Source organism: Mya arenaria, chromosome 1 (assembly GCF_026914265.1).
Source record: "Mya arenaria isolate MELC-2E11 chromosome 1, ASM2691426v1".
NCBI lineage: Eukaryota > Metazoa > Mollusca > Bivalvia > Myida > Myidae > Mya > Mya arenaria.
In genome coordinates this window covers 62,443,227-62,731,584 of record NC_069122.1, presented here as the reverse complement: position 1 = coordinate 62,731,584, position 288,358 = coordinate 62,443,227, and the positions used below count along the sequence as shown (strand labels likewise).

At 37.3% G+C, this 288,358-nt stretch overlaps 14 protein-coding genes and 1 non-coding gene across 41 annotated transcripts in view; 9 read left to right on the top strand and 6 right to left on the bottom strand.

The window, feature by feature from the left end:
• The window catches only part of LOC128238326 (histone deacetylase 4-like), a 77,820-nt gene extending 27,055 nt beyond the window's left edge, over window positions 1–50,765 (top strand). For 7 of the 9 annotated variants that reach the window (XM_052954151.1, XM_052954160.1, XM_052954144.1 and 4 more), the window contains 23 exons: window positions 178–398; window positions 2,925–2,981; window positions 6,904–7,039; window positions 10,990–11,095; window positions 12,835–12,932; window positions 21,280–21,411; window positions 26,864–26,955; window positions 32,024–32,131; window positions 32,394–32,526; window positions 32,816–32,996; window positions 34,122–34,233; window positions 35,535–35,651; window positions 36,153–36,402; window positions 37,091–37,224; window positions 38,166–38,283; window positions 39,783–39,883; window positions 40,447–40,556; window positions 41,152–41,239; window positions 42,298–42,515; window positions 42,884–43,002; window positions 43,350–43,568; window positions 43,877–44,012; window positions 44,496–50,765. In XM_052954151.1, the coding sequence (XP_052810111.1) occupies window positions 178–398; window positions 2,925–2,981; window positions 6,904–7,039; window positions 10,990–11,095; window positions 12,835–12,932; window positions 21,280–21,411; window positions 26,864–26,955; window positions 32,024–32,131; window positions 32,394–32,526; window positions 32,816–32,996; window positions 34,122–34,233; window positions 35,535–35,651; window positions 36,153–36,402; window positions 37,091–37,224; window positions 38,166–38,283; window positions 39,783–39,883; window positions 40,447–40,556; window positions 41,152–41,239; window positions 42,298–42,515; window positions 42,884–43,002; window positions 43,350–43,568; window positions 43,877–44,012; window positions 44,496–44,541 (3,032 nt within the window). In that variant the 3' untranslated portion in view covers window positions 44,542–50,765. The remainder of the gene's footprint in view (window positions 1–177; window positions 399–2,924; window positions 2,982–6,903; window positions 7,040–10,989; window positions 11,096–12,834; window positions 12,933–21,279; window positions 21,412–26,863; window positions 26,956–32,023; window positions 32,132–32,393; window positions 32,527–32,815; window positions 32,997–34,121; window positions 34,234–35,534; window positions 35,652–36,152; window positions 36,403–37,090; window positions 37,225–38,165; window positions 38,284–39,782; window positions 39,884–40,446; window positions 40,557–41,151; window positions 41,240–42,297; window positions 42,516–42,883; window positions 43,003–43,349; window positions 43,569–43,876; window positions 44,013–44,495) is intronic. The other 2 variants (XM_052954170.1, XM_052954206.1) reach the window with 2 other exon arrangements.
• A 230-nt stretch (window positions 50,766–50,995) lies between these two features.
• On the bottom strand, window positions 50,996–80,315 carry LOC128238364 (solute carrier family 28 member 3-like). Of its 2 annotated transcripts, XM_052954218.1 has the most exons (13): window positions 80,191–80,315; window positions 74,806–75,006; window positions 74,347–74,474; window positions 70,937–71,166; window positions 70,550–70,691; window positions 69,910–70,101; window positions 68,373–68,534; window positions 59,464–59,589; window positions 59,218–59,348; window positions 55,025–55,193; window positions 54,640–54,816; window positions 54,289–54,469; window positions 50,998–52,982 (listed from the first exon to the last, which is right to left on the bottom strand). In XM_052954218.1, the coding sequence occupies exons 2-13, from the start codon at window positions 75,002–75,004 to the stop codon at window positions 52,825–52,827; spliced, it is 1,995 nt and encodes a 664-aa protein (XP_052810178.1). In that variant the 5' UTR covers window positions 75,005–75,006; window positions 80,191–80,315; the 3' UTR covers window positions 50,998–52,824. The 2 variants fall into 2 exon arrangements, with proteins under 2 accessions (XP_052810188.1, XP_052810178.1); XM_052954228.1 differs by lacking the exons at window positions 74,347–74,474; window positions 74,806–75,006; window positions 80,191–80,315 and adding an exon at window positions 71,456–72,730 and having other exon boundaries at window positions 50,996–52,982.
• LOC128238375 (uncharacterized) lies at window positions 60,529–64,698 on the top strand. 2 transcript variants are annotated; one of them, XM_052954238.1, is made up of 4 exons: window positions 60,529–60,616; window positions 61,420–61,842; window positions 63,000–63,164; window positions 64,154–64,698. In XM_052954238.1, exons 1-4 carry the CDS (start codon window positions 60,607–60,609, stop codon window positions 64,405–64,407), a joined length of 852 nt encoding a protein of 283 aa, XP_052810198.1. In that variant the 5' UTR covers window positions 60,529–60,606; the 3' UTR covers window positions 64,408–64,698. The 2 variants fall into 2 exon arrangements, with proteins under 2 accessions (XP_052810198.1, XP_052810207.1); XM_052954247.1 differs by lacking the exon at window positions 60,529–60,616 and adding an exon at window positions 60,645–60,887.
• A 1,800-nt stretch (window positions 80,316–82,115) lies between the features above and the next one.
• Window positions 82,116–83,676, top strand: LOC128228442 (uncharacterized). The gene is made up of 2 exons (XM_052939759.1): window positions 82,116–82,141; window positions 82,434–83,676. The coding sequence occupies exons 1-2, from the start codon at window positions 82,116–82,118 to the stop codon at window positions 83,674–83,676; spliced, it is 1,269 nt and encodes a 422-aa protein (XP_052795719.1).
• Window positions 83,677–84,220: 544 nt separating this feature from the next.
• Window positions 84,221–92,091, bottom strand: LOC128217655 (serine/threonine-protein kinase PRP4 homolog). The gene is made up of 5 exons (XM_052924980.1): window positions 92,074–92,091; window positions 90,309–91,806; window positions 87,137–87,406; window positions 84,753–84,893; window positions 84,221–84,465 (listed from the first exon to the last, which is right to left on the bottom strand). The coding sequence occupies exons 1-5, from the start codon at window positions 92,074–92,076 to the stop codon at window positions 84,287–84,289; spliced, it is 2,091 nt and encodes a 696-aa protein (XP_052780940.1). The 5' UTR covers window positions 92,077–92,091; the 3' UTR covers window positions 84,221–84,286.
• Window positions 92,092–96,370: 4,279 nt separating this feature from the next.
• Window positions 96,371–104,053, bottom strand: LOC128228433 (uncharacterized). The gene is made up of 6 exons (XM_052939748.1): window positions 103,979–104,053; window positions 103,590–103,712; window positions 100,799–101,960; window positions 98,488–98,757; window positions 96,822–96,962; window positions 96,371–96,549 (listed from the first exon to the last, which is right to left on the bottom strand). The coding sequence occupies exons 1-6, from the start codon at window positions 104,051–104,053 to the stop codon at window positions 96,371–96,373; spliced, it is 1,950 nt and encodes a 649-aa protein (XP_052795708.1).
• Window positions 103,953–109,023, top strand: LOC128233871 (uncharacterized). The gene is made up of 4 exons (XM_052947740.1): window positions 103,953–104,095; window positions 104,303–106,036; window positions 107,157–107,339; window positions 107,975–109,023. Exons 2-4 carry the CDS (start codon window positions 104,318–104,320, stop codon window positions 108,227–108,229), a joined length of 2,157 nt encoding a protein of 718 aa, XP_052803700.1. The 5' UTR covers window positions 103,953–104,095; window positions 104,303–104,317; the 3' UTR covers window positions 108,230–109,023.
• A 4,204-nt stretch (window positions 109,024–113,227) lies between these two features.
• LOC128229206 (uncharacterized) lies at window positions 113,228–120,842 on the top strand. Its single transcript, XM_052940996.1, has 4 exons — window positions 113,228–113,369; window positions 114,237–114,407; window positions 119,149–119,268; window positions 120,265–120,842. Exons 1-4 carry the CDS (start codon window positions 113,299–113,301, stop codon window positions 120,404–120,406), a joined length of 504 nt encoding a protein of 167 aa, XP_052796956.1. The 5' UTR covers window positions 113,228–113,298; the 3' UTR covers window positions 120,407–120,842.
• Window positions 120,843–125,063: 4,221 nt separating this feature from the next.
• LOC128237607 (tyrosine-protein phosphatase non-receptor type 4-like) lies at window positions 125,064–208,923 on the top strand. Of its 15 annotated transcripts, XM_052953274.1 has the most exons (29): window positions 130,611–130,719; window positions 131,014–131,695; window positions 141,919–142,073; window positions 142,968–143,093; window positions 145,512–145,553; window positions 147,314–147,356; window positions 148,355–148,430; window positions 148,776–148,873; window positions 149,303–149,423; window positions 151,272–151,359; window positions 153,059–153,106; window positions 154,389–154,477; window positions 156,415–156,508; window positions 157,107–157,267; window positions 158,840–158,908; window positions 159,551–159,613; window positions 161,664–161,921; window positions 183,103–183,262; window positions 199,702–199,791; window positions 200,019–200,162; window positions 200,699–200,768; window positions 202,543–202,703; window positions 203,376–203,466; window positions 203,780–203,847; window positions 204,279–204,554; window positions 205,258–205,406; window positions 206,258–206,393; window positions 206,667–206,712; window positions 206,920–208,923. In XM_052953274.1, the coding sequence occupies exons 2-29, from the start codon at window positions 131,578–131,580 to the stop codon at window positions 206,958–206,960; spliced, it is 3,081 nt and encodes a 1,026-aa protein (XP_052809234.1). In that variant the 5' UTR covers window positions 130,611–130,719; window positions 131,014–131,577; the 3' UTR covers window positions 206,961–208,923. The 15 variants fall into 15 exon arrangements, with proteins under 15 accessions (XP_052809241.1, XP_052809234.1, XP_052809228.1 ...); XM_052953281.1 differs by lacking the exons at window positions 130,611–130,719; window positions 131,014–131,695 and adding an exon at window positions 125,064–125,208; XM_052953268.1 differs by having other exon boundaries at window positions 130,714–131,695.
• A 942-nt stretch (window positions 208,924–209,865) lies between these two features.
• Window positions 209,866–241,569, bottom strand: LOC128240553 (bifunctional 3'-5' exonuclease/ATP-dependent helicase WRN-like). Of its 2 annotated transcripts, none has more exons than XM_052957228.1 (25): window positions 241,228–241,569; window positions 236,937–237,485; window positions 236,450–236,555; window positions 236,053–236,128; window positions 233,528–233,595; window positions 232,597–232,705; window positions 232,188–232,262; window positions 231,724–231,913; window positions 223,652–223,758; window positions 222,205–222,365; window positions 221,731–221,895; window positions 220,238–220,346; window positions 219,562–219,663; window positions 217,022–217,102; window positions 216,725–216,854; window positions 216,423–216,529; window positions 216,026–216,092; window positions 215,542–215,702; window positions 215,227–215,392; window positions 214,160–214,272; window positions 213,440–213,590; window positions 213,041–213,130; window positions 212,443–212,605; window positions 212,129–212,325; window positions 209,866–210,576 (listed from the first exon to the last, which is right to left on the bottom strand). In XM_052957228.1, exons 1-25 carry the CDS (start codon window positions 241,426–241,428, stop codon window positions 210,394–210,396), a joined length of 3,627 nt encoding a protein of 1,208 aa, XP_052813188.1. In that variant the 5' UTR covers window positions 241,429–241,569; the 3' UTR covers window positions 209,866–210,393. The 2 variants fall into 2 exon arrangements, with proteins under 2 accessions (XP_052813188.1, XP_052813197.1); XM_052957237.1 differs by having other exon boundaries at window positions 209,871–210,576; window positions 212,138–212,325.
• Window positions 211,799–229,733, top strand: LOC128240563 (uncharacterized). The gene is made up of 3 exons (XM_052957249.1): window positions 211,799–211,975; window positions 228,184–228,259; window positions 229,498–229,733. Exons 1-3 carry the CDS (start codon window positions 211,911–211,913, stop codon window positions 229,681–229,683), a joined length of 327 nt encoding a protein of 108 aa, XP_052813209.1. The 5' UTR covers window positions 211,799–211,910; the 3' UTR covers window positions 229,684–229,733.
• Window positions 241,570–245,331: 3,762 nt separating the features above from the next.
• Trnal-uag (transfer RNA leucine (anticodon UAG)) lies at window positions 245,332–245,413 on the bottom strand. Its single transcript has one exon. It is a non-coding gene; the product is annotated as a tRNA-Leu (tRNA).
• A 539-nt stretch (window positions 245,414–245,952) lies between these two features.
• On the top strand, window positions 245,953–261,399 carry LOC128239336 (rac GTPase-activating protein 1-like). Its single transcript, XM_052955954.1, is given in 20 exon segments — window positions 245,953–246,029; window positions 248,198–248,279; window positions 248,472–248,613; window positions 250,013–250,073; window positions 250,342–250,484; window positions 250,708–250,906; window positions 251,321–251,483; window positions 251,954–252,044; window positions 252,260–252,359; window positions 253,001–253,141; window positions 253,351–253,404; window positions 253,691–253,755; window positions 253,930–253,993; window positions 254,331–254,442; window positions 255,437–255,542; window positions 255,919–256,051; window positions 256,506–256,635; window positions 257,054–257,141; window positions 257,462–257,470; window positions 259,461–261,399. Coding segments are annotated over 19 exon segments (1,953 nt in total). The 5' UTR covers window positions 245,953–246,029; the 3' UTR covers window positions 259,531–261,399.
• Window positions 261,400–262,467: 1,068 nt separating this feature from the next.
• On the bottom strand, window positions 262,468–272,215 carry LOC128234175 (2-amino-3-carboxymuconate-6-semialdehyde decarboxylase-like). Of its 2 annotated transcripts, XM_052948231.1 has the most exons (10): window positions 272,090–272,215; window positions 270,911–271,105; window positions 267,969–268,128; window positions 267,715–267,791; window positions 266,109–266,202; window positions 265,552–265,647; window positions 264,304–264,476; window positions 264,005–264,100; window positions 262,792–262,856; window positions 262,468–262,756 (listed from the first exon to the last, which is right to left on the bottom strand). In XM_052948231.1, the coding sequence occupies exons 1-10, from the start codon at window positions 272,144–272,146 to the stop codon at window positions 262,750–262,752; spliced, it is 1,020 nt and encodes a 339-aa protein (XP_052804191.1). In that variant the 5' UTR covers window positions 272,147–272,215; the 3' UTR covers window positions 262,468–262,749. The 2 variants fall into 2 exon arrangements, with proteins under 2 accessions (XP_052804191.1, XP_052804180.1); XM_052948220.1 differs by having other exon boundaries at window positions 262,468–262,856.
• Window positions 272,216–285,944: 13,729 nt separating this feature from the next.
• Window positions 285,945–288,358, top strand: part of LOC128240897 (beta-hexosaminidase-like) — a 4,458-nt gene continuing 2,044 nt past the window's right edge. Inside the window, exon 1 of the mRNA XM_052957886.1 lies at window positions 285,945–288,358. This exon is cut by the window's right edge and continues 2,044 nt beyond it. Coding sequence (XP_052813846.1) covers window positions 286,024–288,358 — 2,335 coding nt within the window. The 5' untranslated portion in view covers window positions 285,945–286,023.

Genomic DNA, 288,358 nt, shown 5'->3' with positions numbered 1-288,358 from the left:
AAAAAAAAAAAATTTTTTTTAAATCCGGGGAATTTTTATCTCCCGCCGGGGAGACCGGGGGATGGATCGAAATTTCGGGGGATTTTCCCCCTCCCCCCGCAGGGGGATATGGCATGTATGCAATGATCCATGTCACTCCAGCAGGCGATGACACGAGATGTTCATTGTGTGTTTCAGATCTAGTTTCTTCTCCATTGACGTCCCCTGTGCTGGAACGGCGCGGGAAGATGGGGGATGCTATGTACGGGGAGGCAAACCTGCAGCCTGGCTTCCAGCAGCAGATCATGTCCCTTAAACAGCAACAGCAGCTACAGCAGCAGATGCTGGTACAGCAGTTCCAGGAACGACAGCAGCAGATGATGCAGAATCATGAACGTGAGCTGCACGAGTACCAGCAGGTAATCACCCGAGCTCATGCCTCAACTACCCAGAGGCACATATAAGGCATAAAAAAGAACATCCTTTGATTCCTTCCACTTCCCATATTTTTACTGTCTATCCTTCAATCACCTCATCGTATTTTTTTCCAAGAAAACTAGTTTGGTATTAGTGATAGCCTTGGTGTAGTCATCGTAATCATTATGAAACACTTTAACATGGCCATTTCTCAAAAACCAACATAAAGATATTCAAATGAAACTTGGTACATATGTACACAATACACATTCTCAAAGCAAGTAAAGAAACTCTGCCTTTAATAAATGTTATGTCCCTTTTTCAACTGAAAAAAACCCACAAGAACAGACGAGTGTTGGCATTAGCTCCATGCTTTTTCCCTTGTCAAGTTCTTATGTACTGTGTTTGCTCAAATACACATAAAACACCTAATAGAACACAATAATTATAGCATCAGCGACAATGCTTTAGGCCATAGGTGTTAAGAAATGAGAAACTAACATGTTTGGAGATGTTTTAGTGGGAAAAAGCGCATCTATTATGCCAAATTTAGAACTAATTATGATGCAGCTGTAACAAAATGGTAATTCAATTGAAGTTGTTCTTGCATCAGTAAAACTACTTACTGGTGCCTAGATCGCTTCACCTGACCTTCATAACCTTGAATGACCCGTACTTTCCCTAGTAGTCATCTACTTGTCAAACATTTCATACAGCATAAGCATACAATTGAAACTTATGTGAAAGTTACAAGGGATGAAATGATAACTTAAAAGAATTGTCAAAAATCGATCGATTAGGACTGAGGTCGCCGATAATCTATTACAAAAATCATGAAATCGGTTACGGCTATGTGATGGTATTCTATAAAAATTGAAAAATAGTTTTGAAGAACAGTATCATTGAAAAATTACTTTTTGAACAAAACACTGCATAAGACTTTGCATTCATTTGTTGAGTTCACTAATGTTGTTAACTACATTTTTAATGACCAAAATGGCCAGTAAGTAATTTAACTTGTGCTTTCAGAAAAAGCTGTTCTTTTATAATCAGGATTATCTTTTTAAACTTTTGAACCTGTCAAAACAGGTACTGTAATATTATTTATCAATTCAACAAAATTTGTGCAAAACCGAGACTAAAAGTTTTGTATTAACTATGTGTTTACGCTACCCAAGTTTATTCATAAGCACTTTGACAATATGTTGATTTATTGGCAGTATTGTTAATACCATTTGTGGATACACTCGGAGAACAGACTATCTGAATATTTAATAATTGACTGAGCATAACTAGCTAGGCTTAAAAGTGATTTATAATACAGTATGACGTAGGAATGAATCGCTGGTTATTGTACAAGCTTCATTAAATTCAACACTGACGTCAGACTGATACATACCTCTACTTGATTACACTAACCACTGCATTGGACCAAATTAATGACCGATAAGTATTATTCAGTTTGTATAAGTAGCAGGTTACACCAATGTATATTTGGCCCACTAACCTTGACTCTGTGTCCTCAATAAATCTCTCACAAACATGTCTTAAAGCAAATTTGTGCACTCCATATTAGATATTATTTTTAATCATATTTTTCTTAAGACTTTAATAAGTTAAGATATTAGGTTTCTTTGCGTTAAGTCTGTCTGAGTGCTATGTTCTGCTGATAGGAATAGGCACAACCACCAATGCATCGTGCCAATCAAATTATTCACTGTTCACGATTGAGAATCAAGTCGTTGTATTCACAAATATATTGGAGCAGGTGTGCTCAATTTCTAGGAAAAAATAAGTGCATTTAAAGTGCATTTCAAGAAATATCCTCTCTATTTTCTAAAAATCATAATGTGCCCAGAATGTGCTTGAAACTAAACCTCTCAATCAGATTACCATTCTTGCAGCTCTGTGAAGGCCGTGCATCTGAAAGTCAACAAACATCTTTCATCTTACCTTCAGACACAATTCACAGCCACAAAAAAGATACCAATTCAAATGTTTTTGATAATGTGCATGTTGTGTACAGTATATTTGTTATGATAATATAAGAATATCATTTAAAGTACACATTTTTAATCTCAGATTTGAAGGCACATGCTCCATTACATTTGTAAGTTGGGGTGGTCATGATTTTGCAGTAATGTTAAAATGCAGTCTTGACTGTGATTAAAGACCATGATTTTATGTCACAGAAATAGTGTTATATTAATATAGTGACAGCTTATGACGGGCATAGTTTTATTGATACAGTCTATTTTAACTGCGCAAAGTAACAGTTTGTAATAAAATGTGCACATAGATATATTACTTATTGACCAGTGGAATGCTTCAAAATTTAGTTAGCCTTAGATGCAATATGCTTGACTTTGCTTTGACAGAGGGAGACCTATGAATATGCTGTTATTCACATGTTGCTATGCATAGTAATTGTCCATAAATTGAACCAAAGTAGTGATATTAAATGCTTCTTTGTACTGCAAGTGACCATTGAGCTATGTTAAAGAATAGCATGTGTTTATATGTTTTAGTTTCAACAAGATCAGCTAGCGAAAGAGCATGAGAGGCAGATGCAAGAACACTTTAAGGTCAGTCTTGTACATTGTTCCCCACCCTGTTTGCCTTGTGTAGGTCACCCACTAAAACTGCACACAGGATGGAGGGAGTCTTGTACATTGTTCCCCATCATGTTTGGCTTGTTTAGGTCACCCAATAAAACTGCACACAGGATGGAGGGAGTCTTGTACATTGTCCCCCATCATGTTTGGCTTGTTTAGGTCACCCACTAAAACTGCACACAGGATGGAGGGAGTCTTGTACATTGTTCCCCATCATGTTTGGCTTGTTTAGGTCACCCACTAAAACTGCACACAGGATGGAGGGAGTCTTGTACATTGTTCCCCATCATGTTTGGCTTGTTTAGGTCACCCACTAAAACTGCACACAGGATGGAGGGAGTCTTGTACATTGTTCCCCATCATGTTTGGCTTGTTTAGGTCACCCACTAAAACTGCACACAGGATGGAGGGAGTCTTGTACATTGTTCCCCATCATGTTTGGCTTGTGTAGGTCACCCACTAAAACTGCACACAGGATGGAGGGAGTCTTGTACATTGTTCCCCACCCTGTTTGCCTTGTGTAGGTCACCCACTAAAACTGCACACAGGATGGAGGGAGTCTTGTACATTGTTCCCCATCATGTTTGGCTTGTTTAGGTCACCCACTAAAACTGCACACAGGATGGAGGGAGTCTTGTACATTGTTCCCCATCATGTTTGGCTTGTTTAGGTCACCCACTAAAACTGCACACAGGATGGAGGGAGTCTTGTACATTGTTCCCCATCATGTTTGGCTTGTTTACGTCACCCACTAAAACTGCACACAGGATGGAGGGAGTCTTGTACATTGTTCCCCATCATGTTTGGCTTGTTTAGGTCACCCACTAAAACTGCACACAGGATGGAGGGAGTCTTGTACATTGTTCCCCACCCTGTTTGGCTTGTGTAGGTCACCCACTAAAACTGCACACAGGATGGAGGGAGTCTTGTACATTGTTCCCCATCATGTTTGCCTTGTGTAGGTCACCCACTAAAACTGCACACAAGATGGAGGGAGTCTTGTACATTGTTCCCAATCATGTTTGGCTTGTTTAGGTCACCCACTAAAACTGCACACAAGATGGAGGGAGTCTTGTACATTGTTCCCCATCATGTTTGGCTTGTTTAGGTCACCCACTAAAACTGCACACAGGATGGAGTTAGTCTTGTACATTGTTCCCCACCCTGTTTGCCTTGTGTAGGTCACCCACTAAAACTGCACACAGGATGGAGGCAGGGAAGGGTGTAGGGGGCTACATATCATCATTGATTGGCTTGTTCACCTCAGCCCCTAAAACTGCACTCAGGATGGGGGGAGGGAGGGATGTGGGGAGAGGGGCTACATATCATCACAGATGATGGAATCAAGGTTTGTTTGGCATTGTGTTTGGAATAAAGGCCACATTGAGGGGATCATGGGTTTGTGGGGCTATGTCTCGGGAATAAAGGCCACATTGAGGGGATCATGGGTTTGTTGGGCTTTGGGGGGGATAATACCCACCTTGTGGTGAAAATAAAGGTCACATTGAGGGGATCATGGGTTTGTTGGGCTTTAGGGGGATAATAACCACCTTGTGGTGAAAATAAAGGTCACATTGAGGGGATCATGGATTTGTTGGGCTTTGGGGGGGGGGGATAATACCCACCTTGTGGTGAAAATAAAGGTCACATTGAGGGGATCATGGGTTTGTTGGGCTTTGGGGGGGATAATACCCACCTTGTGGTGAAAATAAAGGCCACATTGAGGGGATCATGGGTTTGTTGGGCTTTGGGGGGATAATACCCACCTTGTGGTGAAAATAAAGGTCACATTGAGGGGATCATGGGTTTGTTGGGCTTTGGGGGGATAATACCCACCTTGTGGTGAAAATAAAGGCCACATTGAGGGGATCATGGGTTTGTTGGGCTTTGGGGGGGATAATACCCACCTTGTGGTGAAAATAAAGGTCACATTGAGGGGATCATGGGTTTGTTGGGCTTTGGGGGGTTAATACCCACCTTGTGGTGAAAATAAAGGCCACATTGAGGAGATCATGGGTTTGTTGGGCTTTGGGAGGGGGGATAATACCCACCTTGTGGTGAAAATAATGGCCACATTGATGTAAGCAGGAGTTTGGGAAATCCCATGGCAACCTTCAGGCAGTCAGGGGTGTGTGGGGTGCTGTACCACTTTGAGGGGATCAGGGATTGTTGGGCTCTAGGGAATCACATGGCAACCTACAGGCAGTCAGGTGTTTGTGTGGGTTCTGGGCCACCTTGATGGGATCAGCTTTTCATGGGGGCTTTTGGTGAGCAGAATGGCTACCTAAAAGGTATCAGGGGCTAGGGGGCTCTCCTGGGAATCACACAGTGCAATGATAGCATCATGTTGTGTTGTGCATGTATGCATGGCAAACCCACTTAAGCTTATTATTAAAATGTTGATAAGAATGTTTGGTATGTTGTGCATGACGTAAGTGTTGTTTGTTGTAGCGCTTTACCAGTAGTGGAAATTGGATTAATTGTGACATGAACAAGAAGAATAGTTCACAAAAGTAGGGCTGCTTATTGTAAATACCTTTGCATGTCACACAAAAAATGCATATTTTGGGGAAATATGCTTGATTACAGGTGCTTAACATATAGACTGATATTCCTACAGCAGCTTGACTGACATTCCATTGTACTATGATGTGCCTATATATTAACATTGGATTTCAATAATTATTTTAAGATTGATTCATAGTTTTTTTGTATTCATGCCAGACTGCTCAGGCGCACTCTTGCCAATCCATATAGCATGCTCTGTTTGTTTAAAAATGAATATGTTCAGATATAGTATTATTAAAATTAAGGAAACAATATCAGTTTTATGTGTGTGAAAAATAACGGCCGATATTTGTAACAGACCATTGTTTACCACTGGATGCACTTGTCCGATCAGAGTGTAGCAATGAAATAAACAATGACGTGATAAGAGTATGCACTTCATGCATTATGAACGCCAGTATGTCTCTATAATAGGACTGAAACAATGCAGATATTGCGCGTTAACAACATATGAATAATGGAAACACATTATCAAACTGTCCTTGCTATTATTTTGCCTCATTTTTTTTTTATATTATTTTATTCTTATTAAGTGACCTTGAACATATTGATTTCGTATTTAAGAAATTTTTCTTTCAAACCTGAATTATAAGCACATGGTTAATTGAAATCTTCACTTGAAAGGCTCACATGACAGTTTTTTCATTTGTATTACTGAGAGAAACTGAGATAGTCAATACATCAACCAAATTCCTGTTAGTTTTACTTATATATGTAATTCCATGTGTTGAACCTATTTTATGATATTAAAGGCAACTGTCCCTGTTGTTACACAGAATGAAGACAGTCTCAATGATAATCAAGCTGTGTTTCACTGTTACTGTCGAAGTTGATTTATCCAGATATCTGTTAATTAATCAAAACGTCCCACACAGCTTATTGCCAATGACTTAAAAATGGTTTTATCTAAATATAGATTTTATCAGAGCCTCACCAAGTCTGCCACAATAGTTTTCATGGAACTTGTGCATCTAACAGTGCAAAACTATATGTAAACGGCTGCTTTTGTTAGATATGGAAGAAAAATCTTCACATGCAAAGGATTATAAATGCTTTTGAATAATTTTCTCCAGTGGTTTTATATATACAAAAATCAACAAAACTCACTTAATATTGTAAAAGTAGAATCTATCTAAAATAAATCTAATATATCATATTATTTAAGCAGTGAAGACTAATTAAAAGGCTTTCTTAGTGGGAGACAGTTGTTACTCAGTATGGAAGTAGTTTGCACTAAGCTCTCATAACAAGTTCCTAAAAAAGCATCTGGTATTCCCAGTTTATAGCAATGAGTTGTAACCAGTATATGTTTGTGTTTCCATAGCAACTGGTGATGCTGCAGAAACAGCAGGAGTACCTAGCAGAGCAGCAGAAGTTGGAAGAGAGACAGCGGATGGAGAAGGAGCTGCAGGAGAAGACCCGCCTCTCACAGATCAAGAACAAGGGCAAGGATGAGGAAAGTATGTACACTCCGAAAACATTTGGGGTCAAAACTCTTGGGGTCAAAACACTTGGAGTTCACCCTTGGAAGCCACAATGTTCTCTTTGGGTTTACTCATGGAAGTCATAGTTCACTCTTTTGATCCACTCATCAAAGTCATAATGTTCTCTTTTGATTCACTGTTGATAGTCTCAAATGTACTCTTTGGGTTCACCCTGCATTGTCTTGGGTTTCTCTGTAGGTAGTGTCAATGTATTCTTTGGTTTCTCTGTAGGTAGTGTCAATGTATTCTTTGGTTTCTCTGTAGGTAGTCTCAATGTACTCTTGGGGTTTTCTGTAGGTAGTGTCAATGTACTCTTGGGTTTCTCTGTAGGTAGTGTCAATGTACTCTTGGGTTTCTCTGTAGGTAGTCTCAATGTACTCTTGGGTTTTTCTGTAAGTAGTGTCAATGTACTCTTGGGTTTCTCTGTAGGTAGTCTCAATGTACTCTTGGGTTTCTCTGTAGCTAGTCTCAATGTACTCTTGGGTTTCTCTGTAGGTAGTCTCAATGTACTCTTGGGTTTCTTTGTAGGTAGTCGCAATGTACTTTTGGGGTTTTCTGTAGGTAGTCTCCTTGTACTCATGGGTTTCTCTGTAGGTAGTCGCAATGTACTTTTGGGTTTTTCTGTAGGTAGTCTCATTGTACTCGTGAGTTTCTCTGTAGGTAGTCTCAATGTATACTTTGGTTTCACTGTAGGTAGTCTCAATGTACTCTTGGGTTTCTCTGTAGGTAGTCTCAATGTACTCTTGGGTTTCTCTGTAGGTAGTCTCAATGTATACTTTGGTTTCACTGTAGGTAGTCTCAATGTACTCTTGGGTTTCTCTGTAGGTAGTCTCAATGTACTCTTTGGGTTCTCTGTAGGTAGTCTCAATGTATACTTTGGTTTCTCTGTAGGTAGTCTCAATGTATACTTGGGGTTCTCTGTAGGTAGTCTCAATATACTCTTGGGGTTCTCTGTATGTAGTCTCAATGTACTCTTGGTATTCTCTGTAGGTAGTCTCCATGTACTCTTGGGGTTCTCTGTAGGTAGTCTCAATGTACTCTTGGGGTTCTCTGTATGTAGTCTCAATGTACTCTTGGGTTTTTCTGTAGGTAGTCTCAATGTACTCTTGGGGTTTTCTCTAGGTAGGCTCAATGTACTCTTGGGTTTCTCTGTAGGTAGTCTCAATGTACTCTAGGGTTTCTCTGTAGGTAGTCTCAATGTACTCTTGGGGTTCTCTGTAGGTAGTCTCAATGTACTCTTGGGGTTCTCTGTAGGTAGTCTCAATGTATACTTTGGTTTCTCTGTAGGTAGTCTCAATGTATACTTGGGGTTCTCTGTAGGTAGTCTCAATATACTCTTGGGGTTCTCTGTATGTAGTCTCAATGTACTCTTGGAGTTCTCTGTAGGTAGTCTCAATGTACTCTTGGGGTTCTCTGTAGGTAGTCTCCATGTACTCTTGGGGTTCTCTGTAGGTAGTCTCAATGTACTCTTGGGTTTCTCTGTAGGTAGTGTCAATGTACGCTTGGGTTTCTCTGTAGGTAGTGTCAATGTACTCTTGGGTTTCTCTGTAGGTAGTCTCAATGTACTCTTGGGTTTCTCTGTAGATAGTCTCAATGTACTCTTGGGTTTCTCTGTAGGTAGTCTCAATGTACTCTTGGGTTTCTCTGTAGGTAGTCTCAATGTACTCTTTGGTTTCTCTGTAGGTAGTGTCAATGTACTCTTGGGTTTCTCTGTAGGTAGTCTCAATGTACTCTTGGGTTTCTCTGTAGGTAGTCTCAATGTACTCTTGGGTTTCTCTGTAGGTAGTCTCAATGTATTCTTGGGTTTCTCTGTAGGTAGTCTCAATGTACTCTAGGGTTTCTCTGTTGGTAGTGTCAATGTACTCCTGGGTTTCTCTGTAGGTAGTGTCAATGTACTTTTGGGTTTTTCTGTAGGTAGTCTCAATGTACTCTTGGGTTTCTCTGTAGGTAGTCTCATTGTACTCGTGGGTTTCTCTGTAGGTAGTCTCAATGTACTCGTGGGTTTCTCTGTAGGTAGTGTCAATGTACTCTTGGGGTTTTCTCTAGGTAGGCTCAATGTACTCTTGGGTTTCTCTGTAGGTAGTCTCAATGTACTCTTGGGTTTCTCTGTAGGTAGTCTCAATGTACTCTTGGGTTTCTCTGTAGGTAGTCTCAATGTACTCTTGGGGTTCTCTGTAGGTAGTCTCAATGTATACTTTGGTTTCTCTGTAGGTAGTCTCAATGTATACTTGGGGTTCTCTGTAGGTAGTCTCAATATACTCTTGGGGTTCTCTGTATGTAGTCTCAATGTACTCTTGGTATTCTCTGTAGGTAGTCTCCATGTACTCTTGGGGTTCTCTGTAGGTAGTCTCAATGTACTCTTGGGGTTCTCTGTATGTAGTCTCAATGTACTCTTGGGTTTTTCTGTAGGTAGTCTCAATGTACTCTTGGGTTTTTCTGTAGGTAGTCTCAATGTACTCTTGGGTTTCTCTGTAGGTAGTCTCAATGTACTCTTGGGTTTCTCTGTAGGTAGTCTCAATGTACTCTTGGGGTTCTCTTTAGGTAGTCTCAATGTACTCTTGGGTTTCTCTGTAGGTAGTCTCAATGTACTCTAGGGTTTCTCTGTTGGTAGTGTCAATGTATTCTAGGGTTTCTCTGTAGGTAGTGTCAATGTACTCTTGGGTTTCTCTGTAGGTAGTATCCAATGTACTCTTGGGTTTCTCTGTAGGTAGTCTCCATGTACTCTTGGGTTTCTCTGTAGGTAGTCTCAATGTACTCTTGGGTTTCTATGTAGGTAGTCTCAATGTACTCTTGGGTTTTTCTGTAGGTAGTCTCCATGTACTCTTAAGTTTCTCTGTAGCTAGTTTAAATGACTTTTTTTTGTATTCTTTGCATTCACCACTTGTTGTCTTAAAGTACTCTTGGGTTTTCTCAGTGTACTCTTTGGGTTCTTAACATATTTTGGGGTTCACTCCTGGTTGTCACAATGTTGATAAAGGGAGTGGATGGTGTAATACAAATCATGTGATGAAAGACTTCACTCAGTTTGTGAAACCAGTCTGACCCACCTTTCGAGACCGGTAAAACTGGATCGGGACTTGTCATTAGTTTGCCAAAAATGAGAAAAAAAACCTGGAATATTTTAGGGTGGTAAAAGCTGGCATTTTTCGATCTCTGTTAAATGCTCTTTAAGAGCAGAAAGTTCAGATTCACCTTAACCATTTGAAATAAACAAAATTGTATGAATTTTTTAACAGTAATCCATTCATTGTTGTGTTGATGAATGCAAACCGCGCCCCAGTTCTGTTTGTATATGGATATTGTTCAATAGAACATACAATATCCAATGTCTCGACTCACTGACTTTGCTGCATTGAAAAGTGAAAATTTGAATATAATTGCAGTTTGCTTACGTCAGTGTGAGGTGTACTTATAGATAAACATTGAAGTAAGATGTAATTTAGAACCCTTAGCAAGGTATGACGAGTTGCTTCGATCTGCTGATTGTAATATTGATATGATTAGATTTAAAAAATAGTGATCCTCATCTGAATGTAAAAAAAATCATTTGAAGAGCTACACCTGAGAATGCAATACTATTACAAGTCAAAGTTCAATCTTTCATGTCACTTAGGTAAGTCCATTGAAAACACACAATTAGTTGTCACTTTAAGGAACCATTTTGTTCTGGTTGTCTCCTGTGTGCAGCATTAACTTAATTAAGGTAAAATAGCTTTTAAACACTTGGTGAAACTACCATTAACAATGAATGAATACTTTCTCACCAAATTTAAAAGCATACAAGCATTTAACTTACAGATCAAAGATCAAGTTAATGATGATAAAAGCTGTTAGCTATCATCTTGATCCTTACACCTCTCACTATGGTATTTGTGATGTACAATGTATTGTCATGTCAAACTAAACGTCTGCCGTTGTTGCTGCAGGTGCTGTTGCATCTACGGAGGTGAAACTTCGGCTACAGGAGTTTGTTCTGACAAAGAAACAGCGCGAGGCCGTGACCCACAACAGCCCCCCACAGTTTCGACACTGGTAAGAATCACAAGCCACGATAATTATGCTGTAGGGATACACTAAAGTCTCACACTGCCATAGAAGTCACTTTCCAATAGGGTTCATTCACAAACTGATTATTACAGGTGGTTGTAGACAAAAAAGCAAAACACAGAAATGTGTTCTAAAAGTCTTGTGAGTGTTTAATTAAATGTATGTTATTGGGCACTATAACATATGTTAATTGTTAAGAACAAGTGCTATTTGTCATTATGTTCAATTGTTATATCTGTGTCACACACCTTTGCTCGTGTCACGCACATTGGCTCTTGTCACAGAGATCTATGTAGCAGGTGTTTGAAAACGCTTACACATTTACACTGACTCTGGTACTCTTCACTTATCAATTAACATACCTGTTATTCTTATATCACGGAGTCCTTTGTGTTGGTACCAAGTGAGCATTATTGTCACTGGTGGGTGAGATAGAGAGATGGTTCCCTTTCTTAGGCTGAAAGGTGGATACACGATCATCACAAGTTTTACCATGTGAGGACAAAGCCTTGTTTATAACATACCCTGTGTTCCCACCTTGTTCTGATTAACACATTGGCTTTCAAACATGCTGGGTATTGGAGAATACTGAGTATCTAATTTAAAAAAAAGACAATTTACAACAGATAGAAACAGACTGCTCCCAAAACGTTAGGTTAATAAAAGAGTCAAAAATTCCTTTCTGTTGTTGTGTTAACTACTTTTATAACAACTTCCAACATTTTTAAGTTGTCACATGTCAGTGTCCTTTCGGAGTTAATACTTATTTTATGATAATTAATAAGTAGCCATTTGAAAACTTATACTTAATAGCCATGAAAATCTGTACACATGTTCACATTGACATTAAAGCAAGTTCCATAACTCTAGCTAAAATAGTTCTGTGGTTAGGCTCCACCATTATAAAATAGTTTGTTGGACATTTTGAGGGTGGTTGAGTACCTATGTTCTTGTGTGTGTTTTTCTACTTTCATACCCCTTTATTCTGTAATGAATATTTTATATAAATAGGAAAAGCTAAAAACATATTTCAGGCTGGTGGAGTTAGGCTTTATCAACCATTAATATTGGTCGGCTGCCTCTGGTGTATCAGTGGTGCTCTACCAACCATTAATATTGGTCTGCTGCCTCTGGTGTATCAGTGGTGCTCTACCAACCATTAATATTGGTCTGCTGCCTCTGGTGTATCAGTGGTGCTCTACCAACCATTAATATTGGTCTGCTGCCTCTGGTGTATCAGTGGTGCTCTACCAACCATTAATATTGGCCTGCTGCCTCTGGTGTATCAGTGGTGCTCTTATTTAAAGAAGCAGTGTGTTTAAAAGCTTAGAAAAGTATTCATGAATATTTCTGGGGAATATTTTATACTTGTTCTTGTTTCTGCTCCGGTCCCAAGGGAGATTAACATTTAAAAAAGCAAAGTCTGTTTGGTTGTTATTGTTTTTGTTATGCTTTTTTTCTCATGAATAATTCATACATGGGAACACAATTAATAGTTTGTTGAACCCTTTCTGAAACCTGAGTCTCCTGTGGATTTTTGTCTGTCTGAATTTGTTTTCATATGGTTATACAGAAAAAAAGAAAACAAAACAACACCTTACTTCCTACTCACCCCTCAAAATGTTGAATGAGAACAAGGTCAAACAAATGACTCATTAAGTGTGGCTTGGTTTACAGAAGGATATGTTTCAGATCATAAACGTATGTAACTTTGTGTGTTTCAGGCCTCTGGAGCAGGGTTCCCCTCCCACTGGATTGTCCCCCCCTTATAGCCGCACCCTCCTTGGCAAATATGATGACGACTTTCCGCTCAGGAAGACAGGTATGTGTATGGCATTAGTCATGAATGACCCAACCGCTGTTTGACATAAGACATGAATGATTTCCTACACTCTGTATTAGATTAGGTATGACCCACTCCCTGTATGGAATTAGATAGGTATGACCGACTCTCTGTATGGGATAAGATCGGTATGTCCCACTCTCTGTATGGCATTAGACAGGCATGACCCACTCTCTGTATGACATTAGACAGGCATGTCCAATTCTCTGTATGACATTAGACAGGTATGTCCCACTCTCTGTATGACATGAGACAGGTATGACCCACTCTCTGTATGACATGAGACAGGCATGTCCCACTCTCTGTATGCCCTTAGACAGGTATGACCCACTCTCTGTATGACATGAGACAGGCAAGTCACACTCTCTGTAGGACAAAAAACTGGTATAACACTCACATTTTGCTGTATGACATTATACTGGTATAACACACTCTCTGTAATGCTGTATGACATTAGACTAGTATGACACACTCTCTCTGTAATGCTGTATGACATAAGACTGGTATGACACACTATGTAATGCTGTATGACATAAGACTGGTATGACCGACTCTGTGATGCTGTATGACATTAGACTGGTTTGACACACTATGTAATGCTGTATGACATTAGATTGGTATGACAGACGCTGTGAAGCTGTATGACAGTAGACTGGTATGACACACTCTCTGTAATGCTGTATGACATTAGACTGGTTTGACACACTCTCTGTAATGCTGTATGACATTAGACAGGTATGACACACTCAGTATGGGATTGGTCTTGGAATGGATAGTTTGTGTGCCTAATATTAGCTTGGAGTGTTTATAAGGTGTTAGTTTGAAAAAAAGTATTTTTGTATTTTATAGTAGGTGAATTTTGTGTGTTCATAATTACTTTGATTGCTCTGCCCTTCTTAATCAATTAGCGTTTAAACAATAATGTTCTGACTTATGCTGAGAATGACTTAAGCTAAGGACTTTAATTACTACATTCAATATGAACGTAAACCAAAATTATCAAGTAGTTTCATATCTGAAATATCATATCAGAAAGACTAACGTCATCGTCTTCAGTAAGAAAGATGTCTTTTTATAGCCTTGTAGTATGTAACACTGGCCTCAATACTCTTTTGATAGCATGATTTAAGAATGTTGATGGGCTACATTTACACTGTCAACATGTAGATCATTATGATAAAACTTTCATTCAAAATCACAATTACGTGTCTTTATATGAACAGATAAATATTGTACAACATTATTCCCAGTGCATAATGTAACTGCCAGTTGAATATGTTATTATCAGTACATGATGTTATTGCCTGTTCAAGATGTTAATATCAGAACATGGTGTTATTGTCTGTATATAATGTTATTGTCAGTTAAACATGTAATTGCAAATACAAGATTTTATGGTCAGAACCATGTTATTGTCAGTACCATGTTATTGTCAGTACCATGTTATTGTCAGTAGCATGTTATTGGCAGTACCGTGTTATTGTCAGTAGCATGTTATTGGCAGTACCATGTTATTGTCAGTAGCATGTTATTGGCAGTACCATGTTATTGTCAGTAGCATGTTATTGGCAGTACCATGTTATTGTCAGTACCATGTTATTGTCAGTTTAATATTCTTGTCAGTTTAATATTATTGTCAGTTTAATATTATTGTCAGTACCATGTTATTGTCAGTTTAATATTATTGTCAGTTTAATATTATTGTCAGTACCATGTTATTGTCAGTTTAATATTATTGTCAGTACCATGTTATTGTCTGTAGCATGTTATTGGCAGTTTAATATTATTGTCAGTACCATGTTATTGTCAGTTTAATATTATTGTCAGTACCATGTTATTGTCAGTTTAATATTATTGTCAGTTTAATATTATTGTCAGTACCATGTTATTGTCATTTTAATATTATTGTCAGTTTAATATTATTGTCAGTTTAATATTATTGTCAGTTTAATATTATTGTCAGTACCATGTTATTGTCAGTTTAATATTATTGTCAGTACCATGTTATTGTCAGTTTAATATTATTGTCAATACCATGTTATTGTCTGTTTTATGTTATTGCCAGTACCATGTTATTGTCAGTTTAATATTATTGTCAGTTTAATATTATTGTCAGTTTAATAGTATTGTCAATACCATGTTATTGTCTGTTTTATGTTATTGTCTGTACCATGTTATTGTCAGTACCATGTAATTGTCAGTTTAATATTATTGTCAGTTTTATGTTATTGTCAGTACCATGTTATTGTCAGTACCATGTTATTTACATTACCATGTTATTGTCAGTACCATATTATTGTCAGTACCATGTAATTGTCATTACCATGTTATTGTCAGTATCATGTTATTGTCATTACCATATTATTGTCAATACCATGTTATTGTCTGTACCATGTTATTGTCAGTACCATGTTATTGTCAGTACCATGTTATTGTCAATACCATGTTATTGTCTGTACCATATTATTGTCAATACCATGTTATTGTCTGTACCATGTTATTGTCAGTACCATGTTATTGTCAGTACCATGTTATTGTCAGTACCATGTTATTGTCTGTACCATATTATTGTCAATACCATGTTATTGTCTGTACCATGTTATTGTCAGTACCATGTTATTGTCAGTTTAATATTCTTGTCAGTTTAATATTATTGTCTGTTTTATGTTATTGCCAGTACCATGTTATTGTCAGTTTAATATTATTGTCAGTTTAATATTATTGTCAGTTTAATAGTATTGTCAATACCATGTTATTGTCTGTTTTATGTTATTGTCTGTACCATGTTATTGTCAGTACCATGTAATTGTCAGTTTAATATTATTGTCTGTTTTATGTTATTGTCAGTACCATGTTATTTACATTACCATGTTATTGCCATTACCATATTATTGTCAGTACCATGTAATTGCCATTACCATATTATTGTCATTACCATGTTATTGTCAGTATCATGTTATTGTCATTACCATATTATTGTCAGTACCATGTTATTGTCAGTACCATGTTATTGTCAGAACCATGTTATTGCCAGTATCATGTTATTGTCAGTACCATGTTATTGTCAGAACCATGTTATTGTCAGTACCATGTTATTGTCAGAACCATGTTATTGTCAGTACCATGTTATTGTCAGTACCATGTAATTGTCATTATCATGTAATTGTCAGAACCATGTAATTGTCATTATCATGTAATTGTCAGTACCATGTAATTGTCAGTACCATGTAATTGTCATTATCATGTTATTGTCAGAACCATGTAATTGTCAGTACCATGTTATTGTCAGTACCATGTTATTGTCAGAACCATGTTATTGGCAGAACCATGTTATTGTCAGTACCATGTTATTGTCAGTACCATGTTATTGTCAGTATCATGTTAATGTCAGTTATATGTTATTGTCAGTTCCATGTTATTGGTAGTATCAGGTTATTGGCAGTACCATGTTATTGTTAGTACCATGTTATTGTCAGTATCATGTTATTGGCAGTACCATGTTATTGTCATTATCAGGTTATTGTCAGTACCATGTTATTGTCAGAACCATGTTATTGTCAGTACCATGTTATTGTCAGTATCATGTTATTGGCAGTACCATGTTATTGTCATTATCAGGTTATTGTCAGTAACATGTTATTGTCAGTACCATGTTATTGTCAGTACCATGTTATTGTCATTATAGAACCATGTTATTGGCAGGTCCATGTTATGGTCAGGTCCATGTTATGGTCAGGTCCATGTTATGGTCAGGTCCATGTTATGGTCAGGTCCATGTTATGGTCAGGTCCATGTTATGGTCAGTTCCATGTTATGGTCAGGTCCATGTTATGATCAGGTCCATGTTATGGTCAGGTCCATGTTATGGTCAGGTCCATGTTATGGTCAGTTCCATGTTATGGTCAGTTCCATGTTATGGTCAGGTCCATGTTTTTGCCAGTACATGGTACTTCTTATCTTACTACTTAGAGTACTTGTAATGTTACTATGGTATCCTGGTGCTGATGGCAAGGTGACCTTCTCCAGTTGTGTACATGTATGACGGTATCAACTAACTAGGCCATTCTTGCTATCCAGGGGGTCTCCCTCCCCCCACACATACACTTTAATTGGTTTTCTGATAGGTTAATCATCATTGATTGCCTGGAATTGTTCTTTCACTCAGATGCTGATCAATGTTAAATACAGGCCGCCCAATATGAAATTGGCCAATTGGTCATGAAAGGCCCTATAATATTGCTTCGGTTGCACTGCTGGGCTAATTACTTACCTTTCCAATTACCATTAAATCTGTCTGCTAGCAGGTCACCCACTATTATTGATTTGTAAATATACTTCTAAAGGAATAATTGAGATTTTAACATCATTGTATTTTTTATCTTTGCACTTTAGGGGTGGATTTTTTTTCAAATGAAATAATTTTATTTACACATTCATAGTTGAATATTTACACCCAAACTTCCATCCTTGTATAAACGACCTTCCAGTAATTGTGATATATTTATGCCCCCTTTTGAAAAAAGTGGGGTATATTGTTTTGCACATGTCGGTCGGTCGGTCGGTCGGTCGGTCGGTCTGTCGGTCGGTCGGTCGGAATACCAAATGGTTTCCGATCAATAACTTGAGAACGCTTTGACCGAGGGACCTCATACTTGGTATGTGTATTGGTCATCACCAGCAGATGAACCCTATTGATTTTGAGGTCAGTGGGTCAAAGGTCAAGGTCAGTGTGACCTTTACATGAAAAACGGTTTCCGATCAATAACTTGAGAACGCTTTGACCCAGGAACCTCATACTTGGTAGGTGTATTGGTCATGACCAGCAGATGAACCCTATTGATTTTGAGGTCAGTGGGTCAAAGGTCAAGGTCAGTGTGACCTTAACATGAAAAACGGTTTCCGATCAATAACTTGAGAACGCTTTGACCCAGGGACCTCATACTAGGTAGGCTTATTGGTCATGACCAGCAGATGAACCCTATTGATTTTGAGGTCAGTGGGTCAAAGGTCAAGGTCAGTGTGACCTTTACATGAAAAACGGTTTCCGATCAATAACTTGAGAACGCTTTGACCCAGGAACCTCATACCTGGTACGTGTATTGGTCATGACCAGCAGATGAACCCTATTGATTTTGAGGTCAAAGGTCAAGGTCAGTGTGACCTTAACATGAAAAACGGTTTCCGATCAATAACTTGAGAACGCTTTGACCCAGGGACCTCATACTAGGTAGGCTTATTGGTCATGACCAGCAGATGAACCCTATTGATTTTGAGGTCAGTGGGTCAAAGGTCAAGGTCAGTGTGACCTTTACATGAAAAACGGTTTCCGATCAATAACTTGAGAACGCTTTGACCCAGGGACCTCATACTTGGTAGGTGTATTGGTCATGACCAGCAGATGAACCCTATTGATTTTGAGGTCAGTGGGTCAAAGGTCAAGGTCAGTGTGACCTTAACATGAAAAACGGTTTCCGATCAATAACTTGAGAACGCTTTGACCCAGGGACCTCATACTAGGTAGGCTTATTGGTCATGACCAGCAGATGAACCCTATTGATTTTGAGGTCAGTGGGTCAAAGGTCAAGGTCAGTGTGACTGTAAGCTGAAAAAAGGTTTTCTGATTGTCCATATTTTTTTAATGCATGCACAGATGATTGGGATTGATGTATAAATGTTTGTATAGAAATGATTTTCTTTTATGTTACTATTTTAGTTGGGCATTTATTTGCCTTCTTAAGTTATCATAAGTAGATGACCTGCCTCATATGCATCCAATGACAAATCAGCTGTCATTTCAGTCCATGCATATTTCATTCAATTGTCCAAATATTTCTGGCAACTTGGCGCTCAGGGGGCATAATGTTTGACAAACATCTCTTGTTTTTTTTGCTATGCCCCATTGTGTACCGTGGGCAATTTGGCTTGGAAAATCTGGTATTCATGAATAATTAATAAGGCAGTATCATTGGTTCCACAGGGTACCAGATCCTTACCAGTTGAAAAGTATTCTGGCAAAAGCTGGAATTGAACCAGGTCCGCCCTTTCAGTACATTAATATTTGGCAGTAGTCAAGACTACACAGTCGCCGAGGCTACTGATTCTATACTGTTAGTTAAACAATATTTAATTGTATTGTAACATGCAAATTCATTGGAAGAAGAGTTGTCTCCCCTGCCTCATGCATATTCATTAAAACACGATATCGTCAGTCAATTGTCCACAGTATGTATGAAGTGTAACTATGTATGAAGTGTAACTATGTATGAAGTGTAACTAAGTATGAAGGGTAACGGACGAACTTACCATGGTTGCCTATGATGAAGGATGAGCTTGGTAACACAAATACAGAAAACTTTTTGCCATGCTTTTTTTCATTATCTGATATGATGGTTTCCCTGGAAACTATTCTTAAATCTTCTGTTTTTAGCAAAACCTTCTTCAGCTTGTTCATATTAAGTATTACAATATTAAGTAAAATATTGATTTCTCTTTTGGTCAGGGCAGTAAAGATTGGATCTACTTAAACTTTTATAAACCATTCTTCATTTATTTGAATGTCATTGTGCTGCTCTATAATTAGATGTAATAATATTGTTATTGTTTTCTTTGCTAATATCTTCAAAGTAGTTGTTGGCAAGCCTGTTGTTATTAAGTACAGTGCTAAGTTAGAGTTTATCATGAGATTGCATGATGTAGTGTGAGTTGTGTATGTTGTTGCAAGATCACACTATCTAACGTGAAGTTGTGTGTGCTGTTGCAGCATCACACGATGTAGCGTGAAGTTGTGTGTGCTGTTGCAAGATCACACGATGTAGTGTGAAGTTGTGTGTGCTGTTGCATGATCACACGATGTAGCGTGAAGTTGTGTGTGCTGTTGCAAGATCACACGATGTAGCGTGAAGTTGTGTGTGCTGTTGCAAGATCACACGATGTAGCTTAAAGTTGTGTGTGCTGATGCAAGATCACACATTGCAGCGTGAAGTTGTGTGTGTTGTTGCAAGATCACACAATGTAGCGTGAAGTTGTGTGTGCTGTTGCAAGATCACACGATGTAGCGTGAAGTTGTGTGTACGGTTGCAAGATCACACAATGTAGCGTGAAGTTGTGTGTGTTGTTGCAAGATCACACATTGTAACGTGAAGTTGTGTGTGTTGTTGCAAGATCTAACGATGTAGCGTGAGAGTGTGTGCTGTTGCAAGATCACACGATGTAGCGTGAAGTTGTGTGTGCTGTTGCAAGATCACACGATGTAGCATGAAGTTGTGTGTGTTGTTGTAAGATCACACATTGTAGCGTGAAGCTGTGTGTTCGTGCAAGATCACACAATGTAGCGTGAAAGTGTGTGTTGTTGCAAGATCACACAATTAGCATGAAGTTGTGTGTGTTGTTGCATCATCAAACATTGTAGCGTGAAGTTGTGTTGTTGCAAGATCACAGGATGTAGCATCAAGTTGTGTGTGTTGTTGCAAGATCACACAATGTACCGTGAAGTTGTGTGTGTAGTTGCAAGATCACACGATGTAGCGTGAGAGTGTGTGTGTTGTTGCAAGATCACACGATGTAGCGTCAAGTTGTGTGTGTTGTTGCAAGATCACACGATGTAGCGTGAAGTTGTGTGTGTTGTTGCAAGATCACACGATGCAGCGTGAAGTTGTGTATGTTATTGCAAGATCACACGATGTAGCGTGAAGTTGTGTATGTTGTTGCAAGATCACACGATGTAGCCTGAAGTTGTGTATGTTGTTGCAAGATCACACGATGTAGCGTGAAGTTGTGTGTGTTGTTGCAAGATCACACGATGTAGCGTGAAGTTGTGTGTGTTGTTGCAAGATCACACGATGCAGCTTGAAGTTGTGTATGTTGTTGCAAGATCACACGATGTAGCGTGAAGTTGTGTATGTTGTTGCAAGATCACAGGATGTAGCGTGTTGTGTGTGTTGTGACTAGATGAACCATGTAGGACGTTACATGCAGTACCAATTCTATTTATAACTTATTGTTCTGATGAAAACCCAGGGCAAATCGATGGCAGAAACCTTATTATTATAAATTCTGATGATGTGAAATCCAGATGTATGATTGGACGTCAGGGACAGTCACATTAGGAAATATGGATATACCCAGTACTAGGGCTGAATATGAATCGCACGTTACTTATTTAGTTTCGCTAGCCTATTTTCCTGTGGTATTTTTTGTCGAGTAATCTAAATACCATAGTGATGATCAGGTTCCGATGATGCATGCAGCCTGAAGTTGTGTATGATGCATGTGACTATGTTTGTGTATGCCCGCTGTTGATGATATTAACCCTGTGTTTTATTTTCAGCGTCTGAACCAAACTTAAAGGTTCGCTCTGCTTTGAAACAGAAGATAACGGAGCGTTCCCGCATCACACAAAGTCCCATTCTTCCAAGGAGATTTGAAAAGGGATATTTTAAGCGAAAAGGCCCCCTCTCAAGTATGTATTCTAAGCCAGAAATGTGGTACTACTTCTTTACATCCAGTCTGCTGGAATTTTGGCAGAAATCTCACATGTGTACTGAAAATGCTCCAATACATTGACACACTCATTAATGTTATTGTAATCAAAATAATACATAAAACAATGTGATTTTAAACAAATTAATTACCAAGGACAAAACCAAGCATTTTCTTTTTTCGCTAAGCAATCGTCAGACACCACTAGTAAGCACAATTATATATTTAACCTTAAAGAGTTTTAATTTTGAGGGGGAAACAAACTTGTGTCTCTCCAATAGGGACAATTAACTGAAGAAATAAAAACACACATGATTGCACTAGTCATGAGAAGTTGCCATAGTACAAACCTTGACTCACATCTGCATTCAGCCTGCACTCTACGAAAAGTCGAAAAGAGAGACATTGTTTTCTCACTTGAAGCAATATAAATTCCAAACCTATTGCATAAAAAGAGAGGAAACAATTACTGACTATGTCTGTATTTAACTTTCTCCTTTCTGATCATACCGAGTTACTAAACATAAAAATGTTATGCATAAATATCGTATAATTAATGCACTAGTGCGAATTTGATTGGTTAACATAGAGGTTTACAAATACCGCAGACTATTTTCAACAGTGCAATAAATCTATTATTAAGTATATTTTCACATTACTTTAACATTAAATGAATAGTTTGGGTGTAACCCTCAATCAGTTCTTAACTTAACAACATTTGTTTCCTGAATGGTACTTGACGGACAAATAAACTGATGGCTTAATGACGTTGTTTTCTTGCAGAGCATCAAAGCTCGTTGTTTTATAAAGTTGTATCTTTTTACCATAATTTTTGTGTGAATTTCACTTGCATTCAAGTATACAACCTAGTTATTATAGCATGGTGTCAAGGTATATAGTTTTGTTCACCTCTGAAAGTCCACACAGCTCAACCCTAGTAGGAGTTTAAGATTCTTTGGTATTGCAGCAAAACTTCAAAATTGGAAACAATTCAGGAAAAAATATTTTGATAAAAAACAAGAATTGTAAACTGTTTCTAAATGCTTGCTTGGAAATTAAACCAGCAGTAGTCATACATAAATCAGTACTTTTGCAGATTTCTCCACAAAATTCAAACAGGCTGAAATTTGATTACCATAGTTGCTCATATAATACCATCTAAATAAAACAATGATTTTCATTCACCTTTAAAAAGCAACAGATAGTTGTTACTCTTGGTGTTGTGGTAGAACCTTGTGCAAATCGTAATTAAACAGTGTAACAGTGTTTACATTTTCCAGGTGTAGTTCCATTATGAAATTAATTGCCCCAGTAACATCAGAGTTAGGATGCTTATATATAGACATATGGTTGGCTTATTTCTTGTTTGGGTATAACAATCAGACAAGACAAATTTCTAAATTCAAACCAGTAATATAAATTTTAAAATAAGAAATATTCTTGGTTTGACAAACGATGGGAGCTTTTTTTGAATGGTGCCACAATCATCCAATTTCTTGGAAATTCTAGTTCTTGCATGTGTCAAATCGGATAAAAAGTTCTTGTTGGTATTTGTGTATTTTCATTAGTGTATATTCTATTAAAGTTAAGTATGTAAGAAATTAATGCTTTTTGTTGATAAAGAAAAAAGTTTCACACATACAATGATGATTATTTGAGGAGCTATGGTATTTATTATATAGTTTTACCTGGGTATAGTATCACACATGTTTTCTCTACAATACTTCCTGCCATTCATGATATTATAAAACGTGTGGTTTAATGACCGAAGTCTGTTTCCCCTGTAGCTGTTGGCCCTCCACAATCTGAACAATGTCAAGAATTCAAATCATTTTCACTGTTTACCCCCCAACAACTTGCTCATTGCTGATATAAACACCACAGGCAAATATTTGTACAATTTTAAGGTGTTTTCAATGAAAATTGTTTCCAACTTTTAAACATAATTATTGGTTTCATTTCCTTTTATATTTAAGTTTGTAAGACATTACATGATAATTATTTTTTGTTTAGGAAGGTTAGAATTAAGACGAAAAGGTGAACATTAGCGCTACATGTAGGGTTTGCATATTTTTTTATTTTATTTTTCTCTCTAGGCGTGTCTGTGTCCAACTGTACACTATGTTATATACCATGTTCTGTCAGTAGAAGCAGATTTATTTTAGATTCATGTAGTCATGGCTTCCATGACACAATTATTGCCCTAAATAGCTCACATAGGCATGTAGTGCTCAGGGTGAGCTTTTCCCATCGCACACAGTCCGGCATCCGTCCGTCGGTCGTCCGTCAACAATTGCTTCAAACAACATCTTTTCCTAAACTGCCTGGCCAGTTTGGATGAAACTTCACTGGGATGTTCCTTTGATAGTGCCCTTTCGAAATTGTTCCAATAAATGATTTTCATGTTGAACTCTTGTTGTCATGGCAACTAAAAGAAGAAAAAAACTTAGATAGGTCTTCTACCAAGTTTGTTCAAATTATGCTCCTGGGGTCAAAACTGGCATGGCCCAGACCTTTGATATTTGTCATTGAGTTTCATATAATGGCCCAACCCCTTTTGACCTACTTTCTTATTTTTGAAGCTACAGCAATGTAATTAGGAACAATTGTCAGTTTTAAAAACAAACATCAATTTTGTGCTTTGATGACCTTAACTACTGCAGCATTACATTTGACAATACTCAATCATAGTTTAATCCCTAGTTGCATTGCAATAAACCAAAAAACTCATTCATTCTGATGGAAACAAGGGTTCAAAACTTTTATTCAAGTGAGCGATTTAAGGCCATCATGGCCATCTTGTATGTTATCATTTCTTGACCATACAGTCATGGGTTAATGCCCTTTGAAATCACACAGCCATTACAGTAGGAAACCAAATGGATGATTTTGGTATAAAGTTTTGAAAACTATTAGTTGAAGATTGCTTTTAACAATGTATTTAAACATAATATTTTAGAAAATAATGTATTGATCTAACACAAAAAAGTTTTAAATAAGTGATTCTCTCCAATATTTTCAATTCCGACTGGAGGCTGTTGAGTTTCACTACATTGATTTGTCTTAGACTCTCTGGAAGCATTAGAAGCAACAGGGAGTCTAAGAGGCTTGGATCAATGTAATCTTGGGACTGAACAGTCAATAGGATCAGTATCAGAAACATTTTTAGATTTCAAGTAAAACTAACATGTAAAAGTCATGAACTTGAAGCATGCGTTAAGAGTGAGTTTGTCCGTACCTAATGTAGCTGGTACTTAATGCTTACAAACTAAATTTGATTGTACACCTTACGGTAAAACACACATGTTCATGAATACTGGTTACTAAGGTGTCTGAAGATCAAGGCTAACTTAAAGTTAACGGAAATACAGATTCCAAATATTTAAGGGAAAAAGCAAGATAATGTGTTGATGTAGGAGGAGTTTATGGAGGACTTCCATGGGATTGTGTTTGGCCCCCAATGGTCAATGTCACTGTTAACTAAAAATAGAACAAAGCAGCAGCAGTAGAGCGTGCTGCCCTATGACAGCTCTTGTTTATTCAAATTGATCAACAGAAGATTGCACCTTTTGGTACTGAGTTTGCTTGTTTGGTTGTACAGGAGCATACTTCAGGAAGACACATAAATGAGATTTGTATTAAAAATTGCCACATAAATATTTAAATTGTGCACTGAAAAGTTATCAATACGATTTGATACACATCTATTTCAAAATTGAATTCATAATGTAAGCTTCGAATGCCTCCAGACAATGACCCTAAACCGACAAACGTAGTCGCATGCGAAGAGGGCAGAGCAATCTATGAAAAATAGAGGACTGTACCAAATCACAGCAAAATAATCTCTACGAAAATAAATGTTTGTACTCACCCTCAAATCTACTCTATGTGATATGGAACTACAGTAAATGGGGTAAATCCTCGATTGTCATTGGTCCTCAAATATGTGCCAACAACAATGTACTGTAAATTACATCAATAATGAAGATGAAGGTATACATGTTCTGTACACAAACCTTGACACGGTGCGGCTTCTTCATGAAGCACTTTGTGAAGCAAGAACTCTGATATGGAACTCTTGCAACTGACTGTCTAGCTACTAGAACTACCAAATTTTACTGTAGATAACTTGCTATGATAGATGATACACAAGAGAACAATACTGATAATAATTGGGTATAAAACTAATACTAAGTGTAGAACACAGAGCACAAACGAAACTTGAAAAATTTACTCCGAGTCCATCAGAATGATCTCTAGAACGCAGAGCAAAAAGGAACCTGGAACAATTTACCCCGAGTCCATTAAAATTATCTCTAGAACACAGAGCAAAAACGAAACTGGAACAATTTTCTCCAAGTCCCTTGAAATTATCTGTAAAATGCAGAGCAATAAAAACTGGAACTTAACTCCTAGTCCATTAACATGATCTCTAGAACGCAGAGTAAAAACGAAACTGGGACAATTTGCGCTGAGTCCATTGACAATGATCTTTAGATCACAGAGCACAAACGCAATTGGAACAATTTAGGCCATGTCTTTTAAAAATGATCTCTAGATTGCAGAGCAAAAATGAAACTATGACAATTTATTCCAAGCTCATTAAAAGGATCTCTAGAACGCAGAGCAAAAATGAAACTGGAACAATTTATTCATTGTCCAATAGACAATACAGTGTAAAAACAAACTGAAACAATTTATTCCAAGTCCATTAAAATAATTTCTAGACAGCAGCCAATAATTTAATCATAATCTGGAGAGAATAAATGCTATCCATTGTGAAATTTGGTAGTAGTCTGTTTTCATTATGCATTTTATTGTCATTAAATGCATTGTAAACAGTAATAGCGTTTTGTTCATTCTGTTACTAATAATAGTTACTGTACATGTACTTTGAGTTGTGTGTTGTAGAAATAACAGCATTGATGTTATGTAACTACAAAAACTGAGCATGATTTGATATAGATTAGTTGTCATGGAATCTATACCAAAAACAATAATTTTATCAGATTAAAATTAGCATTTCTGTGGCCCAAAATATATTTCTGTCTATTCTCAAAATAAGTATACAATTTATTGTCTGTACCTGAAATACCTGTTGAAGTGGTTCTTTTTGCAACTGATCCAATTTAAGCCTCATTTATGTCTTCATGGCTCGGGACTGTGAATAGGGTTTTAGAAAGACTATGATAAAGCATAACAGTTTTTACGCTTTGTACTCAACATTGCACACAGGATTTTGGTGAATGTTAAATAACAGAAAACAACCTGATCTGGTAAAGTCTGCTGTACTACTTGTGTCTGTGGGGGAATGTCTCTACAGTTACTAGATATTATTATAAACCTCGTCCACAATACAGCTTGTGTGTGCTGGGAACACCGCTCCCTTTTCTAGTGTGTGTACACTAGCATTCTCTGTGTTTATATTACAGTTGACTGTGGCAGCAACTCAGACTCTGGGCCCAATTCCCCACCCAGTGGTGTCCACCCTGCCCTCTCTAATGGAACCAGTCTCAAAGAACAGGTAAACCAGTCTAAACACTATTGACATTAGTTGTACTCCCCACCCAGCAGTGTCCACTCTGCCCTCTCTAACAGAACCAGTCTCAAAGAACAGGTAAACCAGTCTAAACACTATTGACATTAGTTGTACTCCCCACCCAGCGGTGTCCACCCTGCCCTCTCTAACAGAACCAGTCTCAAAGAACAGGTAAACCAGTCTAAACACTATTGACATTAGTTGTACTCCCCACCCAGCAGTGTCCACCCTGCCCTCTCTAATGGAACAAGTCTCAAAGAACAGGTAAACCAGTCTAAACACTATTGACATTAGTTGTACTCCCCACCCAGCGGTGTCCACCCTGCCCTCTCTAACAGAACCAGTCTCAAAGAACAGGTAAACCAGTCTAAACACTATTGACATTAGTTGTACTCCCCACCCAGCGGTGTCCACCCTGCCCTCTCTAACAGAACCAGTCTCAAAGAACAGGTAAACCAGTCTAAACACTATTGACATTAGTTGTACTCCCCACCCAGCAGTGTCCACCCTGCCCTCTCTAATGGAACAAGTCTCAAAGAACAGGTAAACCAGTCTAAACACTATTGACATTAGTTGTACTGCCCACCCAGCAGTGTCCACTCTGCCCTCTCTAATGGAACCAGTCTCAAAGAACAGGTAAACCAGTCTAAACACTATTGACATTAGTTGTACTGCCCACCCAGCAGTGTCCACTCTGCCCTCTCTAATGGAACCAGTCTCAAAGAACAGGTAAACCAGTCTAAACACTATTGACATTAGTTGTACTCCCCACCCAGCAGTGTCCACCCTGCCCTCTCTAACAGAACCAGTCTCAAAGAACAGGTAAACCAGTCTAAACACTATTGACATTAGTTGTACTCCCCACCCAGCAGTGTCCACCCTGCCCTCTCTAATGGAACCAGTCTCAAAGAACAGGTAAACCAGTCTAAACACTATTGACATTAGTTGTACTCCCCACCCAGCGGTGTCCACCCTGCCCTCTCTAATGGAACCAGTCTCAAAGAACAGGTAAACCAGTCTAAACAGTATTGACATTAGTTGTACTCCCCACCCAGCAGTGTCCACCCTGCCCTCTCTAATGGAACCAGTCTCAAAGAACAGGTAAACCAGTCTAAACAGTATTGACATTAGTTGTACTCCCCACCCAGCAGTGTCCACCCTGCCCTCTCTAATGGAACCAGTCTCAAAGAACAGGTAAACCAGTCTAAACACTATTGACATTAGTTGTACTCCCCACCCAGCAGTGTCCACCCTGCCCTCTCTAATGGAACCAGTCTCAAAGAACAGGTAAACCAGTCTAAACACTATTGACATTAGTTGTACTCCCCACCCAGCAGTGTCCACCCTGCCCTCTCTAATGGAACCAGTCTCAAAGAACAGGTAAACCAGTCTAAACACTATTGACATTAGTTGTACTCCCCACCCAGCGGTGTCCACCCTGCCCTCTCTAATGGAACCAGTCTCAAAGAACAGGTAAACCAGTCTAAACACTATTGACATTAGTTGTACTCCCCACCCAGCGGTGTCCACCCTGCCCTCTCTAATGGAACCAGTCTCAAAGAACAGGTAAACCAGTCTAAACACTATTGACATTAGTTGTACTCCCCACCCAGCGGTGTCCACCCTGCCCTCTCTAATGGAACCAGTCTCAAAGAACAGGTAAACCAGTCTAAACACTATTGACATTAGTTGTACTCCCCACCCAGCGGTGTCCACCCTGCCCTCTCTAATGGAACAAGTCTCAAAGAACAGGTAAACCAGTCTAAACACTATTGACATTAGTTGTACTCCCCACCCAGCGGTGTCCACCCTGCCCTCTCTAATGGAACCAGTCTCAAAGAACAGGTAAACCAGTCTAAACACTATTGACATTAGTTGTACTCCCCACCCAGCGGTGTCCACCCTGCCCTCTCTAATGGAACAAGTCTCAAAGAACAGGTAAACCAGTCTAAACACTATTGACATTAGTTGTACTCCCCACCCAGCGGTGTCCACCCTGCCCTCTCTAATGGAACCAGTCTCAAAGAACAGGTAAACCAGTCTAAACACTATTGACATTAGTTGTACTCCCCACCCAGCAGTGTCCACCCTGCCCTCTCTAATGGAACCAGTCTCAAAGAACAGGTAAACCAGTCTAAACACTATTGACATTAGTTGTACTCCCCACCCAGCAGTGTCCACCCTGCCCTCTCTAATGGAACAAGTCTCAAAGAACAGGTAAACCAGTCTAAACACTATTGACATTAGTTGTACTCCCCACCCAGCAGTGTCCACCCTGCCCTCTCTAACAGAACCAGTCTCAAAGAACAGGTAAGCCAGTTAAATTACCATAGAGTAAAGTTGTACTCTCCGCCCAGCGCCATTCACCATGCCCTCTCCAATGGAACCAGTCTGAAGGAAAATTCTGTACCCCAACCATACTTTCTTTTAGAAATATTTCATTATAGCAAAATAGTTATTACCTATTTTGGTCTTAAATGGATATTCTAAACTGAATCATCTTTATGACAATACAACTCAGTGTCTAATTGGAAGAAGAGGTGTTGAAATAACTATGGCAAATATCAGATGTTGTGTGGAAGCACTAAATCTTCCTAATTATGAACCATTCAGAATTGGATACCTCTCTGACATTCAAACCTCATTTCTCAGAGTTTTATGTGTTTCCCCAAGTGTCTGACAATTTACTTCTGTCTTCCTTGTATTAGATCCTTCCAATTATAGAAAGAGATTGAAGTAAACAAGTGCACACCATCCTGGAGTGCCAGTTTCTAAATATAGCGCTGTTTATCACATATGTTCAAGAACTGTTAATGGACAAAGTAGCGCTCACATGAGGAAACACCCATGCATGCTATTTTCCCTTGTTGTATTGCGCTTGTAAAGAGGCTTGATTGTAATGGATTCCTCATTACTGTAGATGTTATTCTGTCTAATCAGGCAGTGTGTGGGGGTGGTTGGGGGAGATTGATGAGCCTTAGGACTTCTTTGAGTAATTAAATACCTGCCTTTTCCTACCAACAATAGACAATGCCATAGACCACTTTGATTACTTACAGTGCAAAAATGTATCTTACTTCGTGGAACCTGGCATTTCACTTGACGCCTGACATTTTCTCTAAGTTTCTTTAATGACAAAACAAAATATATCAGAACTAATACCATACAAGAACTGTCACGCCATGTGAGACTGGCTATTATAGCACCATGGCATTTGTAGATGGCATTTCAAAACCTTACAATGTTGAGATATTATTTGTTATTACTTAAGATGAGTGATGGTAGTTATGATATATTGGAAAAATTGTGATCATTTTCCCCTAAGAAAAACGTTGCTTTATAAGGTTACCTACCTTCTGATACCCACAAATCCTAGCTCCTCGTAAAGTAGTCCCTAATTTGTTTATTTAGTCTTAAATAGTAGTTTATATTTCTTCATGAAAGTGTATTGGGTGTTGGCCTTCAGTCTGGATATCCAGATAGCTGAGGTTTGTTGTAGTCTTGTTTTGACCACCAGGGATTTTTGTAATATAGACCTTTTAATTGTACAATAGGATTCAATTAGTTGAGAGTAGGATTGATATATCACTTCTGCTAATCCACTCTGATTTATTCCATAAATAGAAACAAGTTTCTAAATGCGTCCTCTGTTAAAGAAGGTAAACAAGCAGCAGATGAGAGAAAAATGTTCTCTCCAAGTGATAAAGAAAGATTCCAGTACAGATATTTATAGAAACACTACTATAGAGTGGAATTTTCTCTGACTTGATTTCGCACAAATTGATTGTTAGGGCCAATTTAATCAAGCTGTTAAAAGTGTAATCTCTTTATGTTATTATTGCAATAGTTCTATCATCATACTGAGCAGGTGAAATCCATGGTTTTCTGTGGGGGCTAATCTTGGGTTATTTTAGGACTGATTTGGCCTTTCACAAATCTATTTAACATTTGGAAAATGAATAATTGATATATGATGTGAAAATTATTTTGTTCCATGTAAAAGTTCCAGAGGAGATGGAGAATAGTATATTTCATTTGAGGAATTATAGATGTTATCTTATTTATGAGATAGTCTGGTATATGAGATAGTGACTGCTGGTATATGAGATAGTGACTGCTGGTATATGAGATAGTGACTGCTGGTATATGAGATAGTGACTGCTGGTATATGGGATAGTGCTTGCTGGTATATGAGATAGTTATTGCTGGTATATGAGATAGTGACTGCTGGTATATGAGATAATGGCTAAGGGTATATGAGATAGTGACTGCTGGTATATGAGATAGTGACTGCTGGTATATTAGATAGTGATTGCTAGCATATGAGATAGTGACTGCTGGTATATGAGATAATGGCTGAGAGTATATGAGATTGTGTCTGCTAGTATATGAGATAGTGACTGCTGGTATATGAGATAATGGCTGAGGGAATATGAGATAGTGACTGCTGCTATATGAGATAAAGGCTGAGGATATATGAGATAGTGACTGCTGGTATATGGGAAAGTGACTGCTGGTATATGAGATAGTGACTGCTGGTATATGAGATAGTGACTGCTGGTATATGAGATAATGGCTTAGGGTATATGAGATAGTGACTGCTGGTATATGAGATAGTGACTGCTGGTATATGGGATAGTGACTGCTGGTATATGAGATAGTGACTGCTGGCATATGAGATAGTGACTGCTGGAATATGAGATAGTGACTGCTGGTATATGAGATAGTGACTGCTGGTATATGGGATAGTGACTGCTGGTATATGAGATAGTGACTGCTGGTATATGAGATAGTGACTGCTGGTATATGAGATAGTGACTGCTGGTATATGGGATAGTGACTACTGGTATATGAGATAGTGACTGCTGGTATATGAGATAGTGAATGCTGGTATATGAGATAGCGACTACTGGTAAATGAGATAGTGACTGCTGGTATATGGGATAGTGACTGCTGGTATATGAGATAGTGACTGCTGGTATATGAGATAATGGCTAAGGGTATATGAGATAGTGACTGCTGTTATATGAGATGTGCAACTTGGGAATTCCAGGAGACCCACATTCACCCGTTGTTACTGTACAACATGGGCTACTCGAATCCTGACCTGTACACCTCACCATCCATGCCCAACATCTCTATGGGACGCCCACCCAGCGCCGTAAGTTATCCTTACCAACACTCTATGTATACATGATATATATGTTTATAGTCTCTCTTGCTATCCTCCCCACACTCTAAATACTCTAAGCCTATTCTAAGCCCTATGTGTAAATACATTGTATACAGTCAATTTCAACAACTGAATGAATCTTTAAATAATATGATTTTGAAACAAATTGTAGCACTAAAACCTTTGTATTCTTTAAACTCAGATTCTATTTTTTTATGCTTATATGTCTATGTTGTATTGTATACCCCAGGGAGGGACAAGTAACCACCCTAACTACACAGAGGCAGATCTGCGGGCAATGTCTGCCGCCAGACTCGGGCTCCCTCTCACCCATGGGCTCCCAGCAGCTGGCCCTGGGATACCTGGATACCCACACCCATATGGTATGACACAGAAGTAGGCTTTGTTGCTCTATATTTTACTCTTAAAAGATAGTACATGGAAACAATTTGTATGAATAGTCCCCTATTTCAGGTAGAATGTATTGAATGTGGGTTTGATTTTAACATTACAACTGTCTTGTAAGAAAGCTTGGAAAAGACCAAGTTTGCTTAACATTAGAATATCTGGAATCCGTGGACATATGCATTGCTTTTTAATATTGTTCACTTGTTTAGTAATTGTCTAAAAGAACAAAAAACATTAATTGGGCATGTTAAAATGATTTTCCAGTGATGGACGGAGAGTACCCTTCACCATCAGAGTCAACAGGGCGGTCGAGCAACTACATGTTGAAGGCGATCGAGGAGACCGGGCGGGCGACTGGGACCAAACCCTCCCCCCTGGCCGGACCCTACCCAACCCCCACCAACCCCCACTCATCTTCTGACACTCACCAAGCCAGAATACACAAGTAAGTACCTAAGCGTATACATATTCCTTACCTTTTTTAGTAGGAAAAGAAGTGGAGGTATTGTTATAGCCTTTATGTGGAGGTATTGTTATAGCCTTTATGTAGAGGTATTGTTATAGCCTTTATGTAGAGGTATTGTTATAGCCTTGGTGTGGAGGTATTGTTATAGCCTTTATGTAGAGGTATTGTTATAGCCTTGGTGTGGAGGTATTGTTATAGCCTTGGTGTAGAGGTATTGTTATAGCCTTGGTGTAGAGGTATTGTTATAGCTTTGGTGTGGAGGTATTGTTATAGCCTTGGTGTGGAGGAATTGTTATAGCCTTGGTGTAGAGGTATTGTTATAGCCTTGGTGTAGAGGTATTGTTATAGCTTTGGTGTGGAGGTATTGTTATAGCCTTGGTGTGGAGGTATTGTTATAGCCTTGGTGTGGAGGTATTTTTATAGCCTTGGTGTGGAGGTATTATTATAGCCTTGGTGTGGAGGTATTGTTATAGCCTTGGTGTGGAGGTATTATTATAGCCTTGGTGTGGAGGTATTGTTATAGCCTTGGTGTGGAGGTATTATTATAGCCTTGGTGTAGAGGTATTGTTATAGCTTTGGTGTGGAGGTATTGTTATAGCCTTGGTGTGGAGGTATTGTTATAGCCTTGGTGTGGAGGTATTTTTATAGCCTTGGTGTGGAGGTATTATTATAGCCTTGGTGTGGAGGTATTGTTATAGCCTTGGTGTGGAGGTATTGTTATAGCCTTGGTGTGGAGGTATTGTTATAGCCTTGGTGTGGAGGTATTGTTATAGCCTTGGTGTGGAGGTATTGTTATAGCCTTGGTGTGGAGGTATTGTTATAGCCTTGGTGTGGAGGTATTGTTATAGCCTTGGTGTGGAGGTATTATTATAGCCTTGGTGTAGAGGTATTTTTATAGCATTGGTGTGGAGGTATTATTATAGCCTTGGTGTAAAGGTATTTTTATAGCCATGAAGTTGAGGTATTGTTAAAGCCTTGGTGTGGAGGTATTGTTAAAGCCTCGAAGTTATTGTTATAGCCATGAAGTGGAGGTTTTTGAGTTTGCGCCACAATACTCTAGTTGTTATGATAGAACAGCATCACCCATGACCATGTGTTTTGCAGGCACCGGCCGTTACGGCACACCCAGTCAGCACCCCTTCCTTTCATCCCCCAGACCCTGCTGATGCAGAGGGGTGCTGTTACTGGGCCCGGGCTTGAACATGACCCAGAGCAGGTAACCTCTACATTTCTCACATCAAGTGTTCTGTATGAGCCAGACATATATGCAGAGTGGTGCATGAGTCAGTCAAATTTGCAGTGTGGTGTAAGAGCCAGTCTCACATGCAATATGATGTATGAACCAGTCTTACATGATATAATGTTTGAACCAGTCTCACATGCACAATTATGTATGAACCAGACTCACATGCACTATAATGAATGAACCAGTCTTAATTGCACTATAATGTATGAACCAGTCTTACATGCACTATAATGTATGAACCAGTCTTACATGCACTATAATGTATGAACCAGTCTTACATGCACTATAATGTATGAACCAGTCTTACATGCACTATAATGTATGAACCAGTCTTACATGCACTATAATGTATGAACCAGTCTTACATGCACTATAATGTATGAACCAGTCTTACATGCACTATAATGTATGAACCGGTCTCGCAAGCAATATGATGTATGAACCAGTCTCGCAAGCAATATGATGTATGAACAAGTCTTACATGCACTATAATGTATGAACCAGTCTTACATGCACTAAAATGTATGAACCAGTCTCGCAAGCAATATGATGTATGAACCAGTCTTACATGCACTAAAATGTATGAACCAGTCTTACATGCACTAAAATGTATGAACCAGTCTCGCAAGCAATATGATGTATGAACCAGTCTTACATGCACTATAATGTATGAACCAGTCTTACATGCACTAAAATGTATGAACCAGTCTCGCAAGCAGTATAATGTATGAACCAGTCTTACATGCAATATGAAGTATGAACCAGTCTTACATGCACTATAATGTATGAACCAGTCTTACATGCAATATGATGTATGAACCAGTCTTACAAGCAATATGATATATAAACCAGTCTCACAAGCAATATTATGTATAAACCAGTCTTACATGCACTATAATGTATGAACCAGTCTCGCAAGCAATATGATGTTTGAACCAGTCCTACATGCACTATAATGTATGAACCAGCCTCACAAGGAATATGATGTATGAACCAGTCTCAGTTGTAATATGATGTATGAACCAGTCTCAGTTGTAATATGATGTATGAACCAGTCTCAGTTGTAATTTGATGTATGAACTAGTCTCAGTTCTAATATGATATAAACCATTTCTGAGTGCAATATGATGGCAAAATATCATGTATGCAACATTCCTTAGTGAATAATGATGTATAAACCAGTCTCCGGTGCAGTGTGATATATGAACCAGTCTCACGAGCAATATTATATATGAACCAATCTCACAAGCAGTGTGATGTTGTTGTTGTAGATCCTGAAGGACAAGTTTTTGGTGAAGCAGCACATCCGTCAGACCGTGCTCCAGCGCACCAGCAGCAAGACTCATATGGAAAATGTGGACGAGGAAACAGAGGCCAAACTAGCACAGGTACCAATCATTATGTCTGTCCCAATGAATGAGATGAAAGAGTCTCTTATTGTTGTTACAGGAGATGAGAGTCTCTTATTGTTGTTACAGGAGATGAGAGTCTCTTATTGATGTTACAGGAGATGAGAGTCTCTTATTGTTGTTAAAGGAGATTAGAGTCTCTTATTGTTGTTACAGGAGATGAGAGTCTCTTATTGTTGTTACAGGAGATGAGAGTCTCGTATTGTTGTTACAGGTGATGAGAGTCTCTTATTGTTGTTACAGGAGATGAGAGTCTCTTATTGTTGTTACAGGAGGTGAGAGTCTCTTATTGATTTTACTGGAAACGAAAGAGTGTCTTATTGATGTTACAGGAGAAGTAGTCTCTTATAGGTGTTACAGGAGATAAGAGTCTCTTTTGTTGTTACTTGAGATGAAAGAGTCTCTTATTGATGTTACAGGAATTGCAAGTCTCTTATTGATGTCCACAGGAGATGAAATAGTCTCTTATTGTTGTTACAGGAGATGAAGGAGTCTCGTGAGGCAGATGATAGTGAGGTTGTCGTTGTAAAGGAGACAAAGATGGATGAGGGTGATGCTGAGGTGAGAAAGAAGCTACAGCGGCGGGAGAGCGAGCACCTGCTTGCCGTGACCAAGCCCCACAGAAAGCACCATAAGCCTCTGACACGGACCCAGTCCAGCCCCCTCGTCACCTTCTCCATGCCTCCGCCTGCACAGGATATGGGGCCTGTAAAATACACGTTCACTACAGGTACACTGCCTCACACAGGTTCTCTTTTCGTAAAGGGGAACCATACGCGTCAATTTAGGAAACTTCCTGTTTAGTTAAATGAAATTGATTGATTAAAAACTGGCATATTCAGGCACTTGAACAGTATGTTTGGCAAGGTATAGGCACCCAGTACTAATTGATAATAAATATTACACAGACAATATGTGTATCTTCCAATAATATGAGGCAACCTGCCATAAGTCAAGAAACACCGAGAGCTTTTTTAACATCATAAACGGCTATTCTTGCCCCAAGTATAACATCATCAGTATAGCCACTGTCAAATAAATATGGGGACTAGGATTGAAAATACTTATACACTATTATTATGCATTGACTCTTTAACTGTCTCTTGTTGTATTTGACATATGCTTATCAAGATAGGCAGCAAAACTAAAATATAAGCCACCCTTTAGTTTTCTTACAAAAATAATTTCCATTAAGTCTTACTTATTTTTTATTTAAATAATGAGCTCCCACAAAAAAGTTCACTCACTTTTGGCATGGTGCTGTAAAATGTATCGAATTAATGGGATTTATAAGCAGACTGTACATCTAGGGTCTCTTCTTGTTAATACTTCATGTGAAAGCATTTAATGAAAGCAGTTTATTGATGATCCCATTTGTTCATGTGGAAAAGACTGTTGACTGGTGTGTGTTATTCCAGCAATTGCGTACGACCAGTCGATGCAAAAACACCAGTGTACATGTGGTCAGGACAACGTACATCCTGAACACGCGGGTAGAATCCATGCCATCTGGTCTCGACTCAAGGAGAAAAACTTGATCTCAAAATGTCAGGTATGCTCGCTTAAATAAAGGTCTTCAGACATGCATTTGTGTGATCCACTATATGCTGTTGTGAAGACTTCTTTCATAAACATTTATTAAAATAAATAACATAAATCTGCACTATATACGAGGGTCAGGTACACACAGCTGTGTTGTCATGGAGACCTGAAATTTGCACTATATACGAGGGTCAGGTACACGCAGCTGTGTTGTCATGGAGACTTGAAATCTGCACTATATACGAGGGTCAGGTACACACAGCTGTGTTGTCATGGAGACCTGAGTTTTGCACTATATACGAGGGTCAGGTACACACAGCTGTGTTGTCATGGAGACCTGAAATTTGCACTATATACGAGGGTCAGGTACACACAGCTGTGTTGTCATGGAGACGTGAAATTTGCACTATATACGAGGGTCAGGTACACACAGCTGTGTTGTCATGGAGACCTGAAATTTGCACTATATACGAGGGTCAGGTACACACAGCTGTGTTGTCATGGAGACCTGAAATCTACATGTAGAGCTTAATAAAGCATGCATATATAGTTTATCATCAATGTAGATGTCATCTACCTTAAATTGTATCAATTTACAAACACTTGTTCTTCTTAGTTATTCCTCAAATTACCAGAACAACCCTCATATATCTAAGGCTTATTAAAAATATCAGAAAGACTAAATGCACAATGGCTATGAGACTTAGATTTGTGATATCCCAAGCTGGGCAAGTGGGATTCCTGCGGGTACTCTGCTACCTCCCCCACAACACAAGACCACACTCTCATATAACATTGTGCCAATGATAGTGATTAATATACTGTTGATATATAACTTGTTCACAATCATTGTAAAATAAATAAGTTTGTAGACTAATTCATAACCTTCTTGAACATGTGAATGGCTATGTTATTTGGTGTTTTATTTTGTTTTTTCCTTTGTTTTCACAGGAACTTCGATGTCGCAAGGCGTCATTGGAAGAAATTCAGTCATGTCATTCAGAAGTTTACACATTATTTTTCGCTACAAATCATCTTGGGAGACCACGGCTAGATCCTAAAATATTTGGTAAGTTTTTCATTGATTTTGTCAAAAAATGATTCTGCAATATAATACTAAACTTAATATGATAATATATTGTTCAGGTAGGTAAGGCATTATTTAAGAACCAGGGAAGGGAAATATGCTGCTGTACCTATAAAAAAGCATGTGTGTAAATAGAGTCAAATAGGGCTGGATTACAGCTTTAGCACAGAGTCCAGTAACACCCTCCCCACCGTGTCCAGTATCCCTCTTTCCACCAATCCCAGTAATCCCCCCTCTCCACTGAGTCCAGCAGCCCCCTCTCCACCGTGTCCAGTAACCCCCTTTCCACAGAGTCCAGTAATCCCCTCTCCACCAGAGTCAGTAACCCCCTCTCCACCGATTCCAGTAACCCCCCTCTCCACTGAGTCCAGCAGCCCCCTCTCCACCGAGTTCAGTAACCCCCCTCTCCACCGAGTCCAGTAACCCCCTTTCCACAGAGTCCAGTAACCCCTTCTCCACCAGAGCCAGTAGCCCCCTCTCCACCCAGTCCAGTAACCCCCTCGCCAACCAGTCCAGTAGCCTCCACACCAGAGAGTCCAGTAACCCCCTCTTGACCGCTTCCAGTAACACTCTGAGGCACTCTCCACCGGAGCCAGTAACCCCCTCTCATCCCTGTCCAGTAACCCCTCTCCACCCATTCCAGTAACAAGGGTGTATAAAGCATCAACAATAAAGTCAGGCTTCATAAATGTATATAACTATCTGCTATCTTAGAAGAGGAAGGAATGACATTTATGGTAGTGACTTAGCCCACTTAAGTGGTTTTTGTCTCAGAAATGTAGCACCAGCTGCTGATTAAGATGTGTGAGCCAGTCATATTCAAAGTCGGAAACATTTATCACGTTTTTTTCTTCAGTTAAAGCTAGGATTGGGATATTTTAGGCATTCTAATTGAGGGAACATCACTTTATTTTGTGACTGTAAAAAGGTTTACCATATTTAGAATTTTAATGGGGAAGAAAGTTTGTCATTATTATTTCCAGAGAAATGTCTCACTGTTTATGGAGAAAATGAGATTTATTTTGCTCAAATAGTTAAATATGGTTTTCATTAAATTCATTAGAATAGAGAATGTTTTGTTTTATGGTTAGATATAGTTTGTGTCTGTTTTAGGAATAAGTTTTTATGTTGCTTAAAAATAGGAGAGATAAAGTCTCAAGGCTAGTGACCAGAAAAGAATTGTTATTATGTAGTTTCACTAACCATTTTAAGCTTGATTGGGACGAAAGTTCAGGCATTTAAAATGATGCTCAAGTCTTGTCTCCTCGGTAGAAACCAGTAATTGTGTGCATATTCAGAGGCCATGATTACGTACGTCTGTTTGGGATCGAACCCACAACCTCTTCAATGAGAGGGGCAGACACGTATACCACCAGATCACTCTCACCCCTTATATCATAGCAGAGTTCATTAGTTCTGTCTCATATTCTACTTTATAAATTAATATATGATTGAAATATTACTTATATGATGTGTTTCAGAGTCATTACCGATGCGGTTCTGTGCGTTGCCTTGTGGTGGTGTTGGGGTGGACTCAGACACTGTATGGAACGACTTCTACACATCTAATGCTGCCAGAATGGTAAGTTCCATGCAGGGGGAAATGGTGATACAAAATTGGTAAAAATCTGGTCATATTATGTTTAGTACACTAGGAATAAAACTTACTTTTTTTCAAAATCTGAAAAAAGGGTCTAACTTTTTTTCAAAATCTGAAAAAAGGGTCTATATTATGCAGGTCTGTGTTCCAGCTTGGCCTGAATATCAGGTTGGGGCACCCTGCTGCTCATTTCCAACAATTTTTAGAAATGAACATAATTTTGTTACTTGAGTCAAGATAATAGCTGAGATATTCACAACAAACTGCTAGTATTGAAAGTTGACACAACACATACACAATCAGAATTGAACATTGGCCCTTGCAAATGCCCCATTAAGGCTCATTCAATGCGCATAGGAAGTGCCCTTTCTGACCTCACCCCCTGCCCTTTTCAAATCCTGGCTTGAGTACTTCAGTTGATAATTAAATAGCATATGTGTTTGCTATAATGTTCCATTTTTCATTATCAACTTCTTCAAGTTTTGACATGAACTTTGTGAAAACAAGGCCTGTCCTCTTTTACTCACTGTTATTCTTTCTTTAAGGCTGCTGGGTGTGTGACAGAGATGGCGTGTCGGGTGGCAGCGGGAGAACTTAAGAATGGTTTCGCCCTCGTGCGACCCCCGGGACACCACGCAGAACCAGAACAGGCCATGTAAGTACACCCACGGATATGTGGCAGTATTACCACTCATCATTTCTTAATTCTTACATTATGGGGGAAATAATTATTTTGTTTCTCTGAACTCCTGTTTGTGGTTCAAACAATATTTATATCAGTATAGAATTACAGTTTCCATAGATATAAGCAAATTAATATCAGAATCATAAATTGTCCCCTGGCAAATTAAACATGAAACTATTGGAGTTATATGCATAGAACAAAATCCTGTTGACAAAAGATAGAGATGAAAGCTTTGAAGCTTATAAGATGTATCACTGCTTGCTTTTGATCTGAATTTTTTTATGAAGATGGCCAAAATGTGATAATGTTTCTAATACACGATAGCTTAAGACAGGTTCCAGATTTTAGTTCTTAAATGACATGAGTTTAGGAGAGAGACCTAGTTGTTTCCAATAAAGCCTGTCAGTCCTGAAAGGTCATTGTATGATTGGATTACTCCGTAAATAGCCGAGGTTCCTGACATGATCAAGACTATACTTTTCTTTATGGCATACTAATTACAGCTTCATGGATTTTTATCCAAGTACAGATGGGAAGATTATTTGTGCTGATTCTATTTTTTCAGGGGATTCTGTTATTTCAACTCTGTCGCCATAGCAGCTAAGCAAGTGAAGGCAAAGTTGAATAAGAAAAAAGTTCTTATAGTGGACTGGGTAAGATATGTGTTTATCTGTTGCTACTGTTTGTAAATGGAACTAGCAAGGCTTAGAGCATTGTGAACAGTAAACTCCACTCCAATCCAGGATTTTCTTCTAAACAGTAAGAGTTACGGCGTGAAAGTTCCTCCCAGCAAAACTGCTTTAAGTGAACTGCCATACTGTTTTTACAAAAAATGTAGGGCATTTCCGTGTGCCACTTATATGATCGATAGCCCAGAACAGACAGAGCTGCAAATGTCATCACAGGGCGGTGACCTCAAACACAACTTAAAAACCCCTTGATATGCTAGGTGTGACCTAGGATGGGAGGTTTGACATGACCTTGTCAAAAAAAATCAATGTGAACTTACTTTTTTAACTGACTGAGTGACGAGCACAATTTGCTAACTTGACTTCTATCTTGGTAGAGTAACACATATTGGTTGATGGTTAGGTTGACCATTCGTCACAATTATCAAAAACACAGCCCCAACTACTGATTTCCTCAATTTCAACATAGCTCTTGGGTGAGAGTGGTCTAATTGTATAGGTGGCCATCTCTTACCCCAGAGGGGTTAAATCCCCATCAGGGTGAGAGTGGTCTAGTGGTATAGGTGTTCCCCTATCACCAAAGAGGTTATTGGTTAGATACCCACCAGGGGTACCTTTTCATGGCCTCTTAAAATGGACACCAGTACTGGCTTCTGCCCAGGAAACAGAGGTGAAAGTAATTCAAATAGCTTTTAGCTTACAGCTGTCTTTACAATGAAGCTAAATAAATTAGTACCGGTATACACAAACATAGCTGTGACTAAGTGGTACCAAATTATTCCTATTTGATAATACTGGGATATTATTCCCCAGAAAATCTGTGGGGAAAAAGAGATCTTAGAATCATATAATGGGTAATATTTATTGTCTCCCATGTAAATATAATTTGATAAAGCTTTTGCTTCTGCCCAGGTCTGCAGGATATGGCATGTATATTTCTTTCCATAAATTCCTGCAGAATAGATACTAAATATCTTCAATTTTGATACCATTGACTGACTGGATGTATATTCTCCCTGTAGGATGTCCATCATGGTAACGGTACGCAGCTCATGACATACAATGACAAAGAAATCCTGTACATCTCCATACATCGCCATGACGAGGGCAACTTTTTCCCAGGGACGGGGGCCCCGGAGGAGTGTGGGGTTGGGGACGCAGTAGGCTTCAACATCAACATTGCCTTCGGGGGCGGCCTTGAACCAGCCAAGGGAGATGCAGAGTACCTGGCAGCCTTCAGGTAAGAGGTCGTGTTGGATAACATTTCATTTCAATTCATTCCTTAAATAAAGGCAAATTTTTACTAATTTGAAAATGTAACCTTAGCTTTCTTTATACAAATATGGACCCTGGTTATAAAATCATATAAAGTATAAGGTTGTTGAAACATACAGAACTTTTAACAATAGGTTTTACATAGATGATATGTAAGGGAAAAAGTGTGAGAAAAATTGCGGAAAATCTTACTTCATCTTCAAAAGCAATAAATTTGGTCAAATTCTGTGGAAAATAACCTTGTTCTATCTACAATAAGTTTGGTGATAATGTGTTAATCAGTGTACAATCTGCTATTGTTCTCATGATTACCCCGCCCTTCTGTCTCTGCAGGACGCTCATCATGCCCATTGCCCAGAAGTTTGAACCCGAGATGGTGCTGGTGTCTGCAGGGTTTGATGCTGCCTCGGGTCACCCAGCACCCCTGGGGGGATATGTCGTCTCTCCAGAATGTTAGTACACTGGATATGATGTCCAATTCATCATAATTCTATGCCCCTCTGATCATAGTGTTCTTGTTATACAACTAAATAGATTGAATAGCATACCAGGGTACTTGTTTAAAAAAATTCTTGTTAAACAACTAAATAGATTGAATAGCATACTTGTTTAAAAAAAATTACAAAGCTTTGGATTTATTCTAGCATATTTTTTTTTATTTCGGAAGAAAACAAAGTTAAAATTTATGAAATCATAAAAAAAATATTACCAAGATTTAATGATTTTTCATTTCCAGTATTATTGTATGTCTAAGCGAAATCATTCAAACATGTATATGTAACTGTTGACTGTGTTGCAGGCTTTGGTCACATGACTCGGGAGTTGATGACCCTTGCAGGGGGTAAGGTTGTGCTGGCGCTTGAGGGCGGCTACCACATGTCGGCCATCTGTGATGCCGCTGAGATGTGCATGCGCGCGCTGCTGGGCCAGGAGATACCGCCAATACGGGAGTCAGAACTCTGCAAGGCACCCTGTAAATCCGCAGTAGAAACATTGGAAAACACCATCAAGATACAGAGTAAGGAAACTTTATGTAACTCTTTTTATGGTCTGATTATAGGCAACTCTCAATATAGATCTCCCATGGTAGTTATAAATTCTGAGTTGTTCTTTGGTGGTAAATGTAAGAGTGCATCTTTAATGGTGGTTTTATTTTGGGTCCTACAACTCAGTGTGTTATATTACCAGTCATATATCTGTCTACGAATTATTATTTGTTACATAAGGTCCATTGTATGTGACTTTGACAAAAAAAAGTTCTGTCATTTGTGTAAACATGTACATACAATATCACCTCTAATGTTGTTGTTTGTCCCGCCATGTCAGGTGGTCACTGGGGATGTATTGAGCGCTACACAGGGACGTGCCAGTACTCGCTGGTGGATGCAAGGCAGCGGGAGACAGAGGAGAGCGACACGGTCACCGCCCTCGCTTCCCTCTCCATGGTTCCACAGGCCAGGGCGTAAGTTACACGACACTGTAGGGCACAATATTCTCCCTGAACCCAATAGTGGGAGCTGTAATAGGCCGAGATGTAAAACATGACATGCACCCTGGGGAAACCGGTGCTAGAAACCTAGCGACAATAGTAAATCACTTGAAATATCCACGAGGTAATTAAAGCTTTAAGATCTGAAGGAAAGGAAAGAATGCCGTAGAATGCCCTTGGTTTTCTTATATGAAGACATATGGGTCGTCTCATCATCCCACTTATCGTATGGCCGCTCTTTTGAATCCATATGTCTGAGTAGCTTTAAAATCTATTTCAAAACTAACAGCTTTAGTTGTCAATTTGAAATTCAATTTTGTTTGTGAGACTAACTCAATATTGAACAGAAATTCTTTATTTGTACGCTTGTTTATAAGATGGGCCCATCATTGCATCTTCACAATCTTGTAGTTTTTACTGTGCTCTGCTTCTAACTACACCAAATTTCCTTTGTAGTGAATCCCTGGAGCAGGAGTCAGAGCCAATGGATGAAGAGTCCTAGAAGTGAGCAGCCAATCAGATGGCAGAAATCTTGTAGCCTGGCAACCAACCTTCCCAGTGCACCGATCTTAGCACCCTATGTCTGTCATGTGACCAGTGCTGTCTGACCTAGTTCCATAAATAGCAACACCTAATATAGATGTAGGCAACTGTAGAATAAGTGAGGCATGCCAAAAGTTATGTGCTATAAATAGAAACATACTGAGTATAAGTGTGCTAAAAAAGATAGATTTAGAATGTGACCAGATTTAGAATTTGACCAGATTTAGAATGTGACCTACAGAAGGGCATTGATGATATATGGCGAGATTTGACAAAAGTGTGACTTGTTGTTGAAACAATTTGAAAATTGTGATATATGTTAAATCTATTGTGTTTTTGATAGTTATACTGTTAAGTTTACTTGTACTTCTGATGTTGGACATTGTTGTGAAACAGGTTCACGAATGACAGCTGTGAATATCAGCATGTTTACAACAAACTGTGTTCAGGGTTTAAAGTGGGGACCGGTGGAGGAGTGTAAGATATTGTACATACCGATCTGAATGACCCTGGCTATTACACAATGGCATTTTATGATCTCCGTTAACACAGACAGACAGACACACTTGTCCAGCCCACTGTAGCCATGGTGGGGATGTTGGAAGGAGGATAGAGGGACTGTAGGCAGGGCAGAGTATATGGATCTCCGTGTGTTGATCACGAGTGACGTGAGTGGTCTCGCTGGAGGAACCAAGGAGTGGGGGTGGGGACATTCAGCACACTTGATGATAGTTGTACCTATAGTACAAATACTGAACATTGTCACGTGTTGTTTAGTTCTGAAAGCTGACAAGTGATCTTACCATGTAAATGACTTATTTTGATAAATTCGTTCATTGAATTTTGAATCCGGTAAACATTTGCATTGATGGAGTAGTTCTTGTAAATATTCATATTTTTGGGACACCAGCAATGTCTCAATTCATAGCTTAGTGAAGACATTATTCATTATAATTATAAAGTTGTATATTTAGTGTTAAAATTTTGCTTTTAACTAGTCAAATGATGTAAAATGATGTTTTGTTTCTTGTTTAGCGTGTGTTTTAACAAGTTAGATATTGTGATAGAGTGAGGACTACACCATACATTATCTATTGGTCTACCCACATCAGCATGTTTGAATTCATCAGTCTTCATTGTCATGAACCATTGTGCTCATCAATGTCAACGTTTCAAAGTGTTCACTCTTGAATCTGATATTTATTGAAAACTAAAGATCACATGAAGTTGTTGGCTGTAAAGCAGTTGTCTGGACTTCTATTTTATGAATTTTATGGGGCTAGATATTGAAAAAGCAATTTAGAACGAAATGCTTGTTAGAATGTTAACATTGAAAGTTCAAATAAGAGCCCTTTTGCTAATATTTAGTTAAAAATGCTCTATTATATATTGAACTATTTTAGGCTTTGATTAGCAAAATTTTACTCTAATGAGAATCTGTCAGTTACCACATGGGGTTTGTACATACTGGCATGTACAATAACTGCGGATTTTCAACAAGGTTTAAACAAAATCCTTCCAAGCTTAGATATTTGAGAGCGTCCCTTTAACGACTAGCCCAGTCACATGGTGTTCTCCAACTGTTGGTAGGTGTTATGTTGAGATTACATTTGTGTGATACTTTTTTCATCTTGAATTTTACCGTACATCTTGGCTGACTTGCTTAAGTGTAACGCTCTCTGGTAATGCTGCACGGCCTTTGTTTCTCATTAGGAACCATCTAAATTAAATTGGCGTTACCCAGTTTAAAATGGAAGATGTTTTTAGTACAAAGAGTGCAGGAATGTTTGCCTATAGAAAGTCCACATGGTTTTTAACACACAAATTTTCTATGCAACGACCTGAATTAAAAAAGCAATTTCATCGGGGCAGATAAATTCTAGACACTGGGGAATACGCGCCACTCTTAGCTTACTTTTCTGTTGCATATCATCTTATAAGCCTAAGCAGTGAACCCCCTTTAATGCCTGAAACTAGTTTCTCTTGGTCTCGCTTGATTGGTCAATCACTAATTTAGCTGACCAATGAAAGTATTAGAATTTGGTAATAACATACACATAGTGGGATAAACATTCATTCCCATTTAAATCTTATACAAACACTAGGGCATGGCAATGGACCATTTGGTAAAGGGTTAATGGAGAGCAGATTGTTTAGCTATGTTTCTGTGACAGTTCACTGGTAAGGGGAGGGTGGGCATCACATTGCTTGTCCACAAAATGCTTGTAATGTAGCAATCCGGTAATACCTGTACAACAGTTACATCCAGCCATCTTCTCAGATGAACAGTCACAAAAACAATTTAATTTGATATTTTGAAACATCATTTACTTGAGATTCATGGCAGTCATTGCTTGTTAGTTTTTGAAAAGGTTAATGGAAAACTGTTGACGCATGTTACATTTTATTTGGCTGTGAATTCTCCTCGTTTTTTGTATGTTGTATAGTTTTACATTAAGTCACAAAATCTACTGATCTGAGGGTGGCAAACCCCGTAAACCTTCATGTCAGTCAGTTAGTTTTAAAGAAAATGTTCGTATAAATATCTGTTGAAATATTAGAAATGTTAAAAATACTGTTAATCATATTTATTTTTTTCTAAAATAACCTTTAACATATTAAAAAATAAAACTGTTAACACATTATTAATTTATATTTTGTGAATTGTCTGTGCTTTTTCTTTATTTTAGTTATTTTACTGTAAACTAACACTTGGTTAACTACTCACTATGTTAACTTGTAGAATATCTGTAGAATGTATATGTTAATGCAGTACATGGTCTTGAGGTGTCTGATGGTCATATAACCTCGTCTTATCGCCTACTCTTTTATAATCATGTGAAAATCTTAATGTCTGGTAACCCTGCGTAACTTTGGTATCATTGGAATGGAAATTGCTTAGCGAATCATAATATGTACAATAAATGACTGAGATTACCTATTTTTAAATTTTTTAAGTCTAAAAAAGTGCTCTATTAAGATTTTGTGTGTATTTTCTACATATTCTTCTTCTGTCTCTTGTTGAATAATTGACAGAACTGTACGTCAGATACAATAATATACACCTACTCTACAAAGAGACACCCAAGCTGAGAGTGGTCTAGTGGTATAGGTGTCCCCCTATCACCCAAAAGGTCGTGGGTTGATCCCCCCAGGGATACATTCTCATGGCCTCTCAACATGGACACAGTACTGGTTTCTGCCCAGGAAACAGAGTCGAGAGGATTCTATAAGCTTACAGCCATTGTCGTAATCGAGCTTAAAAAATTGTGCTGTTATATCCTTAAGAGACCCTTGTTGGTATTTTAACATTGTAGTGGATTGTGGATATTTATTTATGATTTCTGGAAGATGGATGCATTTTAAGGTTATATCTGTTTGTTTTAATAGTTTTATTTATATACTGTATATATTTGTTATCCAGCGATGGTTCTTTAACATGTTCTTTGCTTATCCTAGTTACTGTTTATCTTTTCTGATTTCAGAAAATCATGTTTGTAAGGGAAAAATAGCTGTTTTGTTGAGTTTAAGATTTCTTATAAATTTACTATGTTAATTTTTAATAAAATTTTATTGATATGCCTACTGTTATACAGGGGATGATTATTTTGTATATTTTTTAACAATTACCAAATTTTACGTACATAATACGCTAGGATGGATTATACGCAGGAGAACAATACTGAGAAAATCTGGGTGAAAAGTCTTGATACAATGTGTAGGACATGGGTTAAAAACGAAATTGAAACAATTGATTCCATGTCCATTTATACGATGATCTCTAGAATACAGGCAATAGTTTTAATCCTATTCTCGAAAAAATAACTGCGTGCTATCTATGGTGAAATTTGGTATAAACATGTTTTTAGTATGGCCTCTGAGTATCTAGTGCAATGGTTGTATAATTTTTTCCAAAACCTTGTGTTTGAATTCTTCTTATGGATTTTTATTGCAGAATCGGTTTAAATCCAACATTAATTGTATACGTTTTCACAAATCTCCAGGTGTTTCATAAGTTTATGTGAAAGTCCAGGGTATTGCTTTCTTTTAGTATTGTACCTTTTGCCAAATTATCACATATTATTGAAGTGTTCGCTTTTTTGATAAGCATCTTCATGTTTTCTTTCTATTTCCAGTTTATGACAGCAGTTCTAACCATTATTTTTATCACAAAGCATTACACATCAGTTCCTTTTCACCTTCCTGTTTTTTATTCATTGTTTGTTTGCATTTCAACGTACTTGAAATGGGCCTTTCAAAATTATGAAATCATATAATTCCTGGTTCATCATAGAAATCCTGGTTCCCCGGGAAATCAGTCCTTGTTCCCCATATAATTCCTGGTTCATCATAGAAATCCTGGTTCCCCGGGAAATCAGTCCTTGTTCCCCATATAATTCCTGGTTCATCATAGAAATCTTGGTTCCCCGGGAAATCAGTCCTTGTTCCCCATATAATTCCTCGTTCATCATAGAAATCCTGGTTCCCCGGGAAATCAGTCCTTGTTCCCCATATAATTCCTCGTTCATCATAGAAATCCTGGTTCCCCGGGAAATCAGTCCTTGTTCCCCATATAATTCCTGGTTCATCATAGAAATCTTGGTTCCCCGGGAAATCAGTCCTTGTTCCCCATATAATTCCTGTTTCATAGTAATATTGGAAGGTGTATTTGAAGTATGTGATAACGACAAAGATCTGATTTGTTCATATTCATGAACCGTCCGTCATGTTTTGGCTCTAGTGTTTCCGCGACTCTGGTCATTGTGCAACTTATGTGTACACTTCTTATGTAGTGATGCTCATACACTTGTTACCTTTACTCCTGTCAATATTTGAATTTTGATACACGACATAACCAGTTTCACTTACAGGTAAAAAAACTAGACTTCTTTTTTTCTCTTGCCAAATAATGAATGTTAAATAAGTGATTTTCGTTAAGGTTTTTAATTTGTGCAGGTGACAACCATGTTTTTATGCTTAAAGGGGTCATTTGAAAGCAATTATAGCTGTTGATAAATAATAATAGAAATCATGTTTAGCTGAAATGTATTATTGCACTATGTTAAATGCATTGTTCTGTTGCTTGAGATGTTTTTCTACCAAAATTTTATTCAAATGAGTACAAAGAGTTTACAATCACATGTCTCCTGTAGAATACCAGTGATTTTCGACACTTGTGATGCTAACATTGTGGGTGTATACACTTGTGATGCTAACATTGTTGGTGTATACACTTGTGATGCTAACATTATTGGTGTATACACTTGTGATGCTAACATTGTTGGTGTATACACTTGTGATGCTAACATTGTGGGTGTATACACTTGTAATGCTAACATTGTTGGTGTATACACTTGTGATGCTAACATTGTTGGTGTATACACTTGTGATGCTAACATTGTTGGTGTATACACTTGTAATGCTAACATTGTTGGTGTATACACTTGTGATGCTAACATTGTTGGTGTATACACTTGTGATGCTAACATTGTGGGTGTATACACTTGTAATGCTAACATTGTTGGTGTATACACTTGTGATGCTAACATTGTTGGTGTATACACTTGTGATGCTAACATTGTGGGTGTATACACTTGTGATGCTAACATTGTTGGTGTATACACTTGTGATGCTAACATTGTGGGTGTATACACTTAACATGCCTCCAGTGCCCTGCACAAATAATATGATCTGGCATGGCATGTTTCCATTAATTTACTGTCTAAAAGAAATTGGACAACTAAGATAGGGTCCTTTTGTGGCTTTACCGACTTTCATGCAAAATAAAACTCCATAAACATTTCAGAAGTATTTCCATAACAGAAACTTGATGTTTATCATCCTAGGATCACACGATGTTTTCATTGAAATAAATATATTTATATTATTAGTAAAGCCAATTTTCAGGTGAACACTGACAGTTTGCAATATGTTTGTTATTACATTATTTGTGTTAATATTGTATATTGTTTAGCTTTCTGTTCTTTCATAGTTGGTCAATTATATTTTTGTTGAGTGCTTCTAAATCGGCATAAAGCTGAAACAATTCTTGCATCTGTAAGGTCAAGAAGGGTTATTTGCTTAAAACGCTTAATTTCTCTGATGTACGTACATTCACTATTATTATTAAGTAAAATTGTATCTGCAGTAAAACATTTGTGAAGTAAAACTTTTGTTGTTACAGTTGCCTTTGTCTTTATTTATGATGGAAACCGGTTCCCTCCTCGCAAACCAGTGCATAGAGACAAATACCCGCAGTCTTCCCTACAGAGTTGTTTTAGACCTTTCAGTCCCGTCTTCGGTAAAGGTTAATGTGGCTAATGTTTGCGTTTTATTTCCAGGCTTGTACAGTGTGTGTATACTATGTGATAAATAACGTCAAATGCTTTGTCTGAAAGCAATATTTTGCTTCAAATGAAGACTTTAAACAAAGATAACACCACCATATCTGCACCATTTTAAATGAAACATAGTTCAGTCTACGTCACTTACAGAGACCCGCCATTTACCAAAGTTTGATTTAGAGTTTAGTTTCTTAAAACACTTCAACAAACCTTTTCACATAACTGCCGCATAGTGGTGCACTGTCAAAATAATATTTTGGAAACAAATTTGTCAAAGGGTTTGAGGAAACTAATCACCTAATCAAACTACTGTAATAAAACGAAGGCTGAGTTCTTATAAGCAGCATAGACTGCAGCATTTAAAATGGTGAAGGAAAAGAAGCTATCTTTGTTAAGTCTTCATTTGACGTAATTTATCACATGGTATACATGCACTGTTGAAGTGTACACACTGCAATGCAACAGGGATACAAAATAAAACAGTTTGATAATGTGAGCCAATGTTAGCCTTAACTCCGGGAAGGGGAACCATGCCCTACATTTCCTGGTGATGTGAAGTCCATGGATAACAAGTTTTCTGCACATTTTATAGATTTATTTTACTGAAGCATCTTAATAAGAGAAGACATTATTTTATATTCAATTTCCATAAATAGAAAAAGCAAAGTCTACTAAATCTGGCAAAAGTCTACTAAATCTGGCAGTGCATAGAACAATTGTCAGCATTGTTGCTTATATCTCACAAAAGCTGAGGCAGTGTTTAGTACAATTGTCAGTATTGCTATAGAACTCCTCTGAGTACATATTTATACAGCAAAAATATGCATAAGACTGTATTAACTATTTTTGAAGTATTGCAAAAAATGAACATGAACACTGGAAAAATGCCGTCATGTTAGTAAACAATGTTGTTGTTTTATAGGTTTAAAATTATTACTCAAAATAAACTATTGAACGTTTATAAATTTGTCTACTTCATAGAACTAAAAATAATACAAAACATCATCATGTATATTTTGATGTGCTGGAGACAAAAGAGTGGCCAAGACAAATTTTGCACCAGAAAAAGCTGCAGAGTCCACTAAATCATTATAGATCCCATCCCAGGATCAGACAAGATACAAACTTTCTGTGTATTTATTAGGTTATTTGTGTCTATAAGGACAAATACCTAACCATATAGATGAACATATTTAAATACATTGTTGTAAATATACTGTTTGTAGTAAAATGTCAATCCAAATGAACACAAAGTTGAAATACATTGTTGTAAATATACTGTTAGTAGTAAAAGGTCAATCCAAATGAAATGGCAAACACAGTCAATTGTTTAACTAATTAAAAAACAAATACAAAGTCGTGGTACAAATGTAAGAAAACAAATACAAAACCATATAAGAATGTGTTAAGGCAACTGCATGTAAAACAATTACTTCTGTTAGAAAAAAGCAAGCACTATGTACATTAAGTCGAATATGAATATAACCACTGACAACGGCCTTGGTTAAACAAAAGCAGCCATACAGAAATACCACATAATGTGTTTATTACATAAACTTGCCCAAGAGACAATAATCTGGATCCCCAAAACAAACATTGACAACTAATTAAGTGTAAATTAAAAACCCTAGATGATTATGGCGGTCACTACATTTGCTTATAAAATTAATGTTAATGCATGGGAACGATACAAAATGAATTATAAATATAAGCAAAAACATAAAATCTTTGATCCAAGATGTCGTTTAAAAAAAAAGGTGTTTCTGAAATGATCTTACAAAACTAATTATAAGCTATAGAATGAATTAAAATGAAATAAATAAAACTATAAAATCTGAGATCTGAGACATTATAAATTAAGTTGGCAGTGTTCTTCAAAAACTAAGTTTAAGCTATCATCATAAAGCACTAGTTGTATGTATGGAATAGGTGCCATTGAACCCTTCTAAAACACTGCTAACTAAGGTAACATTGGGGTTCAGGGTTGTTGCCATGGTAACGTTAGCTGCGGCTGAGTTCATACACAAGTCTGTTGGGTCGTCCACCAATAAAAGACCTGAAAATATTTACACATATTTTAGAAATATGCTTTTTTGAAAATTAAAATGAAAATTACCAATCACAGAAATATCCTTTGCCTAAGAAGGTAGAATATTTCTAAACATTTCTAAATTTATGTGTGTTTCAAATCCCTCAGCTATACGGCGAAGAGCACTTGTATAGCTTTAACATAATTTCAATGAATATGATCCATTCACAAACAATAGCTTTGATAAAAAATGCCGTTGCATGGCATGGATGCTGGGGCATCACTCATCAGTTATATAATGTAAGTCGTTCTACATAGAGTAATGTTATCAGGAATGTTCCGTACCAAGTTTTATGTAAGAATCATTCAAAATCATAGTTTATACCAAAGCATTAATAATACAGTTGAACACCGCTATTCCGAACACCATTTATCCGAAATTATCGCTATTTCTAAATTATTTTTCGGTCCCGATTTCACACCTTCTTTGTTTAACTGAATTTTATATCTTTAATCCGAAATCGCTAGTTCGAAATAATCGCTATTCCAAAGTAAAAATAATGGTCCCAATTTGGTATTTCACACCTATTTATCAATTCTTATCTCCAAATCAATCATGTCATAGTTTTTCACACCATCGGTTTGAGGTGACAATGGAGCACAAATAGCGCTTGTCAAAGAATGACATTGAGCACGCGTATGTTACAAACATCGATATCAGAAAATGAGCGATTCATTTGGGTGATGTAGTGTGTAAATAATTGCCGGTTAACACAATCCACCCCCCCCCCCCATCTGAATATTATTCAAAAATGTCCCTAACAGCATTGCTAACTCCTCCGCTACCAAGCAATCTGGAGTAGGGCCCGGTAACCAACCTGGTAGGATATCTGGATCGGTTTATAAAATCTGCTATGTTCCGAATGCATATATGTGCTGGCATTTCATTTTAAATCTTTTATATTGATTTAATAAAGAAGTATAATAACGAATTATTTGTCAATTATTAAACACTAAATCAACAAATATTTTTGTATATGAAAGATAACTAAAGCCGAGTGTATCTTATTGGTAAAGTGTAACCGACATTGCAATCTTTACGACTGAGTATTTCATGTCATCTATAATTCACGAACGCTGTCATTTGCGGAAAATTGTTAATCCGAAATATCGCTATTCCGAAGTAATATGTATGGTCCCTACAACTTCGGATTAACGGTGTTCAACTGTATGTTTAACTTGATTGACATCAGTTCCTTCAAACTGCAGGCAAGTTTAACATTTTATGGGTCAGATACAACAATATCTCCTTGAAAACCTGTACCCCACCCACCTGCTATAGAGGCTGTCATGAGTCCTGTGACCACGCCCCCTAGCAACGACCTGACTACGGTCCCAGCCAGGTCACCACGACGATGAGGGGCCATTGGTCCAAGGGCCCCTAGCTGGATTCCTATAGCACTGATGTTGGCAAATCCACACAAGGCATAGGTGGCGATGATCTGGGAGCGAATCTAATTAAATGGAACAAAATTTTGACATTATAGAGAAAGCAAAATGCAGCAAAATCTTAATTGAAATCGTTGTTAACCTGTTTCTGTTATCTTGTTAGCAAAATTTTTCTTAGAAATTCCTTGAAAGTTACCGAAATTTATGCTTAATGTTGTTGACTAAACAATCATACTGAAATGATATGTCCGACACAGTTAGAGCGGTTGTCCATGTATTTGGAGAGCTCCTTGTAGGCGAGAAACTCATTAAGGAAGGTCTTGATGCCGACCAGCTCGCCTACCACACCAGCGTCGGACCATGGCACGCCCATCAGGTAAGCCACAGGCATAAATGCATAGGACAAAATCATCTGTAAGAGGACACACAGCATTAAGATGGGGCAGTTAGCCTCTTATTTTTTAAGCTCAATTAAAATTAATACAATTACTTCACAAATATTCATACATGTAAATTCTTCACCTTAACTTATCTAAAATCATCCCGAAACACAACAATGCAATGTGTGTTAAATTGCATGAGCTCGAGTACAAAGAAATAATTAACATGACATGTTATACCTGGAATGAGAGTTCTGGCTGACACAGGTATCCCCCGAGCCATGACAGGACAGCATTCACGAAGGCCAGCATGGCCAGAAAGGCAATCAGGTTTGCTGCGATGTTTGCCACCAGTTTGATGGATGCTGATGCTCCCGCTGCAGCAGCCTCCAGTATGTTACGCTCATTCCTGAGAAAAAAGTGCAGATATGTGGAGGGTCTGGAGGAGATGTCCGAACAGGGAAACACACAGGATAGAAAATCCATAGGATGTCCATCTCAAAATATCAATTTATTAAAGATGCACTCTTTCTTCCAAATTAAGATTTACCAAAATTAATACAATCGTTCAAATATACCAAAAAGATGAATAAATGTCAAAAACAAATGTTGTAATGAAGGATACAAAGTTTAATTTGAAAGAAAGGTGCAGAACACACGGTTTTTCTTCCTTATGAGACGATAGTAATTCACAGTAAATCTTTTAGCATTCACCAATAATTTAATATTTTTGTGTTTTCAGCTATTAAATACACGGTTACAATCTTGTCATCAGTTATCAATATTTTCCATTAATTCATTAGTTGGTAAGTAGTTAAAGGTTAATCACTCAAAATGTATGTTTGTTATACATGTCTATGTATTTATTTTGAATAAGAGTGTCGCTTTAAAACATTAATAAATGACAAAAATGTAGGAAGAGAATGCTCTCAAAAATTTGGTAAGAAAGCCCTTGTAAAACTATTCATGCAAGTGGTTCCTGTCAGATATGGCTCAAGACCACAGTTATCTGCCCCCTGTTGACCAAGATCCGGATGTGAATACAGAAAAAAGAGTGCTTGTTTTCAAGTATCAATATTTTATTAAAATTGAATGAAAAAGAAGCAAAAAATGTGTTTTTTGCAGAGAACTTGACTGAATTTGACACTCTATTGCAGAAATTGATAGTTTTCAATGTAAATATTGCAAAAATCATAGCTTGTGGAAGTCTGAAAATTAGTGACCTTGACCTTTGAGGCAGGGACACGGGTCTTGCACGCGACACATCGTCTTGGTATGTGGAACACATGTGGCAAGTTATTTTAAAATCTGTCCATAAAAGAGAAAGTTACAGCCCTGACACGACAACCTATACTCTATGTCCTTATATGCAGCACTCCATTGTGAATAAACACTAAGTGTGACCTTGACCTTTGAGGTAGGGACACGGGTCTTGCACGCGACACGTCGTCTTGGTATGTGGAACACATGTGGCAGGTTATTTTAAAATCTGTCCATACAAGGGAAAGTTACAGCCCGGACACGACAACCTATACTCTATGTCCTTATATGCAGCACTCCATTGTAAATAAACACTAAGGGTGACCTTGACCTTTGAGGTAGGGACACGGGTCTTGCACGCAACACGTCGTCTTGGTATGTGAAACACATGTGGCAAGTTATTTTAAAATCTGTCCATACAAGGGAAAGTTATAGAGCCGGACGGACGGACAGACGGACGGACATTGCGATTTTAATATGCCCACCTTTGGGGGCATAAAAAGCGAGAATACAATCGCGCACTTTTATCCCATTGATGTTTCATATTATTTTCGAGCTTACAACTTTGTTATTTGTTGTCAACATTCAAGAACCATGTCCATTTCGGCAATAAACCCTCTGCAGCTTTATACATTGACGTTAAGTTGATCATAACCTTTTTACGTGTGTTTAATTTACCGAAAGAGTAGCTGTTCAGCTTTGGACGTTGGTAACTACATTTGTACGAAGGTAAGGTGCAAACATTTCTGGCCGATAATGTCAGGCGTTTATGAAATAAATACAGTTTGTTTTTTCATATGAAATGAAAAGACATTGATCAAAATATGCTTAATCTTGAAATTGTTGTTTATAACCGATATTTCCTGGTTTATAACAAGGTACATCCGGTTTTAAACTTCAATGTTTCTGGTTTAAAAATGTGAAATTACAAGTGGTAAGTGCAAATAAAATGTTATTTAATTATCAAATGACAATGTTAATCTGTATAATACAATCTTCAAGCTTGATAATGCAAATTGACAGTACTTTCACATGGCATTCAAAGTAATTGACAAAACCCAGAAGTGATTTTTGCGATACCTGTTGGAACAAATTTCTTTGTTGTTAGCAACTGAAAATGACCACTGAGGTTAAATGTTGAACAAGCTATAAGTTGATTAACGTTGTCACAGGGCTCGACGGTACCTTATGAAATAGATTGTATTCAAAATGATGATCCAGATTTTGCAAATGAACTCCTTAAACTTGATAGTCTTTATTATAATGAATTTGTGCAGTTGTGATATTGAGTTGTTTTAAAGATGATGATGTGATATTGATGATGATGTGATATTAATGTTTTAAAAATGATATGTGATATTGATGTTTTAAAGATGATGATGTGATATTGATGATGATGTGATATTAATGTTTTATAGATGATGATGTGATATTGATGTTTTAAAGATGATGATGTGATATTGATGATGATGTGATATTGATGTTGTAAAGATGATGATGTGATATTGATGATGATGTGATATTGATGTTTTAAATATGATGATGTGATATTAATGTTTTAAAGATGATGATGTGATATTGATGATGATGTGATATTAATGTTGTAAAGATGATGATGTGATATTAATGTTGTAAATATGATGATGTGATATTGATGATGATGTGATATTAATGTTTTAAATATGATGATGTGATATTAATGTTGTAAAGATGATGATGTGATATTGATGATGATGTGATATTAATGTTTTAAATATGATGATGTGATATTAATGTTGTAAAGATGATGATGTGATATTGATGATGATGTGATATTAATGTTTTAAAGATGATGATGTGATATTGATGATGATGTGATATTAATGTTGTAAAGATGATGATGTGATATTAATGTTGTAAAGATGATGATGTGATATTAATGGTGTAAATATGATGATGTGATATTGATGATGATGTGATATTAATGTTTTAAATATGATGATGTGATATTAATGTTGTAAAGATGATGATGTGATATTGATGATGATGTGATATTAATGTTTTAAATATGATGATGTGATATTAATGTTGTAAAGATGATGATGTGATATTGATGATGATGTGATATTAATGTTTTAAAGATGATGATGTGATATTAATGTTTTAAAGATGATATTGTAAAGTTGATGCATTAAACATACCAGTAGATCCAATCAATGTCTGAAACATTGTGTAATTGTGATATATTCGTTATGGTATATGTCCTCAAAATGTGAAACATTATACATATATATATATATACAACCATATGAATTCCATTGTTTATTACCTACATGTAACACTGATATGGCAAACAGTACTGGAACATTGTTAAGTTAAAATTTGATAGTTCAAAAACTTTGACTGGTTAAGTTTTTTCGTCCAGTCTTGAAGAATATTTCAAGTTACACACAGTTTTCAGTTAATTATACATATATAGTTATAAGTATAATATGACCATCATCATCAATATTGTTGTTTATTTTTATTTAAATTTACATTCATATTTTTTTCAATATGCTTATGCATTTTTTTATCAAGTGAGGCGATTTGATAGGAATGTGTCACAGAGTTACAGTTCCTGGACTTCACATACATGGCTATAATTATCTAATGCTAAAGTTTCATACAATTCCTTTGAAAACTTTTTAAGTTGTGTGAATAGTTGAATTGCTGCATTTAAATGAGTTTATGAAGAGCCATAAAACTGAAAATATTTAATTTTCGAGTTACATAAATTGCCATAAAAAGCATACTTGAGGTTATTAAGAAAAAGCATGAAACATGTGGACAGACGGACAGCGAACATGGCTAGTCTTACATCAACAAAAAGAAACCATTTAACAATGAAAGGGTGACTGTCATTTCACTCCTTATTTTTAAAATTGTTGAGTGCGGCACTGACTAACAGCCAGGATGATACATTGGATATATCACGAACCAAAACTGTGACAATACATCAATTAGCGCATTAGCACTATTAGCACCGAGGAAATAACTCAGTGGATGTTGCAAACAATCGCAGAACTGATCAATTTATTTATGAATTCTCATATATTGTTTCTTTGTTGTTAAAAATGGTGCAGACAGGCACCAATAAATATAGATAAATCCTCAATATCAAAATGTTAATACAAGTCTGCTGCCACCCCTACCTTTCTCCAAAGTCGACATCAGACATTTTGCGTATGTTGCTGGTTTCAGTCTCGGGATAGAGCAGTTTGGCAATAGCGAGGGCACATGGAGCGTTCATCACCGACGCACACAGCAGGTGCTCCGGCGCAACCTGTAATGGCATATCACATACTATGAAAGTTTGCCAAACAAGCAAAATAACAATTTGATCTATTAATATGAAGCTTCCTTCTGAAAATGTTGCAACAAAACTACCATCATCTTACCCCAAATGAGATGTAGGCGGCCATTACACCCCCGGCAATGGTGGCGAACCCTCCTGTCATGACGGCATTCAGTTCTGAGTTTGTCATCTTAGGCATGAATGGTCGGATCATGATTGGCGCCTCAGACTGAAATGAAAAAAATCTTTTACAGATAATTGCCCAATTTCTGATCTCAAATTGGTCTTCAGTGGTTCAAGTGTTTAAAAATCATGGAAACCTCTTTTGTACAGCTCTCAGTGCACAAGAAAAACTTATCAGGACCTGGGGCCATGATTACGAACAGTCATAAGTCTGAGTGTAGACTCAGAATCAAAAATATTTATCAAGGGAACAAAAATTCCCTTTATTCTATTCCATTAACAAAACACATTTAAATGAAAAAAATCAAAAGGTATCCTATTCGGCAAAAGTCACCATAAATGCTCAAATTTAGAAGGAAAGTTACAACTAATAATCGTAATTTCTGAGAGTAAATTAATTTTCTTGCAACTTTAAGTGTTTGGGTCAGCTAATATTGTCGTTTGTCACAATGAATGTTTATTGCTGTTAGCTGATTGTATTTCTGTATGTGACCAAGTCTTACCAAGTCCTTATATTATGTGACAAGAATGAAAGTTACACATCTAACATTGAGCATATTATAATATACTGGCCATATTAAGTGTCAGCCATCAGATTATAACACATGGAAATACAGCATGCAAGTCCACTGTTTCTTAATAAATTTAATGAATATAATTTATATAGTTATATGTAGTTTTGTAGGATTTTTTTTTTTTGTGGGGGGGGGGGGGGAAGGTGAGGGGATTGTATTTTTCATCAACACTTTTCCATTTTAAGGACCCAAAATTGTGTAAACTTGGAAGTTTAAATCAAAATATTAAAGTCATCTGCAATGTAGGCATTGCTATTATTAGAATGTGATTATCATTTAATAGCATTTAGGTGAGTTAAACCAGATGAAATACTGTAAAATTGTGAACCACACTAAATCGGGTAGTAAATCGAAATATGTGAAATGTTGGCACTACCGGGTTTTCAAACGGGTTTTCAAACATTTATCTGGGGTGCGATTGTGGTTTACAATGACATTTCTAAATGGAGGAGCCAGCACTATACAGACTGAGCTCATTCTAGTTTTACATGGAGATAGGTTGGTCTTGCACTTCACCCTCATTTAATAATGTAGCTTTACTGAATTATTGGCCACATTTCCTAATTCTTTATTGAATACATGGACAAAAGAATCTTAATCATGCTTAAGATTTGTTCACAGACTTAGTTGGCTGTAATCACTTTAAATCCACGGATTAAAAAGAAATGAGCAAGAATTAAAAAGATTAAAAAGAGAGTTCTGAAACAAAGGTCTTTAATTAAAAGGAACATAAATAACAATATATGACACGGAGTACTTTTGAAATAAGGTATATTTATTCTTTCTTTTTGTGAATTGAGTGGGGTTTTCCATCACAAACATTGACTCATTTAAAGTCAAAGAATTGAATGAATGTTGGTATGATTAGTTAGACAAACTCTGCATTATATCACGTTAAAACATTTTTATAGTATATTGCAAATGTTTAAACAAGGTTATTTTCTATAAAAAATATCAAACTTATTGTAAAAACATATAAGACATCATTAAAGAATTTGAAAGTGTTCTCAGTTGTATTGTTTGCCAGATTTCTTCACCTCAACAGTGTTGAGAAACGTGTCACCTACCTGTCTGTAAAATAGAACTGAGGCATAAAAATGATCATGAAAAAAAGGAAATCATAAATATCTGCTGGGTTTTTTTATACCTCAATCTAATACAATAAGTGTCAGTGTTGGATCATGACTCTATCCTATTTAAAAACTCAAACCTTTGAACACAATATCTTTAAATGAAAATCTGTTTTTGTATTATTCAAAATGTATATCAACTTAACAATGCCAATTATGCTTTTTCACAAGAAACGACAATGACGAGAAAGTCGACCCTTGTTGTCCTGGTAGTACTTCTCGTGCTGATAGTGGTGAACCTGGTGGGTATTGCCATCCCTGTCTGGTACCACAAGGAGCACCAACACAGCATCAACAACAGCACCAACAACAGTACCAGTGGTACCAGCATCACCATCAACACCAACCTGGCATCAGCTTTAAACAGTGACACTACTTCAAAACCTGCCCACAACAATCAGCCAAAAGATGTAGAAGATAATGTTGACACAACTTCTGTGGTGACAGATCCCAGCTCTGATGATGTCACGATCATTGAAGATGATTCCACACCTGACAGATGTGTGGTTCACATGCACATCCTGGAAGGGCTGTGGCAGCGCCATTGTATCGAGACCCATCGAGAGGGGCGCTTCTGTGAGGTGGACATTCAAGGTACATTCATGGCCAGGATTTTCAGAAATTAAACCATGACATATAAACATGTTCCCACATTTTTGTGTTCAGGTGTCTCGAGTCACTGTCATGGGTAACTGGATTTACAGACATCCAACATAACATGAAGATAATACTAAAATTAAAGGCTTCCGTTTTAGGAAAAGGTTCTTGCACAACAGAGTACACTATTTAAATCCTGGTTCATTCTTACTTTCACTTATTTCAAATATTATATTTCAAACTAACAATTGTGTTTAATCTTCCTTATTAGGGTCATTAAATATACCAAACAAAGTTGAAATGACTTTAAATGTTTCAGCAATTACTCGGGTACATTTACTGCTCTAAAACAACTTTTGTAAAAATATTTGACCAAAAAAATCCCATTTTGAACAAAGCTTGGCAAAAGTTGAAGTAGTCATTGCATAATTAATAACCAATTAAGTATTTGCGTGAAACTGGGACTGGTGCACACACAGAGATCTGCTTGAATTGTGAAAGTGATATTTTTTTACTTTCACTAATATTGAAGGGTTTTACTTCCCTGGCTTATATTTTAAGTCCCTGTAGTTTTATTATTGTATTTTTCATATAATATGATTTTGTTAAAGCACAAAATGCTTGTATCTTTAACGCCAAAAAGATTACAGTGTATTTGGACCTAGCTATAAGCCAAGCCAAACATGAAGAACCACAATAAGCAGGCAGAATGAGAGTGTTATATAAGTGTATGTAAGTGTGATACGGTAATGTAAGTGGAGTGCCAAAGTAACCAATCACAGTGTATTTGGGGGGAATCGTTTTTACCACCTCTGCCTTTCAAATTGGGAAAAAAAAGTTGACTTTAGGTAAAATACACAATCAGGCCAAAATGGCTAATATATAATGGTAAATATACAACTTTTTTATGCATACATTATGCTGTGAAAGAGTAAGTATTGTCAAGATTTTGTTCATAGAAGTTCATTGCTTTTTTTTATTCATTAATGTAATCTTTATTTATAAAATTGGGAAAAAAATATAAAAAAAAATGGGAAAAATGGACATTTTTTGGCAAGGCGAAACAGCATTTAGAAGGTAGTTAATTCCACCAAAAAATCACTGAATCATCAGTATGGTATGTTTGTACTGCCATCTACATGTTCCTGTTTCAGAGTGGTGTGACAATCTCCAGTTTTCCGAGTACAACAGTTTTGTCCTGGGCACCCAGATCCTGGGGGACATTATCCTGCTGTTTGCCCTACTAACCATCGTGAGAGCGCTGTGTAAACATGGGAACTACAACATAGAGATGGTCGGTAGTGAGATCGGAATTGGAGGTAGGTTGGTCAGTCTTCTGAGTCATGTTTTTCCTATACACATAATGAATCTCTCATCATGAAGTTCACTTCCAATAAGAATATAAAAGATTGATGCGAAAAGTATATCTTGGAGATAAATTATGGTATATATCAAAATTCTACATAAGAAACAAGCCTAATTTCTATGAGGTTTCTAACAAGAACCAGACTTTGTGGTTTCTTATTAAAATATAAGTTTCATCAAAATTTTCCAAGCTGTTACAGAAGAAATGTTGTTTAAAGCAATAGTCGACAACAAACAATGGGATGGACGACAGACATCGAACCCTGATTATATACTAGCAGACATCCAACACTGGTTATATACTAGCAGACATCCAACACTGGTTATATACTAGCAGACATCCAACACTGGTTATATACTAGCAGACATCCAACACTGGTTATATACTAGCAGACATCCAACACTGGTTATATACTAGCAGACATCCAACACTGGTTATATACTAGCAGACATCCAACACTGGTTATATACTAGCAGACATCCAACACTGGTTATATACTAGCAGACATCGAACACTGGTTATATACTAGCAGACATCCAACACTGGTTATATACTAGCAGACATCCAACACTGGTTATATACTAGCAGACATCCAACACTGGTTATATACTAGCAGACATCCAACACTGGTTATATACTAGCAGACATCCAACACTGGTTATATACTAGCAGACATCCAACACTGGTTATATACTAGCAGACATCCAACACTGGTTATATACTAGCAGACATCGAACACTGGTTATATACTAGCAGACATCCAACACTGGTTATATACTAGCAGACATCCAACACTGGTTATATACTAATCACAGTAGCTCACCGTGAGCACTTTGTGCTTCTATGAGCTAAAAACATGAATGCATCTACAATAATGGACAAAGCAGTATTTTTGTTGCAAATAATTTTGAGGAATATTTCTGTATTGGTGTCTTTATGCAGGTATTCTGATGATACTGGGGGTGATGGTTTACGCAGCAGCTGACACAGGGGAGCTAGGATACCAGGCGCGGGACCTGCATGTGGGGTGGGGCCTGTGTGTTGGTGGTGGGGCTGCCTGCTTCCTTCTCGCAGTATACTGCATGTGCCGACATGTGTATGACTCCAGCCCCCGGATACCTTCTGGATACTTTCCCATAAATGACGATGACTTGGATGATGAACTCTTGCAGTTGGACGGGTCACAGGCAATATGAACATTCATAATCTACAATCTGCAGGTGTTAAAATGTTTAGAAAATGTGCAAGAAATGCCATCCATATTGTGAGTTTTATCACAGAGGAAAGGAAACTTAGCTTCAACATCCCTACTGGGTAGGGCAGTGTAAAATGTGTACCGAACGAAAATGCTATTTTACAGTGTATATCAAAAATGAGATTATAGCATTGTTCCCAGCTGTAAGCATAGGGTCGATGTCCACATATCTCCTAAAGATTTTTGTTCACTGAATTTGTGCAATACCATTATTAAACATGCAAAATAGGAATGTCTGGATGTTTATATTATACCAGAACTACACAACATGCAACATGTGAGCTACACAACATGATATACCAGAACTACACAACATGCAACTACACAACATGATATACCAGAACTACACAACATGCAACACGTGAGCTACACAACATATTATACCAGAACTACACAACATGCAACATGTGAGCTACACAACATATTATACCAGAACTACACAACATGCAACACGTGAGCTACACAACATATTATACCAGAACTACACAACATGCAACATGTGAGCTACACAACATGATATACCAGAACTACACAACATGCAACACGTGAGCTACACAACATATTATACCAGAACTACACAACATGCAACATGTGAGCTACACAACATATTATACCAGAACTACACAACATGCAACACGTGAGCTACACAACATGATATACCAGAACTACAATAAGCAATATGTGAGCTTCACAAAATGTTATACGTGAGCTACACAATGAGTAATACATACAGTATGTGATCAACACAGTTAGTAATACATGAACTACACAACATGCATTATGTGAGCTAGACAACATGTGGTATGTGAGCTACACAACATGTGGTATGTGAGCTACACAACATGTGATATGTGAGCTACATAACATGAGATATATAGTCTACACACCATGTTATATGTAAGTTGCACAATATGCGGTATGTGAGCTACACAACATGTGGTGCGCAAGTTCCACAACATGTGATATATGAGCTACACACCATGTGAAAAGTGAGCTACACTCCATGTGATATGTGAGCTACACAACATGTGGTATGTGAGCTACACAACATGTGATATGTGAGCTACACAACATGTGGTATGTCAGCTACACAACATGTGAAAAGTGAGCTACACAACATGTGGTATGTGAGCTACACAACATGTGATATGTGAGCTACACAACATGTGGTATGTCAGCTACACAACATGTGAAAAGTGAGCTACACACCATGTGATATGTGAGCTACACAACATGTGATATGTGAGCTACACAACATGTGTTATGTCAGCTACACAACATGTGAAAAGTGAGCTACACTCCATGTGATATGTGAGCTATACAACATGTGGTATGTGAGCGACACAACATGTGGTACGTGAGTTACACAACATGTGGTATGTCAGCTACACACCATGTGATATGTGAGCTACACAACATGTGGTATGTGAGCTACACAACATGTGGTATGTGAGCTACACAACATGTGGTACGTGAGTTACACAACATGTGGTATGTCAGCTCCACACCATGTGATATGTGAGCTACACAACATGTGGTATGTCAGCTACACAACATGTGGTATGCGAGTTACACAACATGTGGTATGTCAGCTACACAACATGTGAAAAATGAGCTACACACCATGTGGTATATGAGCTACACAACATGTGATATGTCAGCTACACAACATGTGGTATGTCAGCTACACAACATGTGGTATGTTAGCTACACAACATGTGGTATGTCAGCTACACAACATGTGAAAAGCGAGCTACACAACATGTGGTGCTTGAGCTACACAACATGCGATATGTCAGCTACACAGCATTTGGTAAGTGAGTTACACAACATGTGATAAGTGAGCTACACACCATGTGATAAGTGAGCTACACACCATGTGATAAGTGAGCTACACACCATGTGATAAGTGAGTTACACAACATTTGATAAGTGAGCTACACAACATTTGATAAGAGAGCTACACACCATGTGATAAGTGAGCTACACACCATATGATAAGCGAGCTACACAACATTTGATAAGAGAGCTACACACCATGTGATAAGTGAGCTACACAACATTTGATAAGAGAGCTACACACCATGTGATAAGTGAGCTACACACCATGTGATAAGTGAGCTACACACCATGTGATAAGTGAGCTACACAACATTTGATAAGTGAGCTACACAACATTTGATAAGAGAGCTACACACCATGTGATAAGTGAGCTACACACCATGTGATAAGTGAGCTACACACCATGTGATAAGTGAGCTACACAACATTTGATAAGTGAGCTACACAACATTTGATAAGAGAGCTACACACCATGTGATAAGTGAGCTACACACCATGTGATAAGTGAGCTACACACCATGTGATAAGTGAGCTACACAACATTTGATAAGTGAGCTACACAACATTTGATAAGAGAGCTACACACCATGTGATAAGTGAGCTACACACCATGTGATAAGTGAGCTACACAACATTTGATAAGAGAGCTACACACCATGTGATAAGTGAGCTACACAACATTTGATAAGAGAGCTACACACCATGTGATAAGTGAGCTACACACCATTTGATAAGTGAGCTACACAACATTTGATAAGAGAGCTACACAACATGTGGTATGTCAGCTACACAACATGTGGTATGTTAGCTACACAACATGTGGTATGTCAGCTACACAACATGTGGTAAGTGAGCTACACAACATTTGATAAGTGAGTTACACAACATGTGATAAGTGAGCTACACACCATGTGATAAATGAGCTACACACCATGTGATAAGTGAGCTACACACCATGTGATAAGTGAGCTACATAACATGTGATAAGTGAGCTACACAACATTTGATAAGAGAGCTACATAACATGTGGTACATGAGCTACATAACATTTGATATGAGAGCTGACTATCAACCTGATAATCATGTTAATGTATGTAAATTAACACCAAACTCTCCCTTCTACCTAGAATGTACTTCTATATGGATTTACACAACCACACAACTGATGTAGGGATTGTTTATCATGGACAGGGATGGATTGAGTGTTCTCTTCACTTTTGGCATTTTTAATACATGTTTATAAATATCTGCTAATACACACAAGGTGTATTTCACTTTTATACTCATGTATGTTAACTATGAGGTGGTTGACATTTTAATACCCTTATATATATATATATATATATACACCTCAACTTCCATTCCTTAAATGAACTGCCTTGCGTTCAATCGATGAACGCAACATCTTCGGATATGTTAGGATCTTAGTTCATTGCATAACAATATACATGAAAGCTATTGATCTTGTTATTGGTTGTATTGTGTCAGCACGTTCCGTAAAATATAGATCAACATTTTAGAAAGTGTTAGTTTATTATATTTTAAATATATTGGTGCCAGAAGTGTTTCAATTTTTACGTTTTAAAGTGATTTCAAGTGGTTGATCTTTTCCCGCGTTATTGTGACGTCATTTGAAAAAAAATGTTTCTGGTTATAGTCGGGTCGTTCTATTTACAGAATGGGTAAGAAAGGATTACTGAAAGATTTTCTTAAATGAAATGAAGTAGCTTTTTAAATAATGAACTATTGGCGTAAATATAAGGAATGAATTGCGGGGTTGATGCGGGGTTGGTCAAAGTACGCGTGGAGTCCTTCGGACTCCACACACATTGACCAACCCAATTGCGTTCATACCCCGATAATGACATCAACCCCGCAATTCATTCCTTAAATGATAAATATAAGTATATGTTAAATATGAACCCAAAATAACATGGAAATGTTTATGATATTGTTGCTTTGTAAGCATCTTATTGTAAACTTAGTTTTGTAGTAGACTTGTAGTCTTGATTAAAAACAAAATTGAGAATATTTCATACCAGTGCTAGAATGTTCCAGCCTTACCTGTCCAATGAAGATGTTGGCGGCAGCACACAGGGACTCGGGAGCGGTGGTGCCTAGGACGCTATGTAACAGCCAGCCAAGCTTGCTTATCACAACCTGCATCGCACCCACGTAATACAACACGTTGATCGCACAACTGAAGAACACAATCACGGGCAGTATCTGAAATATAGAACAGACTGTGTTAAAGGCAGTCAAGCTCAAATCCTCAAGCTCAACTAAACCCATTAATACACAAATTAGTGATACTTTTCTTGTTTTGTACATGTATTCAATAGCAAATTGATGCTAAAAGTAAAAGAAAATTGCTAAATTACTTAACAAAAACGAAACACAATTTTTTTTTAAAAGTTTACACAGTCTACACAGAATCACCAGTTCTATATTAGAATGGAAATACTACAAAAACAGCATATGGGGCAGTGTCAGATGTATGCTCCCATGTGGCTTTTTTTTAATTCTAGATACAAATGGTGCATTTTGGTGTATATCTCAAGCCTTTTCAGTTGTCAAAATTTTCTTTATGATGCAATTATGTCCGACTGTCTTCCAAAAGTAGGCTCTTAGAGAAGATAAAAAGCTCAGTTACTCCAGACTGGGACCAAATGTTAGAACAGCTTTCACTCTTCAATTCTTATTTTAGATTTTGACCTTTCATTTTATATATTTTGGAAACAAAGTGTAGGCTGCCAGGGCACTTCACCGGTGTATTAGTACCAAAAATATCTAAATATAGATCATTTCAATCTAAGCCAGAAACTGAAAATCCTATTTCGTTTATTGTTGTTTAGGTAGAACTTGGCTGATTTGTCTTTGAAGTGTATTTTTGAAGTACATAATAATTTTCTGGGGCATAGATTATTTTATATATATCTAAAACAAAGTTGACTGGCTTTAAATGTACGTGGTACAAAATCTACAGATTCATTAGTTGCTTATGTAAGGAAAAGTTTAAAAACATGCCTGAATTATGGTACTAACAGTGTTCTTGGGTGTTTTTGCTGAGAAGCAGGATATATCATAAGTGATACAGTTTTTGTATACATTGTATATATACAATTACTCCCGTCAATGTGGTCAAAGCGTTTGTAACATAATAAAACATTTTTCTCCACTTAAATGAGTTGTAAAATGTGCACAAAAAAAACCATTTTGTTGTAGAAACCCAGGATTGTTTTTCCATTTTAATGGTTTTGGGATAGATTCACCTCTAACGTAACCAACCATTTATTGTCCTATTTCAATAAAGCGTATTCTTTACTTCATTTATATAAACTTTAAGTGAAAAAACAGACTTTTCATCAAATTAGCGTTGTTCAACGCATTAAAATGACAAACAATTAAGATTAAGAATTCTAACAAGGAAAAAATATGCCCGTTTTATTGCACTGCAATATTTTGCTAAGACTGCCTTCGTAAGGGGAGAAAAAAAAATGTTTTATTACCTTATTATAGTTAAACGCATTCACCGAAAAGAAAGATTTGATGTCAAAAGGATATGTTGTCATGGTAACCTTATCTCCATAGCTTTCCTTACCTTGAATGCAAAGAGGTGGTCAGTGAACTTGTCACCAAACACAAACTTGGACCCCTCATCTGTGAAGCTGAGGAACTGCTGCACGCGCTGCCCCATCCACTGGAAGCCGGAGTAACCTGCGGGCCAGCGCAGGATCACCACCGCAAAATAGAACTGTAGGCAAAACCCACCCAGAACTGGGCGCCAACGCACCTGGGGGTGGAGAAAAATTACTGAATAAATCCAATGTTTAAAAGTGTCATTTTAGTTTCATCTCCAATCAAAACTCAAAATCTGAAATCTCAGCATTCATATCTCTCATCATATACATTTAAAAGTTATTTTTGCTAACAAAACTGCTCATACTAATAAAATATTAAAATTAAGATAAGTCATGTTTTTACTCATTAGATTTGTAGGGTTGTCACTAAAATATTTACACTAAACTCTTTTAAAAAATAATTCAGCTCAAAAGGTATGCAGCTATAAGATACTTATATAAGTGTTAAACTAAATCTTTAAAATTGAGCTTATAAAGTCCTGGCCAAGCTTCAAGGTCTTCCAAAGTGCTGAGATGGCAATGAAACCAAGGCTATGACAATACCTCAAGAAATAATATTAGAAAAACAGATGAAGTAAAAATGAATGAACATGCTGCTACCTTGCCAGGGTGAGCTGAGAGGATCCATAGTACACTAATGAAGAACAGGATGCCGACAAGGGCAACCGCGTTACCGGGGCGACGGACTAGTGTAATCACCAGAACAGTGAGAATACCACCCACAGCACACACACAGACACCACTGGAATAATATGTACAGTGTAAGTAATTACAATATTTTTTTTCTCACATTTAAATGACTTCTGAACATAGCTGTTCATATGCAATTGATATTCATAAAAAATTAAGTTAAAACAGTTAAAAAGTAATTATAATATTTCCACCTTATAGCCTTTGATGTTTAAAAACTATGAATTATAATTTCACACAAAATCCTTCAAAGTCGTTGAAGCGTCTATCATGGCAACAGGTGTTGCACACACTCACATTTTTAGGAGTTTCCTGCCTCTCGGTGTCACTCCATGCCCAAGTGCCTCCGTTATCTTTGTGAGCTGATCAGCAAACCGTGTCCGTAAGAACCAGATAGACAGGCAAGTTGCTATGATAACTGCTAGACCAATGAGAGGTTTCACATCCTGGCAACCGTAACGAAGGCTGACAACCAACGCCCAGATCATATAACCAACAGCCAGCAAACCAACACCAACTAAGAGGGCCTAGAATAAGACAGTCAAATATTATGTAGGGCCTTGAATAAGACAATTATTATGTAAGTGTAAGAATATTAGACTTCCATTTACTTAAAACAATGGTCATGGGGCCTGTTGTAGTGCCTTCAATAATCTTAAACCTGTATAAATGTCACAAATGTCAAAAAGTGGATTTTTATATTTCTTCATTTTTTTTTAAAGTTCAATTTGTACAAATGTGAAGCAAAATAACAAAATGGACACACATTAGGAATTGTAACTTAATACTCTAGTGATAAGTTTAAGAAATGTTTACATGAGGTAACAAGTCTGCCCTTGTGTTAACAGTAGTCTGCCCTTGTGCTAACAGTAGTCTGCCCTTGTGTAAACAGTGGTCTAAGGTCTGCCTGTGTGTTCATAGTAGTCTGCCCTTGTGTTAACAGTAGTCTGCCCTTGTGTAAACAGTGGTCTAAGGTCTGCCTGTGTGTTAACAGTAGTCTGCCTGTGTGTTAACAGTAGTCTGCCCTTGTGTAAACAGTAGTCTTATGCCTGCCTGTGTGTTAACAGTAGTCTGCCCTTGTGTTAACAGTAGTCTGCCCTTGTGTTAACATTAGGTTAAGGTTTCAAACAGCTTTTATTACTATGATACTTAGTCAATGTAACACACACCGGCAATTGATATAAGGGAAGCAAATCTAAGATAATGTGTCTCATGTTTTCCTTCTCAGTTGCTTACCTTCATACAATACAATCAGGGTTAACATTTTGTAAACATTTGTCTTAAATGCTGTGTCTTATCATCTTATCAATGGGGTGGCTGTAATTACACACAATATCCATCTGAGTAAAGTTTGCCTTGGAGAGTAAAAAAAATTGACACCATACCGATATATAGCAATATGGCTACGCCTGCAGTGTCACGTGACCCCTTGGTAAGGGCCTTCCAAGAAGTACGCAGAAGCAGACGATAATTATACAGAAATTATACAGAAGTTCTACTTGACAATCAGATAAAAAATGCATAGACATGGTAAAACATAGCAATAAAAGTAAGAATAAGATTAAATTAGTTCATTATTATTAAATGAATGCAATGTATAATTCAGGTAGAAATAATTTAATGTCTAAACTTAAAGCTACTTTTTTTCTAAATAACATCGAAATTTTTGTAACAATAAAAAGGCAGTCTCTATTTTAAAACTCAAGTTTAGGGAAACAAAACATGTTTTAAATTTCCTTAACGAAAGTTACAAAAATGTGTTTGTTTAGATCAAATGTCAAAACTCAATGGATTTCGCTGTTAAAAATCACCTGTTTAAACAAGAAGAATGAATTATTATTACTGATATAACTACCTTAATACTTCTCTCAATTAATGAATATCCGTATTAAATGAAATGCAAAACTGTACTTTTAAGCAACATAGAAATTTGAAATTATCATGGTCATTACAAGTGCACAGGTGCATACTTTGATTTGCGCTGTTAACAAAGATTATTTTGTTTTATCGATATATATATACTTTTTGTGATCTTTAGTTATATGGTATTAGATTTTTTTTTTATCTAAATTTAATAACAAATGTTACTCAAATCAATGGAGTTGTCTTTTTCTCCATCAGTATGTCCAAACAAACTTCAAACCAAATGTATATACCGGTAAATGCTTCGAATTTAAAACTGTAAGTACAAGGAGACAAATTTCAAAATAACGATAAATCGCAAGATATCGTCAATATTATGCACCAATACTCAAAATAATTTGCTATTTACTGATATAACAGAAAATATACATATATTACCAGTTACATTAAGACAAGTGGAGGGTTATAGTCTACTGAAAGGTCACTTTGTTAACAAATGCAAAAAAATGCATAATTTGAGCAGCATAAAGGGAAAATGTCAGTATTTCGGAATTCCTTAATTGTCTTTATAATTACTATCTCTCAGTTATGAGAAATATATTTTCTGTTAAATATATATTAAAAACAGTATTATAACACTACTGTTGATATGTGCATGGCAGATAGCAACTGGGAACTGATAAGCCCGGCCTAATCTGGACACTGATTGTTCAGTCAGTATTGACCGGCCAGTTCAACGGATATGTCGCGTCATGTTAATTAAAGTGTCAAAAGTACAATAAAAACAAAGGGAACAGGGCAGTGTGGAAGACCAAGGTTGCTAACTAAAAATGACATTCTTTGAACTGTAATTGAAATAAATAAAAACAAGCAAATTCGTTGAATTGATATCCCCCGCCTGATTTGGCAAAATCAAGGAATGGAAATCAATTGTTGGTGAATTATATATATATGAGTTTGAGTTTGATTGCAACTGTTTGAAATAAAAAAAATATTGTATATAATGTACTCCATGTTACCCAGTTCCAAACTAATCTAAGATTTTATCAAGGCAAACATTCTGATCAAGTTTCATGAAGATTGGTCCAGATATATTGCAAAATATATAGACTCTATGTGTCCACAAGGTTTTTTTAAGATTTGACCCAGTGACCTCATTTTTGACCCCACATGACCTACTAGTTCCAAACTATTCCAAAATTTCATCGAGGCAAACATTCTGATTAAGTTTCATGGAAATTAGCAGTCTTCCCGAAATTGTAAAAATTCTGCCTGTCCACCGGACAGGCACTTTGGAAGTTTTTGCCTGTCTAACAAGTATTTGCCTGTCCGAACAAATATGTCATAGTATACATAAAGAGTAAAAAAATGAATGTCAACTGTTCTTATTGCTTGCCTGATTTAGTTCACAAAAAACAACAACATATAAATACTACATTGACATGGTACCAGACGGACGGACGGAAGGATCGACGGACAACGCCAAAACAATATCCCCCTCACCAAACCTTCGAATCGATTCGGCGGGGGAAAACAAGTACAGATGCTGATGTCAAACAATGCTGACTGTGTATAAGAATCACAACTTGGTCAGTTTTATTGAATTTTGCACTTCATGTACAAAAAACTAGGGTACAGGGTGGCTTTACCCCCCAGACCCTCACCATTGCTCCTGAACCCAAATTTTGCATACAGTTCAATACCCTCTTAAACTAGGGCCCAAGACTGGGTGCATATTTGACATATTTTTCAACAAATCTGACCCCGGGTGGGAGGAGTGCTGGCTGGAATTGCCATCAAAACCCCTTACTCTGCAAAAAGAACACCAATACAGATGTACTGACCATCCTGAGTTTGGTTTTGTTGTTCTCTATAAACTCCCCGACATTGTGGGGTATCCGTGTGAAACTCTGGAACAGATCTGTGATGGAACTGCCACTCTCCCTGTCAGCCTCCAGACAATCCTGCGACTCTGGAAAGAAAAAAATAATAAATACTTGCTGTACATATACACAAACTTGTAGAGTCTGTATTAAGCAGAACTGAAGACACTCTCTTCAACAACCTCAATGACTGTTTGTTTGATAATTGTATTGCTTTTTGAAACAAACAGGATGCATGTTGAAATTGTTTTGTAGATATTTACAAGATTTGAAGTATACAATCCATTATGTTCAGATTATTAATTAACTGCTTGATAACACATAATTACAAGTATATGCATGTGTGTTAATGTTAACTCAACAGATGTGATTTACAATGAACACCATGTTTAATTGCAAGTATCCGATATGAGCACCTACTGGATGCAGATGTCAGCAGTGTTTCCTTCTGGCAGCCCAGGGGTTCTGCCACATCCTGTCCCTTGCTCATTGGAAACACCTCACTCTCTGTCTGATAGTCCAAATGGGAGAAAACCTCCTGGGCCCCTTCAAGCTCCCCCGGGGAGAATATCACACCCTCAGCCCCAGGGTTCTCAGGCATGTTCACTATCACTGTCATGGCTGGCAAGGAAAAGAAAATATTTTATATTTTTTGTTAAATTGGGTAGCTAGTAGCCCTTTCAACATTAGACAGTCATATTAGGTTTTTATCATTTACCGTCCCTCCCGGAAGATGACTAGTATCCTTTTGTGTGGCGCGCCAGGGAATAGAACCTGCAACCCTTGGATTGACCGTCAAGTGTGACCACTAGACCATGGATCCGCCACCGGGAATATATCAGGGATAGCCAGGGAAATGGGCCGTGTTTTTACCTTCCAGGTGGCCCCTCATTGCCGGGTGAATGCGGTGGTTTTGTCTTCCCGCCAAATATAGCAGGGAATGAGCCTTACCTAGAGTCCCTTGGGTGCGGGGGCATTAGGCGGGGGTTTCATGAGCAGGTCATCCCCGCAGGGCGGGCACTTTGCCCGGGCTTGGCTGGACCAAAAGTCCCCGCTATTCCCCGGACCTGGTGGGGCCGTGGTTACAATTGACTGGTGCATAAACTTGGTACTTATTGGGAGTCCATGGATTTCATTGGCTGTAGGTTACAATCCTTAGAATGAAATTGCAGATAGGCATAAATTAATGGTGTTTAAAAGTCCACCTACTTTCACTAATCCAATACACACTCCCTGCGTCAGATTTTGTGTAAACAATGTATCAGGAACTGAGGATGTATCCTAAGTATAAAATGTCCACGATTTGATGAGTATAAACACATTGTTTTCTATATGTTTAAACAATATTTTGTGCACCGAATGTAAAGCAATTGCTTGTTTACGATTACTTGTTTTAGATGAAAATCATGTCAGTATTTAAATATCTTGTGAAAACAATGCACGTACTTGGCTTCTCGACTCGCTCAATGCAACTAATTGTTCAAAACTATGATTTTATACCTTCTCTATTGTGTAAATCCCAACTGATAGCTTGATTTTGTCAACAAAAAGTATTGTTATTGTTTTCCAAGTGCAGATCACCAGTTTTGGAGATAAATCGGCACATTTAAGAAAATGCTTACTAGTTCATTCTGTTTCTTTTTAGAACCCAGGTTCATCCTAAATTTTGTAAATCTATGGCACACTAAAATAACAATCAAAAGGCATTTGCGACCGTGAACCCCAGTTAAGTCGTGCAGCATCGGGAACAGGCCAGTATATACAATCCGGTATAGTAGGGTGGTCACCGTGCCCGAGCCACACTGTCTAAGGGGCACATGCAGTTGACCATTAGCTTGGGAAATTAGCTGGCTCTGCTGCGAGTCATGTTTAATACATGTAGTTCAATTTGATTAACAACTCAAGTCCAATTAAGATGTTAAAAGTTGGTTCTTTATTAATTCCAAATTTAAGTTAAATACTTAAAAATACAAAATAAATCCCAACATGAAACATACAATAGTCCATGTGATATATCAAGTTATGAAAGTAAGTGAATTAATCATATATACCAATAAAATAGTTCAATGATATTTCCTTAGTAAAAGAAGAGGTTCCTAGTTAATTTTCAAAGTTTGTCCATCTATGAAAATAAGTTTGTCCCTCTATTTTGAGAAATGAAAATGTGCAGACTATATACTAACTTCAAGAGTAAAAGTTACCAATAAGAATTAAGTGATAAAAAGATAATGGAGATTTGAGGAAGTGTCACTCAAAAATAACTATTATCAAAAAGTAAAATTTACAATAAGATTAAGGGCCGAATTCAGAACAACCACTCTCACTCACACTCAATGAGTTAATCCTCTGTAATCACATAACGGTCCAACTATTTTCGAGTGAAAAGTATATCCGTATTCACAGGTGTGAGTGAGACTCAAGTGTTTTGCGTAAGTGGGACATTTGTGAGTGCTCGGCTAGGCCACTTGAACAGCCCCGAGGATTGGTTGTGAATACGAATTGAATGAGTGTGAGGGATAAATGTACATGACAAGTAGAAAAGGTGAAATATATCAGATTTCGGAACAAATAAGGGACACCCTCGTTCTCAGAACATATTTAAGAGACCCGGATAATCCATTGAAGTTGCCTTCTATAAAAATCTTTTTTTTTAAAAAAGATGCGCCAATCATATATTTGTTTTGTTTCGAAATGATCTTGAACGCCCAGCAAACTTAATGGTTGCTTTTCTTCGACGGCTGCAAGAACATTTAGCTAAATGCACGCGAAGTTAGCAGCTTAGCGGCATGAAGTTAGCGGCCTAGTGGCGTGTAGTTAGCGGCCGAGTGGCCTACAATTCCCAAACCTCAATCCAGTAGCCCCGCAAAAGGGGGAAATTCTGATATTCGCTAAAGGATGCGGATTAATGAATATAACATTTAATTTATCATTGTTTTGGCAAAGAACTCATATAAAATGCTATGAGATTTTAGGCACATGAGGCAGCTAGGCTGCCAGGCTGCTAACTATACGCCGCTAGACTTAAGTACACGGTTTTACGCAGTGTTCATTTTCATTTCAGAGCGTGGTCAGATAATTGATATGTATTTTCCAGCATATACTCAGTTGGATCATCATCATCATCATCATCATCATCATCATCATCATCATCATCATCATCATCATTAACACAACCACCACCATCACCACCACCATCATCATCATCATCATCATCATCATCATCATCATCATCATCATCATCATCATTATTATTATTATTATTATTATTATTATTTTCCTCTTATTATTATAATTATTATAGTCATCTTCATTCATTTTCCCCTACATTTCTTAAGTTGTTTTTTCAATCCAAGGTTTAATTTCCCCATAAGACATTCATTCGCTAATTGTATGCATGTGCTATTTTTTAATTAAGTGTTGTCAACTTTCATATTTTTTTCAATCGTCATAGACCGCTTTATGCAGACCACAAAAGCATATTATAATTTATACCAGTACATATTTAAATCATGTGGTACAATGGGAAACGGCTACATATTTAAAACAACAACAACAAAAACAACATGCATTTAAACGCATTTTGCAACAGTTATTTACAATTTTATTTTTATTAACCAAATGTTTAAAAATGTTAAGTTTCAGAGTTACAATTATTGCCATTTGTTTGTCGCCATATCTACCAATACGGTACTTAAATCGCAAATAAACATATGTTTACTGTAAACATCACTATAGTCAAACAGATAATCCGCTATGATCATGAAAACATACATGTATTCGTAATGTATTGGTCACTTGATGAAGTGGAGTGTCAGCGAGGCGTGTGAATACAAACAGATCACTTAAATGTCACTCCCCTTATTTCACTCAAGTGATCACTTGAGTGTCCCTTACGGGAATGTGGTTGGAGTGTGAGTGAGAGTGGATGTTCTGAATTTAGCCCTAAATCTGAGATAATTGAGAAGTCTCAAAGAGAATTAGAATGACCGACAAAAGTCTATGAAGGAAATTTAATATAAAAGAAAAATATAGAAAAATAAATTATAACTGAAATTTTTCTTTTTTTTATTTTGTAACAAAATTTGATATAGAAAGTCACCGCTGGTCTTTATATAAAGTAAATTCTCAATCTACACTGAGCCCAGGCTTTGCTAATTTGCATATTACCAACCAAGTTATCACACATACTATGAATGTATTTCTGTCTATAACGGAATGTTATATAATGAACGCACATCCGCCGCCTACAACAAACCGTTACAACACTATTTCAATTACCAGTAAAGACTTATCTGTGTCTCACTATATAACCACCAAAATATAATGACATTTCTATTTTAGCAGAGAGATTTGAGGATACTTATCAAAATGACCCTTCTTATAATTAAGTGTTGTAGTACATGTACATGGATTAGGAAAAGCAATCGCTGCAGGACTTAACCGGGGTTCGCAGTCGCAAATGCCTTTTGATCGTTATTTTATTGTGCTATAGGTTTACAAAATTTGGGATGAACCTGGGTTCTAAAAATGTACTGATTGAACCAGTAAGCATTCTCTTAAATGTGCTGATCTATCTCCAAAACTGGCGATCTGCATTCCGAAAAACAATAACAATACCTAACATAGACCAAAACAAGGTATCAGATGAGATTTACACGAAAGAGAAGGTATAAAATCCTAGTTTTGAAGAAAAAATTGCATTCAGCGAGTCGGTAAGCCTAGTAAGAGATATTTTAATACAGGTATGATTTTCATCTAAAACAAGCATAATGGTAAACAATTAAGCAATTGCTTAACATTCCATGCACAAGGTTGTTTCTAAAAAAATTGTTTAAACATATAAAAAAAAAATGTGTTTATGCTCTGACATCGAAGCGAGGACATTTTATACCCTAAACAATGAACTAGGAAACCTGGTGGACATACCTGACATTACTGCCCTTGAACATGCAACAACATTATACTTTTATCCTTATACATTATACTGTTATCCTTATACATTATACTTTTATCCTTAAGCACCTGTCAATTGTAACCACGGTTGCCCCAGGTCCGGGGAATAGCGGGGACTTTGACTTTTGGTCCAGCCAATGCCAGGTAAAATCCCTGTCCTGCGGGGAGGAACCGATGGTCGAATCCCCCCGCACCCAAGGGACCCTAGATATGGCCCATTCCCCGCTATATTTTACGCGAAGACAAAACCACCACATTCACCCGCATTATTATACGACGTCAGCGGTCCATATTATTTTTTGGCAAAGTCTGGACTAGCCAAAAAAGATGATACATGTATATACCGCTGACTTCATAAAACTGGGATTTTGATTAAAATACACTGATATATGGACCGATCGATTTTATATGTATATATATAAAGAACGCATTTATGTGATGTATAATATATATAAATATCTATACTGTACTTTTAAACATGCTGCCTTGTATTAATATTAAAGTAAACTACTTAAAGATCATCTGGGGTGTTTAAATACAGATTATTCTTATTTTAAAACACCACAATGCAACTCTTAAAAGTTCTAGCTCTTAGTAGCAATTTTTTTAATAACATTGTTATCTATTGCTGTTTTTTTTCACTTCACGATATGCTGTACATACCATTTAATAGTTAAATTATTGCATCATCAAATTAAAAGGATCGCTTGATTATTAAACACTCATTACTTATTATTAGAACTCAATCAATGTTAAAATTATCATATTTATAATTACACATATTACACATACTATATACATTTGGTATCTATCTTTATAATACATGTATAATCAAATAACACAGTAACTGACCTTTTACACGTGCGTTCAATTCCTGTATGTTCTTCTTTATCACAACAAGCACATGTTCTGTGCTTAATTAGCATACACGTGTGAGTTTTTTTATTCTTTTGTTGGGAGCGGCTAGTCATGAGTGTAACCGCACAGTTATTTCCCGCCAATACACCGAATCTACGGCGTACCAAGTGGCCCATCAGTGCAAATCGGTGTGTTACTTGTTTAACAAGAGCGACAGCCCCATTGGTGTGTTTTCCAGTTTATTTGTTTAAAAGTCATTGATACGCTACTAATAATTTATTTAACTTGTTTAGTAATGTTAAACTAATTTAGTTAATGATAAATATGTTCCTTATATAATGTAGCAAAAAAAGATAAGTGTCGATTGTTATAATGACTTTGTTCAATTAACCTACAATTATAAACAAAAACATTTAAGTTCATGCTGAAAATTGTTTATTCAATGCAACTATACATTTGTTTTCATTACATGACCACGCGGAGTTTTGGGTGGTGGGGTTAATTTGACTAAGTTTCACTTTCAGTCTATGTCACTATCGAAGAAGTTATAAATAATGTGAAGGCACCATTTCTGACTAGAATTATCCAAACTTTCATTGAGAAAATCAATATATCTTAGCTTAAGTTAGTCTCATCGAAATGCACTTAGATTAATGAAAGTTTAAGTTAAGATTTTTACATAAGAATGGAATTCATTTTTTAGTTTAAGTTGAATTTCATTGTATGAAACACTGATCTTAAAATTGTTTGAAAAATTAATTCAAATTGATTTAGTCTAAACATGTGTACATTTTAAATAAATCAATTATAAGAAAACTGTTACATATCAATAAATCTAATTTCACCATGACACCTCTAACATATTTCTTGACTTTTGGACCACTGTGTACTCCATACAAGGTACGGCGGCACCTTTGTCGACCTTTGTTTACGTCAGATGATCCAACACTGTTTATTTTGTTGTGTCGATAGGCTGGCCATTATGGAGGGATCAATTTAAGATTATTAATCAAAACTTGGTTAACAAAGAGACTTTATCTGTACTATATAACCCCAGAATTTCTTAACTTAATTATCGTGTAGTAAATCGTTGAAGGGAGGAAATAAAGATATCTCTCTATTTTATTCGTTATTCGTATTTCTCATTCAAAACATTGGATCCTAGGTTGAACGGTTGATGTTCAGTTTGAATAATATTGTGTACGAATTATGTGTGTTTGCTTTCTATCTGTATTTAAATGCATTCTACTGATGAAAAGGGAAGTCAGTTTTATATGAAAAAATATACACTTTGATGAAAGCTTTCACAAAGCTTCTTCTTTTTTAATTAATAATATTATTTTACACATTTAACACAACTTTAAAAGCCCAGTAAAAAAAAAGTAAATAAAAAATGTGTGTATCAACAAAAAATAATTTAAAATGTATATTTAAAGCTGCACTCTCGCAGATTGAACGTTTTGACAATTTTTTTGTCTTGGAACGATCCAATTTTTGCGAAAATCCATGGAAACCAGTTATATAAGATAGACAGGCAGGCAGGCAGGCAGGCAGGCCGGGGCGGGGCGGGGCGGGGCGGGGCGGGGCGGGGCGGGGCGGGGCAGGGCAGAGATAGATAGATGGATAGATGGATGGATGGATGGATGGATGGATAATTTTCAAGCTGACTTTGATTTGATTTTATTGCATTTTGAAGTGTATTTTCTTGTCGTTGTTTTTCTACAAACATTACTAGTTAATCCTGCTTGCGGTCTCCTTTATAACATTATATTATACTATATTATACGTGAACACTATAATTATAAATGTATAAGGGAAAGGCTGACTTATTTCTGAAAGAGAGGAACTGAAGAGCTTTTTTTAAATATATGTATTGTCGTATTTTCTTTACAATTTATTCTGAAATTAAGTAGGAGCAGATGAAGAATTTAACCATAGATGGGACGTAACTTAGGGGCGTCCGTCTTTGACTTGCACCCCTCCAAAAGTAGCGAACTTTATATTTGTTTTAAACTGTTGTCAGGGGGGTATGGGGGTATTCCCCCTAGAATTGTTAAACAATTTCTTGTCCGAATTAAGCATTTTGGTTTTTTTTGCTCTCCTACATTGAAATGAAATGTAAACTTGGACGATTTAATGAGAAGGAGGGGGCGCTAGTATAAACAGTACGGCTTGTATCACGACAGTTTCAAATCGAGCTTTTTTACTGATTTTGTTTGCATTCTGGATCCGTACAGCACTGGATCCATACATCATTGGAACCATCCAGTGGAACCATACAGTGGATCCATACAGCACTGGATCCATACAGCATTGGATCCATACAGCATTGGATCCATACAGTGGATCCATACAGCACTGGAACCATACAGCATTGGATCCATACAGCATTGGAACCATACAGTGGATCCATACAACACTGGAACCATACGGCACTGGAACCATACGGCACTGGAACGATACAGTGGATCCATACAGCACTGGAACCATAGAGTGGATCCATACAGCACTGGAATTATACAGTGGATCCATACAGCACTGGATCCATACAGTGGATCCATACAGCACTGGAATTATACAGTGGATCCATACAGCACTGGATCCATACAGTGGATCCATACAGCACTGGAACCATACAGTGGATCCATACAGCACTGGAATTATACAGTGGATCCATACAGCACTGGATCCATACAGTGGATCCATACAGCACTGGAATTATACAGTGGATCCATACAGCACTGGATCCATACAGTGGATCCATACAGCACTGGAACCATACAGTGGATCCATACAGCACTGGAACCATACAGTGGATCCATACAGCACTGGAATTATACAGTGGATCCATACAGCACTGGATCCATACAGTGGATCCATACAGCATTGAATCCATACAGTGGATCTATACAGCACTGGATCCATACAACACTGGAACCATACGGCACTGGAACCATACAGTGGATCCATACAACACTGGAACCATACAGTGGATCCATACATCACTGGATCCATACAGTGGATCCATACAACACTGGATCCATACAACACTGGAACCATACGGCACAGAAACCATACAGTGGATCCATACAACACTGGAACCATACAGTGGATCCATACAGCACTGGATCCATACAGTGGATCCATACAGCATTGGATCCATACAGTAAAATCCATACAGCATTGGATCCATACAGTGGATCCATACAACACTGGAACCATACAGCACTGGAACCATACAGTGGATCCATACAGTGTATCCATACAGCACTGGATCCATACAGTGGATCCATACAGCACTGGAACCATACAGTGGATCCATACAGCACTGGATCCATACAGTGGATCCATACAGCACTGGAATTATACAGTGGATCCATACAGCACTGGATCCATACAGTGGATCCATACAGCATTGGATCCATACAGTGGATCTATACAGCACTGGAACCATACAGCACTGGAACCATACGGCACTGAAACCATACAGTGGATCCATACAACACTGGAACCATACAGTGGATCCATACGGCACTGGATCCATACAGTGGATCCATACAGCATTGGATCCATACAGTGGATCCATACAACACTGGAACCATACAGTGGATCCATACAGCATTGGATCCATACAGTGGATCCATACAGCACTGGATCCATACTGCACTGATTCCATACAACACTGGATCCATAATGGATCCATACAGTGGATCCATACAGTACAATATCATACATGGCATATTACGTTTTGCAAAGAAAAAAACATCGAAGGTTCAGTTTGGATATTTATTGCATGTATGCTTGACTGTTACTGAGTGTGAAGATTGAATAAAATTTCAAATTGACGAGTTCGACCCATTTTGCTTCAATCATAGTGTATATATTAAAAACAAATTAGGCCGTTTCTTTTGGGAGCAGATTATGGGTTAGGTAAGTATTGAAACAAGTGTTTATTGCAATACATTTTACAATATGTAGCCGAGAGAAAAATAATGAAGAAAAAAAGAAAGACAAACATCAAAAAGTAAAAATGATCAGTTAAGACCAGCGTGTATCCTGGAGAACCAGGCGTTCTCAGACGGACACGCCGCTACATTTGCGGCTCGGACACGCACATGGTTTCCTGCAGATCGTGAATGTTGCACGGCATCTTCACTTTCGCACAGAACGCCACCGGAAACCAGTCACCCACGCATGTGCAATACTTGTCTTCCAGTCGCACTATTTCTCCGTACTTTAGAACGAAGTCGCCCACGGAACATGTCTTTCCTAGAATGAAAATGGGATTATATCATTCAACAACATGTTGTTAACTATCTAATACATTCTCTTAAACGACACATTGAGGTCTCAGCCTCTCGGGCCGTCCCTTCAATCAATCACGGAATCTTTACGGAGTCTTTTAATCTACTGCAGCACAGGTGTCAATGGCGTTTACGAGCAATAATCACAAAATAAAAGAAAGATGGACATAGCAAATAATGTACACAGCTCGTAGTTGGTATTAAATTAAATATTCCAGGGGTAATACAAAAACCTGCCGCTCCCTCTCCTACCTTTGGGGCAGTAGTACTGACACGAGTTCTCGTCCCTAACTGGGTCTACACACTGGAGTGGCGTGGCCGGGCAGGGTGCTGGCGAACACGTGACACCGTTCCCATTACACGTGCACCCGTCACACCGCAGACCCACCGGACCTTAGACAGGGATAAAGAGATTAACTTTGCTGATAGGAGAAATAAACTACAATACATTTAACATTAATAGCAACATTCGTAGTTATTATTTTTGAATTATTTCAGTATTTGTTTATTTGTAAAGATTTTCTAGAAAGACTATACAGACCAGAGCTACATATGACTTTTTTACTTAAAGTGTACTTTACACCCTTATGCAATCTAGTAAAGTGTATGGTACACCCTTTGGTCATTCATTAAAGTGTAATGGCGATTTCTAAAGTGTACTGGTACATTAAATTACAGAATTGAATGACTTATTTTAGTTAATGAACTTTTATTTACATATTTATATTAGAACTTACACAAAATTTGAATGATGCTCAGCAAATTACAATTACTTATTAATTTAATCATCTTTACTGCTTTATTATTAGTCGGCGCCAAGAAGGGCGCCGACTATATTTGATATTACTTTAGAAATATTCCAACTTAGGGACTAGTTCATAAATTGCAGAACAATGCTTTCAATAGTTTCCACGTTGCATGATAAAATATAAAGTTTAGTTTGTTTTATAAAACTTTACACTTTAATTGATAATGAAACCTTGAATTATAATAGCCCTGCTTATCGTTTTGATTTTAAATACCAACTCAATCATAACAACTCGGCCATCTCCGAGATAGATACAGGCCGAGGTGTTCCGATTGATATAGATAAAGGTTACACGGTACTATTAAAATATCCTTTATGTCTGTAAACATCCTACGCAGTAAACTCCCTTGGTGACAGCAAAAATGCCGAGTTTTGAAACATTAACCTTGAGCTTATTTGTTTGTTTTGAAAATGTCATTCGAAATAATGAACTCCAGATAATTCCCCTTTGATAAATAGTATTTTTATCCCCATTTTATATACTCATATGAGTGAAATGTGTTACATAAACTTGTACAAAATATAAAGCAAGGAATTCACAGAACATGCCGGTACAAATAAAAGGTGAATTTCATGCTATTGAAATCTATGTATAAGACCATTGACTCTATTTCATCCGAAGAAACGTATGTATATTTTTGTTATTATTCAGTTTTAACCGGAGGATTAGCTTGGGGAAAAAATAACCATAATGTCCTTCGAGCATATGTACACCCAACATAAAACAAAATATTATCATTGAAATAATAACCATTTTTGGTTATCTGCATGCACGTTTTTCTTCTAATTTCATTGGGCCGACTTGATGCTTTGCATCTACTTTTTTCTTGTTGGCTTAGAGCCTTCTGTAAGTCTCTTAGTGTATCAATTTTAACAAACCGGTTTAACATTTAGACAAAACGGTCAGCTAGAACGGTAAAAGTACTCGGAAGAACGTTACGCCTTATTTATTATTTTAATCGTACCTGTACGAACAGCTGTTTGATTTTATGTCGTAATGGGCGTTTTTTAAAGTGTATTTACGCCCATTACGAGCCTTATCTGTAGCTCTGAATAGAGGCACTAAAGAAACGTTCTAATGTTAATACATTATTATGCTTTACACATTTGACTTTAATGATCATAACAAAAGAACATATGAGTTGTTTACAGATAAAAAAACCCTTTTAATGTTCAATAATGTGGTTTTCAATTTATAGCTACGTGGCCATAAATTCCATAGTTAAGAAAGGTTCCAAATTATCGCTAACATTTTTTTCACAAGCACACAAGTTATATGCCTTTGTTTTTGTTTTGTTCATTAAAGCCAAATGAGTTAAGCGTAATAATGCTTTGAAAATAATACGTTGTGCATGAATCCATTTAACGTTAGGGGAAAGACACTTGATACTTATGTCTTTTAAAATGTGCACGTGACGCAAATGTTGACAAATATAAACCTATGGTCTTGGTTTGGCAATACAAAACCACAACTCTAAAACTCATTTCGTCTTCTGAACTGGTATTTACAATACCTTAATTTTTATAAAGTATCAAATTATTTAAATACTTTTCAATGTCCTGACATGTGAACGAAATTTCACGAGCGATAGAATGGTGCATTCTATTTTTATTGAAAAAAAATCATAAGAACATACATGTTAAATGACATGACGCGAATGGGTGCTCTTGTCGAAGGTTGTTTGTCGAAGGTGGTCAATTAGATTATACAAACAAATGTTGTTATTCATCGACTAATTATAATCCCTGCATTTGTCAATTCTTTATTTTAATCCCAACCATTGGCGTTTTAATTGTATCTACATGTGCATATGTTAAAACTATTTACCCATTGGGACGAGGTCGCCCTTGTACCGACAGCCGCACTTGGGACAGCAAGAGTTCTCATCGAACAGCCAAAGGCGACTGGGGCACGCAATCGCCGGACAACTGACCGCCTTACACGCGCTCTCGCACACCGAGCAGCATCCGTCACTAGAGGTAACATGGCGTCCCACACCACAGGGCGGTCGCGGACACCGACGTCTCTCGCACGTGACGTCACCAGTTACGTGACATCGGCAAACGTGGCACTTCTCCGAGGGGTGCGGGAACGTGCCTATAGGGAAAAGGGGACTACGATTCAGATTCGTGTACGTGGATGTAAAGGCATTAACGTACTCACTTTAACCATTACCATTTTTAATTATGTTTCATTCTGACCATAAGACGAATAAAGCTATTTTTTAGCTATATTGTGCATTGAATACATTTAGAGACCGTCGTGTTCCCCTTGCCAAGATACTACGACTATCTGTCGAAGTTCAATAACACGAATATAAAATATCCAACACCATTAATGAGTTAGAAATTATTGTTACATTTTTAATAAAAAAAATACCTTTTTAACAAATATATCGAGAAGTTCCGCAATAATGTTTCGTTCATAAAATTGGCTCTAAAAATGACGCCTATACCACGTTGTTGTTGTTGCTGTTGTTGTTGCTGCTGCTGCTGCTGCTGTGGCTGCAGCTACTGAAGATATTACTGTTGATGATGCGTAAAAGTAAAGTAACGTGTATGTTTATTAAAATGTCACCATTCTTGATTTACGAACATCTTCACATACTGCACCAGGTTGTACTGGCATATTCAGGGCGCCTGACATGAAGACAATCCCAACATTCCCATGATTTAACTAGCTGGTGAGTCAGCTGCCGCCCATATCAAAACAAGCACCTGCAGGGGCTCGGACCTGGGACCTCCCTTACGACTAGGCCTCGGAGCAGTATGTAGTTATTAAAGAGGATGTTTTGCACAAAATAACGATAAATGTGCATATTCTCAAAGGATACTTCGAATACGTCTATTCCCAGGCTTTATTTCATTTCTTCTATTTCTCAATTTAATTTACATGATTAAACACTCAGGGTTTTTTTTGCATCTTGGGGCAACGGAACTGAGGCGTATCTCAGTATACTTGACATTTATTTTATATTTACAAGCTAAATGCCCAGTGGATCACATTAAAATGGCCGCGGTCAATGCATGTGCATTAAACGGTGTTTAACATTCAAATTAATATGAGTGGAAATTTGTGTCAAATTTAAATCCAGTTTGTACTAACAATAATATAATATATTTCAAAATGTTTACAACAGATGAGTTTGGGTGTTTTACCATGAAAATGCGTTTCGACTTTGTGACACAATATCTAACATGCGCTTTTTATAAAAGAGTTATCTGCAACCTTGTTTCATTATGCGTGTGCTTAATTGTATGTACGAGTGTTATATGGAGTTATAAACTTTCATATCAAGCATTAAAACAATTAATCGCAAGTGACATCAAGCAAAAACATTCAGTTTTCACTGATCTACCTGCTAGCCTTCTCCTAGTTGGGAACACTGATCTACCTGCTAGCCCTCTCCAAGTGGGGAACACTGCTCTACCTGCTAGCCCGCTCCACGTGGGGAACACTGATCTACCTGCTAGCCCGCTCCAAGTGGGGAACACTGATCTACCTGCTAGCCCGCTCCAAGTGGGGAACACTGATCTACCTGCTAGCCAGCTCCAAGTGGGGAACACTGATCTACCTGCTAGCCCGCTCCAAGTGGGGAACACTGATCTACCTGCTAGCCCGCTCCAAGTGGGGAACACTGATCTACCTGCTAGCCATCTCCAAATGGGAAACACTGATCTACCTGCTAGCCCGCTCCAAGTGGGGAACACTGATCTACCTGCTAGCCATCTCCAAGTGGAGAACACTGATCTACCTGCTAGCCCGCTCCAAGAAGGGAACACTGATCTACCTGCTAGCCTGCTCCAAGTGGGGAACACTGATCTACCTGCTAGCCCGCTCCAAGTGGGGAACACTGATCTACCTGCTAGCCCGCTCCAAATGGGGAACACTGATCTAACTGCTTACCCGCTCAAAGTAGGGAACACTGATCTAACTGCTAGCCCGCTCCAAAAGGGGTACACTGGCGACAGTTTACCCAACAATGTAACTGGGTTATTCTTCTTATTGTCAATGACGGCTATTTCGACTTCCTGCGGAACTGGCTGTGGTATTACGAGAAGCTTAATCTTGACGTCCCCGTGACGGTTGTGGCCGAGGATGATACGGTGATGAAGAAACTTAGGGCGCTGGACAAGAATACCTGACGGCGAAGCGGAGCCGCCAGGTGGGTATTCGAAAGTCACAGCGTTTTGGCACTTTCGTGTTTAATATGATCACGTTTCGCCACCCGCTCCACATCGATGAGCTGCTTGAGACTGGTCGTGACGTTATGTACATGGATGTCGATACCGTGATGCTTTCAGACCCGTTCCCGCACTTCCGAGGGAGCCACGATGTCTGGATGCAGGTCGACCATGGGAATGCAACCAACACCTACAGCACAGGGCTGATAGCCGCCCGTGCCAGTCCCCGCACGCGCTCCTTCATGCGCGACTGGGCGGACACGATGCAGGGCCGCACTCAACGCCACAACGACCAAATGTTCTTCACGGCCACTCTCACCATGGCCGGCAAAGACAGACTCAATATATTGCCGCTCAACAAGTCCTTCTTCCCAGACGGATATTTGTACTTCAACAATTTTACCGATATTCAGAAACAAGATGTGGTTATTGTTCATAACAATTTCATTGAGGGAAATGATAAAAAAGTTAACAGGTTCAAGGAAAATGGTCTTTGGAAAGTCGGGGAGGCGACTGTGTAATGAAACCATGGGTTTATTAATCATTTCCTTACAAATGCGCAAACTTTTTTTGTAATAAAACATATAAAAAAGCAATGATATGTCTTAAAACAGATTCGTATATGTTTATCTAATGATATATTAGTATAAGAATGTGACCGTCAACGCCCATTACGCAGAGTCTTGCAATACTGATTATACCTTTTAAAGGAATAATTTACTTTATAAAGGATGATGAATCAGTAAAATGACTCGTTGTAATACAATGAAATATACTGATTAATACGGAAGATTTTATATAACTAATGTACGAACCGATTTCATAGGTGGCATTCCCCACTTTGCAGCCGTCCGGCGAGCTGACGGACACGGTTTCCGTCGTTGTCGCCTCGTCGTCCGGATCCTCCGTCGTCATCGGCGGCTCCGTCATTATATACCTAGTGCCTGGTCCCTCGGTCGACGGCGGAAGTTCCATCTGTTCTGGCCCATCGGTAACCGTCGGACCGAATGTTGTTTCCGGTCGATCAGTTACCGGGGGTCGCTTGATTGTTTCCTGTTTATTGGTCACCGGTGGGCGCTTGTTCGGCTTTTGCCTCGTCTCAGATGTCCTATCATCGCTGCTTTTACTGCTTTTTTCTTCAATGTCGGACGTTTTGCTGGGTTTCTTTGAATGTTTTGAAATCAGTTTGCTTTTGAATGGTTTTAAGTCGGACTTGATTTTGGATTTGGATTTTGATTTCTCTTTTGCAATTTTGTCCTTCATTAGGTCAATAACTGATCCGTGGCTCTTGGATTTTTCTTTGGCAATTTTGTCCTTCATTAGGTCAATAACTGATCCGTGGCTCTTGGATTTCTCTTTGCCAATTTTGTCCTTCATTAGGTCAATAACTGATCCTTGGCCCTCGGATTTTTCTTTAACAATTTTGTCCTTCATTAGGTCAATAACTGATCCGTGGCTCTTGGATTTCTCTTTGCCAATTGTGTCCTTCATTAGGTCAATAACTGGTCCTTGGCTCTTGGATTTCTCTTTGCCAGGTTTGTCCTTCATTAGGTCAATAACTGATCCGTGGCTCTTGGATTTCTCTTTGCCAATCTTGTCCTTCATTAGGTCAATAACTGATCCGTGGCTCTTGGATTTCTCTTTGCCAACTTTTTCCTTCATTAGGTCAATAACTGATCCGTGGCTCTTGGATTTTTCTTTGGCAACTTTGTCCTTCATTAGGTCAATAACTGATCCGTGGCTCTTGGATTTTTCTTTGCCAATTTTGTCCTTCATTAGGTCAATAACTGATCCGTGGCTCTTGGATTTTTCTTTGCCAATTTTGTCCTTCATTAGGTCAATAACTGATCCGTGGCTCTTGGATTTCTCTTTGGCAATTTTGTCCTTCATTAGGTCAATAACTGATGCGTGGCCCTTGGATTTTTTTTTAACAATTTTGTCCTTCATTAGGTCAATAACTGATCCGTGGCTCTTGGATTTTTCTTTTGCAATTTTGTCCTTCATTAGGTCAATAACTGATCCGTGGCTCTTGGATTTCTCTTTTGCAATTTTGTCCTTCATTAGGTCAATAACTGATCCGTGGCTCTTGGATTTCTCTTTTGCAATTTTGTCCTTCATCAGGTCAATAACTGGTCCGCCCTTGCCGGAATGGTCCGACTTGCCCTTAGAGTTCCCATTCCCGGATTTGAACAGGCCTTTCACGGATTTGTTAGACTTCTTGGATCCCCCGCCTTTACTCTTTGTCGCCTCCACGAGACTCACGATACAGACGAACAGCAGGAACAACAACAACAGGCGAAACAGGTTTCTCGTCTGGAATAAAGTGTGACGAGATGACGTTCATGTTTAATGTACAGTGGTTGAGAAACGAAAAACGAAGACCTGCGCTAAATTTAAGCATAATTATTCTCTAACAAACGAATATTGTAGTCTCAAAATCGAGATATATTATGAAAAACATAACCTTATTAAATTAATTAAACTTATATTATTATTATTATTATTATTATTATTATTATTATTATTATTATTATTATTATTATAGTTTCTGCAATTGAAAAAGAAAAGTTCAACAAGTACCATGATGAAGCCTTCCAGCACAAATGAAGATATTAAACAACGGCAGGCTTTTATAAAGCAATTAGTACGGCCTAAGAAAAAATGCCTTGGTTCCTATTCGAGTGGAAAACCCCAACAGAAAAAAACGGACAAACGGACAGACAGTCAGACGGACGGATGGACAAACAGACAGACGGACGAATGTTCTAAGTTTGACGTAGACGGTCATGTTACGACTTCTTTAGTAATCACGTCTATCTGCAGACAATTTTGTAAAAATTAAATATGTTGTCCACAGGTTGTCTTTTAGTTGTCAGTGAGTTGATTTAATATGCTGAACTAAGGGAACACTATAGACGTCGAAAAAAGAGGAAGTGGTGTCACACATATTGGCCAGCAGCCCGTCAACAAGGAAACATCCGTATAACACTACAAATGCAAACGTTTAGTTGCAGCAATGAAGATCTGCATACGTGTGAAGAGAAGTTTGTTTGTTTTTACAGCAGATTGTTGGTTGTTGTTGCTCAGGGCAAGTCTGAAAAGTAAAGAAGACAGGTTCTTGGTATCTCGGACTCTGAATAATGCAGTAAGTCGGACCTTCGGTTGCTCCACATATACATAGTTCAATATTACAAAATTTGGTGGCTCTTGTGAGTATTCTTGCAGCCTCGTTCTGAACGGATCCGATGTCATTCTTGGGGTTGTTGGAGTAGTTATCCCATGTAATATCACTTTATACAGGAAGCGGCCTGATCAATGATACGTTCGTGCGTGCCAGAATTTGGCAAGATAAATACAATTTCAAAAATCTTAGAATTCCGATTCGCTGCCAGGCTTTGGTGTCTGAAGATATATGTGATGACCTTGGCGAGTGTGAGTTTTGACTTGACTCACTGGTACTTGATCTTTATCGATTTCTGGAGGGCTTGCCTATTGTGTTTGCGTGAGAAAGACATTGACTCTGTTTTTGCATGATTCAAAGATACCAGCCAAGACTTTGTAAAGCGTATGACAAACCGCTGGTCAGAATAGGATCGTCAATTATTAAATATAAAATGGTGTCATCACAGCACAGAGGCTAATATTGGCTTGGATATCGTCGACAATACCGTTTGTGTAGACTAGAAACAGGAGAGGGCCAAGAATGCAGCCCTGTAGTACGCTTGCGTTGATGGATTTCCAGCTCGAAGAGGAGTTAAAAATAACAACTCGTTGCTTTTGATCCGACAGGCAAGAGGAAAGCCAGTAAAGAATATTACATTGAATACCAATAGTAGATAGTTTGTGAAGAATACCTCGATGCCATACTCTGTCAAAGACTTTGGATATATCACAAACGACAGCGCTAACTTTTTCTTTATCCAGTTCTCAACAACTGTAGTCGTAAAGTTACTTGAGTTGGTTCACGGTAGAATCACTTTTGTTTAATCCAGATTGGAAATTCGTGAGAAGGTTTCTTGAAACCAAGTAGGTGTAAATATATTTGTGAACATAACGTTCCATGGGCTTTCCGACGCAGCTGAGGGGTGAAATTGGACGATAGCTGCACGGATTTGTTGGATTTGTTTTGAAAAATTGGTTCAACAATTGCAAGTTTCCAAGACGAAGGAAACATTGAACGTTGAAGCAGTTTATTGTAAAAGTAAGAAAATAGTCAAGCTACTACATCTTCACCTTCTTTAAGCAGCCGCTGACTGACTAGATCTGGACAACATGTGGTAGGGAATAATCAATAATAGGTATTAATAATCCTTTACTTCTTGTACCGTAAGAGTAATTAATGGAAGGGATGAGTTGGCAGTTGGCAGTTCTGGAAAATCATGATTAGGTTGGACTGCGAGCAAATGAAAAAGTTCAAAAAGGATGCTTTGTCTTCGTCTGTAGTTGTTTCAATGCCGTTTACAGTCAGAGTGGGAAAAGTTGATGACATATGTTTGTTTGTCAGTTGTTTTGCCAATTTCAACCTCTTTTAGCCGTTATATGGTCTGTGTTGGTTTGTTCAACTATTTAATTTGGTAGTCATCCTTTGATTTTCTATTTAACGATGCAAAGACCTTGTCAGTTTTATAAAATTTCCTGATCTGTGGCTACTTTGTGCAGAAAAGAGGAACATTTTATGCTGAACAAAACAGCACTTGAATTTAATCTGCAACAAGCACCCTCCCTCGTGTATTATTGCTATTCCTGTACGGACGGACGGGAGAAATTTACCGTGGTGTATTCTGATCACTTATAATTCTCTTTCGTCCATGGAGACACTTTATCAATTTAGTCAAGCAACAGGAAAAGAACATAGACATGTGTCAAGCCTTATTCGTAAAATATATATATATAATACGTGGTATAGAACATGTGACATCAGGGAAGTGTTTATTGAACTGGAAATAGATAGATAAATAATTGATAAACTTGAGTTCTATCTGTTTTATCAATCTTATAGTCCACAGGGTAATCACAATTGTAGCAGATGGGACTATATTGTCTTAGAACCGGCTGTAGTTTACGTACATTTCTCTTTCAAAGGATTACATCTCAAGGATCTTATATCATATATTGTGCGACCGTCAGTTATAGAATTTTTTTGTTCAATAAATTGGCCGCTAATGGGCTTTTACAAAAGATGCCTAAACAAACAGTGAAATACATTAATATTATAAAAGTTGTAGATCTACATCCATTAAAATGCCGTTAATTTTAAATGTATTAATACAACAGCTACAGCTGTCATACTGGTATAACATTAAACAGCGTAATATGATACAACAACTGTCATGATCTGGCATTATAAAGAGATTAACAGCTACAAAAACACAACATAATTTACATGATCATGTTTGCATTGACTTTTGTTTTCACGTAAGTGTCCAACGTGCATGCTATGTACATTTCTGATTGCAAATTCAGATATCTTCCACCTCGCTAGATGGTTTTAAGGAATCTGACCTTGAAATAGAGGGATACACGTATTCCGAATCTGCAACGATCGAGATTTTGAGTCTGAGCTGCAAGATGGCGGCGAAATATTGAAAAAAATAATTGTAATTTGGGACCTGTTTTCGCGTGAAAAGTAGCATGAATTATATATTTCTAAAAAACCATGATGAGCATTCGGCTCTACAATCTCCATGTTTCCTTTGGCTTTTTATTTCAAGCTATTAGGTAGCGGAATAAAACCGTTTTGGAAAGAAATTTTAATTTACTGACACTTCTGTTTCTGTACAAAAACCTTCATGGTAAAATAAATGTTGGTTCAACCCCCTAAATGTTACAATATTACACCACCACATGTTGAATACGTTATACCTTATATCAGGTTGTTTGATTGTCCGTTGGTATTTTACAACTGTTAACAATACACGCTTCTTACACATGTTAGCTCTCCTTTGTCACTTTGACTCAAGGATAGTCGAATCTACAACAAAACAATTGGTCTGTTAAAAATGGTAACATTATTGTTATTAACCCTGTCCCTCTATAACTCTCCTGTTGATATGAACGGACATCAGAGTGATCTTAATCGTTAGATAGAATCGCTATTGGCATGTAGAAATATCTTACAGGTAATGATAACAATAAGAAACCAACAAAACATATCACTAGTGGATTTAGGGCGAGGGAGGGGGCGCACCCGGCGCGCACCCGGCGCGCAACCCGACAATTACTGTCCAAAATTCATGTAAATATGCTTACATATCCGCACTGGACATTTCACTCGCTTAAAAATTCGCAAAGAAAAATAACGTTGGATCCGCTGCTTTTGAAATTAGTATAATCAGAGCAATTCAAATCGAAGTGTTTGACTGTTTTGGTTTGCGTTCTTGATCCGCGTTCTTGATCCATACAGTTCAATATCTATGAAAAGGTATTTTTCAAAGGTTTATGTTACATTGTACATAATGCATGTATAGTTGATCCATGAGATGCAAGGGGACATGCAGATTGCCCAATCGGAACATCCTCGGCCAGTATCCAACACATTTTAATAACCCGAAGCTTGCCGAAGATGGCCGAGTAGTTATGATTGGCAGAATACCGAGTAGACTGTTACCGTGATGATTAATTTTTTTTCTTCAAATTAATGAATTCGTCAGTTTCTTCAATGACATACTAAGTAGGAATTAAAGATAATAAGGCAGGTTCTTTGGGTGCATATTACGGAAATGGATAAATATTGATGCAAGTATTTATTGTAATAAACGTTTACAATATGTAGCCGAGAGAAAATAATGGAAACAAAAAAACAACAAGCGTCATTTTTTGTTTGGCAAACATGATCAGTGTATCCTGGAGAACCAGGCGTTTTCAGACGGATACGCCGCTACATTTCAGGCTCGGAGACGCACATGGTTTCCTGCAGGTCGTGAATGTTGCACGGTAGCTTCACTTTAGCGCAGAACGCTACCGGAAACCAGTCACCCACGCATGCACAATACTGGTCCTCCAGTCGGGCAATCTCCCCGTACTTAATAATGTAATCGCCCACGGAACATGTCTTTCCTAAAATGAAAATGGGATTCTTCCATTCAACAACATGTTGTACACGATCTAATACATTCTCTTGAAGGACACATTGATGGCAAGCCGCTCGGTGCCATCCATTCAATCAAGTCCCTGAATCTTTAAGGAACGTTTTTTTCCTCTCAGGTGCTTACATAAAAGTGTCCATATTCAAACTGCATAAAAAGGTAGACACAGCGAATAATGTATAAAAATCGTTGTTAGTATCAAATATTCGATGAGCTATACAAAAACCTGCTTCCCTCTCCTACCTTTGGGGCAGTAGTACTGACAGGAGTTCTCGTCCCTGACTGGGTCTACACACTGGAGCGGCGTGGCCGGACAGGGGGCCGGTGAACACGTGACACCGCTCCCATCACACGTGCACCCGTCACACCGCAGACCCACCGGACCTTAGAGAGGGATAGAAAGATTCACTTTGCTGATAGGAGAAATAAATTACAATGCATTCGACATTTTAGTCAAAACAACTAATATATTTTGTATAAGTAGTTGTTAATTTGTATAGAGCTCATTCAATTTGACCTATAAGGGCTATTAACTTTAGACATTTGATACTTATGTTTGTTTATGTACACATTATGCAACTTTTGAAAGTCTTGGTTTGGCCTACCCGGTTAATGTTTATCAAAGTATCACACTTGATTCAGTACTTTTCAATGTCCTGACATGTGAAAGACATTTCACGAGCGATAAAATGGTACATTCTATTTTTATTAAAACAATTTTCAAATTAGCATATATTCATGTATGTTAAATGTCATGACGCGAACAGTGGTGGATCTACCGGGAGGTCACTGAGTGCCCGTGCCCCCCCCCCCCTCCCTCAGCTGACCTGCAAGTAATGTTTTGGGGCACATCTTAATTGATTTAACTGTAAAATAGTTTGTTTTGTCGCAATTTCAAGTTTATACAATTATTTGAGCCAATAAATAATTGACCCTGATTCTCGTGCTCCGTTATTTATGGTATGCCAATTTATAGTATAGTATACGACACGAAAAAGAGGCTTGAAAATGACATCAGGCCCCGAATATTCGATTATGATAAATCGGCGCCGCAGTTTACATAGACAGCTATTAAATCAAAAGTAAACAAATATGCCTACATTTTACTGTTTTCAGAATATATCCTATACCAGTACACATTATATGTTCGTTATTGCTTTTAATGTCATTATGTGTCAACAAGATATGTGTGTGCATGCCGTGCATTTAACAAAAGTTTAAATTCAAAACGTTGCCGCTTGAAACTTTCTATTTCGGCCTTTATTAAAGCCCATTTCTCGGAATCATGCTAGAGCCTTTGTAAATTAATACAGAATAATTTATTTGAAGCCCTTTTTGGATTTGTTTTGTCAAGTTGTTTTTACTACAGGTAACTTAAATGACAATGCCACCCGAAGTGAGGTATCGTTGAGTGCAATCAATATTCTTAATTACTGTAGGTTTATATAGTATTTATTCTACATTACATATGTTTGTCGAATGGTCGATCAAGGGGAAGAAAGGGCATATGTCTTATATATGCAAACAGAGACATCGATGTTAACATCGAAGAGGTGGTCACAGACTTTGCAAGGATGCAGTCAATACGGTTGAAGCTGCAAAACGTCATTGACAGCGACGACAAATGTCAATTCCATGTTATCATATGATTAAAATAATGCATTCAAAAAAGTTTTATATATCTATAATAAGTTGTGCCCCCCCCCCCATTTAGAAAGTCCTGGACCCGCCACTGGCGAATGTGTGCTCTTGTCGAAGGTTGTTTGTCGGAGGTGATCAGTTGTATTATACACACAAGGGCTATTATTTATCGACGGATTATAATCCCGGTATTAGTCAATTAAATTGATGAATCCCACCCATTGGCGTTTTAATTGTATCTACATGTAGATATATTAAAACTATTTACCCATTGGGACGAGGTCACCCTTGTACCGACAGCCGCACTTTGGACAGCACGAGTTCTCGTCGAACAGCCAAAGGCGACTGGAGCACGCGATCGTTGGGCACCTGACCGCCTTACACGCGCTCTCGCACTCCAAGCAGCATCCGTCACTAGAGGGTTTTTGGCGTCCCACACCACAGGGCGGTCGCGGACACCTACGTCTCTCACACGTGACGTCACCAGTAACGTGACATCGGCAAACGTGGCACTTCTCCGAGGGGTGCGGGAACGTGCCTATAGTGAAAAGGGGACTACGATTTAGATGCGTGTACGTGGATGTAAAGGCGATATCTAAATTACTCTAGCAATAGCCATGTTCAAAAGTGTTTCATTCTGACCTCAAGACGAATACAGCTTTTTTAAAGCTATATAGTGTGTTGAATACATTTAGAGACCGTCGTGTCCCACCTGCCAAGATAATACGACAAACTATCGATGGTTAATTAAAATAATATAAGATATCAGTTTCAAATTTTTCTTAATTCAATTGACATGAGTAAACACTCAGGTGTTTTTGCAACTTAAGGCAACGGAACTGTAGCGTTACTCAGTATACTTGACATTTATTTTATATTTACAAGCTAAATGCCCAGTGGATGATTTTAAAATGGTCACCGTCAACGCAAGTGCATTAAACGGTGTTTAACATTCAAGTTAAAATGAGTTGATATTTGTATCAAATTTAAATCAATATTGTACTAGCAATAATATAATACATTTCAAAATGTTTACAAACGATGAGGCTGGATGTTTTACCATGAAAATGCGTTTGGACTTTGTGACAAAATATCTATCATGCGCTTTTTATAAAAGGGTTATCTGCAACCTCGTTTCACTATGCGTGTGCTTAATTGTATGTACGAGTGTCATATGGAGTTATAAACTTTCATATCAAGCATTCAGAAAAGTAACCGCAAGTGACATCAATCAAAAACATTCAGTTTTCACTGATCTACCTGCTAGCCCACACGCTAGCCCGCTCCAAGTGGAGGTCACTGATTTACCTGCTAGCTCGCGCCAAATGGGGAACACTGATCAACGTACTAGTCCGTTCAAAGTGGGAAACACTGATCTACTTGCTAGCCCGGTCAAAATGGGGACCACTGATCTACCTGTTAGCCCGGTCAAAATGGGGACCACTGATCAACCTGTTAGCCCGCTCAAAGTGGCGAACACTGATCAACGTGCTAGTCCGCTCCAAAAGGGGAACACTGCCGACATTTTACCCCTTCAACGTAACTGGGTTATTCTTCTTATTGTCAATGACGGCTATTTCGACTTCCTGCGGAACTGGCTGTGGTATTACGAGAAGCTTAATCTTGACGTCCCCGTGACGGTTGTGGCCGAGGATGATACGGTGATGAAGAAACTAAGGGCACTGGACAAGAACTACCTGACGGCGAAGCGGAGCCACCAGGTTGGCATTCGAAAGTCACAGCGTTATGGCACTTTCGTGTTCAACATGCTCACATTCCGCCGCCCGCTCCACATCGACGAGCTGCTGGAGACTGGACGTGACGTTATGTACATGGATGTGGATACCGTGATGCTCTTAGACCCGTTCCCGCACTTCCGGGGGAGCCACGATGTCTGGATGCAGGTCGACCATGGCAATGCAATCAACACCTACTGCACTGGGTTGATAGCCGCTCGCAACAGTCCCCGCACGCGCGCCTTCATGCGCGAATGGGCGGACACGATGCAGGGCCGCACTCAACGCCACAACGACCAAATGTACTTCGCAGCCACTCTCTCCATAGCCAGCAAAGACAGGCTCGATATATTGCCGCTCAACAAGTTCTTCTTCCCGGACGGAAATTTGTACTTCGACAATTTTACCGACATTCAAAAAAAAGATGTGGTTATTGTTCATAACAATTTCATTCAGGGAAATGATCAAAAAGTTAACAGGTTCAAGGAAAATGGTCTTTGGAAAGTCGGGGAGGCGACTGAGTAATAAGACCATGGTTTTTTTAACGTTTTCTTACAAATGCGAAAACCTTTTATAATAAAACATATAAAAAAAAACAATGACATGTCTTAAAACGAAATATCTCAGATTCGTAAACTTGTCTGTTTATTTCAAAAAAATATGTATTATAATGTAACCGCCAACGCCCATTACGCAGAGTCTGACATTACTGAAAATAACTTTTAAAGGAATAACTTACTTCATAAAGGATAATTAATCAGTAAAATGACTCGTTGTAATACAATGAAATATACTGATTAATACGGATAATTTTCGAAACTTTTATATAACGAATGTACGTACCGATATCATAGGTGGCATTCCCCACTTTGCAGCCGTCCGTCGAGCTAACGGATACGGTCTCCGTCGTTGTCACCTCGTCGTCCGGATCCTCCGTCGCCATCGGCGGTTCCGTCAGTATATACGTAGTGCCTGGCCCCTCGGTCGACGGTGGAAGGTCCGTCCGTTCTGGCCCGTCGGTCACCGTCGGAACGAATGTTGTTTCCGGTCGATCAGTTACCGGTGGACGCTTGGTTGTTTCCTGTTTATTGGTTACCGGTGGACGTGTTGGCGTTTCCGGTTGTTTTGTCACTTGAGGACGCTTGGTAGTTTCCGGTCTATTGGTTACTGGCGGACGTTTTGTCGTTTCCGGTTGTTTGGTTATTGGCGGACGCTTGGTAGTTTCCGGTTTCTTGGTCACTGGCGGACGCTTGGTTGTTTCCGGTTGCTTGGTCACTGGCGGACGCTTGGTTGTTTCAGGTATTTTGGTAACTGGTGGACGCTTGGTTGTTTCCGGTTTCTTGGTGACTGGCGGACGCTTGGTTGTTTCCGGTTTCTTGGTCACCGGCGGACGCTTGGTCGGCTGTGGCCCCGTCTCAGATGTCCTGTCATCGCTGCTTTTACTGCTCTTTTCTTCGATGTCGGACTTTTTGCTGGATTTCTTCGATTTTTTTGAATGCAGTTTGCTTTTGAAAGATTTTAAGTTGGACTTACTTGATTTTCCTTTACTATGAAGTGATTTCCTGGATTTAGAGCTTTTTTTCGATTTCGGTTTGCTCTTCAATGATTTTAAGGGTGGTTTGAGCGATTTCGGGTGTTTGCTTGATTTCTTCGAAGACTTATCTTTTGACTTATCTTTTGACTTGGATTTGCCAGGTTTGCCCTTGAATACATCAATAATCGAACCTTTGCTCTTGCCACCTTTGTCTTTAATTAGGTCAATAACTGGTCCGCGACTCTTGGATTTCTCTTTGGCAACTTTGTCCTTTATTAGGTCAATAATTGGTCCGCCCTTGCCGGACTTGTCCGATTTGCTCTTGGATTTCCCCTTCCCGGATTTGAACAGGCCTTTCCCGGACTTGTTAGACTTCTTGGATCCTCCGCCTTTACTCTTTTTCGCCTCCACGAGACTCACGATACAGACGAACAGCAGGAACAACAACAACAGGCGAAACAGGTTTCTCGTCTGGAATAAAGTGTGACGAGATTACGTTCATGTTTACTGTACAGTGGTTGAGAAACGTGAAACGACTAGAAAACGAATAGTTTAGTCCAATGATCGAGATTACCATGACAAATATAATCTTATTAAAATATGAATTAAACATGTATTATTATTATTATTATTATTATTATTATTATTATTATTATTATCAAGTAACTTTATTAAGCAAACAATTTGCAAAAAAAAAGAAATGTTCAACATGTACCATGATGAAGCCGTCCAACACAATTTAAGATTTCAAACAATGGCCGGCTTTTATAAAGCACTTAGTACGGCCTAAGAAAAAATTCCTTGGTTCTTGTTCTACTGGAAACGACTGAGGGACGGGCATATGTGTGTGTGTGTATGGGGGGGGGGTGAAGGCTGGAAAACCCCGAGATGTCTAAGGGACGGGCATATGTGGAGGGGTGAAAGGCTGGAAATCCCCGAGATGTCTGAGAGACGGGCATATGTGGAGGGGTGAAAGGCTGGAAATCCCCGAGATGTCTGAGGGACGGGCCTATGTGGAGGGGTGAAAGGTTGGAAATCCCCGAGATGTCAGAGGGACGGGCATATGTGGAGGGGTAAAGGCTGGAAATACCCGAGATGTCTTATGGATGGGCATATGTGGAGGGGTGAAAGGCTGGAAATCCCCGAGATGTCTGAGGGACGGGCATATGTGGAGGGGTGAAGGCTGGAAATACCCGAGATGTTTTAGGGACGGGCATTTGTTGAGGGGTGAAGGCCGACGGTCGGACGGATGTTCTAAATTTGCTGTAGATGGTCATGTTACGATTTCTTGAGTAATCACATCTAGCATTGGCCAATTGCAAAAAAAGATTTGGATAAGCTGTCTACCCTCGCGGGTATCCGTACTATTCCTGTACGAACGAACGAACGGGTGCAATATACCGGGGCATATTCTGATGGATCCGTTTTTCTCGCCTTAAATACTCTTACGTTCATGGAGATGATTTATCAATTAAGATCAGCTACAGAAAAAAAATATGGACATTTGTCAAGCCTTATTTGTAAAAATATACAATATTTTTATATAACTTGTAACATCAGGGATGTCTTTAATTAAACTGGGAATAAAAGGGTAATTAACTGGTAAACTTGAGTCTTATTTATTTTATCAATCTAAGTCCACAAGGTAAACACAATTGTAACAGTATAAATGGCGGTTTGTTTTGTGTGCCGTTGACCCGACGTCGATAACCCGCCACAGATGGGACTATTGTCTTGGAGACGGCTGCAACTTACGTACAATTTTCTATTTGCTCAGAGATCTTATATCATATATTATGTGACCCTTGGTTATATCGTTACAACGTCTATATTAGTTGTAATATTCGCAACATTTGGTTAAGTGTACCGACATAATAATAAGCCTACGTTAAAAGTCACAATGGCAGCATCTTTCAACAAACATCAGAATATAAAGCATTATGTTAATCAGTAATTAAAATTGGGAGTAGGTTCCTGATAATCCAATAATGTATCATACTGAAGCAGCAGGTGCTTATTTTTTACGTCAATGGACACGTAGCTTGCTGTACGTGGACGCCCACGCATGTAAAGCTTTTACAGAAATGAGTGGACAAATACCATAAAGTAATCATCATCATCATCAGCACCAGCAGCAGTAGCAGCACCACCACCACCACCATCAGCATTAGCAGCAGTCACAGCAGCATTAGCAGCACCACCAGCAGCAGAATCATCATTAGCCTATCACCGAATGCAGTTCACATTAAGTTGGTTCAGGCCCTAACAGGTTAATGTAATTTATAATGGAAAACTAAATCTAACTTCCTTTTACGTACCAGAATGCAAATTATACAATTTTATTTTTACCAATATTATTATGTTTATATACATGGAATCAAAATCGATTTCTCATTGATCCATATACATTTCAAATATTCTTTGATGCTTATTCATAGATGATTGAAATCATTTCTATAGGCAGTGAATTTCACCTACCTCAATGTAACCTTAATAATCAGGGAACGGTTTGTGATGTGGGAATGTTCCACAAAGCGACTCTTAAGAATGTGTTGCCATTGCATTTATTAATACCCTAAACACGACTATAATGGATTAATTAAAAGGTAAATCCATTTGGTAATTAAAGCGCACATCTATACTTTGTTGCTTTGTTACGCGTTTAAGTTTGTTTCAATATGATAATTCAAAATGGAAATCATTACGGTATATAATAATTACAATTGTCTTACATTTATACAATTAACAGACACGATAAAGGATGTGAAACTATAATAAACTTCTTATAAAATCTATATTGACTGTTTTAACAGACATTTACGAACCTGATGAGTAGGCGGGATCGAAGCCCCCAGAAGGGGAAGTCGAGGACGAGCCCTACCAAGGAGCGCAGCCCCGGCCGGGAACCAGACAGGGCCAAGGTGGAGGACTTTATCAAGTGTGAGCTATGTAAACAGATGCTGGACGGCCCCAAAACTCTCGGATGCATGCATTCGTTCTGCCGGAACTGTACACTGACCTACATCTCCGAGACGGTCGGCAAGGGCGGGGCGTCCTCCAGTAGCATCGTGTGTCCGATATGTTTACAGCCTACACCGCCACCGCCTTCCTCCAAGGGTAAGGAACACTGGGCGGACGACCTCCCAACCAACGAGTTCCTGTCAAGCTACTTGGAAGCCGTCGGGCTGAAGGTCCAAAACCGGAAGTGCGACACGTGCCGGCGACAGCACAAATCTGAGGAGGCCTCTCAATGGTGTAGCAGCTGCCATGACGCATTGTGTGACGAATGCGTCAACTTCCACAACGCATTGAAAACAACGAAACAACATCAGCTCGTGTACCTGACGAAAATTCGCAACCAACCCATCGAGAACATCATATCTCACCCTCATTGCAAACAACATGGTGGAGAAACTGTGAGCCGATACTGTGAGAACCACGCTGAAATCGTCTGCGAAAAATGTGTAGCCTCGCAACACAAGGGTTGCCGGGACGTTCGGTCGCTTAAGGAAGCTGCCGGCGCCCACAGACCGGAAATCAACGGGACTAGCTCCACACTAGGAGAGGAAACAAAGCTTGCTAAAGCGATATATGACGATAGGTCCAAGTCTGACAGAACGCTGGACGATATTCAGGCGAGGTTGCTACAGAGGATTCAAAGCGTACGAAAAAAGATAAATGATAACCTTACCAAATGTGAAACTCAGATAATAGGCGAGCTGTATGACGTGCACGGGAAAGAGAAGGCGACTGTACAGGCCGAAATGAAAGAAGCTCAGAGGATCAAGAAGGCGGCCGGTAAGGTTCATGGACTGGCGGAAAGCAGCTCCAAATATGGCACCGAGTGTCATGTTCTCCAGAACATGCCGGGAACTGGATCACAGAGCGAACACTACAAGGGAAAACTCGCGTCGCTGAACGGAAGAATCAGGAATACAAAGATAGATTTCGTTATTGATGGCAATTTAGAGCGGCTTATGACGAGCGTCAGCAGGCTGGGCGAAATACGAGTGACGTCATCTTCAGCTGAGATGGTCACATCACAGGCGTTGCGGGTGGCTAAGGCGGACTCCGACCCGGAGGATGAGACAGACATTCGCGGGTCCAGGCGGACGCTGCGCTCCATAAAGAGCATGAACAGCATCAAGTCTGGCGGCAGTGCAAATCTGTATGCGCACTTAACGGAAACGTTTAGCGGGCGGTCCGAGACGGACACGGAGAGTTGCTGGTTCACCGGGGCCGTCTTTCTGCCGAACGGAAGCCTCGTACTGGTGGACCGCAACAACAGCAAGCTGAAGCTGGTGGACCGCTCATGTCAGCTCGTACAGGAACTCCATCTGGAACAGCAGCCGTATGGCATCACTGTGGTGACGGCCAATCAGGTGGCCGTGACGCTTCCCCGAGAAAACAAGGTGGAGATCTATGACATTGGTGCATCCTTCGTCCTCCAGGAGAGCTTCCTGCTGAACGACCGGGGCTACGGGATCTGCTTCGCCGTCGACAGGTTCGCGGTCCTCGCCGCCTGTGCCTCGCCACCTGCCATCAAAGTAAGTATAGATGTTTACATCAAAGGATTCGAATGTTTACGTCATCTTGAAGGTAGTTTTTTGTTTAACGAAACCAACAAAAAAGGAGGTAAACCATATTAATGATACAAGTTAAAAATGTATTGAAACCCATAAAAAGTTTTATGATACACCAATTATAGATACACAGTACACATGCATTCCGGAATGCTGTTCTGTTGTTTGTTATGTTTTTCTTGACAATGTTAGTTTGGTTGAGACCTTGCCCTTAACGTATAACCAACTTCGTATGGTATTAATAGTAGTGAACAAAATGACAAAATACAGATGTACGCAGAAAGCAGTCAAACGTTTAGACTCTGTTTTCGGTACATGGATCATGTATACATCTTCCATAGGAAGACTTGTTATAATAATGTATCGTGCTTTTATTAATTTGATGAAGCAAGAGAAAAGACTAAACCAAATCCTAAATTTAAGTTAAAACAAATGATTGTATGAATTATTATTACATGATAGAACTTGAAAAACCCCACAGCGTACCACATAGGTTTTTTGTACACCATCGTACATTTACAAAACTTCTCAATTATCTTTTCTCATTTTTTTTTTGTAATAGAAATCTCCTAATTTCAAATATTGAAAAAAAATATTTTTACGGAAACTATAGGGGCTGGCTTTCGAGCATTTCCTGTCTGCGTGTATGACGCTTCTCCTCTGAATTTTCTCTGTATAACTATTAATTTATTTGTTTTAAACGTGGCAGAGGTGTTTGGGGTACTCACACACGAATTTTCTCAATTTGTTGTCAAAAATGATGCATATTTGAGGTATTATTATTTTCCTCCTACATGTCTATTGAAATAAAAATACACTAGGATTTAAGGGGGAGGGGCGCCCGCCAGGTGCCCCCACCTAGATCCGCTAGTGCATACCATTTCTCTCACCCTTCCATCCGGGCGTGTCTGATACGTCACCTATATGAACTCTACCCCCTCGATCTCCCCCTGATGTCTCCTGTATACCCCCCTATCTCCCCTATGCAATCTGTATTAGCATGAGCGTGAAATTATTTGCAAGTAAATGCTGAATGAACATCGTCGAGCTGTAATCTCTCCTTACATCTCTGTTATCCGTGCAGGTGCTGTCCCGGTCCGGTGAGGAGAAACATAGCCTGTGCCCTAAGGACGACTACCATCCGATGTTCTTCCGGCCCTGGTACGTGCAGATGGACACTTCCGGTCAGAATATGTACGTCTCCGACACCCACAGGTGTCACGTGACCTGTATCACCGGAACCGTCCTCAAACAGTGGGTGTATAAGGTGACAATTGTTTTGTATAACTTTATATATTCGTATTGGATGTTGCTCAATACCGACACAGAACCGATGGGGCGGGGGCGGCATGTTACCACTGGGTGTAGACATGTCGGGGAATAGTCCGACAATGCAGTTCACTTATTTGCCTGAATATTTCTCAAACGTTGTCGTACCATGGTACATCAAGCAACGCCTGACTAATCAAGATGGCTCTGACCAAAATACTTCCACCTTTGTTCTTTTCGGCAAAATCAAATCAAGTGTGCAATTTAGAAAACTTTCATAAACTGAGTTCTTTAATTCCGTTCATCGTGCCACACCCGATGTCTTCCCAGCTCCTTTTGTCCGATGGTCAGTTACACAAGCATATTTTCGAGAGGCACCACGCCCATTTATTGTGTGGTTAACTTTTTCTTCGCATAAATATCACGAGAAATATAGCTTGCTCTATCAGTTGGGAGCAGTTGGGCCCAACTTTGTAGGATAGCTATTGAAGTCTTCGTATCAAATTTCAAATGTGCGTATACTGATTATACAGATGAGTGCACACTTTAATAGTGAAGCTGAATGTATTGTCCTTTATTCCCCAAAAAGCATGGGGTTTTTTAACAAAAATATGCTATATACATGAACTTCAGGACACGAGCCTTAATTCTCCGCGAGGCCTGCACGTGACGAAGGACAAGCGCGTGCTGGTGTGCGGGTTCGGTTCTGACAACGTCCAGTTGCTTAGCAACGATGGTGACCTCATCGGTGACCTTCTCGCACGCAGTGATGACGTCATGGGGCCACAGGACGTGACCTTGAATCAGGCGGAAGATAAAATGGCATTGACCTTTGACCCTTCAAGCGGAAATAGTGACACAGTCAGAATTTACAGCGTGAACTTGTAAAGTGTCAAACAAACAAAAAACTGAAAACAAATCATAATAACTACCACGATGCAGGCAAACAAATGCCACTATCCAAAGGGGAGCGCATCCGCCCCCTCACCAATAGGGTTAGGGTTAGTGTTTTATTTAAACGTAAGAGAAAAATGCAATAAAATACGCCATGTATGCATACACATACACTGTTTCGAACTAGTAATTGTTAAAAATTTCCCCAAAACCCCACTGCCGAAATTTTCAACCAGATAATCTTCGCTTCTGAAGGAGGGGTGCGAGTCAAACGGTTACACCCCTAAGTTGAGCCACCTCTAACGTCAAAACCTCCTGAAATGTTGGCGCAACGCAATCATAAAACGGCATTCTGTCATAAGTATGTCGAATTTTTTATATTATTGACCTAAAAATAATGCGATGCCCGTATCTGATCGTTGAGTTCTTGTTGAGTTATTGTTAACCCTAGGTCCATTTTCTGAAGATAAGGAATTGATATCAACGGATATGACATCAACATTCCCTCCAAGTCTTGAAAAGTTCCACTTGAGTTACTTTATTAGTTTATGTTATTACATGTAGTTTTGCTTTATACTTCATTTTCTTTCATGCTTTTTGATAAAATATAGAGTTTTATCAGTAAAATAAAATAACAACAGTAAAAATATCAATTTGATACTTTCACTTCAAAATAAGGAGTGGAAATATCAATTTTCAGAACTACTTTTAAAATCCATTGTAGTTACTTCCCCTTGATCAAATCAGAACACTTCATTTTTGAAAATGAAAATGTTTGCAAATAAAATGTTTGAAAAATAAGAAATGTTACATAATAGTTTTAAATCAAGATGTATTTGGAAAATTACAACTTACCGTTTATTAGAAAATTGGTTATCCCTATTTTAAATGTTTTCTTGATATTGACGGTGTATTATGGGGGTTTGGGAACCAGTAAGTGATGTATTGGGGTTTGGGAACCAGTAAGTGATGTATGGGGGGTTGGGAACCAGTAAATGATGTATTGGGGTTTGGGAAACGATAAGTGATGTATGGGGGTTTGGGAACCAGTAAATGATGTATTGAGGTTTGGGAACCAGTAAGTGATGTATGGGGGGTTGGGAACCAGTAAATGATGTATTGGGGTTTGGGAAACGATAAATGTTGTATGGGGGTTTGGGAACCAGTAAATGATGTATTGGGGTTTGGGAAACGATAAATGTTGTATGGGGGTTTGGGAACCAGTAAATGATGTATTGGGGTTTGGGAAACGATAAATGTTGTATGGGGGTTTGGGAACCAGTAAATGATGTATTGGGGTCTGGGAACCGATAAGTGTAGTATGGGGATTTGGGAACCGATAGATGTTGTAACGTTGGGCTGGGGAACTGCCAAATTTGTGGGGGCTCGGGAACCTTTAAACGTTGTATGCGGGTAAGGGAACCGTTAAATGTTGCGACGGGGAGGGCTGAGGAACCGATGAATGTTGTAATTGGGTTTTCTGGGGTTTCATTTTGGATTCATGGTCTGTACAATCTGGTGTATTCTTTGGATATTTGACATGAAAACTTAGGGGTGACGGGCGCCGGCGCGTATATATTATCATAAATGTTAAGAAGAAACTCAATCACTAATGTACGGCGTACACTGCCACGTAATTTGTTTCAGTCTTCCTGTATTTTATATTTAAAAGGCTGTAAATATCATACATGCACAAATATCAGTTGCAGCCATTCAGCAGTTGATTAGATCGCCACTCATCTGCTGGTGTATGAGTGAACAAGGAACTGAACAGAAAATAACTCCGAGAAAAATTAACCCTCGTCCAGTTGTAACACTGTACCACTGTGAACCGCTTGCGTAAAATGTACTTAATTGGCGAACACTGTTCTTAATTGATTTTAGGTACAGCATTTCGCAAGGGTGAAACCTGTACCCTTAGTTCCGTGATAAAGCAGGTTACTTGGTGTGAAAAAAATCATTTCATCAGAGATTTGTTGAAAATCCATGTACATCAAAAATCCTTCGACAGTAAGAAACTGAATAAGTTTTATTTGTGCTTCAGGCCATTCCAATCAACATTGTTTGGTGTGGAGTTGATGATATCAGTTCAAATGCTAAATATAGATTGAACAATAGAGACTGTGTTTGTCTCTCGTTTAGGGATAATTTGGCTTATATTTCCGTGTGCATTTAAACAGGACCTTGGTTTAATTTTAGGATACTGGGTTTGTCCCTGTAATTTTTGTTATTTAATTTATATAACTTTCTGGTTTCAACGTTGTACATATATTTCTGAATATAAAATGAGCAACCCTCGCCACAAAGCCCAGCTTTCAAATTAATACATACATTATAAAATGCTAGAGACGAATCTGGAATGACCGGCGTTAACTTGACTTTTCAAAACAATTATGTTTGAACCTTCAATCACACGTGTATGGATTGTTCAGATCGGGCTTAATGTAAAAAAATTTAAAAAGGCAAAACTATTACATTTTCAGAAATACTAGCATTTTATTGTTCTTAGAATCTGCACCATCGACTATGTGTTGTAAGCACAGATCATGACATATGAAATGACCATTTTGGAACAATCTTAAGTCCCTAACAAAGTCCGCTAGTTTTGTTTTGCACAACTTGTGTAATATTCTCACCGTGAAGAGCTCGGAGACATTTGAAGGAAAACTCTCTTTATATTTATTAAATTTTTTTTAATTGGTATTTAATCAAAAGTTCAAGCAAGTTAAATGGCTAGATTAAAAACAATGTAATCTAATTTTGCTTGTGTCGCGTGATGTTGTACACAGACTGAGGCCTGGAGGAAGTCTTGAATGATGAAATATTTAAGCTGAAGCCTGTAAATCACTTATATCTCTGTGGAATTTCAAGCAACACCTTCAACAGGATTTATTTCCTTTAAAAACATCTTGTAAGTTGTATGGTTTTGTGGTTTTCAATCTTCTGATGAGCTTTTGTTTGCAGAGGGTTTATAGTTGTCAATTTTATTTCAATATTTATAGTAATATGGGCCGTATATCAGTTCGTGTTTGTATACTGGACTGAAGAATGCCGGGTGTATTGGTTCAGACTCTGTAGTACTAGAGGGTGCATTTCCTCCTAAACGACTTTAACAAAAGACAACCAAGGTACAACATTTGTTTCCGCCAGAGTTTTGGAGTGCGCATGATGTATGTTATTTATTGATGTGTTAATCTAAACGCTAAGTTTCATCGTGCATTTGGTAGTAATGCGAAATGAACATTTATGACACAAATATTGGATAACCGTTGAAACGCTGTAAAGGTTTATTCCTATTTTACCGTCCAGTAAACAACCGTGGTCTTCTGTAGGTACACGAGGTGGCCGGTTGAAAATACCAATTGCATGTTTGCTGTTAACAAATTTCTATTTGCTATTTGTGGAATTTAATTTGCCAAAATGCTATTTTCTTTTCTTCTGATTTATGAAATAACAATCGTGGAAAATTTTGAAAGTCAACTTATACCCTTTTTTATCCATTGGATAACATGGTTGTGTTCTTCTCAATGATCCTTTTATACGCACACAAAAATAGCAGTTGGCAATTGCAACGGGCATTAAAGCGAAGCAATATTATCTTTAATGCCGGTATAAATGTACAAATAAAAATACACATTTGCCGAAATGTAAAATCGTGATGCCTCTTGATCCCACACAAGTTTGGTATTACTGGAGAGGTTATTGCTTGCTGATTTAAAAGGGACTGTACACAAGATTGGCACCAAAAAAAGTTTTTTTTCTGTAACGAATCTCAGGACAATTATCTAATTGAATGTGTTACGCTTTGATATCATAATTGTAAAAAAGTACCAAAATGTAAAAAATAAATTGTGTCGGAAACCGGGTTCCAACCCGTGTCGCCAAAATTGCAGTCCAGCGTCATATCCACTGAGCTACGACGGCTTACTCTAATTGGGTGACATAATTAAGCTATACACCTACCTCGGTAATATTACGTGATAACACCGAATAGCCAATCACGCATAAGGAATGAATTCTACCTGGTAGACATACCCATAATCTTTTTTAATGGAAAAATACGAAATTACTGCTAAACTTAAATAAATTGTACACTATGTGGTACTTCAGTGAATAAGTTTCAATGCATTGTACACATCGATGCCAAGTTTATGTCAGTTTTCGACAATTTTCTTTTTTTCCCGCTATTTTATCATACGGAGTACAGCCCCTTTAAAACTCTAAAAAATATATGATGGATAACACATCTAAGATAAAGTTATTCAGAAACTATTTTTGTTTCTTATTTCAAAAGAAATTCAGACCTGAGATAACCTATTTTGCAATATTTTAAGACCAGAAAGCTTGTTTCGGTATGATAATTACTTATTATTTTGTTTTACTTAAATACCAAAATAATAAAGAGTGATCAAGCATCCAACGGATACCTTAAAGGAAATACTATATGAAATAATCTTATGTCAGCTAACACTCTGTAAATTAGCTATTAGCAATAGAATGTAAGAATTTATAATACATTAGCCAAATAAGTTATACGGTAGTCGAATATTATGCGTCAACCAACTTTAATTTAGTTGGCTAAATTTAAACCAAAATTAAAATTGTACATATACACCAGAAGCAATTTTGGCGGCACAATTTAACATTAATTGAACGAGGTCAGAGTTCGGTCATGTAGACATTACAAACACTTACGAACAATGGCGCACCCGGATACTGCGCTTAAAAGCCGAAACCGCCCTGTCATCCAGTTGCCGTTTTGCGTCAGCAGGGTAAAATTTCTATTAACCCAATCTTAAATCAGAAATCATCGAAAGTGTGAGACCGAAAGTTATTTACAGTCGTTACGTCCCTAAAGCTATGATTTGACTTTTGACCTTGGCCTTGTCCGTTAACTATATAAACCAAGTCACTTCGGTAGTTAAACAGCATTTAAAGCATATAGCCTGAACAATTACTGGAGATATTTTGTAAACAAAAAACAAACAAATATGAAATACATTCTGTTATGCGCGGTATACTCCAATGTACTCTTATTCCGGACAATTGTTTTCGGATATACGATGGAGAATTTACTAGTTAATGATGCTCCTGTGTTTCAGATCTGTAGAAACGAGAATTGTGGACAACTCAGGTATGTATCAATTACATCAAGTATTATGATACATAGGTTGTTTTCATCGTCGGCTTTTCTAGAATATTTTTATGTACTTATCTCGAGGGAATCCGTGGTGGAGTACTCCCTTCCTTTCGCTGGTGTGTGTGTGTGTGTGTGGGGGGGGGGGGGGGGGGGGGGGGGGGGTCCGTGATAGAGTTCTCCCCTTCTGTCGATGCCGAAGGGGTACCAAGTTTCACCCCGAGAAAAATGTGAAAATTCAAGAGTTGCTTCTATTAAATCTTTTCCGCCAAATTCAACTCCTTATTCACCAAATTAACAGTTTTTTGGCGTTACTGTTAACACTCTCGCATGAATGACTTGACCAAAATTTTACTTATTAATAAGCTTGTTATACCTCAAAAACTTACTGCGACTCGACAGATTTTTTAGTATCTCCTGTGATCAGATTTTTGCGTTTTTCATTTTGACTAGAAAGTAAAAAAATGACTTACATTCCAACACATAAAAATATAGGTAAGGATACGCCAAACGCTCTATTAATCGTGGCGCGGAAAATAATGCCCGCTAAAGTTTTACATGTTGCGATTCTTAATTCAAAACAATACTGGCTAACCGCAAAGCTGAAAAATAAACAACAAATGAACAAAAATGTAACGACTTCAATATGAACAACCTATAGTTTGGCGATTCAGTAAGTAATATTAACAATAATGGCCATTATTGAAATTAATCGACATACTTCAACGCCATTGGTCCAAAAATATGTGTTACGGGAAACGACGAAAAGTCAAAACGGCGGGCTATCTATCTATCCATCCATCCATCCATCCATCCATCCATCTATATATCTATCTATCAGAAACAAGATGTCTGTGTTTCCAGTTACTCAAAGATCCAGGAGCTGTTTGGTGGCTTGCTCTTCACGACGAAGGAGCTCCATGGGATGGAGGCGCTTGCCAACGACAAGCGTCTGCAGGACCTTAACCGCCAGGTGTCAGGGGACACCACCCTCACTAACTTCGTCACCGACGACGGTGGTTCATGCTGCTCAACGTAAGTGCAATTCTGAAACCATTCCGAATGAAACGAATTCTTTCCCCGAGACCCACTGCTTTCTATACAAGCGTATATATACATTCACTAGTAAAAATGACACTGTTGTATTTATCTAGTGGACGACGGATCGCCAATCTAGGGACCCGTGTTCGATCCCCTGTATTTTTCACTTCGTATTTCGTATTGGGTCATCAAATTTATATCGTACCGAAATGGCGTCTGTTTTCCGATTCCTATGAATATTCTCCTATAAAAATGAGGTCACCTACCAACCCCATACCTTATAATATTTTATGGGATTTATCTCCTTCTTATACTTGCAATAATGATATATAAACATACTAGTATATAAATACTTCATCCCATGGCTGGTACTGAATGACTGGTGCAGGTAAAAACAGTGGTAACTTGGGTAGAGGACAGTAACACCGTGCATTGGGGAGAGAACACTTTAACAACGTAAAGTGAGCACACCGTCAATTTAGGAGATTACACCGTCAATTGCAGAGAGTACTACGTCAATGGCAGAGAGTACAACGTCAATTGGGGATACAACACCGTAAATTGGACAGAGCACACATTAACACCGTAAATTGGGGGTACAACACCGTCAATTGGAGAGAGTACACCGTCAATTGGAGAGAGAACACCGTCAATTGCAGAGAGTACAACGTCAATTGCAGGGAGAACAACGTCAATTGAGGATACAACACCGTCAGTTGAAGAAAGAACACCATCAATTGGGGAGAGCACACCGTCAATTATGAAGATCACACCGTGAATTGGAGAGAGTACAACGTCAATTGCAGAGAGTACAAGGTCAATTGGGGCTACAACACCGTAAATTGGACAGAGCACACATTAACACCGTAAATTGGGGATACAACACCGTCAGATGGAGGGAGTACACCATCAATCTGGGAGAGCACACCGTCAATAAGTAGATCACACCGTCAATTGGAGAAAGTACACCGTCAATTGGAGAGAGCACACCGTCAATCGGGTAGGGCACACCGTCAATTGGGGAGAGCACACCTTCAATTGATGAGAGTACATCGTCAATTGGAGAGAGTTCATTGTCAATTGGAGAGAGAACATCGCTAATTGGAGATAGAACATCGTCAATTGGAGAGAGAACATCGCTAATTGGAGAGAGTTCATCGTCAATTGGAGAGAGAACATCTTTAATTGGAGAGAGTACATCGTCGATTGGAGAGAGAACATCGCTAATTGGAGAGAGTTCATCGTCAATTGGAGAGAGAACATCGCTAATTGGAGAGAGTACATCGTCAATTGGAGAGAGTACATCGTCAATTGGAGAGAGCACACCGTCAATAAAGTATATCACACTGTCACTGGAGAGAGTATACCGTCAATTGGACTGAGCACACAGTCAATCGGAGAGAGCACACCGGCAATTGGGGAGAGCGCACCTTAAATTGATGAAAGTACATCGTCAATTGGAGAGAGTTCATCGTCAATTGGAAAGAGAACATCGCTAATTGGAGAGAGTACATCCTCAATTGGAGAGTTCATCGTCAATTGGAGAGAGCACACCGTCAATTGGAGAGAGTACATCATCAATTGGAGAGAGCACACCGTCAATAAGGAGATCACACTGTCAATTGGAAAGAGCACACCGTTAATTGGAGAGAATACATCGTCAATTGGAGAGAGCACACCGTCAATTGGAGAGAGAACATCGTCAATTGGAGAGAGCACACCGTCAATTGGAGAGAGTACATCGTCAATTGGAGAGAGCACACCGTCAATTGGAGAGAGCACACCGTCAATTGGAGAGAGTACATCGTCAATTGGAGAGAGCACACTGTCAATTTGAGAGAGAGTACATCGTCAATTGGAGAGAGTACATCGTCAATTGGAGAGTGCACACTGTCAATTGGATAGAGTACATCGTCAATTGGAGAGAGCACACCGTCAATTGGAGAGAGTACATCGTTTATTTGAGAGTACATCGTCAATTGGAGAGAGTACATCGCTAATTGGTGAGAACACTCCGTCAATTGGGGAGAGCACACCGTCAATTGGAGAAAGCACACCGTCAATTGGAGAGAGTACATCATCAATTGGAGAGAGCACACCGTCAATTGGAGAGAGCACACCTTCAATTGGAGGGAACACATCGTCAATTGGAGAGAGCACACCGACAATAGGAGAGAGCACACCGTCAGTTAGAGAGACACACCGTCAATTGGAGAGAGTACACCGTCAAAAAGTGAGAGTACACCGTCAATTGGGGTAGAGCACACCGTCAATTAGAGAGAGTACACCGTGAATTTGGGAGAGTACATCGTAGCACCGTTAATTGGGAAGGGCACACCGTTAATTGGGGAGACGCAACGTCAATTCGAGAGCACATCGTCAATTGGAGAGAGCACATCGACAATCGGGGAGAGCACACCGTCAATTAGAGAGAGTACATCGTCAATTGGAGAGAGTACACCGACAATCGGGAAGAGCACACCGTCAATTAGAGAGACACCTCGTCAATTGCAGAGAGTACAGCGTCAATTGGGATAGAGTATACCGTCACATGGAGAGAGTACACCGTGAATTTGAGCGGGTACACCGTAACACCGTTAATTTGGAAGGGCACACCGTAACACCGTTAATTGGGAAGAGCACACCGTAACACCGTTAAATTGGGGAGGGCACACCGTAACACCGTAAATAGGGGACAGCACACCATAACACTGTAAATTGAAGAGGGCACACCGTTACACCGTTAATTGGGGAGAGCACATCGTAACACCGTTAAATTGGGGAGGGCACACCGTAACACCGACATTTACGGAGAGCACACAATAACACCGTAAATTTAGGAGATGGGGAGAGCACAGTGTACATTATGAAGAGCACACCGTTAATTTGGTAGGGCACACCGTAACACCGTAAATTTGGGAGAGCACACCGTAACACTGTAAATTAGAGAGAAAACACCGTAACATCGTAAATTGGGGAATGTACGCCGTAACACAATGTAACACAGTAAACACCGAGAACATTGTTACACGGTTAATTGGGGACAGAACAACGTAACACGGTAAATTGGTGAGAGAACACCGTTACATGGAAAATTGGGGAGAGAACATCGTAACAGTGTAAATTGTGTGAGAGAACACCGTAACACCGTAAATTGGGGAGAGCACACAGTAACATCGTAAATTTGGGAGATGGGGAGAGTACGCCGTGACTCTGTTAAATGGAGAGAGCACACCGTAACACCGTAAATTGGGGAGAGCACACCGTAACATCATGAAATGGGGAGGGCACACCGTAACACCGACACTTACGGAGAGCACACCACAACACTGTTAATTTGGGAAATGGTGAGAGAATACCGTTAGATCGTAAATTGGGGAGAGAACACCGTAACACTGAAACTTGGGGAGAGAACATCGCAACACCGTAAATTGGGGAGAGTACATCGTAACACGGTAAGTTGGGGAGAGAACATCGTAACACAGAAAAGTGGGGGAGAAAACACCATAACACGTTAAACTGGGGAGATAACACGGCAACATGGTAAATTGGGGAGAGAATAGCGTTACGCGGTAAATTGGGTAGAGAATATCGTAACACTGTTAATAAGGAAGAGAACATCGTAACACTGTAAATTGGGGGAGAGAACATCGTAAAACTGTCAATTGGGGAGACCACACCGTAACACCGTAATTAAGGGAGAGAACACCGCAACACGGTAAATTGGGGAGAGAACACCGTAACACCGTAAATTGGGGAGAGAACATCATAACACCGTTAATTGGTGAGAGAACACCGTAACACGGTAAATTGGTGAGAGAACACCGTAACACGGTAAATTGGGTAGAGAACACCGTAACACCGTAAATTGGGGAGAGAAAATCGTAACACCGTAAATTGGTGAGAGAACACCGTAACACGGTAAATTGGTAAGAGAACACCGCAACACGGTAAATTGGGGAGAGAACATCGTAACACCGTAAATTGGGGAGAGAACACCGTAACACCGTAAATTGGTGAGAGAACACCGTAACACGGTAAATTGGGGAGAGAACACCGCAACACGGTATATTGGGGAGAGAACACCGTAACACGGTAAATTGGGGAGAGAACATCGTAACACCGTCAATTGGGGAGAGAACAACGTAACACGGTAAATTGGGGAGAGAACACCGTAACACGGTAATTTAAATTGGGAAGAGAACACCGTTAAACGGTAAATTGGGTAGAGAACACCGTTACACGGTATATTGGGGAGAGAACACCGTAACACGGTAAATTGGGGAAAGAACACCATAACACTATAAATTGGGGGAGAGAACACCGTTACACGGTAAATTGGGAAGAGAACACCGTTACACGGTAAATTGGGGAGAGAACACCGTTACACGGTGTATTAGGGAGAGAACACCATAACACGGTTAATTGGGGAAAGAACACCATTACACTTTAAATTGGGGAGAGAACACCCTAACACGGTAAATTGGGGGAGAGAACACCGTAACACGGTAAATTGGAGGAGAGAACACCGTATTACGGTAAATTGGGGACAGAACACCGTAACACCGTAAATTCGGAAGAGCACAACGTAACACCGTTAAGTGGGTATTAAACGCCTTAAATTAGAGAGAACACTGTAAATTAGTCGAGCTTCAAAGTTCCGTGTTACCCCAAATGACATTGTTGTACGTGCGTTTAATATATTACTTACAAGTGACACATGTTCTGCATTCAGGAGGATCGTTCACATTGCGAACACGACGATGTACAACCTGTCTGGGGAGCCGAAGAGCATCATCCATCTGGCGGACGCTTCACCGCCCAGTTACCAGTACCTCCCTCATGGAGCGTGTGTGTAAGTGACCGTTAAACAGCCAAACAACTTTTGACCGTTCTACAGTGATTTTATAATTTTAATATTTATTTGAGTAAAATATTAAAACTTCATACACAAATATTGGCGTATTTCCGGTTTATTTAACTTCATATTCCATTAATTAATGATATCTCTGAGTTTAAATTGTAAACATGTGTGTTTTCCAACAATATAACATAACAATATAATATTGCTAACATATCGATAACTTGACGTTCATTTCCAAAGCATGACAAGGCTGTTGAGAGGTTAAAGGCCACTAATATAACAAGCAATAAAACACTAGTTCCTTTATGTGTTATTACCTTAAATATACCAGTTGGAAACGTTCATTCACTTGATACATATAAGAAAAAAACGAGTGATATCGTGCAAAAGAAGAATGGTCTGTACAAAATAGTAAATTCGGGCATTTTATCTTTTCCCCAAAGGTGAAGATTTAAGTATCTTCCATGGCCGCTCGAGTAAAAAACCGTGTAAGGAATACTGCAGAAAACAAGTGTATCCATAAAAAACTTTCAGAGCAATAAGTTAACAACGCTCTTAACATTAACAAAGTTCTGAACGGTCGGCCGAATGTGAGTCAAGTTATTGGTTTGCAACCATTGGCCGTACTCCCAAAGGCATGGATAGGCAGCGAAAACTTCATAGCCAAAAGACTGTGATATTTCTCGAACCCAAGACCTGGGTATCCTCGGTAACTCGTTTCCGCAAAACATCCTATGCTCGGGTTTGGATGAACCTTACACTTTCGGCCATGGAAAACAAGTAGATCCAATACTTTGCCACGTGATTTGAGACAACTGTTTTGGCTATACTTTAACGATTTCACTTTCAGTGAACAACGATATCCTTGTTAACTTCAACATTGTTAAAATTGTTAACTTTAACAAAGTTCTGGACAATCGGACCCTTGCATCGTTTCAGCGTAAGCATGCTTAGTGACATTCGTCATGTTATCCTAATTGTTTTCAGGCGCGTGGGTGGCTGCCAGGGCACGTGTTTGGTGGAGCCCAAGCTCGTCACCCTCCTCGTCTTCGACCTTTACGCTCCATACTACAAGTTCGACTGGTTCTCAATCCCCGGGTATTGCTCCTGTAAGAACATCTACTCGTGACCGGGGACAAGTCAAGAAATATGGCGTCGAGGAGAAGCTGTTTGGAAATCACTTCAGTCGGTTGTGTTCTTTGAGGATTGTTCATCTGTGTACAAACCGCCCCACAAATACAGTTAGGCAGTCTTCAATTGTCGGACATTTTACGGCCAGTATGCGCTGTCACTCCAAAAACCAAAGAAGGAATTCTGAAATGGCTGAAATGATAGTATTTAAGGTGCTAACTGTAAAGAAAATTGTGAATGTGTATTAGTATCAGCATCAGGTATTTAAGAATTTACAATTAGTGACGGTTTTGTCAACTGTTTAAATCGGGGTTGGGGGTAGGGTATAGTTATTCTTATTCTGGTCAAAATTCTTTGGATTTATTTAAATATGAGTATTTACATTGCCACTGCAGATTAGGCGCATACGATATTTGTGCTTTCGTGGCATATTTGCTGTTGTCGTCGTTGTTGTTGCTGATGTCAAAAGACAATCATGGTATTTGTTTAATAAAGAAATACTGAAAAAATATGAGTACAGAGGTTTTTGATTGTTATTACATCAGCATCAATGCTATTTTGTCACCTCACCTTAAAGTTATACAACTTTACTTCACAGAATGGAAAAATGTAGACTAAGAGTACACAGGGTTGAATACACCTAATATAGCAGGTGGCAGTGATTAGTTCTCCGGGAGTCAAATCGAGGCACTGGCCATGTTAAAATGTCCCCTTCGGAATCCATGCGTTGTTTTATGTGGCGAACTATACTTCCTGAATACAGACATATATACAGCCAATATTTGAGACTTGTTGAAGGACAACATCGCTTCAAGAATGACATGTGCGCCCACATGTGAGACTAGACGTAATTGACAAGGTAGTTCCTAATACATAAGAAATACAAATCCTCTTGTGGCTGACAATGATAAAAGTTCCATTAAATCCGCTATAACAAGAATTCCGCGAACCAAATGAGTCGCATGTCGAGAGCAGATCATAAAGATTAAATCATATCAAATCAACCTTTGACCTACTTTCCCCAAAATGGCATCAACCTTTGACCTACTGTCCCAGAAATGACATCAACCTTAGAAAAATATTGCCCCTAACATGAGATCAACCTTTGACCTACTGCCCCCAAAAATGACATAAACCTTTGACCTACTGCCCCACCAAATCAAAAGGAGTCGTCTACTGGCCATGACATACGTATATACAATAATAAAAGGCTACAAAAGGCCAAAATGTCATTCAAAATGTGCTGAAATTAAAGTATGACGCCGCGAATGACGCGGACGATGACACCGGCAAACGACACAAAACCAAGCATGTTTGCCATTCCTGACCGGTACCGCCATCTATGACCGGTACTACCATCTATGACCGGTACCGCCATATGTGACCGGTACCGCCATCTATGACCGGTACCGCCATCTTTGACCGGTAACACCATCTATGACCGGTACCGCCATCTTTGACCGGTACCGCCATCCCTGACCGGTACCACCATCTATGACCGGGATGACATCACGCTCAATGTGAAACCTTGACAGCAGATGCGTTAGAACATCATGCGGCTGTTGATAAAACATAACTTGAGTGATTTTACACTTATTGATTTAAACAAGATTGACATTTTCTCATCCATAACCAAATTAATATTGAATATTTATTTGCATGCATACATTTATTTCCCCCTTCATAAATGTTATCATTTGACATGGGAAATAAGCAGTGAAAAGTTCGCATTGGAAAAATAACAGAATTCTCTTTCTTTGCTTTGTATTTTTGAACGAAAACTAGCGCGGCTCGATCACAAAGAAAACTGTCCTCGACATATTGATGTTTATCGGCGCGCATGTGGTGAGGCGCAGGGGCAAGACTTTTCCAAGTGCCCGACCTGTGGGGAACCTGCTCGGAAGTAAATTCTACACCGTTAAAGGGTTCATGTACATTTATCAATCAGGTGGATTTTAGATCTATTTACCATTGACCCGAAGTGACCCCGGATCGAGAGACGAGTCCGTACCAAGCACGCGGTCTAGGACCTTCGCAAATAGTGGGGTCCTAGTCGGACGCACCCGGCTGTCCGGAAGCCTTTAGCCGCGGCAAGCGTCCTCGGTTCTGCTACCTGTCCACCTTGGCGTCTTTTACGAAAACACCTCAAGAAACCTTGCCACCGGGCACATGAACGCCATCGAACCGGTCGTGCCATTCGGAGGCAAAACATGTGCACCATGCGAGTAACAAGGGCGCCGGTCGAGACAAATCCCCACTGCTGGCGGCCGCCGCATGCTGGGCTGGATTTCCCGTGCCGACTCTGTTGATCAACATAATTGCTTCTTTGCGGTGTAATGTATACATAATCTTTTTTTGAAAGTTTTTTTTCAACTTCCCTTAACGGTTTCCTGTTCCATATGGGGCGCTATCGTACCAGTATTTTATCCTTACGTAGAGTTTACGAGCCACTTATATTCCAAAATTCACGCGGTCCGTTCGCTGCTGAGCTCTTCCCGCTTTACTCGCCGTTACTGCTGGAGTTCTTGTTAGTTTCCTTTTCTTCGCTTATTGATATGCTTAATTCTGACCCGAGGTTAGAGTTGGACACTAGAACGGGCCCCACTATCACACAAATACTTAAGTCAAATCTCGGTCTCAGTCTCAATTCAATTCATCACATAGCATCAAAAGTAATTAAAAATCATATATGTTTTTACACATTTTAAGGGGAAAATTTTATTATAGAATATGTTGATTAATGTCTTAAGTCAAGATTCCAAGGGGAAAATATCATACATGCCATATTTCTGAGAGGCTTCCCAGGGGATTTTGGATTGAATTCCAGGGGAATTTGATATTACACCAGGGAATTTTTACGCGACGAAAATTTGCGCAATATCTGCATTTATAATATAAGAAATAATACAGAAATACACTAAAATTACAATTATTTTTGGACTTGGTATTTGAACTGAATTTAAATACTTGCTTAAGGTTGACAGTGGAAATCATCAATAATATTATGAGTGTGAAATTCCATGAAGGACCATGATGACTAAGTTTTTTTTTTCTTTTATAATTCCAGGGGATATGGATCCCCCAGCGGGATACCAGGGGATGGGTCAAAATTCCGGGGGATTCCCCCCCCCCGCCGGGGGATATGGCATGTATGAAATATTCTACAGCCAAAAATGTATTTGAGTGCAATTCATTGTTTTTTAACAATAACTGAAGTATATTTTTCCCTCTAGAGTTAGGTTTCTTTGAAATATTGATATATCCTTTTATCAACACAGTCTTTGAGACAATACGTTTTCAAAAACTATAAAAAACATTCAACATTTTTAATCATACTATTTTATAAGGTAAATTGAGTTCATATTGAGATTTGACTTGAGTATTTTTTTGTGATATTGGGGCCGGGTCAATTTGTGAATCCGCTGCAGGGACTGAGTCCCGCGTGCCCCGTGGCCGTTTTACGTTGATGGAGACGTGCCCTTTTAGGTTAGGGACCTCCCTATGAGAGTTTCCCCGAGATGACAGGCGGGCGTACGAGGAGCAAGACAAACCAGAACATACGGAGGCCAAGGAAGCACTCGTGGTGAGCCACTCTTTGAACGTCGAGAGAAGATTGCGCGAGAAAAGCAACCCAACCGCCGAATGAACAACGCCTGATATGGATGGCCCTGTTCAAACGTCAAGCATACTAGTATACCGAGCAGTTGCAACAATACGAACCCCCGGGAAGCCACGCGGTGTGAGTATGTGGGTGTGGCCACGATGTGGGGCGTAAGCATACACTGAGAAGCCGCGGGTGCTGAACTTGGTGAAAATTCCATGTAAAAAGCCGTTGAATATGGGGTCAGTCGCCGGCCGTTTGTGGTAGGACAACTCGGGCCATTCGGAAAGGCGGGGTTAGGCGATGTCTAACTGCTCTAAAACAGAGAATCAGGTTATTACTCACGAACCCGAGCACGGTGATCGCTCCGCAAGCCGGGACCAGTGTGGCAACGATTGATTGATTGATGACATACTGATGGATGGACGGACGGACGGACGGACGGACGGACGGACGGGCGGAGGGACGGACGAACGGACGTACGAACGGACGGTACGAACGGGCAGGCTAACGGACGGATTGACGGACAGATGGGTGGATAGATGCATACTGGATGGATGGTTGATTGGTAGACGGATGGATTGAAGGATTGGCGGAATGCGTGTATATATCACAAAAGATAAGAATTCTTCTAATTAAAAATAAATAAATAATTAATACGCCAACTGATAAGAAAGAACTTTTCTGTATGTAGCCCATCATCGTGATATACATAAGTTGTTTATATATATAAAGGAATGCATGAACTACAGTGTATTATGAGTCATACTGACCGACTGCTCTATATTGAAATCGTATCATTAATATTATTATTGACTTGTAAATACTGTACTATTTTCAACTATTAAGCTCTATTTAAAATCCCAATTTCAAACATTAAACATATATTATTTATAAATTTTGAGTTGTTTTTCATTGTTTGAATTTGTTCACATTACAGATTTAGGGTAAACCGGGTCAATCTCACATTCCTTTGAAGTCATTTACCTGATTCAGGTGAGGAGACAATCGACAAGTGCGCGAGGGGTCACGTGACATTGTTGTGAATCCGCCATCTTGAATTATGACCGAACTTCCTGCGACCAAATTTACAGTTATTTTGCCAAAATTCCGTGTTTATTAAGAATTTCAGATACATATAGCTTTAAACAAATGAATTTTACATTATTTGGAACCTGATTTGCCGCTCGCACTGGACGGTAGGTTGAATTCCATTTAAAATATGTGAAGAATTCGAACACACCTGTATCAAAGATAGTTTACACGCTAATTCACTAATTGGCCATTATGTCTAGCGAATTTTAGTTATTTGATTTTACTATTTAATAAGACACGCTTATTTGTTATTGGTGATGAACAAAGTATTGTGTCACAAAGACATGGCTTTACCTGATTACAGCTTAAGAATTCAGATAACTTCTCACAATTAGTGAATTACACATGATTTAGATTGAAAATGGCCAAATAATGTGTCATTCAACTGCTAATGTCTACATTCAACTGCTAATGTTGAAATACATTCACTGTAGTAGATGGAAACCACTTTTTTACAAATATCTTGACAAGATGGTTTAAAAGAAGATTCAGGTATTATTAAAGTGTCACCGGTGTGGCGTCTTCATGTGCTCTAGATTCATACACTACTTGTATATACTTTGTGTCAACCTAGCTCAAGGTCCTTCCTGTTGGTAATTTTCCACAGGTACTCCCTGTACTTTCTTAAGTCAACCTTCTTCATACTCCGCTCTCATGGTAGGCTATTGATGAGTAAGACAAATACACATAGAAAATTAAATGAAAGTGAATCCACATTTACAGATTTTCATAAATGTGTACATGGGACATAAAATATGAAAAACAATGCCGTCATAGTCATAGAAATTTATTACTGCCTGTAAGCATGTTTACAGTAGATATATACAGGTTTCATTGTACAAGTTGTACAAATGTTAAAATACCCGCTAGTATTATAGTCTGCAAGTATTAATGACTTCATTATCCAAATCAAACATTCTGTATACCTGTTACAGTGTATATCATAAATCTTGATGCAAATTAATCCAGTATATTTTTTTTAATTTCCTGATCATTTATTCACATTAAAGCCGTTTACAGTAACTTATTTACACACATGTTATGACATCATGATTTTCTACTTTTATCATAGAGTCCTCTCAAGGAGATTAATGTTAAACATTAGTAAAAATATTTATTAAGAAATTTGTGTTTTCCATTTAACTTCAGGAAAAAAGCAATTTATTGTTAATCAGCATGTCATACAACGGAATGATTAGTAAAAATACTACAGTTTCTTGTTTAAGAGATTTGTGGACATGTTTCAAATGATTCGTCGTTGTCCCTGTCTTTACCCCTGAATAAGACAATTCCATTCCAAACCTTTGTACATTCATCTTTTTGAAATTAAGTGAAATGTTGTCCACCATAGCTAATTAAACACGACAAGGAGAATACTTATATATAGTTTTGAATTAGATGAATCAACACAGTGAAATAATAATTTGACAGAAGTAGGACATCTCTTAAATTGATGCCATAAATTTATTTTTAGTTCATGTTGGGTAGTAACTACTAATTGCAAATGAACACATTTGTCAACCAGTTAATCAAAACACAATCAGAATGCCATTATTTAGAGGGGAGATCATCAAATGGTACTACCCGACACATGTGTGCAGTCAGTTTTACCACTTAAAATGGTTTTGACAATCACAGAGGGTTCTTGCCTCGGCTCTGTTGAATGTAAAATTCAACACTTTGAATCACTTTGTCTCGAGTTAAAGAGTGAAGACATGCTCCATAGCAGAAATATGACACTTAGCCCTCCTTTCTTAGTAAAGTTATCATCAGAAGATGCATAATTTGTGAGGTGCTCATAGTGGCAGCGAGTCTTTTGATTGCATGATCATCAGGATAAAGCATTGACATTCCAATGGCACAGTTAGCAGCAAAATTTTTCAGTTCTTCAAACCATTGAAATGCTAAAAAGTTCATATGCACAAACAGAAGTATTATAACCGTGTCAAAACATGGCTCTCTTTAAAGCCTTTTTAATAGCATGTATGCATAATGCACAAATTGACAAAATGTACTTGCATTTAAGTGAAACAGTTAAATAATGCGCACAATCATACATCCGGACTTCTGGGCTTGAGATGGGTTTCTCAAAACTAGGCAAAATTGGTACCATCCAAGAGCTATTCCTGTACAAGGTCAACTCTCCAATGGTTAGGTTATGATTAGACAACTGTTGGTATGATTCAGTTTGAGTATTTTCGGTTATTATCTTTCCTTCTCTGTTAACCATTTTCAAAGCAATTCTTGGTGAATGGCATGTAAAACTTGTATGTAATACTAAAGAAACTGAGAAATATTGAATTTGGATGTTAAATTGAGTTCATAAGATGCAGAAATATTGTCATATGAAACATGTGTGTCAAAACTTAAATTAGACCTTTGCAGATAAAATACTGCATTAAATCAAGCTTGTTGTCTTTAATTCCATCTCCATTGGTGCTCAGTTATAAACATCCTTTACTTTCATCTCCATTGGTGCTCAGATATAAACAATTCCTTTATTTCCATCTCCATTGGTGCTCAGTTATAAACATCCTTTAATTCCATCTCCATTGATGCTTAGTTATATACATCCTTTAATTCCATCTTCATTGGTGCTCAGTTATAAGCATCCTTTATTTCCATCTCCATTGGTGCTCAGTTATAAACATCCTTTAATTCCATCTCCATTGATGCTCAGTTATAAACATCTTTTAATTCCATCCCCATTGATGTTCAGTTTTAAACATCCTTTAATTCCATCGGTGCTCAGTTTTAAACATCCTTTAATTCAATCTCCATTGATGCAAGCAGTTATAAACATTCCTTAATTCTATCTCCATTGATGCTCACTTATAAACATCCTTTAATTCCATCTCCATTGATGCTCAGTTATAAACATCTCTTAATTTCATCTCCATTTTTGCTCAGTTCTAAACATCTATTATTTCCATCTCCATTGTTGTTCAGTTATGAACATCCCTGAATTCCATCTCCATTGATGCTCAGTTATAAACATCCTTTAATTCCATCTCCATTGATGATCAGATATAAACATCCTTTAACTCCATCTCCATTGATATTCATTCAGTTATAAACATCCTTTAATTCCATCTCCATTGAAGCTCAGTTATAAACATCCTTTAGTTCCATCTCCATTGATGTTCAATTAAAAACATCCTTTATTTCCATCTCCATTGATGTTCAGTTATGAACATCCTTTATTTCCATCTCCATTGATGTTGAGTTATAAACATCCTTCAATTCTATCTCCATTGATGTTCGTTCAGTTATAAACATCCCTTAATTCCATCTCCATTGATGCTCAGTTATAAACATCCTTTAATTCCATCTCCATTGATGCTCAGTTATAAACATCCTTCAATTCCATCTCCATTGATGTTCGTTCAGTTATAAACATCCCTTAATAAAATCTCCATTGATCCTCAGTTATAAACATCCTTTAGTTCCATCTCCATTGTTGCTCAGTTTTAAACATCCTTTAATTCCATCTCCATTGATACTCAATTATAAACATCCTTAAATTCCATCTCCATTGATGCTTGGTTATAAACATCCTTCAACTCCATCTTTATTGTTGCTCGGTTATAAACATCCTTTAACTCCATCTCCATTAATACTCAGTTTTAAACATCCTTTAATTCCATCTCCATTGATACTCAATTATAAACATCCTTAAATTCCATCTCCATTGATGCTTGGTTATAAACATCCTTCAACTCCATCTTTATTGTTGCTCGGTTATAAACATCCTTTAACTCCATCTCCATTAATACTCAGTTATAAACATCCTTCAGTTCCATCTCCATTGATGTTAAACCATACAAATGTACCTGAAGAATGTTATGGGAAATGAGTTAGTGGAATATAGCCTTTCTGGTCTGGTAAAAGCATTTTGATGATTGAAAACCATTGTTATTAGGATGATTAAAGAATATATAAATGGCTTTTCCAGAAGGGTACTTGTAGACTGGTCACCCTGTCTTCATTCAGCAGATCTGCTCATCAATTTACTCTGTATTTATACATTACAACTTGAAATCAATGTTTGGTTAACATTTGAATTTAATTTGTTGGATGTATATTGAAAAAATGTAAAACTGAACATGTTTCAGAAAGCCTTATATTTAATTTACCCTATGATTGTGAGTATTTCTTTAACCATTTGCGATAATGATTTTGGCAGCTAGTTGTGTCAAAAACGTGGAAGTGATCGTATCTAATATATGTTTTTACTTTGCAGAATGTATTTCATGTTGAGCTGTGTTACCTTGTTGTCGGGAATGTATAAGTTAATATGATAACTATGTTGCATTTATCCGATCTCAATCACGGGCAACTGAAAGAAATGTTTGATTTTGAACATTTCATTATGTAAAACTTCCTTTATCATACTGTCCATTTTTATAACCCTAGTTTAAAGACATATTTAGGGGTTTTACCTAGGTAATAAAAAGGGACAGGGTGCTGCAGACAATGTACAGGGATATAAGGGTACACTGTAAAGGGCTGTGAATAACATAAACATTATGAATTTTACTGAAAATGTGAGGAATTGTATTTAAAATAATGTTAGGTTTCAGCTGCCAAATATGTAAATTTTGTATATATTTATACTCAGAAGTTTTAATAAAAAAAAATGTTTGACAGCCTTAAGCATTTCATTCTATGAAGGCAGAAGAGTGCCCAAGCTGGTTTCCTTGATGGCAGAAGAGTGCCCAAGCTGGTTTCCTTGAAGGCAGAAGAGTGCCCAAGCTGGTTTCCTGGATGGCAGAAGAGTGCCCAAGCTGGTTTCCTTGACGGCAGAAGAGTGCCCAAGCTGGTTTCCTTGACGGCAGAAGAGTGCCCAAGCTGGTTTCCTTGACGGCAGAAGAGTGCCCAAGCTGGTTTCCTTGACGGCAGAAGAGTGCCCAAGCTGGTTTCCTTGAAGGCAGAAGAGTGCCCAAGCTGGTTTCCTTGATGGCAGAAGAGTGCCCAAGCTGGCTTCCTTGACGGCAGAAACGTGCCCAAGCTGGTTTCCTTGACGGCAGAAGAGTGCCCAAGCTGGTTTCCTTGACGGCAGAAGATTGCCCAAGCTGGTTTCCTTGATGGCAGAAGAGTGCCGAAGCTGGTTTCATTGATGGCAGAAGGGTTCTTCCAATGGACAGAGTGCAGCACCCTTCATAACTAGCCCTATATAAACATCCATTCTCTACAGCTGGAATATATCAGAAGCAACATGAAACTCACCAACATCTTATGATTTTAAATCTTTTTGTTCTTGTTTTATCTGGGACACTGTGTCAAGTCACATTTTAATTCATTCACCTGTATTGGAATGTATCTTTGTGACTTCCATCGCTGTTTTGAAAACAACACTTTGTTGCAGTTGGCCTTATTGTGCAGCCAAGCTGTGTGGCTGGGCTTATCAGAAGCCTGCAGAAGTGATTGTTGTTACTGATAGGTGTGAGCAACATACAAAACACTAATATGTTTTTCGGTTGAGGCACTTTCGGTGGGGGCACTTTCGTGAATGCAATAAATATTCTGGCCAAGGCTGGTGCTTTTTTGGATATATCAACAAGGATCTGTAACCAGGAGTGAAATGAAATGATTAATTGTGTTATTCAATAATAGTAAGCTTTTTTAGAGATATAAAATACATGGAATTTTAAGTACTGGATACTTTTTGTCTGATACAGAAAGCATGCTTAAGATTATTTTTTTTTTATTAATTCTGTATAAATTTCATTGATATTGCTAAGAAGATGATTGCAGGACGGAAAATGGTTTAGCCAAAAAATGATATTCACAAGAAATTAAGTCCTACTTCTTAATCTGTGTTTGCTTTAAATACCTGGAACAAGTTGTTTTGAGCCAAATTGTTATAAAATTGTAAAATTTGAATCAGTGGTTTTCTCATTTGACAGTGTTGTAGATGGTTGTAATTGAAATCAAATTGTATGGACTGATTGTTGTATATTATCTGAACAGTCTTGAAGCTTACAAAAAGGCAGCATAAAAAACAGTAAAGAAATAAGATAAGGACTGTTGTGAAATCACAAGTAAAGAGTAACACAAAAAGTAGTAGAACTTGCAAAGCAGTTGTCAAAAGTATGTGATATTTGTTGTCCTTGGATACTTACCTGTGCTTGGGCTTATCAGCATCCAGGAGTTTGACAGAAACAACTTGAGGTTGTGAATGATACACACCCAGTGTGTGCTCATTTACTAATGAGTCCTGTATGCTATAGGGGAAGGTGGTTTATCATGGTTATACATCATACCTGTTAGAAAAGTGGTGCACGTAAAATTTTAAGAAAATATACTGAAATAATAATAAACAAAAAAAGGGGAAACAATCCAGAAATTCTGAAAGAAGGAATATTTGTATGTGACACAATGGTGTGATTAAGGGTTTTTATCATAAAGGGAGAGAAAGAATTGCATTTTTGCTTGTTATACAACGGTTAATAATTATAAGGGATTAAGATATGAAGAAGGCGTGGTCTCAGCTGCGGACACAGCTTTGGGAGTGGCAGGACTCTGTGGAGCAGGACTCCAGTATTGTCGGCATGGCAGACTTTCGGATACCCAACTTCAAATTCTCAGGTATTAAAATAAGTCTATAATCGCATGCATATGGATGGTTTTGGAGCATTTTGATTCAGATGCTTTGATACAGTGTCCAGTTCTTCCAACTATGTTATGTATTGGTGAGGTTATACCAACTTTGGTTCATTTGTTTAGCAATGGAATGGTTTGATTGATTTTGTTTGATGGCATGATTTCAGACTGATTACAGCTGATTATTCCATGATTAGTTGCATGATTTGTTCCGTCTGCTGTGTTGACCCCAGGGGGTTCAACCCTTTTGTATGGCCTGAATTTCCCTATTTCCAATGATTTACCATTCTGACAGAAGGGAGTGTACTGAATGACTAACAGTGCTAACACAATCTCAAATGTCAGTTTATTCTAAATATTATTGATTTGTAATATGAAAGTAATGTGCCATGGAAATTTCACAATGGTGCAAAATGCTAAAAAAAAATCCAATTTTGAGCAGGGCTTCAATTTATCAAAAATTAGGTAAAACCTCGTGACCTGACTTCACCCTGCAAGTTGTTGATAAAAGAATGGTTTTGGTTATAGTATACCTGGAATTTATTTTTTGGATAGAAATGGTAGGCTCATTTTGAGATGCCAATATACTATGGGTGTTGGTCCCTGTCTTGTTATATTGTGGGTCATTGTGGACTGACAGAATGTAACTCCGGTCGGGGCAGTTTTGTTAAGAATCTTAGGATTGATTTGGTACCTAGGCTTGATTTTCAGCACCCATTTAACTCCCTGGGAGGATGGTTAGTATCTTTCATGGTGAGACAGGGGATCGAACCTGCTTACAGTCGTCCGTTTTACCACTAGGCTGTGGATACACCACTACTAGTAAATGTACATAAAACTTTGCTCTAATACTATTATGACCATCCCAATTTTGTTTACACCTTTGTATATTCTTGTAGCTCCAGGATCAGAATATTGAGAAGTACAGATGTTTGTATAATAAACATTGTTACACTTTCTGAGAAGAAAGTAGTTTTTCTGGGGCATTGTTTAATTGATTAACTCCTGATGCCAACACCTTTCCCTACTCAAGTGATACTCCTGGCATGATGAAGTCAGTGTTGGCCTACACACATGGTAATCCTGGCTTGTCAGGGTAAGCGGCTGTTTCTCTACCAGTACAAATAAAAGGGGTATCCACCAACACAATTGCTATATTTGGGGACTTCCCATGTTTCCTATGTATTGATCAAGAGGTATTACTTGAGATGATGGTCATATATGTATTACTGTGTCCAACCTTTTACTTGCCAACTTACTCTTGCCCCCAGACCATCCTTGCAGCTCAGAGTCTGTTCATTTCTGTCTTGTTTCTGTACCAGGATTGCCCACCCAGTTCAGGGTCTGTTGTACTTGCCACCTTTTTTATGCAACCCAGCCTGCCCTCCCAGCTCAGGGTCTCTTTAACTAGCGACCTTGTTTCTGACCAAGACCGCCTCCCTAACCAGGGTCGTTATTTACTTGCTTTCTAGTTTCAGCCCAGTAACCAAATATACATAAGTCCCTATTGTCTTTTACATTGACTGGAGAGTCAATGTAATGTTTTATATATTCGTTGGAATTCCGCTTGTCTATTAATACCCTCTAGAGTCCAGATAGGGGAGGTTTCAATTAAATAATCGAGCCTGGAATTGTCTCTGTGTGTCAAATATTGGAGTTGTGTATTCTGAAAATCACTTGCAGCTCCATTATTGGAAAATATTTCATGAGACATAGTTTCTTTGGGTCATTGCTTGATCTTGACTGAGAAACATTTTGCCAATAATTGTGGCTGCTTTATAGTAAACAAGACAAAGTCTCAGCCAGATTGTGTAGTGACATCTTGTGTTTGGAACTGTTTGTGTTTTAAGATTTAAATATTTACAAAGCTGGGTCGAGGGTTCAGCATATTGTGTAACTGTGCAGTGTTCTTGCTATTTGTTGTTTTTGTACAGTCGTAGACATTTATGCAAACAGTGAATTTGAAAGAGGTGGAGTATTGTATTGTTTTTTATGGAATTAAAACGCGACATTGTAGGGCACTCAGGAAGGCCAATTGTTTGATTGTTATGAGTTCATACACACTTGGAACTATTTAAGGCAAAATACCTCCAGGCATGTAGTACATTTAGGACTAAAACTGTCTGTTTAAGCAATGTTACCCACTTAATTGAATCTCTGGGAAATTAATTGCTTAATAACTTGAAAGTAATTATTCTCTTCAGTCTAAACAATGCTCATTTATTATGGAAGAGTCAATGATTATTCAAGCTACTTGATGCCAGATTTTTGCACAGATGTTATATAACATTGATATGATAATTAACATTGATCTTTTGTCCTCAAAACTATCGAAGCATTGATTGGTTTTCAATAATTAAGCAAGTTACAATAGAATGTGATGTCCATATTGCTCGAGTCCCCACCCTGGGTTTCTACATGTCAAATGACACAGTTGTGTGGAACACTTGGTTTAGCAGCCAGATTTCAAATGTCTTTAAATGAGTATTAGGGAAATCACTGTATTTTGTAAGGTTTTCAGGGGTGCTTGGGCTGTTTCATCAGGAAGTCTTTGAGCAGTTTTGTTCTTAGGAAGGATTTAAAACAGTGCAATTCTACTGTTAGAAATCACTCCTACATATGCAATAAAGTAAACCCGGGAGGAATGTTGTGCCAAGTCTTTAGGCTCAAATCCACAACCGCCAGAACACTAGCACTGCTCTCCAACCAACTGAGCTAGCATGGCGGCAGGTTTTTACCCTTACATACTACAGAAATAATCCTAGGAGTATTCTTGAAATGGCCCCAGGGGTGTGCATTTGTGACATTTTTTTATGATGCAATGCAGTTTTTGTATTTTATAACCATATCATTGATTGCTGTTTTGCTGTAGATTTAACATCATTCTGGACTTCTTTTCATGTATAAAGCTCACCGCTGTCATTGTCAGGGGCGTACCTTGAGCATTTTGAACTGTATGTCTGTACACTTAATCGAGGTCTTGAAATGTATGCCTATGTATGCCCCTGATTGTTGAGTCACTGAAAGCTCTGATTGCTGAAGTTTTGTAAAATTACTTTGTACTATTAAGATGTATTCAGTAAGTATTTTATTGAGGTGACTATTGTACATGAAAAGATAGGTACAGCTAGTGACTCACACTATAATGGGATTGTAAAACTTCTAAATTGCTACCATCATGAAACTGTTAGTACTGTATGTAACAATCAGGATGATTGTGTTACAAAATGGACATAATTTACAGGCTCTAATGTGGATTGCCCACTTTGGAGGGAAATATATTCATACTTAACAGAAATGAATAATCTAATGATGTGTACTTGGAATAACACATGAAAACACTGATGATGTTTGGTTAGATTTTGTATTTCATATAGCTGTACTAATTCTGGAGAATGGAAATGAATTACATTGAAGGGGTCAGTCAAGGGCTCAGTCTATGAAAGACTCCAAAGGTGAATCCAGTGAGGAGTACCCGAATATTATGTGCACACTAAGCATCAATTTAATATGAAAACTTCTGAAGTTCTTTTATCAATATTTATTCACTAGTTTGTGTGTATTTTTTGTTTTCTTACCAAATAATTGGGCAGAAGAGCTTTAATTAATTGTTTGAAAGATAAAAAAAGCTAACTTTCTTAGTGTCAAACACTTATAACACTAATTAAGACTTAATGGAAATTTGGCGGTTGGTTTCATCAGAGGCTTTCTTAATATAAATCCCATCCTTGATTTTATTGGTGGAAACATGGGTGTAAACACTAATACAAACACTGACTATATCAAATTGTTTTGGTCAAAATACAACATCAGATTTAAACAGCAATGGCTTCTACAATAAGTGTTGCTCATAACAGAAGAGTTGATATTGTTTAGAGCAATGGGTTTTTGTTTTAAATTGTTTAGTCTTGAAACTTTGTCTGCTTCTGTGTGTAGGTGGAGGTTGGTCGAGATTTCAATCCTGGAAGCATCTTAATTCATGAGGATAACCTACAGGACATAGCTGCTAGATTTAATGGGCTGGTTACCTGTTAAAGCCTCTATAGATTTTATAGCACTGTTAACTTGGCAGACATGGAAGGAATTGTTTTAAAAGTAAATTCATGGTGACCTTTCTGTGGGGACATGATCCGAATATTTGCTTCAACACAATGGCATGTAATTCACTGAAATGCTGGGAACTCACAGTGAACCAAATGTTGCACGGAGCATGAAAGTCAAGTGTGAATATTATAGCTGGTTGTATTGATGTTAATAACTGTAATAAGCAGTGTTATTTATATCCTTGGATATTGACATTCTGTGATTTCTTTAACGGCTGACATTGCTGATCCCTGATTTACACCATGAAATATTGACAGTTTCATGGCTTGGAGAGTATTTGAACATTTCATATCAGTGTCCATTATATTTGAGAGGACATACATCAATTCTTCTTTCACTTTTTGTGTTTACCATGGTCAGTGTAGAACATTATCACAATCCATGCTTTGAGACTGCGACAATAACCACCCACGTTTCATCAGGGACAATAACTCTTCTCAGACCAGGGGAGATAATCTCCTGTGACGGTTATACAGACTTACAGACAGGGGAGGGAATTACTGAGAGTGTAGATAATGATGATCTGTGTGACATCCAGGTAGTGGAAGGGAATGTTGATTGTGATCCTGTGAAAATTGAAATGAAAAAAGGTGATAATCCAAGCAGTGAGATGCTCACCACTGGTAGCCCATGTCTAGTGCACAGGACGATAGATAGAAATATAGAAGCAGGTAATTCATGTGTAGGGATATGTTGTTGTGTGATGAATTGTTGTATTGGTATTAGATTTAAGCTTATTTTCTTAATTAAGATTTTTAGCTCTACTGGCCAAAGGCCAGAAGAGCTTATGCGATGGTAATGTGTACGTAGTATGTGCATCCGTGCGGTCGTGCGTTTGTGCGTCTGTTAACAATTGCTTGTGAACAGGATACAGTCTTCAGTTTTGATTGTATCTCGATGAAACTTGTACAGTATCTAGATATCCATTAGAGCTGGGTTCCTTTCGAAAACCAGTCAGATCCGCCCATGCATGCCTACATTATGGCCCTTGATAGTATAAAAAAAATGCTATTGTGTATACAATTGGTTGTGAACACGATACAGTCTTCAGTTTTGATTATATCTCGATGAAACTTGTACAGTGTCTAGAAATCCATTAGAGCTAGGTTCCTTTCGAAAACCAGCAAGATCCGCCCATGAATGCCTAGATTATGGGCCATGAAAGTTTTAAATAAATGCTTTCTATTCTTAGCCAGGTCTGCATGAGCGAATTCTATTTTTAGCCAAGTTTACATGTACATGTAAATTCAAGTCTAGAGTTAAGGGAGACAATTTGCAAGTCTAGGATTTTGAGAGACAATTTGCTTTTTGCTTATGCAGTTGATTTTGTGAATTACTCTGCCTTGTTCTTGTTGAAAGCCCAAAGGCCATTTTTTAGCTTTAAGTTCTGTAGTTTGCGCATTCATCTTAACAAAATTGGTTGTGAATGTTTAAGTTATGCACCTGGTGTCATTACTGGCCACACCCAAGGTTCACAGGTTTGGTAAACATAAATCTGGAAAGGTTTGAAAATCTTTTTGTGTGTTCGTGCATCCATCTCAGCACAATTGATTGTGAATGTTTGTTCAAATTGATCAATGTTGTCCTAGGATGCCCTTGACTTTGACCTTTTGACCAACTTTTTTTAACTTTTAAAACTACGGAAATTTTTGCCATGAGTACAGTTTTGAAAGCATTTTTTTTTTGTCAGATGACTTTTACTTGGCACATACTAAAATAGTTCATGCAACTAATCTGCTTACAATACTTTCTGGGCTCAGATGTTGAACGTGCTACGTTTTCAGGTAACCCAAACACAAAACATAAACTGTTGCCTTTTACCCATACATACATGCTCTGGATTGATATGACCACAAAAGCCATGCCAGTAGAGCATAGGCCCTTTTGGGCCTCTTGTTTTTCAAAACTAATGTAGTTAAATTATTAGTGGAGGATTTTGCACAGATTGGTAGTAATGAAAGTAGGACGTCATGTTGGTCAATGTGGAATGGATGGAAAAAACCATGAACAATATATTAATAAAATTACTAAGTTGTCTAGTAGTGGGCTAACAGACTGGCCATAATGGTTGGGACAGATGGCCAGCTGTTTTGACATGTACATGTAATTTGTAATAACTGGTAATGCAAATCAAACACTGGCAGCCAATTGTATAAAACCTTGTTGTCCATGCAGGTTGTCTTTCAGCAAGTTTGAATGAGGGATTGGTTAATAGGAATTATTTTTTCTTCATAGATAATATTTTTGTCTTAAATGTGTATTGAGATTGTGTTCCGCTTGTGCATGAATAAGTGTGCGTTCAGTTGTTAATTGAAAATATCATAGTTTGTCATAGTTTATTGCTTTTCTATATATTTGAATTTGAGCCAGTATTGAAAATGAACACAAAGTTGTTGTTTTTTAATGTGTAATGCCACAACAATAGGTACTTAGAAGACATCACTTAATAACTGAACCTCATTGTTTTCTAACTGCTAAATGGCATATAATGGTGTTAAAAGCAATGTTCCCCTTGGTGTTGCTTGGTGCAGACGATGGAAATCAGTTTTCCATGGAGATACTTCTCTGGAAAGATCTTTCTGAAAAAGTTAATATGTATTTTAAGTCTTTACCATCTCAGTGGATTCTGTAAACATTACTTTCCTTTGATTTTAATAAGAGAACAGACAGGAGCATTTGGAAGATAAAAAGCTGCTTCTTTAGCCATAAACCAGACATTTCTGAGATCGGGTAGAAATGGAACCACATGGAAATCACTGGCATACATTTATAAACATAATTGATGATCGGTTGGAGGAATTCTCATAAACAGGAAGATTAGTTTTATCATTATGTTAAGTAATCATAGGTGCCATGTTTTATGGATGTGTACTCAGGAAAAAAATGGAGGCTTGCATTGATGGCTAGATGGGTGCTAAAAAGTGTCAGATCTATTGAACAAAGATTAATTAAAGCTGATCGTTCCATTTTCAACAGCTACTCAGTCTTTGTGAGTTGTGTAGACCAAAACCTAGTATGAAGAACTTAACCATTCATCTTGCTTTAAGAAGACCATTTCTGAAGGCACACTATTAACTAATTCCATTTCTGTTACTTTTAACAATTGTCAACCTCATTGGAGCAAAGAGTTGCCAGCCAAATTTAAAACAATATCACAGCCAACAAACCCTGTTGTAGAAAGGGTAAAATGAGGAAACTTAAGGAAGATGCTTGAACATAACTTGTAATGATAGGTTTTCCAGACCTAACCAGGTATTAAAGTGAGTCTTCATTTTTGGTTTTCTAAGTCAGCGGAATGGGTACGACAATGCTAACTTTCTTAGTGTTTAGCGCGAAAGGTCTATATTGCATCTATGCCAGCCATGCAATGCTCATGAATGTGCTTCTAAATTACTCATTTCAAAAAATAAATAAATAAATGATTAACTGGGAGTTTGGTAGTTGTGTTCTTACTTAATGGATATTTGGCGGCTGTTATCTGCTTAATGGATTTTTGGTTGTCAGTGCTCTTCTAAGTGATGAAATGGGAATCTGTCCAGTGATCCCATTGGGGAAGACCTGATCCTGAACAGTAAGAGCTATAAGACACATTCAAAGTCAATGTACTCTGTTTTTGCATCATGTATCGTAGGGATCTAGGGATCGCTCAGGATCATCTCTGCCCAATGTAGGAGTATTAATGTAATAAATCATTGATATTGTGTTCTAGGTTACTAGAACAATAAATGTTTCTATGGCTATCGATTGGCCCAGATTCTGCAAGGAATTTCATCGTAATATTAAATGTTTAGGTTCGGTCACAGAAACCTTCATTCCACTGCTTTAGTAATAAATAAATGATGATAAAATTATGCTGTTGTTGAACAATAATAGTTTTTGCATATTGGACTGGAAGCTTCTAATCATTGTTAGCCAGCACGGTGCTTGAACAGTTGGCTGGGTGGTGATGATAATGTTCTTGATATGAAAGGAACAGCAGAACTGCAAGGGCTTCAGCCATTCTTTGCCTATCTCCAGTATTGTTTGAAACCTGGGCAAACATCTAGCCACCCCTATGTAAAAGCCATGCTTCCAATCTGTAGGAACATCCCTCTGAGCTGTGAAAAAACACAGTATCAACCAGGGGTCATTTTGTGGCTGAGGCTTCTAATAAACCAGTTAACATGCAATACCCATCTCCTTTCTGTGTCCAGGCCATGTCTCACATTAGAAGCCCAGTAGACAGCTGATAAGCCCTAGACAGCTGATAAGCCCTGTAGAAAGATGATAAGCCAGCAGGAGAATTGCAGTATCCCACTACCAGAAACTCTTAGTTTTCTACTACAGCAAACAATTTGCTATTGTCTTATCTTGTTTTTCCTAGCTCAGTATTGTTTCTGACTATTCACTTGTCAGAAGTGCTCTAAATTGATTGGAACAGGGGTTTCCTACAATGTTGCCTTCTTCATTCATACTGGGCTTCAGAATTTGGTAAACAGGAAGACCTGCATCCTTTAAATACATTAGTATGGAGTGTGGAGCAGATGTAACAATGATTGGACTATTATCACATCAATATCAGTAATCATAGCAAGAGTATTCCACAAAAACACACCATCTGTCCTCACCAGGGGGGTTGACTGTGTGCCAGAGAAACCATGGGAAATACTAGAGGAAATGTTGTTATGAGGTGTTGAGTTATGATTTAATTATGTCTTGTACAGGTACAATCATGTTTTGTAGAAATAAGATCAGAATTGCATGAGACTGGGTTTTCTAGATAAACACCCCACCCACCTTATTTCCTCCTGCTGAATGAATGAATGTGTCTGTGTTTGTTATGAATGAACGAAAAATTCAGTGTTGAGAAAGTTGAGTTTCTGTTTATGATTACTCAGATAAGAATAACTCATGTTCATGTAGGTAAGGTGTCAATAGTTTCCCTACAGTTTGATGCAAAACGTTATTATCCCTTCTGTTTGATGCAAAACATTATAATCCCTACCATTTGATGCCGAACACTATTATCCCTACCGTTTGATGCAGAACACTATTATCCCTACCGTTTGATGCCGAACGATATTATCCCTACCCTTTGATGCAGAACACTATTATCCCTACCGTTTGATGCAGAACACTATTATCCCTACCGTTTGATGCAGAACACTATTATCCCTACCGTTTGATGCAGAACACTATTATCCCTACCGTTTGATGCAGAACACTATTATCCCTACCGTTTGATGCAGAACACTATTATCCCTACCGTTTGATGCCGAACAATATTATCCCTACCGTTTGATGCAGAACATTATTTACCTTACTGTTTGATGCAGAACATTATTATCCCTACTGTTTGATGCAGAACATTATTATCCCTACTGTTTGATGCAGAACATTATTATCCCTACTGTTTGATGCAGAACATTATTATCCCTACTTTTTGATGCAGAACGTTTATTATCCCTACTGTTTGATGCAGAACATTATTATCTCTGATGTTTGATGTGGAAAGATATTATCCCTTCCGTTTGATGCAGAATGTTTTTATCCCCACTGTTTGATGCAGAACATAATTATCCCTCCCGTTTGATGCAGAATGTTCGATTGAACTGCAAGCTCTGAGAGTCAGTTATAATTGGCCACTATATAAACACTTTGTACATATCTTAATGTAACATACAGTTATGCAAAATGTAGCTTTGTTTGTTTCAGTGTAGATTGTGATGTGTTTCTCCTATTTATTACATGCCTGAAACAGATATACAGGAGAACAGTTAAATGTAGTTTTTGAGGAAAGGAATATTTCAGTCTGAGAGAAAATACTAAATTTTCAAACAAATAAAGTCCAAATTTAATTTTGTTTTTAACAGTGAAATTTTTTTTTTCACTAATAAATCCCTATAAATCACCGTCCACATATAATGGATATAATTCTTCCTTGATTTCTAGAGTCCATTAACATAAGCAGGCTTAACTATAAACCAAAATGACTATTAGAAAAAATGAAGACTATGTCTGTCCATATTGAAAGAGAAGTCATTTTGTAAAATGTAAAACTTTCATAAAAAAATGTTAACTGTCGAGTGACAAATGGTTAACGTCCAAGTTGTTGTATTTTACAGAGTTGCAGGAGGCAATGTCAATGAGAGTGAATTCGCAAGGCAGCTATAATGTGCAGGCGTCCGAGATGGCGCACTTTCCGGCCGACCGCACCCCCAAGGTCATCACATGCATTGTACACTTCCTAGACGACTCACACCAAACATTTGAAGTTGATGTAAGTACTACAATGCAGCATTTCTACTGAGGTTGTTTGAGAAGTAAGTATTGGCATAGGTCTTTGCAAATACAGGTAATAGCACTCATAAGCAGTGGTTACAGTACTCATGAGCAGAGGTTACAGCACTCATGAGCAGAGGTTACAGCACTCATGAGCAGAGGTTACAGCACTCATGAGCAGAGGTTACAGTACTCATGAGCACAGGTTACAGCGCTCATGAGCAGAGGTTACAGTACTCATGAGCAGAGGTTACAGTACTCATGAGCACATGTTACAGTTCTCATGAGTAGAGGTTACAGCACTCATGAGCAAAGGTTACAGCACTCATGAGCAGAGGTTAAAGCACTCTTGAGCAGAGAATACAGTACTCATGAGCAGAGGTTACAGTTCTCATGAGCAGAGGTTACAGCACTCTTGAGCAGAGAATACAGTACTCATGAGCAGAGGTTACAGTTCTCATGAGCAGAGGTTATAGCACTCTTGAGCAGAGAATACAGTACTCAGGAGCAGAGGTTACAGTTCTCATGAGCAGAGGTTACAGCACTCACAAGCACAGATTACAGCACTAATATATAGAGGTTACATTATTCATAAGCACAGGTTACATTACTCATGAGCAGAAGCCACAGCCCTAATGAGCAGAGGTTACAGCACTAATGGACAGAGCTTACATGGCTCATTAGCAGAGGCTATGGTACTTGTGAACAGAGGTTGGAGCACTCATAAGCAGTGCACAAGACTTTTGCTTGCTGTCTAATGTATTTTAATGTCACTGTCGTGTTTGTTGAGTAACATGCAAGTTCATCAAAGTTTTAAAAGCAATGACAGTGACCAGTGATCAACATATGTCATCCATGTTATTGACCAACCTGATGCTTTGTTGTATTGTAGAAGCGTTCTAAGGCGCAGCACCTGCTGGACAAGGTGTTTGACCATCTGGAGCTCATTGAGAAGGACTACTTCGGGCTGCAGTTCCTTGACCTTGCTCCAGACCCAGACATAGCCAGGGATAAAATGGTGTGTTAGTTATTGGAGAGGGTATAATGACAGTGTTGTTAGTTCATAGTCATATTTTAATAAGCATTGTAATGACATATTTTAAAATGTTGCTGGTGCTATGTGCAGTCAATTTTTTCAATTGCATCAAATCAATGTTCCATTAACTACACTTTGTACCATGTTGGAGAGTTTTCTTTGTCTTTCCCTATACATTAACTTCCATATTGGTAAGTAGATGGAGACTTGCCATGCTGTAATTATTTTGAGAAAAGATAAGAGCACTATTCACTTTTATGCATGCTTGTTATTGAATGTTGTCATGACAACATGGTACAAAAGCCACCCACTACCCTGGTGATTGAAATTATATACCCACGCTACAGCTCTCATGTATAATTTCAATAACTCTGGTTGTTGGATTCGGTATCTGTTACAAAGTGCAGTCCTTATATAAGACTTTGTACAGATTAAAGATCAGTTCTATACAGAACCAAGTTGTCTTGAGAATAAGGGCTTCTGGAAATATAAGCCTTCCATCCTGTGGCTGGCTTGATAACTGAAATAAACCATTTGTGTCAACAGCATGGAACTTCTATGATGAGCAATAATGTTTAGAGCTGGATTCATTGATCCAGCAACCTTGAACTGACAGCTAACGGGAGAATGTACATGTGCCTGGCAGGCAGTAGACCAGTATTGGGTTAGCAGGAATGGGGGGACAGGGGAAAAAGGGGGACTCTTCGACCTCATTTGTAACACCTACAAAAGTGAGGTTTTGTGGGATTTGAGAGGGTTTGATCACTTAGCCAAATTGGATGAGAATTATAAAGGATGCATAAGCAAGAAAAGTTGGAAATAAATTGTGTTATTATGCAGTAATATGTATTGTATTTTTTTCCTTTAAAGGAATCTAGCATGTTTTTTTTTTATTATGAGAGTACCACAAGCAAAATACATACCGTTTTTATTACCGTTTTTCATAATATTTCAAATGGTTGATATTATGGTCAAAGAAAGCATCCAGAGATCTGTTTAACTTGGGAGAAAGTTGAAATGTCATATCCCAAAGATAAATAAGTAATAGTCCATTACAGATGGCATTCATTGTATCAAGTAACAGTCTTAAACTGATGGCAGTCACTCTACCAAGTAACAGTCTATTACTGATGGCAGTCACTGTACCAAGTAACAGTCTATTACTGATGGCAGTCACTCTACCAAGTAACAGTCTATTACTGATGGCAGTCACTCTACCAAGTAACAGTATATTACTGATGGCAGTCACTCTACCAAGTAACAGTCTATTACTGATGGCAGTCACTGTACCAAGTAACAGTCTCTTACTGATGGCAGTCACTCTACCAAGTAACAGTCTATTACTGATGGCAGTCACTCTACCAAGTATCAGTATATTACTGATGGCAGTCACTCTACCAAGTAACAGTCTATTACTGATGGCAGTCACTGTACCAAGTAACAGTCTATTACTGATGGCAAGCATTGTACTATGTAACAGTCTATTACTGATGGGGCAGTCATTGTACCAAGAAACAGTCTATTACTGATGGCAATCATTGCATCAAGTAAAAGTCTATTACTGATGGCAGTCACTGTACCAAGTAAAAGTCTGTTACTGATGGCAGTCACTGTACCAAGTAACAGTCTATTACTGATGGCAGTCACTGTACCAAGTAACAGTCTATTACTGATGGCAGTCACTGTACCAAGTAACAGTCTATTACTGATGGCAGTCACTGTACCAAGTAACAGTCTTATTACTGATGGCAGTCACTGTACCAAGTAACAGTCTATTACTGATGGCAATAATTGTACCAAGTAACAGTCTTGTACAATGTAACAGTCTATTACTGATGGCAGTCACTGTACCATGTAACAGTCTATTACTGATGGCAATCACTGTACCAAGTAACAGTCTACTACTGATGGCAGTCACTGAACCATGTAACAGTCTATTACTATACCAAGTAACAGTCTATTACTGATGGCAATCATTGTACCATGTAACAGTCTATTACTGATGGCAGTCTATTACTGATGGCAGCCACTGTACCAAGTAACAGTCTATTACTGATGGCAATCATCGTACCAAGTAACAGTATATTACTGATGGCAATCATCGTACCAAGTAACAGACTATTACTGATGGCAGTCACTGTACTAAGTAACTGTCTTTAACTGAAGGCAATCTGAATCCTTGTTTTGCATGTTCTGTTGTTATTAATATATTCCTGAACTAATTAAGTATCAGAAATACTTTGTTGGCAATGACATAGATGCATCAGTATCATTGTATAAAACAAAGAAGGATAACTGTTAGGTTATTAAGTATACATCACATAGCATGGCTGGTGCACCAATTAGTGGTGTTATTATAAGTACTATTGTTACATGTTTCGTATGTTTGAATTATTTAAGGTTGAAGAAACATATGAAAACGTGATAAAATTGCCAGAACAGGTAGCCGCTCTCACAGATTCCTTCTGTTGCAATCATATAGCGTGTATTCTCACCGGAGTATTATAGTTTTCCTATAAAATCACTAATGTCTGCTACTATTTCTAATCAACTAAAACTTAATATTTTCATGATATATTTTGGGTCTAACATGTCTTGTTTTATTGACTGCATTTCCAAGCAGAATAGTAGTTAAAAAAAAATTCTTTCAAAAAAGTTCAATATTGTCAAAGCCTTTGTGTTGTCATTGTCTGCATTGTTGTCAGCATTCAAAAACATATATATTTGCCATTCCTTACATTCCATTAAAGATATAAGCATGAAACATGATACACACAAGTCATGGGAAACAAGTTCCATAACTCTGGCTAAGATATTTCTGGATCTGTACCCCTTGAGAGATTAAGCGTTGGCATGTCTGACATGTTCATAGTATATTATATGTATAGTCATGCAATAAACATGTTTATATAAGCATTTTATGTATAAAATATGCAATCTAATGTATTATTATTGGAGCTATAATTTTTTATTAATTAAATGTGAATTACATGTTTGAGCTGAGCTTAGCTTTTTCCCCATGTCTTTGTTCTCTGTGTCGCCTGCGAGGCACGACAGACACCTAGGGACTACTTTGTCAGGTGTCGTTGTTGTCCGCTTTCGTTTCCCAGCAATTACCTTTATGCAATTTAGTGTTGAAACATGGTATGCACGTTAGCCATGGTCATAAGATGTCTCCTGTTGATTTATTGGTCAATATGTCAAAGGGCATTGTCATGGTGACCAGTACTAAGAAAATTATTGGAGCTTTCTTTCACGTTCAATAATTTTTAAGCAACTTGGTGTGGTCCTCAAATTGGTGTGCACATTACTTATGGTCATTAGATTGACCCCTATTGGTTTTGAGGTTAAAGGTGAAGGTCATGGTGACAGACAACACATCGAAATCACTAAAATTCTACTGCTACTTCCATCTTACCCAGAGCTTTGATCCAGGGCTGAACAGTGCATTGCTATGAATGATGGTTTTGGGTGGATAGTTTTCTGCTTTGTGATTAAAGGGATTGCATTGAAATGGGGCGATCCCAAACATGCAAATTAATAGATTAGTCTGCTGATAGTGTTTCTAGTTATCTTTTGACTCAAAACACATTTATTTATTGCCATTTTCCCCTGTTTACAAAGCTTACAAATATATTTGAGTGTTATAACACATGGAATGACTGTTCCAGTAATGATCCTTAATGTCTGGTTAATATTACTGATAACCTATATTCTTTTTTGTTCTTTTAATTATTGTAAAATGGTAATTTCTGGTGCAATATGTGTCTATTTCATACGAAAGGAATATCAGTATTTTAATATGTTGCTATTTGCATGTACAGTTTTGTATATTAAGTATACTGTTTGTACTTTTTTTCTTTGGTGTAATGTACTGGTTATCAGTTTGTTTTGTTCTTGTGGGATAAGTATTTTGGTCGTTACTTAGTTTTATCTATAATTTCTAATTTTGTGACTTTCCGTCAGCATATTTTAGAACGTAATTATTGGGAAAATATTTTTTCTGATGTAATAACTATTATTTTTCAAGGTTGTACACATGCCTTGTATTTCCATTTGTAGGTCTTTGATAATGCTTTTTTTTTCAATGTATGCACAATGAGGTTATTGTTTTAGTTTGTAAGCTCATATGTCGTGCAGTTGTTGTGTATGCGAGTATGATTGTACATATTCTCATACTTGTATTTGCTTCTACTTTTCAGAGGTGGCTGGATCCGTTGAAGACAATCAAGAAACAATGTAGAGGTATGGGCAGGTTTCCTCTCCATAAAAACGCCCATAACAAGGGTTTTACCCAGGTTTAAAATAGGACAGGGTGCTCTAGAAGAGGAACAGGGTGTGAAGGGTGAAAGGGGCGCATAGTATAGGGCAGTGAAAAATCTAAACATTATGAATTTGACCAAAATTGTTGGGAATTGTGTTGCATTGAAGTTATATTAGGTTTTAACTGCTAAACCTGTATGTTTTTATAGAAGTATTCTAAGTTTTAATCAAAACAAAAGAAATAGTTGACCGTCTGAAGCATTTAACTCTGTGAATGCAGATGGGTGCACATGCTTGTCCCCTCAAAGGCAGAATGGTGCTATGCAGAAAAAAACAGGGTGTAGCACCCTTCCATTACTATTTAGCCCAAAACCCCAACCTATCATGGTCATAGGTGGGCGTCTGTTAACCTTGCTGACCTTGCTGCTCCCTGCTTGGATTGTAATGACTATGTAGAAGCATAGTGACAAGCAGCTAAATTTAGATTTATTTTTAATATATTGCATGTAAAAGCAATGCAAAATGCAAAAAATATCAAATGTATCAACCAAGGGGCTGATTGTTCAGAACGCTGTTAACTTCAAAGTTGTTAACTTTTAAATGTGATGTATGTTTTGATTGGTTCATATATTTTATTGAAACAGTTGTCTCAAAATTTATTCAAAATATCACCATTGTATTCTTTCAGAACAGTAAAGATTTAAAAGTTAACAACAATAACATAAACAACATTGTAAACTTTAACAAAGATTGTTAACTTAAACCAAGCTCTGAACAATTGGCCCAATTTATGTCTGTCGGGCTGTTGGATAGAAAAAACATAAACATTCAAAACTACAGTGAGCTAGCAATTATTGGTGAGAATTTGGATCCTGAAAAGCAGACTCGAAATGTATTCAATGTTGTTAAAAGTATTTCTGCATTGATAATGCTATCTATTCAACAGTGTAATGATGTATTGGGGTTTGTGTGTGTTTCAGGTCCAGGATATGAGTTTTTCTTCCGTGTGAAGTTTTATGTCACCGACCCTAGCAAACTAACAGAAGAATACACAAGGTTTGTATGTGTGTGGGATTTGTACATCTATAAGTCATTTTCACTGAACTTTACCTATTTTTGTGTTAAAATGAATTTTGTGCAGGATCAGGCTAGAGCTGGAGACAAAAAAAATTCTTTATCAGATATTTGATATCTTTTCATTATGGTGTGTTGCAGCATCATACATATATAATGAAGTCTTGCAAAACATAGACAACCTTTCATTGCATTGTGCCTAAATAATGTAACCTTGCAAAAATACAGAACATGTCGCTTCAACATGTTATATTAATGATAAATTCATGAAAGGCCGCAATCAGATACTTCAATGTGTGTGTCAGTGTGTGTGTTTCCCTGATTCAGGTACCACTTTTTCCTGCAAGTGAAGAAGGACATCCTTGAAGGTCGTCTCCATTGCCCTCACACCACCGCTGCACTGCTCGCCAGCTACGCTGTACAGTGTATGTATACCACGTACTCCAGGGTCCAATAAAGGATTTAAGTCATAACTTTAATAATCTTAAATCTGTTAAAGGGTTACATTTGCCATTATGTTCATTTTTGATACCAGTTGGTTAAGTTCAATTCACTGAAATGTGTAGGAAAATATTGAAACTAGGCCACTAAGATGATTTCAATTTACGATGAAAAGGTGTTATTGAAGCGGCCCCCTGCATGTTAAATCCATTCGGTTAATGTAGAGAAAAAAAAGACGAAGAACAATCATTGTTATAACTTGATTCTTCTTGCTTTATTCAGGTATTTTAGTTTAAATGTCTGCAATAAACGTTGGTGTATTAAATTATTCGTATGCACTACATCAAAACATTGCAAACCACTGTCTTTTCCTCATATTGAAGTAGCATTTGAATATTTTTATATGGTTACAGCTGAACTTGGTGACTTTAACCCAGATGATCATGTGGATGGCTATCTCTCGGACCTCCGGTTTATCCCCAACCAGACAGATGACTTCGAAAAAGATGTCAACAAACACCATCAGTCGCACAGGTTTGACTTCAAATGTGTATAAGTGTATGGAAAGTCTTAGTTCTGATGCTTTGTTAAGCAAACCCCCTTTTTAGCTTGACCATGTTCAGAGTAGAAGGTCAAGGTATTGTCATTGCTTTTGTGTCAGCATTGCTGTAGTTTTAAACTTGGACATGAAGTGTTCAATATATACCTGCTATTGAGAACAAATGTCAGATGGCATTACACACATGTCTAGTAGGTCACATAGTTCTGGCTGAAACATTGGTTTAGTTATACACCTGGGACCATGATTCTGTACAGTCTCAAGTCAAGGTCTAGACTTGGGCACAGAAAAGTATTTTTATGAAAAAACAAAAACCTTTTTTCAATGTCTTCAAATTCATGTAAATAATAGTAAAACATTTAAATAGCAATTTAATTCAGCAATGTTCAACATCAATGCTATGTTTGAATGAAAGTTACAATTTAAGGAAGATTAATTTTGCAATTTTGAGCCATGTTTATGAACAGTCTCAAGTCTGAGTTGACTCAAGTGGTAAAACTTCAAATCATCACTTTATTGTAAACTTTTTCTAGGCGAGTTTTGATGATGAAATTGCTGATTTTTATTACCAATCAAACTTTTACAATTATTCACATTTTATTATGCCCCCCTTAGAAGAAGAGGGGTATATTGCTTTGCACAGGCATGTCGGTCGGTCGTTCGGTTGTTCCGTCGGTAGACCAAAGCTTGTCTGAGTGATAACTCAACAATTCCTGGACGTATGGTCATCAAACTTGACATGAAGGTTGGGCCTGACCAGTAGATGACCCTTATTGATTTTAGGGCTCATCGGGTCAAAGGTCAAGGTCACAGTGACCTTTAATGGTAAAATAATTTTAAAGCTTGTCAGAGTGATTACTCAACAATGCCTAGACCTATGGTCATCAAACTTGATATGGAAGTTGGGCCTGACCATTAGATGACCCCTATTGTTTTTTGGGGGCATCGGGCCAAAGGTCAAGGTCACAGTGACCTTGAATGGTAAAAGGATGTCTGAGTGATAACTCGACAATGCCTGCACCCTTGGCCCTCATTCTTAACTTGGAGGTTGGGCCTGACCAGTAGCTGACCCCTATTGTTTTTGGGGCTCATCGGGTTAAAGATCAAGGTCATAGTGACATTGAATGGTAAAAGGTTGTCCGAGTGATAACTCAACAATGCCTGCACCCATGGCCCTCATAATTGACTTGGAGGTTGGGTCTGACCAGTAGATGAACCCTATTGTTTTTGGGGCTCATCGGGCCAAAGGTCAAGGTCACAGTGACCTTGAATGGTAAAAGGTTGTCCATGTGATAACTCGACAATGCCTACACCCATGGCACTCAAACTTGACTTGGAGGTTGGGCCTGACCAGTAGATGACCCCCATTGTTTTTGGGGGTCATCGGGCCAAAGGTCAAGGTCACAGTGACCTTGAATGGTAAAAGGTTGTCCGTGTCATTACTCGACAATGCCTGCACCTATGGCCCTTAAACTTGACTTGGAGGTTGGGCCTGACCAGTAGATGACCCCTATTGTTTTTCTGGGTCATCGGGCCAAAGGTCAAGGTCACAGTGACCTGTACAGGCCTGAGATTACAGGCCCAAGATTACTGGCTCTAGATTATGGCTTTAGATTACAGGCCCTAGATTACAGGCCCTATCGTACAGGCACTAGATTACAGGCAATATTCTACAGGCTCTAGACTACAGGCTCTAGATTACAGGCCCTATTATACACGCACTAGATTACAGACTTAATATTACAGGCACTAGATTGTTGATATATGTTGATTCAATCTCAAGCGTTAAACCATATCTCAATATTTGCTTTAAACTTTTTCAGGGGTCAGACCCCGGCTGATGCAGAGTTTAACTACCTGGATAAGGCGAAACGGCTGGAGATGTATGGGGTAGATCTACACAAAGCTCGGGTATGTACATAAATAATGGGATGGCTTGTGTAACACCGAGGGAGGATCATAGTTTATATTGTGTTATACACCTGCACTTCTCTGTGTCCTACAATGACACCATACTGAGCTGCTGTCTGTGTCCTACAATGACACCTTACACAGCTGTTGTCTGTGTCCTATGGTGGCACCTTCATGTATGTGTCCTCATTGTCGAGCTACGGGTCTGTTTCCTACAGTGACATGTAATGGGTCTGTGTCCCATAATGACATCTTACACAGCTGATGTGTGTGAACTACAGTAATGCCTTACACAGCTGTTGTCTGTGTCCTTTAGTAACCTCTTACACAGCCGGGCTGTTGGCTGTGTCCTTCAGTAACACCTTACACAGCCGGGCTGTTGGCTGTGTCCTTCAGTAACACCTTACACAGCCGGGCTGTTGGCTGTGTCCTTCAGTAACACCTTACACAGCCGGGCTGTTGTCTGTGTCCTTCAGTAACATCTTACACAGCTGGGCTGTTGGCTGTGTCCTTCAGTAACACCTTACACAACCAGTCTGTTGGCTGTGTCCTTCAGTAACACCTTACACAGCCGGGCTGTTGGCTGTGTCCTTCAGTAACACCTTACACAGCCGGGCTGTTGGCTGTGTCCTTCAGTAACACCTTACACAGCCGGGCTGTTGTCTGTGTCCTTCAGTAACATCTTACACAGCTGGGCTGTTGGCTGTGTCCTTCAGTAACACCTTACACAACCAGTCTGTTGGCTGTGTCCTACTGTGACGCTATACTGGACTGTAGTCAGACTTAGCGATAGTTTAGTGATTATTGATGAACAAATGATGTTTAAATGTTGTGTGTGAGTTTTAAATGGAAAAATTAACATCTTGTTGTTGTAATAATCTTATCACCATTTGGTTTAAAACAAATATATATTTGATAAGTATGCAAGATTCTGGTGTAGCTATGAATGTAGGATTATTTTCACACCTGGAAGTTTTTGTACCAATACAGATAATATCACTCCTGCATTTGGTGAGTGTTATGGCGCCATTGTCACTACAACTTATTACACTAGTTTATATTTAGTATGCTACATTTCTTGACATTAGGTGTTTATACTTATACACAAAGGGTGTGTCGATTAGAATCACTTTCATATTGAGCTCTAAAGGGTTGATTTTTCACTATATTTTTCAAAGTATAGTTGCTAGAAAATATTAGAACACACTGAGTGATCTTTGTTATAATGAGGGATAATAGTTACACGTTTTTCTTTTCTTTAAATAGCGTTTTCTTTTTAAGTGAGAAATGAATTTACGGTGTGAATCCTGTCTCAAACTAATCAGGACAAACCAGTCAGTTGAAGAACATCACTTATTTTATAAGTTTTAAGCCATTGCAAGCATACATATGAACAAAAAGGAATTCATCCTTATGTAAAATCGATTTAGATTGTCTGTCCCTAAAGTTATTCATAATAATGTTAAGCATTGGATAAGAATTGATTTTATTGAGATTCATTCACTATTCATTATCTAACCTTAAAATTACATGGTTACAATGTTAAATTTCATAATTTGCTGCTTTATTTTGGTGACAAAATTTAACCCTTTATGCCCTTGAATTGTATTAACCGTAAGATTATTATAAAAAAATGGCATCCTGCCCCTTATTTTAAGATAGTATAATTTAACTGTGGATTATCTGCCCCTATCTGCAGGTTTTGCCAATGTTCGTAGATGAGGTTCTACCTCACAGATTTGGAAAGGCAAGATGACACGGTTTTGTATTCACCCCATGTACAAGGGGTTTAACTCCACCATGCAAGGGAATTAACTTGACCACAATATAGGGGAAATAACTCTGTATTATTAATTTTGATTGGTTTTCAAATCTGCCAAAACAGGGTACAAAGGTAGCTTCTATTGCAGTTTATTGTTTGAATGTAATTCAATATCAGTTTTTTATGATACTTCATGGATGTACCTAATGTGGTGTTAAAAAAACTTATGTAAGTAATAGATACACACCTTTGTATCCTTCAGTTTGGCAAGCTATTTAGGTTACAAGCAAGTTTTGTTCTTACTAACATTTGTACTTGACAACCACAACTATTGCATTATGGGGAATGTTCACATTGTTTAGATTCTACTAAACTATTGCATTATGGGGAATGTTCACATTGGTTAGACACTACTAAACTATGGCAGGGACTTTGGTAGATGGCATTATGTTTATGTAAAGTTTTGGTCTATGGGCTGAAAACCTAGCATAGAGAAGCATTTAAACATGCAATGTACAGCAGTTTTAGCAGTAGTGAAACAATGGCAATGCTGCTTCATGTCCCTCTCTTATTCTCCATAACATGTTTATTCTTATAATAGATGTATTGTTGTACGAAATATTCCAAGAATTAGAATTTTTACCAACATAATTTTTACAGCTTATGACACTGTGTTGATGAAAATCCATGTTCTTTACTTAAATGTGTATTGTAACAAACTAATGGAATCTGACCCACAAATAAGCTCGCTGTCTGCTAACCCTAATGTTAAATGTTGGTGGCTGGTGACCCTTCCACTGTTCTGATATTATTGGATGGTATTAACTTGTTGATTTCTAATTTGTCATATAAATGACTAAAAGTACATTATACATACCCTGGTACAATTATTGCAATTTGTATTTTTGCTCTTTTTTAACTGCAGTTGGATCAAAATGACCTATTTTGCAATGTTTGAAGGCCAAGAAAGCTTGTATTATGATTTTATGTAGAAGTTTGGTATATTCATTTTTTCCGCATAAAACCCTTTCAAATGATAGTAAGATATTATAGGGTCACCAGGCATCCAGATTCACATGTTATATTTGAATATGGGATACCTAAACTTCCAAAGAACCTCTTCAAATATTTCTCTCTTGTAAGTATGTCTAAACTTTTCTGTTTGTAACAAATGACCACTCATGTATGTAATGACTCCCCTCTCCTGTACATTTGCTTGAAAACTCTTGTAGGTATGCCTGTCTGACAGTGTGTTTTATTTTGGCAGGACCAGAGCAACTTGGAAATCCACCTAGGCGTCACCTCTGTTGGCCTTGTCGTCTTTCAGAACAACATGAAAATAAACACATTCCCCTGGTAAGCTCCATATATATATATATATACAAGCAGTATTTAACACATAGCTACATGCACTGACAAGTGTGAGTTTGTCTGTTGTTCAAGCTGAGTTATTGCGTCCGTTGTGGCTGTGGCACCAGCCAAACCTTGTGCAGATAATAACTTAAATATTTATAATCCAATCTTAATGAAACTTGGTTATAGTTTTTATTGGCATGATGCCTCCATCAAGTTCAATTTGGGAGTAAATCTCTTTAGTAACTTCAACGTTATGGCCCTTTACCATTTCAAAATATTAAGTTAAAGTCTTGTGCAGAAAATAACTAAGTATTTGTTATCCAATCAACTTAAAACTTGACAACATTGTTGGTGAGCATTATTTCTCAGTCACTATTGATTGTAGGATAAATTGCCCTTAGTAGCTGTAGTATGATGTGTAATGTTTCTATGTTTATAACAATACAAACTTCCCAGGGGAAGGTAGAAATCTACAACAAACAAAAATTATATTAAAACAAGCAAAATTACCTACAAAAAAAATATAATTAGAAAGACAGCTTACTTAGTTAAAATGCCTAGTTTTCCTTTAAAAGTCTAAATCTGGACTGCTAGATTAATGCAGTTAATGCCTAGAAACTTTAAATATACTTAACTGATATAGCAAACACTTACCAATAGTTTAAATGAAAAACAAGAGTTTGCAAGGATGACCCCTGCATACAAACAAACATGAAAAATACATAACAGAAAATGTAGAAAATATCAGCTTAAGAAACTGATTTATCAAATATTAATGGAATGAATTATATTGGAACTTACTCTGTGGGTAACCCAAAACTTGTCTTAATTCTAAAGAAAATACAAATTTCTCAGTATTTTCATTGCAAAAATGACCTAATTCTAACTAAGGGAGATAAACGCGCAAAATGAAAAAGTACCCTCACTGGCTTATTTGCCCATTACATGACAACACATAATGTCACTCTTACATTAAAAACAGAAAAATTATTGCCTGATTGGGAAGACTGCTATAAGCTGATATGAATCGCTCTCGTGTACATTTCCTGGGTAGTAGAAAGTACTGTTTAAGAGCCCACGATAAGGACCCCTAGGCAGGATCAAACCCACAACCTCTTGGGTGATTGGCAGACTCATACCTATACACCTACAGCATGCCCACCCCATATAGTAGGTTTATATAAACCTTTGATAGTTTGTGTGATTAATAGTCCCAGTAACGCAGGAGTGATGCCATTTTATATTAAAGTGGTAATCGATTTATATCTTGTGAAGATAATGACTTACTCACTCAATGATGAAAATTTATGATATTGTTTATTATTGGCATGATGACTCAGTCAGGGTCATTTATGTGATAAATTGGGCCAGTTACACCAGAGTTATTCCCCTTTTACAGTAAAACATACTTGGGTTTATTACTTGTGCAGACAGATACTTACTTTTTCTACCCAATCAGGATTAAATTAAGTGACAGTGTTTGTAGGCACATTGTATTGACCAAGTTTGATCATGAGATGACTTCATTAAAGTTCCATTGAAATACCATGGTTTCATTATCACAGATTATTTTTTTTACGATGACATTGAAGCTATATAATTGAATTTTGTAACGCACACATTTGTAATGTCAATGGTGACTTCATGCACACATTCCAACACATACAAAGAAGTCCATGTGATACTAGAGTTAATAGATCTTAGTTAACTTGACATCTATTAAGAACAACTCGCTAAAGTCTAATTGACAAATGGTATTTTCATTCTAAAACAGGGCAAACAATCCCAAAGTCTTTAAGCGTCCTGTCAGTAATTTTAAATAAAATGTCAGTAAAGGCTTTCTCTCCTACCATTCATTGTTTTAATTAAAGTGCAAAGCTGTTCACTTTTTGTTTTCATGTATATGGTTTTTATTACAATGGTTTGTTTCATTTCAGGTCTAAAATAGTGAAAATCTCCTTTAAAAGGAAACAGTTCTTTATTCAGTTAAGAAGAGAGCAGGTAATATTGGGGTTTCCTACAGCTGCAAAGGTTGGTGGGAAAATTGATTCTGGTTTGCAACTTTTTAAACAACATTTTCTTTAGAATAGCAGTTCTTGATGGCCAATGCGAAGTCTTCATTCTTCAAAGGTGTCAGGATTTGACAGTCAATTAATTATCACAAAGTTGTCAGTCAATCAAAAGATGTTTAAGCCCTCATTAACCAAGCCAGAATGTTGGCCTGATGTTAGAGAAAATGCCCTCGCCGAGGATCAAACCAGAGACCACTTGAATCATGTGACTGTAAGATATAAACAACCATAATATGATTAATTGTAAGCACATGCATGATAAATGCCAAACTCCACACAACAGTTACTTCCCTTTGTTGTACAGTAGTCATGCATATCATTATGTCAAACTCCATACAGCAGTTACTTCCCTTTGTTGGAACAGAGGTAAAGCCATTTTTATACCGTAAATTACTGTGTATAGGACGCATGGCAAATAAACTACAGTGATTTATGTTATATAGCTGAAGTCCAGCAGCTTTTGTATGTGGTTGCATGGATCTCTGCTCACCAAGGGAGACTACTGGATAGGGGATTGGGTATATATGTTATTTACATAAAGCAATATTGTGTTGCAGAATGATGCAGTGGAAAACTTGATAGGATTTAATATGGTCAGTTACCGCTCGTGTAAGAACATGTGGAAATCGTGCGTGGAGCATCACACATTCTTCCGTCTACACACTCCAAACCCACACCAGAAAAAGATCTTCTCCATAGGATCCAAGTTTAGATATAGGTCAGTATGTGTATGGAGCTATGGTGGGGCCACAGGTCTGCCTTCTGTCAGTTATGCTCCAGTTTATTCTTAAGGTAGAAATGAATGTGTTTTTTTAAGTAAGACATTATGACATGATGTTGCTTATTATGCCGCCACCAAACAGTTTGAGGGGCTCTAATGGAGTGGGCTTGTATGTCACTCAGTCGGTCAGTTATGTTCGGACAATAATTAATAGCTTTTGGTGCACTTGTTTAAACCATATTAGGTTCAAAATCGACTTTGGTTACAATCCACTAGTTTTTAACAGAGAAATGACCTCTGTGCAACTTAAAATATGCCCCAAAAAATGGCGTTTCAACTATATCTTATGACAGGGTGGAAGGATTTACATAACTTTTGGTAAACTTGTTCAACACCATAGAATACAGATTAAGTTTGACCTCTTTTACAAACAATTTATTTTTAAGGCCCCTTTTCAAAGAAATAGTTTACCATTCCTGTGTTTTGGCGGCATATGGGGGTATTCGTCACTTCTGTGACAGCTCTACTTTTCATGGTATAAAGCTATTATAAAATTTATGGTTTAACATGAGGGAATAAATCTTCTTTTTTTGAGGACCAATAAAAATAATTCTACATTCGTTCCCATTTAATACAAAATTTGTGATTCATCCTGCAAAAAAAAGTGACTGTAGGCTTAAAAGATGTTACACTGATTTGTTTTGACAAGTTTTATGAATGGTTTTATGATTACTGTTTATAAAAAAAGATGGTAAATATAAAACAGATGTAATGCTAAAAAAATCAGCTTGTTGAAAGACTTGATTCCTTGCTTTATCATATATGAAACTTGTTATGTAAAAGTTGTAAAGCTCTTCGCTAAACTTGTTTCACAAATGTGTGTGTACAATGGCAACGGATGTAAGATCCTCTATGTATTATTTGATGGTGGGAAAGATTTGCACACGTGTAGCTAGGGATATAGCTGTAGAAGATCTTCCAATTCTCTTTTTAAAACTCACTTTTGTAAGAATATCAGAAATGTTTGGCAGTTGTCTTCTTTAATTGAATTGCCTTGATAGAAGATGGCTGACCTTGCCTCCTTTCTCTGGGGGCAGGGCGTAGCTGTAGTGTAAACTTTACCCCATATAACCTGTGCTCACCCTGTGTTTGTTTTTCTATAACCCACTAAAATCTGACCAGGCATCTGACCCATGTGTTTGTCTTTTCTCCTGCTTTCTACATAACCATTACTCCCATGCTGAAGAAATTTTATAAATGTTAGTTGTTTTCAGATGACAATCTTAGTTAAAAAAATATGGTATAAGTTTTGACATAACATTTACTCATAACATTTTTTCTTTAAAAAAGTGATTCCATCTATGTTAAGAACGGAATTCTCTAGTTTGCTTTCAAATCTGATTTGTACCGAGGTTCTCTCTGTTTATTAACTCCCTTGAATGCTTACTGAAATAACAGTATATCCGCTTTACTCCAGTGTGTGTGCGTGCGTGTGAGTGCATTACCTCCCCTGTGTGTGTGTATGTGAACTATTCAGTAAGAGTTCACTCCCTTGCTGGACTATTTCAGTGGTAGAACAGAGTTTCAAACTATAGAGGAGTCGAAACGCCGTGCCAAACTTGAGCGTTCTTTTACCAGGTGAGCCCTCCCTATGGTACTGTCATGATTATTAGCACCAAGCATCCTCTGGCCTGAGATATTGTACAGTACTTATCATTTTTTGCCCCCAAGGTCCTCAGTTTTGCTTTTTATTTTAAGTAGCAAGTCCCATTATGTTTACCCATGTTATTTTCTTCAGCATGTTCCAATTAGTTCCCTACTGGCCAAGAAATTTCAGGCTTGTGTAAACAGGTGTGTTTATTCATCAGTCTGCAATGCAGGGGTTCCAGTTTCGTACGGTAAAAGTCTGACCATAACTTTAGAGTCCCATCTGAAACATTTAAGTGCCTGGCCAGTAGGGAACTGTTTTTTACAAGTCAGTACAGCATCTTGGTTTATCTCATCTCTTCTTCCTTCATTACCTTTCTTTAACCCCTTCTTTGAAAAAAGGGAACACAGAAATACTTAAATATTACCATTTCTGTTACCATTTTGTCAAACTGTTTGTGTTTATAATCTTTCTAACCTTATAACTTATTTAATGCATTCATGTTTTTATTTGGACATCCATTTTGTTGTAATTATGCTATTAATTCTGTAGTATTTAGTTTCTTATTTTATTCATGTCACTTATTTACTGCTGCACACTTGGTTATTGTACATTTTTGGTTATTTTTGAAGACATTCCACGTCTCCCGTCATCACTCATGGCTTATCATACAGCCAGCGCAGACATGATATCCGGTACGTTACAGGATCTAGGGCATTTTGTTCTAGTCATATATCTCACATACCCTTACCATATACTCTGTCCTTGGGGTTACTTTTAGCAATGTTGTTACACCTTATGAGGTCTTGTGGTTACTTTTAGCAATGTTGTTACACCTTATGAGGTCTTGTGGTTACTTTAAGCAATGTTGTTACACCTTATGAGGTCTTGTGGTTACTTTTAGCAATGTTGTTACACCTTATGAGGTCTTGTGGTTACTTTAAGCAATGTTGTTACACCTTATGAGGTCTAGCTTGTGGTTACTTTTAGCAATGTTGTTACACCTTATAAGGTCTTAGTTTCTTTATCTCATAATGATCATGATGGTGTTGTTTTGAATGAGTATTACATTTTCTCTCTGTAATTGTGGACATGAAATGTTTACTTTATAATGATACCAATGGGGAACAAACATATCATTGACCTCTTACATGATTCTATTTTTACTAACTTCTTTTTTCATTCATTCATACAGCTCAAAAGGATTTTGATGAACAATTGGGTGTTTTCATTTATTTATTTTATTTTGCATTGTTAAATTTAACATATGTTATTGTTTTGGTGAGATTCTGCGTCATATTACTTGCAGATAAATTTTATAACCCAAAAAGTAAACTTTCAAAAATGCAATGTTTTTCATTCATTTTCAACATAAGTTGAGTGACCTGTTTTTGTGTCTTTAACATAAATGCATTTTTACTCTAGATGTAAGCAAAGCTTTGTAAGAGGATCAGATATGCTTGTTTAATGCGTTGCTCATGATGTAATTGAAATCCTTTGTTGTATGGGTAATAGAATAAAGCTTTGTTAAATAGGCCTCATGCCAAAATGGCATTTTACTTCTCTTATTGAGGCTGTTGTGTTTTTACATAATAGTTTTTTCAGTTTATACAACAGTCAGCGATATCTGTATCCAGCTCCATATCAAATTCCTTGTTTTCATGTATGCAAGTTGACATGATCTCTTATAGTGTTCGAAATCTCTATTGAAAATATTCCATAATAGGTAATCATGTTTGTGATGTTTTTATGCTCCTATACCTACCCTGGGAATCACTTTAAACAGGGTCCATTAAATTTGAGATATTTCTAATAAAATTTGATAATTTATTACTCATCTCTATAACTGAGTTGGAAAAGTATTTTGTAGTAATTTGGGCTGTAATTTAAAAGATTAAATGATTGCTTTATTTAGCTGTCAGTTGTAACGTTCAAACTCGTATCTTTATAGTTCTAAATATGCCAATTATATAGTGTATTTATTATATTTTTGTACATTAAGCTATCCATATTTGATCTAATGCATATTTGGTAAAACTTTCTTTATTAGTCCATAATTTAAATATGCTTGGTTACAAACCACTAATTCTTTACAGTAATGTCCCGTTTGAAACTTACAGTTTGCAAAAAAAGCAACTGTGTCCCGACTCGTAACTTAAGACTGGGTTGACAGATTTACATAACTTTTAATACACATGTTCTTCCTCATTAAATACAAACCATGTTAGATTTTCTTCAGAAACTTAGTAATTTTGAGGGAGTTATCACCCCTTTGACTATTTAATTAATTATGGCTTATCTACAAAATACTTTTTTATGGTTTAATCATGTTCTTAAAAAAAAATGATTATACTTTGAATATGTGGTCTTATTTTGAAAAGTAAAGATTTAGAATGTTGTCCATTGTTTGTTTTATAGAACAGATGCCTGGTTTAGTTTCTACTAACATCTTGTTTCTGCTGTCTTGGTAGTTAGGGTTACCATTTTTATGTACATCTACTTTAATTTATTTATTTTAGTGTATTTTACATAATTTATGAACTGTCACAATGATGATGTTAAAGATCTTTGATGCTACTGCATAATCTGTTTAACAGAAATCTAGATGATATTGAATGTTCTTGAGCTTGTGTAGAAATATTGAGCTTCGTTGACTTGTACCGTGCACGAAGACAAAGTCTTGATTTAATATTTTCATGAAATAATTCTTTGCTTTATGTATTCTCTGACTTGTATATTTTGCAGATCACCTAGCAAGCGTTACAGTAGACAAACTATAGGACCTTGTCAGCGGAATATGATCATTAAAAACTCTATAGACGGGTATAAAAATGCGCCCATATCTAAGTCACAGACATTCTCGGGAGTTCCCCAGTCTCCTGAGTCTGGCGGTTTTAATCGATCTGACGGCCAGCACCCTAACCACCAGCGAGCGACATTACCGCACGATTATAAGATGGGTTCATCTTCCCGTACATCCCTACACTCAGACAAATCTAATGAGTAAGTAGAAGCCTGATCTTGTCTTGTAGTTTGTACATCTGCTGCTGTAGCATGTGTAAGTCTTAACTGACTTTTACAACAAGTTATATTAACTTTTACTCAGCCACTTTCGTTGGCACAACGCTTCAAAAGAGTGTGCTTGTGTTGTGGGGGAAACTGGACTGCCCAAAGAAAATCCACTTGTCTGGTTTGGTGCCAACCAAGCAAACTCGCATGTTGCCCAGGGATCGTATTCAATACAGTTTTTATCCTTATCCTCAGACATACCTTAATGATTCCATTCAGTCTTTTGACCAATTAATCTTATTGTCAAATCGAAGCATTCAGATTTCAGATGCTACTCTTAAAATTCAGTTCAATCTAAGGTGGTTATTGAATGACTCAGGGCTGGGATTTCAGCCCGAACCTCTTTGGGGAGAAGCAAGTGCTCTAACCACTGAGCTAACTAGACAACCTTCATGGTCAAGCTAGATAACCAATACTAAGTAGAGGTTATTCTCAAATGGGATTTTGATTTCTATCTAATGGGAGTTGTGTTTTTCCCATTCTCCTGGCAGTACCATCTGAAACCTTTGTGGCAGTAATCCCATTCTCTTTCCTGAATAAAATGATTAAACTGATCTTAGAGAACATTTAAAGATCTCTAAAGTGATATCTGAGCGGAAGTTTGATATGACATAACAAAACTCAATGAAGAATTTGTTAACATGATGCATTATTTATTTACATACCCTGGGTTTAACAGCTTTATAGGAATGCTTGTTTACAGTGTGCACTCACAAAGTCAACAAAACTTGTGCTTTCACAAGTATTTCTGCCTTTGTATGATGGACCTATTGATTGACTGGCTTGAGAATATGCTTAATATATTTTCCCTTTCAACTTTCCTATTTTAATTTTTAAGTCCCGATGCAAGCAGCTATTGATCTGCAGCAAAAACTTTTGTTGTTAAAATTAGGATTGAGGGAGCAATTGGGTTAAAAAAAACATCTCGCATAAGCGGACAAAGTAATTTTTTTTTTAGAGTTGATGTTGCTGCTGAGCTTATTACAGCATAGGATGTCAAATCTAAACGATCCATTCTGTTGCCAAAAAATACATAGAAGTTTGACCATTTACCCATTAAAGCACAGAAATTGTTTTAATTTATACTTGATGTTTTGTAATCATGTATAAGGATATTACATACAAGGCTTTAAACAAATGGTCTCTAGTTATGTTAGCCAAGTAATATTCATGTTATATATTGATCAGGAATGTAGTTACCCCACTTGAAAACAATAGCTTCACAAGTGAAAAATACAAGTCTTTTGTAGTGATTATAGATTTTGCTGGCTTATAATTGTTATACAGCCTTTTAAAGCGAAATTCTAGTATACAATTACTTGTATTTTAAGCTATTGATTATACCTTTCTATTGTCTGATGACAATGCTGAAAGGAATTTTGCAATTTAGTTCATTTGTTGTGGACTTTGCAATTGAATGTAATAAGTTCTTTTCAGTTATTGTTAATTATTTAACTCACTGTAATTAAAAACCCAGTGTGTTTTGGTTGCCAATTCCACCAGATATTGACGTAACATCTCATATTTGAACAATCCATTTAATGTTTTTATTACCCCCTGCAATTATTTGCGTAATCTCTGTGATTTTTTTTTGTATAATATCATTTAGGGGTGAGAATCTACATGGATTTCTGGGATCTTTTTTAATCCTTAACAACTGATACAGATATGATTAAATGCAATTTTGGCTCTTAAAAGGCTTTAAACCATGGAGCTAAAATGAGCCTTTGTCCACTGTGTCCCCCCCCCCCCAACACACACCAAGGTGCGGAGAGCTGGACCCACAGTGTAAATTTCAGGGATTTTTGCTCCATCAGTTTTCTCCCCCTGATCATACTTCATTTTAAGTACAACAGATTACATGAACAGTCATGCACATCATTATATATTTGCTCTAAAATCTTTACAATTGAAATTACAGTTTATATAGCGATCTGTGATCTGTCATCATGGACGCTAACCAAACATCCCAATTGTTCATTTTAGTTATCATTGTGATTTTGAAGTTCCACCAGAAGTGTTTGTTCTATTATATCTAGTGTTGTCTCTGGGAAGTGGATTTGTTCAGATAGTCTTATGTTATTTATTTAATGGCTATCATTTAGCAAAGTTTCAAGTATGTTATGCATTGCTTGTTGCGAAAGGCTCATATAACTTATTTAATATTCATGGTTCTTTTAAAGAAATAACAAGTTAAGAATAAATGTTAAAAGTTGATTTAGAGGCCATCTTCTTTCAGTGTCTACTGTCTTGCCTCTGTTAATAATATCATTCCCCCCCCCCCTTCACCCAACAAATCCCAGTTGCTAAATGCTCACACCCCCCCCCCCCCATCCCCCGCCCCCACATTAAGTGGGTTATTTTGAAGCTCATGCATGCCCACTTGCTATAATGGAGACATTTCAAGCTAAGAAAGTTAACTTTCATTTATGGCCTTCTTAACAATTAAGTCAGGGCTGGTGCATCATCAAAAGTCTGATATAAAAGTTACATTTCAATAGAAAGTTAATGTCAATTCCCAGCAATTACAGAACAAGAAGAGTCTCAATTTTTGATTCCATATCTTGATGTGTTCAGAAGATAAGAAATAAATTGCTCAAGTACATATCTGTGCACAAACGGTGTGGATCTTACCCATTATCTGCTTGAAACAATGAAATGTTGCATTCATGTGACATATAGGCACAGAGGTCATCGCTGATTACAGAAACCTAATACCAATTGGACCAATCTGATCGGTTCAGATTGTAAAATGTTCACTATCAAGCATTTCAAGCCCCGTTAATCATGATATTCATAGACATGACTTTAACACAGCATTGTTGATCATGAGAGCTCATAGAAAGTTAAATGATTTAGAACATTGAGACAATCCTTTAAAAAAAATGAGAGAAGTTGAAGGTGGAATGTCTCGGTTTGGCAATATATGAACAGTATGACTATTCAGATAGTGACTGCGCCACCAACCTGAGTAATTGAAAAGTATAATAACAGTCATGAGTAACAGTTTTGTACCATATTGTCAAGCACAACGTTTAATAACTTGCATGTGTATTAGTTCATAGTGTTACAATTATTTTGCATGCTATTTATAGCAGGGTTAATGTCCGTCTACTTGTAATACTTTCAATATTGGAGTTCATGTATAGCCGAAAGCAATGAAAATTCTCTCAAACATGGTACAATAAATTTGTTTTTTTAACTCTTAACAGTTGTAGAGTTTTATTTCCTGAGGAATACTTAGAGCTTATTGCTCTTATTGCTCTTATTGACTTTGGTCAAATCAGCTTTATTATCCCTTTATTATTTATTATATAAAGGAGAATAATTATTGTTTCCTTGCTTTTGTCTTCACTTTTATGATGCTACTTACTTGGTTTCTTCAGAGTGGTAATTTGTTCAATATTTGAGAAAATTCAGTTTGATTTACATTCTTGAGGACCATAAGTGACTTTCAATTGAAGTGGAATACATTATTTCAGCTAAGATAAGGTACATTGTCTGAAGGGTGTATGAAAATATTTGAAATGCTCAATGATAAGGTTTTCCCAAGGTTTTCATATTGTGGTCCTCTGAAGTTAAGAATGCAGTACATAAATTTAAAATTTAGCTATCAAAATGTAAATGAAACATAGATCTTGTTGACGGAGGTCAGATATTATGAACTCTAATGGATGGTTTTTAAATATGGTAATGAAATGTTTGAAGAATTCACATGTTATAAATGTGTACACGTGTAACAAGGTCCATAAATGTAGCGCAGTTATTGCCCTTCCTCATGGGTGTGCATATTATACTAACATTTCATGCCTGAGGGTATAAAGATTGGTTCTTTTCCATCGCAGTTCAGTTGTACAAGTACTAAACCGGGCTGGTCTTCCTCTGTAAAACAATTGAATACTGTATATGAAGCGTACACAAATCAATCGTAAACCATTTGAGGCTGTTTGTTTTACTGCACGAGTGGCAATGACTGGGTCAATATTTTCCTCTCTTATCTACATATTGATAATGAACTTTCAGGGACTTACAAAGTATTAGCAAACAGAATTTGTCACATTGATGTATTGAAAGGCTCCAAAATTTTAATAAACTGTACACCCCACACCCCCCACACTGGCGTCTATGACGACCCCCATCTTATCCGCCTCTCATACACTCTATCTGGTCCTCCACTGTCACTCTGATGGTCACAAGCTTTTAACGTCAACATTATGATTAGAAGTCAATTTTTATGCACACAGACACTCCAGGCACGATCATACATTAAATAGCATGATTATTACAGACATGATAAAGCATGAGTTTGAGAGGCTGTACGTTAATAAGCTTCACACTTGGGCATTTGTTTGGTTAGTATTAGTAAGCCAACCAAGTTTTATATCTTAAAAGCAGTCCAAGATGCATTTATAATGCCTTAGGCTCGCTAAGATTCTGAATTCTATGACCAAACTACTTTGACCAAACTACTGTTTGCATATAGACAGACATGTGAATGAGTAGAACAAAGCATGAATACAATGCACAAACAGTGGCTTTAACTACATGTATTAGCTGGCCATTTCAGTAGTTAATTCCTGGTGATATGTCAAGTACATGCCAACCGGCTGATCGATGCAGTTGGATTCTCTGATGTAGGAAGTTGATCAACAGCCGATATAGATGTGATGCACTTCTTATGGAAAAGGGTTGACCAACTTAAAACTGAAACTAAAAAGTTCATTTGCAATCAGAAGTATCATCTCTTACTCATCTCTAATCACAAATTTGCCTTCATCAAAGTTTTTGTAAAAGTCTATGGTGGTATTGATTGCTGATTAGTCCTGTTTATAAACTTTTTTGAAATTTCAAATAAATATCGGGTATCCAAGTCAAAAGTATTGAATAGATGTCAACAGGGTCGTGAAAAATTGAAATTAGCTTTACCAACTTTTATTTCTGTTGTCGGCCATGATTGTTAGGAGCGTTAAATCGTTGGGACATACTAAACCTTCACTATTCATCAATGCTTGCTGACAAAAATATTGACTTTGTGACAGAAGACCATCCAATACATGTATTGATTCCCTTTCCGTGGGTCAATTTCATTTCAAAATCCATGGTGTCTGAAAAAGCTCATAAGATTTATATAAAATAATTAATGTAAAAAAAAAAAATCCTTGGGAAAACAAAAACAGTATTTCATTTTTCACTATAAAGCAAGGAAACACACTAAATGTATTACCGGTATAAGCTAACTGTCGAGCTAGTAAGACAGAGCCTAGCTCAAATTTTAAGAAACTTCTTAAGCTTAACAGGCTTAAATTAAGTAGCTTATTTCAATTAGCCAAAATTACATACTTAAATTTGATTTTTATGAATAAAAATTGGTTTATTGTGATTATCATAGAGATAATTCCTATTTAAAATCTTAAAACTCTTTAAGATTATATATTATGCGAATTAAAGAAAAAACAAAAATAATGAGCTTAGCTTAATCCTGTTATAAGATACTTCAGAAGGTTTGAGAAATTGGGGCCAGAGAATCCATTGAGAATAACAACGATGACGCAAAAAACATTGAAATAGGTTTTTAAGAGTGCCTGTAATCAAAAGTTATCCTCCTTGATAAGGGCAATTTGTTGAACAATTATTTCTGAATTATATGAAACAAATATGGATTTAACCATCCATTCTCTTCATTGTTTTAGTATATAGTCTGACAGTTGGATACCAGGATTTCAATACAATCAACGTCATGTAGCCAATTTACCTACATCCATTCATTTAAAGTTCTCAAATGCTAGTTATTTTGTTCCTTCATTCTCTTTAAAATAAAAGTTAAACTTTTTCAAACCTTTCATTTCTATTCTAGGTTTTCAGTAAAAAATAGAATCCTGGCAAAAAGTTCTCTAACATGATGTTAAGTGTTTACATACGTATATGGTTTCTTGTTCCCTAATGCCCAACAGTCTCTTATACAATTACATCCACTCCATCTTGCAGTAATTTATCATCTTTGGTTCATACTTAGCTCTATAAAAATGTAAGCGATCAATATTGCCAAACTCCATCAGAGCAGGTCATCATGACAATATGTTTTATACTAATGGCTACCCATATATGCCCAAACACTAATGGTTTTCTATCTAACAAGGCCTTTCAGGGGCTTTTATCACATTCCTGTGACAGTTATTGTTAACGACAGTGTCTGAGTTTGATTCAGGTGGTAATGCAGGAATTATTATACTCGGCTTCACAAAGTGAATTGGAGGCTTTATATAGATATGATGCGGGTCATTCACATTCCACTGTCCAATCCGTTAGTCCGTACTGCTTTCTTGCTTTCGTGTCTTGTCCATAACTTTGTAATTCATGGTGAGATTTTGGAATAATATTGCATTGGTGACTTCTATATCAAGTATTAAGATGACGAAGTGTCGTGCCAAAGACCTGGAATTCTCTTATTTTTAACTAATAATCTATTTATATTCCAGGTCTTTTGAATCGAAGTAAAATTAACATAAATGCAGAAATAACAGGTACTTTCTGTTAGACCAAAAAAAATATACCTGTGTTTCCGGTAACATGACGAAAAAAAATAGGGTTAAAAAAAAATAATTGTTTGTTGTTTTTGTATACAATACTCCTTAATAAGACGCGATCGGTTTTTAGAACAAATCCAGCACTTCAATTTCTACAAATATATGATGATGTTCTAGCGAAACAGTCAATTATCAACTAAAGTTGTTAATTTTCTTGAAGAACATTGCCGATTTTCTTGTCAACTGTTTAAGCTCTCTTATGTGGAGGTAGGTTAATAATAAAACAAGTAAACGCGGATATTTATTTTACGTATCTTATTTAATTATTTATAATTTATCAATACTCTCGTAACAATCAAAGTTTCATTCATATTTATGGTGAATTCTAACATTTCGGTCATTTTAATATTCCCAGACAACGATTATTGATTATTATATTTTTTGACCGTATGGTATTTTCTTAGCAGCCTAGACGAACTCCTGGCAATCAAATGGTATCATACGGTATCCAACCGACCGATTTAAATACAAACCATAGCAACGCGTCTTTGATCTTATTACTGCTCGTGCTCTGACGTCACAAATTGTACCGTTTGATCTGCAGCCGACACATTCCTATACAGTCATGTGTTGTTATAACTTTCGCAGGTTTTTGTTTGGATTTCAGTTGATAGGACTTAAAATATGCGAAATAAATAAACATTGATAATTGCGGATAAATTAATGTAACAATTAATGAAATGTGAACCTCGCAGTTAAGCCTGCATGAATTTGCAAAGCCTTATTGTAAGAAGCCTGCATGATATACACAAAGCCTAATGTGAAAAAAGTAAGTTCTATTTTGGACATGGATAAATAACAATGCGAACTTTATCCTAAATATATTCATGATAAAGACAGCAAAATGCGTCTCCTGTGATCATCCACGTGTTTGGACCATAAACATCCGTTTGCCAATTTGAAGATATCGGACAGGGATCCCCGAACTCCGCCATTTTGTTTCCCTGTTGACAAAGCGCCTTGGTAATACATAATCAGGAATGAAAGTTTAAATTCCGAGAACAGTGACAGACAAAGAACGAAAATAGCGACGATATATTTAATTTATGATTGTTTTACTTTTATGCCTAAAAAAAGATTAGGGTCGGCGAGGAAAAAATAGGGTCGGTCGGGTTACCGGAAACACAGGTATTTCTTATTTTGGCCTTAGCAACAATTTTAAACAATTCACTGAATAGAATTACCCATTTCATTTTTGGTATGTCATTCTTATAACGTTATGGATTGTTCTATTGAAAGTTATTACAAGGGGATTACAGTTTGTAGTAAAAGTATTGGATTCCAACCTCTACCCTATCTTTGTCAATAAACTGGTCGTGAATTTCAATGACTTTTAAATTCAGTGGTTTTTCGTTGTAAGCGGTATAAACAATTGCGAGTTCTGTTTATGGTATTGTCAAGTTTACAATGGATATACTTTCACTCATTTACTAATTCAATGTGGTAACTTGGCATCGTATGTTTTTACCCGCTTATGGGAAAATATCAGTATACTCCAAAAACCACTTGGATGTACAAAATCTGATACCGGGTTAAGTGATTTAATCTTTAATTTTTGATCAATATTTAATCTATAGATATTAAAATATATACCCCTGTGTGTTTGAACAGGCTTAAACAATGGGAAAATGATACTCTGAATTTTAAATGCACACATATTTATGAGGTTTTACTAGAATTCATGTGGAGTTAAAGGATTTATAACAGAGATATTGGGAAAATCAGTGTCATAATAAGTGGTTTGAGAGTGATACTAAATATTCAGACTTAAATGATGTTATAAAAACTAGTATTTTGTTTATCATTTTGATACTGAAAAAGTGGTTCAACAGACTGTGCTCATCCAAAAAACTGAATATGATTTGAATAATTAATATTTTCAATTCATGTGTTATTGATGTGAAAAAAATATGGATAGATAGAGGTATTATCTTCTCTGTAAGGTAATTAAAGTGTAAATAGATGAGAACTTGGCCAGCCAGAAGCAATATTTCAAACCATTTGTAACTTGGTCAACTTATGGCTAAGTAAGGCAGGAACTTATTAAAGAGAACTTTTTCGTCGGAGTCTTTCATGGGTAAAGGAGCTAGTCTTATTTGTGGCGGGTAAGTTCATTAAGTTTTTTTCTTTTTTTAAGTTTATTTTTAAATGAAATGAAAGAAGAAGAGTTTCACCAACATGCAAGTGCAGGGTCAGTATTCATAAAGCATTTTAAGTCATTTCCCAACTTAAGTCATTTCCCAACTTAAGTCATTTCCCAACTTAAGTCATTTTCCTAAGTTGAGTATCTCACTGATCACATGATAGAAAAGCTGAAAAATTTCTGAAATAATTCTTCAAAACTTGAATTTAGTTAAGACATGACTTGAGATGTTTTATGAATACCAGCTCTGTGCAGGCTATTCACAGTGTTGTATATCCTTCCATTGGTGTCTGTGAACAGTCAAATTAGTCTCATCTATTTTCATACTTTGCAAAGATCCTTTTTGTAGAACTGAGAAGTATCTGATATTATATTTTGTGTCTCTTCTTTTTCTTCGCTTTTTTCTTAATGAAGCATGGTTAAAAAATGCTCTTTAAGGTTTAGTTTAGTTAATACTGTTTATTGTAAATTATATATTATACATCTCATAGCTACTTGAATCACTCTCCAGTCTGTGTCATGGATGTGAACCAGTTCTTGTGTCATCTCATAGCTACTTGAATCACTCTCCAGTCTGTGTCATGGATGTGAACCAGTTCTTGTGTCATCTCATAGCTACTTGAATCACTCTCCAGTCTGTGTCATGGATGTGAACCAGTTCTTGTGTTCTTATTGAATGGACATGACATTGTCAAAGTTCCCCTGATGGGGATTGAACCCACAACCTCTTGGATGAGAGGTGAACCTGTATCACTAGACCTGGCTCTCGCCCTGTTTAGAGGTTTGTTCTGATGTAACTACTTTCCTGAAAAATAGCAACAGCATCTAACATTCATGCACGTCTTTTGATAAGTTGCAAAATAAGTTTGTCAAAAAAAAACTTAAAAAAGATACGTACAACTGCGGAAAACTACAAAATGATAATTATTATTTATGTTTATTTGTAGATTGAGATATACTATATGGCTCTTGAAAAATGACTGTCTAATTATCTTCAAAGCTATTTGACTTTATATTTCTTTTCTTTCTTAGAAAGGACATCCTGATTTATATAAAGTATCAGTTGGCTTTGTTCATTACCATATTTAGCTTGAAGGAATAAGCTGTTTGTTCAGATCAAAAGACCTGCCTCACTGAAAGGTATACTATAAATATTCATTGTCATGATTGTAAAAAACCAACTGTAATATAAACTGAAATTGAAAGCAGTACCTTAGCATGGGCATATATTCTCTTCATGATATTCACTTCATGAATTGGATTGGGTTTTTTCATTTCGATATCATTTTTGTTTGCAAAAATAATCCCTTTATCTATTTGAAACAAGCAATTTAAGCACAGAATATATTGATATACCAAATTTATGTTAAGCAAAAGACTTCTATGACATTGTGCTTAAACATGGAATTCCTACTTAGATTTTAAAATTATCTCCCTTGATTTCTCTGTTTGTTATCAGCTGCTGTAATTGGTAATTAGAAATTCATTGTTCACTTTGCCTCCTGCATTTATAATAAGGAAATCAAATTAACATCATGAATGCAATTGTTTATTCCTGTGTCCTTGTTTCCAGTATCTTCCCCTAAAATACAGACCAGTTAAGTAAAGGCCAGTAAGCTGTAATTTAAATGTAATCAAATAGTAAGTATATCTGAATTTTTGACAGAAAAAAACAATTTGATAAGTTGTAACATGAAGTTACCTTACAAAACATTATTCGCAAAAAAATATTGCAAATTACAATTGAAATAAATGTTGCGCCAACAGTAGGGATCGAACTGAAGTCCTCTCAGTCAACAGGCGAGACCATATCCACTGCACTACAGTGAGAGTTGATTGTACAAGATTTTATTGAACACAAAAACACAATAGGTTCTTTTGAAATAATTTGAAAACATTCAAAGGAAAAAATAGTTTACATTTGAATATGTATGTTCCTTTTCTGTAGGTCGCTTGAACATACTTCTCCAAGTTTTCCATTTTTTCGACATGTTTCGCTATTAGTCAGAAGATTAATAAGATGGGTAATACAACAAGTCATATGGTAAATATGAAGGAATACACAGTCAAAATAGAGTATGTGCCTTTAACATCTAAATGATGTGTTCTCTTATCTGGTAAATCAGAAGAAGAAAAATATACAACTGGCAAAACTGATGGCAAAAAATCTTTCAACTGAGTAACTTTTATTATGTTTAAAAATCTTGAAGAGAGTATTTGGGAAAACATTGTGTTCAACTTATTAGTCCAGTATAAAAATCAGCCACTTCAGGAAAAGATCTTGAGTAAACAGCCTAATTGGCTAACAAAAATAACAGTTTTAAAAGTCTCAATATTATTAAAAATTGTGCAAGAATGTGAGGGGCTCATAGTTGCTAAAGTAAATACTCCTCCTGGTGTTGATTGTTAAAAATATTGTGGAGTGCTTGTTCAGTATTTGCCAAAATAATTGCCCCTCTGTTGAAAGGGGGACATTTCTTTGTACCATTTTCACATCAAGATATTAATCAAACAGTTGAAGTTTGAAAGAAATAATAAAATTCATTTGTATAAATATTATATGTCTTGTGTGAGAAAGGCTAACCATTTCCTTTTAGCCATCATCTGCCACTGAAATGGCTTATAGTGAATTGTTCTCCTAATTACCTTTATTAGAAATTAATGCCAGCCCTTGGTGTGACTAACATCATAAAATATTTCTTTTTTTCGAATGATGTCATAATTTGAACAAATACATATAAAATGGAATTTGTCTTCTACTGACAAGGTTTTTATTTAATTTTTTACAAGACAATTGAAGCTATTGTGACAGCTTTATGCTTTGATATAATCAAGATCCTATTCAATGGGGCTTGGACACCAGATGATACAAGTGCAAGAAAAAAACTTAAATAAAACTGATATTGTTGTGTACAACACATTGAATCTTACTTACTGATGTATCACATTACAACACATTGAATCTTACTGATGTATCACATTACAACACATTGAATCTTACTTACTGATGTATCACATTACAACACATTGAATCTTACTGATGTATAACATTACAACACATTGAATCTTACTTACTGATGTATCACATTACAACACATTGAATCTTACTTACTGATGTATCACATTACAACACATTGAATCTTACTTACTAATGTATCACATTACAACACATTGAATCTTACTGATGTATCACATTACAACACATGGAATCTTACTTACTGATGTATCACATTACAACACATTGAATCTTACTTACTGATGTATAACATTACAACACATTGAATCTTACTTACTGATGTATCACATTACAACACATTGAATCTTACTTACTGATGTATAACATTACAACACATTGAATCTTACTTACTGATGTATCACATTACAACACATTGAATCTTACTAACTGATGTATCACATTACAACACATGGAATCTTACTGATGTATAACATTACAACACATGTATCTTTCACAGTTTTTGCACATTTTTTCAATTCAAATTTACTGGGTTAATTTAAAAATAGCGGCAGTATATTAGTTGTACTAATCAAGTGACTTTCACATGCTTAATATACACCATAAACTGTGAAACCATTATGCACTATTTTTAAATGGGTATTATAACTCAGCAGAGACAGTATTATTTAAATCATGTAAGATAATTTACTTTCAGCCTCATACTAGCTCGTATTGACAATTCTTGGCTTGTTTTGTGGAAATAATGTATTTGCCTAATATGGGACCATCTGGTGTGTAAGTCCCTTTAAAGCCCAAATAAACACAAAATGAGAGGCATACAACATCACAATGTTACAAACACTATAGTGTAATAGCACCATCATATCAGAGCAACATTAAAATTGAAGTATATTAATTACCAAGCCATCAGAGCACGACTTACAACAATAGTGTGTTGCTGCCCAGCCAACAGACTTAGATTAACATTGTGTATTGGTGCCAAGTCAAAAGAGTAATATAAGCATTGCAGTATATTGCTGCCAATCCAACACCCAAAGGTCAACATTACAGTATATTGCTGCCAATCCAACACCCAAAGGTCAACATTACAGTATATTGCTGCCAAGCCAACACCCAAAGGTCAACATTACAGTATACTGCTGCCAATCCAACACCCAAAGATCAACATTACAGTATACTGCTGCCAAGCCAACACCCAAAGGTCAACATTACAGTATACTCCCAAAGATTAACATTACAGTATTCTGCTGCCAATCCAAAGATTAACAATAAAGTATATTGCTGCAAAGCCATAGTAGTGAAATTTACACTGTATACTCAGGTACAAAGCCAACATTGCAAAGTGTACTTCTCCCTCAAGCAAAAAGAGTTAAATTTAAGAGTTTTCCAGAAAGTTCTATATCTCAATTTGCCAGAAAATTCAAATATCTGTTTATAGACTCGGTTCTTATTTAGTATTGGGATATTGTAAACAAAGTGTTTGTCTTGTGATTGAAATATCATGCAAGGCAAACATCATAAAAACGTCCTGACATAGGGAACTAGTGGTTAGACTGCTGTAATTTTATATAGTCCAAAGATATATTGATTGTAGACAAGTTGAATTGTTTTGAACTGGAACCCAGATAGCAGTGGTGAAGATTTCACACAATTTATATTAAAATTTACAGCTTACGTTCCTTTCAAGATTTAGAGATATACAGAATTGTACCTTCCTTTCATTTCAGGTAGGTCTGATTTTATCTATGAGGTTTTGATTTATCACCAGAAATTAAAATAGCCAAGTGTGATTAATAGCCTAGTAATTAATCTGGGAGGGAACAACATGCATTGTCCCTGGCTCTTTCTGGAGTTAACATTGTGGCCTCCAATCTGTACTGTCGTCAATATTGGTCACTGGGCAAAAACATTACAATATTGTTCATTTGTTTGGAAGTCTATCTTTTAAATCCTTTGTGGATTTGTCAAGGAATATCTGCAAAAGCTAAGATATGAGTTGGCCTGTTAAAAAGCCTGTTTCAAATGTCTCTTGTGCTTAACAACAACCACCTGTCGCTACTTTTTTTATAGACAGATGTTATATTTATAGTACTTTCCTTTAGCTTTATTGTTAGTTGCAATCATTCTTGAGTCCATTATGTGGGTAGAAACCGCTACATTTTGAAGGGTCTTGTGAAAGTATGCCTGACTCACGTACTCTTGGGCGAGAACTCTCATCCTCTCTTTTGTTTTTCTCTTTTTTCTTTCCAGAATGCATATTTAGTCCTGTTAACATGTGCAGAAATGCAATTATTTATTTGAATTTTGCATTGACAAATATATTTATAATGAAAGTCTGAGTACTAGATGTATGATAAGTGAATGCACCAAAGATTCATTAGAAAATGAAATGGGCCTATTGAGTGATTATTGAATTTTGAGTAGTAGATTTTTATAATTAAGCATTTTTCTGAAAGCCCATAATAGAATAAGTAATAACCCAACATTTCAGAACAAAAATAGACACACAATGACTGATAAATGTTGAACTAGTTCTATAAAGAGGTGTTGTCAATAGTGTGCTTGACAACATACAGAGGGCTTAGCGCAAGACAGATATAACAACTTGTATCTAGCTATGAAGTTACAACCTTCCTGCACAAACTTTTTTACCCTTATAACTCCTTGAGCAGGTTGGTATATGTTGTAGAAAACAGGCACTGTTGAGTGCTCCTCTCTTGTTGGGATGTGCATGAAGCTGGTACAAAATTAGAAGACACTTATAATGTACCGTTTGTCTATACATTACCTCCCATATCAGTATGGAAACAAGCAGATGCAGTTTTACTGTGAAAAAAGTTGCATACAGATAAATGAAAACAATTAATGCACTTATATGCATGGTACTTGTTAAAGCTGTCCTTAACAACACTGTACAGAACATTGTCCTTGACAACATGGTATTGAACACTGTCCTTGACAACATGGTATTGAACACTGTCCGTGACAACATGGTATTGAACACTGTCCGTGACAACATGGTATTGGACACTGTCCTTGACAACATGGTATTGGACACTGTCTTTGACAACATGGTATTGGACACTGTCCTTGACACCATGGTATTGGACTCTGTCCTTGACAACATGGTATTGAACACTGTCCTTGACAACATGGTATTGGACACTGTCCTTGACAACATGGTATTGAACACTGTCCTTGACAACATGGTATTGGACACTGTCCTTGACAACATGGTATTGAACACTGTCCTTGACAACATGGTATTGGACACTGTCCTTGACAACATGGTATTGGACACTGTCCTTGACAACATGGTATTGAACACTGTCCTTGACAACATGGTATTGAACACTGTCCTTGACAACATGGTATTGGATACTGTCCTTGACAACATGGTATTGAACACTGTCCTTGACAACATGGTATTGGACTCTGTCCTTGACAACATGGTATTGAACACTGTCCTTGACAAAATGGTATTGGACACTGTCCTTGACAATGTGGTATTGAACACTGTCCTTGGCAACATGGTATTGAACACTGTCCTTGACAAAATGGTATTGAACACTCTCCTTGACATGGTATTGGACACTGTCCTTGACAAAATGGTATTGAACACTCTCCTTGGCATGGTATTGGGCACTGTCCTTGACAAAATGGTATTGAACACTCTCCTTGACATGGTATTGAACACTGTCCTTGACAAAATGGTATTTAACACTCTCCTTGTCATGGTATTGGACACTGTCCTTGACATGGTATTGGACACTGTCATTGACATGGTATTGGACACTGTCCTTGACAAAATGGTATTGAACACTCTCCTTGACATGGTATTGGACACTGTCCTTGACAACATGGTATTGAACACTGTCCTTGACAACATGGTATTGAACACTGTCCTTGACAACATGGTATTGAACACTGTCCTTGACAAAATGGTATTGAACACTGTCCTTGACAAAATGGTATTGAACACTCTCCTTGACATGGTATTGGACACTGTCCTTGACAACATGGTAATGAACACTGTCCTTGACAACATGGAATTGGATACTGTCCTTGACAACATGGTATTGAACACTGTCCTTGACAACATGGTATTGAACACTGTCCTTGACAACATGGTATTGGATACTGTCCTTGACAACATGGTATTGGACACTGTCCTTGACAACATGGTATTGAACACTGTCCTTGACAACATGGTATTGAACACTGTCCTTGACAACATGGTATTGGACACTGTCCTTGACAACATGGTATTGGATACTGTCCATGACAACATGGTATTGGACACTTTCCTTGATGACATTGTACATTTAATCAATAACAACTACACCCACAACCTAAGTAATTGAAACTACATGTATGCATTTCACTGTCTGCACTCAGGTGTAATTTCAATAACTTGGGTTTTGGATGCAGGAACTATATTTCTGAATTCAGTTTATTAAAGATGGAAAAAGATGATTTCAGAATTCAGAACATATAGTTATCTGTCCTTAAAAGGGTTTAGTTTGATCGAAAATGAGCGTAAATATTCCACTTACAACAATATGGGGTCAGAGTTAAGTGGGTAAAATCATTTACCATAAACATATCAACATGGGGTCACACACTTATCCCAACATGATGTAACTCACGTTGGAGACATGCTCTCAGGCTTGGAATGGAATAGATAGAGATGTTCATGAACTTCATTAAAAATTCTCTGGTCTCTGAAAACAAATCCAGTAGATCCATTTACAAACTCTCTTGGGAGTCATTAAGTATGAGACAGTGTTTGTGTGGGATGGGTAATAACTGTGGAGCAGTAATATCTCCATGTCCTCCGGATTGGGCTTAGCTGTTTTCAAAGATGTTTTTATGTATTGTCATAGTATTGGTGTCAGTTGTCATTGACCTTGTTTTGGAAAAGTTTTTCCTTGGGCATGACTATAAAACAACTTTTAAGATGTTCAAATAAAACTGTGGCTTTAATGACTGTTAAGTTATGCCCTTTGTTAGACAGAAAAATAACAGACAAGCGTTGGGACCCCGATGTTCTAATTATTCAGCAATGAATGTACTTGTCCTTAAAAACTGCACCCAGTAGTGGATCCCTAAAATCGTCCAAGTTTACTTTTGATTTAAATGGAGAAGAAAAAAAGTAATAAAACACACCATTTTGGACTAGAAATCATTCAAACAAATGGGGGGAGTACCCCAAACCCCCCCTGCCAACACTTTAAACCAAATAAATTTCAGTTCTGAGGAAGGGGCACAAGTCTAATGGTTACGCCCCCTCTAACGTCAAATCCTGGATCCGCCTCTGACACCGGCTGCAACTTTCAGTGATTTTAAGAAGGCATTCTATGGTTTCGTGGACCATTCAGTTCTATTTTAGGTCATTCAGTATACTTTTCACACACTTTCCATTTACTTAACATATTTGTAGTATTTTGAAGGAAGCCTTTAAAATATGTAAATTGTTATTTAAATATTTCTTTAAATGGACATGAACAGTCGCTGATGGTCTATTGATCTATATAATCCTATCAAACTATCGGACAGACATGGTAAAAGTGTCGAGTAGAATCACTTCTCGGACAGATTAAGCTGTATTAAAAGACATTTAAATTGTGTACGAACTTTCTTATAGTTCTGTTAAGGTAGTATTAAGAAATTAAAACATGACCTGAACTGTAGAATAGGCTGTTGATTCAATTCAACAAACAGGTAATGGTCGTATGTTGTAAATGGTGACCTGAAGTGCGTCAGTCCTTATGGTAATGAAATGTCTTATTTTGATTACTTTTATCAAAGTAAACAGCTGAATCTTTTATAGTTGGTTTTAGGTTTAGGTTTTAAAATTGTTACAATTGGCATGTTTTATGAAATGAATGAAAAAGAAAGGGTGATATCTTTGGCCTTATGAGCCTGGAAACTCCTGGAGTTGGGACTGGAAACCTGAGAAACCGAGTTTATCATCATAAGCCTTTTTTACAGGGAAAGGAAGTAGTGTGACGTCAATTATTCTTCCAAGTTTTAATTTGAAAATTTCTGTTTCCTTAATTACCCAGGAAAAGTTTGTACAGAGATTTGGCACAAGAAATGAATGTTTGTCATTGAAAACCCTTACATCTGCTGTATAATGAATTAAGTGAATTTTATATGAATGTTTACAAAGCGAAATGTTGTTTGGAAACTCATAATCTCTTATTTGCAATAACTGAATGTATAATGTATTGTATGTATAAGTTGAAATATTTTAGATTTTTAGTGATTGTATATTAACCATTCTGTTTTAAATTCAGTTGTTGTTTTTTGCCAATGATTGATTTTGGAGGTACATATATTGTCATATAGGGCTAGTGTCATCGTTGTTGTTGTGTTGTTGGTGTTGTGCAGAGTAACATGTCTTTTTGCTGAAAATCTTGATAGATATTAACAGGAAAATAGGTACACATGCCCACAACGAGAATGGGCATGATGAATTGGTTGGCAAGTTCCATAACTCTGCCTACAGTTTTTCTCAGATTATGTCTCATGATCAAGAGATTATAATGGATGAGATTTGCCATGGTTATCCACTTGTTGTTGTGTGTAGGATGTTTTTATTTTGAAAAAGTTTGTATGTTGATAGTTTGATAATTGTTTTAGATGTATGGTATCTTGCATGAGTGGCCATTTAATACAACACATTATGAAAGCAACTTTAGGAAAAGATAATAAGCAGGACTGGTATTCAATATGGATCTTAATTGGATCTAAGAATGGTGTAGCTAATCCGATTACTTGTTATTAATAACTGACCAATAGAGTGAATGAAGTCAATGATGTATGACCATAAGATTGACCTTAGTTGAATATTGAATACCACCCCAGGCCTTAAGTTTCGTAATAATTGGCAAGAAATGTAAACAATTTTTTCTCACTTATACATTCGTTGCCATAAGATTTTATTCATGGTTTGATGAAAAGTTTGATGCTTAATATGTAGGGCGAAATGACGTCAATTTCAAATTATATTACAATAATGTCATTTAAGAAAATACAGAATGGTCGTATTACACTTGAAACACGTAACATTACGTCATAAATATTTTTTATAATACAATTATTAAGTCTTCCATTAGACAAAGCCAATTATATACATGTGTGAAAAGATTTTTCAATCATTATTCAATCCATATGAAGAAACATGACATGTATAATATTGCACTTTTGACTTCAAAAACTATCCTTTCTTAATCCAGATTATAGGTCTAACATAACCACTAATCACATTTAAAATTATAATCCTATGTATATGTATGGCAATTGTTAATTTGTGCTATTTAGCAAACACATACATGTATGATTTATACAAAGTTTGATGCATTTTCAGGAGATATAGTGTAATGAAACAAAGCGAAAGATACAAAGTATTAAGTGTAATTAGATTTACAATTAAGTTTACGGAATAAATGATTGAAAAAAGGTAAAGTTGAAAATAGATGAAAAGTTTTTCCTTATCAAAAGTAAAGCAAATAATATAATCATATGGCAGTAAATTGCAAAAAGTCTTCAAAATAATAAATATTTAAAAAAAAAAGAGGGTAAAAGGGAAGCTACTCATACTGTCTTGTTAATCCGCTTTGAAAGTGAGTTACTTCTCTTCATCTTTTTATATGCACTATTCTGGAAAATATTAAGCATTATGTCGGATCATAAAGTAAAAATGCTGTGAAAATTAAAATTAAATCCTGAAATATACTATACAGTATACATCATAAACTTTATGCTATTTCCTGTACCTTTAATTATACTAAGGTACTGTCAGTTAATAATTATGTCTCGTATGATTGAAAAAATATGTTAATATGTTCTAGTCCCATTAGTGCTATTGAAAAAGAACGAACTGATGCTTTTTTTTATATCCCAAATGCCATGTGGGAGGGGCATTATTCCCTGCTAGATATTGATATTGAACTCTCTGATGTATGAGTCATGAGGACAGTATTGGCACCACGGATCTCCCCACCATATGGTCGTCAGGATTTTATGCCTGCAAATATTGAAAAAAACATGGCTAAATTTGGCCTCAAGTTTCTTGGAAATTATTTAAGGATGTCATTTTAAGGATGAGCATTCCTCATTTTAGCGATATCATTAGAATTATATCCATATATGGTTTCTACGTGTGTAAGACGGACAAATGAAGTTCAAGGAAGTGAATATATGGGACTCTTGGATTTATTAAATGTTTAACATAATGGGAGGATGTTATTATATAAATAGAATCTGACACATTTGTATCAATTAATTTTACATGTGTAAAGAGGAAAGTAACACATCTTCCTTAATTGTTGAACAAAGAGTCTGGTTACTTTTTACGCATGTTGAAATTTGGTCTGCAGGGAAGCAAAAATGTGCATTGTGTTTTAGAAAGAGAGAAACATGGGCCTTTCTCCTGTTTGGATAAAGTGTATCTTAAATTGTAATAACAGGTTTCTGTTTTCTTACAGACTACATTTCAAAAACGTTTGAGACTAAATTACAGAAAAAGCAGTTTTTTTACAGTTTGTTGCCATATTGGAAGTTTCTTGAGGCATGATCTGAGCTACGTGGGAGCCTCAGAAAGATGATGGGCTGTTGGTTCTCGTGCATATCAGACATTTTACCAATGGGATATGGTGAATTACAAAACAATTTGGGAATTTTATGATCAATTTCATATATAAGTTGGACTTGCGTTGGAAGAAAATCAATGAAAACACTTGTACTAATATTGTTTATGAATGTGATTGCCCATAATGATAGGAAATAGGACCAAATGTTTCTTAGAAAATTGAATTTACATTTATTTTATCATCATAGATTATAGATTAACAACAGAGCATTTGAAAATATTCCATGAAATTTCCGAGAAAGGAACAGTGTGTTCTTGTCGACTTATCGACTATGATTGTTGAAAGGTATCAATGAGGAGTTAAAAAAGTTATTATTGCTTAGTTTTGCCAGACTAGTAAGGTGGAGGAGTGTGATGATGTTTACTAAGGCGTGGACTCTGTTGGAGAATCTGAGTATCTGGAAGTGTTTGAATTGTTTTAAGGTGAAAACTTCGTCTGATTACGAGGAAATAGAAGGGTGAGAGATGTAGTTCTGTGATCGCTGATACCTTGTTTCTATCTACATGTTCTGGCTCACTTCTTCATGTTACTGTGATGTCAAGCAGTTTTTTTTTAATTTTGAAATAGTTGTATAATTAGTACAACTGAAACCCATTAAATGTAATATGCATTAAAAAATGCCCTGATTTGACTAAAAAAATATCTTAACAGTTTATATTCTGTATATTTTTACCAAATATTCACCAAAAGAATGCTTTAGACAGAATTTCCAGTTCAGTTAGTTGTAGAATTGTTTATTTTTTATTTTCAGTGAGGCTGGTTTTCTTTCGACGCACAATGCGAAGGCGTACCCAGCGCCGTTTCCCGTTGCAGGGAAGATGGGGCACGGGAAGGCGAACGGCGGGCCAGTTACCGATAGCAACCATAACAATAGCAACACAAACTGTGATAACCTCTACAATGATGTCATGGTGAGGATTTCTGCCCCCTTTGAATTTAAAAGATCTAGAGGTCATCTTATAAACCAGAGTAGGACAAAATTTCGTAAAATCAAGAATTTCAGTTAAACATATGAGTTTCACAAACTAAATTTAAGTTTTACACGTAGATGCAAAATCACATAATCATTCCTAAGACTGACCATTGAAGCTGTAAAATTTGAAAAAAATGGTAAAACTACTCAGAAATATCTAAAGGTTGATGAGATGGCCACCTGATTCTTTACAGTTCCAATTTTAAGTTTCATGTACTATTAAACCTGTAGAAACATCATAGAGTGTAGAAAGTTGAAGTTGTGATAATATTTCAAGACAGTGTTCATGAGATTTTGACCAACATTTTGCATAAAATGAACACCATAAGCTGTCTATGAAAGAAAACCTGAGGCCTAATATAGTCGTAAACTGAAAATATCTTTGTGGCATATTTTCTTTGCTTTCCTACTTTTTTCATGAATGGAAATTTAACCAATATTAAAAGTGAATACGTAGTTGAGAAAATAGAAAAAAATGCATATGCATGGGTGTAGAAATGGGCCTGGAGCCGGTAAAATAACCCGGTTACTTTAGCATCTCCACCCGGCTAATTTCCCCGCATCAACAAAAATAAAATCTGTTTTGTTTACATCCGTTTAAAACCCTGATTGTTGGTATTCTTTATTTTGCTTGCCGCGCGTTCCGACTACAATACAGCATTAGCTCGATACGTGACATCATTAGTCGCATCCCCCTCTGGGATGTTTTTCAAGTATTAGGTTTGGGTTTCCCAGTGTTCCGAATACAATAACATTAGCTCGATACATGACCTTATTAGTCGCATCCCCCTCTGCGGATGTTTTGAAATTAATGATTTGCGAAGCAATGGAGGGTGAAATAAATATTTTTTTCCAGACACAAAAAAGCGTAGTAAGTATGCAACATGAGCGTGTCTGGCCTTCTGTTAGTCCTATTACCATTTACACAACAGTAAATTTTATATATGCGTGTTAACCAGGTGTAAACAAAATGAACAAGCTTGCGGTGATGTCACTGCTAAAAATAATCCATTATTTTGATGAATTTTACATGTTCGTTGGGTGAAATTTAGTACGTTTTAAATGTCACAAAGTGTCCAGATATTTCTTTTGGTTATTAAAATGGAATAAGTTAACTAGCTGCAGGTGAAATATCTAGAACCACAGAAAATGAAGTTAGATGTTTAATTTTCAGAGGTTAATAGTGATTCATTGGCTGAAAGTATATAATTGGTAGAGAAGAAATTACAATCATATATTATTAGGAGCGAATAGCTAGCAAATGTCAAGGCATGTGGTCTTGAATGTTATAATATTATCCTGAATCTGAATTTGACAGTAGTTTGGTTCATTAGTTAGCCCTCACTGGTGGGTGGGTGGGGGATAGTACTCAGTTTCAGTATCATATTATAGTACATTTATGTTAAGGTTCCCTGTTACAAAATAAACATGCACCAGAAGACTAGAATGTTTGGTTGAAAAGGCTTAAATTCACCCCACAAGGGGCGTTGCCCCCTTGACCCTAACAAGGACACCCAGACCCCCCACCTACTTTTAGGATATTCCCTGCTACTTGAATTAATTTCTACACCCCTGCATATGTTGGCATTTGTGATGTTTAAACAGATTTACAATTATGGAAATGATGACTAAAATCCTTGGATGAAACATCCACTGACCTGACGTAGTATAAGGATTTCTAGGGAAGAAAGTACATATTTCAGTATTGTGGAATTATATAGTAAGAAAATCAAAAAAAACCCAGGTATTTTTTTATGATTACTATACTAGCAGAATAAATATACAAGTTCGGAAATAAACAAAGAAATAGCAATGTTAAAGATGACTAAATACTGTAGCTTTCAGAAAGTAACTCTCTGTATGGCAATAACGTTTAGTCTCAAATAACTGTGGTAAACATTTTTTTTTTCCAAAGGCTTGGATGTTATTTTAGAAAAAAAAATGAATTAGGCAAAGTTTTTCGCTTGTATAATATTATACCCATTATTCTGTCTGGCTATTTCCATGAAGTATTTTGTTATAACCAGTTTTACTGAAATTGAATTCAAGTCTTAAATGTATTTGCTTTTTGAATATACATCTACAGCTGTATATTTGGATTTATTTTACAATGAAACATACTATATATCTAATATTTAATTTATTCAGTTTGTACAATTTTGTTAGACCAAGAGAGAGCACCATTGAAACCTTTAAGATGTACATTACTGAAACAGTTTTTTTTTTTATCTAATGAAGTCATTGCATACAGTGTTTACATTATTAGATGCACAAGTTCCAATGCTCATGCACAATTCTGGCACACTAGGAGGCCAAATGGATTTGTTTTATTGCTGAACTTATTTAAAAATTAAACTATTAATTACAGTCATGTATTCTTTGATAAATTAAAGAAGTCTGGTCAAAACCACTCAATGAAAGAATGCAGCTAATCCAGGAGGACGATATAGTGAATTGTAATACAGATTGCGGTTTGACTAATAAAAAAACAACTCCACACATTTATTCAGTTGGTAAAATATTGTTAATCAAAGGGAGAGCAACATTGATTTTATAACCTTCATAAACATTCTTTACTCTATGCTCTAAAAGAAGAACACTTTTGGTTCAGATAACCAGTGACCAGGGACCCGCAAAAAAGGCGCCGACCCTAACATTTTTATAAGCTGTTGCTAATTTTTACATATAGATATTTTTTAAGTGTGTGACTTAATATGTAGTTCAAAACCTTTAAAGCTTTGTACAGAAGATTACTTTAACACCATTCTCTAATGATGACATTAACATTCTTACATTAAGACTAATTGAAAAAAAAACTACCTGCCCTACCTGTTCTTGAAAAGGATGTAGCCCTAACCAAACCATTTTGGGTTTTTTATCGTTATCAATTCAGATGACCTGAGTTATTATATGGACTGTTACATGAAAAGCTTTAATGCAGTTATTTGACACCAACTGATAAATTTCTGTCAAACAGTATTAAAATGGAAACATAAATCATCACATCACAGCTCTTGTTTAAAGTGCTCCTGCAAAACGATTTGGGGAAGATATACAAAACCTTTTATTCTCTTTTGGAAATAAAATCCTTTTCATTACTTTTTGGCTGTAATTTCAATACAAAATGATAGACATGAAAATTGGTTTTGGTTTTGAATTCAATAGGAAATATCATACATAAATACAGCTGTTGAATAAGCGTTTAATGTTTAGTTTATTACTAATACTGAGGTTTTCTCTTGGGTGAAAAAGTTGAGAAGTCAGTGGTCATTTTAGGGTTTAGATGTCTTGTAATATTGTTGATATAAATAAACATGTTGTATAAAATAGTGATATAAAAGTTGATAAGTCAAAGACATGTTCTTCGTATGATCTGCTGGAAGTATAGAATATCAATGAAATCAATGGAACTTAATTTAAACGCTTATTCTTTAAACAGTTCAAAATTGAACATTGAATCATTGTGTTTATAGTACTGTTGAATGTGATATTTCTGTTTGAATGTTTGATACCTCTATTGAAAGGAATATTTCTGTTTGAATGATAGCATGATTTGTGGGACAGGGTGATGAGTCCTGCTTTCTTTTGTTGTCATGTGATGATTTGTTGGTGCTTAGAAATACCATCTTTTCATGAAGTAAAACAGCAGGGATCAGTGTTAAATTGAAAAGTGATATTTGTAGTGCCTTGTTGTAGCTGAATACCGCTCTTGACAAGTGTTAATGACCTGTGTGTACTTGCCAATTGTGTGGTCAGTATCCTTGCAGTGCCTTGTTGTGTGGTCAGTATCCTGGCAGTGCCTTGTTGTGTGGTCAGTATACTGGCAGTGCCTTGTTGTGTGGTCAGTATCCTGGCAGTGCCTTGTTGTGTGGTCAGTATCCTTGCAGTGCCTTGTTGTGTGGTCAGTATCCTGGCAGTGCCTTGTTGTGTGGTCAGTATACTGGCAGTGCCTTGTTGTGTGGTCAGTATACTGGCAGTGCCTTGTTGTGTGGTCAGTATACTGGCAGTGCCTTGTTGTGTGGTCAGTATACTGGCAGTGCCTTGTTGTGTGGTCAGTATACTGGCAGTGCCTTGTTGTGTGGTCAGTATACTGGCAGTGCCTTGTTGTGTGGTCAGTATCCTGGCAGTGCCATATTGTGTGTTACCAGTGTATGGCCATGCTTATGTTTGTAATGCTGTAGGTTGGGTGTTCAAGAGTATTTCATCTTCTCACATTTTTTCTGATTCCTTATGCCTTTCATATTCTTTTGAAATGTGTGATTAGGTTTGGAAAGTTCTTTCAAAGTTCAGACCCTTCTGGCCCTTATTTCCAAAAAACCTCTTAAGTCCCTTATACAGGAATAAGCTCCGCTCTCTATTTTTGTTTTGGTAAACATTGAATACTATTTAAAATTTTCAGAGTTCAAGGACTTTAAAAGGAAAATTATCTTCATGATTGTCACGAAAAACGATTATTTATTTAGCATTATCAAGATTAAGTATCAAATTTGGCTTTAAGAAATAAATGTTATGCTTTTTTCGAGTGAAGTTTACCCTCAGTTTCCTGGTTTACAATTTGTTAAATGATAACGGAAATAGTTTGGCCTGCCTTCAATCAGTAGATCCAAAGATTAGACCTGGATTTCTCTAACGAGTCTTGAAATTCTCCCTTCTGGCACCAGTCAGAACTACTGTACGAGTCTTTGCCTCTATCCTGTGTGCATGAACTATGTCTGTCTTCATACAGGGCCCTAAACATGACAGAATACCTACAGATGGTTTCATTCATCCTGAAATGAGTTGTTTCTTAATTGGCTGGGTTCTTACATATAACTTCTTTGGTTGTATGGATATTTGGGAAGCACCTTGATCTAGTTTATTCAAAGACAAAAATATCAACATCACAGCTATTCTTATTTCACTTTCTGTAGCAAGAGGAACATAATGCCAGAAGTAATAGTTAGTGTTTATTTTTGGTCATTGAAACAATTAAAACAGCATGTTCTTAGTGTTGAGCACGAAATGCCTCTAAAGCAGTTTCTAAATGATTCCATTTGAATACTACCAGTGTTCCCATCGGTGGAAGCATGATCGTAGACACTAAATTATAATTGACAAATTGCTCCCATACCATTGTTGGCCACCAACTTGTACAGTTGATGAATGATGGTGTATGTGCCTGAGTGAGGATGTTGTTTTACACGTCTCAGGTGGGACTGACTGCATGCACACCTGTGAGGGGGCGAGTAATTAGCAACATACACACACAGGCTTACCTGTATACACAAACAACAGACAGCGAGAGAGGGGGAGAGTTGCAAATTAATGTTGTTGTACTCTGTCTGCTGGGAGAGACGGAAAAGTTTCAAATCTGCCAAATTCTCTTCTTCTGTAATTAAATTTCCCTGTTGTTTTTCATTGATAGGTTGAAATTCAATTTTACTGGTCTTCAGATCAAACTAGGAATAAATTGTTATTTATGACAAGGACAGTAACTGTTAATACTTGCTATTGAAAAATTCCTGACGGCAGGAATTACTTAAAACTCATCAAAGTCTTTACTAGTCCAACAGTTGCCAGGAATCAAAACCAGAAGCAGTATGTCAGGCGCAGAAGCGACCATACCCAATTACTGTAGCTACGAAACATTTAAGACTGGTTTCTCTGAAGGTGTAGGGACGTGTGAATGTGCTGATGAGACAAGCCTTAAACATTGCAAAACTGATGATGGACAGATAAAACTGCGATACAAGGGCACACTCCATGTAGTGGCATGTACCTACATAGCTTCCGACAAGAACAATAACAGTAAGATAGTGTCCAACAGTGTTTGTGGCTGGATTGATGCATACAGTGTAAGTGTGGAGAGAGCTAGACAAAGTCACAGTTTGGAGTCAAGAACTAGCTACAGAAAGCAGGCCAGTAGGAAATATGACAATGAATATTGTGTGGATGACCATGATCAAGGGATTGAAGATGTGTTAAGTGACACTTTACGATCTCAATCTCAGTCAGACTCAGGGTTGTCAGGAAGTCGTAACAGCACTGCAAAGTCGTCACGGAAACTCAGGATTGATAAAGACAGCTTCAGGTACTCCACAGAGAAGGGGTGTATAGACTGGCTGGAGAAAAAGTGTGATAACTTAGGTCAGCCTTCTAATACAATAAAAAAATGTGATTCTCACAATGAATTGCTAGCATCTTTTCAATCACAGTTTGACCAAGATAAGCTTAAGGAGACTTCAAATAAGGAGGGTGGTATGATTCCAGTATGCCGTCACTTGCACAGAAAGTTGGCGACGGATGACAGCTTGTGTGATGATTTCATGGGAGATAATTTCAAAGACTCAGGGGACACAACTCAGAATGAGGAAGTGTTTGAGGAGGAGTTATATTATCTTGGTCTACCAAAGGTGAGTACCAGTATGCTGGGTTAGATAGGATAATTACCGTAGTGACCTTATGATTATAAATGCCACTGAAATGTTGAAGGAGTTGTTGAACTGTCTTTGCCTTTAACTAAGAATAAATTATTTTTTTTCTGAAATTGGTGTTAGCAAATTCAAAATGTGCAAAGACCAAGTGCCTATACAATGCTTATACCCCAAAGACTGGGAATAGATTGGGTTGTTTTCGTGGCGAAAATGTTCAAAAATTCATTTATTAGTTTTAAAGTATAAAGATGTCCTGGAAATTTGTGATAAATATGTAATGTGAAAAGAGCAGATATCTGTTGTCAGTTAAAATAACCATTACCTGATTTTACAAATAATGATAAGATTGTGCTATTCATTTGGCCTTGTACTTGTGCAATAACATTCTGAGCTGGCAAACGTACAAGCAATCCAAGGGACAAAACTCTCGCCCGATTACTGTTTCAAGATTTATTGAGTGAAACTTGTGTAGGTTTAAAATTATGTGTATTTTGGATGGCAATTAAACTGAGTAAGAAAGGACTGTGGTTAGATGGTTAGATGTTTTACATGTTCATTACTTCAACACTAGCAATGCTATGTCAAGTCTGCACTAGAGACTAGAGGCTTATGAGGAAGACGAGGAGCCTTTTATGAGTATAGTGTCAACAGCAGTGCTTATTACTGTTATAATTTGTATACAGACAGAAACAAATATTTGAGTCCATCAAAATATTCAGCTTTGGCATCTACACATTTTTTGCACCTTATAATCCAGTCAGAAAATGCTTTTGTAAACTTTTCTTTTTGGCATACTTTTAATGCACTGGTTTAAGACACTTCAAACTGAACTGCATGTCTCTAAACAACGTTCATGCAGACACAACTTGATCTGGGGATTCAACCAGAAGTCTTACGATAAGAGGCTTGGTCTGTTACTATGGATGATGTGGTAATACTTTGCACTCCAGTATGGGGACATGTAGTTTAAAAGTGTTCAATAACAGCAGAGAGAACATTATCCCTATAAAGTATTCCTGTGACACTACTGTGCTCCCTTACTGGGGATCGGGCTTCAATCCCATCGCTGTCAAAAAGTTGAGTTGAAACTCCAGCTGCACCTAGCAATCTCGGGACACTCATTATTTTCTTTGCAGGGACTTGGCTGAAAAAAAATGCCATATATAATCTCCTGTGGCAATCTTTTAACTGCCAAGTGTTTTTAAATTTAAAGAGCAATGACGATGCCTTATCAACACGTGTCTATTCAAGGGTTACCAAGTGCGGTATGCAATGTGTGCCGACCTTGCTGTTTTTTTCCCTTTTTCAAATATTTAAATTTAATGTGTCTCCTAACTGTTACACTGTAAGTCAGATAACTTGTTTTTCCATGGATTTGACAATATCCGTATCTTTCTCAAATGTCGCCAAAATCAGCCAGCCAGTCTCATCAAGAGCTCATCTTTAATGCTCTTTCGTAACCTTCCTTAAACAAAGATACCCATCTTGCAACAGTACGGTATGGAATAGCCTTTTCCCCATACATGTTGTCTAGATTGTTTTTATTTTCTATTGTGATATTACAAAGTAAGTCTGGAAACTTAAATGAAGCTCTTTGTTCAATTCAGATATATATTTACCAGATTCAGCCACATTTCAGTCAGTGTGAAATGGTATGTTTCCTTTAAAATCGCATTAAAATATGTGGAAAATATGAAGAATTTGGATAGGCTTATAGAAGACTAAATATGCTTCCCAGTGGTATGCTATACATGTGCAGGCGGGTGATATTGTTGCCACTTCAAATGAATGCTCCTAGTATGATATAAGGTTTTGCAGGTGAATTCTTACATTGCTACCCTGGCAGCTGTTTGATGTGCCATTAATTTTTGTTTTAATCCTTGAAGGTACATTCTGTCATCTATGAAGCTTTATTGTGAAGACAGGTATATGCCGATGTAAATCACTATCGAGTCTGTTTTCCATGCCCTAATTTAGCGAGAAACAAGCTAAAGTATCTTATTCCAATTGGGGCACAGCGGCACCACCTTATCATCCTTGGGTGAGAGGTGGACACCTATATCATAGCAGCACCTCAACCTCTTTTCTTCTAGTAGAGTAGATGTTCAACATTTGAGTTTTTTGGGGATAGTTTAATGTTAAAGCTATGATATTCATACTCAACATTCTTTATAAAGTTTTCAAAATGAACATATTTCTCATTTACAGCTCAGTATGTGCATGAAAATTTGTCACAAGTACAAAACTGCCTTCTTTCCAGTTGCCTAACCACACTGGCTTGTTAATATTAAACGATGTTTTTATGTCGATGAGTTATTCTGAAAATATTTCAATCCATAAACGTTCTGTAGGACTTCCTTTATCCAAACCGTATTAAACTGACAGACTGTAATATAAAACAGCTTTTGATAATATTTTACACCACATGAATAAACACATTGAAAGTTTGCATTTCTAAAGCACCTAGTGCATTCATGGCCCTTGCATTCCTTTAAGTGATAACATAGTGTAAAAGTAAACATGATTGGCTAATTGTGATATAACTCCGTGCAACAGAAGTTCTGATTGGCTGAGAGTTACCCTACTTGACCTGCCATATTATTTTGAAGTGAATTCAAGTGTAGCTAAATAAAAAATGTTCTGAGTGAAAACCTCAAGATGTCATGCTTCACTTAAATTAAGCGTCAGAAGATGAATTTCATGTCATTTGAATGTTTTGAATATCATACGAGAGTGTGGATTATTCTTGAAATGAGCTTGTGAAACACAGTTGTTGACGTGTGGATTTTGAAAAGGATTGAAAACTTGGAGTGTGTATGTGTGTGCTTTTCAATTGTGAAAAGATGTTTTTTTGTGAAATCTGTCAATGTGTAAACTTGACAAGGAAGATTATTTTTGATAGAAAAATACAAAAACATAATTTTTATCTTAAGAGATTGTTCGGTGCCTTAATTTAGGATATGAAAGTGAAACATCAATAATAACTGTACCATACCTATGGAGCGCGGATATCAGTCAATATTGATGTTTACACACCGCCTCGCTAATTGCCACAGCTATTTTAACTTTAATATAATATTTATATTCACAGAGCACATGAAATGACCATAAATTCCTTAGGTCGTAAAGGTTTAAAACCCACCAAATGGTTTCTTTTCTTTATTCCTTCATACTTGTTAGAGGCGTCAACTGGATGAAAACTATAATTTATACAGTGAATGATGAAGTCAAAGAAGAACTAATGTTATCAATCACAGTAGAAGCAATGGCTTTATACAACTATGTTACAGTTTCAAGTTTGTTTCTGACATGGATTTTGAGAACTGTTGTTTAAGTTCCAATTTTCTTTTCTTTACAAAACATTTCATGGTATGCAGTCTGTATACATATAACTGATTCCAGCGTGACATTTTTGCTATTCAAATTATGCAAATTAATGACTGACTAAAGAAAAACACACCATTTCACATTTTTTTGACATAGAAGTATAAGTTTGGATAAATGTACTGGTATATGCAAATGAAGTAGTTTTGACATGATAAAGAACTTTTTTAATATGACCAGTGACATTCTTGAATGAGGAAAATGACTTGAGTTTAAGGAAATGATGATGTTTTATAAATGCCGGTCCTGTGTTTCTCAACATTCATGTTTGTATAATGCATTTTTAATATGAATAAGGCATGCTTCTTTTTTGTTTTGTTCTTCTAATTTATAGATATAAAGCACCAACTTTTTATACATTTTACATCAGAGTACTGGAGAAATTTTCATGAATTATGCAATTACCTGGTTAAATTTGCTACCTGAAATATGATACTTAGTGAATATTATTACCCAAGCTAGATGTTCAGATTAAATTCGTCAAATAAATGTGATTTTTGATTTCCCAGACATGCTGTCTAGCCCCTAAACAATTTTCTCTTCAAAACTTTTGATTTAAATGTTTTAAATTCCATATCAATTTATCATGAGTTCCCATTATGTTCATGGTGTAAAGTACTCATACAACTTGGATTTAAATGAAATGAACTGCATTGCAAAATGTACGATATAATGCATTAAGCTATTAACTTCATTAAATTATTTATGATAAGGCACTGAACAATCTTTCATCTTGCTGTTTGAATATTTCACTATTTGTTGTGTATTTAGAAGAATGTCTTAAGTTACATGTGGTTTTTTTTCTTTATCTTATTCAGATTTTGTATTCATTTGAATGTTTTTTGTAAGAATTATGTGATTTGGCACGGCAGGCTTTAATGAATAAATATACACTCGTCACAAAATTGCAAGCATTTACAAAAGTAAATATTTAAACCCACGAATAGCAAACTGGGCAAGTCTTAAACACTTCTTTTCATTCATTTAAATCTCAACAGGTGTTTTTTTGAACATACAAAGAACATTCCTTTTTTGAAAAGAAAACAAAAGAGAAATAAATTTTCATTAAACATCCCATATGTTAAAGCAAATATTTAAACAGCAAGTGTTGACAAATCAGTTCAATTTTAGACAAAAACTATTGAAGACCTACTTTACAAAAGTAGCAGGTGATCTCAAACTTTTAAAACTGCTAGATAAAACATTAGTGCCTGTCTGCCAACATGGGATTGTTCACTAACACTGGAATTGGATAAGAGGATGTGACATTGATGGAAGTTAGTTCTAAAGAAACTGGTAACCATGACGACCAACTGTCTCAACATAGTGCTGAAATATCAGACTCATATCCACCAGAAGCTGCCTTGGAAGATGTGTTTGACAATGTTAATTGTGACAGAGCAACTCCCTACGAGTCTTCAGTACCACAATGCGATAAAATGAATAATGATTATTCACTGCATGACCTTGACCCCACACAGAGGCCAAGGTCATTTTCGGATGTATCAGCTGGCAGTGGCAGGTACACATTCTTAAGGAAGTTACAAGGGCAAACAGACAAACCAAAGACTTCAATGAAGGTGTTTGTGCGAAGAGAGAGTAAAACAATTACTGGTCAAAGTGCAAAGCATGATGATACAGAGTTTGGATTTCACCCATACCAGCATGGGATATACAAACAAGCAAATGCTATCTCTCTAAGTGTAAATAACATAGCTGATGCGGAAACACAGGTACCCCCACCGAAGCCCAGGCTACCAGACAACTACAGGCGGTACTTGGACCAACAGCTCAAACAGTTTCATCAGGTCCATAGTAAAAGCCTTGATAGTGGCTCAGAGGAGGGAAAAGTTGAACATGCACAGCAAAAATATGTTAATGTCCAAAGTGTTAATCCAGAAGAAAAACGTGAAAGTATAGCAGTTGAACATCAAAGAGTTTCAAGGCCCAGGGCTTCAGTATCTGAGCTGCCTATTAGAACCACCAGCGGTGTTTATAAACATTTTGATGCCAAATTTCAGTCAGAGTTGTTGAAAAAGGAACTGGAAAAGTTGAGAACATACAAACATGTGAGGAAGAATTCAGAAACAATGAAACAAAAGTTTGAAAGTATCTTTAGGCAAAAGTCAACCAGTGATCTTCATGTAAGATTTGTAGATGAAATGGATGATCAGCAAGTTGGCACTAAGGACAAAGACATAGTGTCAGACAAAACAGGTAAACATACATTTAAGCAAGCACACTCTCTGGATTCTGCTGTAATTGGAAATAGAACTTTTCCAAATGACATAGCATATAATCAGGGTGGCAGCACGGGAACTATCCAAGGACAAAGTTGCAGTTACACTACTGATGTGGTCAGAGATGGTAGAAGTAGAACCTCTGAGAGAGGCCAAGAACTGGGTAGATCCAAGTCTGCTACAGCCCTTAACCGACAAAGAGATGAGGATGCAAGTCATCTCAGGGACAAGAAAGGCTCTCAGCTGTCTAAATCTGCATCCAATTTGCGGAGAAACCCTGACACAATACGGAGGTATAATGCAGGTACTCATGAACAAATTCGGATAAATGTCAGACAGAAATATGAAGCTGACAGGCACAACCGAGTGGAGTCCACAATACCCGATGATCCAGCCCTCAATCTGGAACAGGAGCTTGGTAAAGGCAGAGAGAAACTGGAGCGAAGGGCGAGTGCACGAGACCACAAGCCTGTCAGTGATAACAGGTCTGATGAAGAGAAATACGCTGCTCTGTCCAGGAATAGAACCCTGTACTCCAAGTCAGGACCTCGTAGGAGGGAAAGACCGCTGGTAAATAAAGACGAGAGAATGAAATTGACATTCAGGGATAGGGCAATTGCTCAAAGTGCTAGAAAACTGGCATATGTTAAGCCAAATATAGTAGTTAATGGTTCTGAAAGTGCTCAAAGCAAACTTGGTGCTGATGTACACAGTCATACCAATATCGATATACAAAATGATCTCCATAGAAGTAGGAATACACACACCAAAGGTGCTATATATGAATCTAAATCTGTGCCAAATATTTCCTCCAAGGACCAAAATAAACAAGCTGACCAAAGAACAGACCCACCTTCTGAAAAAGTTATAAAACATTCAAATTTACATTCTGTGCCAAAGAAAGTAACTATAAATGAAGGGGATAAGATTGCAATGGATGCAAAAAGTAACCAAACACTTGATTTAGACAAGATTGTGATAGATGCAAGAAGTAAGCTGTGTGGAAGATCCGGAGATATTGTGCTCAAGCAGTGTAGAGTTGGTTCAGATGTTGTGTTTGGATTAGTCGGTGTGCCCAAACCTAGTCTTGAAACACACCATAAACATAAGGAGAAACAGGTATAGGTTTCCATGAACATTTTGTACCATCTTTGAGAGTGTTTCCATATATACATTAACTCCCATACTGAAATGGTTATAAGAAGGCGGAGCTTAACCCTTCAGTAACTAGCATCTATATAAATTACAGCTATTTATACTGCATGTAGTTATTGGATGTTGTCCTTGTTGTACAAAGCCCTTACTACGTCACCCACTGCCCTCGTGATTGAAATGTGACACTCATGCTGACAGCCTGTTTCAGCGCTCCTGTATAATTTCATAACCGCGGGTGCAGTAACTTTTCCTTATTCACCCTCTGTTTTTTTTAATAGTTGTAAAATTGCATAAGCATAAAGACAATGGTAATTTCTGTGTCAATAAAGGCATTGTATTGTGGACAAACAGTTGAAGCTTATGGGTTTCATATTGCTGGTGGATAATATTTCTTCCATTTATCATTCTTAGCATAATAAATTAATCAAGGGATGACAGCATGAAGGTTGTAAGTGAAGTAAAATTTAAAATGGTGATAGATCTTTCTGGCTTTCATGCAGCCCTGGCATTACACATATCTGGAATATTTGGTGGGTCCTGTTACATCATATTGAGACCTGCCTGCTTATTTATCATAGCTGGTGATAAAACTGTCACAGGTATTAAGCTTGTCTCCGCATGCAACTGCAATGAATGGTAGAAGGCGGCAGCCAGCCATCTATTTGCATTTAATAGTTTGAATGAACTAAGTGAACGAAATGGCAATGTTAACAATGCTAAAAATAGTCATCAAGGATATAATATTTTTAAGAATAAGAGTATACCATACAACATCCTTGGCTTGCACTTCAGATTAAATTGTTTCATGTACTTTATAATTTCCTGCGTATATCAAGTGTTATAATTTTGTTGGAATTTTAGTGTGTAACTAGTCTTTGCGTGTAGTCCTCACTGTTCCTGATTTCGATTACGGTAGTTAAGATAATTATATAAAGTGTGTTTTTGTCTTTGAAGGACACGACTGGGATATCTTCGGCTATCAGCCTTTATTTAATACCCATATTGTAATTATTATCTATTTTTATAAAATAGGAAGAGTTTGTATTGTATGAGTCAGTTAATACAGGATCACCCATGCATGCAAAAGAGAATCGTGTCGCTCGTTTATTTAGGTTTTGACATTCTTATGTGATATTTTACATTCATTTTACGCCTTATGCCACATAGTTTGAGTGCATCCACTGGTGTAGCTACACAGAGGCAGTACAGGCCTGGGCCTACATTTGATTAACACAAATGGTAAAAGAAAAGAAAACAAATTTAAAATGTGAACATGTTCAGCATTTTCTTTGTTTCTTTTTTTATTTTAAATTCTACGTATATAGTGGGAAACACACATAAGCACATCTTGCATTATAACGAATATTGCAGGAGCATGACCCCCATCACCCATCCCCCCCCCCCCACTCCTCCTCCCCCTAGCAAAGCGGGCTTGCACATTAATTCTGGTCTAGCTACCCTTATGGCATCTGTCAACAGTCATAGGGACATTTCCCATTCTCCTTATCCTGTTTGAATTGTGAGAACGGAATTTTCCCAAATCTACATTTACAAAACATTTTTTATTTGAAATTATAGGAGGGATGACAAAGACCAGTACTTAATTTTTCAAGATACCTTAGGCATAAACAAAAATACATTTGGTTCGGGTAACCTGAACCTACCTACGAAATAGGCGCCCAAAACTACCGTTTTTATAGTCAGTTGGTAAAAAAACAAAAAAAATTTTTTTTAAGTGGGTGTTTTAATATGTGGTTTAAAACCTTTAAAGCTCTTCACAGAATATAACTTTAACACCATTCTCCAATGATGACAATAATGCTGTAACATAAAGCCTTATAAAAAAAAAAAAACATACAACATTTTATAACCTTAACCAAACCATTTATTTACTATTTGGCCTTCCTGATCTGTTGTACAATGTTTTGTATGAAAACATAAAAAATAATTAAGTGAATTAAGTAACATCTTTGTTTTCCATAGTTCTGAAATATGTGTACAAATAGGGCCAAACCGAAATACACAGCAATGGTAGAATATTTAAAGAAAGTATATTATTTTCTGAACAAATGATAAACTAAACAAATAGTTAAAATTAAATTACATCATTGTTTTCCTTACTTTGTCTAATGTTATACCATTTTTGTGTAGGTACAAACGTTACTGTCTGAGATCAACTCCTGAACACTCCCTGACTGGTATGGGTGAAACTCAATGTGGGCGTGTTCATCCACTGGTGGGCTGTTCAGGAATGATTCAGTGTTTTTGTTCTGGAATATGATATAACATCAGATTCCACAAATACAAATGGCAGAGTTGCTAGTGTTCGAAAGGCTCAAATGCCATTTATCTGAGTTTATAATTGCCAAGACAGTTAATGATAGCTTTGCTTCTTTAAGATGGCATTCTGGAATTATAATAGAAATAATTAATGAACCAGTAATTGCATAGTTCTTTTTATTTGTTAACAATTTTTTTTTGAAAAAGTTTGAATACTTGTTGAATAACCAATCTGGAAGGTAAATGCGAAAATCTTTTAACAGTTTAAATGGTAGCTCCAAAACCGGAATATGAATAATATTTGCTCTACATGAATTAATAGTGTATAAATTATGATAGCGTGGATAAACTATCATCCATTCGGTATTGACAGACCAACTTGAACTACATAGTTGTAGATCGGAATGTTTGTTCTGTAGACTTTATCAGGGTAAAAACTTCTGCCAGACCAATTCTCTGACACCCGACACAGTGTTTTACCTGCTTTAAGTTTTCATATTTGAACAAGAAATGATAAAGAAGGGTTCTTTGGATAGAAATGAAGGTTACTGAAGTAGACAGAACCGAATATTAAAATAGCCGACTTACTGAAGACATTGACATGTTCATGACTATTGTGTTGGCTGTCGTCAGGTCTAGCAATCTGCCCTTGACAAGAACAGGCTAATTGTTTTAAATTGCTGTTTAATGATATGTTGGCGGAGATAATTCACCTTGTCAAATCATGTGTATATTTTTATGATAATAATTAAAGATTCGCTGTCACAATGGTTAACATGTAAAATAATATTTGGCCGGATGGATGAATTTTACTGATTATTTGAAGTAATAACATTTTCTTTGCAGTGAACCTAATTTTGATTGTTTGAATGTATCATTGATGTTTATATTTTGTGTAATTCCAGCCGAGCTCAAATGGTTACCTTGATGGACAGGGTTTGGTTACCATCCGGATGATGCCCGATGACCAGGGACGATTTGGCTTCAATGTCAAGGTCACTATCCCGCGCCAAGCTCCTTTGTTCTTTATTTGTTACCCTGTTTTATGAAATAATGTCAAGTCAAAATTTCTAGAGCAATTATTTTTACATACAGAATTACAATAAATTCCCAGTAGTACGTTGTACAGTAAATGTGTATTTGGGTGAAATAAGTTTTCCATGTTCTGTATACTAATTAAAAACCAATTTGACTTTCATTAATATAATTAAATGTGTTACAGGGTGGGGCTGACCAGGGCATGCCCATTATTGTGTCTAGGGTGGCGCCCAACACGCCCGCAGACAACGCTGACCCACGGCTGAATGAGGGTGACCAGGTGCTATATATAAACGGGCGGGATGTCTCCCAACACACACATGAACAGGTACACAGCCTAGGAAACTAGCTTCTGACAGAAAGAGTGAAACTGTTATATTAAATAAATCACAATTACATGGAATGTTGAAATAAAATAGTTTGCCAGTCATTAAATTTTTAACATGAAATTATAATGTTGTATATACATTTCATAAGAACCTTAAATTGTTTGTGATGAAGAAAATATTTGTGATCCCAACGAACAGCTTCACAGTTAACAGAAAGGTTTTCTAAATGTATTCTGTGATCACTGAATATTATTTTAATTCTTTTTCAAAGAAATTAATTACTAAGAATTTGCATGTAGTTTGTGTATCTGGATCAGTGGCCAGAATGTGTAAGGATTCCCAATGCGATGTAGAGAATTGATGCCCTGCCATGTATTGTTGACAGGTTGTCATGTTTATTCGAGCCTCGCGTGAAAGGCATTCTGGTGAGCTTGTGCTAAAGGTTCGACCAAATGGTAAGTTACGCATGCCGGTGAACTTGTGTTACTTTCTGTTCCTTTTCGTTCATTTTGTTTCTTTTGTGCCATTTCCCCAGGTTGTGAAATTTATAAGGCTATCGCGGGAGACGCGCACCAAAGAGCTAAATCTGATCGTTCGTCCCAATGGTAAGTATGCTACTAAAGAAACTGTGCTTATTTGGGCTGGTTGATTTGCTGTATTATTGTGTAATGACTGTTGTTTTAACCCCAGGTTGTGCTTTAACTGCTTGGCTGATATTTAGTTATTTATTCCTTTTGTATTTAACAATTAACATATTTCAAGGAAACTTCCCATGACTTTCTTAACCCAACCCTGTGTGTCCCTACCACCAAGAAGATTTTCTCAACTTTTATACAATACAACTGAACGAATGTGGTATATTATTTGTTGGTCTGTTTTTTCCAAAACCAAAAACTTTGAGTTATTGTCATAGCGTTGGTTTTGAAATTATTGGCAGCAACAACGTCAAAGTCATGAGTCATATGAACTTCGGTAATATCTCAAAAACCTTTTGTAATATTTACATGAAACTGAGAGGACATGTTTCATGACACTTCACACAGATGTAGCAAACTATATAAGTATTGATGACCATTGTTCTCCATTGTAACTAGCAATTATAACCATAAATTACCGTATAACTTAAAACCCCTGTAACCATGTGAATACCTCTTAACTTACCATTGTTTGGAAGAAATGCCACTTATTGATGTAAACTTACATGATTACTTATTTTTAAATGGTTGAAATTTCTAACAAATATTTAGCACATTTTGTATATTCTTTAACTTTGTGACTAACATGAGCTCCTGAAATTGGTAATGGTTTACCCTTGCTTACAAACAAGGGTATAATTTTTATATACTGTTTAACATTCATTTAGAGATATCATAGACCTATAAACCATGGATTGGCGACTCTCATCTGTGTAAATGGGATAATCTCAAACTCATGCGTGCAGCGGGATTTCATTCCGAGATCTTACCGTGTGGTCATTTTCGAGACGTTCGACATCGGCCGAATATATACATGTAGGAAAACATTAATAAAATTGACTGAAATGCGCGGTACTTTCATTTAAGTTGATAATAGTCCAATAGAATCTGATTAAAATCACAGTTATTAATTATAATTAAATCTATAACGAACAAGGCATTATAAGCAGAGTTGGGGGAAATAACCGAAGATCGCCGTTAATCACCGATCGGAGATTCGGCGGAATTTTCTGATATTTGCCAAGCGCGCGCTAAGGATTGTGGGTAAATTATTATTTCTTATCGTTTCACCGATATCGGGCAGTTGCCAGTCCATGGTTTATAGGTCCGTGGAGATATTGAAGATATTTTGGTGTAAGGCTGTTATTCACTACATAAGGGGCCTTAGTGAACACTAAAAGAGGCGCCTAATTGAACAGTTTTACTTAAAGAGGAGCCTTAGTGAACAGTTTTATTAAAAGAGGGGCCTTAGTGAAAAGTTTTACTTTAAGAGGGGTAGTGAAAATTTATAGAAGGGGCCTTAGTGAACATTAAAAAAGGGGCCTTAGTGAACAGATATTCTGAAGAGAGGCTTAAGTAAAAAGTTTTACTTACTATCTTTGTCAGATAATTACTATTAAGAAAAGGTTAATGTTGACAACATTCAAGATCCTTTCAACAATTTAGGTTTTATTTGGCTGATTCAATGAAGTATTCAAAGGTAACATGTTTCTCTAGGTGTGCATAATCACTCACTCAAAACGTTTCTGTTAATGCCTTCTGCTAATGTCTCAAAGTGGATGCTAGTTCTGGGTTCTACCATCAGCACCTGTTCTTGATAAAAAGGAAGAAGAAGTAACATCTGAACTGAATAGATTAAAAAATCTCTCTCTTTCTATTCCTAACTTAGCTTGTTCATTTTCAGCTTACATGACGGACGATGCTTCAGATGACCAGCCAGAGGAGTTTGTGTATGACCCGGAGTCGTACCTCATCACTAACAATAGTGGCGGTAATGCCCTCGACAACTCCCTACATCTACTGGAGGAGAGCCTCGAAAGTGGTGCTGCGCTTGCTCAATTTGAAGTAAGTTCTCCTATGTGCAAAGTTGGGTGATGTAATCAAGATAATATAGAAGATATATTACAGGCTTCTGGAAAATTGTATTCTAGAATGAATTTGATTAATATCTTCCCAACTTAGAGAATTTAAACCACTTGAATAATGTTATGAATTTTTTGCATCATGCAAAAAGTATAGGGTGCTTTATAATAATCACCTGTGTGTCCTTCTGTCCACTATTTTAATTTATTAAACCATATCTGAAGGGTAATTGGTCAAACCTATCTGTAGGGTAACTGGTCAAACCAATTTGTACGGTAAATAATAAATATATATGTAGGGTAACTGGACAAACCAATCTGTAGGGTAACTGGTTAAATCTATCTGAAGGGTAACTTGACAAACCTATCTGTAGGGTAACTGGTCAAATATATATGTAGGGTAACTGGACAAACCTATCTGTAGGGCTACTGGTCAATTCTATCTGTAGTGTATCTGGTCAAACACAGACAGGGTAACTGGTCAAACAATGATTGGGTAACTGGTCAAACATATATGTAGGGTTACTGGACAAACACAGATAGAGTAACTGGACAAACATATCTTTGAGCTACCATTCTATAGCCCCAATGTTTTTCATGAGCCAGTGTTTTGTGAGCCATCATTGTATAACATAAAAATGTGTTTGTTTTTCAGCAACTGTACAGGAAGAAGCCAGGGATGACGATGAATGTGGCCCGTAGCGTGGCCAATGTACCAAAGAACAGATATCGGGACATCTCCCCATGTACGTATACACCACACCCTTGTAGTACAACACAGAGGAAGAGGATTATAGTTAATTCACCATGGAATAGTAGTGCATGTGTCCATGGAATGTTGTATTAGAACAGAGGATATGCCATATATGGATGTAGAAAATCTCCAGAATGCCTGTTCACTGTGGTTACAGTGAAATGCCTTAACTTCATGCTTATTTAGTGTTGTTTGTTACATTTATAAATATGGTGCTTAAATGCATCCCTGCTTACTGGGAGAAACAAATAAGAACTTTTTGTCCTTGAAAGGTGCCATGTTAATATGTGTTTTACTGTTTACAGATGATCAGACAAGGGTGCTGATAAAGAGTGGCCCTAACGGAGATTACATCAATGCCAATTATGTAAATGTACGTAGAAAATACATCCTCTCTCATACAATTACTGTTATATTGTCATTTTCTATAGGATGATGAATAACTCATGGCAGACTTGGGAATACTACCAGACTTTCAAGTTTGGCAATATTCATGGTCTAGGAACTATATAAATCTATTTTGATAAGTTTATTGAAATGTTACATGTTAGTGTAGGAGGCAAACAGATAATCATGATACAATCTTGTCAGAGTTCAAATCATGTGAGGAGACTTGTTGAATTTGATGCTTGTGGCAATAAATTGTACACTAGAAAATGAATTGTCACCCAACTAAGTGTTTGCAGAAATAGATGTAGTCATAGAGTTATTGCATAAAGATGATGAGATGTCTAATTAGACTTTAACGAGGTCTTAAATCAAAACAGTATTGCCATGATATTTATTCAAAGCCTGCCATTGTAGATGGAGATCCCTGTGTCTGGGATTGTGAACCGGTACATTGCGGCGCAGGGCCCGCTACCGACGACGTGTGTTGACTTCTGGCAGATGGTGTGGGAGCAGCACTCATCACTGGTCGTCATGTTGACGACAGAGGTGGAGAAGGGGCGTATCAAGTGTCATCAGTACTGGCCCGGGCTGTACGAGACCTCAGACTTCGGCCATCTCCAGATCACTTGTGTGAAGGAGGAGAAGTCACCCTCGTTTGCATTTAGGGAGTTCAACCTTACAAACGTCGAGGTAGGTTCTTAATCCTCATCAGATTGGTGGATTACGTCTTCAAATGAATGCGTCAGGAAATGTTGAGTTAGGGGTTTCTTTTTTTTAGTCAATGGCGATCTTTAAAACGTGCCATGGCGATCACATGTACATCTCTAATATGAAGACTGTAGCAGTACATGTATATACTAGTGATTTCTAAATTGCTTATGGAAGGATTGTGGAACTTCTATTATCACTTTACGTCAGTGATAAAGTTGCTGAAATCCATAGATAGTTCATAGTTTAAATTTACCACAAATGGACACTACAAGCTAGAAAATACACATCAAATACCTTGCGAAAACATCATTAAGGCAAAGGATGTCCAAACATCACACGTTTTATAATATTATTGCTTTTTATAGTTCACTGTCCACAATCCTTTCTTGTTTGCGAAAATCTACTCCCACAACATACAGGAAATAGATGTGACTTTCCTCTTGTTAACGTAAGGAACAGTTTGTGAACAGGGACTAACATGTACATCAATGAACGTCAGTTATGATGGGATTGAATATAAATGCAATCTATAACAGTGTGACATTCTGAAGGATAGTTTTGATGTCTTCACATTCTCGATTATAAAAATCTGATAACGTCATATTCGTCCTTCATAGGATTGTCATGACAGTGTTTACAATTACTGTTCCTGTTCAGATAATGAACTTTTACATATTTACAGTCAGAAGAGGAGCGTCACATATCGCATATGCAATATATATCGTGGCCTGACCACGGTGTGCCTGACGATCCTGCAGACTTCCTCGACTTTGTTGTGAAGGTGCGACAAAAACGTGTGGGAGTTGTGGAGCCATCTGTCGTACATTGCAGGTAGGTTGTCTGTGAGCTTATACAAACGTCATCATCAGGTAGCATTTTTTAAATTACAGGAGCATTTGTGAGCAAGAATCCCAGAAGTAGTTTTCGTACACCCATTTAACACATGAATGCAAGTTGGATGTATTGATTTTGTGGCTGCCATGTCAATGTGCATCAGTTATCATTAATGCACTTTCTGCTTGAAGCATTCAGATAATGCTTTGCCAAACATCCAGGGTGGGCGTCTGTCTATCACTTCTGTATTGCGTATATCAAGGAAACAATTTACACTTGTCTAAGACACTCCCTTACTAATCCAGAATGACTCTTGATAGATATGAATGGTTGTTAGATAATGTCAGAAATACGTGTATGTAGGATAGCTAGAATGGAATCCTTGTATCCTTAATGTATAGTTATAACATAACACATCACAGAGTTAATAAAGATGAAAGCATATACAGCTTATTGCCATAAACATATGTGACATCAGCGAAAATGAGACCTGCGAAGGTAAAAGAGCCATGTTCATTTTTGCTCAATATTGTGCCTAATAAGCAGGCAATCAGTGCTACTTGGATTCTTTTCATCTCCCATTGAAATTCACAAAATGTTCAAAGTTTTATTTGATTATCCCATGGGTTTTTTTATTCTGGTTTTTATTGGTAATTTTAATACATTCAAAGGACTCATTTTTGGAGACGATGTCATAAATGTGTTTTCAGACATACATGTAAATACACTAATACACTAATAGTACAAAACATCACGTAAATGTTGATAAACTACAAGTTAGGACTAGTTTGTATAGAAGGTTGTCCATTTAGGCTTGGTTGTTTAAATACATATGTATTTGTTTACAGTGCGGGTATTGGGCGGACGGGTGTGTTGATCACCATGGAGACGGCCATGTGTCTGATTGAGGCAAACCAGCCCGTGTTCCCTCTTTCCATTGTGCGCCAGATGAGGGACCAGCGAGCCATGCTTATACAGACTCCCGTATGTCGCCAAACTTTAATAATAAGGGTTTTTGTGGAGAAAAAAGTAGCGCTAATAGTTCAAGTACTGTATTGGCCCTTAATTGGAGCAATTTTCCCAATAAAGATGTACACAAATTTTTAAGTATTTATAAAGGATGTTTTGTATGAAACTTTGAGGTGTTTAACAGTGTTCATCGTTATTGCCTTAATGTTGGGGTGCTAAGCATATGCAGTGTCTCATTTTCTTCCACAAGAATAACATGTATTTGACCTTGTATCATTTTATTTTCAGAACCAGTACAAATTCGTGTGTGAAGCAATCATTAGGTGTTTTAGTGGTAAGTAATCTATTGAAAATAAGGACAAAGTATATTACAATTAGATTTTAAGAAACCAAAAAGATGTTCATATACATATAAAAGTAACGAAATTGTAATATTATGTATTAAGGTATTGTTAATATCAAATACAACAGGTCAAAGTTTTGTTTGTCAGTTTATTTTTACATATTGCAGCATTTCAGCATAAATGTTTTTCAACTTCAGAACGGATAGTGGAACCTTTGCCCGAGTATCAGCAGAGATGATAGTGAATGGCGGCCTTTATGGTAACTGCTGTCTGACTTGTACCAAGCATTGACATCACGCCACAGTGCTTCTTGCCCCACCCACCATTCCCTGCAGTGACTCAGCATTTCGTATGGGGACTTTTTCATCCTCCTCTTGAAGAGCAAAGGGAATGGTATAAAGCCTTGATGGGAGATTTTTCATCTGGATGGGATGTCAACTCTAGTGCTTAGGATATGGACCTATGTGTTGTGTATTACAGAACTAACAAACTTTATCATTATGTAAAGTTGACGGTGTGTAGACGGGACTTGCGTACCTTCCAGGCGTACTTGGGACTCGGGGTACTCGGCCTCTCGCTGACCGACCGGGCAGTTGTGATAATTCAACATTTGCTTACATCACCATGTATACATTTATTTTGCTGTTACTGAAATGTTGGGAGATGATCTGAGATTCTTTATCAATATAATTGTAACTGTTGCTTTGTCAAAATGATATTTGCACAGATTATTTCTTTGGAAACTGTGCAAAGAATTATAGAGTTTATAATGAAATATATTCTTGTATTTATATACTTTAACAGACATAGTGCAATAATGTTTTAATTTGTATCGCAGTCTTGATTGATCTGTGAAAAAGAGTAAAGAATATACAATCTACCTTCAATGCTATCTGATATGTAAAACCAACTAGAAAAACTAAGTTCTATCTCAATGAAAGAATTTTGAAAACTATTAAGTTATTGTCTCGGGATAAGTGCCAAGAAGGCCAGTTTTCATCTGAAACAGAAATTGCAGCAAGTTTTTCCTTTAAGTTTATTTGTTAAGTCTGAGAAATACTGACCAACATTTTCCGTACATTCGTGGTCAGTGTCATTGTGTAATGATCATTACACTGTTTTTCATGTTCTGTGTTATTTAGTTGTATGTAGCCTTTCTGTGATTGTACTTTATTTTCTGATTCCATTTGTTATTTATTTAACTCATTCATTAAGAACTGTACTGTATTTAAAATGTCTTTCTCTGTTCCAACATATACAAACAGAATTTCTGAATTAATTAGTTCATACTATAATATTCTTGGTATACTTAACACTTAAACTTCTTTTTTCCATAACTTCAAACGAAGATATTCACAAGGATCCCAATGGTTTACTTGTGGGAAGCAAGGCATATTACTCTGGTTTAAATAAGCCTCAAGTTTTACCCCATTGGGGAAACAGTTTTTACAGCCTGCATTATTTGGCCTACTTTATTTTTCTGACATTCTTTTGCCATTCCCTGTCTCCATTGGCGTCAATTGTATCCAATTATGGAAACTCGATCCAACCTGTCAGTTTCAACTTATTTAATATTTTGTAAAAGTATTTCAGTATATATATGTTCAAAAATCACTCACAGGAAATTTCATGCAAATATGTGTATGGATATGTGTATGGAAAAGCCATCAGTTAAAAAAAATAGTCAACAGTTTTTTTTATGTACTTAACCGTATATGAATTGCGGGGACATGGCATTGATGATTGGCTACCACTGGACACCTTTCAAAATGGAAAGATATAATATAGTGACACAAGTAACAAAATGCCAATAAACCCATTTTGTATGTTGACAATTTTATAGTTTCTGTAAAAAAAATCATTCCTGTTGTTAAAATTGTTTGATCAAAACAGTTGAACAGGGCTGATAAAAATTTGTTTTACAAATGTATTTTACACTGCATTTTAATTTATAAATCATTAAATAGGGAGCATAGCATGCTCTTCTCATTGTAACATAGATCATCATATCATTCTACCCCACATGGTATAAAGATTAGTAACTATATATTAATATTGTATATTGTACATAATGGTGAACATATTTCATGAAAGTTAATATAACTGTGACTGGTAGACTGTAAATTGTCATGTACGAATGAAGTGATTGTTATTTTATCTGTCTGCATATTTGGCAATATTAAAATCTGATATGAAACCCATCACAGCAACTTGTCTTTTATTCATAGATCCAAATGTTCCCCATGGAATGCCTTGCCTACAAACTGTTTATTTTGATGCACCGAAATGGAAGCATACAGTATTTGGACCATCTGTTAATCCATCCTTCTGTTGGTCCATTCCCACAATTTCCGCTTAATATCTGAAGAACTTTCTGGCTCAGGGACCTCTAATTTAGTATGTTGGTCATGATCAACCAACAGAAAACCCTTTTGATTTTGTATTTTAATAAAAATCCAGTTTTTATGATTTCAGCGGTCCATATAATGTTTTTGGCCGATCCAAACCTCCCAAAACAGACCCATCAACTTTATATACACAAATAAGGGACTCATTTATGTAAGGTATTATATTTTAAAATAACATGGCACAAACTTCCATGTTCAAGAGATGGCTCGTCATATGGATCAAAGGTTAAGGGCACACCTTGAGGGTATTGGTCAGTTTTCATGTATTTTGGCTTGTTGGGTATCATGCTCAAGATTCCAAAAATAGCAAATGAGGTCAAAGGACAATGCTTAACAATATGATAATATCCAGCAGATGGCTTAAAATAGCTGGTGTTTCATGGACAATGCTTAACAATATGATAATATCCAGCAGATGGCTTAAAATAGCTGGTGTTTCATGGACAAAGCTTAACAATATGATAATATCCAGCAGATGGCTTAAAATAGCTGGTGTTTCATGGACAATGCTTAACAATATGATAATATCCAGCAAATGGCTTAAAATAGCTGGTGTTTCATGGACAATGCTTAACAATATGATAATATCCAGCAGATGGCTTAAAATAGCTGGTGTTTCATGGACAAAGCTTAACAATATGATAATATCCAGCAGATGGCTTAAAATAGCTGGTGTTTCATGGACAAAGCTTAACAATATGATAATATCCAGCAGATGGCTTAAAATAGCTGGTGTTTCATGGACAATGCTTAACAATATGATAAAATCCAGCAGATGGCTTAAAATAGCTGGTGTTTCATGGACAAAGCTTTAGAATCAAGATTGTAAATAAGTCTGGCAACATCAGAAATAAGGAAATAGGTTATAATTATAATGGTTTGTGAAATCATTGATCAAAAATTGACCCTAACACTTGTACAATCAAAGTGACCATAACACACAATCAAAGTGACCATAACACATGCACAATCAAAATGACCATAACACATGTACGATCAAATTTAAAAGTCTTAACGATTACAATAATCTGGACTTGTCTCCGCATCTCTGTAATGCATATGGGTTGTAATCTTGACTGATAACACACAAAAAAAACAGATAACATATAAAAGAAACATCACTTATCATTTAGTGATAATTTTATTAATTACCTCATAACAACAACACCTTTACATCGTTTTTACATGATAATTGAACAAGGAATATATGGTACATGATAATTTGACAAGGAATATATGGTACATGATAAATGTTGTGCACTGCTATCTAAACAAGCTGTTTGACTTCATTTTTTTGGTAAGCTTCGGTTGACTACCCGATGACATCCAGACAGGAAGTTTGCGCTTGGTTCCCTGTGTATTATCAGCAGCAGGACTGGAACCGGCCATAAAGGGATTCTCGGAATTTACCTTGGACTGCTTCTCACGTTGTGAGTTCTGGCTATCCTTCAAAATACATAATGAAGAATCTAAAATATTGGAAAATAGGTTTATAGTACAAGTATATGTTTCTTTTATGTGATAATTAAACCTTAAACAGTACACATATTTAAAACATTTCAGTTTACGAGACCAACATACAAATTCATGAATAACAAGAGCTGTCACAGAGACAGCGCGCTCGACTATTCGCCGCTTTCAATGTAAGGATTGAAACGTTTAGGCAAAACATGCATGGATCACTGTTAGATTAGATTTCAATGCAATACATGGTGTGCTAAGACATTAACATAAATGTGGTTCCATGCAAAATTTTAACGAGAATTTCTAAGTCTAATAATAAAGGGCCATTATTTGCAAAATACAGTTATATAACTTGGTTATTCAATTAAGTTGGGTGGTTGAATACCATTGTATAAAGTCTCAATGCAATACATCAAATAGTTGCTGAGATATTATCCTATGTGTGCTAACATGCAAGACCTTAACCAGAATTTCTAAGTCGCATAATAAAGGGGGAAAAATTATAAATTATAAAAGATAGAGTTATCTTACTTGATTAAATAAGAAGGTTAAATAGATGGGAGCCTGTGTGTAAAGTTTCAATGCAATACATGATGTATTCGCTGAGGTATTGACTTAAAAGTGGTTACATGCAAAACCTTAACCAGAATTTCCATGTGGAATAAAAAAGGGGCCTTTATTTTAATTTAATGCAAACTGGAGTTATCTTACTTGGTTATTTAATTAGATTGGATGGTTGAGTACCATTGTATAAAGTCTCAATGCAATCCATCAAGTAATTGCTGAGATATTAACCTATGTGTGCTTACATGCAAAACCTTAATCAGAATGTCTAAGTCAAATAATAAAGGCCCATAATTTGCATTATATTCAAAAAAGTGTTATCTGGGAATACATTTCAATGTTTCAATGCAATACATGATATATTTGCTGAGATATTGACTTAAATGTGGTTACATGCAAAACCTTAACCAAAATTTCTAAGTCGAATAATAAAGGGCAATTATTTTGCATTAAATACAAACTAGAGTTATCTAACTTGGTTAATTTAGTAATTTGGATGGTTGAGTACCATTGTTATAAGTATCAATGCAATACCTCAAGTAGTTGCTGAGATATTAACCTATGTGTACTTACACGCAAAACCTTAACTAGAATTTCTAAGTCAAATAATAAAGGCCTATTATTTGCATTATATTCAAATAATTGTTATCTAACTTCATTAATTTAGTATGTAAGATAGTTGGGAATACATATCCAAAGTTTGAATGCAATAATTGATGTATTTACTGAGATAATGACTTAAAGGTGCTTACATGCAAAACCTTAACCAAGGTGTGATGCCAACGCCGACGCTGATGCCGCCGCCAACGACGCCAGGGTGAGTAGTATAGCTCTCCTTATTCTTCCAATAAGCGAGCTAAAAATGCTTTTGTTTCGAGCCATTTGCTTACAACCCCATTATTGTAAGCAGGGCACAAACTTCAGTTCCAGTTAAGAAATCATTATTGGCGAAATGATGAAGGCTAGTTACAATGTTTACTTCTAAGTCAATGGATCCCTGGGACTGTGATCCCATGTCTGTAGACTGGCTGCCTTCCAGGTATACCTCCCCCGTGGGAAGGACCCGCTGTCCGTACTTGCGCACCAGCAGGGCCAGCACAATCTTGATGTGGTTGTACTCGACATACTCCGGCAACTCGTCCTTGATCTTCGTTAAACGACTAATCTCTGAAAGAAAATGTGGCTGTCATATTATACAAAGATAGAAAAAACTTTTTCTACATAGAATATAATGAGAATCTAAAACATCTGGTCATAATAGTTATAAACAAGAGTAATGTTCACCTGAGTTTATAACTTGTCCCCTGACAGCCCTTGTAACGAGAGCCTGTATGTTGGGTGTGACCCCGACTCTCTCTATCTCCACGGGCAAGCCGACCTTGATAGCCTCGGCCATGTGTGACATGATCGTGGACGTCTTAAAACCCCGACGGGAAGCAACCTCCTCCTACATTAACACAAAAATAGCTTACAACTTTCTGTTCCTGGCCATCCAGTCTTCACCAGAAGATATATCCAGTGTTAACACCACAAACATTTCTATTAAATTCATCATAAAATAATATAAGTACCAAAGGTGTAATGAGAGCCCTGCGGAGTGAACACGAAGGCTGCTCTTGACTTTTTTTAATCGTAAAATGGACAAATATTACAGTCAATGTTATTTGCCTTGCTGTACATGCACAAAAAGACAGTGGAAACATGTGTATCAAGTTACATTTGAATATCTTTTTAATTAAAACCAGGATCAATATTTTGTACAATGATGACTCTGCCAACAACACAAAGTTAATGACAATACTTCAAACATTTCTTTTCTAACAAGGTCATTATTGTGTTTGTTATTCCCATTAAATGAGTAATGACTCTAACTGAATCCTACCAGGGAATTTTTCTGCACTGCAAACATGATGTAGGACGTCCTCTGTGTCTCAGTCAGGTTGTAGATCTCGGCCTGAAGTTCACTCCCTGACTAGATAACGAAACAACATAAATAAAATCTTCGTCAGAAACTTTGATAAACTTATTTAGAATTTCTTTATCGTAAAATAAAACTTGAATTTTGAATAAGCTATTTTTATTGACTTCAAATAAGATCTTGTAAAACGTACAATCTTGCTTTATTGATCATCACAGATTTGAATTTTGTAAAATAATCAAGACATAATGTAAACTTAAACACAGGTAAAGTTTTTTCCATGAAAATGATCAGATGATCAGTGAGCCACAAGATCAACTTCAAACTGTGAGATTAATGCACTTTTATCCCATCTGACCTTACCTTGCTGATGTTGATGTTTGGGAAGTTGTTGGTTGAAAGGTCATTACTGGCACAGAACTCGGCCACCACCTCGACCAGTGATGCCCCAAACCTCTCCACCTTAGCTTCGGGGAAATCCTCCAGCCGCAGCAGGTCAGGCTTGGTGGTCGGCCTAGAAATATGCAAATGTGACAATTCATGTACCAAATTTTACGACAGATGGTCCAAGATTATACCATTTAGAATATTATTAAAATTATTGCCAGCATACTATAGATTGTATGAGGTTTCTGGTTTAAACAATATTTATTCCAATATTTCAAATACAATTGCACACAATTTGAGCATTGACATTTGCAAGACAATTGTTTTTTCCCCTGCATTAAACATAGTACCTGTATTAATAAGGGTTTTTAGCTGATTTTCTTACCATTTCCCCTGTATATTATCTACAGCCAATTTTGGCATATGATCATCTTAATAATGGGTGATGGTTTAGTTAGTATATGTCTCTGATTTTTATAACACAACATTTATTGCCAAAAAAACTTAACCCTAATTATTTCAATTTCTAAACTCCACCTGATGAATGTTGAAAATATGAAAAAGTAAGCAATGGTACAAAAGCTTAATCATCAAGTTACACAATATTTAATGGAAAGGCTATCACTATCATTTACAATTTCGGATTTTAAATAAATATTTGTCTCCCAAAATTTGACTTCTTTATAGTACTGGTACCTTATTTTTGCCATGTCCAATAGAACTTTATTGCTGGCAATGGAATGTGGGGTGAAGCCTGTCTGTTGAGCGAGTTCGTTTCTACGCCTGATTAAAAGAGTATACAGGTCTGCCTGGAAATGAGAAAGAGCACAAATAGATTAATCTTAAAGTACGGCGAATAAACATGCCAGTCTGTAAACATGACAGACATACCAGCTAGCCTAAAAAGATGAATGGTAATAAAGCCAGCCTGAAAACAAGACAGATATTTGGATGACCTTGATTGTGACCTTTTGAGATACTTTTTTTATTTTTAAAGCTACAGAGACATTGAGATCAAGTGTACATTTTGCAAACAAATTTCAGTCATTCCATGACCTTTTGACCAACTTTCTTACATCTGAAGCTACAGATATAACTTGAACCATGTTTACAGTTTTGAAAACAAACAACAATATTTTCCTTTGATGACCTTGACATGACTGTTTAACCTTCATTCCTATCTTTGAAACTACAGAATTGAAATTTAGAAAATTAATAGTTTTGAAAGAAAATGTCAATACTGTCCCTAGTTGATCTTGACTTATGTTCCTACTTTTGAATCTAGACAGCAATGCAATTTGGGCTTTATGTACAGTTTTGAAAACATATTTCAATATTGTCTTTCTGTGAACTTGATCCCTACCTTTTGACCTACTTTCTTTTTTTGAAACAACAGCAATTTGGAGCATAAGCATTTTTTTACAACATTCAACAATCCTTTCATAACCTTGACCATAACGTTTGACCCATTTTCTTGTTTTGATGCTAAAGTATTGCACTTTACACAATTTAAACAGCTTTGTAAACAATTTTCAATAGTGTCCAATAATGACCATGACAAACTTTTAACATACTCTCTTCTTTTTAAGCTACAGCAAATACATTATCACAGCAGGCTTGGCTACAAAATGTTTATAGTTATAACTTAAATATTGTCTTCCGCACTGGCAAGTAATGAAACTTTCACTCAGGTGAGCAATTTACAGCCCATGTTTAATTATGAATGTTCTTAGTTAAACATAAGTGAATGAAAAAGGTTTGACCTCCAGTTTGGCAGTGCGTTCATCGACAGCAGGTTTCTGTGGGGTGAAGGCAGCTGCCCGGATGGCGGCGACAGGGTCAGGCATGACTTTAGAGGCTGAGATCAGGGAGGTGTGGCTCTTGTAAAGCCCGGGGCGAGACGGTGGATTTACACTTGGAATACTTGGTCTGAAACAGGGGACATAACTTACTGCTTTCACAGGCGTATAGTAATTCTTAAGAATGGCATGAATCCTGTGATTTGACAAGATTGGCAAACATAGAATAATGAAATAATAAAAAAATTAAACTTTCTCCTGTTACCAACTTCTCCCTACCTGATGGCGACAGTGACAGCAGGTTTATCCTCAGCAGCTAGTTCCGCGTTGGGTACAAACTTGAGATCCCGGCTCCCTGTATGTCCTCCATGGTCCATCCAATCAATAGCCTTCTCTGTGACATTGATAGTGGAACCGAATAGACCCTGGCCACACGCAACCTAGACATGGGGGAGGGATGGAATGGTTGGTGGGTACTGAGTAGAGCACATATTGTCAAAACACTTACAAGGCATTGTTAAAATAACACGATTTCATATGGAACTGTAAATTCTGTACAAATTTGAAAATAAAGCACTTGTTCGATTAAAGTGAATTTGATTCAACTGTTTGGGAAACATGGATTCGGTCAGACAAAATGATTATAGCAATGCATCAGAAGATTTTGATTTTCAAGAAAACCATGAAGCAAATTAATGCATCAATTACGTTTAATCTCATTAAAATGAGTAGATCTTCAAAAAGAAGTAAAATATCCTCTAACCTCCTCAAGATATCCCTGTTCCACAAGACAGTGACCCAGTGCCTTCCACCATGCGGCCTTCCTGTAACTGTAATGTAGGGAATTGTTATAAGGGAAGTAACTGTTCTAAAAGACAGTGACACCAGTTGGCCTTTCTGTATTGCACACACAGTAACTATAAGGAAGAGCACACACAGGAGATAACTTTACTTCTGGTCCAATATGAACACTTTTTCCACTTCTAGTAACAGTTCAAACAGAAGGCAGAGTTCAACACTACAGCAATTTATAGTACTTATGAATTCAAGAATCATTTGAGAATTCAAATTGTATTGCACAGGAAAACAAATACATGTATATATAATCTGTCAACCTCATGTGAAGCTTTTTATGTACTATATAATATATGTCCCCATACCTTCCAATGCCAAAGATCTTATTGTTGGTCCATCGTTTCACCTTCTGGCTGGAGGATCCCATCAGTACAAGCACCGTGATGGTCAGTCCAAACCCTCCATTTAAGGCCTGTAGGGTGGGAAACAAACAGCCTTTACTGTTAAACTTGTATAAAAGCGAATTTGCAGGAAAACAAGGGATGGAAGTCGTTTTTCGAGATATGATCAAATTTAAACAATTTGCACTATGACAATACTGACATTTTCTAAAATAAAATATTAAAACACCATTCCATTGTTTAACTGCATGTATTGTCTCCCTTACCTTGACAACTGAGAAGAAGGTCGCCGCCTCCTTTCCATAGTCCCGAGGTTCTGTCTTTGATGTAACACCGGACACGACGGATGACCAATTCTTGGAGTCATAATAGCTCTTCTGTCGACTATTCTCTATACTGCAAGCATAGAATTTAATGGTGCACGCTGAATCCTGGTTTACCTATCTATCTACTGAATGTTTTAACCATTATTTACAAATCTATTTTGAAAAAAAGAAATGAAAAAAAGATGATTTTTTTTATTCCTTGATGAAAATACTTTTCTGAGTCTGTTTTATACATACTTTTTCCTGCAGTTATCACAGCAGTTGGCGGTGCCTCCGACCTGCTCCAAGTTTTTACTGTCAAAATGAGACAGCAGGATCCTGTAGGAGAATGAGTAGAACTGTGAGATGTGAGGACATTATAGAGGAATGCATCCAATAGCTGGAGTTTATCTTAGTATTCTGATCACTGATAAATCCTAAATCCTTGATACTGGACCCAGATCATAGTTCTGGTCGTAGTTTCATATTTACGATAGGCAGATTCAAATAAATAGTGACCAATGTCCTTGTCAATGCTCTCAACTCTTCCTAAATGAATAATTATGTAATAAAAATAATGATTAAAAGTGTTTTCTTTAAATACTTTGTTTTCAAAAATCAAGTGGATACTCAATAGTTTCTGTTATCTTGTGCAAAACCACTTCTTTACATGCATCATCTGACACTCGGATACCAGGTCATTGTGGTCAACAATAAAGTAAACCTATGAGGAAAAGGGCACCCAGTGTGAGGTTGAAACCATGACCAACAGAACACAAGCACAGAGCACTAACCAACTGAACTAACTGGGCGGCTGTTTTTTACCAACTACAGAATGTTCAACTCACCGTCTCCTGCATGTGGAGGTACTCAGATACTGGGTCATTTTGGTGAGCATGTTCAACTCACCGTCGCCTGCATGTGGAGGCACTCAGATACTGGGTCATTTTGGTGAGCATGTTCAACTCACCGTCTCCTGCATGTGGAGGCACTCAGATACTGGGTCATTTTGGTGAGCATGTTCAACTCACCGTCGCCTGCATGTGGAGGCACTCAGATACTGGGTCATTTTGGTGAGCATGTTCAACTCACCGTCTCCTGCATGTGGAGGCACTCAGATACTGGGTCATTTTGGTGAGCATGTTCAACTCACCGTCTCCTGCATGTGGAGGCACTCAGATACTGGGTCATTTTGGTGAGCATGTTCAACTCACCGTCTCCTGCATGTGGAGGCACTCAGATACTGGGTCATTTTGGTGAGCATGTTCAACTCACCGTCTCCTGCACGTGGAGGCACTCAGATACTGGGTCATTTTGGTGAGCATGTTCAACTCACCGTCTCCTGCAGGTGGAGGCACTCAGATACTGGGTCATTTTGGTGAGCATGTTCAACTCACCGTCTCCTGCATGTGGAGGCACTCAGATACTGGGTCATTTTGGTGAGCATGTTCAACTCACCGTCTCCTGCACGTGGAGGCACTCAGATACTGGGTCATTTTGGTGAGCATGTTCAACTCACCGTCTCCTGCATGTGGAGGCACTCAGATACTGGGTCATTTTGGTGAGCATGTTCAACTCACCGTCTCCTGCATGTGGAGGCACTCAGATACTGGGTCATTTTGGTGAGCATGTTCAACTCACCGTCTCCTGCATGTGGAGGCACTCAGATACTGGGTCATTTTGGTGAGCATGTTCAACTCACCGTCTCCTGCATGTGGAGGCACTCAGATACTGGGTATTTTGGTGAGCATGTTCAACTCACCGTCTCCTGCACGTGGAGGCACTCAGATACTGGGTCATTTTGGTGAGCATGTTCAACTCACCGTCTCCTGCACGTGGAGGCACTCAGATACTGGGTCATTTTGGTGAGCATGTTCAACTCACCGTCTCCTGCATGTGGAGGCACTCAGATACTGGGTATTTTGGTGAGCATGTTCAACTCACCGTCGCCTGCATGTGGAGGCACTCAGATACTGGGTCATTTTGGTGAGCATGTTCAACTCACCGTCTCCTGCACGTGGAGGCACTCAGATACTGGGTCATTTTGATGAGCATGTTCAACTCACCGTCTCCTGCATGTGGAGGCACTCAGATACTGGGTCATTTTGATGAGCATGTTCAACTCACCGTCTCCTGCACGTGGAGGCACTCAGATACTGGGTCATTTTGGTGAGCATGTTCAACTCACCGTCTCCTGCACGTGGAGGCACTCAGATACTGGGTCATTTTGATGAGCATGTTCAACTCACCGTCTCCTGCATGTGGAGGCACTCAGATACTGGGTCATTTTGGTGAGCATGTTCAACTCACCGTCTCCTGCACGTGGAGGCACTCAGATACTGGGTCATTTTGATGAGCATGTTCAACTCACCGTCTCCTGCACGTGGAGGCACTCAGATACTGGGTCATTTTGATGAGCATGTTCAACTCACCGTCTCCTGCATGTGGAGGCACTCAGATACTGGGTCATTTTGGTGAGCATGTTCAACTCACCGTCTCCTGCACGTGGAGGCACTCAGATACTGGGTCATTTTGGTGAGCATGTTCAACTCACCGTCTCCTGCATGTGGAGGCACTCAGATACTGGGTCATTTTGGTGAGCATGTTCAACTCACCGTCTCCTGCATGTGGAGGCACTCAGATACTGGGTCATTTTGGTGAGCATGTTCAACTCACTGTCTCCTGCATGTGGAGGCACTCAGATACTGGGTCATTTTGGTGAGCATGTTCAACTCACCGTCTCCTACACGTGGAGGCACTCAGATACTGGGTCATTTTGGTGAGCATGTTCAACTCACCGTCTCCTGCACGTGGAGGCACTCAGATACTGGGTCATTTTGGTGAGCATGTTCAACTTGTGTTGCTTGAACTTCACATTCTGGATGTCCTTCAGCAGAAACCTGGATAATACAACAACCTTTGACTTAAGATAGCTAGACTTCCTTAAAGTCTCTCCTTGGGATATATTGGTTTTTGTCCATTTGCTATGGTTTTAGATGGAAGGTAATGGTAAATTGAATGTTTTGCATGGTTTGGGTTTTGAATTGAAGACCTGATTGATTATGACAATTATCAAAGATTAAACCATTACGAAATTTGAACAACACAGGGAACTCCTTCTGGTTAGAGGAAAGGGCCCACACAATCTGTGTGTAAATTGTGGATTTTTTTCTTCAGGAAATGAAAATTCAAGAACTAAAACATTTTGTAGGACATTGCTTGGTTCTAAAGGTGAAGGCACCATTAAACTCAGGTAAAGAAGGTGTAAAATACACTAAGCAAACTGTCCCTCCCAACCCGCCCAACCCCTTGACAGCACTAACACAATTTCACCCTTTACCCACCACAAACTTGTCATGTCTGGTGAAGAAGGTCTGACATCCCCTAGGCAAACCTATACTCCCCCCCCCCCAACATCTGCTAGCTTTTCTGTATTTCAGGCCCCCACCCCCTCATCCTCTACCCCCCACATACCTGGCAGTGTTGAAGTCCTTGTTGGTGTAGAAGGTATGGCACTCACTAGGCAAACCATCCCTCCCTGCCCGCCCAACCTCCTGATAGTACGACTCAATGTCCTTTGGGGCTAGAAAACAAATATGGCAATGTTAAAGCTGAGCTAAAACAGAATTTAACAGTCTATACAATAGGTGCACAAATGATACTTCACATTTCAACTATATGTCCTCTGGGACCATTCTTCATGTTCAGTGATTGATCAACTCCTACATCAATGCCCAGGCCACCAAGCTTTTAACTTACTTCAACTGTCCATTCATGTTGTTATAAATATCCAACAAACACAGGGGTGTAGAAATTAATTCAAGTAGCAGGGAATATCCTAAAAGTAGGCGGGGGGTCTGGGTGTCCTCCCCCTGTTAGGGTCAAGGGGCAACGCCCCTTGTGGGATGAATTTAAGCCTTTTTAACCAAACATTCTAGTCTTCTGGTGCATGTTTATTTTGTAACAGGGAACCTTAACAAAAATGTACTATAATATGATACTGAAACTGAGTACTATCTTCTCACCCACCAGTGAGGGCTAACTAATGAACAAAACTACTGTCAAATTCAGATTCAGGATAATATTATAACATTCCAAACCACATGCCTTGACATTTGCTAGCTATTCCCTCCTAATAATATATGTAATTTCTTCTCTACCAATTATATACTTTCAGCCACTGAATCACTATTAACCTCTGAAAATTAAACATCTAACTTCATTTTCTGTGGTTTTAGATATTTCACCTGCAGCTAACTTATTCCATTTTAATAACCAAAAGAAATATCTGGACACTTTGTGACATTTAAAGCGTACTGAATTAAATCACCCAACGTACATGTAAAATTCATCAAAATAATGGATTATTTTTAGCAATGACATCACCGCAAGCTTGTTCATTTTGTTTACACCTGGTTAACATGCGTATATAAAATTTACTGTTGCGTAAGTATGCAACATGAGCGTGTCTATACACGTCCTATACTAACAGAGGGCCAGACACGCTCATGTTGCATACTTACTACGCGTTTTTGTGTCTGGAAAAAAATATTTATTTCACCCTCCATTGCTTCGCAAATCATTAATTTCAAAACATCCGCAGAGGGGGATGCGACTAATAAGGTCATGTATCGAGCTAATGTTATTGTATTCGAATTACTGGGAAACCCAAACCTAATACTTAAAAAACATCCCAGAGGGGGATGCTACTAATGACGTCATGTATCGAGCTAATGCTGTATTGTAGTCGGAACGCGCGGAAAGCAAAATAAACAATACCAACAATCAGGGTTTAAAACGGATGTAAACAGAACAGACATGACAAAAAATAACAGATTTTATTTTTGTTGATGCGGGGAAATTAGCCGGGTGGAGATGCTAAAGTAACCGGGTTATTTTACCGGCTCCCGGCCCATTTCTACACCCCTGCAAACATACCTCTGAACTCCAGCATAGAGTTTACCCACCTCCGTAGTGAATGACCATCCTACAGTCTGGTTTGTCGATGCCCATACCGAAAGCCACTGTTGCCACGACAACCTGTATCTCGTCATTGACAAACTTCTTGTGCGCCTCTTTTCGAGCTTTTGGGGTCAGTCCCGCGTGGTAGGGCAGGCAGGGCACCTTCATACCTGGGAGACAAGATTTAAATGAAAGTTTTATATATAGCCAAGTTCTAACACAGTTACTCAGACCACATTTGTACATTCTGGTTGATGTAAACATTCGACATACTTTTCAGGTCCTTCTCATAAACATGAACATGTCTGTATAGAGAATTCAGATGGTCTTGCTTTGTGTTTCAATTGACATAATTCTGATCACCTTATTGATAATGTGGCTGACAGATTCAAGAAGACAGGGGATGAAATTATCTGAAGCCCATAAGTCTGACACTGGTAAAATATTTCAGGGCTCCTTAAACAACTGAAATTAATAACCTTTAACGACATTGGCCACCATGTCAGTGTCTTTCTTCGTAGGGCAGTAGATGATGGTGGGCCCAGGAAACCTGTGCTTGTTCCCGTCTTGTTCCATACGTGTTGTCAGGTCGTGCTTCACGTCACCACACTTCTGGTTCACTGTCAGAAACAGGTTGGGTCTGGAATAGAATGGTAGGGTTTGAGTTAGAATAGAGAGAAATTCTGAAATATATCACATATTAACTACATAATTCTAACTTTCAGATATAAACATGTTATCATTGGGTTAACCTGTCAAATCCAGAGCATATGACCATGGGGTTTAAGCGTCAAATCAAGAACATGTGACCATGGGGTTTACCTGTCGAATCAAGAACATATGACCGCTGGATTTACCTGTCGAATCCAGAACAAGTGACCATGGGGTTTACAGTGTTTACCTGTCAAATCCGGAACATGTGACCAAGGGTTTTACCTATCAAATCCAGAAGCAGTAACCATGGGGTTCACCTATCAAATCCAGAACATGTGACCATGGGGTTCACCTATCAAATCCAGAACATGTGACCATGGGGTTTACAGTGTTTACCTGTAAAATCCAGAACATGTGACCATGGAGTTTACAGTGTTTACCTGTCAAATCTAGAACATGCGACCATTGGGTTTACCTGTCAAATTTAGAACATGTGACTATGGGGTTTACAGTGTTTACTTGTTAAATCCAGAACATGTGACCATGGGGTTAACAGTGTTTACCTGTCAAATCCAGAACATGTGACTATAGGGTTTACCTGTCAAATCCAGAACATGTGACTATGGGGTTTACAGTGTTTACCTGTCAAATCCAGAACATGTGACCATGGGGTTTACCTGTCAAATCCAGAACATGTGACCATGGGGTTTACAGTGTTTACCTGTCAAATCCAGAACATGTGACCAAGGGTTTTACCTATCAAATCCAGAAGCAGTAACCATGGGGTTCACCTATCAAATCCAGAACATGTGACCATGGGGTTTACAGTGTTTACCTGTAAAATCCAGAACATGTGACCATGGGGTTTACAGTGTTTACCTGTCAAATCCAGAACATGTGACCATGGGGTTTACAGTGTTTACCTGTCAAATCCAGAACATGTGGCCATGGGGTTTACAGTGTTTACCTGTCAAACCCAGAACATGTGACCATGGGGTTTACCTGTCAAACCCAGAACATGTGACTATGGGGTTTACCTGTCAAATCCAGAACATGTGGCCATGGGGTTTACAGTGTTTACCTGTCAAATCCAGAACATGTGACCATGGGGTTTACCTGTCAAATCCAGAACATGTGACCATGGGGTTTACAGTGTTTACCTGTCAAATCCAGAACATGTGACCATGGGGTTTACCTGTCAAATCCAGAACATGTGACCATGGTGTTTACAGTGTTTACCTGTCAAATCCAGAATGTGACCATGGGGTTTACCTGTCAAATCCAGAACATGTGACCATGGGGTTTTTCAGCTTAAGACTTCTACAGATGTCCAATCGAACCTCGGGTGTGGCTGTAGCTGTAAGCGCCATGATTGGAACCTGCATGTAAATATTCATATTGACTTAAATACAGTATCAGGAAATGTAACACATGAAACAACAATCAAAGAGTACAAACAACATGTTTTCTTTATATTATAGATGTTGTCACCATCATGAAAGTCTTAAAAATGTGACCCTACATAATCATTGTCTTACAAATGTGACCCTTCATAATCATTGCCTAATGAATATGACCCTACATATTTAATCATTGTCTTAACAAGAGCCGTCGTAAGACTAAGCCGCTTTGTCTTAGAATACAATAACGATGTAATAATACCAAGTTTGGTCTCTATGTCAAACCGTTGCTCGACTACGCCGCTTTGTCTTAGAATACAATAACGATGTAATAATACCAAGTTTGGTCTCTATGTCAAACCTTACTAAAATTATTCGCTACATAAGGTACTTTGATGCTGCCGTCCCATCAGCCCGCCCAAACAATGACGCAAGTCATTCAAATAACTTGATTTACCATTATGAAAATGTGGTTAAGAATATACAAATTTGCTTTCAAAGGAAATAAAAAAAATAAAAAAAATTCAAGGGCCATAATTTGTATTTAGGCTTAAAACAATATGCCTTTCAAAGAAAATGAAAAAAAAAAAAAAAAAAAAAAAAATTAAAAAAATTCAAGGGCCATAATTTGTATTTAGGCTTAAAACGGAGTTATGTTTCTTGTTGTTAGATGGTCGTAAATAATTTTGAATTTTATTAAGTGCATTTAATCATACATGCCATATTTCTGAGAAGCTTCCCAGGGGATTTTGGTTTGAATTCCAGGGGATTTTGATATTGCACCAGGGGATTTTTACGCGACGAAAATTTGCGCAATATCTGCATTTATAATATAAAAATTAATACAGAAACACACTCAAATAACAATAATTTTTGGACTTAGTCATCATGGTCCTTCATGGAATTTCACACTCATAATATTATTGATGCTTTCTACTGCCAACCTTAAGCAAGTTTTTTTTTTTTTATCCCAGGGGATATGGATCCCCCGGCGGGGGACCAGGGGATGGGTCGAAATTCCGGGGGATTTTTCCCCCCACCGGGGGATATGGCATGTATGATTTAATGAACGGTATAGAAGTTTTTTTTATTAAAATCCCAACTTGCCCTTAACTTTTACTTGCCTAAAACTTTAACCTAAGTCAATCAGGGGCCATAACTTGTATTAAGGATATGGAGTTATGTAACCTCATTGGGTGATGGTCCTGAACAATTGTGTGAAGTATTAAGTCAATTGAATGAAGGGTATAGAAGTTACTAAACAATATCCCAACCTGCCCTAAAACTTTAACCCAAGTTCCATAGTCAATCAGGGGCCATAACTTGTATAAAAGATAATATGGAGTTATCTAACTCATTATGTGATGGCTCTGAACATCTGTGTGAAGTATTAAGTCAATTGAATGTAGGGTATTGGACTTATAAGTGAAACCCAACTTGCCCTAAAACTTGAACCGGACGCTGACGCCGACGCTGGGGCGAGTAGTATAGCCCACCTATTCTTCGAATAGTCAAGCTAAAAATGTGACCCTTCATAATCATTGTCTTAAAAATATGACCCTACATAATCACTGTCTTAAAAATGTGACCCTTCATAATCATTGTCTTAAAAATGTGACCCTACATAATCATTGTCTTAAAAATGTGACCCTTCATAATCATTGTCTTAAAAATGTGACCCTACATAATCATTGTCTTAAAAATGCGACCCTTCATAATCATTGTCTTAAAAATATGACCCTACATAATCATTGTCTAAAAAAATGTGACCCTACAAAATCATTGTCTTAAAAATGTGACCCTTCATAATCATTGCCTTATAAATGTGACCCTACATAATCATTGCCTTATAAATGTGACCCTACATAATCATTGCCTTATAAATGTGACCCTTCATAATCATTGCTTTATAAATGTGACCCTACATAATCATTGCCTTATAAATGTGACCCTACATAATCATTGCCTTATAAATGTGACCCTTCATAATCATTGCTTTATAAATGTGACCCTACATAATCATTGCCTTATAAATGTGACCCTACATAATCATTGTCTTAAAAATGTGACCCTTCATAATCATTGCCTTATAAATATGACCCTACATAATCATTGCCTTCCAATTACAACATATCATAATACTGTGAAATCATTTATATTCGTTGGCATGAAATTTCGTGGTTTTCTGAAATTTACATTTTCGTGGGTACTTAAATTCGTGGTTTTTCATTTTTGAAAAAGAATCCAAAACAGCGATCATCCTAAATCGTTTGTTTAATCTCCACACCTTGCGAACATGATTTTCGTCTACTACGTCGCACGTTTATGACACTCGCTTTAATGGTACAACATGCCAATTAGAGCATATACCCATGGCAATTATCGATTTAATTGGAAATTAGGGTCATAAAAGAAGATGGACACTGATCAAAGATAAAGAAAGGCGAAGCCATTGAATATCAATTAAAAATTTGCAAACTGTGAAAACACCTAGAAGGTGCATATATTTGAATTCAAACAATCAATGTAATCGATTAAATATTTCATTAAAGAAAAAAAAATCCCACACTCAACACGCACATCTTGTAAACCCGGAGATTTTCATGAACAGCACACACTACAGCATGTGATCGCCATTTGGTTATAAAATCACAATGAAAAGATTTGGTTTATTATTTGGGTCCTTCTGAGCTATTGAGTAATATTTTTTTTTTTTTTATAAAAATGCTTGTTAAATTGCAATTATACTTGGAATATAAATAAATAACATTTGTGTTTTCAAAACTTATATCAAGGATATAGAAAACGATAACTAAAATGTCCTGTTTATTAGGAATAATTTTTAAACTTTAAATATTTGTTAAAAAACGACGATCTTGGGGACGTTATTTGTGACATTTTCGAGTGCTATCATGCAAACTGTAAAAAAAAGTAAATATTGCTTCATAATTACGGCAATTAGAAACAAACAATACAACAATAAAGTATGTGTATAAATACGCAAATAGTTTGATTAAATCAGTTTGTTTTCTTGTATTTCTGTCCCGATAAACAAGTGCATTAGGACGTTACTATGTCGGTCCATTTTTTTGCATGAAAACATTGGAATCTCGATACGTCCATGCATATAATGTTGTGTGATGTGAGCGGTCTTTTACAAGAAGAAACACTGGTTTCGCGATATTTATGCGTTGCACCTGAATCTGATGATCAGAAACGCCACTATTAACTTTTATTCACAAAGTTTAATGTGTCGGTCCAACCTATAACGTCCGGTTATTTATCATTAAATACAAAACTACGTAATTTTATAAACATGTTATACTTCTGAAACGCAGTGTTGTGTACTACGTCATCAATTGTGGGCCCCGGTGTACACAACGAAAATTAGCATGGATGCAAATGAGGTAAGTTGGTGTCGGTCCATCATGTTCTTGAGCGCATAACGGGCATAGTACAAACCGAAAATGATTGTCATATTGTGTTTCTACTGTATTCATGTATTGGGGTGATTTATTAACCTCCTTATACATGACAAATGACAATGTGTTGGATTTTCGATGTTTTCACTCGGCATACTGGGGGCCTCCCGATAGTTATCGTCTGTTTTGAGCATGCTCGTTACGTTTGGACCATTATTTTGGTTTTCCCGTTACACGTGGACAACGCTATGCATTGAGTCTGCACTGCCAACGTAACGTCCACATACTATATTATCATTCTTGCATTGTTTTATAGTTTACAATCACCATCTTATTGGTAAAAAACACTTCATGTTTCACATAATGTATCTGTACAGACAGTGTATTGAGAGAATGTCGTTGAAGTACATGAAACACTTGAATATCACAGACGTTATTTTGGACAATGATTTTTTGGTTTTTTGTTACGTCAACCCATAACATCTGTACATACAGATCTACATTCCGAATGATTCTGATAGAATATTGTTTCATTACTTGCAAGATGTGTTACATTTGATTTGATGATCAAGTAAATGAGACAAACCAGATCCGAAGTAATATTATAGAGGAATAAAACTGTTTTCATGTATGGACGTTACTTCTACACCTAAACTGTATGTCAATGTGTTCTACATAACGTCCAAATAGATTTTGATTATATCTATAAACAATCTTGTGCTAAAACTTGTATGAATGAATAATACGTATGTTTATTTAAGAAATATGATTGCACATGAAACATTTAAGTTGAATAAAACAGAATTCATATAAATAACAACATTTGTGTACGGACGTTAAATTTGACATGATATTAGTGTCGTAAGCTTATTGACGACTGATCCGTGTTGATATGACGTCGAAAAACGCTGTCTCATATTGTCTCATTCAATTGTCTCAGTCTGTCCATATTATAAATAATTATATATATATATATATACAGGTTGAATTTCAACTTGGGTGGATTCGTGGAAGTTGCCTTGCCATGCAGTAAAAACAGAAAACTGTTTGTAGCAGAGGTATACACTTAAAACAAAGTTGTCGCTTGCTTTGAACGAATTCTTTATTTTGTTCTTGTTAATAGTTATTGTTCACATTATATGTTTGTGTTTGAAACATTGTTATGTTACAGAACTTTCTATTTATTCTTGGATTCACAAACATTGATAGGAGGCGGTAGGTCCCGTGTTCGATCCGGCCGGAGGGCGGGCTCTATTAGTTTCCGAATACCGCTTCATTGGACAGGATGTCATTCATGTTGATTTTCATGATAATCATACTCATCGGCCCTATATGACCTACAATGTCCAGTGTTTTTCCTGCCTATCAACTCCATTCTGAAGTAAATTTTGTTTTAACCCACCAAAACTCTTTTCCAATCATAAGATGAATTTATTGTATAAAACACCTAAATCCAGACATAGTCGTATGATGTACATGTAACATACCTTTTATAGTAAATAAAGGGATACATGTAGTTATACTTAGCTCTAACAATCCATGATGATGATGATGATCTACCTATCCATGGTGATGATGATATCATGGTGACTGCCTTTTTCATTCAACAATAGTATGATGATGTCAACAAACAAACCAGAATGCTACAAATGCTGTTACAATACTAACAGACAGGTGCAGCACCCTTAGTTGAATACCATTTGTTGCTTTTCTGATGCTGATGCTGATGCTGATGCTGATGATAATGATGATGATGATGATCGGTATAATGTCCAATAAAGGCATGCAGGTGCAACAGTCATATCATGAGTGTTGCTTTACAATTGATGATGATGAAATCAGAAGTTGATGATGAATGACTGCCTTCTTCCATTCAGCTATTTTATATTGTTGTCAACAAACACACCAGAATGCTACAACTGCTGTAACAGTACTAAAAGACATGTGCAGGAGCTGTATTCACACAAAATCTTAAACTTAAGTCAAAATTTCAAATGCAGACTTCTCTATTACTAACTATACAACTTCAATGAAACTTTTCATGACAAGTTTCATTGAAGTATAACTGAAAATGAATTAGAAATCTGCATTTGAAATTTTCACTTACGTCCAATGTCTTTCCTAAAAAGCTTTGTGAATACAGCCCCTGCACTCTAGTGCCTTTTATTACTTTTACATCTATAGATAATGATGATGATGATAAAAATGAGCATTAAGTACACTAAATTACTGATTTGTAATGATTAAATGTGTCAATCTGACTAATTATTCATCCAATGTCTTCATCTGACTTCAGGTTATTGATGTCCAGGAGGATGAAGTGTTGTTTCGCTACATGGAAGCTGCCAGAGGTGGATTTAAATGGCCAACAGTTGAAGATGTCAGCTGGGAGCATCATTCATCAGTTACTCGCCACCTTGATAACCCTGTTCTTGACATCCAGAAGAGTTCAAACCATGTTCAGATTTTTAAGTTAAATTAGACTTTGACTTTATCACAGGGGAGAACCCTGTTCTTGACATCCAGAAGAGTTCAAACTGTGTTCAGATTTTTTAAGTTAAATTAGACTTTGACTTTATCACAGGGGAGTACCCTGTTCTTGACATCCTGAAGAGTTCAAACCATGGTCAGATTTTTAAGTTAAATTAGACTTTGACTTATCACATGTATGGGAGAACCCTGTTCTTGACATCCAGAAGAGTTCAAACCGTGTTCAGATTTTTAAGTTAAATTAGACTTTGACTTTATCACAGGGGAGAACCAATCATTTGTTGTGGTATTTTTTCTATTATAATTTAGGCGATTTCAGTTAAACAAATAAAGTTATGTGAATACTTCAGTATCGTTTATAACGTTGGGGCCAGGTCCGTGTGCAGGGTCCATCCTAGAGGGTAATAGTCGATTTGCCAGATAGAGATCACTGTGCAACTTGTCCGGGGTGAGCAATGATGTGTAACAATGAAAATGATGTCATCACAGATAATGACGTCATTGTCATTGTCACTTGCTATTGTTCACTCTGGACAAGTTGCACAATAATCTCTATCTGGCAATTGATTATTAGGGAGAAATACTTGTTAGCCTAGAGCTATAGATTACCAAACTTCTCCAATGCCGAACTCAAGAAGTGTTTTTATATATATAACGTTGCGGCACACCAATTCGCCCACCAAAAGAATATATTTAAACGGTGAGGGAAAAATAATAAAGTTATGAAGCTTTTATTTTGTGTCCACCCAAGAGAACATGTGACCTTGATAATTGTCATAACATGTTTCCAACCGGGTTCATATAAAGGTCAGTAGTACCGTCGTCAGGTGTCTCTCTCTCCTCTCTCTCTCTCTCTCTCTCATGCATTTTAGGTACCTCTTACCCATAGGGCATGTAATTTGTTGGTTTTTAATATATATGGTGCGTTAATCCAATGCCCTATGTCAATAGTAACGTCCAAACAGAATTTTGGTCAAACTGTCAACAGTAACGTCCGAACATTATTTTGTCCAGAATTGTTTCCTACCTTCAAATAAACATTTACAAAGTACATACATTATAGTCTACGTTGTAATAAAGAGATTACAAAGCTAATATAAGTTTAGAAGTCAAATCTGATATGTAGAAACTAATGTAAAGTCCAAAAATTTGGGTAACGTCCGTAACACTTACAATTTAATGTTTTATTCTTTTTTACATTACAATGTTTGAGAAATGATCACTATGGGCATGTACACTGTGCATCCAACTTGTTGTAAATTAACATTCATCTCCAATTTAGCACTTTATTTTTATGTCAAACCAATGTCAAAGCATGTTGAGTAACGTCCGTAACTTTCAATGTAGCTCAAAAAAAACACTTAATTTGTATATATTATGCATTCTGAACTATCTTCTAACGTACCATTTATAAATGGTGAATAAATCTGCCATAACTAGAACCCATGCATTACAGGATATACTCAATTCTATTTGTTCAGGTGTTGTCAAAAAAATATTACCCAATAGCTCAGAAGGACCCATTTGTTAAAGGCAGATATGATATATAACCAAAACAATTAGCGTAAGATATACAGTAAGTTCGGTTTTTATGCTGTATACTGCGACCTCTGTAAATAATATACTAGAGTATGTATGTAACAAGGCGATTGAAAAAGAGAATAAAGGGTTTATATTTCGTGGGATCTTGAATTCGCGGATCACCCAACCCACGAAAACCACGAACATTAATGCCCCACGAACATTAATGATTTCACAGCATTTGTTTTATAAATATGACCCTTCATGATCATTGCCTTCCAATTACAACCCTACATAATATTTGTCGTATAAATATGACCCTTCATAATCATTGCCTTAAAAATATTACCCTTCATGATCATTGCCTTCCAATTCCTACTCTTCATAATCATTGACTAAAAATGTGATCCTAAATAATTGTTGCCTTCAAAATATGACTCTAAATAATAATTGTCTTCAAAATAAGACAAACATAATAGTGACCTTGAAAATATATAAGCTCTACACTCACATTAGGGAACAATGCCCGCAGTTTCCCGAGCTGGCGGTAGGCGTCACGGAAGTCATGCCCCCACTGTGACACACAATGAGCTTCGTCAATGGCAATCAGATCGATACCGACACAGTCATCCAGTCGGGATAGAACGTCCGTACCAACCGTCGCAAACTCCGGGGTGATGTATAACACACGGTACTCTCCCCTGGTTAATTATACAAGCATTTCAACATGACTTTCAATAAAATGAATGTTATTAAGAGTAAATGGTAACAGTCAAGATCACACACACTTCTACAATAAGATATGAATGGCAACAGCCAGGCCAGAAAGCATGTGCTAAAAAGTTAATAGAGAATTATTAAGTAACATAGGAAAATAATTTTCTATAATAATGATTAACATTTTCAAAGAAGCCATTCTATTCACTGGACCTTCATTTTATATACAAATGTTATAAATAACGTACGATCACTAACCTCATGAGATTGTCAGTGACCTCCCTCGTTTTCTCCTGGGCTGACCCCAGTAAACATGAAGGAATATTCGCTGCTCTGAAAGTAACACAAAGTTTTAATGCTAGTGGAGAGTTAAACACAATTTAATGGCAAAGTAAACCCCTGTTATTCAATTGTCTTCAGCTATTCATTTTTAACCAGTTTTCACCCTAGTACCATTTTGAGTGTCAGTGCGGACATCCCTTCAAAAGCTGAGCTTATATACCGACACTTAAATTGCCACGATATCGCTCATCCCAAAACATGCGCCATAAAACGTATGTTAATTTCTGTGACATACTGCCAAGGTTATTAAGGCTGTGAAGCACAAGCCAATCAAAGAAGTAATCCCTATTAATATACAGTTAATAAGTATATCTTCACCACTTACTGTAGTGAGAGGACCTGGTCCTGCATAAGTGAAATTAATGGTGAGATAACCACAGTGGTTCGCCCCGTCATCAGCGAGGGAAACTGGTAACACAGGCTCTTACCATATCCTACAACAGATCAACATACATTTGTACATGCAAACAGTGTAAAATGAGTTCAATAAATTGAATTGTTTATATCCAAAATTCAAATGATTAAAGATGACTTTTTAAACAAGAGATTTTTGTCAAACATTATGCCCCCTGAGTGCCACTGTGTCAGAAACATGTGGATGATTGAATAAAGGTGTTTATTAATGGTCGCACAAAGCCTTTCAGTCAAATGCAGTCAAGAATTTCAAACATTGAACTGCAACCAAAGTAATCATAAGACTGTTGACAGTGACCTTGACCTTTGACCTACTGATCACAAAAACAATAGGGGTCATCTAATGGACAAGGGCAACCTACCACTGAAGTTTCACCATTGTCCACTATTTATCCAGTCGACAACGCTTGGTCTACCGACTAAACAACCAACAGACTATCCTACGTAATCAACATTTACAATCTATATGCCATTTTTTTCAAAAGGGGACCTCAAAAATTCTAGTGATGCACATATCATAACAATCTTAAGAATGTCTTTATGAATTTGCAGGTAATAATTACTGCACCTACTATGCAAGTTAGGAAATCATACACCAGCACAAAGCCCAAGTTGCGGAATTTTTGTGACAAGGGTAGTGAGAAGTTACTCTTTCTACCATGTTGTCAACGACAGCATTCAATTAGTAGCATGAATAAAAGTGAATGTCGTAACTTATCTGCATGCTACTTATTGCATGGTAAGAGCTATGCTGGTATTAGAATTCATGAATTAACAAAGATAAAGAAAATGCTTTCCAATATGGAACAATGACAACATACATAGTATACACACACATGTACCTGTGGCCATGATGACACAGTTGTCCCGTTTGTCCAGCATTATGGAGTGTAGAATCTTCCACTGCATCCTGTAATAGGGGATATACTTTTACCTCATTCCCAACCAAGGAATGGTACATTCAATGAATACTTAGATTAACTCCAATTAGTTTTTCTTGGTATAAATGTACAAAATTTGATATCTTGTACTTGATGTGCTTGTGAGAATCTAACTGGCACAGAGCAAGGTCTACAAAACATGTAGAACCTTGAGAATAATGTAGAATGTATTTAACAATGCAATAAATCAGGTATTTTTTTCACATTTTTTGGGCATAAACTCTCTTCAGTAATAAAGCTTTGCATTATGAATGCATCCTTTTTTGATGCTACAGTCAAATTAACCAGACATAATGACAACGGCGTTGACATTCTGTGCTGCGTCAAAGCTAGCAGCCATTTTATGGTTTTCTTTCATTTTTACCAAAATTTTGGTCTGAATTTTGCAAGCAATAGTGACCCCAAACTTTGTTCTTGATCAATTCTTACCACAATCAGAGTCTGAGAGATCAGTATTTACACCTTAACACCAGTCTTTAATTGTATAATGTACTGTTGTTTATTCTTGTACCACCTGATTTACGGCCAAAACCCGGGAGTAATGGACTAAAGGCATACTCCTATACCCAACCTACTTACTTCTACTCATATTATCAGACTCATGGCCTGTATATACTCATTTTACCCAACTAACACCTACTTGTACTACCAAAGTTACACTTACTTGTACTACCACTTATAGCCTATGTATACTCCTACCATCTGACTTACAGCATACTCATACTACTCAAGTTACGCCTTCTCATACTACCAGATTGATGGCCTGTGTATACTCCTACCATCTGACTTACAGCATACTCATACTACTCAAGTTACGCCTTCTCATACTACCAGATTTATGGCCTGTGTATACTCCTACCACCTGACTTACAGCATACTCATTCTACTCAAGTTACGCCTTCTCATACTACCAGATTGATGGCCTGTGTATACTCCTACCACCTGACTTACAGCATACTCATACTACTCAAGTTACGCCTTCTCATACTACCAGATTTATGGCCTGTGTATACGCCTACCACCTGACTTACAGCATACTCATACTACTCAAGTTACGCCTTCTCATACTACCAGATTTATGGCCTGTGTATACGCCTACCACCTGACTTACAGCATACTCATACTACTCAAGTTACGCCTTCTCATACTACCAGATTTATGGCCTGTGTATACTCCTACCACCTGACTTACAGCATACTCATACTACTAAAGTTACGCCTTCTCATACTACCAGATTGATGGCCTATGTATACTCCTACCACCTGACTTACAGCATACTCATACTACTCAAGTTACGCCTTCTCATACTACCAGATTTATTGCCTGTGTATACTCCTACCACCTGACTTACAGCATACTCATACTACTCAAGTTACGCCTTCTCATACTACCAGATTTATGGCCTGTGTATACTCCTACCACCTGACTTACAGCATACTCATACTACTCAAGTTACGCCTTCTCATACTACCAGATTTATTGCCTGTGTATACTCCTACCACCTGACTTACAGCATACTCATACTACTCAAGTTACGCCTTCTCATACTACCAGATTTATGGCCTATGTATACGCCTACCACCTGACTTACAGCATACTCATACTACTCAAGTTACGCCTTCTCATACTACCAGATTTATGGCCTGTGTATACGCCTACCACCTGACTTACAGCATACTCATACTACTCAAGTTACGCCTTCTCATACTACCAGATTTATTGCCTGTGTATACGCCTACCACCTGACTTACAGCATACTCATACTACTCAAGTTACGCCTTCTCATACTACCAGATTGATGGCCTGTGTATACTCCTACCACCTGACTTACAGCATACTCATACTACTCAAGTTACGCCTTCTCATACTACCAGATTTATGGCCTGTGTATACTCCTACCACCTGACTTACAGCATACTCATACTACTCAAGTTACGCCTTCTCATACTACCAGATTTATTGCCTGTGTATACTCCTACCACCTGACTTACAGCATACTCATACTACTCAAGTTACGCCTTCTCATACTACCAGATTTATTGCCTGTGTATACTCCTACCACCTGACTTACAGCATACTCATACTACTCAAGTTACGCCTTCTCATACTACCAGATTTATGGCCTGTGTATACGCCTACCACCTGACTTACAGCATACTCATACTACTCAAGTTACGCCTTCTCATACTACCAGATTTATGGCCTGTGTATACTCCTACCACCTGACTTACAGCATACTCATACTACTCAAGTTACGCCTTCTCATACTACCAGACTTATTGCCTGTGTATACTCCTACCACCTGACTTACAGCATAAGCGTACCTCTAACCTTATGGCATACTTGTACTACCAGACCAACAGCGTTTGCATAGTTGTTCTACCCAACTAAAAGTGTATGTATATTCATGCCCATACTGGACTTACGGTCTAAACTTGGAGTAACCAAAGTATTGTTTGAGAACCTGGAGGTACTTCTTGTCTTGGGGCTGGTTCTCCGCATCTGAAAACATGGGCTTCCTATTATGCATATGATTGTGATAGAATCATAATTACTGGACACATTTTGAACGTTAGTGAAGATAAAAAAATCTTTTACATGCTTAAATCATTTCAGATAGCTATTTATGGGATTTAAAGAAAAAAAGGCACATTAAATTTACTCATTCTAGAGTCATCAAATCTTTGATGATACTCAAGGACATGCTCTGAAATATCTATGAGGTTTTCTGAACTTCCCTGGCAAGTCATAGGGTAATAGAGTAAAAATTTGATATAATTCCCTTTGAAATTCTGACAATAAACCACCGCCTGGCATCTGTACCTTCATCATCATCCTCTATGACCTGAACATCAGGAGGGGTGTGGTCGGGAGATGTGTGGTTGCTGCCCGTGTCATTGGTGTAACTTTTCTCTGCAGCGTCAAGCTCCTGGGTAAGAAATTAATATACTCATTACCATAGGTACTTTTCTTCTACAACGGTCATTGAAATTAGTCTTATAGGGGACACTTTTGCTTGGCATCGACATTTTGTTCAATGCGCCCTGCTATATAATAGCCTGGAAAGCATTTTAACAGTGCAGGGCTTGTGCTAATTCTGAACACTGGAACAATGACTTGATCATTTAGAAGCTGCATTTTTGTATGTTTTAGCCAGGATTTAAGCATTGCTCCGATTCTAGATACACAAAAAATACTTTCTAAGAGAGCAATGCATCTATAATAAATTGATCAGTGAATTCAGCATGATAACATATTTATAAGGTAAAAGTAACAGCTGAATGAAGGAGATTAAGACATTAAACTATACCTGGAAATCTTCCTCTCCAAAGTCATCATCATCGAAGTCATCAGTGTCTCCCAACACAGCATCAAAGTACTCTTTATAAGCTGACATATCAGGCTTTTCTTTACCATTTTCCTTTACATCCTTGCAGTCAACTTCCGATTTAACACCAATATCACCTGCTTTTCTTGGAGCAATTTTGTTATCGTCAGACTTATAAGGCTGATCATGTTGTGAGCTATTGGGTGTTTCAAAGAGATCTTCACTTTTACGTCTATCTGGATCTTGCTCAGTTTTTATAACTCTAGAACACCCAAGGTTTGTTACAGACTTCTGCTTTAATTTGTCACTGACTGGAGTAGACTGTATCACATCATCCACATTGAAGTCATCAAAGTTTTCCAGGTCATCAGTATCGTCCGAATCTCTGTCCTCTTCCATCTTTTTTACATCTACCAATGGTTTCTTAACATTTACAACATCGTCACTCTCATCAAGATCGTCATGATCATCTGTGAGATCAACGGTGACATCTGATTCTTCATCGTTTTTATCTGCATTCAATTTTTTATCCTGCAATAGTGATAATCTACATTACACATGGTTATGAGGGTATAATCTCTGAATATAATATTTGAGTTTATATAAATCATTAACAAGTATCAAGTATTCCATGTACATATATATAAACCTACAAATCTTCATTGACGTAACAATACAGAGGTTGAGAGTGGTCTAGCAGTATAGTGGTCCGCCTAACACCCATGAGTTCGTGGTTTTCCTCTGATGGCCTCTCAAAAGAGACACCAGTACTGGTTCCTACCCATGAAACAAACTCATGTGATTCTATAAGTTGTCGTCACACTCAAGCTAAACAAAACTAGTATAAACTAAACTATAGCTTCAATGCCATGTACAGCTCATCTTCATGTAGTACACTTACACATGTTCTTGAATACCATTGCAAAAAATGCTCACAGTGAAACTCAAGGAAACAGCAGTAGCCTTAAATTGCATAATTTCCTTATTAAATGGACAATACCGGTACATTAAGCCAATGCAAGGAATAGCTGAAAATACGGCCCTTCACAGATACAGCCAAGAAGGGCAAATGATAGTGCCTTGTTTACAGGACAATACAGTTTAAAGGACACTACAGCCCAGATTGAAGGACCATACAACCCATATTGGCAACAATAAACTAAGAACCAGAGTTTAAGACCATACAGCCCAGATAAGCTGACCTTACGTCTCATTTAGGCTTTGTAAAACTAAAGTAAACCTGGGAGGAAAGGTGTGCACATCGCAGAGCTCGAACACAGGACTGCTTAAACAATAACATGGCACTTGAATCAACTGCACTAACAGGGCTGCTGGTTCATAACCATTTTAGTCCACCTAAATGACCGTCAATGAGTCTTTTGACAATTTTTTTACTATATGGTAGACACATGATGTTCAAAAATGAGCGAACGGTCTTTGCCCAGAGAATCCTCACGGCCACAATTTTGAAATTGTCTCCATTATAACTTCAAATTTCAAAGAAAATAGTATTGCCTTCTATTAAACACATTTTTATTTAAGTCATTATGCCAAAATCATGTTCAGATAATATAAAACATGTGTTGATTGTTTATCATGTATCCAAATATCTGTAAATCTGGGACAAATCTGACAGGTTGTGTACATGTATAATGGTATTCGTGACCCAGAATATATTTATGTGAAAATAACGACTCTAATGACAAATTCAATCCGGTATAGGTCACTGTCGGGTATATATTGAACAACTTTGTCACTATTATTCAACATCAATGCATAATATTACTACATATACTTTCACCCGGTGTTAAATGGTTGAAAGTTGTAGCGTTACAGGGATACATAAAAAATGTCAAAATAATAAAAGAAGTATCCCTGAAGTAACCATTAACACTACCTCCTCCCAATCTAGCCACAATAATGCGCGTATAGGGAACTTTTTTCACATTTCGATATTTATTTTGTTCCCTAAAAGCCACAAGTCGACTGATTCATACTATTGTAAAATATATTCTTCAACTGTAACTCCACAATATTTAACACTGCATTGTTAAATAAAAACACAAAAGTTAAACATAAATTATTTTTATCAAATACCTTTCTCTTATTACACTTAAGCATTTTATATAACACAAATTTAGATTGATCTGTCAACAAAGCATCATCATTTTCGAACTGTCTAGCAGGTGCCTGTTATCTTTCCCCTCAGTATACTTAGCGCTGGGATCTGTCATTCTTGGCTAGGAAAACAACAAGTGGGATATGGATACGTAGAGTCGCCAACACAAAAATTGTCAAAGACTCTGAAACGGCTGTTTATAGGGACTACTCCCGATCCAGCCACTCTTGCCTTTTACTTTTACACCAGTAAAGTACACCTGGGAGGAAATGTGCATTTGGTTTTGGCCTCAAACCCATGACCGCCAGACACTAGCATGGTCGACCGCAGTCTAGATTTTATTTAATGTTTATTAATATATTGCAATTCCTAAGGGTAAGGAGAATCCTGTTTTGAATGTCTTTTATTTTAGGCTAGGCCAACTGAGCTTATTGCACATACAATGATACACAGTACAAAACTATCAATAATCAGTTACGGATAAATTCATTTTTAATATGTATATATATATATATATATATATATATATGTATATATATATATATATATATATATATATATATATATATATATATATATATATATATATATATATATATACTGGTTAGCGACCTACTATTCGCCTGTACCACTTTTTCGCCCACCCCGTAAAAACCACTCAAAACAAAATATTTTACACAAATCAGTCTCGCGTTTCTTTGCGGCATCATTTTTGACAAATATCAGCTGTTTTTTGTGTTCAAATGTAAGTAGTATGTGGAATTCGACCCAAATAAAAATTGTTTACACTTCTGACCTTGTAAGTTGCATGCGGGGATGACATCACGCGTGCGCTCATTTGCATGAGGCCCTGTAAGGATTTTTTAATTTTCATTTTATCTTGCACTATCAGAAGACATTATTGATTTGTCATTTTAAAGTATGAAACTGGTGTTAAATTATACAAATACCATAGATGCTGTATTTTATCTTCAATTTTCGAAAAAGCAAATGGAAAAACCTGAAAACGGTGCAGTAATCGCCAAATTTTTCATCTAAGGGAAGCAACTCAAATTTGAATAAATCATTTCATTCTTGTATGGACATGGGTTGTCCCTCTTCGGAAGTATATAAATATGCATACATTGTAGCTGGGACCAATAATACATATGTAATCTTACTCCCAGATTGTAGGTCATGTTTCCAAAAGAAATCTCAGTAGTATTTTAAATGTTCATCAAAGAGGAGGCTTTCCGAGTAGGTGTTGTATCATTTTAAACATACATTAACAGTAGGTATGTAATAGTTAACATATTATATTTATTGATCAATTGTTTTTAACAGTCCCTTGACTGGACGAATACAATAAAAATGTTTGAAGATTTAGTTTAGAGAGAAATATATGGAAACATTGTAAGAACAGCGAATTTATGGGGCAGGGCTTTTCCTATAGTACATATAGGTCTGACTATCGGACCCATTCCCAAAGCAAAATATAAGATATTTTTCCCAATCTTCAGAAAAAATCCCAATATATTTTTTTAGAAATGATGTAAAGTTTTTTTGAAAATTGAATTCGGAAATCATTGATTTTCATCAAATTCAGATATCTGTATGAAATATTATCTGTCATGATCGATTTATTGCAATAGATATTTACACCCAAGGATTGATATTTCAGCCATTTTGGATCTTTTAAAGGGAAATAAACTAATATAAAATCATTTCCTAATTCGCTGGAGACTAGACAGCTTTTACTTTTAACTGTAAAATTTCCAAATTTTGGCATTTTCACGACGCAGAATTTCCCAAAATGTCTAGGGTCTTTTTCCCAAATTAGGCAGAAAAAGCCCTGTGAGGTGGGCGAATAATTGGTACAGTAGGGTGCTTATCTTAGCAAAATTATAGGGGTACTTTTCACATGGGAATATTCGGATTCCCTAGCTATTTAAAAAAAAAAATTACACAGTTTTTGTTGGAAGAGCCAAGCTGTCTGAGTGTAAAGTTTCATCGCAATAGCACTCTTGTGTCAAAAGTAACATAAGAAAACCCCCCATTTCCGGCCGAAAAGGGGTCGCTAACCAGTATGCCCTTATATTGTCCAACTGGTTCGTTAATGAGACATACATTTACAGTAACATCTGGGCCTTATTGAATATTCATAAACCATTTTACCAAAGTCAATTGAAATGTCCTCTTGAACTCTTCTCGCACATCTTTTAAACAGTCTTCTGCACCGTTCAACTGAGCTGATATGTAATCAAATTGATCGTTAGTTAGTCCTTTATGAACACAGTTTTTGAGAGATATGCCAACAGTTTTTATGGCTGAAATCAAGTGCTGACAGCAGCCACTGTCCTCTAGTGTGTCATTCATATTTGAACCGAATAGGCATATAAATTGATGTCAAGTGTTCTGAAACACATTTGCAATAAACAGAAAGACGAATACAAAACTCAAAAACAGTATTTAAATCATGTTGACATTTTCCACCATATTTTATTTCATATTCGCAGTTTTTCAAGGGGAGCCACTCTACCAGTATCATTTTTATAGGTTACATCCTACTATTTTATTAACTTGCAAAGCTGGTTAATATATGTTTAGAAGATGACGAAATAATACCATTGGCATTGCATGTTCAAGACGTATCATTAGACTGGTTCGAGTGTATCATTTCATGATCGTGACCAAGCTCAAGATGGGTTTTAATCTTAATTTCACAAATATGCATTTCTCTTATACTATATCTCTTATCAAATCATGCGGCCATAAGTTTAGTCAAACTGAAACTCACAGTCACACATTTCTGCATTTTTTTATTCAATCTACAAATGTATCGTTCTAATATCTGTGTATGACTTTGCTTTATATCCCTGGACAGATGACGCTCAAAATAATAAATAGTATTTGACTGCGGCCCAAAGTACGTGTTCTCTTCCATAGTCACTCCGGTGCTGAACCAGACAGCAAGTTTACGCCAGTCATGACAGACATTGTCATTCACGCATGCTGTATAACCTGGCCATATTCCGTCTGTTATCCTTTGCTATCTACTACAGGCACGTAGCTGCCTATACGCGAGTACGCGGCTGAATCCACATGATTCTGACAAAATAATAATAATAATAATAATAATAATAATAATAATAATAATAATAATAATAATAATAATAATAATAATAGTTGCATTATGCATACTTTACTACATGAACCTAAAACTGTCCATTTTCCAGTACTAAATAGAGCACCTCTGAACGCCCAGATTGCACCATGGTTTTGAAAAATTCCGCGGGGGCATGCCCCCGGAACCCCCTAGCACAATTATGAATTAAATACACATGAATTGAGGGCTGGCTAAGCCCCTGTATTAGTAGTTCAAATGCTCGGAACGATCTCTTACACCTTGCAGCCTGGCCAGATTGGTCCCCAGTCAAATTGTGGAAACGTCGTACGTTGTTAAATTGTTCATTTGAAATCTGAGAGTTCAATTTTTATTGGTCCCAGTTGAAATGTAACAATTTAAATCCAAAACTGTCAATCACTAATATCCGCAATGTAATCCATGATCGAAATAATATTACCCTTGTCGCCAATTGTCATATTCTCCATTTAAAGGTACACCCGATTTAAGGAACAACACCATTTAAGGTACTTGAGTTTATTTAACGATTGATATCATTTTTTCTTGGGTACTAGTAGTCATGGTAGTAGTATATGCTGTATGAACGCAGTACAGCACACGAGAAAATCCCATGCAGCGCGCTAGCGCTTCTTGATCATTTGCTCGCTTGCCCTACTGCGTTCACACAGCATAAACGCAAAAAATGCGATCAATACTCATATTTACATTTAAATAGAAATAATCATTGTGATAAAACATTAGCAGTATCTTCTGCAATTGAGCATTTTTTTAGAAGTGTAACGGACAAGATATGTTTGTTTAAAAAATAGCTGATTTTGTAACATCGTATATCATTGGTTAAATGACGTCGCGCTCATCCAATTAGAGCGGCGGCAAATTGAAATAAACAATGACGTCATAAAACCTTGCGTGTTGTATTTTAACATAGCTTGGAACAAAACTGTTTCGTTACGATCGCTCGATTCTTTTAATTATTGTATAACTACTTGTATAAATCCTTCTTGCTCAAACATACAAATTATCTTGTACGTGCAAACTAAAAACATAATATGCCTTAAAACCTGTTTATTGTACTAACACAAAACAAGACTGCAATTATCAAAGCGCCGGTGTATTCACTGCTTGGTGACCGGGTAGAGTGTGGCATTATTGCATTGGTCATGTATTAAATAGGGGCAGCGGCAGTGACTGACCTTTCTTTTCACTTACATATATATATGATCCTTTTTGTGTGCGCTAAAACAAGCATCTGTATTCTCACTATTGTTGTTCTGTGTTGTAACGGAATTTCCAGCAAAGTGAGTTTTGCACAAAGTACGCACATCAACGCAGCAAAATTACTAAAATAAGAACTGCCATTTACTGCTTAGCTTTAAGAGGGCTTTAGCAATGCTGCCGTCCGTACGACAATGCACTGCTTAGAAAACTAAAGCGATCCTTTTTTCTCTATTTATCAAAAGGTAATATACTTCAATGCATTTTAGAGCTGTGCCAGACCCACAGCAGTTGGCTATTAATTATTATATCAGTTTATTATTGATTTATTATGGCTTGACCCCAATATATAATCATAATAATTTAAATATTTTTATACAGTTTGAAGATATTTAAAATGGAAGTTTCAAACAAATGAATGTAAAGTCAAGAGAGATAATAAATATGTTCAAGAAGAAAGATTTTCATCAACCTCAACAGGGGGTCCATCATGTTTTGTGTTTTCCGAAATTTAGGTGAAGGAAATGTGTGATGCGGAATAAAATGGTGGTGTTCGAAGGGATGTTGGTGTTTTGTGAGGAAAATTTCTCCTGGTAAGTAAGTATTAACACCTTTCTTGATATATTAATACGCCTACCCGGAGGCCACACGTGTATTAAAGTTTCTTTCAGTTTTTTTTAACCTATGTTTCTTGAGACCTTAACAAAAAGTTATTCAATTTATAAGCCGAACGATGGCTTGTTTAAAAAGTGAAAATAGAAAATTGCGGGTGTGTGCACCATTCCACATCCACCCAAAACACCAAAGTCCAATCGAACACTGGCATTTTATTCCCCATCACACATTTCCCTCACTTAAAATTCGAAAAACACAAAACACGTTGGACCCCCTGCTTAAGGAAATCGGTCATATACCGGCCGATATTAGACCGATACCTGCACAATGTAGAGTAAAACAAACATATTTTAGTGTGTGTATTATAATTATGAGGAACTGCATTTAAAGAAATTTAACTTGGCCCTTCAGAAATCAACTTCACAACCCAGATAAGATCAAAGAGTGCCAATTAGAAATGGCTAGGCTTTCAGCTGAAGTAAATGCGGGAGATTAACAGTTATAATTAAGTGATTTACTAGCTGATAAGCCCTTGCTGAATCTCAGTCGATCTCTGGTACATATGTGTAGGACTGTAAAGAGCTGACAACACATGACCACATTGTGACATCAGACCGTGATGGCATGATAACATATGACATTGTTTTATTAATAAACTTATCGATTTATTTCAAACATAATTGATATTTACCGTGAAAATAACAAAGTCCAACATTTGATAACAACTGTCACCTTTGAAATAACTTCTTACTCAGATTAACGCATATTTATAAATGTTATGTAGTCATACTTATATGATCCACATGGCCAGGGTGCTTTGTTTTTGACCCACCCCTATGACCACGCCCCTCTCCTCCTCCTCCTCCATTCAATTAATGATTTAAATAAAACAAAACAGGCTTAATTATAATGATGGATGAACTGTCACTAGCGAAAACATCCATTATTATTTTAAATTCACTAGTTACAGTACCTCCATCATTATTAATAAGCCTGGCGTGGTCATATGAGTGTGTCAAAACAACTCACCCTGCCCCTGTGCTATGATCATATGCATCCCTAAATGTAAATTCATGATACTTAATTTCTAAAACTTCATCTGGAGACCGACTCTCATTAAATTTACCTGGGTCGTGAAAGGGCACCAAGAATATTTTAAGTCTATCAAAATCAGCTATCAAATACCATTCAAAAGATTCCAAACTTTAGTGAGTAAATTATCAACATTGAACACTAGTTTAATTGAAATTTAGCAAGTGGATCTGATTCTTAAAATGAAATCTAAAACAGTAGGAAAAATAAAGTGGCAGCGGTGGGATTCGAACCCACGCCTCCGAAGAGACTGGTGCCTAAAACCAGCGCCTTAGACCGCTCGGCCACGCTACCAGATGACATCGGGGACGGAAATGACATATTTATCTAAAAGCTAAACAATCGTATTGGTTCTTCGTCATTTTGAAACAAGTTTGAAGTTCTTAACTTTTTCATAAGGCTGTTATGATATTTTTCTTAATTTTTGATTATCAATTGACAGAACGGTTATTTCCTCATTTCTTACTCATATCTAAATCTAACAGGTACTCTGTCAATCGTAACAACTCGGCCATCTCCGGCATCCTTCGAGGTCATTCGGCCATTTTTATCGGAGATGGCCGAGTTCAATCGTAACATCTCGGCCATCTCCGGCAAGCTTCGAGATAGCCATATCTTGATACTAGCCGGGGAGTTCCGATTGGGCCGAGTTGTTCCGATTGTCTTCGAGCCTGTCGGAGATTGCCGAATTGTTACGATTACGATTACCAATCAAATTTTACTTCCGGTTTAGGTTCGGTTAAGTCCGTTTATTTACGCCGATAGCGTAAATAAACGGACTTAACCGAACCTAAACCGGAAGTAAAATTTGATTGGTTAGACAGGGTCTGCATTTAAAAACAAAGCCGGGAAGAGCCCTGTAAAATCATCAAATCTGTCTTCTAATGTTATTGTCAATTTTATATACAATGTAAGTATATTTTGACGTATTTCTTATCGAAATGTATATGACTTAAAAATCCATACATTATTTTGTGTTTTTGAATTATGAAATAGAAGAAATATGCATTTTTAAAAGCCAACTCTACCCCTCCCACTTAAAGCATAAAGGCACTTTGAGTTTGACTCTTGGGGAAGTTTCATGTCCTCGAAGTTATAAGTATGAGCGTGACGACAAGCCTTCTATGTCGAGAATGTTGTCTTTACAATTTAATCCTTTTGGGGCTTCTCTAAAAACAAATTCTAAATGATTAAAACTATTATACATTTGATGATTCATACAACTACAAACAGGTCAATTTATTATTTTGATTCAATCATCGGATTGTCCATGTGAGTTTAATCGGATTGTCCATGTGAGTTTATGCATTGGTGGTGTAATTTGAAAGTAAAAATAGCGAATTGAAGTATAATTATTTTTTTTAGATACAACTCATTTCCGATGGCTGAATTTCCGTTATGTCCCAATAATGCATGAATTTCTTTTTACATTCGGATAAATTCTGATCAATCTAATTTTGATTTTGTTGCTTTATTCATAATGCCATTAATGGAGTATTTTCAGCGTTTTATTTAACCTGTCTATTTTATAATATTATTGCTCATCCTGTGCACAATAATGCGTGTTAAGGCAACCTTTTTAGCATTTGAATAATCATTTTGGCCCCTAAACGCCACAAGTTGACTGACCTGTCTATTTTATAATAATATTGCTCATCCTGTGCACAATAATGCGTGTTAAGGCAACCTTTTTAGCATTTGGATAATCATTTTGGCCCCTAAACGCCACAAGTTGACTGATTCACACCAGTGTTTCATCAAACATTCAGATCCATTTCTGTCAACAAAGCATTGCTATTTTTTACTCTAGCATGTGTGCGTTATCTTGAGGCTTGATATATTGAGGGCTGGGATCTGACATTCTTAGCTAGAAAAACAGTATGTGGGATATATGCTCGCATAGGGTTGCGTCAACAAAAATCATCTGAAGCAGCTGTTTATATGAACTACCTGTGTACAATATAAATCTTAAAATGACAGTCTTAAGGCTAATAGTGACAAAATTGTACATGACTGTTATGAAAAAAACAAAAAAAACTGAAGTGAACATATTAGGTATAAGTTTGATATTGGACTAAAAATCAAAACAAATGACATTTGCAATGAATTTTTGAAGTAAACTTCTCACTAAAATAAAGTAATGTCTTATATATTTATAGTTTATCAGATGAGTTTGAAGGCACATTTGTTAATGAGTTGTATGACTACGAGCCATTTGATTTAAACATAATATATATATATTATAAGGGATATTGATATGTTACTATCGGCGGTCATGAAAACAACAACAGAAAAATAACTATTGAGTTAAAATACTTTGTAAATGCACCAAATGATGTAGATATATTTTAAATCAAATACAATATTTAATAAATTAAAATGGTGTCTATTTATTTGTCAAATTTTCAGAAATTGCTGCAATTTTTTTCCTCTGGAACAGCAGTTTTTCTTCCTTTGTTTCTATATCATCTGTTAATGACTAAGACTATCAGTTTAGTAAGTGTAAATAATATTTATTTGTAGCCAGTGTGGGGAAGAACCGTCTCTGTGGCCTAGTGGTTATTTGTCCGCCTACAGAGCTGGAGGTTGTGGGTTTAATCCCTGGCCTTGTCATACCAAAAGACATTAAAAGTCAGTACAAGTAGTTCCCTTGCCTCGCACTCTGCATTTAAAGGGTAGTACTTCGAAAAGTGTTGTACTCAGTACTGGTTTAACCCAGGAAAGTTGTACCCCATGTATCGGTGCTTTACATCGAGCACGTAAAACTCAAAGAACCAATGGGCTAAAAGAGCTAGAGATAGCACCCAGACTTCCTGGTATCCCGCCACTGTCTCTTCAGCCTGCTGTCCCTTCAGCAAGAAAAAAAGAGACCCATTGGAAACAAATGCTTGCACTTTCACGGGTTATCCTTGACCACAAAGGCTAAAGAAATACATATATGCATACAAAAATGCCAAGTTATAGATCGAGTTCAGGCGGTCATGTGGTTGATTCTGAACCCCCAGATGCACCTTAAATTTTATATCTAAAACACATTACTTTCATGGTATTCATTGATATTGTTTTTTCAATTTTCAGATGAGTAGTAAGCTAAGTTTGGTTGCAGCTTTTGATGAGCTAAAAAGAAACACGGATGTTCTGTCTGCTGGAATTGAACAGGGTAAGCAGGACTTTTTTTGTCATTTTCTACATTGTGCAAATTATGTGTACATTCACATGGCACAGCTACTAAGTCAACTGATTCATAAAGCCATACTGTAAAAAGGTAACTGGAAAAGAAAAGTAAAACAATGAACAGCCATTTAAACAATAGCACATTTATAGCAGTTTTTCAACCCATGACTTTTGGCAGAATTTAGCACATTTGCCGAGCACCAGCAGTCTTGTAGACGGCAGTGGGCCACAGCAGAAGATGAACTGCTTCGTGTCCGAGGCAGCATCTTCTCTCTGGAATCTGAAAACAAAGCCCTAGATAATAAACTTAAACACTGCAGGTAATGTGGAATAGAAACTGTTGTTGTGTGTTTTATTATAGTATTTTAAATAGTATGTGATGCTGGCATAGTGAAGTCCAGGGGTTTTCTTAAGCGGACGCCCGCTTGCCCGCGCCGGGTTAAAATCGCCGCGGGCAAGTGATTTTTCAAAGCAGATAGCCACTGGGCAAGTGAGCTTTCGTAGTGAACGCTTTCCAGTAGTTTTATTTTATTTTTCTTTGGGTTAAAATATTTCCTAACAAGCATAGGTTAAACCAATTTTAATTGGTTATTGGATTTTAAAACGCCAATCAAATGAATCGTAACGTATAGCGTTCGTCAGCCTTGGCAAGATGGCGGACGGAGACGAACTGGGCGAAACTGAACACTTTTTTCTCAATTTTCTCTAATAGTAAACCAAAACCTAAGCCGAAAACTACCGATAATGAAAGAAAAAGTAAATATGAAAAAGATAGTACAAAGAGAATCTTTCAATCTTCCTGGTTAAACAAATTTAAATGGTTAGAATACGAAAATCATCTCATGAAATGTAAAGTTTGTACGAAATATGATGATGTTGGTTCTTTTGTTACGGGTTCAAACTTCTTTCGAAAAGACTCTTTAAAGGCTCATGAAGAATCGAAAGGTCATTGTAAAAATGAAAAGATAGAAAATGCAAAAAACCAGAAGTGACAGTGAGGCCATGGCTGGATGATGCTCGTTTGAAAACAAAATGTAGCAGTTAAGATCTGTTAAAAGTTATTCTTTGTGTTTATTAATAGATATCATTGCCTTTAATACAGATTGATTAAAATTATATACATATAAACATTTGCAAAGATCGGGCAACCAAATTTTGCAGGGGGCAAGTAGATGTTCAAATTGACTTGCCCCTGGGGCAAGTGAAAGTCAAATCGTTAGGAAAACCCCTGGAAGTCTGGTTCAAATCAATAAATTTTGTCGGTAATCTGATTTGAGCTTGTAAAAGTTAAATTAATACATTAATTTGGACAATAATTTCTCATGTATGTATTTGGAATATTATTTTATAATAATACAATTTTGATATAAGGTTTTTTTTACCATTTTGTGAAGGGGGGTCAGGGCCCCTCTGACTGGGAAAAATGCATCATTTTCACTAAAATTTTGAATTACAGTTTTGTTCAGTAAAGAACAAGACAATGCTTAAAAAGCGATCATAAAATTGTGACAAAATTTGTTCAAAAGACAATCTATTCCACAAAACAGACTTGGGGTTCAGTGGTTTGGTGAACTTATAATTATATTTCTATTTTATAAAAACAGAAAATGGGACTTCCCTTGTCATAAATTGTATAAGTATTTGTTTAAGCATTGAAAATGGGGTCAAATTTAGATCCAAAATTGGTCAGAAAAAATGTAAATTGATTTGAAATTCCAGGGACTTGATAGAGAAAGAAGAACAGAAAAGAAGAAAAGTCGAGCATGACAAAGACCAAGTGGTTTGTTTTACATTTCACAATTTCAGTTGAAAATGAAAGTTAACACAAACTTAATTTGAATGCGCCTAGTAGAAGTATCAACAGACTCAAGACTTACACTTATGCAAGTGTGAAATACATCCTTATATTGTAGGTTTGTTTAATGGGCAATAAAACCTTATCAAAAGTCAGTAAACATAGGTGAAAGCCAATTAACTTAAAAATAATGTTTTCAACTTGATAAAAAAACAGTCCTTTAACAAACATAAAATCCTATGAGTGTTTTCAGGAACGTCAGATAGCGTTGATCCGTGAGTTGTTGGTGGACAGCAAATCTGGCAACCAACTTGACCAGTATGCCCGAGAACGTCTCGCCTTCCTCTCCAGTACTAACCACACAACCAGATATGAGGACTCACCACTCAAACAAAAGTAGGATTATTCAGCTAACATAGGATTGGGTTATTCTGACAGTGGGATTTTTTTCTATTTAAAATGAAATTGAAATTTTAGTAACAGAAAAGAAAACCCAAAGTTTTAGCACAAAATGGAAATGTTGTGTTGTGTTTTCTGTATTCATCTTATCAATAAGTCAGTAAGACATTACCATATATTCAAACATACATGTCAATTATGTATTATGTATTATGTTCAGTCGCCGCAGCATGAACAACCAGTCCCAGCACTCTGTGCTCTCAGATGAGGATATTGACTACTGGGACAAGACAGAGGAAGATGTCATCTCCCCCTGTAATCAGCGCAGACGCAGCAAACGGATCGCCAAACGTCCGTCCGCGCCCCCTGAGGAAGATATGAACATTACCCCTCCAAAACGACAGAGAGGTTATAACCTAGTAAGTTGGATCTTGTGCTTTATTTTAATTGCCTTATCCATTTATGCTCTCTGTAAACATTACAATATGTATGATTTTTGTGAGGTCTTTCACAAATGCTTAAATTAAGTTGTATATTTAATAACTTAGATTTGCGATATTTTGAAAATGAACATTTGCAAACATTCCCTTACGCTTAGTAAAAATATCTATTTTAGTTGAATTTGAAAATACATGTGTAGGTCTCAGTTGCTTTATTGTTCAGTACTAGACAATTTACATAATAATGATGACAATAGATTTACCTTTGCTCTCAAATAGGTTGCATTTATAACATTCCTTCTATATGGTAATACAAATTTCAATATATTTTTTTGAAGTGGATGTCAAATTTGTTAGTCATGCCTCAGTTATCAGTACGGTTGACAATTTCAGGAGAATGAGGTGGTAACTACGACCACCATCACAGTGACGGCTGATGGACGGCCCATTGAGGCCACAACAGAGGTGTCGGTACCTAGCACGGGCAGAAAGAGTGGCGGTGCACGCACCCTTAACAAGAGCTTCAGTGAACCCTGTCTCGATAAACACCTCACTGGTGAGTCACTGACTTGTATCTTTTACCAGAAATAGGTTTCATTGATAACATCTCTGAAGGCTGTTTCATTACAGTATTTCAGTCGTAACTTCAATTATTTAAATCTGAATAGGAGTAACAAATGGCGATACAAATCAATTATTTTATTTCCAAAACTACTTGTACATTTTTAATGTTGGCTAAAGTTTCACACAATTCACACAAATATGTAGCAACAAACATATGGTACTAAGATAAGTTCAATTTAGAACTAAAAACAACCCCTGTGGTTCGAGTGTATGGCACAAATAGACTTGCTGTTTATGTCTGGAGTCTTCATAAAGATGGGTGTAATGATTGACAAAACACTGATGGTCATCATTTCACATGATCATCATGTTGATTTTGATGACCACCATTGTGATATGGTTATAGGACCATACTGGGTGGCATGGAATACCTGAGCAGTCATTGTGTCAACATTATTTCAGAGAGTGAGATTGATTCTGATCTTGACCCTTGGACACCCAGGGCAGACAACAGAAATACAAATGGTATAAAGAGCAACATGAGAACACCAAGGTATGATGTAGTTCATCACTGAAGTGAACATTTTGTAGTTTAATTTTTAATTTCCTGCCCATGAAAAGTCTCTTAAGGCTAACATCTTAAAAGTAATTTTACTGTCTTTATGCAAGTACTCATTTGGAGGGATATCAATGTTTGAATAAAAAGCTACAAAATCAAAGCAATTTCCACCTTTCAAACAACTAAGTGTTTGAGTACCCGTATTTCAGCACTCCAAGCTTACGGAAGACTAACTCGGCCAGTAGAGGACTGAACAGAATCCACTTCTTCATCTCAGAAACTGTTATCAGACCCAGAACCTGTGTTCCAGTATGTAAAGATGATCATAAAACTTAGTGTATTTGAAATACATTGAAAAAGAAATTTTTGAAAGATTAATAACTAGCATATTTGTTATTATATAAAGAAATAAAAAACATCTTAAATGAGGCCTAAAAAAAATACATTTGGTTCGGGTTGCCCGACCCTACCTACGGAATAGGCGCCGACCCTAACGTTTTTATAGTCAGTTTGAAAAAAAAAAAAAAGTTTTTTTTTTTTTTGCTTTTAATATGTAGTTTAAAACCTTAATTGCTTATATAGAAGATAACTTTAACACCATTCTCCAATGATGAAAATGACATTCTTATGTTAAGCCTAATAAAAAAAAAAAAAATAAAAAAAAAAGCCTACCTACCCTACCTATTTTTGAAAAGGATGTAACCCTAACCAAACAATTTTTTTTTAGGCCTGATAAAACACATTGCTGCGTCTCAGGTTCGGCTTTCTGGCTGATTGAAACATTATTCATTTTTATTTAATTTAATTCATTTATAAGATTCTACCCGCAAACTAGATTTCTCAAGTATCCATAACTTCATAATGTCATGCTGTTATACCTAATTAATGTGAAATGCCATCATGTTTGACTATTTCCTTCTTAGTTTAACAAATCAATCATCTTGTTGTAGTGTGGTAAGCGGATCGGTTTTGGTCGTATGGCGATGAAGTGTAAGGAGTGACGGTCCATGTGTCACCCGGAGTGCAAGGAAAGCCTGCCCCTGCCCTGTATCTCGGCCCCACCCACCCCAGGCACCGGAAAGGTCCAGGCAGTGAGTGCTCAAATTCTAAGCTGAATACTTTCAAGTTTGTAATATTAAATAAGCTGCAGTGGTTACCAAAACTTTCATTGGATATTTAAAACAAGCTTATTCATCATATACTTGATAAATATAAAAACAGGTACAGCACGATTTTTATAATAGCTTTGTCCTCTAAAACTGTTCCACTTGTTGAAATAAATGCTACTTTGTTTTTCCAGGGCGTGTTGGGGGACTATTGCAGGGATGAATGTCCTATGATACCCGGCATTGTGGTGAGATATTGACCATTGTGTTGATGTTATTAATTAAAAAGAACAAGTTAGTGGTTAATTTACATATCATCTTTATAATTGTGATGTCTTTTATTCATCTATCTTAAAGCAAAGCCATTTTCAAAGATGACTGTTGTTAGATGTTATTACGCGTATGCACGAAGTTCTAGTTTGATTTTTGTCTTATTTGCAATGGATTAATGTAATAAAAAAAGAGATCATAAAGCATTATTGACATTTTGATTCAAAAGTTTCATAGTATATTGTAAGTAATTGTTGATTCCAGATCCACTGTGTGAACGAGATCGAGGCACGAGGGCTGAATGAGGTCGGAATTTACAGGGTTCCAGGGTGTGTATATGTTTGTATACATTGTAGACGTGCAGATATGGATTCCTTTTCAATTATATTTCAAATCTACCTCTTTTATTTTCAATGAATCAGCCATTTTACAATCTCAGTGATTTTTATTTCATGTTAACAAAGTGGTTTGCTGCAAACGACTCTTTGATCGTCTTATTCCAGATCAGACAGACAGGTGAAAGAGCTGAAGGAGAAATTCCTACGAGGAAAGGGGATGCCCAACCTGGTATGCCAATGCTTTGCAAGTGTCATGATCACTAATTAGTTGATACAATTTAAGCATGATATTTAGGCCCAGTGTGAATACAGGTCATCTCGGGTCAAAAGCTAGGTCAGACCAACATGAATATCATTATTTATTCAAGATACATAATACTGCTGCAAAATTGCATTTGTCAAAATAGAGAATCCAGCTGTAATTCTGTTTCAGCATTAACCCATTGTTTTATATAAGCCCTACAATCAAAATAAAGAGCAAGCTATAAAACAATTTTCCAGTGGAGGGCATGCAGACTGATGCTGGTTTCCACCACTGTGAAGATAATTTGTTTTGTACATTACAGTCAAGCATAGATGATGTCCATGTGGTCTGTGGATGCCTCAAGGATTTCCTACGCAACCTTAAAGAGCCGCTAGTCACTTTCAAACTCTGGAAGATGTTTGTCCATGCTGCAGGTAATTTTTCAAGGGAGAAAAAGTTTTTGAACTAAATAAATACATTGTAGTGATGTTTAACAATGCACCTTAATAGAGAATAATATAAGGTTTGCGAGATAGATTTAGTGCAATACATTGTACATCCCTGGTATATAAAATTTTGTGGTAAAGCTTGCACAAAGGGAGCTGTCTTTGACCTGCATTAGTTAACCAGGTTTTCAACGAAAACCGGGTTATTAGAATGAGGTTGTCGTTGGGCAGACGGGCGGGCGGGCGTCAAACATTGGTTTCTGTTCAATAACTTTAGTTAGCATTGATAGATATTGATGAAACTTGGTGTGTAGGTAGCTTATGGGAAGAGCTAGCTTGGGATTGCTTTTGAGGTGGGTGGGGCTAAGGTCAAGGTCGCCTGTTACTAAAAATAGAAAAATGGTTTCTGCCCAATAACATAAGTTAGCATTGATAGATATTGATGAAACGTAGTGTGTAGGTAGCTTATGTGAAGAGCTTGCTTGGAATTGCTTTTGAGTGGGGAGGGGCTAAGGTCAAGGTCACTATTACTAAAAATAGAAAAATGGTTTCCGCCCAATAACTTTAGTTAGGATTGACAGATATTGATGAAACTTTGTGTGTAGGTAGCATGTGAAGAGCTAGCTTGGGATTGCTTTTGAGTGGGGAGGGGCTACGGTCAATGTCACTGTTACTTGAAATAGAAAAATGTTTTTTGCCAAATAACTTTTGATAGCATTGATAGATATTGATTAAACTTGGTGTGTGGGTAGCTTATGTAAAGAACTAGCTTGGGATTGCTTTTGAGGGGGGTGGGGCTAAGGTCAAGGTCACTGTTACTAAAAATTTAAAAATGGTGTCCGCCCAATAACATTAATTAATTGGCTATAATTTCTGATTGCCCATAACAAAAACCTGGTTTCGTCGCATTGCGGCACTTCTAGTTACAAGACTCATATCCAAACTGTATCCCCTAGTTCTATGAGTGTTGCATGTATTACAGAGAATCGAGACAAGGCCATGTCAGAGTGTGAGATGTTCCAAGCCATCAGTGAACTGCCACGGGCCAACAGGGACACCATAGCCTTCCTCATGATACATCTACACAGGTTCATACACAAGCATAAATAACAAGAACATTGAAGTCTGAATGAGACCAATTCCATGATGTTAAAATGATATAACAATACAGAAACCACTGAACTACTCTCATATCAATATTCTAAATTCTTCAACCATTGGAGAGATTTACTTGTCTGGACAAACTAATGTATGAGGACTTGGACTCAATATATTATATTGTTAAACAAAGAAGTTAATTATCAAAGGCATTCTAAACCTGATTTATTCATGTCAATTACATTTTGTGTGAGATGCCTTCTTAAATAAGCACATTCAACATTCCTACAATGTTGCCTGTTGAAGTTCAAAAGACATTCATATTTAGGAACCTGTTGGGAGTCACAATATCATTATATATTTCAGAGTATCAGAGACACCCGCATGTAAGATGCCTGCCAACAACCTGTCACGGGTGTTTGGACCGACTCTTGTGGGTCACTCAGTGCCTGACCCAGAGCCCTCACAGCTCATCAGTGAGACCAAGTATCAGGCTATGGTCAGTACACACTTATTATACTGTAGAATAACCTATTTTTTATTCAAGGAATTTTTAAAAAAAGGATTTATATATGAAATATAATAGTCAAACGCTCTAATAGATATAACATTGTATTATTAAATTATAAGTGATACAACAAATTGTCATTTTTTAGAAGCCCTGATTAAACGGGATACTTGTTATATATAGTCAATTTTAACTTTCAAATCAAAGTTACAGAGCACACAAACTAAGTTGTATTATTTTCAAGTTCAGACTCCTCAAAGTTGATTCCAAGTATTTCAAAGGTTATGATTCTGATTCAATGTTTTATCTATAGAAAGTTTTCTACTGTTATTAGTAAGGTCAAAAATTCAGTTCCATTCACCAGTACCAAAAGGTAGGACACCAACCACCCTTTTATCCAGTTTATATGCACATACATGTGTAACACTTCTTTCCTTCCTGTCAGGTGATGGACAGGCTGTTTGAAATCCCAGAGGATTACTGGATCAACTTTATCAGTGACGAACAGGAGAACATGTTCCGGGCGGGGGAAGTAAACACGCCCGTCAATACACCAGAAATATCACGCGCTGGGCGTAAGTGTTTTTTGCTTTAATTTTGTTTCAGTATTAAGGTTCGTTTTTTTACTGCGTTCATAGTGACATTGAACGATTTCAGTGTAAGTTTGCAAAAGGTAACTTAGAATTTGAAACAAAATATATCTGATGTCTGCAAAAATGATCCAGTGGAGATATACATGTTAACGACAAGAAACAAAAGTTGACATAATTATAGGGTTACAATGCGCTGTTATAAGAATTTATAAAGTTTAATAAATAATACGGACACAAAATGAAGCTGAAAAAGTGATTAACATATGTGACTGTCGTGGAAAATGAGTCTGTAGGAGGAAGCATTATCACTTGTTTAATGGTATCATGCCTCATAAGCAGGCAATGTTTATAATTGTCCTTGTATTTACATGAGACCTACAGTTGTATTGTCAATTTGCAGTGTTGGAGAGCAGACTGGGGCCAGTTCATACCCCGGGCTCGTATGACAGAAGCCGCACTTGGACCACAAGAAACGCATTCACTCCCAGGTATGATTAAACGCTCTATAGTTAAACAACCATAAAAGAGAGATACCTTTAAACTTTAGTAATAAACCCTTGATGGCTAGATGGCATACAAGTGGTAAGAAAAGCAGTTATACATTGGGTCTGGACGTTAAGTCATCACTTTCTCACTGCTAAATATTAATGCTGATGCCTTCATTAAGCTTTGCAACAATTTGATTAATATTTCGGTTTTAGTATTTGAGATTATGGCATATAGTGACGTTGAAAGTCTAACTATAATGACAACTCTGAAAAAGAAATAATATGTTCCTAATTAATGTTTAATGTTCTGTTTGTTACAGTGGAAAACCGTAATTTTCATTTTTATACTTTTTCTTCCTTTTTACTTTGTAATATTTACTTAGCATGATAGTATTGTTTATAAAGCACTGGTCGACTTAAGCACTAGCTGACAAATGTTTGTAAGATTTGTTTAGATGCCAAGCATTAGTGTTAGAATATGGGGCGGTTTTTACAAAAGTCGGACTACACATGTGCTAATTATGACCAGTGACTTTATGGTTGCTATGTATTTAACTATTTTACTTGAGTATTTCCTAAGCATTATGGAAAAGTACCAGAATTTGTTCATCATCAACTTGTATTTCAACTTTAAACATTAAAGAATTCAGTAAAAATTTAGTAAAATGTTAAAATTTATGTTAACAAAATCCTGGAATGTTCTCAGTTTATGGTAATATATTTATTTTGTATCTTTCTTGTATATGCTAGATTTCATTCTGTACAATAATTAGAAGATATTATGATAGGACGCTTTTCTGACATTCTGTATCATGTTGAGCTTGATGTGGTAACTAGTATCTGTTGAGCCTTTGTATTGGCGGAGACATGTGCATGCTTATACACACAACAACTCGTGATTGTAATATTCCCTTTGTTATATGCCTCTTCAATTAATTCCATGCTTTTTGGTTTATTTGATTTAAGCAACAAAACTGCTTTTTTCTGTGAAGCGTTTCCCAGACTGTACACCCGAAAGAGGTCATAAATCAATCACATTCGTTCTAAGAACTTCTTGGAAAATAAACACAATCAGCTATTGAATTCTAATGGAATTTTTCTTGGCAATACAATATGAAAATTGAATCATAATTAAATACGGCAAAATATCAACCAAATATCTGTGTGTAAAAGGTGGCTCTCAACGCACTTAGCTGATACGGGGTTGGAAAACAACAGTAGCTTGATATAGATTGATATCATATATAATAAAGGTAGATAGGCATATAACAATATGTAAACATTTTATCAATGTAACATGATAGGCATATAATAATATATAAACATGTATCTTATCAATGTAACATTATGTTGTACTGTCTTTGCTAGAACTAATATAACATGGTGAATGTAAAAACATAATGGTATTAGTTAAAGACTTATGAAAGGGTGCTGTTAATGGAGACCAACATGACTGTGCTCCCTGCTGCCTTTATAGAATCGAGTGCTCAAGATAATGAAATATTTCTTTTGTTTTGATTAAAACTAATAAGCTTAATATAAATATTTACAAACTACATAATTGGCAGTTGAAACCTACTTTTACGAACACAATTCCTATCATTTTCTGTCGAATTCATGATGTCCATATTATTAATTGGGTTAATACAAAAGTCACTTTTCACCCATAGCACCATGTCCTTTTTAAAACCTAGGTAAAAAACTACCTACTTGTATGCTATAATCATTAATGTTACATGAACCTGGCTTTACAAAGTGCAGTTATACCTGGGCAGGGACAATGTACTCGACCTTTAGCTTGGCATGGTCTCTTAATCCAGAGCTTTCATACTCTCTTAACCTGCACACCCTTGTACCGGGTGTTCGACCTTAATATACAGCTCCTGTTTTCTTTCTCAGAGAGGAAAAGAAACGTAAACTTTTACCCCCTCTAAAAGAAATGCGTCGCTCCATGAGTGAAAGCTCGGTTTAATAATGGAGGTACTGTAAATTCATGTCCTGTGGTGTATGTTAACTTTGTGTTAGGAAAGAACAGGTCCAATAATTTGTTCTTTATATTACGTTTAATGCCAATCTGTTCATGATATTGTCTTTATTGTGTGTCTATACAGTATTTTTAATTTGAATCAAGATATTATTCATATTTTCATATACCTGTATGTACAATGGATAACCCTCTGTATGTTACCAGGTTTGATGGTTTCACTTGATCACCATCGGATGTAAGTTCAGATACAGTTCAATCATTCAGCCCTATGCTATGTTTTCACATTATTAGGAAAACGTTCCTCATAGTACATGAATCCTCTGTGGTTTCAGGAAGGGGGATAGAACAGCCAACCTCACCAGGAAACCCAGCCACTTCTTCTCTTCACCAACCGTAGACTAAACATTTAACAAAAACATCAGTTCACAACAATCTTGTGTGTCGGCTGCTGTCTTCAATATATATTATTGAATCATCGATCATCTATGGATCTACTGTGGGTTGAAATCATCCTTGTATATATTATTGAATCGTTGGTCATCTATGTGGAACTACTGCCAGGTGAAATCGTCCTTGTAAATATTTCTGAATCATCATAACTCTGCCTGTCTTACTTGACTGTAACCAGTATTCACCATCAGTGTAAATTTGCACAACTTCTTATTTTACATCTGGATTTTTTATGTTTTGCTGTCGGGTGATGATTTCAAAAAAACAATAAAGATTCATAAATATGCAGCAACAGTTAACCCTGTACTATGTACAGAATTGTAAAAAGAATACATTGGGTTTTGCACAGGAAGAATTTAATGTCTGTCAAATTATACAGAAATTAGATAGTGTAATGGTTCATTGTACATAACATTTTGGGTAAACTGCACTCCTCGTTCATATTCAAGGAAATAGTTTAAAAGATATTTACCTTTTGACTTCATTTGATGTTAGTTTAACTGAATAGTGTAAGAGAAATCCCTAAACCTTTTCTTGAAAACACCCTACTTTTGTTTCTTGTATATATATGCTACATTGAAGAACGAGATCGATCAAATAAGATGTGGAAAGGTCTGCCTTGCCCGTAGTTCTTGACATGCAAGTGTAGACCACAGTGTACATAGCTTGTTGGCAATGTTATACATTTATGTTGTGTAATTTGTTCTTGTGTTTAATTTATAACACTATGTGATATCACTAATTATGATACAAATGTACAGTGTATAGACAGTGGACCTGTACATATAGCTAGTAGTTTAATATTGATCAGGGAAATTGATTTATAAAAAGTTTGAAAAGAATAAAAAAAAAAGTATCTTTTTTTTAAACATGGTATGTTGTGAATGTTATCAGACCACACCTGTTTTTTCTTTAAGTTGCATGCAAATCAGGTGCTTTAATCAAATCAGTAACTTCAGTTCAGTAGCTGTTAACTATGATTGATTTATCAATATTTTTCACATTTCAATAGAATATCTTTTCAAGAATCGTATTTTTGAATAGATCATACAATAGTTTTGTTGTATAATTCAAATGTGTTTATTCCATTGAATTGAAACACTCATGTATTCACTCACTTATGCACTCACTCACTTACTAATTCATTCATTCAATCAATCAATCAAGTCATCCATTTACATTTTTTTCATTCCATTTACAAAATAGAATAAATTATCTGTGCAAGGTACGGTCTCTTTTCCCAAAATTGTATTGCTCTTAAACTTAAATGACATAGTCAAATAGTTTGTATGTCATTATCCTCATTCATTCAAAAAGTATATTTGTACAAACTAGCATCTCTGACTGTAAAATATATTTCAATTTTGATGTCTGTCTTTGTTTGGTGCATTCATGATTTTAAACCTTTCATTCCATCTGATTTATTCTTTTCACATCTATTCTCGTTTGCGTTGAAATATTATTTTGTGTCAGGAAGTTAGAAATGTAGATTTTGCGTAGAGATACTAAATGCAAGCACTGAGTATTTTATCAATTATCCTTCATTCAGCCCATATTAAAGGACTGCACTCGTTAATTTGTGCATCATATATTGCTGTGTGCAATATTTTACTCATTGTTTTCATTTGTCTTAACATCCAGAGGAAGGTCTTGTTTTGCTAGTAATGTCAGTAGGTTTCATGTTGTCGTTGCTTTGTTTTAGATGTAGTAAAACCAGCCTTTATTTCCAAGACATGAGTTCATTTTTACATTCATATATAACATCCAATATCAATTATGTATTTTATAAGGCTTTTTATTCAAATAAATTTATAAACACTGCTTATTTAATTTAATTATGCCCATAGCTCTAGTCGGAGGTCCTTGTGAAATATCCTTCATTCCAGTTTCCAGTAAAAAAAAAATGACACATTAGATTTAATAGACATAACTAAAATCAAATTCGTTAACAAGAAAAGACATGGTATTTGTGCACTTATGGTTGAATAAAACATCTGTGACCTTAGCGTTGAAGGTATGATATGATTAACATGTGCTTGGGCTTGTTCAGGTTAACATGTGACAAGTATGACCAGGGATTCCTGCTAGTGGCGCCTTGGCCTAGAGTATTTGTGTCAAATATTTTAATATCCTTGAAGAGTCTGACATGGACACAAAATGGCACCTGACCATTGAACCCTTAATGTGACCTTGACTTTAAAGCACTCGACTGGCACATGCATTCTGCATGCACAATTGATGCAATGGACATATATACCATATTCTTTCAAAATCTGTTCATTGGTGGGACACAAACTTGCTTTATAACCTACTAATGACTACCAAGTGGTCATGGACATCTGTACCATATTCTATCATTTCATTGGTTGGATAAGGAACTAGTGTTGTGTGACGTTGACTCTGAAGGTATATATATATATATATATATATATATATATTATATATAGTGCCACTCATGTGGCTTCAGGTGAAATCTTGCAAAAATATATAGTGTTACAATAATGGTATAGACATCATGGTTGGCTACCTTAGGGATTAACCAGGAAGGATGCCAGGAGATGCCTCCTGCATATCAACTCAATCTTATCTGTCATTTCAAGATGATACTTTAAATGACTGACGATTAATTTGCTTTTTGGATTTCACTGGAAGGTTCGTGGCTGACAGTTGTGCCATTTTCCCTTGTAACCCAATATAAAGTGGTGATGAACATGATGACAAAGCAGCAACTAAATGCCATCGTTAAGGGTTTCAAACAGCATGGTTCAGCTTTTTAATTGTTAAGCCTGTTGAATAAAAACTATATACACAAATGTAAAACCAAAAAATGCAGCAAAATTAATAGGGAATCGGTAAATAAACACGGGAAAATGGCATATAACTCCGTCATCTGGTTATTCAAATAAAACTATTTATTCAACACCATTCAACACAATAATATAACAGTAACTCTTAAAATAATAAAACGCAATACTTAAAAATTGTTTTTAGTAAAACAATCCTTCCCTATTATGGCACATACATAAGAACACGTATATACATCTTCAGCAATGGCACACATTCTGGCAAGTTTATTATCGTATAAAGCACATACACCATAACACTGTGTCTCTCTTCCACTGCGGGGCATCACATACCCCTTCCAAGGCGGACAATCACGTGGGCGGACAATCACGTGGGCGGCGGACAATCACGTGGGCGGACAATCACGTGTCGCGGCTGTACGCGGCCGGGTCCAGTCCCAGGAATTCACAGGCGTTTTTATAAAGCAGCTTTTTCTAAAAAAGAGAATACACATGCATAAAGCAAGGATTAATTACATGCTAATATTTACATTAGCGCTAGACTTTCTGTAAGATAACATTTGCTTTCATTTTTGCATAAACCGGTCGATGTTTGACAGTATCGTGTCCTGCATATGTGAATCACGAACTAAAAAATCTAAATATTTTTTCTAGATAAACGCGAAAATTATAACAAACAAAATCAGTGTTACAACAAAATATAAAGTGATGAAAAGGGGATATGTAAAAAAAGGATTGATTCTCATTCTTGTATGTTCATGCAGTATAGTATGAACATTCAATTTTAATTTTGCAAATTTTGAAAAAGTCGCGACCGAGCGTCATACTGAATGAACGCATACAACAATAAGCTCCTTAAATGAACATGCATTTGAATAGTCTTATAAAATAAACAAAACAAAGACTCAAAAAGGAAAGACGACAATGAAGTTAAAGGAAATACGTGCTAGATTTCTGGCAAGTGTTTTGATTGGTTACCTTTGTGACTTTATATTGTTTTGATTATTATTAATACGGAGTAGAAATTACATCATATAACTACTCTATATAGCAGTAAATAAACATGGTGAAGGCTTTACCCTGAAGCCAAACTCCGCGCAGTGTTACTTCCCTTGCAGTACAGTAATCACTGCCACCACAAGATTTTCATCCAAAATTGGATGAAAACTTTTAATGGCATTTTTTTAATCATATATATTTATTCTTATATCCTTTCTTAAATAATTACTTTACGCCAGTTGATAGGCATAATATGTTTTATAAAAAAATAACAATTAAAAAAAACATTCGGAAATGTTCGGTCTTTTTTCAAATTGAAAGTAGGATTTACAAATTACAATATCAACATGGATGTGTTGTTAGCTATTCAGACATGTATCGAACGTTTTGCATTTTTTCCTTTTATGGAATAAAATCGTTTATTTTCTAAACAAATGAAACATGTTGCTGGAATTTCTTTTAAAGGTGTTCCGTCCATTTTGTAAATTGCAATCACGTGCCGTTTCTATCATCACGTGATATTTGTGAAGGCAGTGATTACTGTACACTGCAAGGGAAGTAACACTGAGCGGAGTTTGCCCTGAAGCACAATTATGACGTCAGCACGACGTCACACTACTTACCTTGACGTCCTCGGCGAGTACAGACTGTTCGATTCCAAGGCCCGGGTGGTGTTCCCCAAGCGGGAACGGATAATCGGATCCACATATCACTCGGTCCTGTCGGGAAAGAAAAACAATGTGACGTAAATAAAAAAAATGTTGAATATTCTGGGCATGAAGCAGTGTTTTGAAAATGATATACAGAAATATTTGGGAATATTTTAATTTCATTTCTTATATTAGTTCAATACTGCGCCTGTGTTTACTGTCCGACATTTGCTAAAGGCATACATGATAATTAATCAATTACGATACCCCACCTGTCCAATGACGTCAACAAGCAGTTCGAGGGCTCGCGGGTCATGCACGAGCGCGTCAGTGTAAAACTTTCCCAGGAAGTTACGTGGACTGGTCTTACAGTCGACGGCGCACAGGTCAGGCCGCACGTTGTATCCGTGCTCGATCCGCCCAACAGTGAACGGGAAAGCACCCCCTGGTAAAACGTTGATTCAGCTGGTATTAACAAAACACATTTTTCATCATTCTTTCGGGCTTTCGTAGCGCACCGAAAGAAATTGACACATTTGGGCAACGACATTTGAGCATTTTTTTTTAAACAATCGTTTTCAAACACCTTTTACAGGGCATAATAAAACAAAAAGTATTGAAGTACATGTAGGTCCATTGAACATGGCTGGGACGTACCCAGTATTGAAGTACATGTAGGTCCATTGAACATGGCTGGGACGTACCCAGTATTGAAGTACATGTAGTTCCTTTGAACATGGCTGGGACGTACCCAGTATTGAAGTACATGTAGTTCCATTGAACATGGCTGGGACGTACCCAGTATTGAAGTACATGTAGTTCCATTGAACATGGCTGGGACGTACCCAGTATTGAAGTACATGTAGGTCCATTGAACATGGCTGGGACGTACCCAGTATTGAAGTACATGTAGGTCCATTGAACATGGCCGGGACGTACCCAGTATTGAAGTACATGTAGTTCCATTGAACATGGCCGGGACGTACCCAGTATTGAAGTACATGTAGTTCCTTTGAACATGGCTGGGACGTACCCAGTATTGAAGTACATGTAGGTCCATTGAACATGGCCGGGACGTACCCAGTATTGAAGTACATGTAGTTCCTTTGAACATGGCTGGGACGAACCCAGTATTGAAGTACATGTAGTTCCTTTGAACATGGCTGGGACGAACCCAGTATTGAAGTACATGTAGTTCCTTTGAACATGTCTGAGACGTACCCAGTACTGAAGTACATGTAGTTCCTTTGAACATGGCTGGGACGAACCCAGTAATGAAGTGCATGTAGTTCCTTTGAACATGGCTGAGACGTACCCAGTATTGAAGTACATGTAGTTCCTTTGCACTGTGTTTATCGAAAAAACGACAGCAATTTGTTAACCTCCGTATGCAAAGCCGGGTTTTGGTCTGGGAAACTGCTCAAATACCACGCTAGATGTCATACAGCCTGCATACCTTATATTACGGATGCATGACTATATGTATCATTACGATTACACTGAATGTAAATAACACTGACCTCCGTGGGCGAAGCAGACTTTGAGCCCGGGAAACTGCTCCAGCACCCCGCCCATTGTCATACAGCATATGGCCGTCGCCGTCTCCGCAGGCATTCCTGGTCATTAAACAGATACATGTACATATATTACAGGAACTAGTGGACTTGGCTGTCCGGTTAGCGCAGTGGTTAGCGCACTCGCTTCTCACCAAGGCGACCCGGGTTGGCGCATGTGCGTTTGGTTAGTGGTCACCAAGCCGGACAAGTGGGTTTTATCTGGGTACTCTTTCGCGCAACATCGTGCCAACGAGAGTGACTTAGCATAAGCTATCATTTCTTTCTTCACAATCGTTGTAAAATGTATAATGTTTAAACTAGCTAGTGGAATGGCAGTCGCGTCAAAGAGTTCAGAGTTTGGAACTAACACTTGTATGGGATGCTATGGGTTGGGATGCCATGTGTCCATAGAGTAATACTCGTAGAAAAATCATTTTGCATTTTTCATTATACGTTGATATATTTACATAAATTCGTAAAATGAAAATGACAAGAAAAGCCTAACTGCACATGCTACTCACCGACGAGCCAGGGAAGCCAGTATTTCGACATACGGCCACCCATCTCCATGTCCCATGGGTGGACAAATATCGCTACACCGTGCTCTTCGGCAGCCTGCAGGGAATACATGAATGTATATTCATGGATTGCAGGGGATGGGGCTGCTACGTTGGAAACCATTAACGCATTGAACCAGAACTTATGCAAATCCATCGGAAGGCTGAGACCCATTTCAATTAAATTCATCTTATTTTCAAATTTTGTTTATTTTGCTCTGTGTGTGCGTGCGTGCGCGCGCGCGCGCTCGTGTGTGGAAATTGAACTACATGTATATCAAGTTTTATAAAAAGAACACAAGCGTGAAGAAAATGTATACTTAAGAATTTTGAAGTTACGACTTCTCCTAATGGAACGAATCCTAGCATGCACAAGGACAGGGTGCACATTTAGGGGGTTAGCCAGGTCTTGGCAAGGACAGGGTGCACATTTAGGGGGTTAGCCAGGTCTTGGCAAGAACATGGCACATTTAGGGGTTAGCCAGGTCTTGGCAAGGACAGGGTGCACATTTAGGGGGTTAGCCAGGTCTTGGCAAGGACAGGGTGCACATTTAGGGGGTTAGCCAGGTCTTGGCAAGGACATGGTGCTGCAAAAGGAGGACAGCATGCTTATGGAGAACAAGGCACATTCTATTTTGGCAGAAATTGTTAGGCAATATGTTTATTTGCAGTAATACTAGGTTTTCAACAACCAAATATATAAAGTTTGTGTGTGTTTGTAATTACAGTATATTCGTCATAATTCTTAGTTTCAAGCTCTATAATCTCATACATTTAACTACTACAGTAATATATGAAAGCAGAAGGGGTGATTTGCTGTTCCATGAGGGAAGAAGGGGTGATTTGCTGTTCCATGAGGGCAGAAGGGGTGATTTGCTGTTCCATGAGGGAAGAAGGGGTGATTTGCTGTTCCATGAGGGAAGAAGGGTGCTATCATAAAAGGGCAGAATACAGTACCCTCCTATTACTGTTAAGCTAAAATTCCAGTACATGCGTGCGTTGATGTATTACATGTGACGGATCGTGGTTGACGCTTTCACAATCTGGCGGAGCTAAACTCGAACCTTTTTCCACCTACCAATGTTGCCTTTCCTAATTCATCGCAACAAAACAACTCTTTACTCAACTAAGCTTTAGGCTTTATGCACCAGTCATTTGTAACCACGCCCCACCAAAGTCCAGGGAATATTTGTGACTTTGACTTTCGGTCTAGCTAAGCCCTGGTAAAATCCCCGCCCTGTGGGGACGAACTGATGGTAAAATCCCTGCCAAATGCCCTCGTTCCCCAGGGACCCTAGGAAAGGTCCATTCCCCGCTATATTTGGCGCAAAGACAAAACCACCGCATTCACCCTGCACTGCGGAGCCACCGGAAAAGTAAAAACACGGCCCATTTCTCCGGCTGTGCCCGGCATACCCATGGACTAGGTGGGGGTGCGTGGTTACAATTGACTGGTGCATTATGCTTATACGGAAACTCACCACAGCTCAGACACCAGTGAAAGAGACCTTTTCCAAGGCAGTATATCTACACACTTGTTTTAATTAATAGAGTAAGCACATGGACTTACGGCAAACACCGGTCTCAGCTCCTCGGCATCGAGATTCCAGTCATTGACGTGAGATCCTATCTGAACACCGGGAAATCCTGAAACAAATAAACCGACATTTAAATATTTTTTTTATTAAAATATTATCAGATATTTTGCAAACACGATTTGCATTCAAGGAAACTATCAAACGACCAAAAATAATCCGAAATACCACGATATTCAAATGTTCAACATACCAATATAATGATTCCAAACCATATAAAGCTATATACCTAGCTCCTTTTTACACCGGATGAGCTCCTTGATGGCCAGCTCCGGCGCCTGCATGGGGAGCGTCCCGAGTCCCACAAACCTCGAGGGGTAGCGGGCCACAGACTTGGCCAGGTCGTTGTTCAGGAGTTCACATAGATCCAGCGTATCAGCGGGCTTGGCCTTAAGTAAAATAACAGAAGTTAGTCATCCTATCAGATGGCTTTGATAGAAGCTAGAGATGGGCCAGCCGAGCAGCCCACTGCAGTCTCGGTCACGTCTTTGTTCAAAACAGTTTGATTAACATACAAGTAATATACTAGTATGTTGTTTACAAAATAATTATTAGGATAAACACGACCCTACCTCAACATTTATTTATAAAACGAAGCCATTAGCACCTACTTGGTAACACTTGGCCCCGTTAGGGACAAGTCAAAATATTTGAATTTCGGGTCTTATAGTTCTTCAACAACGAGTATGCATTCTCAGAAGCCACATAGTTTGAGGTGAAAATGTAAATGCTTTGAACATGGCTGGGACGAACCCAGTATTGAAGTACATGTAGTTCCTTTGAACATGGCTGGGACGAACCCAGTATTGAAGTACATGTAGTTCCTTTGAACATGGCTGGGACGTACCCAGTATTGAAGTACATGTAGTTCCTTTGAACATGTCTGGGACGTACCCAGTATTGAAGTACATGTAGTTCCTTTGAAGATGTCTGGGACGTACCCAGTATTGAAGTACATGTAGTTCCTTTGAACATGTCTGAGACGTACCCAGTATTGAAGTACATGTAGTTCCTTTGAACATGTCTGGGACGAACCCAGTATTGAAGTACATGTAGTTCCTTTGAACATGGCTGGGACGAACCCAGTATTGAAGTACATGTAGTTCCTTTGAACATGGTTGGGACGTACCCAGTATAGAAGTACATGCAGTTCCTTTGAACATGGCTGGGACAAACCCAGTATTGAAGTACATGTAGTTCCTTTGAACATGGCTGGGACGAACCCAGTATTGAAGTACATGTAGTTCCTTTAAACATGGCTGGGACGAACCCAATATTGAAGAACATGTAGTTCCTTTGAACATGGCTGGGACGAACCCAGTATTGAAGTACATGTAGTTCCTTTGAACATTGCTGGGACGAACCCAGTATTGAAATAGATGTAGTTCCTTTGAACATTGCTGGGGCGTACCCAGTATTGAAGTACATATAGTTCCTTTGAACATGGCTGGGACGAACCCAGTATTGAAGTACATGTAGTTCCTTTGAACATGTCTGGGACGTACCCATTATTGAAGTACATGTAGTTCCTTTGAACATGGCTGGGACGTACCCATTATTGAAGTACATGTAGTTCCTTTGAACATGGCTGGGACGTACCCAGTATTGAAGTACATGTAGTTCCTTTGAACATGGCTGGGACGTACCCAGTATTGAAGTACATGTAGTTCCTTTGAACATGGCTGGGACGTACCCAGTATTGAAGTACATGTAGTTCCTTTGAACATGGCTGGGACGTACCCAGTATTGAAGTACATGTAGGTCCATTGAACATGGCTGGGACGTACCCAGTATTGAAGTACATGTAGGTCCTTTGCATATGGCTGGGACGTACCCAGTATTGAAGTACATGTAGGTCCATTGAACATGGCCGGGACGTACCCAGTATTGAAGTACATGGAGTTCCTTTGAACATGGCCGAGACGAACCCAGTATTGAAGTACATGTAGTTCCTTTGAACATGGCTGGGACGTACCCAGTATTGAAGTACATGTAGTTCCTTTAAACATGGCTGGGACAAACCCAGTATTGAAGTACATGTAGTTCCTTTGAACATGGCTGGGACGAACCCAGTATTGAAGTACATGTAGTTCCTTTGAACATGGCTGGGACGTACCCAGTATTGAAGAACATGTAGTTCCTTTGAACATGGCTGGGACGAACCCAGTATTGAAGTACATGTAGTTCCTTTGAACATTGCTGGGGCGTACCCAGTATTGAAGTACATATAGTTCCTTTGAACATTGCTGGGGCGTACCCAGTATTGAAGTACATGTAGTTCCTTTGAACATGTCTGGGACGTACCCAGTATTGAAGTACATGTAGTTCCTTTGAACATGTCTGGGACGTACCCAGTATTGAAGTACATGTAGTTCCTTTGAACATGGCTGGGACGAACCCAGTATTGAAGTACATGTAGTTCCTTTGAACATTGCTGGGACGTACCCAGTATTGAAGTACATGTAGTTCCTTTGAACATTGCTGGGACGTACCCAGTATTGAAGTACATGTAGTTCCTTTGAACATGGCTGGGACGTACCCAGTATTGAAGTACATGTAGTTCCTTTGAACATGGCTGGGACGTACCCAGTATTGAAGTACATGTAGTTCCTTTGAACATGTCTGGGACGTACCCAGTATTGAAGTACATGTAGTTCCTTTGAACATGGCTGGGACGAACCCAGTATTGAAGTACATGTAGTTCCTTTGAACATGGCTGGGACGTACCCAGTATTGAAGTACATGTAGTTCCTTTGAACATGGCTGGGACGTACCCAGTATTGAAGTACATGTAGGTCCTTTGAACATGGCTGGGACGTACCCAGTATTGAAGTACATGTAGGTCCATTGAACATGGCTGGGACGTACCCAGTATTGAAGTACATGTAGGTCCATTGAACATGGCTGGGACGTACCCAGTATTGAAGTACATGTAGGTCCTTTGAATATGGTTGCGACGAAATTGCACATAATTTTATATTGGTGTAATTACAGTCTGAACTCACTGTGTCGAACTCCTTTATCTCGACATTTTGGTTATGTCGAACTTAAGTTATGCATTTGTTTATATTTCGGTTATATCGAATGTTAGTTATCTCGAAGAACTTCGCGAGGTCACAACGACTTGACAAAGTGAGTTTTGACTGTACTATAAACAAGGTTTGAACGTACCCAATAACTGAACATAACGGGGACAGTAGAGAGTGCCTGAACGTCCACGCCGGTGGCGTCCATCTCTCGAAGACGGTCCTCGAGCGCCCAGCAGTTAGGATCCACTTTTCGGAAGAAGTTGCCACCCTTCATCATGTTGGCGCACCGACCCTCACAGCTGTGGTCAAGTTGTACCCAGTCTCCATACCCGTAGCGCTGCAAGTACACACACATGTATCGGCGAGTTTCTGTCCTTGATTATCGTTACTACAAAGGTTCACTTCAGTGATGAAAAAGCATGTGCTTTAAGGAATGAGTCGTTTCATGGAGAAACAAATCACGACTACAGCTGACAGTCAATTAGACTGATAAAAGTAGTAGTGCTGTTTTATGAAAAAAATGTTTACCAATTAATTATTTAAAGGTTTAGTATATATCTTATTCATATTTTTTACCAGAACATAATTATATAGACATGTGTATCATAATCATTAATTGGCTTTGTGGTCTAATCGTTATTTAAAGGGGCATTATATCAGATTTGGTATAATATCCAGGAATGGAAAAATAACAGCCTTCATCGCTTCTTATTAACATTAAGACAGATACCGACTAATGTCGGAATGTTCTGAAGAATGTTCAATTCATGTAAAAAAACAAACAAAAAAACATCATTCTTCAAATGTTGAAAAATTCAGCTTATTGATAAAAAGTCGGTCATGATTTCAAAAAGGTCACCGACTACTTAGACGAACCTGCTGCTGACGAAAACTTTTTTTTTGTCTTTGTTTACTCTATATTTAAAGAACTAAATTTCGTTTCTAATCATCTAGCTTTGTAATTTTCAAAACTATTTCACATTTGATGAACACAAATAGCAGCTTACTTGGGGCTTGATACAAGTAACATGTATATTCGAGTTGTTTACTTCCAACCTTGCGCATATAGAATATTTTTCTTCTTCAAACAAACATTTTAACAATCACGAATCAGCATTGTTTAACAAAATGGCATCGAACATTGTATTGAGAACAAATCATATTGTTCCACAAGGCCTCGGAGAACAAACATTTATATACACCTAGTTGTAGTAGTATACATGTATGCGGTTATTGTAATAACAACCCAGCATTTTGCCCAGGCACTGTAGGCTGCAAAACGTTTACACGCTTATAATGAATACAAAGATGTAATTCCTACCTCACGCAGGTCTGGCCATTTCTCCGGTAAAATATGAGTGTGGATATCAATCTTCATAATTCTGAAACTTTTCTCCTCCGACACAAACTTCCAACCACTGAACGACGATAGCCTTTTATCTTTAAACTAGAATAATACATGTATACATGTGCACAAGGACAAGGTCATTTTTAACCAATCGCGACCCAAAACAGTGGAGGTGTGTGCTCCCCTTACAGTTACATTCACAAATACAAATCCTTACTTAAGCGTATTTCTAATTTCAAAACTCATTTGTAACTCTCATCTTCAACACTTATAACGCCAAACTTCCCTTTTTCTACTCAGTACTTTTTATATATCGTGAACGTTCGGGAAATTGTCAATCACTCGGACCGACAGCATTGCGTCAATTAACCTCTAATCTTATTGATTCAAGACCGATGTTGCATTTTATTTTATTATTTCTGAATGAAAGGCTACGTTCATGTACCAATCATTCGCCCACTCTGTTAAGCTCTTTTTAACATTTCCATTATGATATTTTTTCGTACCGTAGTGATAATTTGTGTTCAAATTAAGCTTACAATAAGGAAACATATATCAAATTGTCTTCGCAATCTATTAATGTTATTCTTATTGAAACTAGAAGCACTTGGATGGGACAGTAATTGGTTGAGGTAGGATACAATTACAGTCGATTCCCGATGGCTCGAACTCCCAGGGAATGGCGAAAATACATCGAGCCTAAACAAATCGAGCCAAGCGGGATTGTGTACCTTCAGTATAAATAAATCGGTCCTTTACATCTAGTTCGAGCCAATTTGACTGAAGTTAGTGTCTGGAACTTCATCACGTGGTATTACATGTGGCGTTTCCTCAAGGGTCTATTTTAGGGCCGTTATTGTTTTAATCCATGTCAATGAAGAATGCAATAAATATGTGGCGTGCCAAACATACTCGCGTACCAGTAATTCACCAACTTAAAAAATATGGGAGTTATTTAAAAAAAAAATAGAATAATGTTACGGACTGTCATTCAAATAGTGTATTTCTCTATAGTCATTGAATCTGAACATGTTGCTTAGTTCAAACGAGTATTTCAGAATAAAACATTATCAACATATTATTGTATTAAATTTTCTTATTAATTAATCACAAGATAATACAAAAAATGGACCATGTCACACACATATTTACCGAGGGTAACACAAAAAGAAGACTTAACTTCTTATCTCCATGTTGATAAATATAAAGGTTTATTATTGTGTTTTTTTCACGATGAAATCCTCCAATTGCCGTCCATCCCCTTGTTCCACCGACTCATCTAATATAGTCCCATCGCTCCATCCTTTTTATATTCGCCCCTGTAATCCTTGTTGTATCTTTTTCTTCCCCGCGCTCCTTATCTTTCTGTGGTTGCCCCCTTGCTCCGCCCGCCCTTTTAACTACCACCACCACCACTTGCTCCGTTTTTTATCGGGTCACCTCGATATAACTTCCCTTGTTGTTGCTCAATCCCGTCTTCACCCCCCCCCCCCCCCCCCCCATCTTAGCACCAATCCTTTGTCTTTGCTCCCTCGCCCCATGCTTTGTCCACGCTTTTGAACACTGTGACTTATATTTAGTGAAGTTGTCAAATCTTTAAAGTTTTAAACAGTAAATTTTGCTCCTTGCCCCTTGCATTCTTCTATTTGTCACCTCGTTTCCAGCTCAGTTCTCATTTCTACCCCTCCCTCTGTCCACTCCTCTTTTGCTTATGTGATATGAGGAATGATAAAACATGGACTTAAAAGATAGTTGACCAGGCTCTGGGGTGTACACAATAATGAACAGCGAAACATGGAACACCATAACATCACGTTTCAAGATGTACATTGAGTAATAGTGTTAACGAGAGGAGAGAGATGGAGAAAAAGCAGCAACCTCGTAACCAAAATATAAAATCAGCGAAAAATTCTGGACAGGAACAGTTCGTTATTCGTTCATTAGCGGCAACACTTTTCGGGCTTCGAAAAAGAAGCCAAACCACCGCGTCCCTTCCAAATTGTCTGTAAAATTACGGTTTTATGATTTCCAACAGGGATAACCACAACAAGATAACATTAATGCCCATTTAAAGAAGCCTCAAAACTTTTCTTTAATTGATCCTATTTCTTCATATTACATTTCGCTCAATTTCGCCCGAATCATTTCTCATGAAGTGTCGAAACGAATTACCAATGCATTTCACATTGTGTTTTTATTAGAATATTTCATTTGCGTAATAACAATATTTGATTCTACAAAATAATGAATTTGAACAAAAGCCACGGTGATTCTGATGTGATTTTCAATCGGCAATTCGAACTTGATGAGTACGAAGTAGGCGTGCCGGGTACGAATGAGCGGGGTACGTATCAGGATCGGTTTGGTATGTACGGGCCCCTAGAAGTGTGCGCGAGGGATCCCTCACTCCCGGGCGCCAGCGGGCTTGACTACACACAGAAGATACAAGGTACATAGTTTTAATTAAAAAATGTAGAAAAAATTAAAAGTTTAAATATTTCAGTTTAACAGACTTCGAATTCAACAAGTGTGGAACATTTCTTTAAAATAAATCATACAAACATTTTCAAATTAAAATATATATATATATAATATTTAAAAAAACTGCACAACAGCATTTTCATCTACAGAAATGGAAAGATTGTCCAAATTAGATTAACAGGCAATAAATATAATCGCGGAACGGCGATGGGCGTGAGGTTAATTTCATGGCGGAACTCGACATATTGCAAATGACATAAAACAATTGAATTATCCTGATTAGACTCTAATCAATGTAAAGTAATAACGTCATCAGCCGTTAGGAATGACTTTCATTTGATTTGCCACATAAAAAGGATAGATTTGCGCGGAGTATATAGAGCCGGACACTGTAGCAACGTGCACGAGCTCCGGAACGAAGATAAATAATTTAGAATATTTTTTAAATATAAATTTTAAAGACAAAATGTTTCAAAACATTGATGCTGCTATATTACGTAGATGGTGTTAAGGTTTTATTAGAAATAATGGGTGGATATAACGAAGGAATAATAGTTTGATTTTTATGTGGAAACGGCGAAAAGTTTTTGGTTGCTTATTTTGCGTAGGAGTAAGAAACATGAAATTAAATTGTTAATAACAATAATTAAAAAAATGTGATGATTGAAAATGCATTTCTTTAATGAAAGGATTCCAAAATGGAAGACTGCAGAGAAAGCCGGTGCCACAGTTCTGTCATCAAAGTCTTCCCACAGACTCACCCTACGACCATGACGTCAGATCTAGGCCGCCGAGTAACCAGCACGTGTCATATGACGCCAAAAGGACCCGTGACGTCAAGAAACCGGAGGATAATGAGCGACAGACGAAACGGAACACAGAGTCAAATGAGCGCGAAAGGGGACGTAAGATCACTAAGTCTTCTACCTAGGCGTAAAAACATGTTGTTTGCATGCGTGGTTACAATTTGACTGGTGCATAATGTTTTCTACTTTTCAACATAAGTACATCTTTTCCATAGTTTCTTGCTTCGGAAAGAAGTGTTTGTGGTAACTTTGATATTTATATTCTGACAATAAATAAATAAATAAATTAATTAATTAATAATAATAATAATAATAATAATAATAATAATAATAATAATAATAATAATAATAATAATAATAATAATAATAATAATAATAATAATAATAATAATAATAATAATAATAATCCCGACCTGCATATGCTGTTATTCTTTATAGAATTATCCATTTATTATTATTTAGCAGTAGAGGGCAATTAAATCGGAAACAAACCTAATTTTTGTGAGGGCGATTTTGGGTGTTATTATCTATGTATTTCATTGGTGGTGAATTCATTTTAATATTGTCATATTTTCAAAAAAAGGTTATGCATTCATCGGCCTATAATACAGTTTGTATTGAAATCAAATTAAAAAATATATATTTAATGCAATGCAATCAATGAGATACCTGGTATACATTTCCAAACAGCAGCATAATTCGAACAAAGTTCCACAGATTCGTTCAAGCCAGGAATGAGAACTATCATTCTCATTGAACATACCAAAGGTATGCAATATCATGAGAAAAAATATGTTTCACGTAAAATATAAACAAATTAATAAACGGGATTTTCAATTTCTGTTTAAGTCGTACCCAATTTACAATGAAACATTGTGTTTTAAGACTAAAATATTTCAAAATAAGTCGTTTCAAGTCCGATTTCAGTTGACATGCAGCACGAAAATACAAACTGCAATACAGTTTAAACTTAAACGTTTTTAGGACTTTTTTTACATTTGCATAAGGCCGCACCATTTCTTTTATGTTCCACACATTTTTGCCTAATAAAATTGGAACGAGCGAGCGAAAACAATAATACAATTTTGTCGTTTTTCATGAAAATCGAGCGAAGAGCATTCTTAATTATTATCAATATAAAGATGATAGATTTATCAATACTAATACACGTACACCCATTTGAACTCGATCTTAAACATAATATCTATTGAACTATGACAAAATGTTCCAATAAGTTCTGTTTACTCCATTGTTAGCACAGAAATGAATAACTGAAATGAGAATTACAGATTTAAGTATGGCGATGATTGCTTTTGTAAGGTTTGAAAAGCTTTTCTCTCCCCTCAGATAAGAAGATCCGAATATTTAACTAGAAATTCTTTTCTCCCACCTCAGTTAAGTCGATCCAAATACGTAGTAACTCGACTGGCCAAAAATGCAGTCCAAATACCAAGTAACAGTGCCGGTCCAGATCGGAAATTAATTGCTCGATTGGGAAACAAAACGCGCGGGAAATACTGAAGGGAACTTCGCTTCTTTCCCGACCGGGCAATTTTATTCGCTTTTAACACTATACATTTTTGCAGTTTATCATAGAAACACGTTTCGCGCAAAACTGATTTGTTAAAAAGTTATTTTCATACATGCTTTTAGTGTAAATTGTATCTTCATATAACTTTTATTTAGCTACGTTTATCACGTAAAATGTACCTTTAGGAACTCATTCAACCGAGCTATTTTCTAAACTAGTAAGTTTCAAGTTTGATTTACCGTCTTAACATATATACCGGCGAACCCGGAGAAAACCCACGTATTCGGTTCGTGGTCACCAAGCCGGACAAGTGGGTTTTCTCCGGGTTCTCCAGTTTCCCCCACAACACTAGACCACACTGTCGCGTAAAATCCGTCCAACTAGAGCGATTAATATAATATTGTAATAACTTGTTTCACACATGAATAGAAGCACATGCCATATAACATTTTGAAATATGTATAAACTTATAAAACAGGCTTTCGGAGTCTAATAGTCCTGACCAGAACATTACACGTATAATTATATGAAAAAGTCATAGTATAGTCTAAGTCAAAACTTAAACTACTTTCGATTGGAGAAGTTATATTATACGATCGTATCCGCACTATCATAACTATCTCAGTCAAATATGAATATGATGATACAATTATTTTATTTTCTGTCCGACCAGAATGCCTTATTTCCTTATTTGTTGAGGCCATTCTTTATAAACGATTGTGAAACAATTGATTACAACATTATATAAATCATTATCGCTGGCACGATGTAAAATGAGAGTGTGGTCCTTTATTGTTGGAAAATCCGGAATACCCGAAGGAAACCCACTTGTCAGGCCTGGTGACCTCAAACCAAACATACATGCGCCAAGGCCGAGAATCAAATCCGCGTCTTCCGGGTTAGAAGCGAGTGCGCTAACCGGACAACCAAGGCGATATCCGGCGATTCTATTAATCCCAGCGAAGCCAATGGCCATACGCCGAGTGCAGCACAAAATAATTGGCTCTGATATGTTTTGAAGCGATCAATTGTAAAAAAATGTTCCGTTGCAGCAAATCCTTCGAAAAGGAAACAACGTCGGTACCGGACTACTTTCACTAGTTACCAGCTTGACGAACTGGAGAAGGCGTTCCAGAGGACGCATTACCCAGATGTATTCCTACGCGAGGAAATGGCGTTGAAAATAGATCTTACAGAAGCAAGGGTTCAGGTAAGGCACGGCCGGATATTTTAATTTTTTTATAATAACAAAGTTTCAGTTCTTGGGCCTCTGTTAGCTTGGCTTTCAATACTTGGCAATTTTATTAACTTCATATTTCATATTATCGTAATGTTATTTTCACTGTGAATAAACAAATGCCATCAGTTTCTGCTCGTTGGCAATGAAAAATGGTCATACTTGAGTAAATAGTCATTCCTTACGCTTGTAACACTTGGACACAAAAATATTATTTTCGAATGCATACAGTGCACGCACTTTTGCTAAATCTTTTAACGTCTATGTGGTGGTCTAATAAGCAGTACATGGCGACCTTTCATATAGTCGTTATCTATGTCATTTTGGCATGATTTACGAAACCTATACAGACAGAGGCTAAAAGATAAACAAATGTCGAAGTCTTTGAAAAAATGCAAAGAAGTTGTTTAAAACGCATACACGGAGGAAACCGAATCTTACTGTAATCAATGGATATTTACTCAAATACGACCATTTGCCCCTGAAACCTTACAGGACACGTTAAAATATGTGCTGATGTTGCAATTCTTGTTTATACACAGTGACTTGACCAACTGTTAAACTATATATTTGATTTGTCCGCCTAATATTTTGATCAGGTTTGGTTTCAAAATAGACGCGCGAAATGGAGAAAGCAACAGAAACAGATAGACCAAAACTCTACTGCACAACAAGGTAAATAAGGCAAAACAAACTGTATAATTTCGCCGGCACCACCTTTTCTTCACGTTCTTCTTATTTTATTCCACAAAATGAGCTTTAATTCCTCATTTTTTTCCAACTCAAAATATGAACATGAACATGAACATAATTTTATTCGACGTATACCAACAAGGTACATAGTCATACAATATAAATACATTTATATAACGTGAATTCAACATGTCACATAATACAGATTCGATACAGGCAATGTCTATACGTAGATATGAATAATTGTCCATACGTGAAAAAAAAAATGCAAATGATAAAACATGAGGATGAGCTGATATAAACTAATCACTATATGTAATGGAAGTTCTATGTTTAAGAGCTTTTTTATATATATTTGGATAATTTAAATACAGTATTTTTGTTGTCTGACTTAAGCAGTTCTATAAACTTGTACATGCTTGTCTGATATAAAAATATTTTTTAATGTATTTCCTTCTGATGTCATTATAACAAGGACATATTAATATGAAATGAAATTCATCTTCTAAATCATTTGAATTCTTTTGATCACTCTTAATTTAGTAATATAAAATCGTAAGTCATGCGGTAGAATGTTCAAATATTGTTCAAGGTCTTATGTACTTTTAATATTATTATACAGGTTTAGAACACTACTTCTAGCTTTGTATATAATATGATATGGTTTTGAGAAAATAAGTTATTTTAAAATTAATCACTTGTTTTCGAAATAATATTCATTACAATTCGTTAAAACTCATACTGCTTTTAAATCATGCATCGTCATATCTCTCGTAATATCTTTTCGGATATCCGTACCACAGTGTGATCCGTACTGCTCGTCAAACATCTACACGTTTATAAATATTAAACCTAATGGTTACGACCATTCATAATATTCCTTTCTTTATCCAAACTTGTTGGCATGTTGTACATATGCATCTAATTGCAGGTCATCAAATTCAACCTCGTCCGCCATTTTCAATGCAGGAGACTCAGGCATCGATGACGTCATTTCCGAGCATGCCCATCCCATTCTTCCAAAGTAACAGCAGCGTTGATTGGTCGCAGACATTCGGACCACCTTTGCACCATTCTTACATGAACGATAACGACAAATGTTTATCACGAAGTGGTAAATGTTAGAATGTTAAATGCAGAAACGTGTACCAATGATACATGTATCTGGTTACTGGTAAAGTCTAAAGAACGTGAACATTATGTTTTTGCGAAATCTGTTCGGAAAGTTTTATGCGGGTATGCCTCTAGTTGCAAACTAAACACTTTATATCATTTCAGCTCTATGACAGCATTATGGAGATAAATGCTCGGGTTTAACTTGTATGGCGTCGACTTAGTGCTTAAATGGAACCACTATTTCTGACGAGTACAATAAGAACCTTGAAGTTACCCTTAGAGTTGACCGTTGAAATAAAGGACCTTGTCCAGTATCTAATTGGCGTAAAGTTTGTTCAGTGATCCCAAAACTCGGCATATATCTTTGTATATGAATTTTTATTGACCATTCATTGCATTGTCAAATTTTCATCCTTTGTACTACTAATATGGTGAATGAATATAAAAGAAACTGCAAAAAAATAATCTATGTCCAAAAATAACAGTCATGCCGACGTGTTTTGAAATATTTTGTATTTGAAGTACCGGCATGACTTGTATATTTGAGAAATGACGACAAATTTGATAGACTTGCACAGTTTATTAGCGTTTACCCAGTAGAAAAATGAATCATAAGTTGGCTTTCGTTTTGTCCTCGTTGAGTATCCTTAAACTGTATAGCCTACAGAACCTTTTTGACCTTAAGCACCAGTCAATTGTAACCCCGCCCTCCCCCCCCCCCCTCCCCCAGGTCCGGGGAATAGCGGGGACTTTGACTTACGGTCCCGGATAAGAACCCCGCTCTGCGAGGACGATTTGCTAAAGTCCCCGCCAAATGCACCCGCCCCCCATGGACCCTTGATAAGCCCCAATCCACGCTGTTTTTGGCGCGAAGGCATAACCACCGCATTCATCCGGCACTGCTAGGCCACATGGAAAGTAAAAACACGGCCCATTTTTCCGGTTATCCCCGGTATACCCCCGGACGTGGGAGGGCCGTGGTTACAATTGACTGGCGAGAAAAACTCTAATAATTTCAAAGCCTTAGCGTCGTCGTCATATCTTGCAAAAGCTATACCATTTCAAAACATCTACATGGAGATCATGCATGTTCTTATCGGGAATACGCAATTTAGCAAGACCCAATATTTTGATAATTGTCCAGCTATATCTCTTTTATATATTGTCAAAACATTAAATTTTAACCATTACTATTACTCATAAGCCAGCCTTTAATAACTGTCGAGTTATGTTTAGTGATTGACTACAACACGAGCTGTCAACTTTTTTGACAAAAGTCTTCACAGTGCCAAACATATCAATGGAATACGCTTATATCAATGAAGGTCTAACATCAGCTACAAGCATACCTACAGGGACCCAGGGTTGTTGAGTTCAAGTGTTTGGGGTGAAATGAACTACGAGGTAGGGACCTTGGACTTGCACGCAACACATACAGAATCATCACGTCTCCTTTCTGTGCCGAACTGCTGTGCAATGTTATTTCTAAACCCCATTGCATGAGAAAGTTACAGCCCGGACACGGCCACCTGCACTAAATGTGCGTGTATATGCAACATTTGATAATAATAAATCTCTTAGTTTGACCGTGACACTAGGGTCTTTGGTTTTGCGCGCAACACGTCGTTATGTACCAAGATCTGTGCGAGTTTGTTTTTTCAAAATCGCACCGTGCATGACCAAGTTACAGCCCGGACAAGACCAACTATGTGCAGGTTTGCAGAATTCCATAATGACCTACATATAATTTTGACTTTGACATTCAAGGAAGGGACGCGATTCTATCTCGCGACACATCGGCTGTGTGTGCCTAACTTATGTTTCACGGTTATATGAAAATCGCAACGTGCATGACAACATTTCAGCACAGACGCAACCACCTGTTGGCTACCAGGTTTTACAGTGTATACAATATGAGCTCATACTCAGCGACCTCTAAGTGTGATCATGCCTTTGGATGTAGGGACGTGAGTCTTGTGCGTGGCACGTCGCCGCTATGTACCATGTTATTGCAAAATCCCCTACTGCAAGACCAGGCAATTCTATGCGCATATATGCATTATTCTATTATCATTATCCTCTGAGTGCGACTATGACCTTCTCGGTGGGCGTTTCAAAGGTGTTAAAAGGATACACAGAACTCCCTGCCCCTGACGTAGTTTTTTCGATTTTTGTTTTATTCCCTTGGAGTTTAAACTCCACTGTAATCGTACAACCTTGTGAAGTGAAAGATCATATAACACAATCATACAAAGATACGAGCTTTATTAATAAAAACCTGAAAATAAACAAAACATGAAATATAAATTCAACGTCTTAACAACAACAATTAAAACAATAGCAATCACATTCATAAAAAAAGATCACCCAAATTTAAAACGCACTTAATTGTAAATGTAATTTATTACCCATTAAATTCAAGTATAAAGGCTGTTTTTTCCCCATTTCCACATACTTGTAATACGTTGTTGTGAAAGAAATGCACGCTATTTATACTCAGCTTTTGAATACTTTTATTTAAGAGTAAACTGTATTTGCTTGTTACAATTTGTGACTGTTAGTATATTGTATTTTATTTATAGAAAATCAATGTAAGTGTATTGAAATGTACTTTAATTACAAACTATATTTTGACAGATGTGTGATGTTTGCATGGGCTGGTGCAGCCTCCTAGCAAATATACTATAAGACTTTTAAGTTCAATGAAACGGAAAATTTAAGAGTAAGCATTTCAATTGTTAATGCCTCCAGAACGTACAGAGAAATACATACGTGATCAGGTAAATCTGACATTTAAATATACTTTTATTTCCTCCAAAATGAGGAGCAAAACCAATTATACCGTTTCGTACAAAAACTCACTCTGAAACATAAAGATGAAGTCTGAACTTTGTGAAAGGCTTTCCCTTCAGACGCTATTATGCAGCCCCGAATTTCCCTGCAGACGCTATGATGCAGTCCCGCCCCCCCCCCCCTGCAGACGCTATGATGCAGCTTCGACTTTCACTGCAGACGCTATAATGCAGCTCCGACTCTCCCTGCAGACGCTATGATGCAGCTCCGACTTTCCCTGCAGACGCTATGATGCAGCTCCGACTGCCCCTGCAGACGCTATGATGCAGCTCCGACTTTCCCTGCAGACGCTATGATGCAGTCCCGGCTTTGCCGCCAGACGCTATGATGCAGTCCCGGCTTTGCCGCCAGACGCTATGATGCAGTCCCGGCTTTGCCGCCAGACGCTATGATGCAGTCCCGGCTATTTTTTTCTGAAAGTGTTCCAAGTATTTGCGTATTAAAAGCTGCACTCTCACAGATTGAACGTTTTGACAACATTTTTACTTTTTTTGTCTTGAAACGAGCCAATTTTTGCGAATATCCATGGAAACCAGTTAAAAAAGACTGCTTACAAAAAATTAGATCGCAGATTTTAATATTTAAATACAAAAATCGGTGTTTTATGGATTTTTCTTACACCGTTAGTAACGTTTTAAGCCATAAAACATTATTTTTCGAACGGAAATATGAAAATCTGCGATCTGATTTTTTGTCAGCAATCTTATATCACTGGTTGGCAGATATTTACGCAAAAAATTGCTTTTTCTAAGACAAAAGACAAAAAATAAACAAGTTGTAGAAATGGTATATCTGTGAGAGTGAAGCTTTAAAGAATAACTGTTCATGTGAATTTTGTGATGACAGGTTCCCAATTCAGATTGTTCATCGAAAATGGTTCCCGATAAAGACAGACATTGACGGATCTGGTATAATAAGGGCCGGAAACAGCCTGCAACATTTCAAAATATTTTGTTATTGGATACCAAGACTTTTGATAGCTTAAAGAATTATTTCGAATTTCACTTTTTATAATTTCCTGACAAGTATGCACTACTACATTGTTAGCAGAAATTAATATATTTTTTATCCAATAATAAGGCCTGAACTTTAATGTTACTTTGAGGGGTTGTTCTTATTACGGAAGATATTATAAAATAATTATAATACGATCAACACGTGAGTCTCACTGAATATTTAGGGAGATAGTGGTTTAATGTAATAGGTGTCCGCTTCTCACCCAAGAGGTCGTGGGTTCGATCTCCACCAGGATGAGAGTGGTCTTGTGGTATAGGTGTCCGCCTCTCATCCAAAAGGTCGTCGGTTCAGTCCCCACAAGGGTGAGAGTGGTCTAGTGGTATGGGTGTCCACCTCGCATCCAAAAATTCGTGGGTTCGTTCCCCACCAGGATGAGAGTGGTCTAGTGGTATAGGTATCCGCCTCCCACCCAAGAGTTTGTGGGTTCGATTCCCACCAGGGTGAGAGTGGTCTAGTGGTATAGGTACCGCCTCTCACCCAAGAGGTTGTGGGTTCGATCCCCACCAGGATGAGAGTGGTCTAGTGGTATAGGTACCGCCTCTCACCCAAGAGGTTGTGGGTTCGATTCCCACCAGGGTGAGAGTGGTCTAGTGGTATAGGTGTCTGCCTCTCATCCAAGAGGTTGTGGGTTCGGTCCCCACCAGGGTGAGAGTGGTCTAGTGGTATAGGTGTCTGCCTCTCATCCAAGAGGTGGGTTTGGTCCCCACCAGGGTGAGAGTGGTCTAGTGGTATAGGTGTCTGCCTCTCATCCAAGAGGTTGTGGGTTTGTTCCCCACTTTCTTTAAGCCTCTTAAAATGGACACCGGTACTGGTTTACAACCCCAGGAAACGGAAGCGAGAGTGAAATTCTACAACTATCAGCTTTGGTCACAACCGAGCTAAAGAAGTGAGTATAAACTATAAACTAATGGCAAAAAGGAATAGAATCTCTACAGGGATGCAAGCTTTTGTTGTAAATGGTAAACAATGGTGAAATAAACTTATATTATATAAGTCATTTCAAATACTTTGACGAACCAAACGTATTGACCCCCACCCCTCCGCGACAAGATATATTGATGGCCGTTGAAGCCAATCGTAATGTTCAAGTGTACCGCTAAACCGTAAACAGTACAGAAAATAGTTTTAAATTTATACCCCCCTCCCCAACTGGAAAAGCATTGTCCGTCAAACCGTTAAACAGACAATTTGCTTTATGGCGCGAACGATTTACCAATGGCAGGGTTTTCTACTGTTCAAATATCCCCATAAACATATTGTACCATATACTGTGTGACAGTCCGCAAATAATCGCTCATACCTGAAACTTGCTTACATGTGGCTAGACAAGCCATCTTTATTGCACAGGTATTTTCGCTTGTCCGTACACAGCTGCAGTACATGAAAGTTATATTTTTATTTAGTATCTCTCATCTTGAGGACGACAAACCGATGTATAGTTTATATTGATCTTTATTGTTATAAAAAAGAAGCATGGTTAAAAATCAGTTTAATATTCATCGACTTATATTTAGCGAATCAACCAGGCAGTGTTTACACTGTGATCGGCGTTTTAAACTGCAAAGTGTGTCAAGGAGTTGTATACTCACCTGTACACGCCTGCTTCACGCACATGTCCAGAACAGCAGGTGTTATCGTAAAATATAGTTGTGCATCTTCGTCGAAGGACATGCGCGTCAATTTTTTCGTCGAGAAATAGTAGGTGTTGACAGTTTTTGGTCATATATATTATACCTTATGTTGCCGAACTTTCGGGCGAATTATTACACCTTAAATGGGTCAAAGATTCGTTTTACAATGCAGAAAACCCTGCATATAGCACACTGAACACGTGGCTTGACAACTATGACTAGTCAGATAACTATAGAATAAAGCATATAATAAATGGTTCCAGTGTTATGTTATTCATTTATGGATACATCGACAGGTCCCATTCGTCAAAGATAAATGAACTTACTCTCTTAAAACTTTCTAGTAAAAAATGTCCTGGACGGTGTGCGACCAAAGCTGGTGGTAAGCGTCTAGCAAGTATGCTGTATAAAATGAAGTTTTGCTTGAGTGATTAAGCGCTGATAACAGTTGACGTATTATACAGTTTGCTAACGGGCTATTCATATAATGTAGCTTGTTAATAGTATAGTTTATAATACAGTGGAAGACAGCGGAAACTAAAATGGTTATATTGTACAGAACAATGTTTAATACAGGAAGTAAACGAAAACTTGTACTGTGTATTATATTAACTGTAACAGTTGTTTGTGCATTGGCATATACATATAATGGAAACGCTGCTTTCATTACAGACTACGAGGAAGTGGAAATGGATTACATTGCCACATACATGCAAGTTAAAGTGCGAGTTGAGGACTACTCGATTCTAGTTGTTAACCTGACTAACTCAGGTAGCAAAGAAATACTTTTCGGAAACTGGAGAATTTACTTCTATATGCTTCGGCAGGGACTAGAGGTTAATCGAGATTCTGGTTTCCGGCTCGAGCACGAAAATGGGGGACTTCACTATTTGGAGCCCGTCCAGGACATCTTTGTTGGTATACAATCAGGCAAGTACCTGCAAGTTACAGTTCAATACGCACACGTCTCATCGACATCGGACGTGTTTCCAAACTGGTACGTCGCATCTTCAACTAACACAAGTCCTCCGAAAACCATCAAAAGTACTAAAGGAGACGATGTGAGATTTATGGAGCCCTTTAATCGCCCCGACCAATGGAAAAGGGGTCCGGGCGATACGTACAACCCGTATTCAGCAGCAGATCGATACCATTATTACGATTATTTACACAGTGACTTATCGGACCGTTATGAAGACAGTGTTTTCCCCACACCGATGTTGATGCACGTAAGATCTGATAATACAATTCAGATAGACAATACATGGTCTGTCATGGCCCACAACGAGGATTTGAATATCGCTAAACACTTGTCAAGCAAATTAAACATTAATCACAAAAGTGTCGCAAGTCATACACCGTGCAAATATTGCATTAATTTACAGCGTAATAATTCGTATATGCCTGAGGAATACAGTATTGATAGCCAGACAAGAGCGAACACAATTAACATTTTATATAAAAACTCGACTGGAGCTTTTTACGCAGTTCAGACATTTCTGCAGCTTCTTTCTGACGCACATTCTGTGAAGGATGTATTTGTAAGAGATAAACCGCGTTTTCCCTATCGCGGTTTTATGGTTGACGTCGCTAGAAATTTTATCTCGAAAAGAACGATATTGAAACTACTTGACGCGATGGCTCGGTACAAACTGAACACGTTGCACATGCATTTATCAGACGACGAAGGTTGGCGACTCGAAATACCTTCATTACCTGAACTAACCAAGTTCACAGCTCGGAGATGCCATTATTTGGAAAACACATACTGTCTCAATTCAAGTCTTGGATCCGGTCCCTATTCTTCCAACAGCGGTTCTGGGTTTTACACAGTAAAAGAGTTTCGCGAGATACTGCAATACGCACAGGAAAGGTTTATCACAGTTATCCCAGAGATAGACATGCCCGGTCATTCTCTTGCGGCCGTTACTGCCATGAAGTACAGGGAAGGTAATAAGGACGAAGAAGGCTCCTCGCAGCCTTCATACATGCTGGTAGATCCCGGGTATTCGTTTGTTGGGATGAATGGCTGGAAAGGCGCAAACATAAACCCTTGTTTAAATGCTTCGTATCGTTTTGTAGACACTTTATTTGAACAACTATCTAAGATTTACGAAGGCGTTCAGCCGCTTGATACTATACACATCGGTGCTGACGAAGTGCCGAACATGTCTTGGGATAAGTCTGCAGCATGCATGAACATGTTTGGAGAAAAGGAGTACACTTACGATCAACTTAAAGACATGTTTACACGAGCGCTTTCGGATATTGCATTGCGCCATGGCGTGCGTATTGCTGCATGGGAAGACGGTCTGTATAAGTTGGGCGTTGGACCTTATAAGCGATCTGGTTTTAAACAAAAAGAAATGTATGTGAATGCCTGGAATACCATATGGGAACAGGGCAAAGGGAAACGCGCGATTGAGTTTGCTAATGCCGGGTATCATACTATCCTCTCTATGGCCACCCATCTGTACTTTGACCATCCTTATGAACCAGACCCACTTGAACGGGGCTTATACTGGGCGACTAGGTTTATTGACACTTTTAAAGTTTTCAAATTTATGCCTGATGATATTTTCGCCAACGCCGACGTGAACAGTATGGGAAATATCATAGACAGAGACACCTTGTGTTCAGTTCCTGGAAATTGTCCTGAGTTAATCCACCCAGAAAATATCATTGGGATGGAAGCATGTGTATGGGGAGAAACAATTCGGACAGAGGAGGATTTCTTTTTTATGGTGTTTCCCAGGCTTCTGGCATACGCCGAGCGCTCATGGCACAAAGCGGAATGGGAATCTATCAAAAACACTGAGCTACGGGTTGTTGAGAGAGCCAAAGATTGGGATAAGTTTCTAAGCACCATCAGCCAGA

What these genes read in the sequence shown, in the direction of transcription:
- LOC128228433 (XM_052939748.1), bottom strand. Translation starts at nt 104,053, where the DNA reads ATGCAATGGCAACACATTCTTAAGAGTCGCTTTGTGGAACATTCCCAC. An exon ending in ATGATGATGATTACTTTATG is followed by an intron (nt 101,961 to 103,589) that starts GTATTTGTCCAC and finishes ACTTTATTCCAG; the next exon opens with ACGAGAAACCTGTTTCGCCT. An exon ending in TCAGTACTACTGCCCCAAAG is followed by an intron (nt 96,550 to 96,821) that starts GTAGGAGAGGGA and finishes TTTTCATTTTAG; the next exon opens with GAAAGACATGTTCCGTGGGC.
- LOC128238375 (XM_052954238.1), top strand. An exon ending in CTGTGAGGTGGACATTCAAG is followed by an intron (nt 61,843 to 62,999) that starts GTACATTCATGG and finishes TTCCTGTTTCAG; the next exon opens with AGTGGTGTGACAATCTCCAG. An exon ending in TAGTGAGATCGGAATTGGAG is followed by an intron (nt 63,165 to 64,153) that starts GTAGGTTGGTCA and finishes GTCTTTATGCAG; the next exon opens with GTATTCTGATGATACTGGGG.
- LOC128240563 (XM_052957249.1), top strand. Translation starts at nt 211,911, where the DNA reads ATGCAAAACCTTAACCAAGGTGTGATGCCAACGCCGACGCTGATGCCG. An exon ending in CCGCCGCCAACGACGCCAGG is followed by an intron (nt 211,976 to 228,183) that starts GTGAGTAGTATA and finishes ATATATATACAG; the next exon opens with GTTGAATTTCAACTTGGGTG. An exon ending in GAAAACTGTTTGTAGCAGAG is followed by an intron (nt 228,260 to 229,497) that starts GTATACACTTAA and finishes ATCTGACTTCAG; the next exon opens with GTTATTGATGTCCAGGAGGA.
- LOC128217655 (XM_052924980.1), bottom strand. An exon ending in GGGCGACCTCGTCCCAATGG is followed by an intron (nt 84,894 to 87,136) that starts GTAAATAGTTTT and finishes TCCCTGTCTAAG; the next exon opens with GTCCGGTGGGTCTGCGGTGT. An exon ending in TCAGTACTACTGCCCCAAAG is followed by an intron (nt 84,466 to 84,752) that starts GTAGGAGAGGGA and finishes TTTTCATTCTAG; the next exon opens with GAAAGACATGTTCCGTGGGC.
- LOC128233871 (XM_052947740.1), top strand. Translation starts at nt 104,318, where the DNA reads ATGAGTAGGCGGGATCGAAGCCCCCAGAAGGGGAAGTCGAGGACGAGC. An exon ending in CCTCGCCACCTGCCATCAAA is followed by an intron (nt 106,037 to 107,156) that starts GTAAGTATAGAT and finishes TTATCCGTGCAG; the next exon opens with GTGCTGTCCCGGTCCGGTGA. An exon ending in TCAAACAGTGGGTGTATAAG is followed by an intron (nt 107,340 to 107,974) that starts GTGACAATTGTT and finishes CATGAACTTCAG; the next exon opens with GACACGAGCCTTAATTCTCC.
- LOC128237607 (XM_052953199.1), top strand. Translation starts at nt 194,393, where the DNA reads ATGGAAGTTAGTTCTAAAGAAACTGGTAACCATGACGACCAACTGTCT. An exon ending in ATATCGGGACATCTCCCCAT is followed by an intron (nt 203,467 to 203,779) that starts GTACGTATACAC and finishes TACTGTTTACAG; the next exon opens with ATGATCAGACAAGGGTGCTG. An exon ending in AATCATTAGGTGTTTTAGTG is followed by an intron (nt 206,713 to 206,919) that starts GTAAGTAATCTA and finishes TTTCAACTTCAG; the next exon opens with AACGGATAGTGGAACCTTTG.
- LOC128234175 (XM_052948220.1), bottom strand. Translation starts at nt 272,146, where the DNA reads ATGAAGATTGATATCCACACTCATATTTTACCGGAGAAATGGCCAGAC. An exon ending in CCGTTATGTTCAGTTATTGG is followed by an intron (nt 268,129 to 270,910) that starts GTACGTTCAAAC and finishes ATTTTACTTAAG; the next exon opens with GCCAAGCCCGCTGATACGCT. An exon ending in TACTCGCCGAGGACGTCAAG is followed by an intron (nt 262,857 to 264,004) that starts GTAAGTAGTGTG and finishes TCTCTTTTTTAG; the next exon opens with AAAAAGCTGCTTTATAAAAA.
- LOC128238364 (XM_052954218.1), bottom strand. Translation starts at nt 75,004, where the DNA reads ATGACAGTGATAGTGAACATGCCTGAGAACCCTGGGGCTGAGGGTGTG. An exon ending in CCAACATCTTCATTGGACAG is followed by an intron (nt 59,590 to 68,372) that starts GTAAGGCTGGAA and finishes TTTTCATTTCAG; the next exon opens with TCTGAGGCGCCAATCATGAT. An exon ending in GTGTCGGACATATCATTTCA is followed by an intron (nt 54,470 to 54,639) that starts GTATGATTGTTT and finishes CCATTTAATTAG; the next exon opens with ATTCGCTCCCAGATCATCGC.
- LOC128240553 (XM_052957228.1), bottom strand. Translation starts at nt 241,428, where the DNA reads ATGAATGACACACTAGAGGACAGTGGCTGCTGTCAGCACTTGATTTCA. An exon ending in TTGGAGAGGAAGATTTCCAG is followed by an intron (nt 236,556 to 236,936) that starts GTATAGTTTAAT and finishes TTTCTTACCCAG; the next exon opens with GAGCTTGACGCTGCAGAGAA. An exon ending in AACAGGGATATCTTGAGGAG is followed by an intron (nt 215,703 to 216,025) that starts GTTAGAGGATAT and finishes CCCCATGTCTAG; the next exon opens with GTTGCGTGTGGCCAGGGTCT.
- LOC128229206 (XM_052940996.1), top strand. Translation starts at nt 113,299, where the DNA reads ATGGAGAATTTACTAGTTAATGATGCTCCTGTGTTTCAGATCTGTAGA. An exon ending in GAGAATTGTGGACAACTCAG is followed by an intron (nt 113,370 to 114,236) that starts GTATGTATCAAT and finishes CTGTGTTTCCAG; the next exon opens with TTACTCAAAGATCCAGGAGC. An exon ending in GGTGGTTCATGCTGCTCAAC is followed by an intron (nt 114,408 to 119,148) that starts GTAAGTGCAATT and finishes TTCTGCATTCAG; the next exon opens with GAGGATCGTTCACATTGCGA.
- LOC128228442 (XM_052939759.1), top strand. Translation starts at nt 82,116, where the DNA reads ATGAAGAATTTAACCATAGATGGGAC. An exon ending in AATTTAACCATAGATGGGAC is followed by an intron (nt 82,142 to 82,433) that starts GTAACTTAGGGG and finishes GGATCCGTACAG; the next exon opens with CACTGGATCCATACATCATT.